Source organism: Dryobates pubescens, chromosome Z, assembly GCF_014839835.1.
Source record: "Dryobates pubescens isolate bDryPub1 chromosome Z, bDryPub1.pri, whole genome shotgun sequence".
NCBI lineage: Eukaryota > Metazoa > Chordata > Aves > Piciformes > Picidae > Dryobates > Dryobates pubescens.
This window is the reverse complement of record NC_071657.1, coordinates 84984891-85273248: the sequence shown is the minus strand read 5'-3', so window position 1 is coordinate 85273248 and position 288358 is coordinate 84984891. Positions and strand designations below refer to the sequence as shown.

The 288358-nt window shown below is 42.3% G+C and overlaps 4 protein-coding genes across 4 annotated transcripts; 3 read left to right on the top strand and 1 right to left on the bottom strand.

Moving 5' to 3' along the window:
• The first annotated feature begins 13565 nt into the window (after window positions 1-13565).
• On the top strand, window positions 13566-16508 carry LOC104306802 (phospholipase A2 inhibitor and Ly6/PLAUR domain-containing protein). Its single transcript, XM_009907805.2, has 4 exons — window positions 13566-13682; window positions 14610-14759; window positions 14902-15042; window positions 16148-16508. The coding sequence occupies exons 1-4, from the start codon at window positions 13619-13621 to the stop codon at window positions 16378-16380; spliced, it is 588 nt and encodes a 195-aa protein (XP_009906107.2). The 5' UTR covers window positions 13566-13618; the 3' UTR covers window positions 16381-16508.
• Window positions 16509-61662: 45154 nt separating this feature from the next.
• Window positions 61663-79840, top strand: LOC104306796 (aquaporin-7-like). Its single transcript, XM_054177805.1, has 7 exons — window positions 61663-61691; window positions 65645-65774; window positions 69160-69286; window positions 74071-74208; window positions 76564-76682; window positions 77955-78172; window positions 79469-79840. The coding sequence occupies exons 1-7, from the start codon at window positions 61663-61665 to the stop codon at window positions 79626-79628; spliced, it is 921 nt and encodes a 306-aa protein (XP_054033780.1). The 3' UTR covers window positions 79629-79840.
• A 4202-nt stretch (window positions 79841-84042) lies between these two features.
• On the bottom strand, window positions 84043-109641 carry TPGS2 (tubulin polyglutamylase complex subunit 2). The gene is made up of 7 exons (XM_009907798.2): window positions 109456-109641; window positions 103841-103920; window positions 90952-91039; window positions 89267-89398; window positions 87925-88038; window positions 86333-86493; window positions 84043-84457 (listed from the first exon to the last, which is right to left on the bottom strand). Exons 1-7 carry the CDS (start codon window positions 109526-109528, stop codon window positions 84230-84232), a joined length of 876 nt encoding a protein of 291 aa, XP_009906100.1. The 5' UTR covers window positions 109529-109641; the 3' UTR covers window positions 84043-84229.
• Window positions 109642-114645: 5004 nt separating this feature from the next.
• Window positions 114646-287888, top strand: KIAA1328 (KIAA1328 ortholog). Its single transcript, XM_009907804.2, has 9 exons — window positions 114646-114676; window positions 116341-116480; window positions 127666-127760; window positions 135350-135465; window positions 191220-191347; window positions 250834-251516; window positions 254519-254614; window positions 275401-275585; window positions 287776-287888. Exons 1-9 carry the CDS (start codon window positions 114661-114663, stop codon window positions 287886-287888), a joined length of 1572 nt encoding a protein of 523 aa, XP_009906106.2. The 5' UTR covers window positions 114646-114660.
• Window positions 287889-288358: the final 470 nt, after the last annotated feature.

Genomic DNA, 288358 nt, shown 5'->3' with positions numbered 1-288358 from the left:
ATAAACTTAAGCATCATATTTGTAGTTTTGAATAATGTAGAAAGCCAAACTCTGAACAGCCTGGGGCACAGGAGCATCTAGGAAATCAGAATCACCAGTTCTTGCCTGGAATGGCGATGTCATAAGTCTCCAATGATACATTTGAGTTTCTAAGTATTGAGTGACCTCAGTTCAGACCCATGTCTTGAGTAATTTCTTGTCTTCCCTTGCAGGACAGCCACTGAGTTCTTTTGCCCATGATGGAGGTATGGCCACATCCCAAAAGACAAACCTGACGCCATGCAAGAGGCACCAGGTGGAAAGCCAAGGACTGTATGAGTGCTGGAGGTGGTGACTGTGCTTCTGCAACTCTCAGGACCAGGTCTGTGTGCTGTTGTGTCACCTCAATGAATGAATTTAAAACAAAGCAAGTCTGAGTCCTGAATACATTTAAATTCTATTAGCCAGGATGCATAACACATGTTTTAAGCAGCAGATATTTTTTTACACTTGCCTGACCCAGCGCACACTGTGTCTTCAGGCTGGAGACAGTGTGTGGTTCCTTGCCAATGTGATTCAACCAAGCCAAGCCAAACATGAGCTGCTGCCACCCTACCAGCTTGGCCACATGGGCTGACCACATTGCCTTCTTCACTGCTGGTTGAGTGTTAGATAGACCAAATCCCTGAACTGACTTGCCAGGGGAGCCCTGTCAGTGTCAAAAAGGAGAAGGAGGGTGAAGTAAAAGGAGAAGTACACAGAGAAGACAACATGGGAGAAGGAAGCGGTGATTTTGGCTTAGCTTCCATGGTGTGGTACTGTATGGCTTAGTGCAGCCAGATGACATCTGATCTGAACTATAAACAGCCTAGTACAGAATGTGCTGGGTCTGATCCAGATCAAAGGCTGCCAGGTCAGAGGTAATCCTTGGAATACACTTCAGCCAGGAGTGTTTGCTTATGCTGTGCCAGAGCTTTGGTTCATGTGGCTAAAGGTGTTTTTTTTATGGTACTAGCATCTCTCCTGAATCCTCAGATGCATGTGGAGAGGCTTTCTGCTTACCCAGTTCCAACCTCAAGAACAACTGAGTTCTGACAGGCCAGTATGGCAGGAAATATCTATTCATTGGCACAGTTAAAAGGCAGGCCAAGACTGGTGTTACAACAGCTACTTTCCATATGGTTCATAAATAACATGTCTGGATGGGAGAAAAACCCATGTGAAACACAAAAGGTATTCTTTTAGTAACAGATGTTAAAACAAGAGATGTGTTTAAATAGGAGTAGCTGGAGCAACATTAGCATGATGTAGTGTGTCTTGGCTCACCTGTGCATTGCAAGAGAGATTTCTACCTCTAATCCTACCTCCATATGAGGCAGCGTCCAAAATGGGACGGTCATGGAGACTGAATGGTACAAGTACAGGCAGTAAGACCTTTGCAGGATCACTTTTGACAGGGCATTTATTTAAACTACAAGACAATGAGCAGGCCACTTAACTCTCTGTGTTCAGGTTATTACACTAAAGCATTTATGACCTGGTGTAGCCTCTTTCTGTGCTTGTATACTGTGCTGGCATAACTGGATCTTGCTGAAGTTATAATTCCCTAGATATTATATGAGGCAAAGTAGAACTTGTAGAATGTCTTAGTAACTTTGGGTCACATGATATGGGGAACATTGTAGGGACTGCAGTGATAATACAATGCACAGGATCCTCCTGTTGGATTCATCTTGCAGGCCAAGACTCACACATTTATATGCTATTTGAAATGCCCTGCAGTATCTGAAAAATGACATCACTGTCAGACCTGACACAGGAACTACAGAAAACCTACATCAGCAGCTTAGCACAGCATCTCAAAGGGAGCATGCAGCAGATTTGAGCCCTAAGTCAACATCTCCATCATTGTACTGTCCCAAACCTGAGCTCCTGTTTTGATCTTCATCCACATAGCTGACAGAGAAGTCCAGGTGCCACTCCTGGAGTGTGCAGAGTCTGTGCTTCATCTGTTTCTTCATTCAATTTTGATACAGTGTCAGTATGATAGGAAGAGCCAACTTCATCTTTGCTTTCATCTTTATTTGCATCCTCTTCCACCTTTGCACATGGAGCTGCATGTGCAAATTTTTCACTACTGCTGTCACTCTTTTCCAAGGATGCAACTGTGTTCAGATTTCTCCTTCAATGTGTAGATGATGGTGTTTTATGACAGCATTCTCTGAGCCCACTTTTGTTACACTGAACTCCTGTGTCTGAGTCAGGCAAGTATGAAAGGAGCAGCATTTCTCAGTGTTCAGTCTAAGTAGAGGCAATTTTTTGGCCTCATGACCTGTGCCTCACAACACAAGATCAGCTCTGGACTAGTGGATATTCTGTGTTGGATCACTCAATGACCTGTCTTTGGCTGGGTGGTTTGAATCGGTCCTCTTCCTCGTCAACTCATAAAAAGACTTGTGATAAATTCTGAAACTCTCTCCGCAGCCAAAGCTCCCAAAGTGCCATCAACCCTTGAGGCAGTGTGTGACTATGCTATTGAAGCACATCTTTTCTTCCAGTGAACATTTCCTTTCACAAGAGAAAAGAGAAAATGCACTAGTCCTCTTTGCCTAGCACACACGATTCCTTCCTCTTAGTTGTCTACATCCCCTGACAGAAGCTGAATCCCCTTCATAATGTTTTCCTTCATTTGCCTTTTTCTACATGCTTCTGGAGTTTGGTTGCATTTCAGTGGAAGACACAACTGGATGGGCTCAGCCTTTCCACCAAGGGAGCTACAGGGATTCTCCAGCTCTTTGGAGCAGTTGCTCAGAGCTCCCCACTGCTTGCTGCAGGCTACCCAGTACATGAATCATCACAAATATCAGGTGAAAGTCCCAGGGTAGAAAAAGGTTTTCCATTCACAAAAAAAATAAAACAATAAAATACAGAGCTGGTGTATGTTGGAGTGACATCTGACAGGACAGCTGAGGTAATGTTTTGGAGCTTGTTTCAAGAAAGAACTGTTTCCCTTCACAATTGATCCAAACTGAAGAAAAAGGAGAAAGTGCTAAGAGACTTTTTGAAGAGAAAGAGTTGAAAAAGTGAGCTTTCCGCTAGTGGCATTGTCCTCGTCCAGACACAGCCCAAGAGATCCATATTGTCAGCAGGCCTTCCTTCTGATTGTCATTTTGAGAAGGTGCCCCCAAGGAGGACCATTGCTCCTGTGGACTCACCGAGGTCCTTCCTCACAATATGTCCCCTCTTGTAGCTCCCAAACCTGCCCAAAAGCCTTTGCTAAGAGGCAGAAACAACATTGCCACTGTTCCTGTTTTGTATCACCCTCACTCTAAGGTTTTCCACACATGTGATTTTGGCTTTCCTTAAACTGAGATGTAGATATTTTACAGACCTCATTAAGATAATGCAGAGATCTCAGACTTGGTTGCATTTCTCATCTTACACTCTCTGTTCATGCAAAATTTCAAATAGAAAGATGACAAAACCTTTCCTGGAAAATGTTTTGGTAACCTTAAACCCCAGGCAATGCTACAGCCTTGGGGAAGAGTGGCTGGAAAGCTACCCAGTAGAGAAAGACCTGGGGGTGTTGATTGACAGCTGGCTGAACTTGAGACAGCATCACCAAGCTCAGCTCACCAAGAAGGCCAACAGCATCCTGGCCTGTATCAGCAATAGCATGGACAGCAGGAGTAGGGAAGGGACCTGTACCTGCACCTGTACTCAGAGCTGGTAAGGCTGCACCACGAGTACTGTGTTCATTTTTGGGACAATCACTTCAAGAAAGACATTGAGGCCCTGGAGTGAGACCACAGAAGGGCCATGAAGCTGGTAAAGGGTCTGAAGAGCAAGTCCAATGAGGAGTGGCTGATGGAACTGGGATTATTTTAGTCTGTAGAAGAGGGAGACCTCTTAGCTCTCTACAACTACCTGAAAAGAGGTTGCAGTGAGGTGGGAGCTGGTCTCCTCTCCCTAGTCACAAGTGATAGAATGAGAGGAAATTACCTGGGGAGGCTTAGGTTGGATATTAGGGAAAATTTCTTTACTGAAAGAGTGGTCAGGCATTGGAAAAGATTATCCAGAGAGGCAGTTGAATTCCCATCCCTGGAGGCATTTATAAGACATAGATGTGGTGCTAAGGGACATAATTTAGCACCAGACTTGGTAGAGTCAGATAATGGTTGGAGTTGGTAATATTGAAGGTCCTGTGATCTTACGATTCTATGATTACAATCCCTGTTTTACATATTTGCCTTTCTTCTTTTGCATTTGCTTTTATTTTCATCCTGTATCCACTGAATTATTTCCATACATTACACATCTCTAGCACTGGAATTTCCTGTGTTTTATCTGTATGGCATTTTTTTTTTTCTTAAATTATTCATTATACTGCATGATTAAATTGTTAAGTAAAAGTATTTTAATCTATTTCCATAAAACCTAATATCTCTGGGGCAGGCTCATTAAAATTTTGTGGTTTGCCAGATAATTCCTTGACATCTAAAAGATACACAAACTCCACTCCTATCAAGTTTATTTATAATACCCAAAGTTTGAAGATGAGGCTCAGACCAATTAAAATCTGTGTTTGGGGAGTATTTTGTTTGAATATATGTCACTGATACGTTATGAAACTTTTTATTGGCTGTGTTCTTGTCATAATCAATTTGCAAGGGCCTCAAATAAGTTTGCAACCTAAGGGTCCCCTAGCTTGCTGAAACCCGTTACTATTTTTTATTGGTGTGGCAAAGTGAGGGTAATGTGTGAAAAAGTATATATTATCATACAATACTCTGGAAAGAGCTCCTTTCTAGAATGGCTTTCATTCCAGAGTGTCTGTTAGGGAGTGAGAAACCCCAGTTCATATTGTTATGGGTTGACTTAAGTAGAAGTATGGCATCCATGGAACAGTTTGTCTCTCATAAGATCGCTCATCTTTCTCTGCTCATGTCTTCTGGATAATTCTTTCCAATCTGCCCATCTGAGGGCAAGCAATGTCCAAGACAGAGCTCTGGACATTGGCTACCAGCAGCTGTCACTGATTTCTGACCCCACAGTCACTGATGTAACCAAATGGGAGGAGGCTGTCTGATCATTTCTGTGATGTATAGGACAGCACGTTTTTCCCTGGATCCTGAAGGCCAGCATGGCACCACTACACTCAATCTGCTTGCAGGTCCTGAGCTGATGTCCCCACATGATGCTGTGCCATGAGCTCTGCTAGCTTGTGTTGAGCTACCACAGATGTCTCCGTGCTGAGTCCTGTGAAAGTTTGCACAGATCTTTCCTTCTGCCATTTGTTGCTTGCTGTTTTGGTGTTTTTTATCTGGTGTTTGCTGTAATATTGGATCCTCCCACAGTATTACAACTTGTCAAACACTTGTTTTGCATGAGACCTCATCTTGCTTTGGGCAATGGGTGCATTTCATCATGAATATGTTAGAAAATGCAAGAACAAAAGATATGTTTTCTTCAGCTCTTAAAAGCAACCAGAAAAACACAGCAAACAGTTGTTATGAAAACAACTGTTGACTAGAAAATTCACCCAAGCCAACACAGGCTTAGAGAAAATATGATCCTAGTGCTGTGTGACACACTTGTCTGGGAATACTTTTATTTTGTGATGCTTATCACACAATGAATAATGTTAGATTGAAAGTCATGGGAAAGATAAGTATCTTTTGGAAAGCTGGGAGCATGTCTCTTGGTGCTGCAGGGCACGGCTTTCCAGGCTGTTCCTTATGCAATGCATCATGCTTCACAATATGGGGTGGAGAGAGGAGGCAGAAGCTGGCACTGATGAGCACGAAACACCTTGGCTCGTTAGAAGTTATGTGTTTTGCACATATAGGAAAAAATCCTGCAGCAGAAAAAAACCAGCCTCAACAGAGCGAGGTCACACATTTAAGAGATGGGGTGCCAAAAAATTATAATGAGTGTTTAGTCATCCTAATTTAAGAAAAGGTGGTAAATAAGGCTGTCTGAATCTTCAGACTTCAAAGACCTCTGGTACAAACAGAGCTGCTGCATCTTTGTGATGGTTCAAAGAAATAACTTGGATGCAAATACTTCCCACATGGGGAGAATTTATAGCCACAGCCTAGTATTTTGTCTTGAGCCTATTGGTAACACATTTATTTGTCATTTTCCTAATTTGGCTACCCCTGTCCTTTTCCAAGGCAAGTCTTACTCAGCCATGACTAGTACTTCTCATAATAAGACGTTGTTTCCTGCTGGCAGGACTTGGTTAGTAATTCATGGAAGAGGAAAAGAGGGTGGGAAAGTGACAAGTTTTTTTTTTTTTTTTAAGAGTAAATAGAGTCAAGGGCAAAAATTAATCCCTTTACCCAATACACACCTCTTGTTTCAGGCTGGATGTTAGAAAAAAGTTCTATACAGAAAGAGTGATTGCACATTGGAATGGGCTGCCTGGGGAGGTGGTGGAGTCGCCATCACTGGAGGTTTTTAGGAGAAGACTTGATGGGGTGCTTGGTGCCGTGGGTTAGTTGCTTGGGCGGTGTTGGATTGGTTGATGGGTTGGACGCGATGATCTTGAAGGTCTCTTCCAACCTGGTTTATTCTATGTATTCTATGTATTCTATTCTATGTTTTAAGGAGACATCCCATGCCAGAGTTGTCCATATGGGAGCAGTGGATAGCGGAGGGAGGGAGTGGGTAAGTAAAGGAATGAATGAATCTTTGTCTTCTAAATCCCCCCCAGACTGGCCTAGCACCTACAATCCATGGATGCCTCATCTCCAGGTTGGCTTTGGTTGGCTCCCCTCTCTCTTTTTTTTTTTTTTTCTTCCTCAAAATTAAGCTTTTAGAAGAAGTTTATTAATTCATTGCTTTCTTCACAAATTCAAGAAATTTGTGAATTCAGTGCAAGAAGAAGCCACTTGTGCTTCCCAGGACTTGGGTCTTCCATCACCAACTTCAAACTTTAGCTGCAGGGGTGAGGCGGGTAGGGAGCACTTTTAGTAGAAAGCAGCAAACAAGAAAGCCATTTAGAAGAGACCAGAGACTTTAAAGCATGTTAACTCAAGTTGCCAGAGACTTGAAATCAGGCCAGTTTTCCAAGGGACAAAAGCAGGTGTGAATTACTTGAGTGTCCACTTAAAAATGATCCTTGAAATGCTGAATTGCTGCTCTGTTTTGAAGACCCTAACTGCTACCATTAACTATAAGTAAAATGTGTGGATATTGATATTATATTAAAAGACTTTCTCTCCTATTGTACAATCATGGTCTACTCACATCAGCATTAGCTTTATTTTAATGGATCAGTTAAAACTGGTACATTGGTCTGCCTCAGTAGCTAGCAAACAAACTCTGCTGCTGGTGAATGTTAACTGAGTCTCATGCTAGAGCAACTCACTGGAAAAGGAGTTGAAATATGAAGGTCTAGTAAGACCTGTGACTATTTGATAAGGACTTGCTTTTTACGTCATCCATGAGTGGGTTAGGTAGCTGCTGTTGTCTTTATTACTTGAAGATGACATTGTTGATCATTAATGCCAGAACAGAAAGCTCATTGAACATACTAACACACATGCAAATCTGTTTTCATTTCAGCTGTATTCCTTGGTAATTATTTCAATTGAAAAGGTAATTATCTGGCCAGAATACCAAAAATTCATCCATGTTAAGGCCATCATTGCCTTTCTACTTCTTTCAATATCTTGATCTCTTGAAAAATCAAGTTATGTGGTTAGATGATATACAGGCTGTCTGTATTTTCATTAGCATTGCTGCATATGTACAATAACATAAAAAAACATTACCCTTTTTAGCCACAGAAGGAAACATTTAAGCAGCAGTTTCATGTTACTGCATTCATAATATTTCCAACCTTCACATTCTTTTCCCTGGTTCTCATGCTCTTTTCCAACAGGAGTTCTTCCCTCAATGGACTGACCTGGATGGAAACCAATCTCTTTTATTGCTGTCTACAACTACCTGAAGGGAGGTTCTAGGCAGGTGGGGGTTGGTCTCTTCTCCCAGGCAACCAGCACTAGAACAAGAGGACACAGTCTCAAACTGCATGAGGGGAGGTTTAGGCTGAATGTTATGAAGAAGCTCTTCACAGAAAGAGTTATTTGCCATTGGAATGGGCTGCCCATGGAGGTGGTGGAGTCATGACACTGGAGGTGTTTAGGAAGAGACCGGATGCGCATTTGGTGCCATGATTTAGTTGATTAGCTGGTGTTGGGTGATAGGTTGGACTTGATGATCTCAAGTACCCTGTATTCAGCACTGGTTAGGCCACACCTTGAGTGCTGTGTCCAGTTCTGGGCCCCTCAATTTAAGAAGGACATTGAGACTCTTGAAAGTATCCAGACAAGGGCAATGAGGCTGATGAGAGACTTCCAGCACAAGCCCTATGAAGAGAGGCTGAGTGAGCCGGGATTGTTTAGCCTGGAGAAGTGGAGTCTCATGGGAGAATTTATTGCTGTCTACAACTACCTCAAGGGTGGTTGTAACCAAGAGAGGGTTGGTCTCTTCTCCCAGGCAATCAGCACCAGAACAAGAATACACAGTCTCAAGCTGTGCCAGGGGAAGTTTAGGCTGGAGGTGAGGAGAGAGTTCTTCACAGAGAGAGTTGTTAGCCCAGGGAGGTGGTGGAGTCACCATCCCTGGAGGTGTTCAAGAGAGGATGGGACGTGGCACTTGGTGCCATGGTTTAGTAGTCATGAGGTCTTGGGTGACAGGTTGGACTTGATGATCTCTGTGGTCTTTTCCAATCTTAATGATTCTATGATTCTATGAAGGTCTTTTCCAACCTGGTTTATTCCATTCCATTCCATTCTATTCTATTCTATTCTATTCTATTCTATTCTATTCTATTCTATTCTAAGATTCTTTTCAAACAAGACAACCTGAGCACTCACTGGTGGGAGCCCATGGCTGGGGACAGGTGCAAGGACAGGCCTCAGTGCAGCTGTTTGGAGCCAGCAGTGTTGGAGTTCCCCTTTACCATGGGGACCACATCACTATCACAGCCCTCCTGGAGTGTCTACCCTGGTGCCATCTTTGGGTGCTGTTCCCCCTTGCTATGTTGCTGGTGCTCTACTAGCAACAGCAGCATCACTTTCAAAGTGAATACAGACTGTGTACAGGGGAATGCTCATGGGAAATTAATGTGTGGCAATGAACAACCTGTTACAGGCATGCTGCTCTTGCTGGCATACACTAACTTCCTTGCTGACGAGCCCTCAGGACCATATGGGCAACAAGGATATCTTTGCTCCTTCAAACCATCTGGGTGCCATCGGCCATCCCTCACCAGTTTCCTGTTCCAAGCCCAAAACAGCAACAGGTGGGAGAGGCAGTAAATTCCCTCCTCTTTGGCCTGGAGTTCAGAGGTAAAGCACTGGAGATGGGGACACATAGCTGAAGGAGTCCCTTGTGGACTGCCTAGAAAAGCCTAGTCAGGACTGGCAGTTAGATTTACACTAGCCTCCTAACACCTGCTAGTTTAGTAATTTGCAGGAACAGCTGAAACAAATTACTGTCAAAAGCTTTTTCAGCCTGTAGCCAGCAAGGAAACAGTAAAAATCCTCTTGCTTTTCCTCTCTGGGACAGGAATACCACTCTCTGCATGGTGTGGTTAGGACTGTTATGTCTCCTTGTCTGGTTTAACAGGTTGGCAGCTTTTGCCAGTCTCTGCTATGGATAACAAGGAATCAACTCAGAGAATAGGTGGGTGTGATTCTTTTTGTACAGCTTTTTGTGGGCTATGGATGACTTCACTATGGAAATGTATTCCTGCCACTGCAAGTTAAGAGGGGCAGCACTGCCCAAATATTAGCCTAGTGAGGCTCAGAGTCAGGACTTTCTTCTGACATACAAAATATGAAGGCATATTTTGGTTAAAATTGCCTATTATGAGTGTGGTGCTCCCTTCATCCTGGTTCTGAAGCTGTGTCCTGACAAAGTGGGGACACAGAGGGACAGAGTACTGCTGTGGCTATGTGTGAGCCAGCACAGGCAGGATGCAGCACCTACCACAAAACCTCAGATGAAATGAAGATTACGTTTCTTCTCATTGCCTCGTAAGCCAGGGCATCGTCACAGCAGAATCAGGCAAGTGGAATACAGGCACTGCATGGCTTGGTTCTTGCTAGAGAGCAAAAAGAGCTTTCAAACCCATTTTCACCTGCATAGCAGAGATTTTTGCAGGTGTCGTTTACACTGTGCTTTGAGTGGATGGCAAGTTGGTCACCGCTTCTTGGCTGTAGCTCATCAGGAGGTCTCAGTGCATGGCAAACCCACTGCAACATTTTACCTAAACTATGGCTAACCTATTTTGCAGCCACACAAATGTTTCCTCCCTGCTGTCTGGTTTGATTTAAGGTCCAGGCATATAATAGCGGACTTTCTTACACAATTCCAAGTGTTTGATATAAACACTCGTACTCTGGAGGACCCTCTTTGCAGTTCTGACATGTTCAGCCCCAGGAAACATTGAGCCTGCTCCACAGTGTGCATTGGTGGTGTTCTTGCAAACAGAAGCCACATGCCAGCTTGGAGAGGAAGTTAACTGCTTTGCCATTATTGGCTTTGCTGCTATACTCAGGGCATGATAGCTCCTGATTGTCTGATGGGAAGGAAGATGGGAAATCAGCCAGCAAAAACTCAGCCATGAGGAAAATTCCCAGCTGGTGCTTTGCTTTTTTGGGCCAAACAGTAAGAGCACAACTGGTCTGTTAAGTGTCTTTTTCTCCATTATTCATATGTATGGCAGAGGCTGAACATGGTTCAAACAAAATATTCACCAGAGACATACCTGATAGGCCCCAGGTGGGCCAGTCTTTCCACACAGGCTTCATGCTCCAGACTGGGGAAAGAAAAAAAACATTACTCATGAAGAGGAAAAGGTAGAATTTGTGCTTTACATGAGAAAACAAACACTAGTGCTAGTGCTCTGCAGCAGCTGTATTCTTCACAGCACCTCCTATCATGACCATGACCTAAAGTTTGTGCCTTTAATATGCTGCTTTTGCTGGGCTGGTGAGCAGCAAGAAGGAACAAGTCCTGTGAAAGTGGGGTAGTACCCCTCTTGTGGTGGCTGTCCTGCTCTGGCTCAGGACAAAAGGTCATGCTGTGGTGATGGAAGCAGGGGCAGTAAGCCATCACCTGAGAGCTCCTACACCCCCCAGACCCACTTTGGAAACCTTTCAAGTGAGATAGTGCTCATGCTCAGCAAACTATGCCTGAGGCAAGAACCCCATGGGAGTGGACACTCTAAAAGGTGCAGAATTAACTGGGCCAAGCTGATGCTCCACCATCTCAGGATCCTACATTGGAGACCCTGGATGCTGGAGCCTGGGACAGGGATAACTCTCTCTTTTTTGTTATATCTATCCTCTCTTTTTCTTCTCTCCTCTCCTCTAATCTTCTCTAATTTCTTTTAGAATCATAGAATATTAAGGTTGGAAAAGACTTCTATAAGATTGTCAAGTCTGGTCATTTATTCAACACTACCATGACTACTAAACCATCTCCTGAAGTTACACGTCTACATGGTATTTTAGCACTTCCAGGGATGGTGGCTTTTCCACTTCCTGGGCACATGTTCCAATGCCTGACCATGTGTGATACTGACCAAGCTAAAGAACACCTCTTCTACTGTTGTGGTGGTTTAGGCTGGGTGCTGGCCCAGATGCCTCTGCACAAGCCACACCTGGGAGGTCCCAAGAGGGCCCAGCCCACTGGGTGGGTTCTTTCACCCACAAGCCTCTGCTCCTCTATAAAACATCAGCACAGGGTCTTCACTTACTCTTTTCACCCCCTGCTGCTGCCTAGGTAAAATGGCATGAGCTGCCTCCCTTGGGCCTGCCCAGGCCCAAGGCTGGGTTGGGGGAGGGAGAAAGAGCCCTGGGGGGGTTGGGTGTACCCCCAGGTGGGGAAGGGATGTTCTTGGGTATGTTTTGGGGTTTCTTTTGTCACTGTGTGTCTCTGGCTTTCTGTACACACTCACTGTTTTCTATTTAAACTTTCCATCACTTTTGCAATCTGTTTGTCTGAGTCGTTATTTCTGCCTGTGGTGGGGAGGGGGTCTGCCCTAACCCATTACAACTGTGTTGCCATTATTGTTTGTGTTTAATGAAGAGTTCACTTGGGTTCAACAGCTGTTTGATGCTGGATTCAGCTGTTTCTGTGGAGGATCTTGGGACATCGCACAGCTCTGTATCTAAGCCTTGGGTTTGAGGATAAGGTCATGTCATTTCCCTAGCTACGACTTCCCCAAAACACCCTGTTTATTTCCAGTGTATAAAGCCCTTGTGTCACACAGTGCTGTGTTCAGCAGGACTCAACAACTCCCTGTTATTTCATCCCATCAACATGAAAGTGTCCCTTGGCCTCAGCTTCTTTCTGGCTTTCCTGGACCCAGGTGAGTTTTCCAACTGCAACCTGTGGGGCTGTGAGACATGGAAGTGGTCTGGGAACGCATGCTTTATGTGTGGGGCCATTCCTGCTGTCTGAGCCACAGAAACCCCTCATCCAAGGGGATCTGCATCACAGAGGGGTAACTGGTCTCAGAGTACCCTTGATGCTACATCCCAATGTGCCCATAAGGGTACAGGCATTTGCAATGTGAACTGAATGTGTAAGATGCTGTGCTAGTCACCAGTGATCTAGCTGGCACAGTCATAGGAGTGGTTGTCTGAGGCAGACATACTTTTGATCAGCTGATCTGATTTCCAGCCACCATTTACCACAAACCTAGGCCCTAATTTATTTTGCTTGTGCCCAGAGTCTTGTGACACTTTTAGACATTACATGTCATCTCAGCTGTCCTTCTTCTGTGTTCCAGAAGAGCACTTGCTGTCTTGGAGGTCTTATGCCAGCTGTTCTATTCCATGTGGATAGTACAAGATACTGCAAGGTGTCTTAGATGGCACAAGGGAACTGACACATGCCCCAAACCTCTTAACCTTGGGTCCTGATGAGTGTGTGTCAGGGAAGACATGCTGTTTATCCTGTCTTGATAAACACTTTATTCTTTCTAAGTGTTTTGTGATGAGTGCCTGGTATTCCTGTCTGCTTAAGGTATTCTGTAAGGTGGTTGGTAAAGTGTTTTGCCCTTAGGCCTAAAAAAAGAGGCCATTCCTCTGTTTGCATGTGGCACAGTCAATACCTGCTGGCAGCCTTTTGATCCTCAGATATTTGGGTGCACCTGCTCACTGTACAGAAAGGATTCTGGGGCCTGGGAATGCAGAATAATTGAACATCTGCCAGGATGGAGGGGGTTATGGGGATGCTGTCCCTAGCAACCCCCAGAAAACCAAGCAAACACCACTTTATAACAGACAAGGGAAGCTGGCGGGGTTTTGGTGGTTAAAATGTAAAATATCATCCCAAAATGGCTTCTCCTCATTTGCCCAAATTCAGGCTCATACTAGAATAAACAATAATAGAAATAATAAAAAAGAATCCATGAATTGAGCAATTAAACAGGAAAAATAAGGGAGGAGGTCTGTGAAAAATGCTGATGAAATGCTGATGCAAAATGTTGGTGAAAGGGGAACTGAGTGCCCTCATGACTGCTACCCAGCAATCTGTCCTCCTTGTTTCCTCAGGGACCTGTCTTCAGTGTGAGGTTTGTCATGGTATAGGAAGAAGCTGCTCTGGCCCCATGAAGACTTGTAGTGAAGACACTGAAGATACCTGTGCCATCATTCTTCATGAGGTCACGATAGGTAGGTGACATATCCACTATGGTTCTCCGCCTGCTCAGCTTTCAAAGTGGGGCTGGGGACAAGTCTCTTCTCACCTCTGTCTTAGATAAGTCCTTGAATAAGCTGTTCATTGTCCATTTAACTCAGAGATCAAGATTGGAAAAATCTCCCTATTCCTTTATTTTGAGAGGAGTTTCATACTGGGAGGGCTTAGCTTTTAGTCATGGAAAGGAATACCTAGGCAGCATGCTAGGAAGAGACACTGGCTTGTAACTCTGGCTAATATGAGTAGGTGGTTTTAGAGGCTGTACTGTGAGGGGCACAAGGCTGCTGGCATGTAGCACTGAGGGTGCAATTGCTGTGGATGGAGGGAGAAACTGGCCTGCATCTGACTTCTTTCCTTGAGCAGGGAAGGCGACACCAGGCAGCCAGGTGGTGTCACCAGGGCTGAGCTATCACCATGTCCCCATGGCTGACAAGCCAAAGATGGGGTGCTGAGCCCTAACATAACTGCACACTTGGTTGTGTTAGTGGTATGTCCTTGACTATTTCCTGGCTTCAGTAATGTTGACACTGACTTTTAGACTGGAGGTTGGCTCACAGTTTTGGTGCTGGCAGCTCCAGTGCCTATCTTTCTTCTGCTTGTGCAATGCCACTGTTCATCCTTGAAGCACTGGAGGGGCCTTAGTAAATGCAATATAACTGTTCTGCTCCCCATTACAACTTCTAGCCTTAGAGTCAGGGGAAGACTATACTTGCCCATGTCAGGATGTTTGTGGCTGCAATGTACTGTGTGTGCTATGGACTGTGTGTTCTCTGGACTGGAAGTAGTCTGAGTGGTATGTCAGAGGCATTCAAGTCACCCTGTAAGCTCTGCCTATCATTTGCTGCTGTAGGAATTAATGGAAGAGGAAAGCACTTAAGAACTTGGTACTTGCTTCATTACAGGAGGGATGCTTATTCCTTCATCCATCAAGTCCTGCCTGTCATCCAGCATGTGCCAGCTTGGCCCTATCACCATGAACTATGGGAAGGTAAAAGCAAGGAGCCACTTGGCTTGCTGCACGGGTGATGACTGTCGAACAATTTCTGTCTCATGTAAGTTCTTTATTTCCTTATAATCCGTCACCTCTGTGTCTGCCCCATTTGAGGTGAAGGCTTCCAGATTAAGCCATCAGATGGCTTGCTCCTCTCATTCTATCATTAATGAGCCACTTATGGCCCATTTCTTCCCTTACAGTGCCACCAGAGGACAATGTGCCCAATGGATACCAGTGTCCTGCCTGCTACAGTGTGGACTCCTTCCAGTGTGGTAATGAAATTGTAAACTGCACTGGATTCGAAACCCAGTGTGTTGACCTTGCTGGGTTAATGAATTCTGGTAACTACCTTTTATTCGGGGCTATCTTTCATCTTTTTGGTTAAATGAGTAAAAACAATCTAAGGGGATGCATTACAGGGAAATAAACATGAGCAAAAAGTGTGTAGTTAGAAACAAGAGGAAGAGACACAGAACTGAAATAGAATATACATAAGGCTGGTAAAATAGTGTGCTTTTTTCTTCCTCCTTCCCCATAATGCATGGATAACTCAGGTCAAGAGCAGAACTGAATAGCTTAAGCATGTAATAAATCTGACCAGGACCCTGAACATGTTGCATGCTAGAATGCATGAGGATGGCTCTGGATATAAGCCACGTGCCTGCTTAATAGAGGTTCAGATGAAACTTTCCTCTTCTGACACAGACAAAAGAATATTGTGTTTCATGGCAGTCCCACTGGCTCTCCAGGCAGAAAAATAATGTGGAAATTACAGGCAGCAGCACCTGCTTTAGAAGCAGACTGGAAAAAAAAAATCATGTTGTGTATGGGTGATGTTTTTTCTGAGTGGATAATACTGAGGGGTGATGGTATGATGCCTGAAGGTCTTTCCTATGAACTTTATACATATGTTGTCCAAATCCTGAATTAGAAAATGTTTCACAGAGACAAGATGAAAGGAAACAAGTATTTTCTGAGTCACAGCAATAGAAATAAAGTGGTACAATTAAATCAGCGTACCACTGAAACAAAAACTGCTCGTAATTTGCTTTAATTAATTGTCCAGTGTAGAGGAAACCTGTATATTGTAACAAGCTATGCACTGGAAGCAGTGGTGTGGGGAAGCACATCAGAGTGAGGAACTAAAGAAGTGTTCTTATACATTATTTGTATTTGAGATAAAAACAACCAGCAGAATATTAGATATTTAAAAAAAATCATACTTATTCAGCATCCATAAGGAAAACACAAACCCTTTGCTCTTCAAGTCAACCATGATGACCTTGCTGTTTCCTCAAATTTGTTGAAAGTATGGGAACAGACAGAAATGGGTTGGTGGGTTTGGAGCAAACTGGAGGTAAGGAATGGTCTGGGAATGGGGACCTCGTGGACCAGGGAAGGAGAGTGTTCCCCTTGATGAACGGTATTACTTCTTCTCTTGTGTAGGAGGACTGTCTGTGAAAGCTGCTATGAGGGGCTGCACCACCATTTCTGAATGCAGTCTTGTAGGAGATGGAAAAAGCAATCTGGGGACAATGGACATAAAATTAAGGAGGTTCCAGTGTGAACCAGCTTCTATTTCAGTCACTGCAAGTTCTGCATTTGCCCCTCCACAAATCCTCTTCCTCCCTGTCCTGTTAGGCTTCCTCTTAGGAAGGTACTTTTCTGATTCTTACTAGTACTGGGTTAAACAAAGTCCATGACAAACTACAGCAGTGGCTTGCCCTGAGTACTGTTTGCTGTGGCCTCTCTTGTGTGGGGATTTTGTTTTCAGATTAGCTCCTCTTTCATAATTTCACAGAATAAAGACAGTTCTTACACTGCTTTTGTTTCTGCGTTTATTTAATCTTATTTAATGCTTCATAGGTTCAATTATAGTTGGTTTTGTGTTACATTCTGAGTGCTTTGTGCATACTGGAACCAAGGGAGACTGCAAGAGGTGTCCACATACCACATAGGCAACTTAGAGCTCTCCAGATAGCTTTACAGTCTGTATCCACTATCTCATGATAAGTGATAAGTTTCAAAGCCACTTTTCCAGGCTCTGAAAAGGACTGGAGGTGAGTTCCTGAGAGGTTCACTGTGATTAAAGAGATACCTTCATCTTTTTTCCCTCTTTTGTAGCCTGTATGTCCATGGTTGGAGATATCCCTCTGCTCAGAGGGCTGCTTTTGGCCTCTATGCAGCTCTGAAGTATTTTCCACTTCAAAGAAGAGCCAGCCACCCTTTGCTACAAGCAAACTGCTCTTGGCAAAAGACTCCCCTTGTGGCTGTTTTTCCTGCCCTACCAGATACTTTCCCATTGTATCTTTGATTCCATGATCATCTGGAATAAATGCTTACCTTAGAAAGATTAATTTCATAAATTAGGCAAGTTTCTATGGTGACAAACTCCTGGGAGTCCAAGTAATGGGAAGCTTTAGGCCAATGCCTGGTTGTCTTCTGTTCTGTTAGCCAAGCTATAATCACAGCTGGTGTATCCTCTCCTTTTCTACATTCACCACCACGTGGCTGTTCAGTTCCAGACACTGTCTGCCTGAATGGATCTCCTCAGGCTGGTCACACCTAAGGACACTGAAGGAAAATAGCACATCAGGCGGCATCCCTGTACCTGGGAGATAGTGTGGGCTGTAGGCAAAAGGTTAAAGCAGTGCGAGCTCTGGGACATGCTGGAGTAGAGAATGTAGGAGTAGGTTAGTAAACTTCAGTGTTTCATTATGCATCTGTTCCCAGATGACTGGCCCGTTTTCAGAGCAGATCACAGGATTATTGGCCACATCATTGTGTCTATCCGTAATAGCCCAGGCTCATAGTGCAAGCGTGCAATGTTTTGAACGTGGAATTACAGAAATCAAACAATGACATATTATATCCTGGTTTAATGCTGTGGCAGAAACCACTAGGGAAAGTCTTGGTTACTGAAACCAGACCATAATGTGTAGCAGTAGTGAGATGACTATGCCTACATATGTATGCATGAATATGTATGTGAACAGCTGAATGTATTTGATGAGGACTGAATGTTCTTGTAATTTTTGTCTCCCCCAGACTTTCTCTTCTTCTGAAACAGAATGCAACTCCTTTATTTCCTAGTATTTCCACTGAATCATCTGGCAGAGAATTTCCCCTTTGAATGTGTGTCTGAGAGTGAAAATTAATTGTTTGGGTGCAGAGTGGAAAGATAATACAGATTTAATGCAGGGAAAAGATCTAGTTAGGCTCAGTTAATGAGTTAGTTATTTGCAAGTGCTATGCAATTACAGTGTGGACGTTAAAGAGGGTATACAGCTCCCGTTCATGGTGTAGCAATAGACTGATACTGCAGCTACCCACTCATTCAGCATTTTTCCAGATCTGATAACACCCTGGAATTAAAAAAATTCTCTATCTGTGCAGGCACATTATCCCTGAACACATCTCCTGCACGTTCATGCAGAACATTACATTACTGTCCGTGGTACCCCCATGGCAGATCTTGATCTGCTTCAGTGGCTCAACCCTTCACTTTCTGTTTATTTCACTTTGACCTGTGATGTTATCAGGACGGAAAAGCTAAGCAGATTTGTTCAGCCTGGTCAAGACATGGATGAGGCATGTCCAGAGAGACATAGTGCCAGCGTGGTATTTAGGGGAGGACAAAAAAATAAAGAAGGCAGTAATGTTTCTGACAAGGGCTTGTGGTGCAGAGAGGAGACACATCTCAATTTTGAACTTTAACTCAATGTTGAGGCAAACAAAACTGCTGCAATCAGTGGCTGTATAAACGAGGGAGCGACAGGCGGAAATAACCCTGCATCTTTACGATTGCTCCTACCCTACTACTTGGTCTGTTGCAGCACCCACATTTTTAAAGGCTGCTAGAAATGGAAAGCATGAAATAATATGCATTACATTGAAAGTCTTCAGGAGCATAAATCTGTGATATGACTGAGAAGAAGATAGAGAAGCGGCTTATTAGCAGGTTGTAAACAGCCAACATATGGAAATGATGAGATCTTGAAGGGCTCTTCCATGCCTGAGAGTGCAGCAGAAACCTGACAAATCCACAGAGAAAGTTGTACTGTCACTGTGCGTATGCTGCAGCTCTCAGAGCAAAGGAGTCATCAGCTTTTGATGCCTGCAAATCCATCATGAAGGCCTTTCAGAAATGAATGCTTTAATTGCAAACTAAAGTATTTCAGACAGAGCTGGTAGAAACATGATAGACCAGAGCATGAAGAAAGGTGATGAGATGACGAGCCCTTCTGATCTCAAATCTGGCTCCTGGGGAGGGAGATGATGATGGAGTGTGTTCAGATAAAAGCAACACAAAAGATCTAAAAAACCAATGGTGTTGTCAATTTACACAACCCAATCAAACAATGGGATCTCAGTATCTTGAGCAAGGAGTGATGAATGACTAACACTTGACTCTAAGTGTCTGCAGGGTGTGAACACCGGAGAGGGGGTAGTCTTCACCAGTTCTCTGTGAAACAGTCATCATAGTGAATGGAAAGCCCTGTCCCTTGCAGAGTTTAGTTGAGGATATGCAGCAAGAGGCAGCCCCAAGGTCACAGGCATGTTGGAAAAGGGCAAGGAAAGATGTGGACAAGACCCATCACAGTAAATGAAATGACTCCTGCTGATTTTAATGGGCTTTGAAATAAGCCTCAGACACCAACTGCATTGCCTCCATCTGCAGTTTCTCCTTGTAATATATACAAACCCCACTCCCACACAGACACAGACAGACATGTAAATACCAGATCCTCCCTTAGATCTTGCAAACACTTCAGCTAATTAGGCATGTGAGATACAGATGCTTGCAGCCCTGGATGCTGTCTTCTTACCAAGCATGTCAGTGATTGCTTTTATATCCTCTTTTGTATGGGGAAGAGGACTCAGATCATTGTCTCCACAGGCAGTGGAAAGTTAGCTACCTCCTACCTTTCTCTCTTACTCCTCTGAAGTTTCAGTTCTTTTCCAAAATGCTGAGCTAGCCAGAAACCTTGTGTCAGCCTGAAACTTAATGGTCACCTGAGATAGGGAGGTGCAGGAATTTTGCCCAGCAGGCTGAGGGAAGGGGAGGATTTAAGCAATCATTTGGTGGACATCACCTTGAGCTCTGTGGGTAGACCATGGAGGACTGTGGACCATGGAGGAGCAGGGCAGTTCTTACCAGATTCTAAATTCCCCTGGCTCCTTCTTCCCAGCACATCTGGAGCTGGGAATGGTTTTCCATCCACTTTGCCTCTAGCAGTTTCACACCATGAGTCTGGGACACTGGGACATGGTTTATCTGGCCAGAGCATGGACAAGGGATTATACTCACAAAGGAATGCAAAGCTCTTGCTGTGTTTCTTTTGTATAATGACCAGGGATGCTATAAGGAAGTTTGTGCAGCAGTGAGCCATCAGGTCTGGTAGGTATTTAATGGATCATACTTCTTCAAAGGCACAATGAAGACAGTGAGTGAACAGGGATCTTGCAGGCAGGAAGACCATGTGCTCTCCTGCATGCCAGACTGAAAAGTTTTCCCCACCTCTTTCAGGAAAGGAGAGCTGTACTGGGGCTATCTGACCAAATGTGGACTTCTACATGAGATAGTTGATTCCCAGAGTGACAGAATCAGCGCAGCCCTCATAGATCAGGTCCTCCAGTTCTATTTACACTGTGGATTCCCCATTTGTAGAACCATGGAACTGTAGAATGCTTTCTGTCAGAAAAGTCCTCTAAGAGCATCGAGTCCAACCATCAGCCTAACACCACTATGGCCACTAAACCACATCTACATGGGTTTTTAACAGCTCCAGTGACGGTGGCTCCACCACCTCCCCAGTCAGCCTATTTTAATGCCTGACCACTCTTTCAGTAAAGAAATGTTTCCTAATGTCCAACTTAAATCTCCCCTGCTCCAACTTCAGTCCATTTGTTCTCCTTCTATCACTTGATACCAGGGAAAAGAGACCAACCTCCACCTCACTGCAAACTCCTTTTAGGTAGTTGCAGAGAGCAATGAGATCTCCTCTTCTCCAGACCAAACAACCCACGTTCCCTCAGCCACTCCTCATAAGGCTTGTTCTCCAGAACTTTTTCCAGCTTCACAGGCTTTCTCTGGATATGCAAGAGACTGGATGGGGTGCTTGGTGCCATGGTTTAGTCGATTAGATAGTGTTGAATGATAGGTTGGACTCAATGATCTCAAAGGTCTTTTCCAACCTGGTTAATTCAATTCAATTCAATTCAATTGTATTCCATTCCATTCCATTCCATTCCATTCCATCCCATCCCATCCCATCCCATCCCATGCTATTCTATTCTATTCTATTCTATTCTATTCTATTCCATTCTATTCTATTCTATTCTATTCTATTCTATTCTATTCTATTCTATTCTATTCCATTCCATTCCATTCCATTCCATTCCATTCCATTCCATTCCATTCCATTCCATTCCATTCCATTCCATTCCATTCCAAACTTAATGTCCTTCTTGTACTGAGTTGCCCAAAACTGAACACAGCACTCAAGGCACAGCCTCCTCAGTGCCAAGTACAGGGGCACGATCACTTCCCTACTCCTGTTTGCCACACTGTTCCTGATGCAGGTGAGGATGCTGTTTACCACTTTGGCCACCTGGGCATACTGCTGGCTCATGTTCAGATGGCTGTGAATCAACATCCCCATATCTTTCTCTACTGGGTAGCTATCCAGCCACTCTGACCAAAGCCTGCAGCATTGCCTTGGTCACAGCTGCAGGACCTGGCACTTGGCCTTGTTAAACTTCATACGATGGACCTCAGCCCATTCCTCCAACTTGTCCAGAACACTTTCCAGAGGCTTTCTACCCTCAAGCAGATCAACACTTTCACACAAGCGTGTCATCTGCAGATTTACTGTGGGTGTGCTCAATCCCCTCATCCAGATAAAGATACTAAGCAAGACTCACCCCAGTACTGAGCCCTGGGGAAACAGTGCTTGTGATTTGACACCAACTGGTTTTATCTCCATTCACAACTCTTTGGGTCTGGCCATACAGTCATTTTTTTAACAAGTAAAGCGTTCACCCATCCAAGCCATGAACAGTTTCTCCAGGAGGATGCAGTGCAAGACTGTGTTGAATATTTTTCTAAATTGTAGGTAAGCAACATCCACAGCCTTTCCCCCCTCCAGTAAGTGGGTCACCTTGTTGTAGAAGGAGATCAGGTTTGTCAAGAAGGACCTGCCCTTCGTGAGTGCTTGCTGACAAGCCTGGTTGCCCTGCATGAGGTGCAAAATGGCAGCTCCAAGACCTTCCCTGGTACTGAGGTCACACTGGTCAGTCTGTAGTTCCCTGGCTCTTGCTTTTGGCACTTCTTCAAGATGGGCATCACATATGTCATTCTGCAGTCAGCTGGGACCTTCCTGGTTAGCCAGGACTCCCCATTTAGCCAGGAGAGGCTCACTACTGACAGAAGCACCTTTATTATAGACCCAGAATGTTAGGTGTGGAAGGATAACAACCCCAGAAGAATATATTTTCCTTGGAGAATATCTTAGAGCTGTGAAGTGCAGTGAGTGAATGATCTGCAGCTCACTGCACTAAGGAATAAGCTTACTTTGTGTCAAAAACTGCATGCTCTTATCTCCTAACTCTTTGGATGCCTCTTCTGGATAAAAACTTGCTGTTCTCAAATGTTCAATACAAAACCATGTTTTATCTTCTCTGCACTGCATATTGTGAAGAACAGAATTTGATTCCCATCTCTACTGCTACCACAGTGAAGAAGCATCTCTTCAAACATGCACACACACACACATATATGAACTGTGGTATAGGTATCCAAACCATGGTAGAAACATGTATACAAATTCAAACTGTGATAGACCATCTCATCGAGATTCTTCAGAGCTCTCATACAGATCAGTGAATAAGAATAAATTCACCCCTGCACCTACCTGGGGATCACCTAACAAATCACTTCAAGCAACCATACCACTAAGACTTACAAGTTGATAGGACAAGAGGTAATGAACAAGGTCAGTGCTGAGACTGAATACTTGGCTGCTATCACTGGAGGCACAGTTGTTCTACTTTAAGCTGGTGCATATCATAGGAAGGGAAAGTTTCCTTACACAGTTCCACTGCCTTCCATGGCCTCGCCTCATGTCTGATTTTTCTCTCTAAGGAACAAGCTCTTGGGCCTCTTGCCTTGTGTTGTTGCAGTGATGAATTCAGATTTTCTGCTCTGGAAGAATGATGTAGAGAATATGAGATCATAGCATATGTTTTCCATGTAGATGTCTACTGGAGACCTCCTGGAATGGTATGACTTAACAGAGAAAACATGAAAACTGATGGCATTGGATTTCCAAAAGAGTAGGTTGTTGTAGGTGTCAGCCTCTGTGCAGGCTGAAGGGAGCTGTAGGGTTACAACAAAACCACAAAGCCTTTTGTGACACAGGTGAAGATGCAAAGGGGTTGATGCAATTTGGGAAGCAATTTGTCACAGCCTATACAAAGTCTTTGTCTGGAAGATTGGATGCAGTAGAGGAGAATTTTCAATGTACAGGAGCTGATCCCCCTTTAGATAGGTGAGAGTTTAGGAGGTAGTGTTGCAATATACTGGTCTGTAACACCTGTGCAAGGCTCAGGCTATGCTATAAAGTCAGGCTTTTAATATGTGATTAAGTTCCCTTACAATGAGGTGGATTTAAGATATTTTAATTGGTTTATTTCCCTCCTTCTTTGTAAATGTTGATAAGTACATGGCTGAGTACTCACACACAGTGACAGTGGTCTGACACAGAGCATTAATAACCAGAAATTTTTGAGAACTGTAACTCAGTCTCCTTGGTCTAAGACTGAAGCTGTGGCTTCATTTATCTGCCTTCTGGTCTCAGACCTTTATGGTTCACTCCAGGAACTTGCAGACATGAGTGTGGGAAACTCTATTTTAGAACTCTATTTTGGACCTGAGCAAAGCCTTCACAGTATCACAGTATAACTAAGGTTGGAAGAGACCCCAAGGATCATCGAGTCCAACCTGTCTCCACAGACCTCATGACTAGACCATGGCACCAAGTGCCACGTCCAATCTCCTCTTGAACACCTCCAGGGATGGCGACTCCACCGCCTCCCTGGGCAGCCCATTCCAATGACGAATGACTCGCTTGGTGAAGAACTTTCTGCTCACTTCGAGTCTAAACCTCCCCTGGCACAGCTTAAGACTGTGTCCCCTTGTTCTGGTGCTGGTTGCCTGGGAGAAGAGACCAACCCCTTCCTGGCTACAACCACCTTTCAGGTAGTTGTAGAGGGCAATGAGGTCACCCCTGAGCCTCCTCTTCTCCAGGCTAAACAATCCCAGCTCCCTCAGCCTCTCCTCATAGGGCTTGTGCTCAAGGCCTCTCCCCAGCCTTGTTGCCCTTCTCTGGACATGTTCAAGTGTCTCAATGTCCTTCTTAAACTGAGGGGCCCAGAACTGGACATAGTACTCAGGGTGTGGCCTAACCAATGCAGAGTACAGGGGCACAATGACCTCCCTGCTCCTGCTGGCCACACTATACCTAATACAGGCCAGGATGCCATTGGCCCTCTTGGCCACCTGGGCACACTGCTGGCTCATGTTTGGGCGGCTGTCAACCAGTACCCCCAGGTTGCTCTCTGTTTGGGAGCTTTCCAGCCACTCTGAGCCCAGCCTGTAGCTCAGGCTGGGGTTGCCGTGGCCAAAGTGCAGCACCCGGCACTTGGACTTGTTAAATACCATTCATTGGACTCTGCCTTTAACACTGTTCCGCACCACATCCTGGTCTCCAAACTGGTGACACATGTGTTGGATGGGTGGACCACTAGATGGATAAAGAACTGGCTTGATGGCTGCACCCAAAGGGTGGCTGTCAATGGGTCCATGTCCCAGTGGAGGCCAGTGACAAGCAGAGTCCCTCAGGGATCAGTCCTGGGACCAATCTTGTTCAACTTCTTTGTCGGTCACACGGGCAGGGGCATTGAGTGCACCCTCAGCAAGTTTGCTGATGACACCAAGCTGTGTGGTGCAGCAGACACGCTGGAGGGAAGGGATGCCATCCAGAGGGACCTGGACAGGCTGGAGAGGTGGGCACAAGCCAACCTCATGAGGTTCAACAAGACCAAGGGCAGGGTCCCGCATCTGGGTCGAGGCAATCCAAGGCACAAATCCAGGCTGGGCAGGGACTGGCTGGAAAGCAGCCCTGAGGAGAGAGACTTGGGGGTGCTGGTGGACGGGATGCTCAAAAGGAGCTCTCAGTGTGCACTTGCAGCCCGGAAAGCCAAGCAGATCCTGGGCTACATCAAGAGAAGTGTGGCCAGCAGGTCAAGGGAGGTGATTCTCCCCCTCTGCTCAGCTCTGGTGAGACCCCACCTGGAGTACTGTGTCCAGTTCTGGAGCCCCTATTATAAGAGGGATATGGATGTGCTGGAACATGTCCAGAGAAGGGCCATGAGGATGATCAGAGTGCTGGAGCACCTCTCCTATGAGGACAGACTGAAGGAGTTGGGGCTGTTCAGTCTAGAGAAGAGAAGGCTCTGAGGTGACCTAATTGTGGCCTTCCAGTATCTGAAGGGAGGCTACAAAGAAGGCTGGGGAGGGACTTCTCAGGATATCAGGCAGTGATAGGACTAGGGGGAATGGAATGAAGCTGGAGGTGGGGAGATTCAGGCTGGAGGTGAGGAGGAAGTTCTTCACCATCAGAGTGGTGAAGCCCTGGAATGGGTTGTCCAGGGAGGTGGTTGGGCCGCCGTCCCTGGAGGTGTTTAAGCCCAGGCTGAATGAGGCTCTGGCCAGCTGGATCTCTTGTGTGCGGTGTCCCTGCCCATGGCAGGGGGGTTGGAACTAGATGATCCTTGTGGTCCCTTCCAACCCTGACTGATTCTATGAGTTTTCCTAAAATGGGAACTGAGATCCTCAGTATGTGCATGATGAAAAGACTGGTGGTATAAAAAATTCATGGTAGTATCTTGGGATTAATCAGATTACAGGAACTGACCACAATGCAAATGATGCATCAGAGCTGCTGTGAACTTCTGAAACTACTAACAAGTACCATGTGCCATGAATAGCTCCATACTGACAGCACATGTCCTTGGGATTGAAAATGTTATCAAACACTGTCAGAAGCTGCCTAAGGATGTGGTTGAATCCCCATCCCTGGAGCTGTACAAAAGACGTGTAGTTGTGTTCTAAGGGTCATGTTTTAGTACAGACATGTTAAAGTTAAATAGTGGTTGGACGTGGTGATCTTAAAATTCTTTTCTAAACAAAATGATTCTATAATACTAATGACCTGCAGGAAATACAAAAGCTGAGTAGATTGGAAGCAAGCCTGGTCATTAATCAACATCATTCCTCAGCTGCAGCTTCTCTTGTCTGTAGGCTCTGCTCATATCACCTGATGGGAAAGGTTAAAGGGTAAGATAGTTATTGGAACTCCTGTCTTGTGTCTGGATGATGGACTGGGGATCAGAAGTTACTTGGCTTTGTGAAGCACATTTCTGATAGAACAGCCATCTTGTCTTCTGCTTCCACCTACCCTGGCACCCTAATTGTGGAGTTCCGCTCTCCCATCTGGGTCATATGAGGAACTGCTCAGCACTCCCATTGCTGTAATGTACAGGAAGATGATGTGTGCCTGGCAGTCAGTGTGGCCTGATGGAACACCACAGCTATTTCTGGTACAGGGTCTTCCTTCCCTTGCATCTAGGGATTCTACTGTCACAGTCTCAGCTCTGGAGTAAACCCTTGGTGGCTAACTGGATCTTCCACAAAATGACCAAACACACATCAGCTCAGCTTTTCAGCTCTGTGATGCCTCAGCATGACCCTAGGGGAAAAGAGTGAGTGAGGAGGGCTAGTTTAAAATGTAAGTAGTTATGCTGGTGGAAGCTTTCCAACTGAAATAAGAGATGACTTGCAGCTCAGCATAGGTGAATAATGGTCAGAATACCTCTAAGAAAAAACAGGAAAGAGAAAAGTAGAAAATTTTCCTTTTTTTTCTGCTGCCATCCCAGAAAAAAAAACAAACAAAACATTTTTCTTTTGTTATTGTTGGCAAGTTTGTTGGAAGGTTCATCCTCTTTTGTGTCAGCATCTCCCTACTCATGTAGTTTTCAGGTACAACAAGGAGGATTGTCTGGAAGGTGGTGTGGTGAAGAGGTTATTAAATTTATGAATATGAAATATGAATTATGGAAAATATTATTTTTATTAATTATCAAACTATTAATAACCAATGACTCACCAACTTATATACATGTTCTAGTGCACGTTCGTGAAATACATTCCACAAGTGGCTTAATGTTATGATTAGAATTTAATTGAACTATCTATTATATTTATATAAGAGGGTGCAGTTCCACCGATTGGCCACTAGATGGTGACTCGTCGGGACGCGGGCGGCTTCTGGCCACACACAGCAGTATTATAATCTTTATATATGTCAGCGATTACTCTGCTAGACGTGGATACTTTGAACTGAGTGCTAGTGGATGGAAAGCACATGGAAGATACTCTGTAGCTGTTGTTTGTAGAGAAGTGGGGGTCCTGCAGATGACTGTCACTGGACTGATTCCTAGCCGAGTTAGACGGCAATGCTGGGTTACTGTTTCCTCTCTCTGCAGTAGTGGAGAGGGAATGATGGAACCTGGGCTTAGCTCAGAAGCAGGCTCCCTTCAGGACTCGGTCGATTCCCTCCGGACGACAGGGATCGGTCCTGGTCGGGGTCGGCCCGTGGGGTTGGCCCTCGGGAGTCAGCTCTCACAACAGGGTAGGGCGATGGTTGCCAGTAGGCAGGCTCGGAGGACGCGGCAGCAGGCAAAGCTGCAGGGTCGGCCCTGATACGGCAGCTCTCGGGGCTGAGGTAAACAGCCTTGGAGAGAGAATGCGGCTGCGTTAAGTGGCGGCTTATAGGCATGAACAGTGCTTCAGTCTTCCCTGAGGTTCACAGGGCTCAGAGCGGCACACGTGGCGGCTCCTCTCCTGCTACAGCAGGGCTAGGCATCTGTGGACTCGGTCTCAATCAAGTCCCTTCTCCCCAGCAACTGGGCAGGGAGGGGTTGGTCCAGTCCTCCGGTGGCACGGTGGGCTCTCCCGGTTGGTACGACTGGCTGTGGCGACGCTGGGCCCCTCGGGGTCAGCGAAGGTCCTCCTCTGTGGAGATGATCCTCCGACTGCTTCTCATGATGCAGAGGCTTTCAGTATGTGTGCATGTATGACAGAAGCTAACAACAATAAGCTCAATGGCAGAGGCTGCGGCTTGAGAGTTGCTCTCTCAAGCAAGCACAGAGACAAAGTAAAAGAGTGGGCAACTTGTTTACCAACTGGGGTGATACTTACAGATTCCTTGAGGCTGGGTTTGACCAATGGGCACTCTCATAAACAACTGGCTTCAGCCTATAGAAAGCGTGAAGCTACAATTCTGCCCATATTTGGTGTTTGCACGAGCACTGCATGCGCTGGGTACGTGCTGGCCTGGCTAATGCCTTGGCTTTTGTCTTCCTCCTGAAGGAGGGGGAACTTGTCCACGTGTTGGGACAAAATTCAGTATCTGGGCATAATGTGCCTTCACCACAGGTGGGTACCAGACTGAAATTTTACCTCTGCCTTTTGGCTTTCAAGTTTCAAGAACAGCTGAAGTTCTTCAAGACAGGAGGCCTATGAGGAAATTCAAAGTCAGACATTGAGATTTCATGTTCTGTAGTGGACAATTTATCTTGTAGCTCTTATATAGGCAGGCCTCAGTGACAGAAATGAAAATGAGTAAAATAACTGTGATAAAATTCCCTGCCTGGGGCAAATGAACGACATAAATAAGGAAAAAAATAAAATTTCAAACAAAAACCTGGCACAGGGTGGGCTAAGCAGTTTCTGATGTGTACTAGACAGTGGGAGATCTTGATGCCATGTACTAAGGGTGCTAAAGGTTCCTTCTCTATTTGTGTTCTGCTTTTTCATATTGTGCACTGAGTAGTGCAGCAAAAGATTATAATGGTAACTGCAGCAGATGCAGAGGGTGCAGCTTTCCTACATAATTTTGGGTATGTCCTCTTCTAGTACTTCACAGAGTTTCTTTTCAAAAGACAAATGTTCAACACCTTCAGGAGAAACCATAGTATCCTAGAAAAATACAGATGGGAGAACCCCAGGAATTGTGTGAAATCACACCCTTTTGTCATGTTGCAAGTTTCAGTTCCTCTGCATTCACTAGTTTTCTCTGCAGCTTCCCAGGGGACCAGGTGGGCTCTCAAATGGGGTCACACTACACCCACAGTGAGGCAGCAATCTCTTGGCCCTTTATGGAGGCAAACTCCTCAGCCCAGTGGCCATTCAGTTATGAGCAAGAGGATTTTAATTTCTCTCAGTCATGTCCTTTTCCTGCTGAGGAGCAGACACAATTTAGCAGCCAGTTACAAGTTGTCTTTCAGCTTAGATTTTATTACTGCATTTCTGTTTTATTTTCTTCCTCTCCCACTTTGGCCTCATGCTTGCTTAAAATTAGCTTGAAAGGGACTTTAATGGACCCAGCTGTCCTGCAAGAGGCATTAACAAGACACTCATAGCTAGCACGCTAGTCACTCCTGCTAGTCACTCTCTTCTCTCTCTCCCCAGTTCGTTAATGGGATTCAAGGTGGGGACAAGCACCCTACTTGCTTTATCTTCAGGGCAATTAATTTGTTTTAGCAGCATCACACTTGAGTTGGGCCTCCACTACATCAGTGTGCTCTCTCATTTCCTCTAATTTTTGAGTACTGCCCTTTGGACTATAACTACGAACTCAAACACCTCCTTGTTCAGCAAAGGTTTTGGTAGTTAGCAGCTCGGCAGTTTGTGAGTAAATTGTACTGTTTTGCCTGGTTATTCCCACGGTTTATAGCTTGTTACCCATTGGTTAGCTCTGTTGTGAACTTGAGGTGGTCTGTCTACACCACCCGAGGCAGCATTGCTGTGTGGTTTTGCTTGTATAGGGAGATTCTGGTTCGTTCCTCTGTACTCCAAGTCCTGATTGCTCTAGACTGTTATTCTACTCTTTATCAGCCTTCCACAATGTATAATCAACCTGTCATTGACCAGGCAAATGAACCTGAATAAAATGGCTTGGGAAAACTATTTTTTATATTTGATAAAGAATATTATTATTTTATCATATTTCTGGCCAATGCATTTACAAACTAAAACACCAGCAGATCTGTTAAAGTTTGCACCAAGCATGACCTCACAATTTACTGTATCCCTAGCGGATCCCTATTTGTATCTGCAGGTTACCTTGTGAATAACCAGTGTGTAAAGTCCACAGTAGTTTCATTTGCCACTATTTTAAATCCTAATTACGTAGGGAAATTAAGCTTTGTGTTTTCTCTTTTCTCTCTATTTGTTTCCCTTTCCCCACTATGCCCCTGCAAAGCTTTTGAACCCATAGTATGGTTTCTACCATATTTTTCATCTAGCAAGAGGCCTTCAAGATTTGAATTTGCTCACGGTTTTGTGAAAACTGGCAGCTGGATAGAGAAGAAAGATTTACGTTGTTGCTACTCCTTGCTTCCACCCCATAAGCCAAAGGCAGATTTCAGCACAATGTACAATATACACTCTGCAGTGCTGCTGCCTGTTGGCTGATGAAGCAATGCAGATAAAGCTCCATGCCAGCCAGCCGTCGCACAGGACCCAAACTAGTAGCAGATTCTGGGAGGAGCTGGGAGTACTATGATGGAGGAAACTGGAGGGAAAAGTACAGGAAAGTGCACCGTATTAATTCACAGTATCAAAGTACATTAGAGGTTGGAAGGGACCTCAAGAGATCATTTGGTCCAACTCCCCTGCCAAAGCAGGACCACTTAGGATAGTCTGCACAGAAGTGCACCCAGGTGGGTATTGAAAGTCTCCAGAGGAGTCTCCACAACCTCCCTGGGAAGCTTGTTCCAGTGCTCCATCACCCTCACTGAAAAGAAGTTTCTCCTCATATTGAGGTGAAATCTTCTATGTTCAAGCTTGTTCCTTATCGTATTAGTGTGTACCACCCAAAAGAGCTTGGCCCCCACCACTTGACACTCACACCTCAGATATTTATACACATTGATCAGATCCCCTCTCAGTCTTCTCAAGACTAAATTCCTTAGGTGACAGGACAACTTCCTTTTATTAGTGTCTTTTCTCCATGAGGTTAGAAATATTTTCTTTTCCTTCTCCATTTCCAAACATAATTCCTATGTCTTTAGTCATTCAGTCAGCTCAGATGCTGCATTCTGTGCATGCAGCACAGTGCCAAAAGCAGTCATAGGCATAGCTGTAAAAGAGGAGAAGCTGCTGTTTGGCAGGAGCTGTAAGGAATTTGTAAGAGGAGTGGAAAGAGGGGGAGACCCTGGCTTCCACAGGGGTGCTGTAAATGTCCCCTCCACTCTTGGGTATAATCCCTCACCTCTTGCTATCGTCTCTGGCTCACACTGGAATCACTGCATGTCCACATGCACTGCAAACTGGGACATGGGCAGAAAAGAGGACAATGAATATATTTTGAAAGACTAACATTGTGACCCTTCTTGGCATCAGATGGTGAGATATTTTGAGTGTCTGACTGAAGAACAATTGATCAGTTTGAGATAATAATAATAATGAACCATGTTGGAAGAAACCTTCAAGATCATTGTGTCCAACCCATCAACCAATCCAACCCACCTAAACAGCTAAGCCATGGCACCAAGCACCCCATCAAGTCTCCTCCTGAACAACTCCAATGATGGTGACTCCACCACCTCCCCGGGCAGCCCATTCCAATGGGCAATCACTCTCTCTGTATAGAACTTCTTCCTAACATCCAACCTAAACCTCCCCTGGAGCAGCCTGAGACTGTGTCCTCTTGTTCTGGTACTGGCTGCCTGGGAGAAGAGACCAACATCCACCCATCTACAACTTCCCTTCAGGTAGTTGTAGAGAGCAATAAGGTCTCCCCTGAGTCTCCTCTTCTCCAGGCTAAGCAACCCCAGCTCCCTCAGTCTCTCCTCATAGGGCTTGTGTTCCAAACCACTCGCCAACTTCGGTCCATTTCAGGTCTGGATACTGGGCATCTGGGAATTTATTTTCCTTTGTTTGATTGGGGTCTACCCAGACACTGACGCACACCCTGGAGAGATTCTGCTTATTTCCTATTGAGATCATGGCACAGTGTGTCAGAAGAAGGGATGCAGCTACATTTCCTGCACAGCCAGTGAATTTGCTTTGCAGTCCTCAGGTCTGTGGGTCATTGTGGATCAGACTGGGGGAAGTCATGATGTGGTAGTTTTAGGCTATGCCTTTACATTTTTTTTTTTCACAGGTCTTGAACAGAAAAGTAGTAAAATGTAAATAAATCACTATTGGGTGTAAAAAGGTAATTAATTTTGTAATGTGGTGGGTTGAAATACTCCCCCCCTCCCCCCCCCCAACACTAACTTTGTCACACCAGCTCAGGTGGAAGCAAACGAAAGCTGCATTTACAGGCAAAACTACACTCTACAATGGAATGTAATGAATATGTACAAAATATACAGTATTTACAATATTTACAGATATTTATAATTAACAAACAGCACAAGAACCCCCCTGGTCAAAGACCAGGGGAAGGTACTAGCTTCTCCTTTCCTGCCTACCCAGACACCCTGTACAAAAGGGAGAAGAGAAAGGAGCAGAGGAAGTTGCTATTAGTCTTAATCAAAACAATCCAGCCAAGGTCAAGCAGAAGAAAGTTAGTATCTCTCCAGAGTGAAAAAGTGAGAAGAGAAGAAGAAATTGTTTCAGCACAACCAGTTTAAGTTCCTTATCTCTCCAATGCAATGGTTTAGAATTATCTTTGTTTCCCTTTTTACACCCAATAGTTATTTATTTGCAATTCACTACTTCTCTGTTCAAGATCTGTGAAAAAATGCCTGGAGAAGAGGAGACTCAGGGGTGACCTTATTACTCTCTGCAACTACCTGGAGGGAGGTTGTAGACAGACGGATGTTGGTGTCTTCTCCCAGGCGGCCAGTACCAGAATAAGAGGACACAGTCTCAGGCTGCACCAGGGGAGGTTCAGGCTAGATGTTAGGAAAAAGTTCTATACAGAGAGAGTGATTGCACATTGGAATGGGCTGCCTGGGGAGGTGGTGGAGTCGCCGTCGTTGGAGGTTTTCAGGAGAAGAGCTTGATGGGGTGCTTGGTGCCGTGGGTTAGTTGTTTAGGTGGTGTTGGATTGGTTGATGGGTTGGACGCGATGATCTTGAAGGTCTCTTCCAACCTGGTTTATTCTATGTATTCTATGTATGTATTCTATGTAAAGGCATAGCCTAAAACTACCACACACGGGTAGGATGTAATGGTAAGAGTTCAACACTAGGAGTTGCATGTGCATTCACTGGGGAGGGATCCCATTGTTACTTGTTGTAGCAAGTAAAGTAGATGAGTCAACTTACCATGCAGAAAGTCTTCCTCTATGGCTTTCTTTTTGTTTGACTTTCAACTTAAGCAAATAAAATAGGCTTTGAAGGAGCTGCTGAACAGCTTCTGGGGCTGCTCTCTAGATCTTGTGCTGGGTGTGAGGGGATATTTCAAGGGTTATCTCAAGCCACAAGGTACTATTGTGACTAGGAAGAACCATCAAAGTCCATCTGAGCTATTCAGGGCAGAGCATTTTTTTGACCAAAACTCACAATTTTACTGCAAGTTCATTTTTTGTAAAAAATCTGGGGGGTTGAATCTGATTTGTGGAAATACATAGAAACATATGGGCCTTTATGTCTTTCTTGACTTAAGGTATTGGTTCCTCCTACATCAAAGATGAATTTGAAAGCAGCAGAATTACTCCATTTCCTTGAAGTCAGTCTGTGGTGGGCCTCCAACAAAGACACCTCTCCTACTTTTACTTCCTCATATTTGTATTCCCCCTTGTCTATTTTGCAAATATAGGAATTGCTTTCTCGTTGTCCTTGGAAAATCTCAAGGAATTGTCTTGGGAGACCATTACATATGGTAAAGTTCTCTGGAAAGCACAGGAGGAGAACTCTCCAAAGTCTGAAATAATAAATTGCAATCCAAGTGACACCATTCTTGCATAATGTCTTAAAATGAGTAAACACTTGGTTGGCTGCTGTAAGCATGTCCCAGTGAAGAGCACTCTGCTCTACAAGCAGCTGCAAACCGTCTTGTGAAGAGTGAAGTCGAAGACTAACAATTATGTTTTTAAAGCCAGAGTGGCTGAAAAACTTTGAATTCCCACACTACACCTTCCTATCAGAAGGTGAAATGCTCTCAGAATGACCATTTTCTTGGGTAACAATTGATTTCAGCAGAAACTAACATAAGGATGTTTAAACTAAGTAACTTCGTTGGGTCAACTTGGCAGTAAAATTTGGGTCCATTCAAGCCTCCACATCTTCTAACAATGATTACAGGGTATTTCAGCTTGTCTCTGTTGAGACTTATCAGCAGAGCTTCCTGAACAGGTGTCAGGTCACTGTGGTTTCTATCACTGACTGCATAGTGGCACTGAGTTTTGGGAGATTTCTGTGACACTTTTGGGGGTTTTCAGGTGCTTTCAGAGAATTTTAGCCTGACCTTTGTACAGACAGGGAGGTCAGAGAATTAAAATAGAGACTGATCAGAAAGTGCCTGAGAATAATGACATGAGTGTGGCAGTGAGAAACATGTTTCTCTATTTCTTTCCAGGCTGTGTGTTCTGCTGGAAAAGTGTTTTGAGCCACAGCTGGAGTTCTTGGGTCAGAACTGCTTTCTAAAAGGACTCCAAACCTGAACTGACTGAAGGTGGGTCAAAGACAGTGAGCCTGTGCACTGCCTTGGGTGTATGCAATCCCTTCAGCATCAATTAATTCAGCTCACAGCCATCTGAGGGGAACAAAACTTGAGAGAAAGATCAGGCTGGACAAGTTAAGGGCTAAACTCGCTGTCTAAGATGTGATGGGACTAAGTGTATGTGTGTCAGCTCAGGCTGGGAGGAAGTGATACATTTAAGGTGATGCCTGGAAAAGGTCCAGCAGGAGTTCAGCAGCTCTTACTACCTAGGATGCTGATCAGAATTTTGGTTTCTGATGCCAACACTTATCTGGAGGCTGGCAGCTGTTGTGAGAATAGCAGCTGTCCCATACTTAAACAGGTAAACTAGGCAGAACAGACCTCAAGGGAAAGAATTTGTTTAGGATTCACTCATGTCTTTGTAGTCAATGTCTGGAGAGGTGGAAAGGCTTTCTCAGCTCTGTTAGTGTCTGGCAGCCTTGCTCATGCTACACTTAAAATATTTTAAATGCCCAGAAGGTGTATTTATGTAATTATTTATTTGCTGTTGGTGTTTAAAAGTTGTTCTTACAACAGCTCAGTTACTGGATTTTAATCTGGCAAAATATACCCCAAACTATCTACAAGTTTGGATCCTGCACTTTAACAAGATGAATATATTATTGTCATACAGAGCTAAAAGCTTAATTAAAATCTTAACCTAGTTAAAACATAAGGTCACTATTAATCCAGTTGCAATAACACTAATGCTTAAAATCCAGACTACTACACAAAAGTCTCCTTAATAATAATACTCTTTAAATTGTTATAAAAGAAAACTAACTGAGAACTAATCCTCTTTAATGCTATTTTCACCTTCTGATCTTCCTCTGAGTCTTGTGGTAGGTGGCACTAGTCTTCTCAAGCAGAGAGACGGTGGGCTGTCTCTGTGAGCCATGAAGTGTCCTGAGCTGTCAGTGTCATCATCTGCTGGTGACAGTCCCTTCCTCCTCAGGCCTGGACTCTGCTTGGGGATACCTTTTTTCCTTACCACACTCCCATTCCTTGTTGGTGATTTCCAGGAGAAGTTTGAAAGTTGCACAACAGCTTCCCCTAGCCTCAGTTAATACTAAGGGCTATCTCTTGTTACCCAGTAACTACCTACAGTTGTCATTTTATTGTATATTGTACCACAGAGATTAAACCTACAAGAAGTTACACGGAAGTTACGTAACCGCTAACAGTTATTAAAGTAAACGAACACCACCTCAGGTCAAGATAAGCCTGGGGCCATTCTGAGATACCAAAGACTGCATCTTTCACTAACAGTTTGAGAGTATATGTATATGAGCTGGCAGTGTGCTCATCTGGCCAAGAAGGCCAACAGCATGGTGGCCTGGATTAGAAACAGTGTGGCCAGCAGGACCAGGGAGGTGATTGTCCCTCTGTCCACAGCAGAGGGCGCACCTTGGGTACTTCGTTCCATTTTGGGCGCCGCAGTACAGGAAGGACATCGAGGCACTGGAGGAGGTATAGAAACGAGCTACTAGGTTGATGAGGGCCCTGGAGAACAAGTTCTGTAAGGAGCATCTGAGCGGGTCCAGAGGAGAGCAACAAGACTGGTGAAGAGACTGAAGGGAAAATCTTATGTGGTGAGGCTGAGGGAGCTGCAATTGTTCAGCGTGGAGGAGACTCAGGGGGGACCTTAGAATACATAGAATACATAGAATACATAGAATAAACCAGGTTGGAAGAGATCTTCAAGATCATCGCATCCAACCCACCAACCAATCCAACACCACCTAAACAACTAACCCACGGCACCAAGCACCCCATCAAGTCTTCTCCTGAAAACCTCCAATGACGGCGACTCCACCACCTCCCCAGGCAGCCCATTCCCATGGGCAATCACTCTCTCTGTATAGAACTTTTTCCTAACATCTAGCCTGAACCTCCCCTGGCACAGCCTGAGACTGTGTCCTCTTGTTCTGGTACTGGCTGCCTGGGAAACCTTATCACACTCTACAACTACCTGAAGAGAAGCTGTAGTAAAGTGGGGGTCAGGCTCTTCTCCCAGGCAGCTTGTGACAAGACAAGAGGGCATGGCCTGGAGCTGTGCCAGGGAAGGTTTAGGTGGATGTTACGAAGCATTTCCTCAGGGAAAGGCTAGTTAGACACTGGAATGGACTGCCCAGGAAGGTGGTGGAGTCATTGCCCCTGGAGGTGTTTAAGGCAAGATTGGATGTGGTGCTTGGTGACATGGTCTAGTCAGTGTGGTGGTGTTGGGTCATAGGCTGGACTTGATGATCTCAGAGATCTCTTCCAGCCCCAATAATTCTATGATTTTGTGAACTGGGACTGTTTAGTCCATAATAAAGGAGGCTGAGGTGAGACCTTACGGTTTTCTACAACTACCTGAAATGAGATTGTAGAGACATAGGCACTGGTCTCTTCTCAGAAGTAACTAGTGATAAAATGAGAGGGAATGCCTCAAGCCACACCAGGGGAGGTTTAGATTAGACATTAGGAAAATTTTTTCAGTAAAAGAGTTGTCAGGCACTGGAACAGGCTGCCCAGGGAGGTGGCTGAATCACCATCTCTGGATAAGTTTAAAAGCTATGTGGCATCTGGTACTTGGGGACATGGTGTAGTGACAGATTTGGTGGAGTGGGGAAAATGGCTGGACTTGATGATCTCAGAGGTCTTTTTCAGCCTGGATGATTCTATGATTTATTGTGCTACACCAGTACTTTGGCAGATAAAGAACTCCAGATACTGTTGTACCCTGTGGCTGCAAGAGAAAGTCCTCAAAGAGGACCCTGTTTGGTGAGTCTATGAGATCTTTGTTGACAAATGGTCACATTAGTGTTGCTCCTACTCACCTATCTCTGCAGTGCAATGGAGTGATCAATCACATCATGTGTAGCTTGCACTTTGCTAATGTTCTCAAGTGGAAGTCTCAGTACTACAGGATTATATTGAGAACTTGTAGGCTGAGTTTCTGTCCCAAGATGCAAGGAGCTTGTATTTATCCCCAGGTATCCTCCTCCTTTTCCGCCCCCACCCCCCACCCCTCACCCCGCCTTATCACAAGAAACAGCAGGTTCAGGCTTGAACATAGAAGATTTCACCTCAATGTGAGGAGAAACTTCTTTAAAGTGAGGGTGATGGAGCACTGGAACAGGCTACCCAGAGGGGATGTGGAGTTTCCTTCTCTGGAGACTTTCAAAACCCACCTGGATGCATTCCTGTGCAGACTACCCTAAGTGATCCTGCTTTGGCAGGGGGGTTGGACCCAATGAACTCTTGAGGTCCCTTCCAACCTCTAATGTACTGTGGTACCATGGTACACGTTTCATCTTTTAAGATTGTGTCATCTTTGAGACAGGGACTCTTTACTTTCTTCTTTCTCTGACATACAATTGTGACATTGTCTTCAACCTTCAGTCTCAGAGACCAAGATCGATTTTATTTTTGAGAGAATCAGTGCAACTAATATCTCTGCAAGGATTTTTGTGGTGAGTAATGCTGGCAAGCTTCTCCTTGGGAATGATTAGAGGCTCAGGATTCTTTTCAATCACAGAAAGAGTTTCCCCCCCTCCATTAACATGAAAGAAATTACTCAGATTCAAATAAATTATTATTTTTTAAATTACACCTTCTCTATACCTTACATTATGATTGTATACAGTGGTGGGCCCACGGCAACTGGTGGTTCAGTTTTGAGATGCTTGTGGGTATCTACGTGAATCTATGCGCACTTGTTTTTTTCCCAGGATGTCAATGCCTCTCCTGTTCCAAAGGCAGGAGATTATCTTAGATCAATGTCCCAGTGGAGGCCAGTGACAAGCAGAGTCCCTCAGGGATCAGTCCTGGGACCAATCTTGTTCAACTTCTTTGTTGGTCACATGGGCAGTGGCATTGAGTGCACCCTCAGCAAGTTTGCTGTTGACACCAACCTGTGTGGTGCAGCAGACACGCTGGAGGGAAGGGATGCCATCCAGAGGGACCTGGACAGGCTGGAGAGGTGGGCACAAGCCAACCTCATGAGGTTCAACAAGACCAAGGGCAGGGTCCCGCATCTGGGTCGAGGCAATCCCAGGCACAAATCCAGGCTGGGCAGGGACTGGCTGGAAAGCAGCCCTGAGGAGAGAGACTTGGGGGTGCTGGTGGACGAGATGCTCAACAGGAGCTCTCAGTGTGCACTTGCAGCCTGGAAAGCCAATCAGATCCTGGGCTACATCAAGAGAAGTGTGGCCAACAGGTCAAGGGAGGTGATTCTCCCCCTCTGCTCAGCTCTGGTGAGACCCCACCTGGAGTACTGTGTCCAGTTCTGGAGCCCCTATTATAAGAGGGATGTGGATGTGCTGGAACATGTCCAGAGAAGGGCCATGAGGATGATCAGAGTGCTGGAGCACCTCTCCTATGAGGACAGACTGAAGGAGTTGGGGCTGTTCAGTCTAGAGAAGAGAAGGCTCCGAGGTGACCTAATTGTGGCCTTCCAGTATCTGAAGGGAGCCTACAAGAAGGCTGGAGATATCAGGTAGTTATATCTCAGGATCTTCGGTCGTGAATAGGACTAGGGGGAATGGAATGAAGCTGGAGGTGGGTAGATTCAGGCTGGATGTGAGGAGGAAGTTCTTCCCCATGAGAATGGTGAAGCCCTGGAATGGGTTGTCCAGGGAGGTGGTTGGGGCGCCGTCCCTGGAGGTATTTAAGCCCAGGCTGGATGAGGCTCTGGCCAGCCGGATCTCTTGTGCGGGGTGTCCCTGCCCATGGCAGGGGGGTTGGAACTAGATGATCCTTGTGGTCCCTTCCAACCCTGACTGATGTTATGACTGATAAAATGATGTTGGAGCAGTTTCCCAAAGGCAGGAGTGCTACTGCCACCTCTTGGCGCTGGGAACACAGGACAAGGCCAGCGTGGGAAACGTTGTCACGGTGCACTGCAGGAGGTCAGGCTGTCGGAAGCTCTGTGTGGTAACCTCCTAAATTTCCTCATACCTTTTGTCCGGTAAGTTGTGCTGCGGTGAAAGCCAAAGGTCAAAGGTGTGATCTCATTCAGGCCTTCAACCAGTATAGGATTCATACCAATGTCTGTTTTGCAAAAGCTATCTTTTCAAGGCTCATTTTAAAGGGTGGTGCAGCTGTCTCCAGTTTCCAGGGGCTGCTGTGCAGCAGTGCAATGAAAGTCACCTTTCTGAAGCTTTTACTGCCTCTAACATGCTGTTAAAATTCTTCCCTGCTATATGCATTACTGTAAAAGCTGTGATAAATGGAAGGATGGAAACCAGGTTGTTTTAAAGTGACACTAAAAATCTGACCTGCTCTCTGCATCTATCTCAGTTCTTAAGTGGTTCTTATCAGTACAATATCTGTGTGCTATCTAGGAATGTGTTAAGCAATAGCTGTTTCATGTTTAGTTCTCATCCTGATCATGGGTTGAAAATATGTGTAATTAAATTGTTTTGTTTAAAATCATTATTGCACTGAGTCAGTATTTCCCTTGCTTTATTTATTTTGTTTCATTTATTTTTCCCACAGAAATGCACATGTGGACATACATGCAGAGATCACCTTCTAGAAGTGCTCATGGAGGTACCCCAGAAGGTAGAAAAGTATATGATAGTTTTTATCTCTGGGGAAATTTTCTTCTGCAGTGTGTGGCCCTACACAGACTCTTCCTCCTACACAGAGGGACAGTGTTCAGGACTGCTCAGAGGCACCAAAGGAAAAGCACTGTCAAGGACAGCCTTGATCCTGAAGCCACAGGCTCTTTTAGACAGTCTGGGGTCCTGCTACCAAGACCTCTGAAAACTGTGAGTGAAGGTGATTTGCAGCTCTCTGGAATGTGGTGGCAGCTGACGCTGTTGTTTGTACCAGCCCAGGCTTCAGAGAAAGCCTACCATAGTCAAGCATGTCCATGCTCATTTAAGCATGGAGTCATTTTGGTAGTACTGGCTCAGAGTGGGGAAGGGAAGACTTCTTCCCTCATTAGCACATTGCCTGCTCCAGGTGGGAGCAGTAGCAAAAGTTACAGTTTCTGTACTGGGAAAAGAAAATGTCAGGTTTGGAAGTTCTAGGCTCAGACTCAGTGAGGAGTGTAGGTGGATTTTTTGCTGCTTCAGTTAATCCTTGATTCTTTGGAATCTGTTCAGCAGTAGGAGGTAATGGCTCATTGCTGTATGTGGCAAGCTGCTGATACAGTCTGGCAACATCAGGACTGCCAAAACCAGTAAACAACCCTGGAGAGCTCCTGGAGACAGCTCATGGGTGTACAGGAGCATATCCAATTGGCTAAAGGAACTCTCCAGAATTATCTGCTTTCCTGGTTGTCAAAAGTGTTGTCTGATAGACCTCAAATGGGTTCAGAAGCTGGTGTCCAAACCTCTTTAAAGCATCCTCATTGCTGTAGGTCCCTCCTTGGTCAGTCAGGGGAGGCTGCTGATCTTTCCTGCTCAGGTCAACAGCATATGCAAAGGTTGTGGAGCGGTCCATAAGCATTTTAGTCCACCTTCTGATGAATTATTGCATGCCATCCCAACCAGATTAATCTCATGAACTCAAGAACCTCTCTTTTTACTTAAGAAAGGCTTGTAAATATACACAGCTATAATACTCATTTAGGGGAAATGATGGTTAATAGAGATTAGAGGATCTGACTTTCACTTGGACAAAATAGGAGTGAAGGTGGGCAACATGGGGTCTGGCTCAGTTTAAGAGTCATGTATATGGAGGACATGGGGGCTTGGTATCAAGGCAAAGAACACTATAGGGTGACAGTATGGATTAACTTTTTGGACAGTCCCACATGGCATATGGGGTTGATATATGTTTCCTAATCACAAAGAGAAACTAGTGCAGACATGAGCTTCTTCCAAATACTAACTGCTATTACAGCAATACCTCTAGGTTCCACCTGGCTGTGCCAGACCTACACAAATGCATTAGGAGAGCTGGTCCTGGTCCCAGACAGCTTATCACAACCAATCTGAAAATTGGTTATATTGATACTGAAGATCTTCTGTCCAGATCTGGATTCTCCATCAACTGTCTTTATAGTAGTAGAGAGAATGAATGACACACTTAATATTCAGGCAGGTGGAACCATCTCAGTCATAGAGTGCTCCTCTTTTGCACTCTTTGTGTCTGTAAACACGCCTGCTTTATGACAAGAAAGACAAAATACACGTGAAATCTTTACAAACAACAGCAAAGTTCTTTTGAGTCAAACTTGTCTGAATGTTTCCTACTGCCTGTAGACCAGTTCTGCCTCACTAACAGTGGCACAGCTGACTTGTGATTGTGAAATATTGCCCCCCACCTCTGCCTCAAGACATGATGTAGTTTCTCAATCAATGTCAGACATACATGACGCAGGTCCTAGGCTGGGAGGCTGCCATGGCACGAGGCTAATGTGTTGTGATCTGGCCTGATTAATAATAACAACACGTGGATAGTCAAGGTGACTGAGTAACTGGACAAATCCCCATGGTACAAGGGTTAGGGCTAGACAGGTTGGCATTTACAATCCCATGCCCACGTTTGCATGGGGAGCTGCCTATCACACAGTCATTTAAAGCCATCTAAACAGCTGCCTGGTAAATAGAGTGTGAGGGCATGTGACATGCAGAATTCCTCTGGGGTCATGAAGATCCTGGTTCTGGAGCCAAGAGGTTTGCCAGGAGCTGTTCTTCCCTGATACACACAGCAATTCTGGGCTCTGAGGAGCAGCATAAGATGTATCATATGACCTGCACCACCCAAAGTGCAACGGCGGATGCACCTTTCCCTGCTGTTCCTTCCCACCACTCTCCTTTGAGACTCAAAGCAAAAGCAGTCTTGTGTTACATAAAAGACATGCAAGCTCCCAGCACAGAGTAGAGAGTGTGGGAGTCACCACGTGTGGTCCTGTGCTTGTGTCTCCCACAGTGCTGCTGCACAAATGGTACTAAGGTGAGTCTCCTGCTTTGCACCCTTTGCTCAGACACTCCCCACTGATTCCCCACTTTTTTTTTTTTTTTTTTTTTTTGGCTGTTGAAATAAGAGCTGAGCCAAAAGCTGCCCTCTTGTAAAGGCCTTTGATTGTCTGAGCCCAGCCCCAGAGAGAGCTCAGAGCAAGGGCCCCTCATGCTGTCAAGACCCAAGTATTGAGCTATTGCACATGTGATGAGGTCTCTGCAGTCTGGCCGTTGGTTTCTAGCTTGGGCTGAAGACACCATCACTGTTATACAAGCCCTCTGTGCCCTGGGACCTGTTGCTTGCAACAGGACTCCAGTATTGATCTGCAGGTATTCAGCCTTTTAGTTGTGCAAGTCCTAAATGTTGGGGAGCTAAGGGACTGTGCTCTAACCCCGGCAGGAATGGGGCATATATACATTTGATGGATCAGTCACATTTGATGTCCCTCCTTGGCATCAGTCTACCACACAACCACACTGACAGGTTGGCTGGAGAGCAGATTTGGGAGGAACATGCAAAATATTTTCCAAGGGGCCTTCATTTGCTCTGTGATAATGACCTGAGAAAGATGTTTCATTAAAATACACTGTTAAAGGGGAGAAGAGTGTGAGTAGGGGTGGAATGGGTCGGTATAGGGGGCAGATAAGTATAATGCAAGAAAGTGGCCCATGGCACATTTCAGTCAATCATTTATGGAAACCATGAAATGATACTTTATGAATGCTAGAGAGGGACTACATCAGCCAACTTGTGGCATTTTCTGTATACAGCCTTTGACTGATGCTCCAGTGACTCATTCACATGGCATTTCTCCAGATCTGATAATATCCTGTACTTTGAGCAGCTCTCCTATCTATGCAAAATATTTTTTTCTTCTCAAACATATTTCATGCACCTTTGTGCATAACATTGCTCTGTGTGGAACTGCCTATTCTAGATCTCTATCAGCAGTTTCTATCCTCTGCTTACGTTTGCCTCAGATTATGATCTTATCAGGTGCTGAAAGGTAAGCACGACTGATCCAGCAGGACAGGTCAGTGCTTGAAAGGGAAACCTCTGATTAAAGCTGGCTGTTGCAGCAAGAGGTGACAGCATCTGAGGAGGGATGCACTCATTTCAGACAGACAGCTGGTCAGGAGGAACACTGGGCACGGGAGCACCATTTTGGTTGAATACATTTGTGGTCTTCCAAGGCAACCAGCAGCTGACACTGTAGCACTCTTCCATGGAATTTGCAGTCTTCTTCCAGGTTGTGGATTGTCAGCAGGCAGGGAGAAAATAATGAGCACTGGGGCTGCTTTCACCAAAGGACAGACCTTCATTCCAAGAAATAATGGGTAGTGACTTAGCTGATTTAGACATGTGGAAGTAGTACTTCGACCCTGGGTCTGTCTGCGGAGAACATAAAGGTGGTTGCAATTTATTAACCCTGATTTCTCTGTGTTGAATGATCTTCTTATCCTGTTAGCAAGTGTGGATGAACAAATGCAAATTACGAACACGTTTGTTTCCTCAGTGATGACAACCTAGAACAAAACAAGTTTTTGTCACTGATGGCTTGTATCTCACTCTGTGCAGATGCTGATCAGGGCAGGATGTCTTCCATCAGGCTGTTGCCTGTGGGTACAGGGCATTTTTGTGGTGGATATTTTTTTGGCAGTGCTTCCAAACAAGTCAGAATCCACAAAACACAGTTAATTGTATGACATAAATGACAACTAACCAGACCTTATCCAAAGCTTGTGAACAAATGAATGCTTTGAGAATCTAGCTGCGGTCCAAGAAGACTGTTAGGAGGCTAGGCACCTCTCTTTTCCCATACCTTTCTGTGGCTACATACAACAAACATGCAACAGACATACTGTATCCCACAAAACTATTGGTCATAAAATTTCCTCCTTGATTCTTCTGAGATGAAAAAAGCAGCAGCATACATGTTCAGCTCTGTGGCTGAGCAATAGCTGGAGGTAGACTGCAAGGTCCTGGAGTCAGGGACTCCTAAGGGAAAGCAGACACCCTGTAATAGCTGACTGGTGACCTACTGGGAGTGTGAGAGACAGGGTGGGTACACAGGCCAGTGTACAGCCATTGGCAGGAAGGAAGGACCCTGTCTCCTGCTTGTAGATGCACAGTCCAGGGAAGTACGCTAGGAATAAAATCAGTGTTCCTACAGTGAAAGCCCATGAGAATTCTGATCTGTCCACCCAGATGGACCTGGATAGGAATGATCCTTCAGTACAGGTGGTTGATTGCAAGGAGTGCCTAGACCCTTCTTCTGATGTAAAAATAACTACCTACAAAAGATGTTCACAGGCTGACAATCTGGTATGCCATGTGGCTGTGTTGCAAGAAATAGTCACAAGGCTAGTCAGCATTAGAAGAGCAGAGACAGAGTCTGATAGGTGGCTTCAAAACTGAGGCCCTGTAGCAGACACCTCTGGGACAGAGGCTCATTGAACCCTGGTGATGTGAAAAAGCAGGACCCTGCTTTATCCTCCATCCCCTACTATCACCATCAAAAACATCTCTGGACTCTCACAATCAAGCTCCACATGGAGAAACTTCACCAAAAATCAAGTAAGGAAAATGTAAAACCAAAAGATGTGGTCATAGTTAGCTGGCACTGAAACACCTATCAGCTGACCCAACAAGTAGTCACCAGAGGTCTGTTGCCTTCTGGGAGCTAAGATCAGAGACATTGCTGAGAGGGTGCCACAACTCATTATCACAAAATCATAGAATGATTGAATCAATAAGGTTGGAAAAGATTAAGAACACTGACTACTACCCACTGTTATGCCAATTTGGTATGAACAACACACTGAACTAGAACTTGGGCAGAATCAAGGAAGACTATAATGCCATAGGAGTGAAGTGTAAAACATTGATACCTAAGTTATCTTTTCCTTCACTTTACCAGTTAGAGGAAAGGGGGAAGCCAGTAACAGACTAATAGTGAATATCAACTCCCAGCTATGTAGCTGGCATCCTGGTGAGAGTTTAGGGGTTTATGACAATGGGACATTCTTTGATGACTGTAATCTGTTAGGGAAGGACAGCGTACACCTCACTCAAAGAGGTAAGGGAATCTGTGACATCAGACTGGCTTTACATTGAAGGACTTGGAGGGCAGTGTTCAAGCTGGCAATGCTCATGTGATTCCATCCAGCTTGAAAATAAGCCAGGCCAACCAGAGGAGTGACAAATGCTCCTTAGCTGCCTCCTGAGAGGACAGCCAGAGGGCAAACTATGGTGGATCCTCTTACAACCCTCCGGGGAAAACTACGCGACTACCCCTCTGAAAAGCCTGTACACTAGTGCACACAGCATGAGGGATAAGCAGTATGAGCTAGAGGTACGGGTGTGGTCACAGAGCCTTGATCACATTACAGTTATGGAGACATGCTGGGGTGGCATGCATGACTGGAATGCGCTTATAGATGGGTACACTCTTTTTATAAAAGACAGGCCAGCAAGAGGAGGTGGTGAAGTTGCTCTGTATGTGAGAGAGCAACTGGAATGTATTAGGAACTGCCGACGGGGAGAGAAGGACAAGTTGAAAGCTTGTTGAAAGCTTTCTTTGTTTCAGCTTTTACTGCATCAAGAAGTGTGGCCAGCAGGTCAAGGGAAATTCTGTTCCTTTACTCTACCTTACTCGTGTGAGGCCGCACCTGAAGTACTGTGTCTAGTTCTGGGTTCTCCAGTTCAAGAGAGACAGGGAGCTGCTGGAGAGAGCACAATGAAGATGATTAGACGGCTGGAGCATGAGGAGAAGCTGAGAGACCTGGAACTCTTTAGACTGGAAAAGAGAAATTGCATATAAATATCTAAAGGGTGGAGGTCATGAGGATGGGGCTGAGCTCTTTATAGTGATGACCAGTGATAGAACAAGGGGCAATGGGTACAAACTAAAACACAGGAAGTTTCACTTGGACTTAAGGAAAAACTTCTTTCCTTTGAGGGTGCCTGGAGAGTATCCCTAAAATGATTTCTGACAACTCCCTCTATACTTGCTGGTTCATCTTGTCAGAACTGATGGCCTCATGGATACCCATGTTATTTAACTGATCTCTAACTTGATTCTCCTCAGCCAAGGGAGCATCTCCTCCAGAATGAGCTGCTCCAACAACTTTCCAGGGATGCAGGTGAGGCTGACTGGCCTATAGGTCCTCCTTCCTGCCCTTTTTGAAGACTAGAATGACATTGGCTTTCCTCCAGTTCTCAAGCACCTTGCCAGTTCTCCAGAACCTTTCAAAGACCTGGACAGTGGCCCTGAAATTATTTCTGACAGCTCCCTCCATACTCACTGATTCATCTTGTCAGAACAGATGGACTTGTGGATAGCCATGTTATTTAACTGATCTCTAACTTGATCCTTCTCAGCCAAGGGAGCATCTCCTCTATGAAGAGTAACTCTCTTAAGGGCTGTTTAGTCTTGAGAAGAGAAGACTGAGGGGAGGTCTGATCAATGTGTATAAATACCTGAGGGGTGCGTGTCAAGTGGATGGGGTCAAGCTCTTCTTGTTAATGCACAGTAATAAGGCAAGGAACAATGGATACAAACTTGAACATAGAAAGTTTCACCTCAGCATGAGGAGAAACTTGTTTACAGTGAGAGTGAGTGGTTGGGTGTGTTAAAATATAGTTTCGTTATTTTGACCTATTGTACGCCTTAATTACATGCGTGTCTTAATTACATGCACCTGCTTACAACAACAAATGGAAGCAGTGCAATGCGAAGAATAAAACAACTATATTATAACAAGTGCCAGAGCACTGGAGCAGGCTGCCCAGAGAGTCTCCTTTTCTGGAGTCTTTCAAAACCCACCTGGCCACCTCGGTAGCCGAGAGCCTTTCGGCTGCTTGGGAGGAAAAAAAAAAAAAAAAAAAAAAAAAAAAAAAAAATTTGGGTTTTCACCCACACGTTGCACCATGGTCATTACTCGGACCAAGGGTAGAAAAACAGCATCTACCCAGACAGAGTTGTTTCTCCAGCATGCTGGAGTCCAGGCTGCCAGCTGCAGAGAGTGCTTCAGCCTGGCAGTTGGAATAGAGGGAGAGGGAGAGGGTGAGGACACCTGTGTCAGGTGTGAACAGGTGAACTTTCTCCTCAGCCTGGTGGCTGAGCTGAAGGATGAAGTGGCCGAGCTGAAGGAGGAGGTGTCTAGGCTAAGGTCAATAAGGGAAAGTGAAAGGGAGTTAGACTTGTGGGAGAAGGCTCTGCAGATCTCCCCTGCTGAGGGACGGGCCCCTGAAAACGGAGAGGGATGGACACAAGTCCCTGCCAAGGGTGGCAAGAGAAATCCACCCCGGCCATCTCCTCCTCCTCCGCTGCCCTTGCATAATAAGTATGAGGCCCTGCGGGCTGAGGGCGGTGGGGATGAGAGGGCTGAGGAGCAGCCATCCAGAGGGGAGACCAAGGCCAAGCGGTCCCCGCCAGCTGTAATGACCAGCTCCAGGGAGCAGCCTAAGGCCAAGCCTAAGGCCAAGCAGTCCCCACGAGCTATAACGACCAGCTCCACAAAGAAAAGGAGAAGGGTTATAGTTGTTGGGGACTCTCTCCTGGGGGGTACTGAGGGACCCATATGTCGTCCCGACCCATCCCACAGGGTGGTCTGCTCTCTACCTGGGGCGCAGGTAAGGGACATTGCAAGGGGAATCCCCAAGCTCATCAGTCCCTCTGACTATTACCCTCTGCTGGTAATACAGGCTGGGAGTGATGAGATCGACAGGAAGGGCACCAGGGCAATTAAGAAGGAGTTCAGGGCCCTTGGACAATTGATTGATGGGGCAGGCGCACAAGTGGTGTTCTGCTCAGTTCCCTCAGTGGCAGGGGAGTACACTGAGAGGAACGGGAGAACCCACACCATCAACAAGTGGCTCAGGGGATGGTGCCAGCGGAAGAACTTTGGTTTCTTTGATCATGGGGCTACTTTTACGGCACCCGACCTCCTGGGTCCTGATGGGGTGCATTTATCTAGAAGGGGCAAGAGAGTCCTAGCACTAGAGTTGGCAGGACTCATTAGGAGGGCTTTAAACTAGGTCTGAAGGGGGTGGGTGAAGACATCGGTCCCTCTGCAGAGGTAAGAGTAGAGCACAAGGTAGGGTCAGTTGAGAGCTCAGGAGCCCAGCTGCAGTGCATGTACACCAATGCACGCAGCCTAGGCAATAAGCAAGATGAGCTGGAGGTCCTAATCCACCAGGGCAACTATGATATAGTTGCCATCTCAGAAACATGGTGGGACAACAGGCACGATTGGAGTGCTACACTGGGGGGCTACAGGCTCTTTAGGAGGGATAGGCGGGGGAGGAGAGGAGGAGGGGTGGCTTTGTATATTAGGGAGACACTTTCTGCCTCAGAACTCGAGGTGGAAGATGAGGGAATTGAGAGCCTGTGGGTTAAAATCAGAGGGCAGCCCAACAAATCTGACATCCTGGTTGGAGTCTGTTATAGACCACCCAACCAGGATGAGGAGGCTGATGAATTATTCTATAAACAACTGGAGGCTGTTTCAAGATCATCAGATCTTGTCCTCGTGGGGGACTTCAACCTGCCGGATATCTGCTGGGAACTCAATTCAGCAGAGAGAAGGCAGTCCAGAAGATTCCTGGAGCGGATAGAGGATTGCTTTCTGACGCAGCTGTTAAGTGAGCCTACCAGGGGACAGGCTCTGCTTGACTTGCTGCTCTCCAATAGGGAAGGGCTAGTGGGAGATGTGACCGTGGGAGGCTGCCTAGGGTGCAGTGACCACGAGATAGTGAAGTTTTCAATATGCAGGGAGATAGGGAGGAGTACCAACAGAACCTTCACCTTGGACTTCCAGAGGGCAAACTTCAGCCTCTTTAAGAAACTTATTTGTAAAGTTCCCTGGGTACCAACCCTCATGAACCGAGGGGTCCAGGAGGGTTGGACCTACTTCAAACAGGAGCTCTTGAAGGCACAGGAACTGGCAGTTCCCATGTGCCGAAAGATGAGCCGGCGGGGAAGGCGACCGGCCTGGATGGACAAGCAGCTCCTGAAGGATTTAAGGGAAAAAAAGAGGCTGTATCACCTTTGGAAGGAGGGGAAGGCTTCTCGAGGTATGTTTAAGGAAGTGGTTAGACTATGTAGGAATAAAATTAGAGAGGCAAAGGCCCAGTTGGAACTGAAGCTGGCCACCTCTGTGAAAGAGAATAAAAAGCAATTTTACAAATATATCAATGCTAAAAAGAAGGGCAAGAAGAACCTGCACTCCTTACTGGACCTGGAGGGGAACATGGTGACCGAAGATGAGGAAAAGGCTGAGGTCCTGAACGCCTTCTTTGCCTCAATGTTTAACAGCAAGGTAGGAGTCCAGGATGAGTGGCCTCCTGAGCTGGGTAATAGGGTCGGGGAGCAGTGTAATGCCCCAGAAATCCATGAGGAATTAGTCCGGGACCTGCTGAGCCACTTGGACACCCATAAGTCCGTGGGACCGGATGGGATCCATCCTAGGGTGCTGAGAGAGCTGGCAGATGAGCTGGCCAAGCCGCTCTCCATCATTTTCCTCCAGTCCTGGCTCACTGGAGAGGTCCCAGATGACTGGAAACTGGCCAATGTGGTCCCCATCCACAAGAAGGGATGGATGGAGGAACCTGGAAACTACAGACCAGTCAGCCTGACCTCAGTGCCAGGGAAAGTGATGGAGCAGATTATCCTGGCGGCAATAACTGCGCACCTGAAGGATGGCCAAGGGCTCAGGTCCAGCCAACATGGATTTAGGAAGGGCAGGTCCTGCCTCTCCAACCTGATCTCCTTCTATGATCAGGTGACCCGTCTGGTGGATGTGGGGAGGTCTGTGGATGTGTTCTATCTGGACTTCAGCAAGGCCTTTGACACCGTCCCCCACAGTAAACTGCTGGCTAAGCTGTCAGCTCGTGGTTTGGACCACAACACTCTGTGCTGGGTTAGGAACTGGCTGGAGGGCCGAGCCCAGAGAGTGGTGGTGAATGGTGCCACATCCGGCTGGCGGCCAGTCACCAGTGGCATCCCCCAGGGATCAGTGCTGGGCCCCATCCTCTTTAACATCTTCATTGATGATCTGGATGAGGGGGTTGAGTCAGTCATCAGCAAGTTTGCAGATGACACCAAGTTGGGAACAGATGTTAGTCAGTTAGAGGGTAGAAAGGCTCTGCAGAGGGACCTTGACCGACTGGACAGATGGGCAGAGTCCAATGGGATGGCATTTAATAAGTCTAAGTGCCGGGTGCTGCACTTTGGCCACGGCAACCCCATGCAGAGCTACAGGCTGGGGTCAGAGTGGCTGGAGAGCTGCCAAACGGAGAGGGACCTGGGGGTGCTGATTGACACCCGCCTAAACATGAGCCAGCAGTGTGCCCAGGTGGCCAAGAAGGCCAATGGCATCCTGGCCTGTATTAGGAATAGTGTGGCCAGCAGGAGCAGGGAGGTCATTGTGCCCCTGGACTCTGCATTGGTTAGGCCACACCTTGAGTACTGTGTCCAGTTCTGGGCCCCTCAGTTTAGGAAGGACATTGAGACACTTGAACGTGTCCAGAGAAGGGCAACAAGGCTGGGGAGAGGCCTTGAGCACAAGCCCTATGAGGAGAGGCTGAGGGAGCTGGGATTGTTTAGCCTGGAGAAGAGAAGGATCAGAGGCGACCTCATTGCCCTCTACAACTACCTGAAGGGTGGTTGTAGACAGGAGGGGGTTGGTCTCTTCTCCCAGGCAACCAGCACCAGAACAAGGGGACACAGTCTCAAGTTGTGCCAGGGGAGGTTTAGACTCGAGGTGAGGAAAAAGTTCTTCACTGAGCGAGTCATTCGTCATTGGAATGTGCTGCCCAGGGAGGTGGTGGAGTCGCCGTCCCTGGAGGTGCTCAAGGGGAGATTGGATGTGGCGCTTGGTGCTATGATCTAGTTGTGAGGTCTGTTGGAACAGGTTGGACTTGATGATCCTTGGGGTCTCTTCCAACCTTAGTTACTGTGATACTGTGATACTGTGATGCATGCCTGTGCAGACTACCCTAAGTGACCCTGCTTGGCAGGGGGATTTGGACTTGATCTCTGGAGGTCCCTTCCAACCTCTAACATCCTGTGATTCTGTGATTCCCCCAGACATTCTTTCTTACTCCAGGGACTGGGATTCCTAAGAGCCAGCCTTGGAATTAAGGACTGACACAAAGAAGGCATTGAAAAACTCCTCCTACTCTGTATCCCTCTGTCACCAGGTCACCCACTTCATTCAGTAGCAGGCCCACATTTTCCTGTTCCTGTTCCTGCTCTTGCTAATGTATCTGAAGAAGTACTTCTTGTTATTTGTTACATCCTTTGGCAGATTGAACTCCAAGGGGGCCTTAGATTTCCTTGTAGCATCTCTACATACTCTGGCAATATTCCTATATTTCTCCCAAATGGCCAGTTCCTTTTTCCACATACTGTGAATTCCCTTCTTCCATCTGAGTTTTTCCAGAAATTCCCTGCTCATCCATGCAGCCCTGTGCCTCCCCTGCTTGATTTCTTACTCGTGGCCATGCACAGATTTTCAGCTTGGAGCAGGTGGTGCTTGAATATTAACCAGCTGTCTTTGGCCCCACCTTCTAGAGCCCTAACCCATGGCATTCCTCCAAGTAGGTCTCTGAAGAGGTGAAAGTCTGCTGTCCTGAAGTCCAGGGTTGCAATCCTACTTACTGCTCTACTTCCTTGCACTATCCTGAACTTGGTTGTCACTGCAGACAAGCTTCCTCCAACCTTCACATCCCCAACCACACCTTCTTCTTTGTCAGGACAAGGTCCAGACAGGCACCTCTCCCTATAGGATAATCAGCCATCTGTGTCAAAAGGTTATCATCAATACACTGCAGGAACCTCCTGGACTGTTTGTGCTTTGCTGTATTGTCTTTCCAGCAAATACCAGGCTAGCTGAAGGCCCCCGTGATAATCAGGACATGTGATCACGAGACTGCTTTAAGCTGTCTACAGAAGGCCTCATCGATTTCCTCTTCCTGATCAGGTGGGCTATAGTAAACACCCACTACAATATCACCCATATTATCCTGCCCTTAATTCTTACCACCACACTTTCAACTAGTTCTTCTTTCCCACCTAGGCAGATCTCAATGCATTCCTGTTCCACTCTCACACACAGAGCAGCTTCACCACATCTCCTAGCTGGCCTGTCTTTCTTAAAAATATGAAGCCATTCACTGCATCACTCCAGTAACAAGAGTCATCCCACTATATTTCTGTTAAGGCAACCAGGTCATAGCTATCCTGCTGCACAGTGGCTTTCACAGGCTCATCCATCCTAAGTCTGGTTATATCCCCATCCCCTACTGAACCTTGTTTAAAGCTCTCTCAATGAGCCCAGCCAACTCATGGGAAGGAACCTTTTTTTCTCTTTGAGATAGTTGGACTCCATTCATGGCAAGCAGGCTGTGCAGACTTCCCCATGATCAAAGAAACCAAGATTCAACCAGTGATGCCAGCCTCTGAACCACATGTTAATCAGGTGTGTTTTCCTGTTCCTTTCAGTCCTTTTCTCTGACACTAAAGAGACACTACCTGTGCTCCTGAACCTTCAGCCAACCACCCCAGTGCCCTGAAGACCCTTCTGATCATTTGTGGACTTCTCTCCACAGCTTATCACTACCAACCAGCATAACCAGTAGTGAGTAATAGTCATATGGCCATACCAGACCACAGAGTTTCCTAATGCAGGTGTCAGGGAGCCAGCAGACCTGTGTCTGGTGGGCAAATTTAGAATAGAATAGAATAGAATAGAATAGAATAGAATAGAATAGAATAGAATAGAATAGAATTGACCAGGTTGGAAAAGACCTTCGAGATATCACCTAACACCAGCTAATCAATTAAACCATGGCACCAAGTGCTTCATCCAGCCTCTTCTTAAACACTTCAAGTGATGGTGACTCCACCACCTCCCCGGGCAGCACATTCCAATGACCAGTCACCCTTTCTGTAAAGAATTTCTTCCTAACATCTAGCCTAAACCTCCCTTGGTGCAGCTTGAGACTGTGTCCTCTTGTTCTGGTGCTGGTTGCCTGGGAGAAGAAACCAAATCCCAGCTGGCTACAACCTCCCTTCAGGTAGCTGTAGCCAGCAGTAAGGTCTCCTCTGAGCCTCCTCTTCTCCAGGCTATTCTATTCTATTCTATTCTATTCTATTCTATTCTATTCTATTCTATTCTATTCTATTCTATTCTATTCTATTCTATTCTATTCTATTCTATTCTATTCTATTCTATTCTACTGAATAAGTGGCTGTTACATACCACCATTGAGATTTTGATGTCATAGGAACCTTCTTGAGGACAAAATATCAATTAATATTCTCATAAGAGTGGCAGAGGGTCTGTTCCTGCCTCCAGTGATGGAGCAGTTAGAGCTCTCTGGAGCCACCTCAGGGTGTGTTTGTGCAGGACCTGAAGCAATGAGCCTCTCATCACAACACAGCCTGCAGGTTCTGCCACAAAAGCAACACATGCACAAATCACAACATGTCTGTGAAGCTATAAACATTGATTTTTGCACCTGAAATATTCACCCATGTGGCAATCTGCAGCATTAGGCACAGCAACTACTTGGCTGGAGTGTTCACCTAGAGGAGTGGCCAGCCCAATTTGTAGACTTTTCTGGGAAATATCTTGCTCTGCTCACACAGCTTTGACTGCTCACCTTTGCAATAAGATTGAACTGCTTTTCATGCACCAGAGTGTGTAGTGCATCTGTGGAAGTTCTTGACACAGGATATTGCAGGTGCTAAAAAGTGATCTAGATATGATTATGAAAATTCATGAAGGTGAAAACCCACCAGTGGCTATTAAACATGGACACCTCTCTTTAGAAGTGGTCCCTGAATGGTGATTTGTTGGAAACTATAAAATATTTCCAGGGAAATATATTTCTCCTGTGCACACACTCTTCTCCTGACACTCCTTCACGGGTCCAATCCATCTCAGTGACCACTGCCTAGCTTAATGTGTCTACTGGAGTAGGATGTCCACCATGTCAGCCACAGGGACAGATTAGTAGACTTTACTAGAATGTTCTTGAATTGTTTGGTTGTCCTGAGATGCCATAAGAATACTCAAATTCCCAGATTCACTGCTCACCACCATAAGTCCTGAACATCCACTCCTCCTCCCTGTCCAATTCCCTATTCCCAAGGGATGACCATGAAGTTTGGAGTGAGAAGAGGAAACATTTTTAACTGCTCATGGATTGCTGGGTGATCTTTGTTAAAATACCTGCCCCAACTAGAAGTGTCATCATCTCCTGGGTGGTCCTAAGTCATCCCCTGCTCATCACTCTCTCCTTTGTGCAATGCAGGTTATGACCTCTTCCAGCCCTAGGACAGCCAAGGATACATGTCTCAGCTTACACTTCACCATTAGTGAGATCAGTGGTCAGGAGAGCAAGCAGGAGCATCCTTCAAATATACAACAAGCCAAGATGTTGCAATAGCTCCCTCAGCTCACCAAAGCACTAACTGTGATACTTACAGCAGGGCAGCAATTCAGTGATATATTAGATACAGTAAAAGCTTTGGAAGACAGAAATCTGTGGCACCATGACTGTTGCACTGTTGCACTGTTCTTTCCCTCCAGGAGCTGGAGAAAGCCACATTATAGACATCATTTAAAAGCAGACTGAAAACAAAAGTACTTGAAAACTCACCACAGAGAACAACCATGCCTTGCTTTAGGGCAGTAAATAACTGGGTTTGTCTTGTTTATCTCATACTTTATTGCCTTTGCCATTTGTACAGTGTTTCATGGGATGAAATGCACTTACAGAGCAGAGAGCCTACTCACTGTGCAGAAACCATCTCCCTTCTTCTTTCTCTTTTGCATAGCTTGGTAAGATGCAGCAGCACCATATTGTGGTCATACAACACAGCAAGAGGTTGGGGGAGGAAAAGTGCCAGAGCCATGGAGGCATTAGAGGACACCCACTGGGCTCTCTCTGTCTGTGCTCAAGGTGAAGGCTCACACCTTTCTCCTTCCTGGTCAGTCTGGTCCGTGGTTCATGTGGGAGCTGTAGTCTGGAGAAAATGACCCTTGCAGCAAGTTCTCACAACCTTGCAAAGTGGTTCACCACATCCCATCCAACCACCCATTCCCTTTTGTTGATGGTTCCTGGAAATTTAGAATATGGACAAAATTCTCTGACCTCCAAAGTCCTCCTTTAAGCCCACACCAACAACAAGAGAATCATAGAATGGCATGGGTTGGACGGGACTTCTGGAGATCATCTAGTCCAAATCCCCTTACAAAGCAAGGTCACCCAGAACAGGTTGCACAGGAATGCATCCAGGTGGGTTTTGAAAGCCTCCAGAGAAGGGGACTCCACAGTCTCTCTGGGCAGCTTGTTCCAGTGCTCCATCACTCCTCATGCTGAGATGAAACTTTCTATGTTCAAGTTTGTATCCATTATTACTGCACATTAACAAGAAGAGCTTGGCCCCATCCACTTGACACGCACCCCTCAGGTATTTATACACATTGATCAGACCTCCCCTCAGTCTTCTCTTCTCAAGACTAAACAGCCCTGAAGAGAGTCACTCTTCATAGAGATGGAGATGCTCCCTTGGCTGAGGAGGATCAAGTTAGAGATCAGTTAAATAACATGGCTATCCACTAGTCCATCAGTTCTGACAAGATGAATCAGTGAGTATGGAGGGAGCTGTCAGAAATAATTTCAGGGCCACTGTCCAGGGTCTTTGAAAGGTTCTGGAGAACTGGCAAGGTGCTTGAGAACTGGAGGAAAGCCAATGTCACTCTAGTCTTCAAAAAGGGCAGGAAGGAGGATCTGTAGGCCAGTCAGCCTCACCTGCATCCCTGGAAAGTTGATGGAGCAGCTCATTCTGGAGGTCATTGCTAAGCACGGGGAGGACAATAAGGTTATCAGGAACAGTCAACATGAATTCACAAAGGAGACATCATTCTTGACCAATGTGATAACCTTTTATGATGATGTGACCAAGTGGATAGATGAGGGGACAGCAATGGATGCTGTCTACCTTTACATTGGCAAAGCTTTTTGACTCCCATAACATTCTCATAAGTGAGCTAAGGAAGTGTGGGTTAGATGAGTGGACAATGAGGGGTATTGAGATCTGGCTGAATGACAGAGCTCAGAAGGTTGCGATCAATAGTGCAGGGTCTAATTAGAAGGCTGTGGCTCATGGTGTACCCCAGGGTTCAGTCCTGGGTCCTGTCTTGTTCAACATCTTCATCATCAACCTAGGTGAAGGAATAGAATATATTCTCATTGAGTTTGTTGACGACACAAAAGTGGGATGGGTGTCTGACACACCAGAAAGGTGTGCTGCTATGCAGTGAGACCTGGAAAAGCTGGAGAGTTGGGCAGAGGTGAAGTTTGTGAAATTCAACAAGTGTAGAGTCCTGCACTGAGGAAGGAATAGCCCCATGCAACAGTACAGGTGAGTGGTTGACCTAGTGGAAGCTGACGAGCCTGTGGAGAAAAGACCTGGGAGTGCTGGTGGACAATAAGTTCTCCAAGAGCCAGGAATGAGTCCTCATTTCCAAGAAGGTAAATGGTGTTCTGGGGTGCAATAGGAAGAGTGTTGCCACCAGAGCAAGGGAGAGTCTCCTATCCCTCTACCCTGGTGAGACCACACCTGGAGTACTGTTTCCAGTTCTGAGCTACCCAGTTCAGGTGAGACAGGAAACTGCTGGAGAGGGAGCTGATGGAGGGCCATGAAGACTGGAGCATTTCCCTTATGAGGAGGGGCTGAGAGACTGGGGCTTTTAGACTAGAAAAGAGAAGACTAAGAGGGGAGATCTTATCAATGCACATAAATATCTAAAGGGTGGAGGTCATGAGGATGGGGCTGAGCTCTTTTCACTGATGGCCAGTGATAGGACAAGGAGCAATGGGTACAAACTAGAACACAGGAAGTTTCACTTGAACTTAAGGAGAAACTTCTTTCCTTTGAGCGTGATGGAGCAGTGGAATAGGCTGCCCAGAGAGGTTGTAGAGTCTCCATCTCTGGAGACTTTCAAAACCCACCTGGATGCATTCCTGTGCAACCTGTTCTGGGTGACCCTGCTTTGTCAGGGGATTTAGACTAGTTGATCTCCAGAAGTCCCTTCCAAACCATGCCACTCTGAGATTCTGTAATTCTAATATGGGCCAAATTGTGAAGCTGCAACATCCCTTACCCAGGACTTCTGTTGAGAAACTACACAAGCAAGGAAAACTGACTCTTGTTCAGGTGACACAAAAGATGGATTTTCAGCTTCTGTGAGTTTCTCTGGCTCAGTATTTTTACACATGGAGCATATAAGAGAGGAATGACCATAAAGCCATCCAAACCCACTGCACCTGTCCCCTCCTTCCTGTCTTCCAAAACAGCAGAGGAGGCCCAAAGAGCCTGGGTAAGCATGAGGGTGATGGGATCTGGCCAGTGCTGGAGCAAACCTTCACTAACACTGTAATATCTGACTCCTTGGGGCCCAAGAAGAGGCTGGGCAGGGGTGTGTATGGAGTCCAAGAGGATTTGCACATGTCTGCAAGGAATCTGTCTTCTCCTCCTCACTGTGGTAGTGCAAGCTTATCAGGGATTTCCTTTGGATGCCTTTGAAACTACACTGGAAGCAGCATCCCAGAGGGCTAGGGTAGATTGGTTCTGAGAAAGCTAACCCAGCCACCTATGTCTTGGCCTTTCTTTCTCCTGTGGAGAGACCATGCATTGCTCTCCACTCATGTCACTCATACCAGTCACAGGATGGTCTTTGGACACTCCATGGCAGGTATGATATGGGAGAACAAAATCGTGTGGCTGATTGCTTGAATTTGAGTCACTCAGGGATTATACACAAGGATAGTGTTCAGTGCCATCAGTTGGTTCCTCACCCCACAAAATAGCTGTATGACAGCTAACAGTGAAGATGGTCCACCTATGGGTTTGGCATTATCTCCTGAAGGGTTTACAGGTGTAGCTCATGTGAGTGACATGTGGATGCAGTCCATCTCTAAACATCTGGGGGCCATGAAGGAGGACTGTCGTGACTTGGCTTAGCCTTGCTCCAGCAGCTCACAGGAAGCAGGCACAGCTGTGTTCATGTCATCAGCCTCTGCAGTGGAATTTGCTCTTTGGGAATGTTAAGGCAGGCTCATGCCTGGCACACTGGGCTGGTGGGTCCTGCAGACTGTCATGGACTGGGGAGCCTAGGGGTGGGATGAGGCAGAAAAGAGAGCACGAAATGAAGTACAATGCATTTTGTCAGTGGCATCATCTCCAAAACCAAACTTGTTACATCCTCAGGCGGTGGACACAGCCACACTGCGCTGTATCTGTGTCAAGTCCAAAACCCCTGCCAAAGCAGGGTCACTTAGGGTAGTCTGCACAGGAATGCATCCAGGTGGGTATTGAAAGTTTCCAGAGAAGCAGACTCCACAACCTCCCTGGGCAGCCTGTTCCAGTGCTCCTTCACCTTCACCTTAAAGAAGTTTCTCCTCATGTTGAGGTGAAATCTTCTATGTTCAAGCTTGAAGCTGTTGTTCCTCAAGTACTGTTGTACCTCGAGTACTGTGTCCAGTTCTGGGCCCCTCAGTTTAGGAAGGATGTTGACTTGCTGGAACGAGTCCAGAGAAGGGCAACAAAGTTGGTGAGGGGTTTGGAACACAAGCCCTACGAGGAGAGGCTGAGGGAGCTAGGGCTGCTTAGCCTGGAGAAGAGGAGACCTTATTGTTGTCAACAACTACCTGAAGGGAGGTTGTAGACAGGCAGAAGTTGGTCTCTTCTCCCAAGCAACCAGCACCAGAACAAGAGGATACAGTCTCAAGCTACACCAGGGGAAGTTTAGGCTGGAGGTTAGGAGGAAGTTCTACACAGAGTGATTGCCCATTGGAATGGGCTGCCCAGGGAGGTGGTGGAGTCACCATCACTGGAGGTGTTCAGGAGGAGACTTGATACAGTGCTTGGTTGCATGGTTTAGTTGATCAGGTGGTGTTGGATACATAGAATACATAGAATACATAGAATAAACCAGGTTGGAAGAGACCTTCAAGATCATCGCGTCCAACCCATCAACCAATCCAACTCCGCCCAAGCAACTAACCCACAGCACCAAGTACCCCGTCAAGTCTTCTCCTAAAAACCTCCAGTGATGGTGACTCCACCACCTCCCCAGGCAGCCCATTCCAATGTGCAATCACTCTTTCTGTATAGAACTTTTTTCTAACATCCAGCCTGTATCTCCCCTGGCGCAGCCTGAGACTGTGTCCTCTTGTTCTGGTACTGCTTGCCTGGGAGAAGAGACCAACATCCGTCTGTCTACAACCTCCCTTCAGGTAGTTGTAGAGAGTAATAAGGTCACCCCTCAGTCTCCTCTTCTCCAGGCTAAGCAACCCCAGCTCCCTCAGCCTCTCCTCATAGGGCTTATAATAGGATAATAGGATAATAGGTTGGACACTATGATCTTGAAGGTCTCTTCCAAGCTGGCTTATTCTATTCTATTTTTCTATTCTTTGTCTTATTACTGTGTACCACCAAAAAGAGCTTGGCCCCATCCACTTGACACCCACCCCTCAGATATTTATACACTCTCAGTCTTCTCAAGACTACATAGCCCCAGGTCTCTCAGTTTCTCTTCATAGGGGAGATCCTCAAGTCCCCTGATCATCCTCATTGCTCTCTGTTGGATTCTCTCTAGCAGTTCTCTGTCTTTCTTGAACTGGGGAGCCCAAAACTGGAAGCAATATTCCAGGTGTGGTCTCAGCAGGGCAGAGTAGAGAGGTAGAAGAACCTCCCTAGACCTTCTGGACACACCCTTCTTGATGCATCCCAGGATACCATTGGCTTTCTTGGCCACAAGGGCACATTGTTGTTCTATGGAGAACTTGCTGTCCACCAGCACTCCAAGGTCTTTCTCCATGGAGCTGCTTTCCAGCAGGGCAGCCCCTAACCTGTACTGGTGCCTGTTGTTATTCCTCCCCAGATGTAGGACCCTGCACTTGTCCTTACTGAACTTCATCAGGTTTGCCTGCACCCAGCTCTCCAGCCTGTCTGGGTCTCATTGGATAGCTGCACAGCCTGACAGCTGTCAGCCAACCCCCCCAGCTTTGTATCATCAGTGAACTTGCTGAGGGTACTCTCAATCCCCTCATCCAGGTCATTGATAAAGACATTGAACAAAACTGGACCCATGACCAATCCCTGAGGAACACCACTGGCCACAGGCCTCTGAGGTGACCCTGTGCCACTGATGATGACCCTCTGAACTCTGTTGTCAAGCCACTTTTCAATCCACCTCATGGACCAATGATCTATGCCACATTTCTTGAGCTTTTCTATGAGGATGTTATGGGAGGCAGTATCAAAAACCTTACTGAAGTCAAGGTATATGACATCCACTGCCCTTCTCTCATCTACCCATTTAGCCATGGTTTCATAGAAGGCTATCAGATTAGTCAGGCAGGATGTCCCCTGGTATGTGGGTGCCTCAAACCCCATTAATCTTTGCTACGTATAGAAATATTCTCATTCTCTCTGGTAAACCAGAGGAAGGCAGAAGAAGAGAGCAGACCAACATAGGTGGGTACGTCTCCTGCCAGAGCTGCCCAGGTGCCCTCCATGCTCTTACCCAACAATGGGGTCAGCAGTATCCTAGGTGACCCCTTCTTGGACAGCCCTGCTCTCCTGTTAGTGACAGCAAACCCATGCAGTTCCCCTCCTGCTGACACTACTACCTCCTGGATTACCTCTGGCTATGAGAGCTTTAGCAGTCTGGGGCAGGGAGGCACTATGGACCTGAGAAATAAAGCAGAGGACTATTGACCAGGGCAGGAGTTTAGTGCTGCACTACCACAACACTCCTTTGATGCCTTCAAATCCTACCCAGCACGGTAAGAGCTAGCATGGTTTTACAGAAAAGGAGCATGTACAGGTGATGCACCTTTAGCCATCTTCAGGGCAAAGGGTGATGACGTGCAGGGTAGGATGAAAGGCCATAGAGGCTGGTATCCTGGGGAGGAAGAGACAGGTAACAGTTTGTAGAACAAAACTGTTGGCTAAGGAGACAAATAACTGGGACCTCTGTGACCTGCTCAGTGTCTACCATCCATAAATGAGAGGAGGTCAGCCATGAGCATTAAATGAAAGGCCACAGGGTGTGGGTGCTCTAGGGTGTGTCAAGCAGGGTCTGTTCTGGACCGCTAAGGTCATACCAGTCCTGTACTAGTCACTCATACCTGGTCTTGTTTTCTAAAGGGGCCTGAACATGTCTATGCACTATATTCATTTGGTATGATGGAGGAGCAAGTTGTCCTCAACCCACAGTGAGGTGCTCCTCTGTTGTGCTGTCTGCTTTCACTCCTTGGCCTCAGGGGGGAAGTTAGAGCTTCAACAACAGGGCTGAGGCTAATTCAGTGGTGACATTTCCGCTGTTGGTTAGCACAATCAAGAGACAAATGATTTCCTGGGTGCAGGGAAACATGTGCATTGTTAAACTGAGACAGAGAAGTTATTCCTTGCAGAAGAATAACTGCCCTGGAGTTCCTGGGTGCTCATCCTTCTCAGGGCTACTTTAACAGACCCAGAGAGGTTGCTTCTTGGGCTCTTCAATACTGTGGGCATTAACACTTAGCAGAGTTAGTAGGCAGTGACTGTACCAACGTTTTCCTCTCCGCACCGAGGACTTAGGAAATAAAATGTGTCCCCCAGGGATCAGTGCTGGGCCCCATCCTCTTTAACGTCTTCATTGATGATCTGGATGAGGGGGTTGAGTCAGTCATCAGCAAGTTTGCAGATGACACCAAGTTAGGAGCAGATGTTGGTCAGTTAGAGGGTAGAAAGGCTCTGCAGAGGGACCTCGACTGACTGGACAGATGGGCAGAGTCCAATGGCATGGCATTTAACAAGTCCGAGTGCCAGGTGCTGCACTTTGGGCACGGCAACCCCATGCAGAGCTACAGGCTGGGGTCAGAGTGGCTGGAGAGCTCCCAAACAGAGAGGGACCTGGGGGTGCTGATTGACACCTGCCTGAACATGAGCCAGCAGTGTGCCCAGGTGGCCAAGAGGTCCAATGGCATCCTGGCCTGCATTAGGAATAGTGTGGCCAGCAGGAGCAGGGAGGTCATTGTGCCCCTGGACTCTGCATTGGTTAGGCCACACCTTGAGTACTGTGTCCAGTTCTGGGCCCCTCAGTTTAAGAAGGACATTGAAACACTTGAACGTGTCCAGAGAAGGGCAACAAGGCTGGGGAGAGGCCTTGAGTACAAGCCCTATGAGGAGAGGCTGACTGAGCTGGGATTGTTTAGCCTGGAGAAGAGGAGGCTCAGTGGTGACCTCATTGCCCTCTACAACTACCTGAAAGGTGGTTGTAGCCAGGAAGGGGTTGGTCGCTTCTCCCAGGCAACCAGCACCAGAACAAGGGGACACAGTCTCAAGCTGTGCCAGGGGAGGTTTAGACTCGAGGTGAGGAAAAAGTTCTTCACTGAGTGAGTTGTTCGTCATTGGAATGTGCTGCCCAGGGAGGTGGTGGAGTCACCGTCCCTGGAGGTGTTCAAGGGGGGATTGGACGTGGCACTTGGTGCCATGGTCTAGTTGTGAGGTCTGTGGAGACAGGTTGGACTTGATGATCCTTGGGGTCTCTTCCAACCTTAGTTATACTGTGATACTGTGTGATACTGGAGTGAAAAACATGACAAAATCATAGGGTCGGTGTTGAGTGAAATTTCAACCTGTGAGCAACTCAAAGTAACCATCAGGAGGTGGTGCAGACTGAAATGTGATCAGCTAATGCTTTTCTAAAAAAGCTTATAGAAAAACTTTATGGGATACCGCTTCTAAGAAATAAGTTGAATTATGAGTGCAATGGTTGAGTGCTGGCACATGAACAAATGGCTTTGAGAATTTGGCTGAAAAGTAGAAGAAAGTCTCTAATCACCACAGCAGCAAGTTCTGACAACAGGCTTCCAGCAGGAGGAGCATCTGTCTCTAAACTAGAGACTGGACAGGTTGTAACAGGGAACATGTGGTGTGGCTTCTTATGTTAGTAGGGGACTGTATTTGGTGACTCCAAATGCAGGCAAGAGAAACCATGTTAAGTACAAATGGGTCATGCTGGGCAGCTGGCACATCCTTGCACTCCAGCCCTTGGCTGACTCACAGCATCGTCTGTACTTACTCAAGATCCCTATATCTGGATTCATGGAGGAGGGGCAGTCCAGCTCACCTGGCTTAACAATAACTCCATGTGTGCAAGCTGGAGGGTGCAGACACAAGGGAAACTGCCAGCATCCAGCATGACTCATAGGTCTGATCTTGGATGCTTATTTTAGGTGGAGACGAACTCCCCTTCAGAGCTGCCTGTTTTTATCTGCTGATTATAAGGTGGAGGGTAACTGCCTGTTTTTATCTGCTGATTATAAGGTGGAGTGTAACAGCACTTTGTGTTTGTATACTGTCAGAACAGAGGTGCTCTGTCCCACAGGACCTAAGGAAAGGTATTTGTTTCTGTTCTTACACTCCGTGAACATTGACAGATCTCTTTAATGTCTAAAAATGCTTAGAGGAAATCTAAAACTGAAGGGTTCTCACATATTCAGCAGCCAATAGAGGAACCTGTCTGAACAGTTCTAAGGGAATAATTAATGTCTCAGTGCCATCTTGTGGAATGACCTGTGTAAAAGGACAAACAGTGGCAAAAGACACATCAAGTGATGTGTGATGCCGCCCCAGAAGCATGCTAGAGTTTCAGAGAATTTGGTGGTAATTTGGTGGTGCTGCAGATATTATTACCAAACCAAAGACTTCTAATACAAACTGAGATTGCCTCTTTTCCCTGAAAAGACTGAAAATCCATGATCTTCCCAGAAAGACCTATCCAATTTTTCATCCCAAATTAGAGATGCCTATAGCTAATGCTTGAATGCAGGAGACAAAACAGATCTGGAAGTAGAAAAATGATGTTGTAGGTCCAGTTGTGGGGGATACTGGCTCACTCATGCCTCATCTATCTCAGAACAGGTGTGAGAACTCCAACACATGCTGATGTCAGGACCTTAGCTTCACTTGTCATCTGGAAATTCCCATGTGCAGAAGAAACTTGAGGCTGCTGTCACCATCCTGACCTGGTGCTGAGGTGACCACAAAAAATTTGTTGGCCACTTTTACTGCACCACAGCACACAGACTTAGAGGACAAAACCCCCTTCCTACCTAGAAATATGCTGTATGGAATGCCATTTGTTATCAAGGTTCCAGTCAGTCATGATTAGATAGTTCTTAATATCTTACATTACTACATATTTATCCAGGCATTCACTGAGGTCAGTAGTTAACCTGTTGCTGGAAGGGGGTGGAGAGGAGGATCAGCTCATCCAGGTTCTTCTGTACAGCCACCTGTGACAGTTTAGGGTCCTGTGGGTGAAGGAAAAGCTCATGAGCTTTTGCAACACAGTAGTGCAGAGGGAGGCAACCTCAGGGGCAGTTATTAGCGGAACCCTGTATCCCCACATGGGGCGGCTGCTGGTACCTCTCCAGAGCTGCACACTCTATCCACTCCAGATCTGCAGTGAGAAGCTGCAGCAGGTTGAGAGGAAGGCAAGGGAAACCAGTGAAGAACCACACAAGGTGCACAGGAAAAGGCCTTGAGGGAGTTGATGTACTTTGGTGATTAATCAATGTATTAAAACCTTTTCACAGTGGAGAAGTAAGAGCACCTGGTGAAACAGGACATAAGCAGAGGGAATCAGGAGATGGAATGAAAAGCATAACAGGCTGAGGGCTCCACTCTGGCAGCCAGAGATTGAAGGTCTCTAGGGACCATTGCCAAGACTGATCTCTCCTTGCCCCACATGAGAGGACATACTAGAGTGGTGGCAGGGAGGATTGGTACTAGTGTGATGCGAGCTGCAGGACATGTCTGCATTTAGCACCAAACCATCAGCCATTGCATTACAATGGAGAGCAGAACCAAATATCCTGTTCAGTTCCTGTGGAGAAGGCTACAGAGAAGCACACACTGCTCAGAAAATGGACTGCTTCTTGGCAGAGGCACAACATTTGTGATGCCCTGGTTGCAGAAATAGTACATCCTTATCATACAGTTTTAGAAGGATGGCATGTGTGTGGGGTAAGACATTGAAGCTAGCTGGTAGTTTATTGGCTCGTTCATCGTTAACTGAATGAAGGTGTCTGGGGGTGAAGGGAGTGTGCCAAGTTTCAAAGGGCAGCTTAGCTCAGCACAATGAATTGTGCTCTTACAGCAGGAGTTCCTGTGACTGCAGGCTGGAGCCAGAGAGGAAAAGGCTGGAGCCAGAGAGCAAAATGCTGGAGAAGATTAAGAAGGCACTCACAATTCGTAATGGTACCTTCAGAGAGCTGCTGGCAGAAGCACTGGGGATGTTCATCCTCATGGTAAGGAGGAGATGGGCCCAGATGTGTGGGTCTCTGTGTGTGTATATTTGTGCAGTGTGGGTGAGAGGGTAAGCATTTGCAGCAGCATTCTGTAAGGTCAGTGACTTCCTACCACATCCTCAGGGCTACTCAGCAGCTGGTTGCTAATGCTCACATCTCTGCTATGGTGGGGCAGCAGCTTCCTGACATGTAGACTATTTGTTGAAAACTTTATGGATTTTCTCTGGGTGGGTTTAAGTTCTTCAACAATTATGCAAAGGTATCAAAACCTTTTCACATTGGAGAAGTAAAAGCACCTGATAACCAGGGAGATAAGGAGGGGGAATCAGGAGATGGAGGGGCAATCAGGACAGTGAAAGCTCTACTCTGGAGTGGGTGCCCACTGGGAGAAGGTGAAGCAGGTGCTGTTTCAGTTCTCTTCAAGGAGTAAAATGAGGAATAATCTGGACATGAAATAAAAAAGCAGTGCCAGGTCAGATGGGGCAATGCAGTGCTTGTGCCAACCCACTGAAACGTCCCATGCAGTGAATTAAGGCTTTTCTTCCTGCTGTGCCAGAGATGATGGTGTAGTTGAAGGTTCTCCACAAGTCCTGGAGCAGACCCTGACTCTTGTACCTCTGGCAGCCTCTGTGAAATGAGAACCATTCACAGAATGGAAAGCATTTGTCTTTCTCTTGGAGACTGCCATGATAATGAACACCTGTGAAACTCTCCAGAGCCACAGTACCCATTAGGAAATGTAATTATTGGGTGTAAGTCATGCCAGGATTTCACTTCTGGTTTTCTTATTCTGGCAAATGAACTGTGCTTATCCATATCATTCAGAAACTACCCCCTTACTTGAGGGATCTGTTTCAAGCAGAAACAGTGGAGTGGTTTTGAGCTCTCAGGCTGCTTTGAAGATGTGTAGGGGGAGAGTGGGGAAAACTTTGCAGTCGGAATTGGTCCCTGGTGAGGGTGAGTTGTGCACTCAGACACAAGCGTTTATGTGTTGGACCAACACAGAAAAACTACAAACCCCCCCTGAAAAGTACCAGTAGCTATCTGTGCCAGCTGAGCTGGCACCTCAGCTAGCACCTCAGCTGAGACACTTTGGACTGGACAGAAGCTGGCATGGAAGGGTTGAGGATAACCCAAATAACTTGTACTTTAAAATGTACACAGGAGAAAAACAAGATTTGTGTAAGCACAAGGACCTTTTAATTTAGTTTTCTGTACAGATAAAAGCACTTATTTTCAAGAGCATATATAGATACTTTATACTATAACATCTGTACTTTTACAGAGCAACAACTGCATATGCAATGGATGCTTGCTTTTTATCACATTATTGCACATCCAGTTCACTCTTACTGCACAAGTAATTTTACATGCATTGGAAATTAGGATACAGACATCTGTGATTCCTAAGCAGGAGCAGAGCAAGCCTTTTTGTTTTTTTTTGTTCGTGGTGGGTGTTTCCAGGTGACAAAGAACAAGTTCAGGGGTGTCCTGCCTCAGTTTACTTGAGATGCAGCATGATGCAGAATTTCCCTGCATTTTGAAAGTCCAAGGCAAAATTTGTAGTCTGTAGCTCACATTGGCTTACATGGAGAATAAAGCAGTAGGAGGAATACTGCACAAGGATCTCTGTCAAGGGCTGGCAATAAACAGCATCCAGTATCCAAATGCAGCATCCATCCTCCAAACTTAGCATTCACCATCCAAATGCAGCATTCAGCATACAACCCTTCAGCAGTCCCCTGGTCCTCAGTGTAGCCAGGAATGTACTGGATGCATCCCTAGGGTGCCTGGATGGCTGTTATTTGGATGATAGTGCTCAGCCCTAGGCATCTTTCTTTATTGGCCAGGCAATTCCCTAGGAGGGAACCAGGCAGCAGGACAAAACAGGGGAAGGAGTAGAGAGGTAGGAAAAAAAGAGTGTTTGGAGACTTTAAGAATAGTGAAGGAGACCATAGGTTCAGATCAGGGCTGAAAAACTGGTTCTGTGGTCTGTCCCACGTTCGTTTCAGTTTTCTGGTGTTCAGCCTCAGCAGTGTCTCCTGCCCTGCACTCCTCTCCCTGCGCTTATGTGCTGTCTTACAAAACCTGTGCCTTATGCATTTGGCTTCTCTTGGGTGTAGCATAGGAAAAGTCAACAAAGAGTAGGCAGAGTTTTTGTAAGGGCTTTGAGGATGGTGCAGGACAACCCAAAACCTATTGGTTTGTTGTTGTTTTTTTTTTTTACTTTTGCTGAGAAATGTGGCTGTACCTCCATGCAGAGCACAGAGTGTGGTCTGTGTAGATGAGAGAGGAAAGAGCAGGGCACTTTGGTGATATCTAAAAAGGGAGACAGAGAGCAGATGCATGAGATAAAATTTGGATCCAGTTGTAGCAGCTTGCAAAGATCACAGTTAAACTAGACTGCCAGAGCAGAAGTTTAGACACTAGAGAAGAAGCTGACTTTCTCAGAGGGTCATGACATCCTGGATAAACATTGGTGTAGCCCAAGGAAAAGGATTCACTCTCCAAGCCCTACATGGTTGGCAAGGCAGAGACCTCAGAAGAAGCTTTGCCATTTCAGTGTAAGAACTGTGCAAAAACTATTGTTTCCATTTTCTGAGAATATTAAAAAAGTGAAACAGAATTTGCTTCCAGGCCACAGCAATTTGTTGAATATGTCTTTTCCTTCTGGTGAGTATTTACTTTTCTCTTGAATTGTTTACCAGTTTCCCCTTTAACCACTAAAAAATACATTAAAAAGCTAAACCATTATTTTCTTAATTGTTTTTTTCACCAGAGTAAGTAACTACAATTAGAGTCAGATACAACAAATAGCTGTGCAGTGCACAAAGTAGGTTTCTAGATAAATTAGGTTTTTGCACACCAGGAAAAGAAAGACAATGAGAGTACATCCACCCTCCTTCCATCAATCTTCGGTGCTGTCTCTGGGAGGTTTGTGGTGACACTCCTCTGTGCTCTTGTGCCTGGTTTAAGGCACAGATGTCCTTAACATGACAGTGTAAATGATCCCTCTTGAGTCCTGGATCTCAGTGTGGGTGTTTGGGGTTTGTCTCCCTGTATCCAACCATGACTAGAGTGCCTGGTTTGGTGTGATGGGTACCATTGAGAAGTAACACAGTACCACTTCAGTTTTTGTAGAAGGTAGTCATTCTTTTGTCCTTTCTTCATCTCCTGACCATAAGCATCATAGAGACTTCCTGTCTTTGGGAGTTTATCAACACACCTGATCTAGTGGAAAGTGTACCTGCCCATGGCAGGGGGGTTGGAGGTGTCTTCCAACCCTGATAATTCTGTGATTAGTATTGTAAGAAAAGTAGCAAAGAAGCTCAGTCCACCACAGCAATAACACTACTTTTAACACTTCTCTTTTTCTGTGCACTAGGTCTTTGGCTTGTCTTCTGTGGCACAAGTGGTATTAGGAAGAGGAGAGTTTGGACAACATCTGAGCATCAATTTGGGATTTGGCATTGGTGTTACCTTGGGCATGCATGCAGCTGGAGGAATCTCTGGTGAGTGGGACACTTGAGCATGGGACAGTTCTATGTCCCATAAAGCCCACATGAACTGGGGAAAGCAGGAGTGAGCTGCTACTGGAGCTGAAGATGGTATGGCAAAGTGAGACAATGTCCTTACCAGAAAAAAGAGACAGTCTTAGGGTCCCCAAGAAACAATTGCAGAGCAGCTCTGGTGATCATAAGTAGGATCATCCTTGTGATCCAATTATCAGAAAGTAGGTCTGCATCAAGCCAAGGAGTCACAATGGTGCAGCAGTGTTAGGAGAAGCAGGGGACGAGGTGAGCATTGCATATCTACAGTAAGATAACCCTGAATACATGTTCTAAACTGAGACAGAGTCAAGTAGGACAGAGAGAGTAGCAGAGGCTCAGCCATCCTCTCCAACTGTCATCATCAGGGCCCAGTTTCAGCAGTGTCCTCATTAAGCACTTGGGATATGCCATCATGGCCCAAGAAGACAAGGAGCTCTGAAAACATGCTGCCAGTATGATCTATGGAGAAGTAAATAATTTATTGCAATGGGGAACTTACTGCTGATGTTGCAGCTAGGAATGGTATACAAATTCTTTCCTTGTCATCCACACCCCTGGGCATCCATCCCACATGAACTCAGGAGTTGGTATATCAGGGCTACAGGATTAATGCCAGGGAATTAATGTGCTTTGTGCAACTTCTGCATTCATTTACACCATAAGAAGAGATCAAGGACTCTAGTGAGCAGGAAATTAAAGCAAGTAATTGCTCTTACGATGTTGGAGAAGAGGTATGTCCAAGGCTGAGGCTGGCTTGTAATGGAGAATTTTCCCATGAGCAGTCAGCTGTTGGTCTCCTTGTCCTTTTAGACTGGGTGGAGACATTCTAGGGAAAGTGGGAGGAGGAAAGTAGGTCTTTGCAGTCCCAGGTGACATTTGAGATGGAGCTGACCTCCTGAGGGATGGAAAGGTGAAGAGAGTCTCAGCTCAGCCAGCAATGGTCTGATTCTGAAGCTGGCTGCATTGGCATTGTAATTTGGATCAATTTTTGTCACAAGATGCTTCCTGTGATCTCTGAAATAGCTGATCACACCTGCAAAAGATCAGAGGATCAAAGAAAAAGGAACCTTTCTCTATTTCAGTTGTGGTTATGGGACTGTAGTAGGCAGTACGTGCACTTTCACTTTCACTCTGTCCTGCACTTTGATGAGATGACATGTGTTGACATTTCACTCCATTCTGAGTCTGGAGTAGGAAATGTCCACTGAAACCGGAATATTTATTGACCCCCAAAGTTTACACCTCCTAGGCAGGAAAAGCAAATTATTTCCTTCAGACTCATGGGAAATGGAGAACAAATGTGATTTGCACTGCGGACACAAACCTGGATCTAATTATTTTTTGTAATGTGGTGGGTTGAAATCCACCCCCCCACCCCCCCAACATTAACTTTGCCAGACCAGCTCAGTTGGAAGCAAATGAAGCTGTATTTACAAGCAAAACTACACTCTACAATGGAATGTGATGAATATGTACAAAATATACAGTATTTACAATATTTACAGATATTTACAATTAGTAAACAACACGAGAATCCCCTGGTCAAAGACCAGGAGAGCTGTCTCTCTGCCCTTCACCCCCTGTCCAAAAGGGAGAAAAGAGCAGAGAAAAATAAGTAGCTGTCAGACTTAACCAAAACAATGCAGCTAAGGTCAAGCAGAAGCAGATTAGTCTCCCTTCAGAGCATGAAGTGAGCAGAGAGGAGATCAGAAGAAGGAAGATTGTTTTGGTACAGCCAATCTTATAGCAGATATTTCTCCAATGAAATAGTTTAGAATTATCTTTGGTTTTCCTTTTTACACCCAATGGTGATTTGTTTACATTGTTCTACTTTTCTGCTCAAAATCTGTAACAAAATTTTGAAGGCATAGCCCCAAACCACCACAACCCAGCCCTTCTAAACAATTCCATTGGCTGCTAATTTTATCCATCTAATCTAAAACAATATCTACACTAATGAGTAAATATGGTTCATAGTCCATCCTGTCTGTCTCAGATGTAGATGTTTCAAAAGTTCAAAAATAGGAAAAATAGGAAACAGTTTGTCTCTTTGCAGATGAAACAAAAGGAACAGGGACTCTCAGATGACTTGGGACTCTCAGGGTTCTGAGGGTTCTTGCACCATAGATTCCTCATGGATTCTTCTTTTGGGCATGATGTTGTATCTGTACAACGCTCTGCATTGAAACTCTCTCAGCCAACGTTAGATTTCTTTGTGGAATACACTGAATTTCACCATTCTCTTGCATTACCCAGTAAGTGTGACCAGGACCATCAGCAGAAACCACCCCTCAGATAGGTTTAGCTTCTCATGAAGGAGGAAATACCCAAACAGTTTTGCCTAACAGATTATTTTCTCTAACAATAGGAACTCTAACACCTTCTACCTTTCGTAGCAAATGTGCAGATCCAGCTCAATTCACTGAACCTCTACTATTCACCAGCCAGGCTGCTTGTGCTAGATGTTTCTCCCAGTTTTTCAAAGATCCACCCCCCATGGCTTTGAGAGTGGTCTTCAGCAAACCATTGTAGTGTTCAATCTTCCCTGCAGGTGGTGCATAGTAGGGGATGTGGAATATCCGCTCAGTGCTGGGCTCTTTGGCCCATTTTTCACAAGATTGTTTTTGAAATGAGTTCTGCTGTCTGACTCAATTCTCTCTGGAGTCGCATGTCTGCACAGGATTTGTCTTTCCAGCCCAAGAATGGTGTTACATGCAGTTCCATGAGGAACTGGATAAGTTTCTAGCATCCAATGCTCGCCTCTACCATAGTAAGAACATATTGCTTACCAGAATGAGAACAAAGTAGAGTGATGTAGTCAATCTGCCAAGCTTCACCATACTTGTACTTGGACCATTGGTCACCATACCACAAGGGCTTGATTCTCTTTGCCTGCTTAATAGCAGCACAAATGTCACAGTCATGGATGACTTGCATGATAGCATCCATGGAAATGTCAATGGCTCTGTCATGAGCCCACTGGTAGGTTGTATCTGCCTTTCTCCAAAAGCACCATGGTACTAACCAGCCTCCTCTGTAGAAAGTGCCCCTTCAAAACAGGGAAGCATAGTATGAAAGCCATATACTATGACTATATTATGTAATGAAATGCAGTCCAAGATTACAAAATCTACAAGGGAAGGGCAAGGTCTGGTCCATACTAGCATGAACAATCATGGTCTAGACAGGATTTACCATTCTGGTAACCCCTACTCCATGCAGGGATGTCTAAGAACTAGTCTGAGGCCCTGCTAACAAGCCCTGTGCAGGAGCTGCTTTCCAAACATGAAGATATGGGCACTGGTGGTTGATTTTGCCGTTTGTTTCCCTGGCATCTTACACTGTGCCTGATGGATGAATTAAGAACCCACAGCTCTTATCAGCTGGGATGCTCAGCTCTGCCAGGATGAGGTCCTTCTTGTCTTGTCTATCAGATGATTTCAGAAGGCTTTGTAGTTGTTTGTGACATGATTTGTCTCACTTACATGTAGCCATATAAATCTTGAGTGATGAGTCTAAAATCTAGCCTCCTTTTAAGGTGAATAGAGAGAAGTGCACAGAGAGGGAAACCCGTGCAGTACCATGACAGGTGTCTCTGGCAGGTGAGATAAAATTCTCTGAGAGCATTTTAAGAAGACTAAAACTCAATCAGCTGCCTAGGGAAAATGGATCAGTTTTGAGCCTGTGTGGGAGAGAGACCTTGCCTTTAGAGAGTCTTGATCTCAATCACAGAATCACAGAATCAGCCAGGTTGGAAAAGACCTCAGAGGTCGTTAAGTTCAGTCTATTACTGAATACCCAACACTTCATCACAATGAAACCATGGCTCCAAGTGTCACATCCAATCCTTCTATGAACACTTTCAGGGACAGTGACTCTACCACCTCCCTGGGCAGCATATTCCAATGGCAAATTACTCTTTCTGTGAAGAACTTTCTCCTCACCTCAAGCCTAAACCTCCCCTGGCACAGCTTGAGACTGTGTCCTCTTGTTCTGGTGCTGGTCGCTAGAGAGAAGAGCTCAACCCCTTCCTGGCCACAACCACCCTTCAGGTAGTTGTAGAGAGCAATGAGGTCTCCCCTGAGCCTCCTCTTCTCCAGGCTAAAAAACCCCCAGCTCTCTCAACCTCTCCTCATAGGGTTTGTGCTCCAGACCTCTCCTCAGCCTTGTTGCCCTTCTCTGGACATGTTCCAGCAACTCAACATCTTTCCTAAACTGAGGGGCCCAGAACTGGACACAGGACTCAAGGTGTGGCCTAACCAGTGATGAGTCCAGGGGCAGAATGACCTCCCTGCTCCTGCTGGCCACACTGTTCCTGATACAGGCCAGGATGCCACTGGCCTTCTTGGCCACCTGGGCACACTGCAGGATCATGTTCAGCCAGCTGTCAAACAGTACCCCCAGGTCCCTTTCTGCCTGGCTGTTCTCCAGCCCCTCTGTCCTCAGCCTGTAGCAATGCATGGGGCTGTTGTGGCCAAAGTGCAGAACCTAGCATTTGGACTTGTTAAATGCCATCATGTTGGACTCCACCCATCTGTCCAGCCTGTCAAGGTCCCTCTGCAGAGCTTCTCTACCCTCCCACAGATTGACACCTGCTCCCAGCTTGGTGTCATCTGCAAATTTACTAATGGTGGAATCTTATCTCATCATCCAGATCACACTGATCCCTGGAGCAAGATTTGGGTGGATACTGTGGGGTGTGTGCATCAGGGCTGAAGCCACTTTCTTTTGCTGTGCTTTTGCAGGAGCTCATCTGAATGCTGCCGTCACCCTTACACACTGCCTTTTAGGAAACCTACCCTGGAGAAAGCTCCCAGCTTATCTGACTGGCCAGTTCCTGGGCTCCTTTATGGCAGCAGCCACTGTCTTTGGACTTTACTATGGTATGGTTGTATCTTTTATCACAGAAATTGCTGTGGGCACCATTTGAGTCTTGGTTTGTCAAAAATGGTTTTTTTACTCTGCTATTATGGTTTACATCAGAACAAAACAGGTCAAAACAAAAGAATGGGCTACCTTGTCTATTTTCTCAACACAGAAGTGAGGGAAAAGTAACACACAAAAATTTGGGGTTGAGACACAAAAAAAGTGAGATAAGAATTGAGCTTACTGAGCAAAATCAGAAAAACAGTACAAAATGCATACTCTGGCCTATTTGCAGAAGAAAACATGGCATAAATCAACAGCCAGCAGAAGCAAGCAAACCAAAAGCCCAAGCCAGGAAATGACTCCCCAAGCCCTCTTTGTCCCACCACCATTCCAGCAGAAATTACCAACACCTGGAACACAGAAGCAGCAACTGGAACAGGAAGCCTCCCACACTGCAATCTGAACTTCAAGCCACATAATACTTTGCTCCAGATAGTACTTCCATTTTTGAAGCTGGCATGACTGCAACATGGTATGAATAACAGCAGCAGGTTCAATTCAATCCATGACAAGTACATACTGTGATGTCTGGTGAGGAGGGTAATTTCCTGGCTTGTGGGACAGACCTGCATAGCACAAGGCCAGAACAGGGCCTAGATATCTGTGCTGGAGAGCACAGCTTCTTCTGCTCATGGCATTCCCACTGCAAAACCCTTTTCTTTACTCAGGGTCAGTAGCTGCATTTGTCAGCATTTCTTTTCCAGGAGCTATAAGAGCTTAACTACCATATGCTGGCTACAGCTGGAGCTCTCTGGGACTCTGCTGCTCTGTGGAAAACAGGATTGCAGATGCTCCCCCTGAAGAGTGAGTGAGGAACTAGTAACAATGGACAAGGACAAGGCTAAAATTCTCAAAAGCAATTTTGCCTCAGTCTTCGCTGGCAACCCCTCTCCTCATGGCTCTCATGTTGATGGACCACAAGATGGAGAACAGGGGAGACAAAGTCCCTGCCACTGTAAGTGAAGACAAAGTGAGTGATTGACTGAGGAATCTGAAGATATACAAGTCCATGGGACCTGATGAAATGCATCCCAGAGTCCTGAAGGAATTGGCTGAGGTAGTTGCCAAGCCACCCTCCATGGTATTTGAAAAGTGCTGGCAGTCAGGTGAGGTCCCTGGGGACTGGAAGAATGGAAACATCAAACCCATTTTTAAAAAGGGTAGAAAGGAGGACCCTAGGAACTACTGACCTGTCAGCCTCACCTCTGCCTGGGAAGATCATGGAACAGATCCTCCTAGATGCCATGTTAATGCACATGGAGGACAGGGAGATGATTCAAGACAGCCAGCATGGCTTTGGTAGGGGCAAATCCTACCTGACTATAACCTTGCAGCTTTCTATGCTAAAGTGACTGTGTCAGTGGATAAGGGACAACCTATGGATGTGATCTACCTGGACTTCTGCAAGGCCTTTGGCACAGTCCCCCACAACATCCTACTCACCAAGCAGGAGAGATAGGGATTTGATGGGTGGACTGTTCAGTGGATAAGGAATTGGCTGGATAGTTGCATCCAGAGGGTGGTGCTCAATGGCTTGAAGAGATGGAGTGCAGTGACAGGAGGTGTCCCTCAGGGGTCCATACTGGGACCTGTGCTGTTTAATGTTTTTATGAACGATATACACAGTGGGATCAACTGCACCATTATAGTATCATAATATCAGTCAGGGTTGGAAGGGACCACGAGGATCATCTAGTTCCAACCCCCCTGCAATGGGCAGGGACACCCCACAGTAGATCAGGCTGGCCAGAGCCTCATCCAGCCTGGGCTTAAACACCTCCAGGGATGGGGCCTCAACCACCTCTCTGGACAACCCATTCCAGGGATTCACCACTCTCATGGTGAAGAACTTCCTCCTCACATCCAGCCTGAATCTCCCCACCTCCAGCTTCATTCCATTCCCCCTAGTCCTATTACTACCTGATATCCTGACTGTACCATTAGCAAGTTTGCAGATGACAACAATCTGAGTGGTGCTGTCAATATACCAAAAAGGATGAGATGTCATCCAAAGGGACCTAGACAAGCTGGAGAGATGGGCCCAGGTGAACCTCATGAAGTTCCACAAAAGCAAGTGCAGAGTTCTGCACCTGGGCCAGAACCATCCTCTCAATCAATGCAAGCTGGGGGATGAGGTGATAGAAAGTAGCCCTGTGGAAAAGGACTTGGGGTTGCTGATGGGTGAGAAGCTGGACATGAGTAGACAGTGTGCTCTTCTTGGTGTCTATGCTGAATGTAATGGGTGGACTTGCTTTCATGTCATGTGGGATGAATTCTGTGCTAACTCTTATAATTCCCATTCCTCCTAGATGCTCTGTATGATTACACCAAGGGTAACTTTACAGTGACTGGACCAAATGCCACAGCATCGATCTTCTCCACTTACCCCGCTCCCTATGTATCCATGCTGGGGGGCTTCTTCACAGAGGTCAGTGAGGACTGTTGTGGTATGTTAGAGAAAGTGGGTAGCAGGAAACAGGTATTACTGTAGGTCTGGTACAGGAGACTCATGCTACTATGTGTGCAGACACAATCACAACCTCTACTCCAAGGAGCCCCCCAGCCAGGTGCCTGAAAGGTAGGCATCTTGTTGGATGACCAAGCCTAAAAGGTAACAGTGCAGGCTGCTTTGCAGCTTGGTCCAAGTGTCCTCCAAATCCTTCCCTGTACACAGGCCAAGCAATGGGATGTGAGAAGCACATCAAGGACCATCTCCTTTGGGCATTTCTCTGAACTGTTCTGGCTGCTGGCTGTTTCTTACCAGTAGAGAGGTTCTAGGACTGTCTTCACATCACACAGCCTGCCTGGATTCAACCCCCTAAGGTCTGAACAGTCCAATTTAGACTGCATACAACATAATGTCCAGGTGTCCAGAAACAGGAAGGAGATGCTTCAGGGGTCATGGAGCACTGGGACACTGGTGAAGGAAGATTCACTTCCAATCAAAATCTGAGGAAAGCTACGCTTTTATCTCTGAGCTGACAAAATTCTTGTCTGGGCATGATGCAGCATATGATGACAGCTGGAGAGCCTATGGGTGGGGACCTGGGCAGTCAGCCTCCTATGGAACATGCAGCGTCCATGCTGCACAATAAAGCACACAGCAGTGGCAATGCATTGACAAGAGCTGAAGAGTTTCTGTTGTTTTGCAGTGCAGGGCTCTCTAGCTGCATTTCCTGAAGCAGAAAGAGACATCACCTGTATTCAAACCAGCATTCCTGATGTCCTGGGCACTGCAAATTTATGAATGCCAGCTATGTACTGTCACAGTTTCCCAGATAAGAATTTGGTATCTGCTTTTAGTCCTGAAAGGATTAATGCCACAGGTTATATAAACATTAGTGCCTCTAGAGAGAACCAGATTTGTTGTTTTAGCAGTTTACTATGTCTCTGCCTCTGAGATGAAATGTACTTCAAAAAACCAATGCACCTAACTTGGAAAATGGAGGGAGCAGACAATGCTAAGAAGTTTGTATTAGTCATAGAACATTTTTGGTGATGAGGTAGAGATGTTTTTGCTGGAAAATGAGTCAAGAATTTTCTTCAGCTTAACTGTGATGAGGGAATAACATCATGGTCCTCTCAGAGCTGATCAGACCTGCTCTTGCATTCTGGAAAGTCTCTTCCTCTCTGTTGAGCAGGATCTTTCTGCATTCCTCATTCTCTCTCCTGACCTGTTCTCTGTTTTCTGCTCCTGCAGTTTACAGCAACAGTGATGCTGCTTCTGGGAATTCTGGTAATCCATGATGAGAGAAACAATGAAGCACTGAAAGGCACTCAGGCCCTGCTCACGGGTATCCTGGTCCTGGGTGTTGGACTGGGGATGGGGATGAACACGGGCTATGCCATAAACCCCTCCCGGGACCTGCCCCCCAGAATCTTCACAGCAATGGCTGGCTGGGGCATGGATGTTTTCACGTGAGTGGCACTTTGCTTTCACACTGCTCAGCTTACAAGGAGAGGAGGTAAACCCAAGACAAAATAGTCATAAAGCCTTTATGTTTGGACCAAATAATGGTATCGCTGCCAAGTGCATTCTCCATTCTCAGAGCACAAAGGTTGTGCATAGAGGAGTCTCACACATTATGTACACAAAATTTAGGGTACACTAATTCTCCAGCATGGGATTCATCCTGACATTCAGATATCTGAGTTGGCTACCTGTTAGCTGGAGATTTAGCTGGTTATTAGAGTGACTGGAGAGCCACAGAGTGAATCAGCTCACATGAAAGCAGATATTTGCAGCTGGATTGCTGAACAACTCTCCTGAATTTAGAAGTCTGCATCTATAGATGAAAACTTACCTTCTGGGCATTAGCAGCGTTTCCTGCCCTGCCTCCTACTCTGGTCTGCTCTCATGAGACCCCACCTGGAGTATTGTGTCCAGTTATGGAGTTCCCAACAAGAAAGAAATGTAACTGTTAAGAGTGGGTCCAGATAAGAGCAATGAAGACAAGACTGTAAGACTTGGGATTGTTCAGCTTGGAGAAGTTTCCAGAAGGACCTTATAGTGGCCTTCCAGTATTTGAATAGTTGGAGAGGGACATTTTACCAAGGCATGTAGCAATAAGATGAGGGCTTTAAATTGGAAGAAGATAGATTTACATTAAACACCATGAAGAAATTCCTCACCCTGAGGGTGGTAACAGATTGGAACAGGTTGCCCAGAGAAGTTGTGGAGCTTCCAACTCTGTAAGTGTTCAAAACCAGGCTGGATGGGGCCTTGATTAACCTGCTCTTGTAGGTGACCCATAGCAGGCAGTTGGAACTAGATGATCTTTAAGATCTCTTCCAACCCAAACCATTCTATAATTCTATGATTTTAATTAAATTTCCAGAAAATATATTTGAGACCTTGGTAGAGGAAATACAGATGATATTCTAAAAAGGGAGGGAAAAGGTGTGTATCTGTCTTACTGTGACACTGACCAAGATCACATAAACTATTTTACAGGAGAACAAAACACCTGCCTACAGAGCCACTTTACCAGGCCAGTGGGGAAAATGACCCTCCCTCCAGCAATTACACTGCTGGATGGAAAATTTGTCTAAGTGACTTGTATAGAGTGCAGTACATGAAGTGTGACTAGACTCCTCTGTTCACACAGATCACCTGTGTCCCAGCTGTCTCAGCTCACTTCACCCTGAGCCATGTGCCAGCATGGCAGCAGTTCAGTCTGGCTCACACGCTGCCTCTTCTGTGTTTCATTTCAGGGCTGGACATCACTGGTGGTGGATTCCAGTCACTGCTCCAGTTCTGGGAAGTCTTGCTGGTGTTTTAATCCACAAACTCTTCATTGATTTTCACAACCAGCCTGTCCTGGAAAGTGGAAATGAGAAAGGACAACCAGAGGTGCAGACTTCTACCCTGTAACAGCTGCATTCTCCAAGGTCCCATGTGGGCCAGCCAAAGGGTAAACAAGTGGATAAGGGGACATGCAATGGTGCTGCTGGCACACACTGTTACTTCACCCTACAGGTGGAGAAATGAGGAGCTAGTTCTCAATAAAGCTACTTTGTTTCACCAGACAAACTAGGTCTCTGAGAAGTTGGGTAGGCCTGGGCAGGGCTAGACCTTTTTGTGATCTGAAGTAATTATTCAACCTCCTTGTGTAAAAATCTACCAAAAACCAGAGATGACATTCTGGATAGAAGCAAAGCAGAACTGCAAGACATAGAAACTAAAATACAGGACGCAATGGTAGCAGCAACAACTTAATTAAAGACATTTTGATCTGGAATATTCTTCATTAAGAGGTCGATACTAGACTAGGCTTGCTTCCATTTGCTAATCTGCCATCCTAACAGACCTAGTTTGGCAGAGCACAGAAAAGAGCAAAGACGGTCTGACAGTCTGAATCTGGTGGGGCTTCTGGGTTATGCAGGTTTTTTTGAACCCCATGTGTTACTCACAGGTTAGACTTTAACTACTACCATTTGGAAAGATTCTGACAACTTCTGTGGCAGCATCCCCAAACACCCCCCAAGAAAACCCCTTTTCTCCACTCTGAATGCATGCAAACTGTGGGAAAAGGCTGCCCTGCTCCAGCAGGAATTCTGTCACCTCCATTTGAATGAGGGAGTGGGCCTGCAACAGCCTTACAAGTTGGAGGTATCATTGGATTCAAACAGTATCAGAAGGTGCTTGCTCCCAGGGAGGCATCAACATTCTTAACTTTTCTAGGAAGTGCTTAAGTAAGTTGTCAAGCACATGACTGCAGTCCCAGGGCCGGGTACCATGAACACACAACAGAGGGAACTCCAAGAATAGGAAGTGACACAACAACTTTACTGCATGGAATTCCACAAAAAAGGCAGGTACTGGCATTAATGACCATCCACATCTCACTATTTAAAGGATGTATTACTGAAGCATGAGGTGGTGGTAGGTACTGGTATCTCTGCTTCGTCCTTAGAGCTGACTTCTTGTTAGGGCTGCTGCAGCTGATTATCACCTGTCAGAGATGCAGCATCTTAAGAGGGATGAAGAACATTAGAGAATCTTCTCTCATTTGGGGTTGGTAGAGGGCAGCTGCCAGTCAAAGCAGCAGTTGCACTTGAGGTGGGCTCAGGGCAGTGCTGGGAGCCAGCAAAGCATGGCAGAGCTGGAGCTGATGGCTGCATGGATTTCGAATGGTGAGCACTGGACAGAAGTGGAACAGCTGCCACATAGTTGAGCCTTTTGGACTATCTGAAATAATCTGTAAACTTCAGTGTAGCTCAAGATGGGATTAGCTAAAAGGCACCATAACCCCTCTGTCCTCAGTGAGAGTTTTTGTACTGCATTAAAGAAAAGAAAAACCACAAAGAATGCAGCCTGCAGCCTTCTCTTACCAGACATTCTTGTGCACATGCTCCCAAAAGTACCTTCAAATATGCAATCATTCTGGAGGAAAATATTGAAATCTTTATTAAAATACTATTGAACACTTACAGGGTGGCTTTGTCTTTTTGAAGGCCACAGAAATACTTGTGAAAGCCTCACAACATCCCTGTGAGGTAGGTTCGTCTTATGTAATTATGTGATTTTTTAATAAATTAAATTTGATGCTGTTTAAATAACCAGTGCCTATTTGAAGTTAGTGACTCTGATTTTCCAGATTAGGCACCAAATGTGTAGGTTGCTTCCATGTGTTTTCAGTACATGTAGAAAGACACTGGGAATGGTTGGATGGAACTGAAAACCAACAGGTTAAAGTGCAATTCTAACCTGAAAACTTATAGTACAGAAAACAGCATCAGGGGCTTCCAAGGCTGTAGGATCTTGGTGATCCTCAGCCAGATCCCTCCCAATTGAAACCTGACAAAAGCCATTTGAACAGCCAACTTCTCAAATGAATGTGTGACGAACCAAGGGGTCCTCCTGGCTTACAGGACACTTAACGCCACTGACTGACCTGCCCTGGCTCAGCAGTTCCCACAGGAGGAGAAAGTAGAGGCAACAGGAATCTCACAGCTTCTGGCTGCCTTCAAGGTTATTGGAAAGGATATCACATAAAGGTCACTACCTAAAAAGTTACATCACAAAGGCCAAGAACTGGTCTGGGCTGAGCAAGTGACCAGGCCGCTGCGAGACATAGAGGGCCCAGACCCCTCCATAGCATGAATCATAGAGCCAAAATTGGAAGGAGTACAAGGAAGTGCAAAGGTTGATTACTTGTGAAGCAAAAGGTATTTCTTTGTGCAGTGAGTTTCATCTGCTCCCATAGCATGCAGTGCAGGTTTCTTTCAAAGGAGATGACAGAAATAAATATATTAATAGCAAGAGGAAGGGCAGGGACAACCTCCACTCCTTGGTGGACATGGAGGGAAATGTTGTATCACAGGATGAGGAAAAGGCAGAGGTACTTAACACCTTCTTTACCTCAATTTCTACTAGCGGGAAAGAACGTCTACCAGACAGCTGGCCTGCAGAGCTGGCAGAAGGAGCCAGGGAGCTGCATAGTTTCCCTGTGTTCCATGAGCAAGTGATAGGAGCTCTCCTCAGCAGCTTAGACCCCCACAAGTCCATGGGACCAGATGGGATCCATCCTAGGGTGCTGAGAGAGCTGGCAGATGAGCTGGCCAAGCCACTCTCCATGATTTTTCATCAGTCCTGGCTCACTGGAGAGATCCCAGATGACTGGAAGCTGGCCAACGTGGTACCCATCCACAAGAAGGGCCGGTTGGATGAGCCAGGGAATTACAGGCCTGTCAGCCTGACCTCCGTACCAGGAAAGATTATGGAACAGGTCATCCTGAGGGCAATCACACAGCACTTAGAGGATGGCCAAGGGATCAGGCCCAGCCAGCATGGGTTTAGGAAGGGCAGGTCCTGCCTGACCAACCTGATCTCCTTCTGTGATCAGGTGACCCGCCTGGTGGATGTGGGGAGGCCTGTGGATGTAGTCTACCTGGACCTCAGCAAGGCCTTTGACACCGTTCCCCATAGCAAACTCCTGGCCAAGCTGTCAGCCCATGGCTTGGATGGGAGCACACTGCGATGGGTTAGGAACTGGCTGGAGGGCCGAGCCCAGAGAGTGGTGGTGAATGGTGCCACATCCAGCTGGCAGCCAGTCACTAGTGGTGTGCCCCAGGGATCAGTACTGGGCCCCATGCTAACATCTTTATTGATGATCTGGATGAGGACACTGAGTCCATCATCAGTAAATTTGCTGACGACACCAAGCTGGGGGCAGGAGTTGATCTGCTGGAGGGACCTCGACAGGCTGGGCAGATGGGCAGAGTCCAACACCATGAGATTGAACACATCCAAGTGCCGGGTTCTGCACATTGGCCACAACAACCCCATGCAGAGCTACAGGCTGGGGTCAGAGTGGCTGGAGAGCAGTCAGGCTGAGAGGGACCTGGGGGTGCTGGTTGACAGTAGACTGAACATGAGCCTGCAGTGTGCCCAGGCAGCTAAGAGGGCCAATGGCATCCTGGCCTGCATCAGGAACAGTGTGGCCAGCAGGAGCAGGGAGGTCATTCTGCCCCTGTACACTGCACTGGTTAGGCCACACCTTGAGTACTGTGTCCAGTTCTGGACCCCTCAGTTTAGGAAGGATGTTGACTTGCTGGAACGGGTCCAGAGAAGAGCAACAAAGTTGGTGAGGGGTTTGGAACATAAGCCCTACAAGGAGAGGCTGAGGGAGCTGGGGTTGCTTAGCTTGGAGAAGAGGAGACTCAGGGGTGACCTTATTACTCTCTACAACTACCTGAAGGGAGGTTGTAGACAGACGGATGTTTGTCTCTTCTCCCAGGCAGCCAGTACCAGAACAAGAGGACACAGTCTCAGGCTGCGCCAGGGGAGATTCAGGCTAGATGTTAGGAAAAAGTTCTATACAGAGAAAGTGATTGCACATTGGAATGGGCTGCCTGGGGAGGTGGTGGAGTCGCCATCACTGGAGGTTTTCAGGAGGAGACTTGACGGGGTGCTTGGTGCCGTGGGTTAGTTGTTTGGGTGGTGTTGGATTGGTTGATGGGCTGGACACGATGATCTTGAAGGTCTCTTCCAACCTGGTTTATTCTATGTATTCTATGAAATACCACAGAATCACAGAATCATGGAATGTTAGAGGCTGGAAGAGATCTGGAAAGAGCATGTAGTCCAACCTCCTGCCAGAGTGGGACGTATCTTCTTCTGTCATATTTCAACATGGCTCTGTTAAATTGGCTTACATTTGCTTACTTCTCAATGCATAGGAACAAAAGCTTCCCTATAGAGCAGTGACAGCAAGAGCTTCTTCAGATCCTATGGAAAGTATATCTGCAAGGACTTTAAAATTGACGTGTCAGATTTTTCTCTCAGTCTCCAGTCTCTACATTGCTCCTGTGTTGAAGCAGATTGAGGCTGTATTTCATGAAAATGCTGAAATGTGTTTTCCATGAGCAAACCTATTCACGCTCAAGGAACCTGCTCTGAATCACTGGGATGCTGTATCAGAGAACAAAAAAGCTTATTGCAAATCCTCTCCAGAGCCAGTTCTGGGGGTCTCACTTCCTTGAAGAATTCCCAGCTAGTAAGGATGTCTTGGAGGAGGTCATGCTTGTGTGACTCTTCTGGGAGCCTGCCGGCTGTGAAGGTGATTTCTTTTTGATCACTGGAGTTTTGTTCTTGCTTTTGAATACCTTATTGGGGTCCAGTTTGTTCACAAAGCAATCAGCTTCTTCAGAGAGGAGAGCCGTGTTGATGGTTATGGGTTTAAACATGTTAAACCATTGCTGAAAGGCAGGATGGTGGGGAAGGAAGATGTTAAAAGCAAACCATAGTCATTTGCCCCTCCTCCCCCTTGTCCCCGAGACCTGATTTTAATCATACACTGCACATCAGTTTGCAGTTTACTGGACTGCACAGAGGGCCTTGTGCAGCTACAGCCCTGGAACTGCCCCACATTCCAGACATGGCAGGCACATTGCAGGCACAAACCTAATACTACCTTTACTGCAGTGTAACTCCTATCTGGAACAGGTCTTGGTTTACATCACAGAAGGAAAGGTAACGGGAGGGGCTAAAACTAAACTACACTTATTTAGATTCAGAGAAGCAGGAAAGATTAAAAACCTTGAAATTTAGAAATGGTTACAAACGAAAACCGAACTAGTTGAGCTTCTCAAAATACAGCCTCCTTCCCACTCTTCATACATATAATATGCAGTTTTTTAACTCCTTACACAAAGGACTTTGTGTTCATTTCTTTTTGGCCTTATTTTACTAGAAGTGACCACAATGTTATTTTTTGTGTGTTGTTGTTTCCCATTTGCAGCCACAGTGTTATGTCCTGCAGTTATCATCTCTTAATGTTTTCCTCTTATCAGTTTGACACTGCCAGTAAGGAAATAAAACTGTAGCAGTTAGGGTATTATGAATCCCAGTAAAACCATTAGCAAATTGTTGAAAAGGTACAAGATAAAAAGATCAATACAGATGCAGATGGTAATCTATTCATATGCTGCTTAATAGAAAACAGCTTAAAGATATCACCCTTGAAAACCTTTAAGAATGATACTGCTTAACATACTAGGAAGATTTTAACTAACATGGGCTACAAATGATTATGGAATACAAAAATTATTTCATTAAGGTTTGTGAATATACTGAACATAACAAAAAAATTACAGCAGGAAACTTAAAGAAAGGCAGAGCACAGGCAGATGCCAGACTACCATGCACATAGCCTCACCTGACAAAGAGCAGCATAGCATAACAGGGAAGACACAAGAAATACAAAGAACCAAATTCTGCAGCCATTGATAGATGGGAAATGTGGTTTCATTGCATATACAGGGCTGAAGCAGGACCAAGGGATATCATACTGGTAAGACAGCTGTCATGTTTGGATGAAGTGAAAGACACTCACTGAGACCCACCAAGTCTTGTCAATGTGCACTGACATTGCACAGACTTATGATCTGTGGTCAGTACTACTGTCAGATCCATTCCCAGACTTCTTACAAGCTAAAGGCCAAACACAGAGGAATGTCACGATCCTCTAATAGCAGGGTTTTGGTAGAGCAGTAACAGCAATTTTAGTAATAACAAAGAGCTGGCAGAGTCATGTGGCTGTACCTGGAGCTCTCCTATAATTACTGCTAGGACTGATGGCATTGATATTTCCCCTTTCTGAGCATAATTTTTATGACTAAGAAGGATGCAAAGGAATTAATATTCTTAACAAGGCTTCAGCTCACAGTTTTCTCAGGGCTTCTGTCTAATGTGTACCTGGACTCTTGTTCAGTCCTAAGCCTAGAAAACTGTTGTAGACAAAACTTTCACAGTTGTGGGCTTGAATGGCTTTACATGTCCTCACTTGCCAGCAGTCGTGGAAGTGATGGTTTGCTTCAGGATCAGGAAAGCAAAGAAATAATTGGTATTTCACCACCTGCTACTACAGGCCAAAGGGAGAGCCCGACTCAGGTGAGATAAGAAGGGTTAACACAATGTTAGTGAATTCACTAACATAAACAAATGACTGTCAACACCCATGACTCAACAGGGAGGTTCACCTGAACCTACACAATGTTTGTCAAAAGGTGAGAAGATATTTTTCTAGTCGATACTTATGCAAAATATTGGTGAGCTGGGTCCTGCTGTCCTACCTTGGCCTGTGGGCTGACCCCATAGCTGGTGAAGGCATACTGCCACTGTGGGAGACCCAGGTGGGTAATGAGCAAACGGTAGTAGGCTGTGAAGGTTTTGGTGAGGAAATGCCAATACAGAGCTCTGTCCAGGAACCATATCTCTGTGTCTGGGGAGACAACTAGAACAAAACAAACACAAATTAGACTGCTGCTTTGCAGTAATAAGACCAACCCCGTGCCATTGCACGTGGGAGGCACAACATACTTACCAGAAAGGCTGCAGCATCCTTGACTAACACAGACGATTATTCAGAGGCAATATAGTTTAATGGTTAGAGCACAGCGACTGAAAAGGACTCCCAGTCTTACTAAAATACTTGTGCAGTTATCACTATACTCACTTTCTCCACCATAAAATGGATGAAAAACATTATTCCTTCCCAGCCTGAGACTGCTGCACTACATGGTACATGCTCGAGTGCTAGCAGCTTTGTAGTCTAAATTCAATTATGACAAACGTTTATCTCCCTACAAAGTAAAAACCAACTAATCCAACTGTCAGTCATCTGTATTACTGAATAGAGGCCAGATTCTGGAAGCCATGGGAGTGAATGCTGCCAACAAAAACACATTTTGCAAAAATTTTCCACAGTGATCAAGTATTTCTCTGGTGGCAACATCCTTTGTAGCATAAAAATAAGTGATTTTACTTGGGAAATTGAGATGCTGGACATTGTAAATTAAACACACTGCTTCCTGTGCTGACATCAACACCTCTAAACAGCACTCCCTCCCCTTCCTCAGGTTATCCACTGTGTATGCTGAAATTACTAACACTGGAAGGCAAGAGGTTAAGTAAGAAGTTTCTACCTTGGGAGCTGCAGTCACACCCAATGAGACATAAGATAACAACCAAAGAGTTTTCTTAAGAACAGGTATATTGCAATTGCACACCCCTGATTAACATACATGTATACACATACACCTAGTGACCTGTGCACCATGTCAGATTACAACTACTTTACAAGTGACTCAGGTCAGTTATTTCACTGTTTGCTGACTGATAACAGTTTTCTGAGCATCTGCCAGAAAAAACCTCAGCTCACTTCTTTCACTCTCCTAATCGATTCTTCCTACCAAATTTTGACCTGGTTAGCATCTGGAGGCTCCTCATCACACACAAAGTGGAAGAACCAATCAGCTGAGGACCTCCTTCACCATCTACCTGTTGTTTCTAAGAAGATTTACAGTCTTTCTCATCAAGATGTAAGGGAATTGTTCTGAGACATGCAAGTAACCAGAGATATGCCAGAGGCCAAGCTCTAGCTCTCAGTATTATTTCAGCATGTTTGTCCATACATCAGAAGTGAATACTTTCCTGTTTTTATGCCTGTTTCTATGACTTGGACTCCAACATTAAAAGGAGGGAAAATGTTAGCTCTAATTAAGAGTCCACAAGGTTGAGCCCCTGGTTTCAGTGGAGACAGGACATCCCAGTAAATGTTCATCTACAAATTGCAAAGATCAGAAACGTAAGATGATTCTATGTAAGTGGCCTCCAGATACAATCCACAACAAGAGACGACTAACTTTGCTCCTTTCAGGCCTACCTGGTTTAGTGTGCTTATAAACAAGACAAACTTTCCCATTCCCATTGCATGGGTCTAATTCAAAGATAAGACTACGAGAATCAAAGTGTGGCTTCTCTGGTTTGTCTTCATTACCTGAAAACAAAATAAAAAGAAATATTGTCATGAAATATCTTTGAAAAAACTAACTGTGAGTCAACTGCAAAGAGTAAATCTGTCTGATACTTATTAATGAATCACCTGAGAAAGAATTAGACCAAACTATCATATTAATACTTCTTGGAATGGATTGAGTTCTATGTGTTTGAAAAAAAAAAAAGAAAGGAACAAAAGTGAGTAAATGTTAAATCTGTAGTAGGGAAAGAAACCAGAGGGTCAAAATCAGACACCTGAAAAAAGACATCAAAGTGCCCTCTTGTCCTTCCGTGGCTTAAAGCAAGATCAGCTTTATAGATATCACTCCTGGGAGGTGTTTGTCTAATTTTTTCTTAAAGTTCTCCAGTGCTGCAGATGCCACAATCTCCAGGCAGTACATGTAAATCCACTATTATCACCCAGCAGCTTTCCTCATGTGGATCCTGAATCCTCCTTACTGCAGCCAAAACTCAATTACTCATAATCTTTTCTCTACCTCCTTTTTTTCTAAGGAGCATATGGAGAACAGTTTACTCATTTTCTCTTGAGAGAGGACTTTGATCAACTTGGAGGCATATTTTCCTGTGTACATTCCAGTGTGTTATCAGCATCTTTCTGAACAGCTCATATTCAGCTTGTGACCCACAATTACCACATAACATTTCTACAGGACCATTTTGGGATTGTGCAGCTTCAAGGTCTTGCAGAATATAACTGAATTCTGAAGTTGCTGGAGAAGAGGGACATAAGAACTGTACTCTTCAGAAGAGTTTTCCATGAAAGATAGGATGAAAACTCTTCTGGGGATGTAAGTTTTTCTCATCACGTTTGTAAAGTCTTCAATGGACATTTGAGTGGCTAAATGGAATAATGATTTGGCCCATTCCTTTACAATGGCAAGAAGATCAGGACTGCAGACAAGCAGGAATGTGCAAAAAGAAACTTCCAGCCACACTTAGAAACTGTAAGAGCTATAGCGATTCAGAGATAAGACTGAAATCAAATAGCAATTTTTTAAGGAGTTACCACGACACTTTGTTCTTATCTTCTCTGAGAAAAGGAATGGGCTTTTAAAATTCTTTTTCATTCCAAACTGTAGGATGCCCAGCATTTTTAGTCAGTCTGGAAATGCGCACTTTGCACATTCACAGGATACAGATCTACCTGTTAAGGCTATAGAAGATCCAGACCAGGAGACACATTTTCTAGCCTGCTAACAGAGCCTTACCTTCCTCATCTGTGTCATCTTCCAAGTCAGCGAGAGCTGGTGCATTAGGCAGAGTGTACATAGAGGAACTCCCAAGTCGACACAGCTTTGTGATACTATTAATCACCATGGAGCCCAGGGGCATGGGGGTATCTGCAGTAAGACTGATCATTAATCACATACAGGGTCAAGAAAACAGAAGGTTTTTCTTTTTCTCCATACATCAGTTCAACCTCTGCTCCGTGGAGCTGCTTTACATCAGGGCAGCCCCTAACCTGTACTGGTGCCTGTTGTTTTTTCTCCCCAGATGCAGCACCTTGCTCTTGTCCTTATTGAACTTCACGACGTTTGCCTGCACCCAGCTTTCCAGCCTGTCCAGATCTTGTTGGGTAGCTGCACAGCCTGACAGGTGTCAGCCAATGCCCCCCAGTTTTTTATCATCAATGAACTTGCTGAGGGTCCTCTTAACCTCCTCATCCAGATTGTTGATGAAGGTATTGAACAAAACTGGGTGCAGTACCCATGTATGAATGCTTGACAATTTGTCACACACCTTTTCATTTGAGGACTAGTACTTTTACCAGACATCAAGTCAACAATCACCCTTTTCAGCCATGTGCCAGGGTGAAGGATTTCAGAAGGCACTACTGGATGCTTGCTCAAACAAGACAGATATGTGAGCTGTCTTGGTCTCTGTGCACTTGTGTGCTCTGAAAACAAGTATCTTCAGCAACCACAACACAATTAAATCTCACATGAAACATGATGAGACTCAGTGTGGATGCTAGAGTGTTGCCAGCAACTGTTTCTGAAATGAAATTCCATTTTCTGAGAAATCACCTGTATTTGAGACTTATCTCCTGAAGTGAGCAGTGTCCACAGGCCGATTTGACAACCTCCCATCAAGGCAGCAAGAGACAGGATAGTAGTGCAGGGCTCTAGTGCACAGTGAATGGTACGTGACAAAGAAGGACAGACAGTAAAGCTCAGTCTTGCTCTTCCAACGCTGACTAAAGAAATAACTCCAGTGATTGGATTTTAGCTGGTGGAAAGCAGAATCAGGCTCTGACACTTCAATATACTTTTTAATGAGGAATAGGGATTATCAGAGGGTGACTTTTCCTACTGCTTTATGACTGAATAATGTGCTAGAGCTGCCTCTCCCTCCATGAACGATAAAGGGAATCTAGGTATGAAATTTGAACCATGTACCTACATCTGAGTGTCAACAAATGGCCTATGTATTGCAGAATGGCATTTATGTCATGAAGACTTGTTCGGTTTGTAGCCGGTGTTCAGTGTGTGCGTCTCTTCTGTGACACACACAAACAATAGGTTTTGCCCTGTTCACAAAGGGATGTCTGATGTGCAGTCATATTTTTTAGCTCACCATGACATCTCTAAAATTCTATGATCCTAGGCAGAACTGCATTCATTTATTAATTTAGAGGTCAGTTTTCTGCGGTCACCTGATCAAGCTGCCTAGCAGAAACTAACAACTACTTATTTTGTTTGTGAGTTAAGGAATTGTGCAGACTTTTCACTCAAAATGATGTGATGCATATGCTTTTGCTCAGATTAATGCAGAACACTGACAGATGTGTACTGACTGTGCAGAAAGTAAATTTGAGATTTAAAACTTCTGTAAAGGAAAGACTAGCTCTAGTGAAATGAGTGTATTGGTGGAGAACAATACATGGACTCACCATCAGTCTTCACACTCCAGCTCATCTGGAAGCCATCAGTCATTAGATAGAAGTTCTTTAAATCCTCTGGCAATATACAGGAGTTTTTCTGCAAATACAAAAAAAATGCAGAACATGCCTAAAGCCCAAAGAATGATTCAGTGCTGGTATAGAAATGTTTTCCACCAAAGGTTTTGCTCAACTCAAAGATGAGTCAAATATCTCTAGGACAAAATGGAGTATTTCTTGGATCTGTGCTACTGTACTAACAAGGATGACTTGAGAAAGCTTCATGAGAAGTCATCAAAAGATTATTAAAGGACTGTTCTGCAACTGAGATGATGCATTGTCTTCTGACACTTCACAGCCTCTACAAGATGACATGTGTAAAAGCAAATTGTCATTTTCACATACACTACTTTCAACAGTAGAGTTTTGCTTTAAGTGAAATCAGGCTATGCCTACCTGTTCCACTAAAGCACCCATAACATTACAGAATGCACTGGGTTGGAAAGGACCTCTAAAGGTAATCTAGTGCAACCCTCATGCAGTGAGCAGGGACAGCTTGCTCAGAGCCCCAGCAAGCCTGATTTTGAAAGTCTCCAGGATGGGGCAACCTGTTACAGCGTTCTCTCTCTCTCATAGTAAAGAACTTCTTCCTAATATCTAATCTGAATCTACTGTTCTCTGGTTTAAAATTATTGCCCCTTGTCTTTGTGCTACAAGCCCTTGCTGAACAAGTCCCCTCCAGATACTGGAAGGCCTCTATAAGATCTCCCCGTAACCTTCTCTTCTCCAGGCTGAAAAATACCAGCTCTCAGCCTGTCTTTGAGGGAGAGGTGTTCCAGCCCTCTTATCACCTTTGTGGCTCTCCTCTGGACCCTCACCATCAGGGTCCGTATCCTGTCATGATCTGGTTATCCTGTATGGACCCTGGTCAGCAGGGGGTAGGGAGAGGTCATGCTTACGTTCAAATAATGCCCACCATGCTGAAACTCCGCCTGGAGCACCGTGTCCAGCTGTGGGACCTTCAGTACAAGAATGTGTGAGACCCCAAGTGTTTTGGTTGTCTCAAACAGTGCCACTGAAGGGCAAGCGTGCACACAGCACTCTGCACAGTTCTGAGGGCACTGCCCTCCCCTGCACCTGCCACAGGAGTGGTAGGAGGAAACCTGGACTGCCGGGGAAGCTCGAGGGAGTAGGGGATGGAGAGAGCCACACCGCTCTGCTCTCGCCACTCCGCTCCACTCTGCGTGATCCAGCCCCGTGCTGCTCCATTCCCACTGCAGCCTGCATGCCAAGAGGGCTTTGTGGCAGGCAGCCTGTACTGCTGGCCCCACACTGCTCCATTCCCACCACTGCCTGCAGCCTGGGGAAAAGCCATGTAACACGGCCCCATTTTACACTACCTGCAGCCTGGAGAAGACCACATGGCACAGGCCATCCACCCCCACTGCTGCTCCTTGCAGTGTGTGCACCTGCCACCAAGAAATATGGAACTATGCCTGCCACAATTTTAAGCCAGGGAAATGCGGAAATCCTTCTCTTTGATACATATTTTTCCCCCTGCTTTTCCTTCCCATTTTTGCTCTGTTCTGGTCCAATATCCAATCTAAACCTCCCCTTCCTAATGTCCAATCTAAACCTCCCCTGCCACAACTTCACACCATGCCCTCTTGCCCTATTATCACAAGTTGGAAGCATATAATCAACCAGGTGGGAAGAGACCTCCAAGATCATCCAGTCCAACCTATCACTCAGCCCTATCCAATCAACTAGACCATAGCACAAAGCACCTCATCCAGTCTTTTCTTGAAGATCTCCAGGGACAGCAACTTCACTACCTCCCTGGGCAGCCCATTCCAATGGGCAATCACTCTCTCTGTGTAGAACTTCTTCCTAACATCCAGCCTGAACCTCCCCTGGCACAACTTGAGACCGTATCACCGTATCATGCCTGGGAGAACAGACCAACACCCACCTGGCTACAACCTCCCTTCAGGTAGCTGTAGACAGCAATGAGGTCTCCCCTGAGCCTCCTCTTCTCCAGGCTAAACAACTCCAGCTCCCTCAGCCTCTCCTCATAGGGCTTGTGCTCCAAACCCCTCACCAGTTTCATTGCCCTTCTCTTGACATGTTCCAGTACCTCAACATCTCTCTTGAATAGAGGGGCCCTGAACTGGACACAGTACTCAAGGTGTGGCCTGACCAGTGCTGAGTACAGGGGAAGAATAACCACCCTTGTCCTGCTGGCCACGCTATTCAACAGTATGTGTGCAAATATACCTAGAGTCAGCTTCACAAACTTGCTAATCTGGCATCATCCCACCAAACTTTAGTGCCTGGTTGGGGCTCCTAAGCCTGCCTAAGCCTTCTTCCTTCTGAGCCAACAGCTCCAATGAGCTGTTGAGAATGCTTCTAAGAACTAGGACTGGTCTCCTACACCTGGTTGTGGAAGAAGCCTTTCTTAACTTAGGCTCTTCAGCAAAGCAACAAATATGTGGCTTGAAGGATAAAAACAAGAACAAGAAGACTAAAGGAAATTACAGGCACTGTTTCTGCTGACAGGACTGGTTGCAGACCAGTGACTCTCTGTTCCTGTTAATGTGTCACAAGCACAAAATGAAACAGAACAGAAGCTTGTCAGTTTTAAGAAGGCAAGCAATACACAGGACTAAAGGAGTGATCTGCAGTTTTGCTGGCAATTGTTTCAGAGAAAAACAGATCAAGAATGGCTGAAGTGAGCTTGCATTTAAAGTACTGTCAATTTAAGACTGCAAAAGAATCAGTCTCCAAAACTCAGGATAGTCTCTGATGATGCAGGTTTCACAGGCTCTCTGCTGACTTGTCCACAGGCTGCACTCTACTTGTGAAAAATGTCTCCTACTTGCAGTCTGAATCCTCACACTGCAACTTATGGTCATTCTCCCTTTTAAGTCCCATGTGGTTTTAAAACTGCTCAGGAAGAAAGACATAAAGAAGCTTTGTCATTAAACCAGGAGGACAGGCATCTTCCTTTAAATCTTTATCTGTCACCTGTTTACAATCACAGGACTCCAGTGGAATAGAATAGAATAGAATAGAATAGAATAGAATAGAATAGAATAGAATAGACCAGGTTGGAAGAGACCTTCAAGATCATTGCATCCAACCTATCATGCAACACCACCTAATCAACTAAACCATGCAACCAAGCACCCTATCAAGTCTCCTCCTGAACACCTCCAATGATGGTGACTCCACCACCTCCCTGGATAGTAGTTACATTTTGCAGGAAAAATGGACAAATAATGTGAGATTTGCAACACTGCATGTCTGATAGATCAAGTACTTTTGTGACAGCATTTCCAGCCTTTTCTAAAAAAGCTGAATTTTTTTCATTCAGCCATGTTTAAAGACATGCTGTTGGGCATGGCCTGCTCTTTGTGAAGTGAGTTTGACACTCAAAGACACTGAAAGCAGGAAAAGATAGAATTACAAACTTTAAGAACTTTTATAGGTCAGTAGTGTTGTCTCTCATATATAGGATTACCCTACCAAAGATCAAGATGTTATTCAGATAGGTAGTCACAGCCTGGCCTCAGAGGCCTGAGCAGGTTTTGAAGCAGTTCTAGAATTGCTTTGGAGAAAGCAGAGGAGTCAGATGTTAATAATTCCTGAGCTATTACCTAGTGCCTCCGCTAGGACTACTTCCCCACAGCTACTAGAAAATGTAACATTCAAAGCCTTCTAAAACAGAGAAAGAATATTCTGGGAACCAGTAGCTATGGAAAAGAAACATGCATGTGCAGTTCATGTAGCTCTGCTTCACTTGGGGCATGAAGTTGGAATATCTCAAGGGATGCTGATTGGATTCTTCCCCATGCCTGCAACTTGTGCATATCCAGTTATCTTCCCTGATGTTGCTTCAATGCATCTACCTAGCAGACTATATTTTCCAGCTATGCACCCGTCCTGCCCATATCTCCCCCTCCCTGGACCAGGACAGCCCTTCTGCCTGTTGCAATTGTATTTACAGTCCCATAAATTGTGGCATATACACTGTGCAGGACCCTCTAACCCATCCACAACCTTCCCTCCTGCCTGTTAACTTACTTTCTAATTGTACCCATTTATGCCAACGGACTGCTACCAACAAGTCCCAGATATTAATGACCCAGAGCAGGTCACTTCAGTTACCCTGTCAGTAGCCTAATTGCTAGCATACTGTTTTCCTAACTCAGGCAGGGAAAATCTTTAGATGCAGGAGGTATTAAAAGCAGAGAGTGTGATACTGTAGAAGCTTTATTTTGAGAAGAGTTTATTGTCCTTTGATAAGAGTCTGCTGATAGCTGAGGCCCCGGTGGTATGTTTCAGATTACTAAACCACACGGACATATCTGAAGTTCTTCAAATACCTTTAACAGATACACCTTCTTCTGTGGGTTCTTCTCAGTCCTAAATATTTGTAATTTTGCTTTCATCACTTCCAGTTTTAAGATGTAGCTGTAAGCACAATGATGAGGTTAAAAACTATAAAGAAAGCATACAGACCTGCTACAAAGCTTCAAGAGTACAAATGTTTATAGAGCACTTTCAGTCTATTTCAAACCCCTCCATTTTAACCTACCTACCCCAGCAGTAAAAATACATATGGCAAACATCTCACTTGTCTTCAGTAGGTGTTCTCCTCTAAGTAGCAAAAGTATATCCATTAGGATAACAAAATCCAAGGTTTAAAATATTTCAATGCAGAATGCAGTTAAATACTACTACAAACTGAGCACAGCCCAATTCAACAAACACAGCTGGTTAAGACACAGGGGAAAAAAAAATCATATCTGAATGGACCTTCTGCTCTGAATTGTCCTTTTCTTGGTAGAAAGATTATTTGTGCATGTTTCTCCAAGTTGCCGCCCTCCCCATTTTGTTTTAGGATTCTCCTACCTAGGCCCCTTTGCATAACTTCCCAAATGATAGTACAAAATGCATGGGTGGAAAATGACATACCACAGCAGATCCAGGGTCTATAGGAAAAGGTTGCTCTACAGAACGCTTCTCGAGTAACCATTTTTGCTTTGTGAAGGAAAGGATTGATCGATTCATCATATTATGTTCAGCCATATAATGCTATGATGTTGATACAGCAGTCTTCTGGTGGCCAAGTCAGAGAAACATGCCACTGCTTCATGTTTAAAGTGGCTTAAGCTCTGTACTCCTCCTGCTTAGTTGGTGGTTTCCAATGTGATCTCTGGACCCATAAAATACAGTATTTCTAACAACATGCCAGATGTGGCCTAACCACAGTCCTGGCAAACATCTGTTTTCACTCTAGTTGTCTGGTTACACTCAGCAGGTCATAAAAAAAAATAATCCCAAGTGCCCAGTATGGTATGTGAGGTCTGCTTCTTCTGTTTATTATCATAATACCCCCAAGTAGTCTCCTAAGAAAGCAGAGTCCATTGAGGATAGAGAAGAACATTAGAACCAGGACAGTTTTGCTGCCAAGACCCGAGCAGTGCTGGATCAAGAGCTAAAACCCTGACATGGGGCAATTCACTTGAAGCACCATTGAAACACTGCCTCCCAAATATCCTAAGAAATGGACAGCAATCAAAATTTATTGCTCTAGAGAGACTTCTCTTAAAAAAATGAATTCTTTTTATCCAGCTTCTGGGGAGAGAAGTCAGGGGTTTATGCCACTTTTCAGGGCTTCCAAGTAGCAAAGCTACTTTCTCTCTCCGTAATATGATAGAATTTCATGACTGGTCTGCTCTGCCCTAGCTGCCAGTGAATGCAGATGTCAACTTATGTAACATAGTAAGATATTCTTGTTGCAGTTTACATAAATCTGACCTGGGCAGGGTTCCCAGGAGATCCCTTGCTTGGACTTGCTGCCCTGAACAGCACAGGGCTGGAGTAGACCTGATCCTCCACTGTGGAAAATAGGATTTGAAGGTTCTCTTGAGGATGGTGTTATGCTGCCAGTTTTTAAACCAGGATATTTTAAGGCCCCACAGGAGGGAACACTATGTCAGAAACACTATCAACTTCCCAAAAGTCCTCCAACCTCTCCCCTCACAGAATCACAGAATTATTGAGGCTGGAATAGACCTCTGATATCAAGTCCAGCCTGTGACCCAACACCACCACACTGATTAGACCACATCACCAAGCGCCACATCCAATCTTGCCTTAAACACCTCCAGGGGCAATGACTCTACCACCTCCCTGGGCAGTCCATTCCAGTGTCTAATTACCCTTTCCCTGAGAAAGTGCTTCCTAACATCCAACTTAAACCTCCCCTGGCACAGTTTCAGGCCTTGCCCTCTTGTCTCATCACAAGTTGCCTGGGAGAAGAGCCTGACCCTCACCTTACTACAACTTCGCTTCAGGTTCTCTTCAGCTCCCTCAGCCTCTCCACATAAGACTTTTCCTCCAGTCCCTTCACCGGGCTTGCTGCTCTCCTCTGGACCCACTCCAGCACCTCAATATCTCTCTTGAAGTGAATGGCCCAGAACTTCACACACTAATTGAGGTGAGGCTTCGCCAGTGCCGAGTACAGCTGCCCTGTTACACAGCTTGAATATATCTTTCCTGATGTATCCACTTCCCTGCCTCTGCCACGGTCAGTGCCATGGCAGTTTCAAGATGGGCAGATCCCGTGCTCCTGGGGGAATCACAGATGGCAAGGGTTGCATAATGTTGAGGGAGGGCCCAAGGAAGATGTCAAAAAGGACCCTTGTGGATGTGCATGCCTGCACTCATACTTCTGAGTCAAAAAGGGATATGGTAGAAACAACGAGGAAAATTTCCAGAATAGTCAGGAACCACCACAGTTCCTCCTGAGATTAACACGCAAAGAGAGTTTCTGAATTGTCTGGCAGCCTAAGACAGTCCACAACAGGAAACCACCAGACTGCTTTAGGGCTTTTTAACCGTGTGAGACTTAACAGCTCTTTCTGCCTCTACAGAAAGGCTTGGAAAGAACTTCTTCTGCTCTCCTACTATCTTACTGCACTGTCTCATGTCACCTTCCCCTGCAAAGCCTTATGGAGGCTAATGGATGTTCAACAAACTGATCTGAGATTTTCAAACTTCCCTTGTAGTATCCAGTCAAGTCCCATCATAAACCAGGTACAACTCAATTTAAGAACCACAGCTGAGAGAGACAGAAAAAAAAAAAAGGCAAAAGAAAAACAAGCATCTTGTTGGCATTATTAGAATGCAATTTTAATAATTTATAACTTTAAAAATGTTGACTGTCTTTTAAGAGCTTCTGATTACCACAGATAAATTTCCATTAAAAAAATGAAATAGGACTGGAAGAACTGAATCTAGGGAAAAAAGCTTAAAAAAACATAATCTGAAGAATAAAGCTTTTATTTGGCGAGTATTAATGAAAAGACACTTTTCTTTTTTTAATGAAGAACGTAATTTTAGGAATAGTTTGACCAGCTTTCTCAACATCATGCAAAAAGCCCTGCAAATACTTTCACGAAGACATTGAAAGGAGTGAAACATACAGGTTGTGACACGAATACGTAGGTAAGTATTGCCACCTAGTGGCTAAGCAGAAAAATAATAGCCCCTGACAAAATTGATCTTTGAGTGCACATGAACGTATATTTGCATTCAAGTAGGATGAGGGTGAGGAAAAGTGAGGTATAAGTTCCCCCTGGAAAAGCCTCCTGAGGTGCTTAATGCTTTGCACTCAATCAGCACTGCAGAAGTAAGATACGGAAATTGTGTGGTATTTTATGGACTCCATAGCCAAAGCTCAAGGAAAAAAAGCAGTATTTTAATTTGAGAGGGGGTATTTCAGGTTTTGCCAATGCAAGTGGAACCAAAAGCAAATAAACAGATAGTGTAGTCCTTCACCATTGGCAGTCCAGCTCAATTGTATCTACTTATTTTTCACCATTTACTTCCACGATTAACTTAGTCGGTCACTGGGGTCTGGGGGAGCTTAACTTTGTTTCGACATCTTGGAATGAAGTGCTTTGGCTACAGCTAAGTTTGGCTTTGGAAGAATAGCTCAGTTTTGAAATTAACCTAATATGGTTTGGAGAGGAACTAGCACCTCAAAAAAGAGAGCAATATGATACTGAGGAGAAGCAGTATTCTCCAGTCCATAGAAGCTCTTTGCTCCCAGACTTGAGCTGGCTTACAGTCAGGGTACCTCTGCTCCTTCATCCAAGACATTAATGAAAATGTTGAACAAGAATGGACCCAGAATTCACCTCTGGGGTACACCATGAGCCGCAGGCCTCCAGCCAGACCCGGCACCATTGACCATAAGCCCCTGGCCTTTGTCATTCAGCCAGTTCTCAGCTCCCCTCACTGAGTGCTCATCTAACACACACTTCCTGAGCTTCCCTAAGAGGGAAGCTTCTGTTACAGGAGACAGAATCAAAAGGTTTGCCAAACTCAAGGCAGACAACATCCACTGCTCTCCTGTCATCTACCTATCTATCTAATCACACCATCATGGAAGGCTATCAGATTGCTCAAGCATGATTTCCTCTTTGTGAATCCATGCTGACTACTTATGATAATTTTCCTTCATGTGCTTAGAGATGACCTCCAGAATGGGCTGTTCCATCAGCTTTCCAAGGGTGTAGCTGAGTCTGACTAGCCTATAGTTTCCTGGGTCCTTCTTCTTCTTACCCTTTTTAAAGATTGGAGTGACAACAGCTTTCCTCCAATTCTCAGGCACTTCTCCTGTTCTCCATGACCTTTCAAAAATGATGGAGAATGCCTTATCAATAACCTTAGCCAACTCCCGGCTGCCTCCCATCGGGGCCCATGGATTTGTGGGTGTCCAGCTTCTCTATGTGAATTCTCACCCAGTCCTCCTTGCCTAAGGGAGAGCCTTCCTCCAGACATCTCTCCTAACAGCATGGACTAGGCTTCCTGAGAGCTGGACTTAGCAGCATAGATGGAGGCAATGAAGAACTCTTCCTTCTTTGTACCCCTATGCCACCAGGTCACCCACCTCATTCAGCAGCAGCCTCACATTTTGCCTGGTGTTTCCTTTCCTGCTGATGTGTCTGAAGATGCTCTTTAAATAACCAGAATGAACTGGGTAAAATCATAGAATCAATAAGGTTGGAAAAGACCTCAAAGATCATCAAGTCCAACCTGTCACCCAAGACCTCATGACTTCTAAACCATGGCTTCAAGTACTATGTCTAATCCCTTTTTGAACACCTTCAGGGACAGTGACTCTACCACCTCCCTGGGCAGCACATTGCACATTGCTAACAACTCTCTGTGAAGAACTTTCTTGTCACCTCAAGCCTAAACTTCCCCTGGTGCAGTTTGACACTGTGTCCTCTGTCGTTCAGTGGCATTTTCCATATTGAGACCTTTATCTTTAATGGCCATGAATAAAAAGCTTCTTCATTTTGCTTGAAAGGGAGTTGAAAAATGTTTTCAGACATGAGGTAGAATAATGTTTGTTGTCCACTGAGTCATGACTATTGCTGCCTACTACAGTTATGTGATTTCTTCTTAGAGTTGCTACACGGACTATATGCACACTGATGAAGTGTTGCAAAGAAAGCAGGTACATGTGATAGCCTAAAAGACAGAGCAATAATCAAAAAACCATCCACACATCTTAATAGAATCATGAATTGTTTTGGATGCAAAAGACCTCTAAGGTCATTGAGTCCAACTGTCAACACAATCATGGACATTAAACCATGTCCTGAAATGCATGTCTACACATTTGCTTGAACACCTTCAGAGACAGTGACTCCACCACTTCCCTGGGAAGACTATTCCAATACCTGACCAGTCTTTCATTAAAGAAATGTTTCTTCTGATATCCAAACTAAATCTCTCCTGGTGCAAATTCAGGCCATTTCCTCTCACCCTACCCCTTGTTACTAGGGAGATGAGACTGACACCCATCTCACTACAACCTCCTTGCAAGTGTTTATAAAGAGCAGTGAAGTCTCCCCTCAGCCTCATTTCCTCCAGACTAAACAATCCCATTTCACTCAGCCACTTCTCATAAGACTTGTTCTCCAAGTTCTTCACCAGCTTTGTTGCATGTTGAGGCATGCTATAGCAATTTAATGTCCCTCTTGTAGTGAATGGCTCAAAACTGAACACAGTATTTGAGGTGTGGCCTCATCAGTCCTTGGTACATCAGGAAAACTATGATGTAGTTGCCATTACAGAAACATGGTGGGATGACTCACATGACTGGAGCACTGCACTGGATGGCTATAACCATCTTTAGGCAAGACAGGCGAGGGAGAAGAGAAGGGGCAGTTCTGTATGTAAGGGAATCTCTTGATGCCACAGAACTTGAGGTAGAGGATGAAAGAATGGAGTGTCTGTGGGTTAAAATCAGAAGGAAGGCTAACAAAACTGACATCCTGCTTGGAATCTGTTACATACCACCCCAACAGGATGAAGAAGTAGATGAAGTACTCTACAAGCAGCTGGAGGCTGTCTCAAGATTGCCAGCCCTTGTTCTTGTGGGTGACTTTAACCTGTCAGATATCTGCTGGGAACTTAACTCAGCAGAGAGGAGGCAGTCCAGAAGGTTCCTACAGTGTATGGAGGACAGCTTCTTGACACAGCAGCTATGTGAGCCTACCAGGGGTGAGGCCCTGCTTGACCTGCTGTTCTCCAATAAAGAAGGGCTGGTGGGAGATGTGATGGTAGGAGGCTGCCTAGGGTGAAGCGACCATGAGATAGTGGAGTTTTCAATACACAGGGAAATAAGGAGGAGCAATGACAGAATCCTTACTTTGGACTTCCAGAGGGCAGACTTCAGCTTATTTAAGCAACTAACCCAGAGAGCGCCCTGGGAAGCAGCCCTTAAGAACAAAGGGGTCCAGGATGGTTGGACCTGCTTCAAACAGGAGCTCTTGAAGGCACAGGAAGAGGCTGTGCCCACGTGCTGAAAGATGAGGCGAGGGGAAGGCGATCAGCCTGGATGGGCAAGCAGCTCTTGAAGGAATTCAGGGGAAAAAAGAGGGAGTGTTGCCTTTGGAAAGGGGGGAGGCAACTCGAGATATGTTTAAAGATGTTGTTAGATCATGTCAGAGAAAAATTAGAGAGGCAAAAGCCCAGTTAGAGCTCAAGCTGGCCACTGCTGTGAAAGATGATAAAAAGCACTTTTATAAATATATTAATGCTAAAAAGAGAGGCAAGAAGAACCTCCACTCCTTATTGAACCTGGAGGGGAACATTGTAACTAAAGATGAGGAAAAGGCTGAGGTACTAAATACCTTTTTTGCCTCAATTTTCAACAGTAAGACAGGAGGGCTTCAGGACAACTGGCCTCTGGAACCAGAAGATGGTGTAAGGGATCAGTATAGTGCCCCTGAAACCCAGTATTTAGAGACTTGCTGAGCCAGTTGGATCCTCTCAAGTTCATGGGACTGGATGGGATACACCCTAGGGTACTGAAAGAACTGGCAAATGAACTGGCCAAGCCTCTCTCCATCACTGTCCAGGCTCACTGGACAGGTCCCAGATGACTGGAAACTGGCCAGTGTGATGCCCATCTACAAGAAATGCCAGATTGAGGAACTTGGAAACTACAGACCTGTCAGCCTGACCTCAGTGCCAGGCAAGATTATGGAACAGGTCATCTTGAGGGCAATCACAGCACACCTGCAGGATGGCCAAGGGATCAGGCCTAGGCAACATGGATTTAGGAAGGGCAGGTCCTGCCTCACCAACCTGATCTCCTTCTATGATCAGGTGATCGCCTGGTGGATGTGGGTGAGGCTGTGGATGTAGTCTACCTGGACTTCAGCAAGGCCTTTGACACCATCCCCCACAGCAAACTCCTGGCCAAGATGTCAGCTCGTGGCTTGGACAGCAGCACTCTGTGGTGGGTTAGAAACTGGCTAGAGGGCCGAGCCCAGAGAGTGGTGGTGAATGGTGCCACATCCAGCTGGCAGCCAGTCACTAGTGGTGTCCCCCAGGGATCAGTGCTGGGCCTCATCCTGTTCAATATCTTTATTGATGATCTGGATGAGGAGATAATAAACCATTGATAGGTTTGCAGATGACAGCAATCTGGGGGCAGGTGTTGATCTGTTAGATGGTAGGAGAGCTCTGCAGAGGGACCTCGACAGGCTGGACAGATGGGCAGAGTCCAAGGGCATGAGATTGAACACATCCAAGTGCCAGGTTCTGCACACTGGCCACAACAACCCCATGCACTGCTACAGGCTGGGGTCAGAGTGGCTGGAGAGCAGTCAGGCTGAGAGGGACCTGGGGGTGCTGGTTGACAGTAGACTGAACATGAGCCTGCAGTGTGCCCAGGCAGCTAAGAGGGCCAATGGCATCCTGGCCTGCATCAGGAACAGTGTGGCCAGCAGGAGCAGGGAGGTCATTCTGACCCTGTACACTGCACTGGTTAGGCCACACCTTGAGTACTGTGTCCAGTTCTGGGCTCCTCAAGTGGGCTTGGCCATCCAGACAGTTTTTTACCCACCACATCATCCATTCATCCAACCCAGGAGGACACTGTGGGAGAAGTGTAAAATGCTTTACTACTAAAGTCCAAGTAAAAAACCATCAACAGCCTTTCCCCCCATCCACTAAATGGGTCACCTTGTTGCAAAAGGGACCAGGTTTATCAGTCATGACCTGCCTTTCATAAACTCATGCTGACTAGGCCTGACCACCTGGTTGCCCTACATGTGCTGGATAATGGCACTCAAGATGACCTGCTCCATGACCTTCCCTGGCACCAAGGTTAGAATGACAGGTCTGTAGATGGGCATCACATTTGCTAATCTTGAGTCAGCCTTTTTAGGCTCTACTCAGCATCAGACTTGGTAACAGGCTGTTTCACACAAACACAAGGTATTTACTGCAACTGACACTCTCCATGGGCTGCTGTACATTCTGATTGACCTCATCACAGTGTTATCTTGAAAATACTCACTTGCTCCCATGAAATGATTGTATGGCGCTCGGCTGGCCCTTTTTCCACAAATGTAACCTCAGCAACTCCTGGAGAAGTCTCTAAAAGGAAAAGAGAAGTATGTTTGCAGCAGGTATGGGTGATGCAACACAGAGAACTTTGCAACTTAACCTGACTAACAGCTGCAGAAAAGTTGTTAATAAGTGCAAGTATTGTCCTGGTTACTGACTGTGGTGGTTTAGGCTGGGTGCTGGCCCAGATGCCACTGTGCAGGCCACACCTGGGAGGTCCCAAGGGGTGGGCCCAGCCCAGGGGGTGGTCACAGGGACCAGGTATTCCATTCCCATAATGCCCTGCTCCCCTATAAAAAGGCCATGCGGGGTCTTCACTTCCTCTTTCGTCCCCGGCTGCTGCCTAGGTAAAATGGCGTGAGCCGCCCCCCCTTGGGCCTGCCCAGGCCCAAGGCTGGGTTGGGGGGGGAGGAAAGAGCCCTGGGGGGGTGTGGGTGTACCCCCAGGTGGGGATGGGATGTTCTTGGGTATGTTCTGGGATCTCTCTCTTTGTCATGGTGCTTGTGGGTCTCTGCAAAACTTTCATTGTTGTTTGTTATTGTTTTCCTATTTAAACTTTCATCACTTTTGCAATCCGTTTGCCTGAGTCGTTATTTCTGCCTGTGGTGGGGAGGGGATCTGCCCCAACCCATTACACTGACCCATCATCTTTTTCTGTCTTTAAGTGTACTCAGCATCTTTTGGCAGGAGGATCTATAGTTTATATATACATACAATACAGGAGGTGTGATTTTTGCAGAGATTCACAGAATAGATAGAAGCAATGTAATAGGGCAAAAGCAAAGGCTGGGCATAGAAGCCAGAGCACTTGGAACCACAGAACATGCTTAGGAAGAAAGCTTCATTCTTCTGGAGCTTACCTGGGAACCCATGTGTATTGGGTTTGTCTGGGATGGAGTTCATTCTCCCCATAGCATCTTTCCTTGTGTTGTGTTTTGTAGAGGAAGGGTGTTGATAACACACCAGTCTTTCAGCTGCTGCTGAGCAGTGCTCACACAGCACCAAGGCTGTGCTTGTCCCCCATTCCCCTCCCCCACAACAACAGGATTAGAGGTGGGCAAGATTTTAGGAAGGGGACACAGCTGGGCCAGCTGACCCAAACTGACCAAAGGGGCATGCCATGCCATATGACGTCAGCTCCAATATAAAGCGTGAAAGGAGGAAGTGGGAGGGGACCTTCATTAGTGGCGTTTGTCCTCCAAAGCAACCACTGCAGGTATTGAAGCCCTGCTTCCCAGGAAACAGCTGGAAATTGTCTGCTGATGGGAAGTAGAGAACGTATCTATGCTCTGGCTTCTGTGCCCAGCCTTTGCTTTTGTCAGATAATGTACGTTATAATAAGATAATTTAAGTTATAATAAGACTAATCATGGCATCAGGAAAACAAACTCCAAGTTACATTCAGAAAAAAAGGGACACCCTCACCCCCACCAACCATAGTACGTCATATAGGAAATTGTCTGCCCTAAGGGGTGCCCCAGACTACAGAAGACTGATGCTTTGCCAAGTTTTACTGATGATAGGCAGCTGCAAGGTGGAGGGACCAATCTCTTGATCAAATATAAAGCATCTGTATGTATTCTGCTTCTTAAGAAGGCTGTGGAACCAATGAGCTAACTGGTCTTTTCCATCTAAGCTATGCAAAGTTTATGACAATTTAAGAGATTACAATAACAGTGTAATTGTTATTTCTGTGATCAAAGAAAACACCACGGATATTTAATTCATCATGCACAATGCCTCGGCTGGGATGACAGAAGATTAAACATCCTATCAGTCAAAGATAGTGTCCAAGAAAGAGAGAATCGCAGCTTCTAAAGATGTCTGAACCAAATCCAAGATCAAAAGAAAGAGAAATTCTGTCTTAAAAGCCTGAATGTTATATTACAAATATCCTGTAGGCAAACGGAAGACCATGTTTAACAGATGTGTATAAGTATGGAGAGGAGCTCCATTAAACATTAATGAGGAAAAGATGCCTGATATGGGTTGCTTTTTTCTCCAGAGGGAAGAAATAAAGAAGCCACGCAGGTTAGGTAAAAGAGACAGGATAAAGCTTACATAGTTCTGGTAACTCCTCCCTGTTAACTATTCTGAAACAAGATCACAGTAAACGCTGTCCTATTTTTATGACATTTCATCTAGAAGGTTCCAGAAATGCTTTTCAGTATTAGAAAGAGTGAATGTAACAGTGTGACACAAAGCTGAAACAGGAAATTGCAGCATTATCAGTTCTTACAGTACTGCAAATACTGCCTGTAAGTTGGAGAAACTCTGAGCATCAGCTGCAATCTCCTCTAATAAAAACTGTAGATAGTTAAGTATCTTCTAATCTGGGCAGTCCAGAAGAGCTAACACCTCCCACTCAGATCTAGTTGCAAGCAATCAGCTTTTCTGGAATTTGCTATTACTCACAGAACTTCTGCAAAACTAATCATATGAGCAATGAGAAAGATGCTTCTCTTTTTCCCCTCACATTGTACACTCATTAATGCTTATGTGAAATGTCACATCTCCTGTAGAGACTTCCACAAAGAGCACAAGTTCCAAAAAATTAATACAAGCACAAACCCACCTCACCTCCTAAATGGAATTTGTTTAAAAGAGTGTTTTTGAAATAGTACCATGAACATTTCTTCATATAGGTAGCCTCAAGCCTCCATATACTGTACTTGCAAAGTTTTCTTGCTCAAAAGGAGTATTTGGAGTTTCATTACATGACCATTTCTATTTTCTAAAAAAGAAATGTTTCACAAACTCTAAAGTTAAAAGCATGCTACTGTTTTCCTGTTGTGGAGGGCAGAAAAGTATCTACTAGCTTCATGAGACTTCCCCATAGATATAAAGACAGTTGCTAGTGCTGCCAAGTACTGAGTAAGGCTTCTTTGTGAATGAGATTGCTGAAACAGTGTTACTTGCAAGAAACTGAACAGATTGGTAATGATTTTCAATTAGTCCACTAATTGTAATTGATATGGTGGTACAATTTACAAGCTTTGGAATACTTCACTGGGAAAAAAAATGTGAAAAATTCCCAGAAGGAGAGACGGAGAAAGGAACCACAGTAAAATGTCACTGCTACAGACTGCAGTGTGCATTGCTATATTGTGCAATACAAGTTGCTAGAGATGCAGACAGAACACACCACCACACACCAGGAAACGCTTTCCATGTGAAAGCAATGCTACAGGTTCAGATTGGCAAATGTGAAGCCCATCTACAAGAAGGGCTGTTGGGAGGACCTGGGAAACTACAAAACGGTCAGTCTGACATTGGTGCTGGGAAAGGTCATAGAGCAGATCAACTTCAGTGCTATAAATGCAGCATGTGCAGGGCAGCCAGGAGGAAGTTTTACACAGAGAGAGTGATTGCCCATTGGAATGGGCTGCCCGAGGAGGTGGTGGAGTCACCATCACTGGAGGTGTTCAGGAGGAGACTTGATAGGGTGCTTGGTCACATGGTTTAGTTGATTAGGTTGGATGATAGGTTGGACACGATGATCTTGAAGGTCTCTTCCAACCTGATCTATTCTATTCTATTCTATTCTGCCCAGTCAGCATGGTTTTGTAAAGGGCAGGTCCTGCTTGAAGAACATGATCTCCTTCTACAACAAGGTGACCTGCTTAGAGGACAAGAGAAAGGATTAGGATGTCTTTTTCACCTGGAATTTAGTAACGCCTTTGACACAGTTTCTCACAGTGTTCTCCTCAAGAAAATGGCTATTCAAGGCTTGGATGGGTATATGATTTGCTGGGTAAAAAAGGGGCTGGATGGCCAGGCCCAAAGAGTGGTGGTGAATTAAGGTAAATCTAGTTGGCAGCCAGTCACAAGTGGTGTTCCCCAGGGCTCCATATCAAGGTAAGTATTGTTTAACATCTTTATCAATGATCAGGATGAGGGCATTGAGTGCGCCCTCAGTGTGTTTGCAGATGACACCAGTTTGGGTGGGAGTGTTGACAGGGTTGAAGGTTGGAAGGCTCTGCAGATGGATCTAAACAGGCTGGATCAATGGCCTGATATACACTGTATAAGGTTTAAGACAGACAAGTGCCATGCACTGCACTTGGGTCGCAACAACCCCAGGCAATACTAGAGGCTTCAGGAAGAATGCCTGGAAATCTGCTGAGTAGAAAAGGATGTGGAGATGCTAGTTGCTGAACATGAACCAGCAGTGTGCCCAGATAGCCAAGAAGGCCAACAGCATCCTGGCCTGTATCAGGAACAGTGTGGCAAACAGGAATAGGGAAGTGATTGTGCCCCTGTACTTGTCAGTGGTGAGGCCGCACCTCAAATACTGTGTTCAGTTTTGGGGCCCTCATTTACACTTAGGACATGGAGGTGCTGGAGCATGTTCAGAGAAGGACAATGAAGCTGGTGAAGGGCTTGGAGAACAAGTCTTATGAGGAGTGGCTAAGGGAACTGGGATTGTTTGGACTGGAGGAGATGAGGCTGAAGTGAGGCTTTATGACTCTACACAACTGCCTGCAAGGAGGTTGAAGTGCGATGGGTGTCAGTCTCTTCTCCCTAGTAACAAGGGATAGGGTGGGAGGAAATGGCCTGAGTTTGCACCAGGGGAGGCTTAGTTTGGATATGAAGGTCTTTTCCAACCAAAGCAATTCTGTGATTCTATGTGCAATTATACCAAGGTTACTAGCTGAAACTCACTTTCCTTCAACACTGTGGATGGGTGAGGTAATTACACTTTTAGATTTAGAACTCAGGGGAAGAAGTTCTGGAATTTCAGTCTTCATATTTATTTTTTTTTTAACACAAGGCTTGGGACAGATGCATTGCTTTCCAGCCATATACATCTGTCAGTTTTGTGTGCCAAGGTGCTACCGCATCAAAGGTCTGCTGCTAAAATCCTTTACACATGGGAATACTCTCACTCATTCTTGTGATTCTACAGCCTTACTTTCAGATGCTGAACTTCAGGAAACTGCAGGGATGCGAGAAGGCTCAGGATAAGAGCAAAAACTGGAGATGGCAAGCAAGGGCACTGTAGGAAAAGTCCCATGACATGGGAGTAACCTGCAAGAGACTGTTTATGGGGAGCTGATCCTGAGCAGATACACAGATTTGTCTGTCTTTTATTACTTTTTTTTTTTTTCCTTTTGAATCTGAAAGCCTCTCATAAATGGAGAGATTGAGGATTTCTGCCGTTCAATAAATACTAGAAACAAGGCGTTTTGTGTGCGCGCGTGTGTATTAAAAACACAGCCGTACGATTTCAGAGGAGGAACCTCAATAACCGCGACTGGGGTTCACCCAGAAGCACCGTCGTTCCCATCGGTGCAGGACCCCACACCTCACACCCTGGCGCTACCCTGCGGGTCTGGGCTGCAGGGCTAGCAGGCCTTGTCCTACGGCTGCCGGGAACGCCTCGGGACGAGGACCGCGGGACCGCGGCTGAAGCCAGGCCCTACAAGGCCGCCCAGCAAGCCCCACCCTGAGCGCTGAGGGAGGAGCCCCTCGCCAGCCCTGGGCACTTTCCACGACAACCAAGGGTTATTTGCCACTCTCCCTCCCCACCCCTCCATCCCGTTTTCCCACGCCGCCACTCACCCAGGATCCGTGTGACCCCCAGGGTCAGCTTGTCCAGGTAGGGCTTGATACTGGTGGAGGGTTTCTCCTCCATTCTCCTCAGGCCCCTGCCCCTCAACGCCCCAGCAAGAAAGCGAGATCAATGAAGGCGTGTATGTGCACGGAACTGGTTGAGGGACATAACCTCTTTTGTCCTTCCTCCCGCCCCGTAGCAGCGGCTGAGCCGCGAGGTGCACTGGGAATGGTAGTTCTAACGGCCGATACCCCAGATGGTCTATGGCGGCTGCGAGGCGGCATGGCGGGAGTAGTAGTTCTGCGGGAGCACAGTCGCCTCGTCATCCTGCGCCCGGAGGACTACTCCTCCCAGCATGTCCCTCGCTTCCTCCTGTCCGCAGCGCCCATCGGGCCCCAGCAGAGGGAAGTCGAAGCCGGCGCTGGCAGCCAATGGGCGGCGAGCGCCGGGGGGGAGGCGGGGGGTACGCTGGGAGTGGCGGTTGTTTCAAGATGGCGGAGGTGGCCGCCGGGCCAGGTGGAGGCCCTTACTGGAATCTGGACAGTATCCTTCCGCAGGACAGGATCCTTCCGCAGGACAGGAGCAGCTCGGAGTCGGGGCTGTAGCGAGGGTCTCCACCCCGAGTCTGTACCGTGTTGGGGGTCTGGGCGGGGCTTAGAGTCCAGGGGTCGGTGTGGAGGGGATCGGGGCGGGTGTATGCCGGCAGGGTAGCTTGTGAGTTGTGGGGAAGGTGAGGTGGGAGATCGGCTTGTCAGGGCAGACGAGACGGGTGTCTGGTTGGGGTCTGGGTGAGGAGAAGGTTGACGCCGATGCGGGGCTGTCGGACGGGTGGAGTTTTGTGGCCGTGCCACAGGAGGTCTGGGTGCTCCCCTCCCGAGTGTCGGGGAGCTCGGCCTGAGGAGAGAGGCTGGATATATGCCTGTATGCCGGGAGCGGGTATTTATCGTGTTTAAAAGCAAGGGTGGCCTGCGAGAGGAGGGAGGGTTTGGTATCCACTTTCTGTGTGATCTAGCTATGAAGTCACAGTATCACAGTATCACAGTATAACCAAGGTTGGAAGAGACCCCAAGGATCATCAAGTCCAACCTGTCCCAACAGACCTCACAACTAGACCATGGCACCAAGTGCCACGTCCAATCTCCCGTTGAACACCTCCAGGGACGGTGACCACCACCTCCCTGGGCAGCACATTCCAATGACGAATGACTCGCTCAGTGAAGAACTTTTTCCCCACCTCGAGTCTAAACCTCCCCTGGCACAGCTTGAGACTGTGTCCCCTAAGTCCTGGGCAAAATAAAAACCTAGGAAATGAAGGAAGTCAGTTCAGCTTATGGAGTCTTGCAAGAGAATCAAAAGAGAGAAACTGAGCCTAGCAGCTGAACAGGCAGCAAGAAAAAGATGTGTATTTTGTGAGTGATACCTAAACGTGACCACAAACATGACATTTAGGGTAAGCCTGTGTGAGAGCTGGAGGCTCTGTCTGTGAAGGACAGGAAAGAGACTGTGGTGCCTTTGTCTCAGTAGACCTGCAATCTCCAGTTATGGGAGACTTGCGTGGGCCTGGGTGTGTAGACGCAGTTGGTGGTGGTTGTGGTATTGGGGATTGTGCCTGTAAAAGTGAGAGTGAAGAGAGATATGTTTGCATGATTGAGAGAACCAGAAGAAGTTGTCGTTGATGTTTGGGCTTGTGGCTGAATTAGAGGCTCAATTACTTGAATGCGTTAGGGTAGAACATTAAGCCAGACTGGCCTGGAGGAAATTTAGGAGCTAGAAATTTAGCTATAGGCATGAGGGACTTTGAGAGACTGCTGTTCCTCACACTGAGGGTGAGATTCCAGCATCAGCTAGAAGTGATTAAAGAGCATGCTTGTGTGCTCTTGTAGTTTGGAGGCATACCTGGTGGAAAACAATGCACAAATGTAATGGGGCAATCATTCAGTGGAATGTTTAGACAGCACATTGTTATGTTTTCCCATTTGTGTAAAAAAAAAAACTACCCCCAAACCACAAAAAACTTAAATGAGAAAATAAACAACCCACCCCTCCCCACTCCTCCCAAAATCCCCCAACCCACCCAAAACCACAGACCCCCAAAGAACCACACAAAAAACTCTAAAGAAAACCAAACCATCCTTTCCCACCCCCCAGAAAACCCAAACCAACCCAATTTCTCTGATGGGATACCCTGAAGGTTGGTAGTCTGTATCAGATTCGTATCCAGATTGTCAGTAGTCTTCTCAGTTGTTCAGTTGTGGAGCTGTTGATGCAATTGCAATGGCAATGTATTTTTATCAAGTAACTATTGGGGTGTCAGATTGTTTTCCATGACTAAATGTAGTTCCATGAGCCCAGCAGTGGCCTCATTCACTGTAATATTCCAAGGAATGAGGCTCTTCCTGACACCCATTTCCATTTGACATGTTTTTGCAAGTAGTATCTTGGAAAACTTCAAATGCCTCGAAATGCATGTGGCACAAGAGCAAATAATAACAGATTCAACAGAGGGGGAGTGGTGGTGGCAAATTTGGTAATGTTAATTTGATAGTTTTGGAAAACTGAATTTATCTTCATACTTAGATAGATCTGGGAGATATGCTGTTGCTTGCCCTAGGGCAGCTGTACAGCATCATCCAGTGTTTGGTTTCTCTAATGCCTGTGATGGTTTTCTCTGCTATTGCCTTGAATGTTTGCTGTTGTGGCACAAGGTTTATAATGTGTATAGTAATTTTATTAGCAGTCTTGAGAATAGAATAGAATTAACCAGGTTGGAAAAGATCTCTGAGATCATCAAGTCCAACCTGTAAGAAGCATGTGGCAATGGATTAATGTTAAATGGTTGATGCTGGTGGTGTCCCCAGGTTTTAACTCAAAGACAAGGACATTGGACCTCTATGAATTAGCTCCTGTTCCACTGAAATTTTCAGTCCAGCTGATTAAGGTAACCTGATCTGGCTTTGGTTTATTATAATACACTGGACTGCAAAACTTCATGGGAGTGTGGTCCTGGTAGCTGGGGTGAGTAACAGCAACAGCTTTGACTAATTTTTTCATCCTCTTGCTAGATATCTGTCTGCAACTGTGCCAATATAGCAGACAAACTTCAAAACCTGAATGTTGTTTAAGCAAATCAATTTTATCTCTTATAGCCATGTGTTGACACACAGATTAACCATATGCCAGTTGAGAAGGCAAAACCGGTCCATCTTTGGGGCCCCCTCAACATGAGACACATGGATCTGCTAGAGTGGGTCCAGAGGAGAGCCACAAAGATGATCAAAGGGCTGAAAGAATTTGGGCAATTCATCCTGGAGAGGAGAAGGCTCTCTGGAGACCTTATAGCTCCATTTCAATATCTGAAGTAAGGCTATTTAGAAAGGCTTGTAGGAATAGGATGAGGGACAATGGTTTTAAGCTGGAGCAGGATAGATTTAGTTAGGCATAAGGTGGAAGTTCTTTGCAATGAGGGTGGTGAAATACTGGAACAGGTTGCTCAGGGATGTGGTTGAGGCCCTGTCCCTAGAGACAATCAAGATGAGATTTGATGTGGCCATCAGCAGCCTGGTCAAGTTGGATATGTCCCTGCTCATTTGCATGGGGGTTGGAGAAGATGATCTTTGAGGGTCCCTTCCAACCTGATGCAATCTGTGAATCTGAGTTGAAGGTACTTGTCTCTGTGTCCTGCAGGCTGATGTCATAGTTGTGCTGACACAGCTGTTTGGGCTTGTCTGGGATCAGCACTTGGAATTCTGATCTGCCATAGTTCTTTTTGGTGAGAGGGGAGATGGTGCTTGACTTTTGGAGGTTATTCATCTTCCTCACCTGGTTCATGGCATGACTCCACAATGTGTTGTGACAGCTAGAGATGAGGTAGCAGGCTGTAGCTTACAGATGAGAGCAAGCTAAGTGCTTTCAGCATTTGTAAAAAGAGATGGCTTTGACAGTAGTACTGGGTGTACATGTTTTCTCAACCTGATGTGAGACTGATGAGTGAAAATTGTTTATAAGTGATCAACAAGATCACAAGTGATCAAGGCCTTCCAGTGTGCCAGGTACCAGTTCTGTGATAGGCAGTTGGTATTGATGAATTTGCAGTTGCTGTCCATGGGGAAAGCGTCTAGGCTGTTGCTAATTTTCCTCGCTCTGTGGTTGTTTATTCAGTTAACTTTTTGAGATCATAATATCAAAACAAAATTTTAGTTAAGGCAAGAGCTTGTATAGGTTAACTGAAGTATTTTCACAGCTTTATTGGATGAAGACACCTTAAGTGCATTTATCTATAAACAATACTGAAATTAGGTAATTGAGTCAATTGGCCAACTGTAGAAGGCTGATGAATGTAAAGGTACAAATAAAAGATTGTAGAGCAGAATTTTGTGCTCTGTGCTTTTTTGTCTTTAGTATAATGTTATGTGTGTGAGAATAGAAGGCTTCGTGTTCAGCTAAGTGAAGATGCTGCTTGAAGGAAGACACTTTAATTTACTCCTTTCTCTTAACTGTGTTGAGTCCTAGTAACTTTCAGGAGAAAAGGATTCCAGTTCAGTGAGTGCTGACATAGCATAAATAATATGGTGCCCAGTCCTTTGTGATTTTTGAGTGTTTTCTGCAGTCAAGTAATTAAATAGTTAACATTCTAGGTTATTTGCAAGTTCTTGAAACTTCTTAATCTGTCCTCAGACTTTCTTCTGTGACTCATCATGTGATGATCAGATGAGAATGACCAACTTCCTTTGAAACTTTCTGCATTTATCTTTGTTACGTATCTTGGAGTATGTTGTATAAAATATTTTTCATCACAGTATGAATATGCACAATTTCAGAATTTGTCTTCCCTACATATCAAGAGCTTTCTTACATAATGATACCCTGCACTAATTTAAATGTCGTTACTTCATTATCTTAGTAATTGCACTTGTAACTGAGGCAGCTCCCTGGGATATTTGTGAAGGTGACCTCTAAGATAATCTTTCCAGGCTGAAAGGTGCAGTGAAGAGGGAAGCATTGCACTTTTTTTTTTTTCCCTCCTAGCAATCTGCATAGTGTTAGATTTTCTAGTCAAATTTTATATGCTGTTGGCAATTTGATTTTTTGCAATAGACTTTTAAGAATTAAGAGCCCAAATACTTACATTTATATTTCTGTTTAAAGGGTCAAGCTTGCTCTGTTTTTGTTTATTACCTTTAACAAAGTCACATGCAGTTTCTGATGAACAGCCAATGGTATCTGTTTCAGGTATGACCTTCTTTCTAATAGCTGTAAACAAAATCTTCTCCTGGTAATGATAAGCTTTGCAATGCCTTTTCAGATATGTGGTTTGTGTACTTAAATGTGTAAGGTACAGAGACATCACAAGTTCTAATGGGACATCTAGCATTACAGCACAGGGTTTATATTCAGGCTGCTTAGATAAGCCTATGATGTCACCTGAAGTTTCAGGAGAGTAATTTTTATTGCAGTATAGCATAGTCTTATCCAGTCTATAGTGTAAACTGAATTTTTAATGTGATCTCCAAAAAATGTTGAAGCATTAGAAATGTTAAAATATTTTGTAAATTTTGAAGAGAACAATTAAAATGAAAATTGATTGTGTGAAGAAAAATTAACTTCTTTTTTCGTAGTTCTCTTGATCTTAATTTACTAAGTGTGTGTGCTTGTGTACATCTCTGGGGAAAAGATGAATGTTGTTAGTCCCCCTTCAGAATTCTCTAATGGTTTTAAAACACAATTTTTACAGTGACAGCAGGTTCCAAAAGTGAATCTTGGAGTGATTAACTCTGGTAAGACTGTGTATATCCAGAATCTGTCCAGCAGCTGTTATACATATTGAGGAATCCTAATCTCTGGTTTTGGAGTAGCTTGATTACCCTTCAAACTACTGGCCAAACAGATCTATTTAAAACGTCTGCGTGTCTTTTGTAGCCAGCATAGCTCAAGCCAGGTAAAAAAAGGTGGAAAAAAAAAGCAGTGATCCTGTATGATAGGATTCACTCTGAGAAATATTCTTCCAGTGCTGTGGAAGAGAGTTTCAAACTCGCTTTTCTCTCTTGAGTACAAGCATGGGGATGTTAGAACTTAATTATAAGTTCTTTCCCTTGAATTGCCGGTGCGGTTCTAAAATGGATTACCCAAATAAATGTAATGTATCTGCTAGTATAAAATCAGTATTTTTTGTTGAAAGCTTTTTGCTCTTCTGAACAGTCAAAACTCAAACCTTGATGCAGTACCAAGAAGATACTGGCTTTCGTCTGACCCTGGGAAGTTTTAGTGTTGATGTCAATCTTTGCATTTTGTAATTGCAGCACCAGGATTTTCAGTGCTTTCATGTCATTACCTTCGATATTGGTGAACTAATTCTAATCATGGCAGGAAGCTTTTTACAGATGATCTGTGGAGTATGCGCTACAGTGTTAATGTTGCTCATATGCCTGGTCCTGAAAGGAACAGACCATTAGCTTGAGCAATCAGGGGGTTGTCTGTGTAACAGAAAATGATTATATTTTGTCATAGCAGTGACACTTTTAACAGCATTACTGCTCCTTGTTCTCTCATTATCTTTGAGTGTCAAAACAGAAACCCAATTTATGCTTTTGTGTCTCAAACACAAATTTTTGCATCTTCTAATTTCAGTCTGAGGACATGAAAATCAAAATAAACTCTGAAACACACATTGTGCACTTCAATGCTGTGCACTCTTTTACTGCTGATATGCGGGTTTTGATAGAAGGTTATATGGCATGAGAGACTGGGTGAATTGCAAACCTATATCTGAAATACTTACTCTTTTCTCAAAGATCTGTTAAAGCAAGGATGCCTTTTTAGAAGTCCTGTTATAACAGTCAAAAGAAGGCTCCTTTTTGACTTTATAATTGTGTTTTCTGCTTGTGTTTCATTTACAGGAGTGTCTACAAAAGGAAATTTAAGAACAAATTATTTGCCAAAATATCAGACAAGTAAAACGGAGCTAAAGGTGTCTGCAGCTGTTGCTTCTGCTTCCATGGATTCTGTTAGAAGCACAGGGAATCTGACAGGGGAACAGGTCAGTAAAGGCAAATTTTTCTTGCTCTTAGGAATCACAGAATCATAGAACGGTCCAGGCTGGAAGGGACCTCCAAAGGCCATCTAGTCCAACCCCCACCTACAGTCATGAGAGACATCCTCAACTAGACCAGGTTGCCCAGAGCCCTGTTAAACGTCACCTTGAGTGCCTGAGCCACCTCCCTGGGCAGCCTGTTCCAGTGTTTCACTACCCTTGTAGCAAAGAACTTGTTCTTAACATCCAATCTATATCTGCTCTTCTCTAGTTTGAAGCCATTGCCCCTCTTCCTGTCACTGCAGGCCTTTGTAAACATTCTCTCTCCATCCTTCATGTAGGCCTGCAGAGTGAAAAATGATAGAAAATCATTAAATTGAAAATGTATAAACAGTTTTAGGGACCTTTTTTTTTTAACAGTGTTTTGGACATTTGCCCATTTGGATGGTTATTGCTGGCAAAATTACTGAGATTGCTTGCCTACCTAAAGAATGAAGGGTCAATGTGCTAATGTATGTAACTGGCCTATGTAAAAGAGATTGTATATATTTTTATATGTATATGTGCACAGAGATAGTATAGTTTTGAGTAGCCCCACTTCTATGTTACTAGCCAAACAGGTAAGTTGTGTTCCAGTCTATTTATTGTGTTTGCTCTAGTCATAGAATCATAGAATCAATAAGGTTGGAAAAGACCTCAGAGATCATCAAGTCCAACCAACACCTCATGACTAACTAAACCATGGCTTCAAGTGCCATGTCCAGTCCTTTTTTGAACGCCTCTAGGGATGGTGACTTGACCACCACAGCCTGTTCCTGTGCCTTCAAGAGCTCCTGTTTAAAGTAGGTCCAACCATCCTGGACCCCGTTGTTCTTAAGGGCTGCTTCCCAGGGTACTCTCTGAATTAGTTGCTTAAATAAGCTGAAGTCTGCCCTCTGGAAGTCAAAAGTAAGAGTTCTGTTATTGCTCCTCCTTATTTCCCTGCATATTGAAAACTCCACTATCTCATGGTCACTGCACCCTAGGCAGCCTCCTACCATCACATCTCCCACCAGCCCTTCTCTATTTGAGAACAGCAGGTCAAGCAGGGCCTCACCCCCGGTAGGCTCACTTAACAGCTCCATCAAAAAGCTGCCCTCCATACACTGTAGGAACCTTCTGGACTGCCTTCTCTCTGCTGAGTTAAGTTCCCAGCAGATATCTGGCAGGTTAAAGTCTCCTATAAGGACAAGCTCTGATGATCTTGAGACAGCCTCCAGTTGCATTCTAGTTGGGTGGTATGTAACAGACTCCAACCAGGATGTCAGTTTTGTTAGCCTTCCCTCTGGTTTTAACCTACAGGCACTCAATCCTTTCATCCACAACCTCAAGTTCTGTGGCATCAAGAGAGTCCCTAATATACAGGACCGCCCCTCCTCCTCTTCTCCCTTTCCTGTCTCGCGTGAAGAGCTTAGAATTAACCAGGTTGGGAAAGACCTTCGAGATCATTTGTCATTGGAATGGGCTGCCCAGGGAGGTGGTGGAGTCACCGTCCCTGGAGATGTTTAAGAAGAGATTGGACGTGGCACTTGGTGCCATGGTCTAGTCATGAGGTCTGTGGAGACAGGTTGGACTCGATGATCCTTTGGGTCTCTTCCAACCTTAGTTATACTGTGATACTGTGATTGAGTCCAACCTATCATCCAACACTATCTAATCAACTAAACCATGGCACCAAGTGCCTCATCCAGTCTCTTCTTAATCACCTCCAGTGATGGTGACTCCACCACCTCCCTGGGCAGCACATTCCAATGGCAAATCACTCTTTCTGTGAAGAATTTCTTCCTAGTATTGCGCCTACACCTGCCCTGGTGCAGCCTGAGACTGTGCCCTCTTGTTCTGGTGCTGGTTGTCTGGGAGAAGAGACCAACCTCTACATGGCTACAACCTCCGTTCAGGCAGTTGTAGATGGCAATAAAGTCTCTCTGAGCCTCCTCTTCTCCAGGCTAAGCAACCCCAGCTCCCTCAGTCTATCCTCATAGGGCTTGTGCTTCAAACCCCTCACCAGCTTTGTCGCCCTTCTCTGGACACATTCCAGCACCTCAACATCTTTCCTAAACTGAGGGGGCCAGAAGTGGACACAGGACTCAAGGTGTGGCCTAACCAGTGCTGAGTCCAGGGGCAGAATGTCCTCCCTGCTCCTGCTGGCCACACTGTTCCTGATCCAGGCCAGGATGTCATTGGCCTTCTTGGCCACCTGGGCACACTGCAGACTCATGTTCAGCCAGCTGTCAAACAGTACCCCCAGGTCCCTTTCTGCCTGTAGCACTGCATGAGGTTGTTGTAGCCAATGTGTAGAACCTGGCACTTGGATGTGTTAAATCTCATGCCCTTGGACTCTGCCCATCTGTTCAGCCTGTCAAGATCCATCTGGAGAGCTCTCCTACCCTCTAACAGATCAACTCCTGCGCCCAGCTTGCTGTCATCTGCAAATTTACTGAGGATGGACTCAATCCCCTCTTCCAGATCATCAATAAAGATATTGAACAGGATGGGGCCCAGTACTAATCCCTGGGGGACACCACTTGTGACTGGCTGCCAGCTGGATGTGGCACCATTCACCACCACTCTCTGGGCTCATCTCTCCAGCCAGTTCCTAGCCCAGCACAGAGTGCTGCTGTCCAAGCCACAGGCTGACAGCTTGGCCAGGAGTTTGCTGTGGGGAATGGTGTCAAAGGCCTTGTTGAAGTCCAGGTAGACTACATCCACAGCCTTCCCCACATCCACCAGGCAGTTACCTGATCATAGAAGGAGATCAGGTTGGTGAGGCAGGACCTGCCCTTCCTAAACCCATGCTGGCTGGGCCTGATCCCTTGGCCATCCTGTAAGTGCTGTGTGATTGCCCTCAAGATGACCTGTTCCATAATCTTGCCTGGCACTGAGGTCAGGCTGACAGGTCTGGAATTTCCTGGTTCCTCCTTCTGGCCCTTCTTGTGGATGGGCGTCATGTTGGCCAGTTTCCAGTCATCTGGGACCTCTCTGGTGAGCCAGGACTGGTGAAAATTGATGGAGAGCGGCTTGGCCAGCTCATCTGCCAGCTCTCTCAGCACCCTGGGATGGATCCTGTCTGGTCCCATGGAATTGTGGGGATCCAAGTGACTGGGTAGGTCTGTAACTACTTCCTGCTGCACTGCAGGGGAAGCTTGTAACCACCCAATGCAGTATTCCAATTGTGTGAATCGTCCCACCATGTAATGGCAACTGCATCATAGTTTTCCTGGTGGAAAAAGACTTCCAGTTCCTCTTGTTTGTTACCCATACTGCGTGCATTGGTGTATGTGCACTTCAGCTGGGCTGCTGATTTCTCATCTAACTCTAGTTTATTTTCCTGTCTCTCCTCTCCAGAGAGGCTTTTCATCACCCACACCCTTCAGACCTATTCTAAAGCCCTCCTAATGAGCCCTGCCAACTTCAGTGCCAGAGCCCTCTTGCCCTTTCTAGATAGATTTGCTCCATCTAGGTCCAGCTGATCAGGTACAGTAAAAGTGGCCCCTTGATGAAGGAACCCAAAATTCTGCTGCTGGCACCATCCCTTGAGCCATTTGTTGATGGCATGGGTTCTCTTGTTCCTTTCATTGTATGCCCCTGCCACTGAGGGAACTGAACAGAACACCACTTGAGCTCCTGCCCCATCAATCAATTGTCTGAGGGCCTTGAATTCCTTTTTGATTGTCTTGGTGCCCTTCTTACAATCTCATTGCTTCCAGCTTGGATTACCAGCAGTGGGTAATAGTCAAGAGTGCTGGATGGCTTGGCTAGTCTCCTGGTGATGTCCCTTACTCAGGCCCCTCGTAGGCAGCAGACTTCCCTGTGAGATGGGTCAGGATGACCCTCTGTTCCCCTCAGGAGAGTCGCCAACAACAATTACCCGCCTCTTTATGGCTCTAGTCCTGATGGTTGGTGGGGACTGATTTCCTTTAGGCATTCCCTTAGAAGGTTCCTCTTCTGTCTTCTCATTGACATTGCACTCAACCTGCAGGGCATCATACTTATTGTGCAAGGACAGTGGGGAAGTCGAAGAGGGCCGGGATGGATTCCCCATGCTTCTCCTAACAGGGACCAGTACCCATTCCCCTCCTGTCTGGGGGTCGCCTCCCTCAACAGGGGAGGTCTGCAAAGCCTGCTCCCACGTATCTAACTCCCTTTTGCATTCCCTTGTTGTCCCGAGTCCTGATACTTCATCCTTTAGCTCGGCCACCAGATGAGAAGATAATTCACTTGGTCACACTTCGCACAGGTGTTGTCTCCTTCACCATTCCGCGTGCCAGGCTCCAGCACTCTCTGCAGCTAGCAGCCTGGACACCTGTGTGCTTGTGAACCAGCTCTGTCTTGGTACCTACCGTTTTTCTTGCAGCCTTTGGCTGAGTCATTACCATGGCTGGATCTCTTCAGGCAGGTGAAATTAAATTTGGGGGTTTTCATTGCTTGTTGTTAAGTATATATGTTTCACCTGACTACTGTATTTTGTCCAAGCTACCACAGAGGCTTCTGCACTTTTGTCGGCTGACTTGGCATGCACCAAGAAGGCTTTCTTGCCAAACAGCAGTTGTGCAGATTTGCTCTGCCTCATTTAAATTTCCTGTGGCTGATGTCACCCTCTTGTGCAGGCATGTGAGAAGATGACCCTGCTGGTCCTCGCTGTCTGCCAAGGTTCTCCTGCCCCCAAAAGCCCCCAGATGAACCAAAATAGAGCACCTCACAGCTCAAGCATGCTGGTCCTGGTCCCAAGCAGCTCCCTTGCCAAATGGCCACATCACTTAGAAACAAGACTTGTAAAATTCATTTTAGATGCCTTTTTGCTTTGGCTGCTTGTATTAGTAGGATGAAATCACTTTCTATTTTTGATAGTAAAAGTAAAAAATGAATCTGAGTAGTAGGAGCAGCTTTGTCAGTTAACATTATCTTTGGCTGTGCTTTGAGTTTTCTGGCCTACTCCTGAGACAGTAGATGACACTCCCCACAGTTTATTATATTAGAAGTTTCAAAGCAGTGGGATTTCCTTTGGAAGATTATTCTGTATTGTGAATAGATGCCAGTTTTCTAACATGATTTGTATAGTACAGTGACTGTGTGTGTCATTTGAGTACTGTTAAGACTCCTAGTAGGCATCTTGGGCATGTTTTTAAGTCACTAGGGTTTGGTATCCTCCCACTTGGAGGCAGAACCTATTAGCTGCTTCTCAATCGTGATATTATGTATGAAGTTAATGTTTTGTTTGTTTGTTTTCTGGGCTATGATGTTCTTCCCTGTGTGATGTGTAAATGTTGTATATCTCACAAGTACAATCAAAACTGCTGTGAAGACAGATAACTTAATTCTCATTGCCTTGACAGCATCATTGGCCTTGGAATCCATCAACATGGCACTCACAATAACTAGTATTAATTTTTAGGGCCCCATCTGGACTTGTCTCTATCAATTTTTCTGCTTATAAATACTTGCTTTTAGGAGGCAGATGTGTACCTCCAATTGGCAAATGGTGCTGTTAAGTGATGTACAGAGAAATTTCATAAATGGTCCCTATTATGCAGAACCTTTATGTAGAAACATCTCTTGATGAGTATACAAGCCCACTGCCTCAGATGCCTTTGTATGTCGCAGTAAAATCTGATTCTGTATAGTGTGCTGTTTGCACTACTTGTTGTGTGGAGTATTTTTGTTCTTTTTCCCCTGTGAGAGCAGCTAGGCTAGAATTTATTGTTGGTTTTTTTAATATAATAGCTAATATGTGAAATCTTGGCTGGAGACTCAGATGTACTATCACAATAATATGTTCAAAGCTTTTTCTCTCTTCTGCCTTTTTTAAACTGCTTTTCTCTTACCTTGCTAAATCCTAATGGAAACTTTGAAGATAAGCTCTGAATTACTTGGAACAAACAGAACAGACACATTTTATTTGCTTTGGAAGGAGGTTTCATGAAGTGTTTTTTTGGTGAGTTTTCATCACTGGCACAATTTGTTTTCTTCAAGATGCTGGAAGCCTTGTTGCAGCAGGAAAGTTATGATGTAGTTGCCATCACAGAGATGTGGTGGGACGACTCACATGACTGGAGCACTGCAATTGGCGCCTATAGGCTCTTCAGGAGAGACAGGCGAGGGAGAAGGGGTAGAGGGGTGGCCCTGTACATCAGGGAGGCTCTAGATGCCATTGAGCTAGAGCTCAGGGATGATTGGGTTGAGTGCTTGTGGGTGAAAATTTAGAGGGAGGACCAGCAGGGCAGACATCCTGGTTGGAGTCTGTTATAGACCACCCAACCAGGATGAAGATGTTGCTGAATCATTCTATAGGCAGCTAAATGCTGTCTCAAGATCACCAAACCTTGTTCTCATGGGTGACTTCAACCTGCCTGATATCTGCTGGGATCTCAACACAGCAGAGAGGAGGCAGTCTAGGAGGTTCTTAGAGTGTATGGAGAATAGCTTCTTATCCCAGGTGCTGTGCAAGCCTACCAGGGGTAGGGCTATGCTTGACCTCCTCATCACCAATAGGGAAGGGCTGGTGGGTGATGTGGTGGTCAGAGGGTGTTTAGGGTCCAGCGACCATGAAGTAGTTGAATTTTCAGTACTCAGTCAAGCTAATAGGGGCAGCAGCAAAACTTCCACTCTGGACTTCTGGAGAGCGGACTTCAGGTTACTCAAGGAACTAACTCAGAAGGTTCCTTGGGAAACAGCCCTTAAAAACAAAGGGGTCCAGGAGGGCTGGACCTACTTCAAGAAAGAGCTCTTGCAGGCTCAGGAACAGGCTGTGCCAATGTGCCGGAAGATGAGCCTCCGGGGCAGATGGCCAGCCTGCATGGGCAATGAGCTTCTGAGTGAATTAAGAGAAAAAAAGAGGTTATATCATCTTTGGAAGAAAGGTGAGGTAACCCATAGAATGTTTAAGGATGTTACTAGGTCATGTAGGAAGGAAATTAGGGAGGCAAAAGCGCATTTAGAGCTTAGACTGGCCTCTGCTGTGAAGGAGAAAAAAAAATCCTTCTATAAATATATTAATAGCAAGAGGAGGGGCAAGGACAACCTCCACTCCTTGGTGGACACGGAGGGTCCTCCTAGGGTGCTGAGAGAACTGGCAGATGTGCTGGCCAAGCCGCTCTCCATCAATTTTCAGCAGTCCTGGCTCACCAGAGAGGTCCCAGATGACTGGAAGCTGGCCAGTGTGATGCCCATTCACAAGAAAGGCCAGTTGGATGAGCCAGGGAATTATAGGCCTGTCAGCCTGACCTTAGTGCCAGGCAAGATTATGGAAAAGGTCATCTTGAGTGCAATCACACAGCACTTAGAGGATGGCCAAGAGATCAGGCCCAGCCAGCATGGATTTAGGAAGGGCAGGTCCTGCCTGACCAACCTGATCTCTTTCTATGATCAAGTGACTGCCTGCTGGATGTGGGGAAGGCTGTGGATGCAGTCTACCTGGACTTCAACAAGGCCTTTGACACCATTCCCCACAGCAAACTCCTGGCCAAGCTGTCAGCTTGTGGCTTGGACAGCAGCACTCTGTGCTGGGTTAGGAACTGGCTGGAGGGCTGAGCCCAGAGAGTGGTGGTGAATGGTGCCACATCCAGCTGGCAGCCAGTCACCAGTCATGTCGCCCAGGGATCAGTGCTGGGCCCCATGCTCTTTAACATCTTTATTGATGATCTGGATGAGGGCATTGAGTCCATCCTCAGTAAATCTGTGGACGACACCAAGCTTGGGAGCAGGTGTTGATCTGCTGGAGGGTAGAGAGGCTGTGCAGAGGGACCTCGACAGGCTGGACAGATGAGCAGAATCCAAGGGCATGAGATTTAACACATCCAAGTGCCAGGTTCTGCACATTGGCCACAACAACCCCATGCAGAGCTACAGGCTGGGGTCAGAGTGGCTGGAGTGCAGCCAGGCCGAGAGGGACCTCGGGGTACTGGTTGATGGTAGGCTGAACACGAGCCTGCAGGGTGGCCAGGCAGCCAAGAGGGCCAATGGCATCCTGGCCTGCATCAGGAACAGTGTGGCCAGCAGGAGTAGGGAGGACATTCTGACCCTGTACACTGCACTGGTTCGGCCACACCTTGAGTCCTGTGTCCAGTTCTGGGCCCCTCAGTTTAGGAAGGATGTTGACTTTCAGGAATGTTTCCAGAAAAGGGCAGCAAAGTTGGTGAGGGGTTTGGAGCACAAGCCCTGTGAGGATAGACTGAGGGAGCTGGGGTTGCTTAGCCTGGAGAAGAGGAGGCTCAGGGGAGACCTTATTGCTCTCTACAGCTACCTGAAGGGATGTTGTAGACAGGTAGAGGTTGGTCTCTTCTCCCAGGCAACCAGCATCAGAACAAGAGGACACAGTCTCAGGCTGTGCCAGGGGAGGTTTAGGCTGGATGTTAGAAAGAAATTCTTCACAGAAAGAGTGATTGCCCATTGGAATGGGCTGCCTGGGGAAGTGGTGGAGTCACCATCACTGGTGTTCAGGAGGAGACTTGATAGGGTGCTTGGTTGCATGGTTTAGTTGATTAAGTGGTGTTGGATGGTGGGTTGGATGCGGTGATCTTGAAGGTCTCTTCCAACCTATTCTATTCTATCGGTCGGTCATCAGTACAATTTTCTGGTATCCTCTTTTGAAGAGAATTGATTGAGTTTTGCTTAAATATGAAACTTAGTAGAACTGTATTACCTTTTTTTCATTCAAATAGATGAGTACCACAAAGGAGAATTGAAGTTTTGGAGGAGACTTCAAAAACATCTTAATAGCTCTGGTAGTTTTAATAAATTGGTGGTTTGCTATGCTGGTCTAAAAATTTCCATCTTTCTACATCCCATGTGACTGAAGTTGTCTGATTCTGTCATGCAAATTGTCATGTTCCAGGGCCTGCTTTACAAAGTGAGAGAACGTTCGATTGATGTAGTTCATTTTACCTAGAGTTAAGAAACTGTGTTCTGCTCTGAGCCGTGTAAAAAGGATAGAAACGTGGAAAGAAGAGACTACATTCTTGGCCTCTCACTTGTCAATTTTGTTTTGGTGGTGGAGCTGTTGCTGTGCATTTGATAAGTGTGATGGTACAAGCTTACTTTTCAGAATTTTTTAATGTCCCAACTCTCTACATTTGTGGGTGACATAAAAAAAACACAGACTAAATTTTCAGTTTTTTTCCTCTTAATCCCACACATGCTTGTGGGACACTGGGTAGGTATGTTTGGGCAATAGATTGAGGTACCTTCTGTTAAAATCTTCTTCAGTAATGTGGTTTAACTTCTGCTTTCTTGGGTGAAAGGTGTCCTGCAACTCTTTTTCTTAGAGAAGTTCCTTTATCTAGCACTAACAATAAATAAATAATAATTTCAGACTGTTTTTTAGCATGCGAAGTGGGAATCCTTCCACAATGTATTTCGTTGATCTTAAACTCAGTTGACTTAAAGACATTCTCTCTTGATTTGTGTGACTGTAAATAGCATATGTTAAGGAAGGAAACTGTGAAATCAAATGCCCCTTTGAAAAGCCCTCAACTCTCATTTGCCTTGTGAAACTCCTTCCTCTGCCTGCTGAGGAAAATGCACCTGAGTTAAGTAGGAGTGTATTGAAGGGTCAGGTGGGGATAACAGTATCACAGTACCACTAAGGTTGGAAGAGACCTCAAAGATCATCAAGTCCAACCTGTCACCACAGACCTCATGACTAGACCATGGCACCAAGTGCCACGTCCAATCCCCTCTTGAACTTCTCCAGGGATGGAGACTCTACCACCTCCCTGGGCAGCACATTCCAAGGGCGAACGACTCGCTCAGTGAAGAACTTTCTCCTCACCTCGAGCCTAAACTTCCCCTGGCGCAGCTTGAGACTGTGTCCCCTTGTTCTGGTGCTGGTTGCCTGGGAGGAGAGACCAACCCCTTCCTGGCTACAACCACCTTTCAGGTAGTTGTAGAGGGCAATGAGGTCACCCCTGAGCCTCCTCTTCTCCAGGCTAAGCAATCCCAGCTCCCTCAGCCTCTCCTCACAGGGCTTGTGCTAACATGCCTCTGTATAAAATCATAACTTCTGAAAGAAATGACATAGTGTTTTAATTATTTCAAACCACTATTCAAGAAGCAGTTAGTGGGGAATGGAAGGGGGAAGCTGCTTCTTTGATGTGTTATTGCTAATGAAGGGAGAGAAGACTTGCGTGCTCAGAGGTTGTTCTGTGATGTGTTGTGTTAACTTGGTCAAAATGCAAAGCATTTGGTAGCATTCTTATATCCCATGTTAAGTGCTGTATATACTTAGGGAGGTTTGTAATATTTGTGGGGTTGCAAAAGTGTAGTCTGAAAATAAATGCCAGATAAAGAGGAAATATTTAAACTTGAAATCTTGGGACAGAACAACATAGCTCTTATTGTTGCTTTTGTCTTGGGATTTTTTATGCTTAGTGCTTGAGAATTGAGTCAGAGTTGACAGAAATTTCGCATAAATTAAAGGAACATAGAACTTAGAACTGCCTTCTGCTTGGAAATACTCAAAATTGGTAATGCTCAAAATTGGTTAACTAAATGCAAGGGACTGTTGCAAACATGAGCAGCAATATGCCCTCTGGTGGATATTGGTAACAAATGCTGCAGTTCTTAGTATGATTAAGGGATGCATTAAAAAACCTCAAGTTTTGTTTTGAGAAGGTAGCAGGAAGTGATAAAGTTAGTGATTAAAAGCAAACTACATTGATGTGTGACAGGGTACTTTTGTGTATCGAAAAATATCCTTTAAAGAAAGGACCTACCATATACTAACAATATATTGCATGTCTTTTTTTGGTGGTTTGCATGCTTTGGTTGTAAGTGCTAAGGCAGAGGGTGTTTTTTTTTTCCCCCTTACTCATTAATTTAGAATCCTATCATAACAAAGTTTGAACTTGGATTTGGATATTGCTGCACTAAATTTTCAAGTCATGAGAACCCGCTGCCCTTTATCTAGTATGAATCAATAAATAGTGTGTGTGTTTTAAAGTTTTACCCAGCAGCTTGCATTTGAATTCAGCACAGTCTTGCCATTTGTTTCACTGGACATTACCTGCATTTTTTAAAAAAAGATTTGTTTTATTTCCAGTTGGAATTTGTCTACTCTCAACTTCTAATTATTAGGTCTTTAAATGCGTTTATTATCTTATGAAATATTTATTCTCATTTAAAGAGTACTTTCTGAAATGCAGCTTTAAATTTTCAGGTTGCTAATGAAGGAGGAATGAAGAGTGCTTCTTTAAAAGATTTGTGTCCTGAGGACAAGAGACGCATTGCAAACTTAATTAAAGAACTTGCCAGGTAAGAATAAGCATCATCTGAAAATGTATTATGTTTAAGGAGAGTCATTCCTCTAATTAGGATCAAGCAATGTGGAATTGCATTACAGAACTGAATATTTGCATAAAGTAAATTTTCTTTCTGGAAGAGGTATGAACAGTGAAGCAGCCTGATCATTTTTGCCTTGCTTTCTGACCTGAAATTCCTAAAATAAGAGCCAAAATTTTGTGGCCTTTGCTAACTCATCTATATAAAGCTAGTTACAGGGCTAGAATTTTGTCTGCTGTTTGTGTCACATGCTTTAAACAAACATATGTTATCTTTTGGAAATAACAAACTTCGTTGATATGAAAGTTTGTAGTGCTTATTTGTCAGGGGTGAGCTTTTATATGGAATGCCATGTTGAAGGTGGAGTGGTGTTCTTGTGGCTGAAGCGTATGGTTTTCCTGTGTTTGCATATGTAAGGCAGTTAAGAGTCTAGTGTAGTTTTTGCTTATCTAGTAAAACTTTCTTTTGCTTTGATTAATTTTTTCAAGTTCTCCCTAGTCTCTGAAAGGCAGAAATAGTGTTTTTCAGCTTTTACTAGTTCTCTAATTTTCATTCCAGGGCTTAGAGGTCCATGAAGATAAACAGTATGAAAAGTAGGCTGAATTTGAGTGGGGAGATTTTTCTCCTGCCTGTATTTGTAATACTTCAGAATCTCTGGAAATCTGTTTCTTACCTAGTGACTGCAAAATTGAGCACATGGGACTTTGGCAGGCTTTTGCACAGCATCTGAGAGGAAGGTCTTGTGAGATGATCTTGGGTCCTTTGGAGTGAAAGTTGGTGTCTGTACTAAGTATTTATAAATGGAAGGTTTTTCTAGAACAAAATACAGGTTCTCAAGTATTAATGAAATGCTTTTTTTTCTGTAGACTATGTATGTCTGTGCAAAAATTGGCAAATGTTACTGTTCTTTATTGGAAAATTCAGGCAGAGAAATTAAGTTACTTGCTCAAGGTCATGCAATAAGTCTCTGGTGGAGCTAGGAATATTTTCTTTCTGATTATCCTTATCCAGTGGACCATTTTGCCTGGTAATAATTTGGACCAATATAGAGTTTCTTGCTCTAAAGTGTTTTAGTAATTTCTGAAGTTCTTCATGCTTGCAACTCCATTTTATTCTACCTTATGTGTTAGAAAATGTCTAGTTAAGGCTATCATAAAGAGTAGACTGCTGGGAGGCCTGGTTACAAATTGTCAGATGTTGGACCTATTCGGACACTGTTTCCACTGTTGATATATAGAGATATATTCTAATATTTAAAAAAGCCTTTTATTACATTGTTCCTCATAATACACTGCTCCCTAGTGAATAGTAGTACACTAACTCATTTGAGCATGGGATTCCTCTTAAATCTCAGATGCTGTGATTTTTCCCTGAGGACAGTTTGATATTTCTGCCTGACATTTCTTCGAAGAAAAATAGAAGGTGCAGCAACATTAATTTTGAAAAGTAAAATTAGTGGAACACTATTATTTTATACTTAGTTCTCTTTTATTTTTAAACCTAATCATATTTTTATTGGATGTAATTAAAAGTCCTTTGCAGAGTAATAGGGAAGTCGAACTTTAATTCTGCTCACCTTGTCACTTTTTTAAAACTCTCCATAATTTTCATCCCTAGTTCTGCAGTGATGGAGTGTTTTTACATGCAGTAGAAAATTCTTTGGTCTTCCAGAGAAGAAAAAGAGCCTGCAGAATTCTAAAGGTTTTCCAGGAAGACTGTCCTGTAGCAAATACTTGGAATAATAAAGATCTCCTTGTACGAGAGCTGTACTTTGTCGTTCCTTTTTTTGCCACTATTTATGAAAGAAACTTACAGTAGTTGGGACTAATTGCTGCCTGTTTATAGCAGGGTGGTGGGCAGAAATAGATTAATCAATAACCACTTGCATGAGGGCAGTTCTAAAGTGGTGAAGGTCTGACTACGTGGAAACCAGTAGCAAAATATGATTAGCTCTTGGGGCTTGATTTTCAACCAACACTTGCTTGAGCAGTTCAGGATATTGATCTTTCCCCTGACTTCAGTGACTGCTGAAGGAGAGCTAACATACTTTTGTTAAACTTCCTGTATTTTCTTTCCTTCCTCCAGCTTTTATTTCCAGTGTGCTTTTGAACATTGGGAAGGTGTGTGCCTACACATTAGCTAATATGCTGCAGTGTCAGACTTTGTATTGGTGTGAATAAATTCTAATGCTGGCTGTATTATTATCCTTTCCTTTGAAAAAATATTGGATACTGGGCTCTAACACTTTGCTGCTGGGAATTCCTGTGTCTGACATGTGAGTTGTTATGGATTTTATGAAACTGAGTTCCGAGATGGGGTTGAAAGAAAGAACTCTGCTATATCCTTTCTAAGATGAATAATCTTAGTTTTTGGTCTGTGGTGACATGTGTAAATCTAACCATTATTTTGCCTTTCTTTGAATGTATCCAGTCTGTCTTCCCTATTAAGGAGAAAAGACAGGTAAACCGGGTCCAAAGTTTAAAAGATTCAAATATTGTAAGTAGGAAATTCTCAAGTGTAATCAGTCATTATTTTTAAAGCAAGATGACACTGTTGTGTTTTCCACGAGGTGCTGCTGGTGTGGTGGTGAAAGTGGCAGGCATGGCAAGAGCAAATTGCTTACAAGCAGATCTCTTTTAAGAGGAACAAAACCCTTTTTTTAGCTTTTGTTAAGTGCAGGCTACTCCTGAAGCAGCCATCAGCTTATGTAATGAAATGAGTAGTGACGTGGTGAAGACACTGAAAGATTCTACGTCAGTGTCAGAACACATTAACCTCTCCTAAGAGGTTCTCTGGGAGCTAGCCAGTTGACTGTTGAGCATTAAAGATTCACTAGACATTGTATTGGGATGGTTACAGAGTGTTCTGTAGTGAAATGTTTTAAGTGATACGCAGATTTTGAGAGCTTGCTCTGTCTTGGCATTTGGCTGAGTGGAGAGGGTCATAACTTTATTTGCAGAGAGAATGAGTGTTTGTGTATGCTTGCAAGCATTCACTTCATTCCTAACTGATATATAGCCATAGGACTGTGACTTTCTGTCTCCTCCTATGAACTTTACATAATAAATACTTCTCTGCCTGCACAGTTCATGCATGCCTATACAGTTCACATACGCAATTTGCTTTTGGATGAGCAGAGGCATTGACTAAGTGAGGTAGATTGGTTCATGTAAGTTTAATCTTTGGTTGTAGTGGTGAGAATTGGTATCTAACTACTTTGTATTCTTTCTTTATTCAGATAAGATAAACATAGAGAAAGCTGCCTCCCTGTTGTCTTTGCAAACAAATCCTCAAAAGCAATTTAAGTAGAAAGGTATCGTAGTGCCCTTATCTACCCAAGAGAGGGAGTGATTGCCCTTTTCAAATGTGATGCAAGATGGGTTTGCTCTCAGATTAGTGTCTTTCTGGCAAACACCACTGGCATGCCCAGAATGCTTGTACCCCTCAGCTAGTAAAACAGCCTTCAGAAGCCCTTTGTCCCTTACTGGGAAAATGCTTCCTTCTTCTCAGGACCATGGATTCCTATACCCTTTGTAGGGTGCTGGCTGCCTGGAACGCTAGTCTTTTCTACTAGGCATTACTTTATGTGGACTTTTATCCTGATAGGAAGATTGAATTGACCAACAAAAGCTGAAATTTTGCAGCTAAGGGTGAAAATGGGAATCAAAACAGAAGGTTGATTTGGAACTGGCAACCATTACAAAGGATGGCAGTAAAACTGTTGTAGTGTATATCTGCTATTTAAGTGTTTTCCTTCCAGCACTGAGGATCTTTGAAGGACAACTTGCCTGTGGAAGTCCATGTTAGAAGTCTGCAGTGTTTGGCCTCTTGGATTGCCTTTTCTCCTAGGTTACACTACCTCATATTTAAACAAATTGTTTTTACAATTTGGCTTTAACTTCAATGTCAAGATCTTTATTTCATGTGCTGCTTTAGGAGTAATATTGTGCTGTATTTCTCTTAATTGGTCAGGCAGTGAGACTGCAAATGAGATATCCCTAAGCTTGTTTGGAAATTACTTCTTGTTGATAGGTAAAGCATACCTAGGATTATTGTGTCACCAATCACACTTACCTTTTGTGCTTAAAAAGCCATTTGTAGCTATAAAGCCATGCTGTGAGATCTAGTTTTGTATTTTGCAAGTTGCATATCATAAAATGTAGCCACTGTGCAGCAATTTTAATTATGTTTTGGGATTGATGTGGGGTTTTAGTTATATTTTAAAATTTATACAAATTGATGATGATACCTGAGCAAAAGGTATGAGATTTGTGAACAGTGTCCTCAGACAGAAAAAGCTCCTATTCTCTCTTCCTGCAGTTCTGGTATTAAAAGTCACTTTGATCCTTAGTTCTGCCAGTGGCATGTAGTGATCAGCTCTGGCATGAGAACTTTTTGTTTCATTTTTCTGGAGCGCATCTTTCGCTGGGAATACTCAATTTCATTCCACGATTTCTATGTGTGCTGGGCTCTGTGTGATACCTTTATCTTTGTCCTTGCTCCATTTTCCTGCTCCTGTGGTCTTGCCTTTTACAGATGCCATTCTTTGCTTGGAAACTCATTGAAACTAGTCACCAAAACATTTCCATCTTTGCTAGTAGACAGACTAACATCAGATGAGTGTTTCATAAAAGACAAATGTTCTCAATGACTATAGAACTGATGGGTGAACTTGCCAGTGTTGGTGTCTGCTTCTTGTTTTATCTTCCATCTGGAAAGCATCAGTCCTGCTTCCTCAGTGGGATGAGTCAGTGTCATCAGTAAACCTGTGGATCAATTCCTTCTTCAGGTCATTCAGAGCTACTAGTATCAACAGTGGACTTGGGAGCACACTGTAATAATTTGAACCCTAGGAGGTGGGTTCTTTTTTGGTTTTGTGTTTTTTTTTTGTTTGTTTGTTTTAAATATAGCTGCATTATGAATTTTTCTTTCCTTTTGGAGGCTCCTGTAAAATAAAACTAAAATCTTTATATAATGAAGTGTTGAATTTAAAACAAATCTTGAATGAAGATGGTGTATATTCTATGACACAAGATAGGTGACTGTATATTATATGCAGGAAAATATTGCAGACACTGAACAGCAGGAATAGTTCTACAGATATGCCATCTTTGCTCTCAGCTGTCAGTCCTCAATTTGTTCCTGGAAAAAGTGATAATGGAGCTGGACACCAGCTACAGGGCAGTTATACCTTATGTACTTTCATTATTTCACTGTGCTTTTCTGGCCATAAGTGAATAAAAAAGAGGTGACAAACCTTTTGAGGAGCATTATGAGCCTTGTAATATTTCTGTTTGGCATCAATGAGGTCCTTTCTAGTTCTGCTAAAAATTATCTGTCCTTTACTGCTGGAAGACAAATAAATATACAAAGAAATCTCACTAAGCTATATATAGGATGTGACATAAATCCAGCCTAATCTGGTGACATTCTGGTATTCCTTTTCTCTGACTTCCTTTTGCTACCTCCTGTGAGTAATGTGTCTTCTGTATCTCGCCTGCCCTTTATAGACTGTCTCCTGCTTTGTTATACATAAACACATACTGCCACATTTCTTCTAAGATCACTTACTGTTCCCAGTCATTTACTGCATGAGATATGTAGCACAATATATTCATATGTCTGGAAGTATGACAGCTTGCTGTGATCTGTGTTAAATGAAAACACAGCACATGAATGTGATGTAGACTGGTACAAGCAGCAAACCACAGAATCTGGAGATGGGTAAAAATCTGCTAGGTTTAGTTTAGTTTCTCTGGTGCTCTGTTCTCTCTTGCTATATCAATTTCTTCTACTGTTATTTAATTTAGATATCCTTGGGTGTTAGCATGGCCCAGTGTTTTACATGTCACAACCCTTTTTCTGATGTAGCATCACTCTTGCAATTAGTGAGCTTCCTTCCATATATAGTGCCCTGGAGAGGATAACTGTGCTCTTTGAGCAAGGAATGCACAGGTGTTGGATGAATCCCAAACTCATACAGCTGGTTCTCTTTACATTGTTGATTTTATGATTTCTACACACCTCTTTTGACAGCCTTTGAGTGGAGAGCAAGAGACCTAGGAACACTGCTGGGGACTGGATTGTAAATGAAACTGTGTGGATGTGAATAGATTTTTTGACTGAGTTAATTATTTTTTCTTTTTATGTCTTTTTTTTTTTTTTTAAATTTAGAAGCCTTTGAATTAACAGTTTGTTCCAAACCACTCTAATTTATTGAATTTCATTATATGCTTCATGTTGTTGTTGTTTTTTTTTTTCCTTCCAGGTTTGTAGAGAAGAGGTGTGATTTTTCGGTATTTATTGTTTCCAACTTCATGTGCTCTACTTGAGCTGTTGTGGGAAGGGCTGTGAGTTTACCTTAAAGTTGGGGAATACTGCCTGTATTCCTCACCCCAGAGAAATGAACCAATTGTAGTATTTATGGCTTTTTCTACTGGAATATCAAAACAAGTCATGCCCTCTTGTGGGAAATGTCATGACGTCAAATGGGTAGCTCAGTCCCTGGATGGAGTTCTCTGTTAAGAATGTCAGTGTGTTGGATGAGATGAGTGGAAGGCTTAGTACAATGTCTCTCTTTCTTTTATTTTCTGTTAATTTTTAATTTTTTTAATTTTCCTCCCCTTTTCCTCTTCCTATAGGATTGTTCCACTTACTAAAATTGAAGTTTTCTGAAAGTTGTACTGCTTTGGTCTTCTGTCACCTGTGTTGTGGCAGCTGTTTCATCATCATAAAAGACAACTTCAAGAGCCTGCAGCAACAGAAATTGCACAAGTGCTTAGTCTAAGCTCATTACTTAATGAGCTTTTATAGAACCATGATTTCTAAGCTGTGTTTTTTAGCATAGTTACAGGATCATCTGTGTATAATGGTCTTCTTGACTATGTGACACCAGAATAATTGTTTTTACAGCCTGCTCTTAAGGTGCAGAATAAATGATCATAGTAAACCTTTCACATTGCCAGCTTCTAATCTTGATTCAATTATTTACACTGAGCAGCAGGATACAGGGTGCCGTGGCTTGGACAGAAAGGAAAATTTACTCCTGTGGCTTGGTATTTTAAAGTCCCCAGAAGAGGACAAACTGTTTTGTTTGGATAAAACTAACAAGAAAAATGATTCCCTGCCTGGACTTATATTTGACCAGTAAACATGAGAGAAGAATTAGTTTATAGATTAAGAATCAGAAAAGTTTTTCAATTTCCTTCCTGTCTCGGCAGCTAAGGTTTCCCATTTGAGTCATCTGTCTACGTGCCCTAGGCTTGTAAGGATCCCAGTGTGTCTTCATTATGACTGCAGGGAATTTGACTGCACAAATCTAATTGTGGGTTTAGGTCCTTTGTTGTTCTGTGCTGCATGTTAACGTGCATGTACTCTAGTGAGATCAGTGCCTTTGAAAAAATAGTACATTGCATATCTCCCAATGTAATACAATAAACGTTATGAGGAAATAGCCTGTTTAAGGATAGAGAGGATGACATCCATTTACCTGGAAAGCAGAAGAGTTGGAAGGCAAGCACAGTGGTTATGGGTATATATTTTATTTCTCTCATTCTTTTCAGGGTAAGTGAAGAAAAGGAGGTGACAGAAGAACGTCTGAAAGCTGAACAGGAGTCATTTGAGAAGAAGATCAGACAGCTAGAGGAACAGAATGAATTTATCATCAAGGAAAGGGAAGATATCCTTTAAAAATAAGTTCAGGGGCTTACTGTGTGAAATAAAGTGAACTACAGAGAAATAAGTGTTCTAATTTATAGCAGAGAATAAATCTCCATGTGCTGCCATTCAAAAGCAATCAGAGAGATGACTTGTCAGCATGTGATGCTGGTTCATTTGAGCTTTAAACTGCCATCCAGCTGTTCCTATGATGTTGTTTTGCTTTGAAGTAGATATTTGTCAACTAAAAATGACAATAAGGAATTTGTGCATTAAAATTATAGATTTAAAAAAAGTAATATTTTCATTTAATCCTGTTAGTTTGTTGTAATTGAGGTCTAAAACTTGCATGGTATTCCAGTGTTTTCCACCTCCAAACTTATACTGAGGCCGTTCAAGCTGTATATATGTACTAGGAGGTTTAGCCAGATCAGACATTGTTTATTTTGGGTGTAGCTTTTGTTTGTTTGATTTGCCTTTTTTTTCAGTTAGCTGATTCTCTTTCAGGCTGTGATTTCCATTTTTTTTAGGTGCATATACTGAGTCACAGTCCTGGACTATCGCATGCGAATTCGATACTGCAGGAATTAGGAGCTTTTGTTCGGGGTAGTGTAGTGTGATAGACCTTTACAAAACTCTCTTGTTCATTTCTTTTCCAAATCTTTGATGCTTGTTTAAATCCTCAGAAGGTTGACAGTTGACTGCAGTGGGATATGAAAGAGAGAGTGGTGCAACTACAGCAAAAGCAAATAGTGTGTGATTCATCAGATTTATTTCGGCTAGGGAGGATACTAACGCTATTTCAAAAAACACTGGTGAAACCTAGTGTGCAATACTGTTTTTGGTCCTGAGTCATTCCTTATTCAAGCACAAAATGAACTTAGAGCTAAAAGTTGTACAGAAGGGCTACTTGAGATGTTGTGGGACCTGGATAACCTATTTTCTGAGAAGAGACAAAACTATGTGTGCATACGCTTATGAATAGTGACTGGCCATATAGAAGTGGGTCAAGATGGTGGTAAGTTGCATAGGGGGCAATGCAATGCTGAGACAAAAAGGGACTCTTCAAACCATAGGCCATTTTTGGAACAGAAATAAGTAGAGGCCCACAAAGTAAACAAACTTAAACTTGAAGTTAGATGAGGGTTCTTGAATATTTGAGCAATGATATTTCACAGTTTAGGACCGTAATGCTTAACAAAAAGGGAAAAAAGATACTTTTTTTTTTTATGATGGAGCTTGATTGGCTTGTGAAAGGAGTTTGGTGACATGTTACTTCTGTCAGCAGGGGATTGCTCTCTATGACTCAGAAGATAACTTGCAGCAACAGCAGCACTTATGTTTATAGAAAGAATTTGGTCTGTTTGTACTAAATAATATACACATCACCAAGCTTAGCGGGGCATGGAACAGTTCCTGGGAAATATTAAATGTGATGTGTTTAAGAGCCATTAGATGTGACTGCAACTCTTTTACGTTAATTTCACTGAAGTCAGTATTTTTTGTGTATGCATTCAGCTTGTGTGTGGGTGGGATGTATGTTCCTGATTAATATTTTTTAATGTATGCACATAAAGCTTGCACTAATTCATTAGAGGTTTATTTGTCTACTGGAAAGTAGAAAGGCTTGCTTGGACACCTTTTTTATGGTGGTTTTTTTTTTCTTTTAGGGCTTTTTTGGTCTTGTTTTTTTTTCTTTTTTTTTTGTTTTTTCTTTACTAGAAATAGACTATGTAAGCTTAAACAGTTTTCCAGAAGTCTGGTAGACATGGCAGAAGGTTAATACATGCAATTTTACACTTCATAAAACTCTGTAAAAGCTGGAAACACAAAACAAGGTTATAATTTAAAACAATATTATTTTAACTACTGCAGTATTTGCGCCTCATACACGAATGATTCAAGATCCTCAGTGTACCTCTGATCAGTTAATGTTTTATCTTAAAGCTTGTTGCAGAGACAAGAAATGGTAGAAAAGACTTGCCAAAGTTGAATAGATTCTGGCTATTTCCAAGTACAGCAACTTGAAATTCTTCAAGTTCTTTTGAAACGTACAGAGTTAACTTGCAAATAAGATATCAAGGATATAATACCATAAGAAAAAGCCTTAGAGTCTGGTAAAATCAATTTTACTTACTTTTCCCCCCTCCTCCCTCTCCCAGAGCTAATTTATTCTCTATAAAATTACTTTATCTAGCCCAGCATTTAGAATTACTCTACAATAATAAATCGATGCTTCTGTTATAACTGCAGCTATCCAGTGAAGTGTAATTTCAACTTGCTAAAGGTTTAATTTGAATAGCAGGCAGTGTAGGTTTTTTTTCATTAACATGTGTTTTGAGGTGGATTTTTTTTTTTCCCCTTCTTAAGACTTTCATCTAGGTATGCTTTGTGTCCAGAGAAGGGCAGCAAGGCTCATGAAGGGCCTAAAGCGCATGTCCTGTGAGGAGCAGCTGAGAGAACTGGGGTTGTTCAGTCTGGAGAAGAAGAGGCTGAGGGGACACCTCATTGCTCTCTATAACTGCCTGAAGGGAGGTTGGAGCAAAGAGGCAACCAGCCTCTTCTCCCTGGTGGCACGCAACAGGACTAGAGGAAATGGATCCAAGCTGTGCCAGGGGAGTTTTAGGCTGGGTACTAGGAAATATTTCTTCACTGAAAGGGTTACCAAACATTGGAATGGTCTGCCCAGGGTAGTGGTGGAGTCACCATCCCTGGAGGTGCTTAAATGGTATGTGGAACTGGTGCTTAGGAACATGGTTTATTGGTGACCTTGCGGCACTGGGTTTTGACCCAGGTTGGACCTACGTTGACCTCCCGAGGACTGGAAGAAAGCCAGTGTAATTCCAATCTTCAAAAAGGGCAAGAAGAAAGAGCATTGTGTCCCAGTTACAGGATACCCACTTCAGGAGGGACAGGGATATACTACAAAGGGTCCAACAGAGGGCTATGAGGATGATTAAGGGACTGGAACATCTGTCTGATGAGGAAAGGCTGAGTGACTTGGGGCTGTTTAGTCTGGAAAAGAGAAGACTAAGAGAAGATGTAAAGGGTGGAGATCCAGAGGATGAGGCTGGGCTCTTTTCAGAGGTGGCCAGCAATATGACAAGGAGCAATGGTTACAAACAAGAACAGGGGAGGTTCAGGCTAGATGTTAGGAAAAGTTCTATACAGAGAGAGTGATTGCCCATGGGAATGGGCTGCCTGGGGAGGTGGTGGAGTCGCCATCATTGGAGGTTTTCAGGAGGAGACTTGATGGGGTGCTTGGTGCCGTGGGTTAGTTGTTTGGGTGGTGTTGGATTGGTTGATGGGTTGGATGCGGTGATCTTGAAGGTCTCTTCCAACCTGGTTTATTCTATGTATTCTATGAACTAGATGATCTTGATGGTCTTTTCTAACCAGGGATATTAATGTGATTCTGTGTGCTTGAAATCCCTGCTTTAAAGGCAGATTTTTTGTTTTCCTCATTTTTTTGTGGTTGTTTGTTTTTTTTTTTTTGTGGACCCATTCTTTTGAATTAATTGCTAATGAAATATGACAAAAGCTTGTGGGGAGTAGGTGGCATGCAGTCAACTCACTGCAAAACTGAGTAACTTAGCAGTATTGAAAAAACAATACCTGTCTGCCATCTAAGCTTACATTCATTCTGAAATTTGTCAGTGCCATCTGGGTAAGGAACAACAACTGAAATTTCGTGTAAACTTAAAAAGTCAATTCCATCCTTCCACTGCAGCTGAAACTCTGAAATTCAAGTAGTTCTTACAAGGGCATGCAGTTCATGGAGGACAGCCCTGTGATGAGCATTTTGTGAATGATAAATAGAACAGCCTGTTGCCAAGGTTGCCAAATATTATTATCACAGAATTAAGGGAATTTGGGGATTTTAAGTAGTAGTCTGGTCTACTCATTTTCCTTAAAGCAGTGTCACTAGACCTCTCTTATTGTTTAATTATTTGTTCAGTAGTAGATATTTTGGCTTATTTTTTCACAGAACATTCCTGCTTGAAATCAACTTTTTTCACAGAAATTTGCTATGAATTGTTTTAGCCAGTTCCAAAATAAAAAAGGAGATCAGACCTTTATTTCATCTATAACAAACTAGTGTAGTGTTTCTCTGAGAAAGTTCTACTGCTGTTCTTTGGGGTTGTGATGCTTTGTAGTGTATGTTATGTATACTGTGATGACATCTTGTACTGTTCTTACTAAAATCTGCCCATTTGTGTCAAACTGAAATATCCAATCCTTTGATGCCCTCCACAGTGAAGTGGAGATGAGGATGAGAAAGTGGTGCAAAAGTAAATCTTCTGAAAGGGAAGATTAAGCAGGAACTAGAAGAGAAAACCTAAGTGGAGGCTGATTTGGAGAAGTGAGAACCAGGACTTGGCAGAGAGAAAAGACTTGGAAAATGAGATTGGGCTGGGCATGGCTGAAGTAAAGCCTGTGACTACAAGTTCAAAGGTGGTGTTGCATTAAGCAGTCAAGGTTAAGGCGGAGCCAAAATGGAGGCAGGTGGCCTAGCATCAGCCAGAGGTGAGACAGCAGATCATAGAATCATAGAATGGTAAAGGTTGGAAGAGACCTCTGGAGATCTAGTCCAACCCCACTGCTAATGCAGGTGTGCCTAGTTCAGGTTGCTCAGAAGCATGTCCAGGCTGGTTTTGAAAATCTCCAAACAAGGAGACTCTGCAGCCTCTCTACACAGCCTGTTCCAGTGCTCCTTCAGCATCAAAGGAAAAAAGTTTCTCCTTAAGTTCAAGTGAAACCTTCTATGTTCTTGTTTGTAACCATTGCTCCTTGTCATATTGCTGGCCACCTCTGAAAAGAGCCCAGCCTCATCCTCTGGATCTCCACCCTTTACATCTTCTCTTAGTCTTCTCTTTTCCAGACTAAACAACCCCAAGTCACTCAGCCTTTCCTCATCAGACAGATGTTCCAGTCCCTTAATCATCCTCATAGCCCTCTGTTGGACCCTTTGTAGTATATCCCTGTCCCTCCTGAAGTGGGTATCCTATAACTGGGACACAATGCTCTTTCTTCTTGCCCTTTTTGAAGATTGGAATTACACTGGCTTTCTTCCAGTCCTCAGGCACCTGTCTGGTTCTCCATGACCTTTCAAAAATGATGGAGATTGCCTTAGCAATAATCTTAGCCAGCTCTCAGCACTTGTCAGCGCCTCCCATTGGGGCCCATGGATTTGTGGCTATCCTGCTTGTTTATGTGATCTCTAACCCAATCTTCCTTGAGTAAGGGATAATCTTTCTTCCCCCAGACGTTTTTCTTACCTCCAGGGACTAGGCTTCCTGTGAGCTGGACTTAGCAGTAAAGACTAAAGTGAAGAATGTATTCAGTAACTCCTCTGTATCCCAACGTCACCAGTTGACCCACCTCATTCAGCACTGGGCCTACATTTTGCCTCATGTTACTTTTCCTGCTAATATACTCAGATATACTCTCCCTGTTATTTTTTGCACCCTTTGCCAAATTTAATTCCAAGAGTGCCTTAGAATTCTTCATAGTATTCCTATATACTTTGGCATCTGTGGTGGTGTGAGCCTTAACTGGGGCTTAAAATCTCAGATAGGGGCAAGGCTGAGAATCCCCTTCCCCAACAGAGAGAGAGAAGGAAGGGAGGGGAGCAAATCCACCAAGAAACAATTTTGGGTTCGGCTTGGAAGTAGAGAGGCAAAGAATTTTTCTTTAAACAGTATCTATCTGTATATATATATGTATTTATGTAACAATGACAGGCAGGGTTCACAAGGGTAAGGATCAAGGATGGATGGGAGCAGGAAAGGAAAAGGAAAAAAATTACAAGATACAGAACCAGTCCTTTGCAAAGTGTGGAAGCAGCAGGAAAGAGGACAATGGCCACAATTCTCCTCCCTCTTATACCCCTGCTGGACGAGGAGGGGGGGAAGTGGAACAGACCAAGTCAGTTTCCCAGGGGAGGAAACACCCCACCCAGGGAGGGTAAAAAAAACCTCTCAGGAGCCCTCCCCCACCCTGTTTTTTTTCCAGGATGGGCATAGCCCACCACAGCAACATTTCTATGTTTCAACCGAAAGGCCGGTTCCTTTTTCCATATACTTTGAGCTTCCTTTTTCCATTTAAATCTTTCCACAAGTTCCCTGCTCATCCATGCAGGTCTCTTGCCTCCGGTGCTTTATTTCTTACTCATGGGGATGCACAGATCTTGAGCTTGGAGGAGGTGGTGCTTGAATATTTACCAGCAGGACTCCCCTACCTTCTAGAGCCCTAACCCATGAGTTCTTTCAAGTGGGTCCTTGAAGAGGTCATAGTTGGCTCTCCTGAAGCCCAGGGTTGCAATCCTACTTGCTGCCCTGCTACTTCCTTGCATGATCCAGAACTGCTGTCTCATGGCACTGTAGCCAAGGCTGACTGCAACCTTTACATCCCCAAGAAGACCTACTTTGTTTGTCAGCACACATCTCCTTTTAGGGTCTGAGGAAAGTAGGAATGTGTCTGTTCCATGTATTCTGAGCACACTTCAAACATTGAAAAAGAATTTGGGACTAAGATCATATGAGAAAGCTCACCATGTGTAACCTACCTCTGCATCTTCCTTAGCATCTGCTTTTAGTATTTGTTTTGTGCTTGACTCTTTATTTTCACATTATGGTGGATACATTCCAGGTCACCAATCTGGGCTTCTAGTGACAGTCTAAACCTTGGTATGGCCTTTAGAATGTTGGACTTGCAACTTCGATGTTCTTATTTTGCTTGTTGCATTTGCATTTTCAGAACAGGAGATGAGTAGTGTGCACCATGATATGTTCGTGGCCTACTGATGGTGCCCCTTCTTCCACTTATGACAGCTGTTAAGAGAAAAGCTTCTGGCTATTATTTTTTAAAAAATATTTCCAAGTACCTATTGTTAATTAAGGTCCCAAATATGTTTTAAGAAATAGGAAAATATCTTATTTAAGATGCCATGGTACTGTCATGATAGATGAGATTATTAGAAAAGAAACACGGCTGTTACTTCAAAGCCCAAATAAATTGTTACGGTCTTCATCTCCTCTTGTTATCAACATGAAGTATTTTTTTTTGTCTAAATTTGATGTTATTGCATAAATGAAGCAGCGAAATAAGCCTTAACAGTTCTGGGAAGGTGCTTTAACAGGGGAAGAAGAAACTATTGTAAAAAAAATACATATTTGGTTATTGAGTCCTGAGCTATGCTGAAATTATTTTGGAGACAAAGAGCAGAGAGGTAGAAGGAAGAAGAGATTCTGTTAATTTCAAATGTGCTACTTTCTTTTTGCAAATTTAAACTCATTAGTCCTACCTAACCATTTTGGGTTTTATAGATTGTACCCAACTAACTTTAAGATGTTTTTGTTGGATTTATTTTCTGACTGTATGATCTGATTTGAAGACCCATCCAAGTTCACACAACAAATCCCCTATGATGTATTTGGCTAGTCTTAAAATGATCACCAGCTCTGTTTGCATACGTCCTTAATATTGTAACTTAAGACTACTTAATTAGTTGATTTTGCATGCAGTTAACATGAATATTAATATAACTAAAACTGCTAATTTGCTGATATTGTTAGTGAGACATAGAATATTAATTTGCTGGAAGAGTAATGGGCTCCTTACAAGCATTATCTAGAGTCTTTAATAAAAAGCTTTTAGTTTTGGCATAGTATTGTTTGTTTCATTACTCTTGCACATATTCATAAATCAGTGCTGTTTACGTATTTTCTCCTTTTCCTATCTTTCTGTGTTAATATAAAATCAGTGTTCTTTTTCATAAGAAAAATAGTTGCTAACTTGCTTAATGCTTAAGAGCAAAAAGATAGAAAAACAATTATCAGAGTACAGAATGTACTTGTTTATTCTGCCGTACTTTGTCTGTAATGTTGAATTTACTTCTCTGAAAATTGAGAGGGATATAGCACATCTTCTATTTCCTTTCCTTGTTCATAGTCTGACCCAGCAGGGTGTCATCACAGGTGAAGAAACATAACTAAAGGTCTTGCATGGAAGGCCCTTGACAATGTACTTTGGATTTGTGGCGTCCTATGTGTGCCTTCTCAGGGCTGATGTTGGCAGGACAGTTTGTCTGAGTCCACAATGACAACACAGAGAAATGGAATATGGCAATTAACAGTATAGTTAAATATACTCACATGATCATTCTCTTTTTTGCCTTCTGCCCCCTCCCAATCAATAACAAAAGGCAAGAAAAAGAAGTTTCATTATAGAGAGGAATTTGCTTTTGAAAGTCAGAATATTTATTTAAAATGCAAAACCAATTAATGTTTAAATCTGGAAAAGGGTGACTTTTTATTTTGTTATAATTTCTGTAGTACAGTACCTGAGAGTATAGTGTCTGTCAAGTACAAACTGAAGGATTGGAATGTCCGTTATTGTTTTTCTTGTACTTCTCAGCTTAGCTTTCTCAAACTTATGATTTTAAATTTATCCTTTTATAATTATTATTATTTTTTTAATATGTGAATGCATCCTGTGTATCTTTTTGTGCATCACAGTGTGTTTGAAGGCATGTGAGGAGAATTAAAAATTAGTATTTTGCTCCTTTCTTCCGTTTTATATAACTGCTTCACTCTTTGAAGGTGTTTCCATGACTGTTATTATCGGTCTCCTACCAGCAAATGTTCCTAAGCAACCATTATGGTATATTGAATAAAAGCTCAACTTATTAAAAAGTCCCTGAATATTTATATGCTGTTTTATAACAGCAGTATTGGTTAAATAATGTATGTATTTAAGAACTTCTTAAATGTAGAAGAATCAGTCAAGGACTATTGGGTAAATAAGATATTTTGAATTTTTCATGAAGTTTTAAACTAAAACATGGTGAAACATATTGTAATGTTGAGTGTTCAAATGGATCAGTGACTGGAGATTCATTTAAAGCTCAGCTTTTTATGTTTAATCCTAGCTAGTGCCTTAGAGCTCAAGCTAATCGCATCGTCATTCTCTAACATTGATCTGGAAGCAACAGGCATCATCTAAACAGTCCTCAGCCTCTGTAGAATATGAGCTAGACAGGCATTTTGCACTACACCTTCACACTGAGTGGTGCAGGATTGTCTGTAAGATGGTGCTGTCAATACAGAAGCAGAGCAGTGGGAGAAGAGAAGCAGAGCTCTTTTGCAATTCTTACTCTGAAGCATGGAATGACATTGTTTTATGTGTGACTGACTGAAGAGTAGACTTTCCCACCAAGCAGCTCTGGTATTGAATTTTGGAGTCCCGCTGAGGTGAGTATGGAGGCCTTGTAGCATTCCTCGAATCTCCTCGGTTTCATGGTATTTTCACTGTGATGATCTTTTCCTGGTACTAGAAACTTGGTGTTTCTGAACTGCAGTCTTAACTGGCTAGAGTTCTGCTCTGCCAGTTTGTTGGTAGCCGCTGGTAGGTAGGTATATGCTTAGCAGACAACCCGGCTTCAAGGTGTGGAGGTGAAGGGTATTTTACACACAGGCATGACAATCTGTACTATCTATCTATTGTGGATCTCAGAACTGGATGTGATGATGAATTGCCCTTATCGGAACTTAACAGGAGAGATCTGTCATTAGAAGTGCAGCTTGATCCATGTCAGTCTCATATATCAGCATCAGTTACTATGATGAAAAAACCTAAAGTAGGTCAGGTAGAAGGCATTTCTCTGAAGAGGTGAGAAGGACCACGTCTCAGGTGAAAGGCAGATCTTTCTTTTTTCAGCCACTTAAACTGACTAGACTATTTACCTGATTGCGTTTGACCCCTGCTTTTGTAGCTATTGCCAGAACATTTAGCTTTAGGCATGTGTGCTTTCAAAGCGATGTTTTTGAGTTAAATTTTCCTTTATGACATTTGGTTCATTTGGAAACAAAGACTGAGATCTCTTAAGAGAAGGCACAAATGGGAAAATGAGATCATTAATTGTTGAAGCTGGTACTGTAACAAATTGACTAGAAATGTGGATTCAGAGAAATTGATGTACTTTATCCTTCTAAACTAAATGAATTCTCCATCTGTTTCAGCTTCTCAACTATAATGAGAATGTTGGGCTTAATCTGCTATTGGTTTCTTTGTCTTTCTGAACTATTTTGGAAAGTTAAAACATTTCTTGCATGATTAAATATGCTTTCAATAAATCAATCTCATAATAATTGTTGTTCAGGAGAGTTCATTATTCAGTTTAGTCTTTTAAATTACTGTTCTTCTTTAAAGGCTTCTTCTGACGTAATGGCTTCTGCTAAATCCATTTGCCATGCTCTGGCTTGTAATTACTTTAGATTTGAAGAATAAAATGAATAGCTTTATTATTAATTAGTAGCAAATTTGTCTTACCATTTTTAGCTGTAGAGTGGCCTTTGCTCATGAAATAGTTTTAATGATCTAGATAGCAAAACACTTCATACCTCTCTTTCAACAGAGATTCAGTGAAAGCAATCAGTTTTGTGGGGTTTCTGCCACTGGCTCCTCTTAAACATTTGTCACAGTGACTGTCATCATGTGTATGCTGTTGTGTACTGTCAGCTGCTGGCTCTGTGAAAGGCTGGTTTTGCTACCTGGTTTTAGACTGTAAATTTTTGAGGCTGAGATAGCCTTTATTTTTCCCTTATGCTGTAGAGAGTCCCTCTTGTTTAAACACAGCATTAATTCAGCATTGACTGCTATACTGGATGTTGGCCTATGTGAACTTTGGCACTGTTCATGCATGATAAAAATTTAAGCTGAAGTTTTACAGCGACTAAGGCTGGGCAGATAACTGTCTTATGTGAACCTTTGCCATTTGGCATCATTTTTTTTGTCCATAGTCTCTTGTAAGGTTGTCCAAACTCATCCTTAAACTGCTAGTCAATAAAAACTAACACAAAGCATTCTCAGCCTTTCTAAACTTACTATGATTGAATAGAATGGAATAGAACAGAATAGAATGGAATAGAACAGAATAGAATAAACCAGGTTGGAAGAGACCTTCAAGATCATTGTGTCCAACCTGTCATCCAACACCACCTAAACAACTAAACCATGCAACCAAGCACCCTATCAAGTCTCCTCCTGAACACAATGACATTCGTCATTGGAATGTGCTGCCCAGGGAGGTGGTGGAGTCACCGTCCCTGAAGGTGTTCAAGGGGAGATTGGACATGGCACTTGGTGCCATGGTCTAGTTGTGGGGTCTGTTGGGACAGGTTGGACTTGATGATCCTTGGGGTCTCTTCCAACCTTGGTTATCCTGTGATACTGTGATACTGTGATACCTCCAATGACGCTGACTCCACCACCTCCCTGGCCAGCCTATTCCTTGCTACTTTCATAGCAAGGATATTAAAGTGGGTTAGTTGTAGTCATGGACATTCGATAAATCTCAGGGTTGTTTTTTTAATTATTGTTTTCTTTGACAATGGTGATGTTATACATGGCTCAGAATTTTTAGAGCAATGTCAGAGGAATTGCAGAAAACATCCAAAAAGGAAAGAAGAGTTTCCTTGAATTCTTAATTCCATGGTTTTCTAGGAAGTCATTAAAAATGTAACTGTAAAACTGGGTGGAATTTATCTGCATATAGGAGCTTCATAGAAGACTTCCATTTGTACCTTTTAATCCTTAATTCTGTTCACATTACACCTCCACGCTCTAGTTCCAGGAACTTAGTTTTTCATTTCACATCGACATGGCACATATGTCTATTTAAATGCTTTTTAAATTGTGAAAATGGTAAGTTTGTACTAATGGCAGTATGGTCATTGAGATGTGTGTATGTCAAGAGTTTTACGGAAAGGTTAGCCCCTTTTTTTTTTGGGACAGAAAATACCCTAGGGTTCTAAGACAGAGTACAGTTGTAATAATAAAGATTATATTGCTGATAAGTTCCCCTCAAGGCCCCATGATGGTAATACCCCTATATTTTGTCTTTAAAGAAAACTGCTGAGAGGCAATAATTTTTTTTTTTTTGTATGTGTCCCATTTTCATTAATGCATGGTAATTGATGGAGTTGCAGTGACTTGTAACAGTAATGAGTTCTAAACATAAGAATGCACTCCTTTCTAATAAGTGAGCACTGCTGGGGTTTAAAAGCGTACTAAATCAGTTGCTTTAGTATGAATTTATTAGTTTTTTTCAGCATTAGCTTTAATAGTAGTTATTTACATAAGCGTACATCCCATTAACCGCCATCAGGGCTGGAAAACATGCTGAACTGTTCATATTTTCATATAATTATTGAACATAATGGTTTCATTTGCATTTCTAAACAGTGATGTTTCTGTCAGGCTTGGAAATAGTGTCTTTACGCAGTCCCTATTTCACATCCACTTATTTGACATCGTTAAATTTTATGCTAATGTGTTTCCCTAGAATATCATCAGTAGGACAGATGCTTGTGCTTTAATATACAAATCAGAGTTGCTTTTCCCTTCCCCCTCCCCTGAACTGCAAAAGAAATAAAAAAGCATATCTGCACTTTTTAGATATAGTTTGTTTCATTCTAAAGAATCTGTAATAAATGAAACTTAGCTTTCACCTCTGCTAGTCACTTCCAAATGTAACAAATACTTTCTCTGTGAAGGGTGGGAGACTATCCTCTGCATGAAGGAGGAAAGGCATTATAAATTCAAGGCAACAGTATATTTAAGATCATAACCTTGAGATTGCATGATGCGTGAGGCTTGGACCCTTGTAGAGCAAGTTGCCTATCTAGGCCGTGGTCCATGGTCTGACTTTACTGGCAGCAGACCAAAGTTTCAGGAAGGCAGCAGTTTCAGTGGCTAGACTTGGTGCTTGTCAGCAGAAGTGCACTCAGAATTGTGCATTGTCAGGTATTTAGTTTTACATTTAAAATAGATTTTGTTGTTTTGTAATTTTGCAGGCAGGCAGAGGTATATGAGCTCTTGCTAGCGAAGTGGGGATAGTGATTGTTGTATCATTGATGTTGCTTTGATTCATTATATGTATGTTAAGCACTTTGATACTTGTGCTGAAGTAAACAGTGGAAGCAGAGCATCAAAACCTAAGAGATAGTGGCAGTAATTGCAGTTCTGAATGTGGGAATGATAGAATAAAAACAAATAAATAAATAGAATTAGCACCATCAGCAAAAACATACTGCTTTTCTTCCATTTACAAATGAAATGATGATGGTAGACACTGTTCTGTATGAACTTTATCACAGGATGACTTGCTTGCAATTGTAGGTAGAGTGTCAAAGGTAGAGTAGATGAGTGCAACCTGCTGTATGCGGTTGTGGTCGCATGGAAAAAGTAGGTACCAAAATGTGTAGCATATAAGCCACACATGACCCATGTGAATGATCATGGAAACACAGTGAATTTACAACTCAGTTCTGTGCTTTTACTGACTTTTCCTATGTGGCATTGGGCACCTCTGCTGTCTTCTCTCTTGCTTACCTGTTTAAAAATTTGGGGTGCTGCTTCTTGGCCTTTGTGTGACATGAAGAGTTAATCATTGCTTGGTTATGGCAGTTCATAGACACTCTCAGCTTTGAGCAATACACAACCATTGTGTATCTCTTAAAATCTTAAATAAAAAGAAAAATATTAGGGCCAAGCAAAACTGTGCGTTACACAGATTTGTCATTTCAATTGTGTTTTATGCCTAAAACTAAATGTCTTTGGTGTGTCACAGAAGGTTTCAAGGAGGTACCAAAATGGAATAGAATACTTGGGCTGAAATGTAAGGGCACATTTTATGCATAGAGGGCCACGTTAGCAAACTGGAGATATACTCTGATGGGTTCTGGGCTTATGGTGTCTTTAATTATACATGATTAACAATTTGCTACTTGCTTTGCAGACTATACAGAGAAAAATCCCTTCTGGGAAATACTTGCAGTCTGAGGCCTCATTTTGGTGGTGTATGTAGAGCTGTATTTTCAGTCATGAGAAGTAGCTGTATTAAAACAACAACAAAAAATTTGTTTTCATTATCTCAGAGAAAACCATTGTTTGTTTGAATTTTATTCTGTTAAGAGTTTTGAGAAGTAGTGTATGCAACCACTTCATAGGGAACAGTTTGCAGCAAGGTGCTTTTTGGTAAATGGTGAAAATAGGATGCAGCAAAGCTGAGTAGCAGTTTGTGAGATGTGCTAATTTCAACTGTGAAGTAGTGGGAAATTGAAAGAGAGCACCTCTGGCATTGCAGAACAGACTGTTATACTGCAGGTATTCTGAGCTGACCTCTTGTCAGCTTCTCATTTGAATGCTGCAAAGAGGCTTTAGGTAGTTGGCAGTATCCTTATTTTAATATGCACCCATAAAAAAGTAAAGTATGATGATTTTTAACATCAGAAGATTAACATTTTACTTTTAAATAAAATATGATTAACTGGTACAGAATTAAAACTAATAGAACTGAAATATTCCAACTATGACTCTGTGGTGTCAGATTATGCATCAAGTGTGACAATTTAAGTACTGAAGTGATTTAAACATGATCCAGCTGAAGGATGTATATTCCAAGAATTGAGAATAAAATAGAATAAAACAATTGTGGCTATCAAAACTTTCTCAAACTCTCCTGGCTGAAGGATCCAGGAAATCAGAAAGTAGCATTGTTTATGGTGACTGTGTCCTGTCTGGTGCCAGAGCAGGTGCTGTAAGAGAATGGTCATCGTGCTGTGCTGGTATCCTAAGCTATGATTTTAAGCTTGACAGATGCTGATTGTGTTTAAATTTGTCTCCGAGGCCAAGACTATTGCTTTTGCGTTCATCTGCCTCCAGCAATGATCCAATGTTCTTGATCTAGCAAAGTTGTTTTTCTTCCAGCAGTTTTCAGTCAGCCATGCTTCTTATTATCCATGTGCAGTTGCATTTCTGGTAGACTGGCACATGCTTTCATAAATGAAACCACACATTAACTATCTGAGCCTATTTAGTGTTCCTGTCTGGAAATAATATGCCACTGTAAAGTTTTGATATTTGACTTTTGCATATTTTAAGCCCTTGTTAGTAAAAGTTAATTATTTTTTTTTTTTACCCACCTATTATTTCTATAAATAGAATTTGACAGCGATGTGGCACCTTACTGTCTTCTGAAGTCCTGTAAATGAAGTGTTTGAGTGCAATTTGGGCATTTAGTAACTGTCTTGTAGACATTGTTTCAGCAGGTTTGTGCACTTTAAGCTATGACACCTTGGTATTATTTATGCAGCATGAAGAGGAGGAGTGGAATCTGGCTTATGTTCCAAAATACAAAAATAAAAGAGGTGGTAAATAAGTGGTTCTGTTTTCACAATAATTGGCAGGTCTAATTTTGTTTACGTTCAGGGAACAGTATACTGAAGTAAGAGGGTGTTGCTTTCATGTAGTTTCTGCAGAGAGCAAAACTTTAGTAATTATGTAAAAATGTGAGCATAGCACTTAATAGCCTTCATAGTGTGTGAATTCATCTAGTTACACGACTCAGGTGTTTGTGTGAATTTCTTCATATTTTGTTATCTTCAGGGATAATGTTTTGGTTGCTATAAATATGGTTAGTCACATTGATGAAAGATTGTTAGATGCTTTTAAAGATGTGTTATTCCATCATATGAAATAAGACTGAAGTGAGTACAGCTCTCACTTTAGGTAACTGGACAGTTCCTGTGAGTCCTTACTGCTCTGTTCCAGTGCAGATACCCATATTTAACTTGCCTGTGCTCTTTGCTTTAACATGACAGTAAATCTACTGAATACATTTGTCCTATGAAGAGAAGGGAATTAAAAAATTGAAATATGTTTCTAATTATCAGTGGAGAGAAATTGTGGGAACAAGTAATATAAACTTACCTTTAGGACCGAGTTTGATTGTGGAAAGAATTGCGTGGTAATGTCTCCGGTAGTGTGAGACTAGATTTTGTTACTCTGGAAAGCCTCATGGTTTCCCTAGAAAGACACTTTGGTACATTGGCTTAGGTACCAATACTATGATGTCTGGGGATCTGTGCACAGCACAACATCCTGGTTGAGTTTAATGAACTGCTTATATTGATCTTATCTCATGTTGGTAAGTTTCATGTTATGTATTACATTCCTTTTTCTGAAACAGGACAGTCCAAAGAATTTAACTGCAATATAATTGTATGGTTCTGGCTGAACCATGAATGTCCTGGTGATTCTTCTGGCTCACCTGCAGGAACACATGACCATCAAGAACCTTCTGGCTTTTTCAAACAATGCTTGGAACGCATTTCTGTTCATAAAGATATAAATAATCTGCCTCTGAGTTGTTACTTTTCTCCACTGCCATTTTTTGATAGATCTGGAGGACTGTCACAGTGAGCATAAACATGATTGTTCTTTTGCCTACATTTTGCTTAAACAGATGTTCCTTCTATTTAATGTATATGGAGAAGGCCTTAGAGCTATAGACCTTCCCTGTCTCAAATGGAGAAGAGAGAGCAGTGTGAGAGGAGTTTCTTTTTCGTGTGGATGCATGTCATATGAATGATGGCAACTGCTTGATTTCTGCATTAGAGCATGATAGAAATATTGGTGAAATGGTACAAAATTGGGAAGAATTGGATGACTGAAAGGTCAGGCAACTTAGCAAAGTCAGAACAGTAATAGGTACTAATTGGTATTTGCTTGTTTGGTGGGGTTTTTTTCTCTCTTTCGCCCCCCCCCCCCCACCTCCTCCCCCCCTTTTTTTTTCTTTCTGTGTTTTGTTTTGTTTTGTTTGTCTGGCATATGGAAGTTGTCTTGATAAAATTTTGTCTTTGTGAAACTTCATAATGAAAATTCTGGTTGGTGTTACAAGGAGTACCCAAAGGCCAAACTGAAATACATGTACATACTGCAATTAAAGGTTGGTGCTTTTAAGCAGCTAACATGGTTGAGCAGACGAATTATTGTTTGACTTTAAGTGGGCCTCTGGATTTCCACCATGGCAAAGGTGTGTTGTCAGTTCTTGAAGTTAGAAATCCTGCTTGGTCCTGTTTTATCATCAGCCAGGGACGATGTGGGGCAGTACTGTAGGTGTTCTTTTTGAGGACATCAAGCCGTTGTGAATAGTTTAAATTTGGAGAAGAAAGCATCACATAGCTAGATCTGCATTAGCTGTGTAACTGTCAGTGTCTCAACATCAAAGTCAGGACTCCCTCCCCTGCATCGTTGATTGTTTTTTGTTGTTGTTGTTGGTGGTTTGGTTTGGTTTTAAATACCAATGACAAAGTAGTCAGAAGTTTGGAGTCTTGATCTGCAACAGATTTCTATTTCATGTAATACATCTAGCAAGTCACATACTTGCTTTTTGTGTGGTGAGGTTTTTCGCTGTGCATAAGAAAATAAATGTGGCTGAAACCATACTAGAAGTAAATAGTCGTAGTTTGGGCTGGGTGCCCTCTGCTACAGGGGTGTTTCCTGTGTCCAGAAGTCCATCCCAGTGGGTGGATGCAGGAAATTAGGTATTTGTACCATAATCCCTTGCACCACTATAAATTTTGCGGTGGGGTCTGGCACTTCCTCTTTCCTTCCCTCTCCGAGACTTGGTAACTGGGGGAGAGATCTCCCGGCCATGGGCCTGATTGAGCCCAAGGCCACTGGGGGATGGGCAGTCTCAGATCTGGCCAGCTGAGACCAGCCTTATAGTACGGGGCGGGGGGGGGGAAGGAGGAGCCCTGGGGGTTTTGGATGTACCCTCAGGTGGGGTTTGGGGTCTTTCTGGGTTTACTTTGCTTTCTTCCTTGTCACTATGTTTCCTTTTGTGCACACTCACTGTTCTCTATTTAAACTCTCCACTACTTTTGCAATCCGTTTGTCTGAGTCGTTATTTCTGTGCGTGGTGGGGAGGGGGTCTGCCCCGACCCATTACAACTGGCTAAATGCTGAATTGCTAAATACTGCCCTTGGGGTTTTATGTGGGCTTAGTCTTTGTCTACAACTGTTGCTCTTGGGAATGATTTGCAGACCATTGCCATTGTCATGTCAGTTTCTCCTTGTAGACACTAAATAGATTCTTATCTAATATTCTAGGAAAAACATATGAAAATGAAGTTCTGCAATTTATACCTTATTGCAGGTGTTGTTATTTTCTGGGGCTGCTTGAAAATAGATGAAGTATAGGCAACGGCGGCATTGCAGGAGCTTTGCTTTGTAGCTCACAGTTCTGACATGAGCAACCAAAAATAAGTAAATGAGTTTGTGAGCTGTAATCAAAGGTGGTTCATTGTCTTTTTCCCTTTTTTAAAATAATATTGTGTTGCTTAAGGTATTCTTTTGCTTTCTTGTTCTTTTGCTGTCAGGAGTTTTATTTTAATAGGGCTGGTGAAAACTGGAGACTGAAACGAGGCAGATGAGTAAATCTGCCAGAAGTTTATAAGATTTATGAAGAATATATGAGATTATACATAAAGTATAACTCATCTTCACTCTTTGAATCTGCTTGCTAGATAATGTGAAACTTCATTAGAAAAGAGGTTTTCTATTCAGGAAGACAGTATGGTAAGCATATTCTCCGAATCTTTCTAGAAGATTAATTAGTCTAGCAGTTTTTGAAGTGCTTTGCCTAATGTGAATCTATATTTCTGTGCTGGGTATTTGTTTGAAAGGGTTGTATTGTGTTTTTGCTGTGGGTCAATTCAGTAGGGCAAATGTGTGAATCACTCTTAGTGTCACTTATCTGTATTTTGTATTTTAACATCTAGTTTATTCAAGTTGGCTGCTTGTCATTGGAATAAAGATTTTTAATCAGGGGAAGTATGGGACAGGATGTTTTTCAGAGGCTTGTTTGAAAACCCATACTGGTTTGTTGGGTTTTTTTTTGTCACCTCTTTCGTTGAAGCCTACAGAAGGAGTTCTGCAGAAGTCTTCCTAGTGAATTTTTGGGCAACTTCCATAGATGAGGATAAGAAGTTCTGTCACTTGCAGACTTCAGGTATTCTGTTGTATTACATGAAGTGTGAACTAGAGGTGACCTCTTGAAATTTCTACTCCATTCCGTCAACGTCATGTCTCTGGATGCGTATCTTTGCAACTTTCTGATAACCTTGCTAAATAATAAAGATAAGCCATGGGCCATTTACTGTTTTTGCAGTTTAAGCTGTGCTAAACTAATTGGAGAGAAGGTTGGAACTTGATTTGCTCATTCTTCCCCTTTGCCCTTGGTACTTTTTTCCTTGCCCACCTTGATCCCAGCAATGTCTGTGATCCAGTAGTATGGATAGATCTGCAAAGAATGCCTTTTTTGTCTTTAATGCAGAGATGTCTAGAAGCCATGTAGTAACCAGTCACAGCACAAATTAGGAGTGCAGCACATGGAATTGTTCTTCTCTGCTGAGCAGACTCCGCTATGAATCAATGTGCATACATGCAATATGTCATCTTTCCTGCTTGTTGGCTATTTTTTTTGTTGACAGGTGGTGTTGAATATGAAGATAGTTGAGAAAACATGAGTTAGTACTAGTCTGTTAGTATTAGATACGTTTCCCCTGGAATTTGTTAAAGTTTGGGATACGGGTTCTTGGATCTTGATTTTTATCTTGGGCAGAGTGAGGCTTCTGGAGTTTGGATTTGTGGGTAATGGGCAGTAGTCTTCTTAGGCTTGCAAACTTTCCAATCAGAGTTATCATCATCAAAACACTGTTTTGGGTGTGGGGTTGTTTTTTTTTTTGGTTTTAATAAAGGGCTATGAACATGAGAGTTTTGTGTTTACAAAACCACTTTGAGAACCAATTGTCATATCAAGCCTACTGCTGAGATAAATCTATGATAACAACTGGAGAGTAACTCTAAAATTTTCATACATTAAGTTGTGCAGGATGCACATTAATGAACAGATACCTATAAGAAGATGGTATCACACTGCAAGATGTTAGGTGGAGTCACTGTCCCTGGAGGTGTTCAAGAGGGGACTGGATGTGGCACTTGGTTCCATGGTCTAGTCATGAGGTCTGTGGTGACAGGTTGGACTTGATGATCTTTGAGGTCTCTTCCAACCTTGGTGATACTGTGATACTGTGATTTACATGAGCCTGCCAAAACTCCAGAATGAAAGATACATAGTGTGGACAGACTTTAATGAATTTGCAGACCTGATCATCTGTCAGAACCCAGGTCAGCTGGGAACAGAGTTGCTGACAAACATGAGACTTCTAGTATAACCACATGGTGCTCTATCTTTTATTTAAAACTCAAGTTATCTCCTTGTTCTGTAAGCTTAATGGAGGTGTAGTCTCCATTGCCACAATGTCAGTTGTTCCATAGTTTTGTCACATGGCATGTTGAATGCTATATGCCTTCTTCTTTGAAAAGTATGCATTAGGACTCTTGGAAAACTCAGCAGTACTAGAAGAAAATACACATTTACTTAAGATTAATTTCCAGAAGGTGTATCTCACAGATTTTTACGGTCTTGAATCAACAATGTTTCGGTGAAATAAAATGTTGCATGCAAAAATTGCAATAGAATTTATAGTGGTGAGGGAGTCTTGTGGTTAATTGATCTTAACGTTGTATTATGTTGCATCTCAAGCAGAAAATAAAGGGAAGCAACTATAGTTTTAGTTTTAGAGCTTATCACAATTTTAGATTTCTGTTTTGAAGAGATTGTTAGTACTTCAGCATTGAATTCTATTTCACTAAAATATATTTCAAACAAATTTGAAGGCTTTTTGTCATGCTATGTTTTGGTTTTATATTCTTTCATGACATAGTGAGATATCCACACTGTGATCTTGCTCTCTTGATGGTCGTTCTCTGCCATAGTGGAAGTGATGTATTTCTACTCGTTTTTTTCAAATGTCAGTCTTTCATTGCAGCATACACTATGTCAATACTGCATGTCAGTTATCCTTTTAGACTTTCAGCTACTACCATATGATTATGACATTTTATATAATGAGCAAAACATGACAGTTTCTATACATGATTATACAAAATCTCAGCAAGCAATGGAACACCTGATGCAAAATGGTAATATCCTCTTCCTCAGAATAGGCAGAATTTTCTTACGTTTTAACAGGTGGTTGTTGTTTTTGGTGGTGTTTTTGTTGTGATTTTCTTTTTTTTTTTTTTGGTGGAAAAGTGGCTTTGATGAGAGGTTAATGTTATGTTGGAAGTATATGTTAGAAAAACAGACCTGAACAAAATCTTGTTCTTTCCCATTGAAGGATGGCTCACAGCTCACACCTGCCATTCTCTCTTGTTACTAGTTCGTTGCCTGGATAACCTGAATTTGAAGTTCAGATTTTCATCCCAGTTTGGAGGCTTTGCCATAGCTGTAAGCCTTTCCTAGGCTAGGAATTTGAATTGTTTCTTGCTCAACAAATTATTCTCTGCAATGTCCACTGCTGATGCGCCTACAAAACTCACAGGTTTGTTTTGTCATTTGTGCTTTGTGAAAGAAATTGCATTTTGACTACCTGTCTCACAGATCTCTGGGAAGAGTTCTCAGAAATGGTGAAGCTGGGAGGATTTCAAAGGGGTATATTATGGGGAAAGTGGTGGCTAGGCTGTTTGCTTAGTATGAACTACAATGCCAGCGAACCTTTAACTTAGCTGGCATTAATGCAGCCTGACTGAAATAGCATTTAGAGTTAATGAAACTAGTTTTAACAGTGTCTGCAGTACTTTCTCTGTGTGAACGTGTGACATTTTACAAGTGCATTGCAAAGGCTAAATTGATTCTTAGAAGAATACATTTCTCTAGTCCAGACAAGACCTAATAGATCTTAACTTTTTCTTAATTTTCTCTGTTGATTAAAATCCTGAATGTGGTGAGGTTTCTACTAAATGTCTACTCAAAGCAAGCTTAAAGAAAATGGAATGTCAGCCTTAAAAATGTCACTTTAATATGCTTTGACATGGTAAGGTTCTAAAAGTCTCCTAACGACACGTGCAAGTACAGAGTATGTATGCCTGCTGTATTTGGAGTCAGTGAAGGAATGTATAGTCACAAAATATTGATGATACTGTTCTGGGGAGAGTGCTTGGAATAAGAAGCACTGATGAAGAAAAGAACTGATTGGCAAACCCAAGATACAGATCTGGAGGACAGGCAACTGAATTCTCAGTATGGAAGGTTAAAAAACAAGACTGCTGGAATAGTGAAGTATATCCCCATTACACAGTTTGCTTATTAATATTTAGATTTTTATAGTGGAGATAGTGCAATTCCAAAAGATATTTATGCTTTTAGGTGTGAAATAGAAACAAATTCCTATGTGTATTGGTGCACAAGCACTTAAATCATTCCAGCCGTTTTTCATAGTGCTGACTATGTCCTTAGTACTGAAGGTATTCTGCCTTTGGTTAAGTTGATTTTTGTTTATCCACATAATTCTGCTGAGTTCTCTTTTGTCTCTAAATACCTGACTGATTATTGAATTCCATGCATTTATGAGTACATCAGAAGTCTTATTTAACAATTGGCATCTGGAAAATCAAGGGAAGGCACGTGTCATGCATGTGCCATATATTTAAATCAAACTTTAAAAAAAAGATCTGTTCAACAGTTCATTTTTTGGGCATTCTTTATTCTCTATAGAAGTGTACTTGTTATTATGGGGAGTTCAAAACCAGCTTCTGTACCTATTAGGCATGGTGCTGATTTTGTGTATATATATGTGTGTGTATGTGCGTGTGTGTGCATTTGTGTGTGTGTGTATACATATATGTATATAGGTAGATAGATAGATACACACACACACACTACCAGCTGCTTAGAAACAATTGACATAAGCTCCTGAGGATGACATTTTGCAGCTTGTAAGCAAGCTAGAGGATGGGCAAAGACAACAGAGCTTCACATTGATCAGTGGACAGTAGCCACACATAAACCTTAAATTTTTTATTTGTATCGTTTTCATGCTTTTATTTAATTTGAAACTGGATAAACAGTTACTTGGAATAGCCTACAACCTCCTATGTATTTTAATGTTAGAACTTTTTGCAATATTGTTTTACAGTTTTTTAATTTATTTTTAAAAAATATTATTTATTTGGTTCAGAGCCAGCACATTACAGTTGTGCTTTGATTATCTAAAACAAGGTTTTGGTAACCACTTACTGTGCGCTTAATGTTGTTGGGCAAATTCCCCAAACCATCTAAACTTGTTTGATATCCCCTTGTAGTGTTCGGACAGCCAACTGATGTTATTAGAAGCTATGAATCAAAGCTACATTGGTGATACAAATCATGGCTAGACCACAGAACAAAATCATGTTGATGTGAAAGTTATAGTAAATAAAAGAAACTAAAAATAATTGCAGACTCTTTGTTAAAGTATGTCCAGACTACTTAAGTCATTCACGATGAATGTGAAGTCTGTGCATGTGATGCCTACCACATGTGTCCTCCGAGTTACAGGTGCCTCTTTCATATTTGCTCTGTACTGATCTGGTGAAGCTCAAGTTTGCTGACTCTGTGTTCTGAATGCATCTGATCAAAGCTTGGCAGTGGTTAGTGCTCTTACTTCAGACCTGAAAGAGGTGTAGATACTGGGAAGGGTCAAAGCATTCCTACCAGCAGGTGAATTCTCTACATGCAGTCTAGAGCTGTGGTCCATTACCTTTCCTACCAGAAGATGCTTGAGAGCAGTATAGAAATAGATTGTAGGAGTTTGCAGAAGCAGTCACCTCTGCTTGTTAGATCAAGAAGCATAAACAGCTTAATGAAATGGGTACTACTAAGACTTCTGTGAATGTGATCAGTGGAGCTTAGGTTAGAAGAACAGAAGTAATTCTTCCTCAGAGCTTAAAAATCTCCTTGTTTGCTTTCCATTGAAGGTAGAGTAGATGGATGCAAAAGTATTTCTGAATGATCTCGCAGTTTGCTTTCATTAAAACATGCATTTTGTGTTTGCTGCAGCTATGGGATGTTTTTGTTTTCTGTTAGCTGCTGGTAAGGGATGTCTGAGTTCCTGCTCTTACTAGTCATTACTTGTAGTGCCCCACTGTCTTGTTTGAGAAAATGTTTTGGTAAGAGTTGGTTTCAGTCTAGCTAGTCTTGAAAATGTGCATGTACTTGGTTATGCACATGCATGTTTTCAAATACTGTCCCAGAGCAGCAGGGTACATGTAACTCTTGGATATATCTATTTCTGCATGCAGTTATGGATACCCAAAGTAGATGCTTGTAAATGTATTATTTTTCTGGACAGCACAGGCCAGGTCCAAACTTATCGGTTTGTTGTTTCTGCCACTAAACAGTGCAGGTAATGCTTAATGTGTAGTGGTAAAATATTAAATCCAAAAAGTGCAAGGAAAAGCAATGAGAAATTTAATGATGCTAAGTATAATTCAAAGCCAGGCATCTCTTAAAACAATAAAACTTCCTTCACATGATCTATGTGTTATCAAATTTTGTTATTTCTAGTGCTGATATCTATGCAGAGTCTTTTCAGTAATCCATATGGTTATCACTGTCTTGATTTAAAAATCTTAACTGCACACTGTGAGCAACTGGATGGTAAACAAGCCTTGTTACTTATCTTAACCTTAGACTTTGTGTGCAGACTTTAATACCTTATTCATAAAAGGTCTGACCTTTTCTACAGTTGCAAACAAGCCTCCAAATAAAACGTGAATTATTAAACCACCCTTCATGTGAATGCAGTTCTCATACTGTTTTATATTTCTCTAGCTTGCATTCCTGTCTTACAGAAATGCATCTAAATGGCAAATCTGTCCTTCATAAGCAAAGTTGCTTTACCTTTTCCTGGTTAAGCAAGATCATTCAGAGTCTGAAGCTGTTGTTGGAACAGAACTGAGATCCTGTAGTGAACATGGACATAGAAGCAGCTTCTGTAGGCTTGTTAGTAGGCATATAAGGATCTGTTTCAGGTCCTATTACAGGACTACTGCTATAACAAAAATTGAGAATTGTTTTCTAAAATATCAATTTTGTGACAGAAGCTCATGTTCTAGAAAGTGTGCTGTTTGTGTGCATGTGTGAACCAAACATTGTCAAGTTGTAGTCGTGTATATTTTTATTTGCATAGTATTAACAATTCATGGTAAGTAAGGTGAAACCAACATTCATGGGCTGAGGATCTGTTATGCTGAGCATAACATTATCTTTCTTTAAACACATCAGTTCTCTGGGCTGGTAGGCAGCCTGCTGAATTCCCAAGCTTAAGTTGCTGTGGATCACAAGTGACTGTTTGGGTTGTCAGGGGAAGGAAGGAACTGTAGAGATGAGTAAGTGGGAGTGAGTATGTGAACACAGGCACACATACGATGTTTTAAAAACTAGGCTTGCTGGCGTTTTCTCAAAATACTATGGTTGGGGAAAAAGAAAAGCCATATTTCAACCTGTCATTTTAAATCTGCCCTTAATTGTCAATGTGAACCATATTTGCAACTCTTTTGAGTAGTGCAAGTTTCACCAGTCTTATTCCCAATGGCTTTAGAAGGATTACTTTTAAAAAAAAAACTATTATTTTGACTTATGATTTGGTGTATTTCAGTGAAGGTGATGGCACTTACATTATTGCTGTGAGAGCCACAAAAAAAATACTCATCTTGAAAGAGACCACTTTTGTATCTCTCATTGAAGTGCTTTGAAGGCTGGCCAGCCTGATCTAGTGTGGAGTGTCCCTGCCCATGGCAGGGGGATTGGAACTAGATGATCCTTGTGGTCCCTTCCAACCCTGACTGATACTATGATAGAATATATAAGAATTTATATTCTAAACTATAATTCTAAGCTTGTCGTTATTGCTTGTCTGGGCAATAATTCTAGGCTTGTCATCATAGAAAGACACCTTCACACATCTTTAATTTCTGTAACTAGTTTTAATAATTTCCTGGGGACCATCCTGAAAATAGAGCTTTGCTGTTATATCCTGGTAATGCAGGTCAAAATATCACGTTTTTTGTCATTTTTTTTTTCTGTTTGGTGGTTTGGTTTTTAATTATTTTTTGTTTTGTTTTGTTTTAATAGCTTTTTTTGTCATCTGGATAAACAGTAGTCATTTGTCATTGGAATGGGCTGCCCAGGGAGGTGGTGGAGTCACCATCCCTGGAGGTGTTCAAGAGGGGATTGGATGTGGCACTTGGTGCCATGGTCTAGTCATGAGGTCTGTGGTGGCAGGTTGGACTCGATGATCTTTGAGGTCTCTTCCAACCTTAGCGATACTGTGATACATGAAATTGTAGATATTAAATATTTTCTGTTCTTTTCCATGCAACTTCTTTTTTCAGATGACGAAGCATGAAAGCTACTTTCTGGACATAGCACTATGCAAATCAGTTTGTGGCTATAGAAGCTTTGGTAATTCTAACAATTACTCAGCTTGTAATAATGTTATATGGAACTCTACATGACATGGGAAGTTACTGTATGTGGTGTTAAATGCAGAATTAGTTTTTTGAGAAAAAGAGGTAGTATTGTCAAGGAGATAGAGAATTTCAGGATTTTTATGTAGTTTACAATCAAGGGAAAAAAAAACAAACACCAAAATTGATTTGTATACATCATGTTTTTTCCCTTTGGTGATTCAAAGTTAGAATAGCAATATGTATGTGTATTTGTGTAAATGTTTCTTGCTTTCTGAGTACATATAGGGTTACTGAAGTGCAATAATGTAGTTGAAACTTCACTGAATGGTCATCTTCTTTTAAAATATAATTAGGATCTGAGATTGCTTCCATTTAATATGTATGAACAGGAAATGTATATGGAACCATTGGGTATGTATCTGTACTAAACTCTGTATAGAGCCTTTAGTCAACCTTTTGACAGTATTTGAATCATTTCTTTCTAATTTCTACTTTCTTGTAACTAATTTACATAATGCTGCTGCTCACTTAAAATCAGCTCATTCTAAAGGACTGATATAATGTGTCTTGCTAATCTAGGTCCTTTCATTCAAAGAAATCAGAGTGGTTTGCAAATGCTCATAATTCTGTCCTCATCCTGTGAGTTGGACTGTATAGCTGCCATCTCATCTTCATAAAAATGAAGAAAATGAAGTAGGAATTTTAGAATTTGTTCAACATATTAAAGGAAGACTGTTGCAACACTTTTAAAAATTCAAATATTGTTATTCTGGCAATTGTGTTTTCCTTTGTTTATTGTCTACTTTCTGAGCTTGCACAATAAGGACTCTGGGTGAAAACTGCCTTTACTGAAAGCAAAAGGTCTAGGACATTGTTTAAAAACATTTGAAGATGGACTGTATTGCCAACTAGGGATACTTTCAATGGACTGTAAGGAAAAACAACAACAACAATAACAAAACTCCCATACCCACAGCAAAACAAAAGCCCCAAACCAAAGAAAACCCTCTTTCACTTACAGAGTAAACTTTAGATTTCCCCTTCACCATTTTTTCAAGTCCCTAAGTTCTATGGTTTATATAGTTTATAGTTCTATAGTGTAGTCAAAGTTTTGCTTTGGTTGTGTTAAATCTGCTTCTGTCAAACCATATCTTTATGCATGTTGCACTAACCTATCCGACAATGGTACTTGCAAGTTGCTGCTACTTCTGTCTTCCTATATTTTTATTTCAGAATTGACCTTAATCTCTTAGTTGAACATTTAAATTTTTTCTGTTTGTTTGCATGATTAATTCCTTAGGCAGCTTTAGGGTTTCTGCAGAATGAAATGATGAAAGTTGAAGCAGTGTCTTTTGCCATTTAAGGTAATAACAGCTGAACAAAGTGAAGCTCATCCAATAACATATCAAGAAATTAGATAAAATTTCTACGTATTTAAAGAAAGCACAAATGAACACAAAGGCCTTACCTACAGAGCCACATGAAATTTATCAAAATGAATCAAACACTTGAATCACAACAGTGATTTGTATCTTAAATTCTTCAGAGTAAGAGAAGGGAGGTAGATGCTTCTTTGGGGACAGGACAGATACAAACTCAAGAGAAATTGTGCATCAAGAACAGAGAGCTACGTATGTCAGAATATCTCTTCAAAACCAGATCAAAGTCAACAGCCAGGTTCCAGCCTTTAATATATGAAAGATGTTTCATATCTAAATATATGAAAAAAAGTCTCTAACTACCTGTAAGGCAAGTTATATACTGCCCTTCCATCTACTGGTAATCCACATATCCCAACTCCTCTTTGGAAGAACCTTAGCTTAAGGGAAGGTTCAGAGATACTATTTAGCCACACCACATTTAACCAAAGGTTACACTACTCTACTTCACCAGTCTCCCAAACAAATTTAACATGCCAATGTCCTTTCCTTAGGAACACGTGATCTTGGTTTCCTATTATGAATAACACCCTTGCTCTGCACACATCCCCAGGCACCAGTAAGTTCCCCTTCCCCAGGCAGAAGCATTTCTGAAAAGCTGGAGCACTCCTCTTGATTCAGCTCAGTCATGCAAGTTTCCCAACATCCCTATCCTTCATGCTATCAGAAGTGAAAAACAAAGGCCTGCAAAACCCATAGCTTGTGAAAGTGTTAGGAAAATGTACTTCTACAGGCTCAATATGAAATAAGGGCTTTTATTAAAAGACATCTAAGCAGCATCCAGGGCCTATTCACTGGATGATGCTTAGATCCAGCTTCCCACTTTCCGCACAGCACCTTTTCATGTCAAATACAGCATAGTTGTAAGACAGTTGCTTAAAAATCTTTTTGGCCAACGGAAGGTAACACTTTAGAATAAAAGTCAGAAGAAAAAAGTAAAGTGAACTGTGCCATTGCTGAAGTATCAATTTTTTAAAAAAGCTATTGATGCGGTCCATTTTACAGTGGTGGTGCCAAAAGAATTTCCAGGAATCACAAAGCTTTGAAGCCACAAAATCCACTTTGAAGCATGGCTCCAAGAAACTCTCACTTTTAAGTTTCAACTATTCTGTACTGCAATTTTAAGGGAGAGGGCCTGGCAAGCCTGAAGAACTTTTAATTAAAAGTAAAATAAAGAAGTAAAATAAAATACTCTGTGATTTAGCTCCAGCTTCAGAAATATAAATAAAATTACTTATGCTAGGCTTATTTCTTGAACTGTATGGAGGGAGGGGTTGTGTAAAGTACCATGCAGGTTTTTATGAGTAATTTAAGTACTGAAGATATCAAAGGCCATGCTGGTATATACAGGCCTTTATAATTTGGAGGTTTGTTGCTTATGACTAGCAAGTATCATTGAGCAGATTTAGCTACTACTTCTTGCAATTCTCAAAACCCAGGCTGACCTGGGTCACTAAAATCCTGAAAGAGAACACTTTTTCCTTATGAACTTGCTGCATCCTTCATTACAGCACACAAGTCTCTGAATTCTCATTCTGGCACCTCTTAATTTCCACAAATGTCACAAGTCAGGAAGACAATCAAAATCAAACTCACTCTTCCCTCAGCAGGCCTCCATAGCATTCAGCTTGCTGTGTTTTCCATTGTTTTAAATCTGTAGCATCCTCTTCAATTTGTAAGTTTTTAACTGGAACTGCAAGACATGAAATTGTTCCCCCATTTCTGTAACTCTTGGGGACCCCATACCACTGAGGTCTTGCTATTGAGAGCTTTATACCATACACCAGTTTGCCAGTTTGATGCCACTGCTTTCATCACCCCTTTTTTTGGTGTTTTCATTTTCTTCTCCTTCCTTCCTTCCTTCCTTCCTTCCTTCCTTCCTTCCTTCCTTCCTTCCTTCCTTCCTTCCTTCCTTCCTTCCTTCCTTCCTTCCTTCCTTCCGTCCGTCCGTCCGTCCGTCCCTGAACACAAAAGTTCTACCATCCTATCCACTCTTTTACTAGACAGTCAAATTCAGGTAAACCTTTATCACTGTTCACTGCCTGTATAACTCTACTACCTTAGTAATTAATACACAAAATGGAAAGATTGTACTTGCTGCAAATAATTTACACTTGAACATAAGCTTTTCAGTAAACTCTCCACATCATGTTCATAAAGACAGCTGCTGAAGCATTTACCTTCTCTGAACAAGACTCCTCCATCCCACCCTGAATTAAGTCATCTAAAGGAATCAAATAACATAGTTCAATCTAATGCTCAATCTTGATTGTTTCTGTGTCTCAGCTGTCACTTTTTAGCATCTCCACCTCTTCCAATCACTTCAGTGCTTTACTTCTCTACCTTTGCTACACACCCTGTTTTCAGTCTTTACTCCCATTGCTTTTTGACTTCAAACAGAACCTACATCTGCTTTCAAAGACGTTCTGCATAGAAATTAACATCAGCTTGCCCTCCTCATTAATGGTTACTCTTCACTCTTATCTATTAAGTTGCCATTTTTAATTATCTTGATGTGCAAGATCTTTGGATGGCAGATGTACTTGTAAAACACTATAAATACACACAATTAACACAAAAGCAGAAACACAGTTCCAACAAGTCACACTTGAACCAGAAAATATAAGTCTGCAGAAGTAAAACGCAAGTACTTTGAATTACATTTCAGATGAAACAAAGGAGTATATCAGAGACGTCCAGTGTACCACACTCAATATAGCTCATACTGCCACAATAAGCAGCAAGCAGTGCTCTAGCTGAATATTTCAATTGGTTTTCAAAATAAATCTCAAGTAGAGGGTGTAATAATCAAGTTGGTAAACTCAATTTGAACATGAAACATATTGATTTCTTTTGTGGCTAATCACCATCACGATTCGAAATTACAAAGATCAGAAATTCTCCTCTGCCTCAACACATACACTGAGTGCAGTAATTGCTATCTTGACAGGATAAAAACGCCTGCTTGTCCTGTTGTTTTTGTCAGTCTGTCTCCTCTCTACCTTTTTCCTCTGGTTGTTTATTTGATCTGTTTGTTCACCACAAAAGTCAACTTCAGGGCTATAAAAGTGAAGAGCTTTTTCCAGATGTTAACACAGAACAATAGAGAAGGATCACCCTTTCACTCCACAACGTACTTCTTTGGATGCCCCCCAAAAATGCTGTTTCCTGTAGCAACAGATTGCACATTGTCACCTCAGCCAATAATTATGATTAATGACTAATGTGTCCCACATATTCCAGGAGCACTTCTTTGTAAGTTATAATCCATTTAAAATATTTATTTTTCTTAAAAAAAAGACCCCAGACTTTTATAGTTACCTGTAAAATGCAGATTTCCCTACAGAAGGTCTGCAACACTTAACCGAGACAGGAAAATAAGCCTCGCCAAAGGTATTCATACAAATTCAGAACTAACAAGATCTTACATGAACTTCATTACCAAGTTTGGAATAATTTTTCACATTTCTGCCCCAATATTTAACCTGCACTATCTATTAAAATTCTAAGCCCTTCACGATTATTACCAGTTTGAAGTGTTTCAACAATTCTGATACCGTTAACACATACCTACCATAAAAATTGAATAATTTTCCCCAACTATAACAGTCTGTGTTTTTTCCAAATTTAATACTACTGTATTATCTACATCTACATTCTCAGTTCTTAAGAGAGGAACTTGGTTTCATAAAGGTACTGTTTCATGGAGGTAATATTTGTATTATTTGATGTAGAAAGACATGGATTATTTAAGCAAGTGTGGCTGACAAAACATCCATGAAAAAAGTCCTTATTGGAACTACTACAATTGAAAGCTAAACCGTCTGAAGACAGTATCTTTGAGTGAAGCATGCACACTTTCTTTGGGGCATAAAGAATGGCAGAACTTTCTTATTTGCTTTTCTAAGAGATACCATCCAAAGCAACAGTCTTTCAACTGTTAATCCTGCAAACAATCTGCCACATTCAGATATCAGGATACACAATATGGGAAAATGGGCTTCAGGTAAATAACAAATTTGGCTCAAGAGTAAGGATGAAAGGGAAAATACAACAGGCTGGAGTCCCACCGTTATCTTTAATGATTAGACAAAGATCGATAAAGATCACTCTCTGGTAAAGAACTGACTTGAAAATTATTGGGGAAACAGGTATTAAATGTTGTATCTTCACTTAATTTCTTAAATTGCCGTCTGCAAAGGACTGGCAAGGTTGGAAAGTAGGGAATGTCTTTTTCAGGAGGTGTAAGAGGGGTGCTTATTATCAGTATCTAACACAAGACAGTTTACATATTCCTGTATTAACTGCAAAACTAATATTTCAGCATAACTGACTACTTTAAACAAAGAAAGAATGGCTTCTTTGAACAGGACATCCTGCCTCTTGCATACAACCAGTGTAGATCATACCTTCTGGGCAAGATCTGTACTTTTAACCAGAGCAACTGAAGCATTCTTCTTGCCCAGTATCTTACTTCTGGTGCTTTACATTGTCTCTAAGAATAATCAACTGAGAAAGCCTGTGGGCACAGGGATTATATAATCTCCTGCACCACTCACTGTTCAGAGTACACTCTTTCATTCTCACTATTTTCACTCTGTGCACACTCAGGTGTCCTAAGTATGATTGATTGTGACTTTAGAATTCTGAAGTCATCAGCAGCTAGATACAGCCTTGGTACTGAAAAACAGAGGAATGCTATTACTCAAAAGGAGTCTGTTGGATGTCATTCTCCTCAGATTTGCACAGAGGAACTTCAAAGAAAATAATTCAGTCTTATTTTCAATTGAACTCCAAAATATCACCAAAAGTTCCAATTTCATTCTCACGGGCTTAAGAAAGACAAAGAGAAATTAATTTGCATTCTCCATGCAAACAAACTTTAACAACTGGAAGACCCTTCTCCAACATGAAGGAAAGAGGACTATTGTTCAAATTACTTTCTATCCACTACTGGTTGCCTACTCACATGAATGTCAGGCCAGCTTAATTATTCTAAAGTTTTGATACAGTAAAGAAATTGTCCTGAGAACTTGTTTCCAATCTTAACAAAGAATTTATATTTTTCATACCTTTCACTGTCTGCATACCCCCAAACCACTACATCTCTCCATTTGCCAAACTACAACTTTTGGATTGTAGGAGTGTTCTGTTACTACCCTACAATTTAGATCTTCTGTTAGGCCTGGATCTCACCCAAATCTGTCTGTCAATGGTAGCTCCCCTCTGAGAGGTAAGTAAGGAAAAGTGTCTTAGCATTACCCACTTGGTCAGTTCTCCCACTACGTAATTACAGTTTGAACAAAAACTGCGTACCTCCCACTAATCAGGCTGTGTCATAAACCCTTCTGCTGGTGGCATAAATCTTTTCTTTGATTCTTAATCATTGCAAGAATACAAAATTGTATTAACAAGCAAAAATTATAAAAGCATACTCCAAGTGTTTGGAAAATAGAAGGTGGCGGAGCAACTCCACCAGCAGACATAACTGTTATCAATAAGCCAGTTATACTGTGCCACTGAAGTCTGTGGACATAGCGTCATAATACAGACTGCAACCAATCAACAAAAAAACCCTTGTAACAGAGGAAACAAAAATGCAATGATTAAAGCAAATAGAAGGTTGACTCTTGCAGATATGTTCTGAAGAACAGATACGTTCTGAAAAAACTCTAGTTAAGGAAAGTTAGCAAAGATTGCTAGACAAAAAAAAAATGTTCCTCAGCTTCCTCTGCATTTAAAAATTTCTCTCTTCCTGGGAAATTTTGAACAAACAGGTATTAAAGATGTTTTCTCCAATGCAGATTCTTACACCTATTCAGAAAGGCCATGTTGCCAAAGGTGACTGTATTGCACTTACAGTACCTCAGCTAGATAACAAATGAGGTTTGCAATATAAGTTGCTCAAGAATAAAAGATCAGCATCTACATATCCCAACAGATACTTATATTTAGATATGCAACATCTTTCATATATTAAAGGCTGGAACCTGGCTGTCAACTTCGATCTGGTTTTGAAGTGATATTCTGACATACATAGCTCTCTGTTCTTGATGTACAATTTCTCTTGTTTGTATCTGTCCTGTCCCCAAAGAAGCATCTACTTCCCTTCCTTTGCTCTGAAGAATTTAAGATACGAATCTCTTTGTTTTGATTCAAGTGTTTGATTCATCTTGGTAAATATCATGTGGCTCTGTGGGTAAGGCTTTTTGTGTTCATTTGTGTTTTGTTTAAATACATAGAAATTGCATCTAATTTCTTGATATGTTATTGGATGAGCTTCACTTTGTTCAGCTGTTTTACCTGTGACTTTGAGGCATTCTTGGTAGTTGATCTTGAAGCAGGCTTAGTGGCTTTAGGTTTGAATGACTTTTAAAATAGCTTTTTACCTACTCACTAGAACGCATGTGCTTGGCAGTTTATTCCATTGAATACAGCTTGATTTTGGGGTTGTTTTTTGCTTTGTAAAAACAGTTTATTTAAAACACTGTGGTACATGAAGTTGTAAGGATTGTGGAAAGCTATAAATACAAATTGAAAAGGAACCAAAGGGGTTGGGTTTTGTTCGTTTTTCCTTTTTTTTCTTTTCTTTTTTTCCCCCCAAGTTGATGATCCAGAAGATACTAGTTGTGGAAGAGATCAGTCTGAATAATACTCCTGTATATTGTTTTTTGCAGCCAGACTTGCATTTCTATTGCCTACAGACAGCAGATGGCAGCATTAGACAGCGTGTGCTTTGTTCAGGTAACCAGAAATCAAATCGTTGATTTTTTTGGGTTTCTTTTGTTCTCCCCATTACCCTTTTTATCTTATTTCTTCATTATACAAAGTAAGTGGGAGCTCCAAATTTGAGCAAACTACAGGTTTCATCTTTCTCTGAAAAATCTAATACGTGAAAGGATCTGTGTTTGTGCATGGTGCAGTGTGCTAAGAAATCATTCTCCAGAGTGAAAAGGAAATTTCTTTGTAGGAGGGTGCAGAGTGATGGGAGACACTGCTGTTTCGATTGACACAGGAGGCTCTGTCTTATCCCAAATCACATATATCTGTCCTTCCTCTACCCACTTACAGTATAAAATGTCATCTGGAAAAAAAAAAAAAAAAATTAGTCATAATGTAGCGGCAAAACTGTTGCCTGGAGAGTGTGCCTGCTGAGAGCCAGACGCAATTTGGAAACAGTAATAAGTTTCCCTTGATAGGATTATTTTCACTCTGCTTTAAGGGGGAGAGAGGATGGAGAAGTGTTTGTTCCTAATGGGAATGCCCTTGAAAGAACAAGTAGGCGCAATCAAGGGAAGAATATACATATTCTGCAGTTAAGATTGCAGTTCTACAGACTAGAACACATCTAGTTAAATTAGAAAAAGGTGGATTATGTGCCTAAGTTCAGTGCAGCAGTACTAGCCCTGCAGCAAATGTCATCTCAGCTCTGATGAGTGGTTTGTGGTGTTTGTGGCTTAAGATCATTTTAGGGTGGTTAGTCAATGTCTTCATTGTTGAGAAATGCAAGACACTTGTATCAAATGGCTACTATCATTAATGCATTAAACACCTTTTTTGTAATACTGCTTCTTATGAGTAAAACCTCACCGTTTATATGGGCTCAAAATGAAAAGTGCACCTATGTTGCATTGCCTACACTGGATACTGAAAGTTATCTTACTGTCTTCCCAGCAGTAACCCTTTCCTCCTGCTGTAAGGAAACTGAATAACATACTCTTGTCCATTTGTGGCAGTCTACAAATGAAGGTTGCTGCAAAGCTTTTGGGATTTTTTAGCATGTAAAGGATGGTTGTGGTAGTTTCTTTTGACTTTGGAAATGTATCAGGACTGAAGTAGCAGGTTTTGAAAATGGTTTAGAAGCTGTGAAATATCAACTTTTCCCTTCAAAAATAGATTTGAAGTGGGTTAATGATCCTTCCCCAAGCCAGTGAATGAAAACAAAAAAGTGGAGATAAATGGAGTGCTTTTAAAATGTTTATTACTTGTTCATAGTGTAAATTCCCAATGATGTACCTAGATTGACACTGCCAGTGTTACTGGGCCTGGTGGTAATGAATGTTGTAACATTTAGCTTTGCTTTTGTTGCTTATTTTGCACCTTTTCTTACTTTAATTCCTGATGAAACAATCCTTGGTAAATCAGGGTTGCATATTCCTGGTTGCCCATTACATTAGTGAGTCTGATATATTATTCAAGCAAATCAGTAATTAATGATTTAAGCCTCTGTCGGTTAGCTGTAATGACTACTAGCCAAATATCTAACAGAAGTTCACCCAATGATGTACTGATCTGTCTTGTCCCTTCATCTAATAAATAGAAGGATTTTCTCATGAAAAAGAAAATAAGAGGACTGTCTTGCCCAAGATGTTAGGAAAGTTTCAGCAGCACAAGTGGAATCTGAAGAGGTTTGTAATGGTAGTTAGAATCCAAAAGAAAAGCAAGTTGTGGTTTTCAGACTTCTTTGAAATTGTGGCATCAGGCACAAGGTGGTCACATGATCCATTTGAGTCTTAATTAGCTGATGTAAGTCAATCTGCTTCTATTTTGGACACCTGCTGTACAAATGGAAGCCTCCTTAGGTTTTTTTTTCTGGCATGGTAGTGTGGAGTCTCCTGAACTAACTTGCCAAATGCCAGATCAGGATGAGTGATGATTTTTGGTGATTTTTGGATCACTCTCTGTTTGGGATTGAGGTTCAGAAGTCTGCAATGTTAATTATGGTTAACACTACTCTTACTTGTTATATGTGACCATGTTCTGTGATTGCCTGCATGTATTCCTGCAGCATTTTTAGCATTTGTACATTAAAATCAGCGTGGCAGCATATTACACAATTTCAGTGTGAGGTTGACTGGATTAGCACAGGTTTAATTGCATATTGTTTGTATATCCTGGTGACATTTTCCTTCAATTTCAGTGAAGGCTACAAGAAACAAAGAATAATTTTTAAAAAACTTCAACTAAAGTCAGTCTTTGGTCAGTCAAGATATCCTTTTATGGGTTTTGTTCTGTGTTTATAGTACTACTGTTTGGGAATATGTTTTCTTGACTCCTTCTAGAGAAGAAAATAATACTGCTAGTTCTTGGCTCTTGCTGGGAAAGAAAAGATTATTGCTAGTTTTGTGTTTGGGCTCAGACTCCTGAAAAAATGTGGATATATGAAGAACTCTGAGGAGAATTGCCTACTTCAGATAGCCAAAAAACCCTATCATTAAAATGAGAACATTTAAATCTGTTGGACTGAAGCACGATTTGATGCATTCGTGTTCTGAGTTACATGGTGCAGGAGAAAAACTGCAAGGACTGACATAACACTGACATCAGAAAAGCTGGGCAAACATACTGGAAAGGAAAAAAATCCTAAGCCCCCAAATACGAATACTTTCTCAGTGCAGCACTATACAGACTTACCAGTGTCAATGAATATTGTTCTGCTAGTATATTTCTTATTTCATGCTTCATTTTCTCTTCTCCCAGAGCTAAAAGTGTCATAAAGTGTTTTGCATTATAAGTACTAGGGATATTGTGTAGAGACAGTATTCGCCGTGTTCTAAGAAATAGAAAATGCACAGTGAAATCTAAGAAATTGAGTAGACATTTCTACCTCTACCATTTTCCAAAAAAAATGGGCAAGGAGTAAACATGTGGGCTTGGGGAAAACACTGTCTGTTTGTCAATACCCTTTTAAAAAAAAGTTTGTATTTAATTTTCTTTTTTCCCCCATGCAGCACAACTCAGACATGCACTTGCTATAGATAGGTCTGTACACAGACTTTGCATATTTGTGTTGACAGCAGTTAATGGTATTTAGGTTCAGCCTAGCTATCAAAAGGCAAAGAGAAAGTATAGTAAAGCAGTGGCTCAGCCTCTGTGAAATGAGTTTTAATTGAGCTTTTTGTGATGAAAAGCTAGTGCTGTTTCCCAGACATGAGTAGTTCTGTGTTCCAGTTGTAAACTGAGGAGATAGGACTGTAGTCAGGGAAGGCTTGTAACAAAATATGATAGCAGACATGTGGTTGTTAACTAAATACATTGAATTATGCTGGAGAGAGGAAAAAAGCTACCTATTTTTGTTACAAGTTGTACTCTTTAAGGGTGACAGATAGGAACACTATGGCTGAAGCTAGACATGTATTTTTAAGAGGCCTGTTTCCCGCTGTGGTTCTTGAAACAGGAAGTCAACATCTGTATCAGAGAGGATTCAATATTACCACTGATAATTGCTATGATTCTCTTCTATGAAAGCTACTTAACTCTAACAACATACTGAACTACAAATTTTAAGATGTATGAATGGTCTGCATACAAATAAGTTCTATTTTCAGTAGTATTCTATGCCTCTTTTCTGCATTGATCAGCTGTAATACATTCAGAATATGTTATGGAAGTGAAGGATTTTACTGCATATAAGAATGAACATTCATGCTTCAACTTCTTACATTTTTTTTTTATAAGTTCTCTTTGATTTAGATATAGTGAGGAAAAGAAAAATGATAGTCCTAGAGACCTATGTGTTCAAAATTTCAGTGTCTGAAAATATTACCTCAAATTGGTTAGCTTATTCAAGCAGAACAAATGATAACCAAAAATGCAGATTCCATCAATAGGTCTGTGCTTTGTGTCTTGCTGAAGCAGGAACATTACTAGCTCTCCTCTTGATACTCTGTCTGCTTAGTTATATCTGGAAGAAATGAGCCTATCCTGTTCATTTAACTCACAAAGACAATGTGAAGAGCTTGGCCAGTGTTTTCTAACCATTCCTATTGTTTATATTAATTTTTGAGTGCATTAAAAAAAGGTTCTAATGTTTATTTGTGAATACCTTGAGCTTAGAGCTGGGGAAATTATCTTCTCACAAGAGTTTCAGTATAGGAAGTGGTAATATTGGCAATAATGCTGAATTTGTTCTTATGCCCCAAACTGGAAAATATTTACTTCATAGAATGCTGCTGAAGTGTGTCTGTCTTGCCCTTCACTGCCTCCATTTTACAACCTTGGAAACACAAGACTGCATCTTACTCAGAGCAGTGTAAATGGAAGCAACTGTTAGTGCAAAAGCAAAACACAAGAAAATTTTTATATCAGTTCCTACATGGTTGACTCTGTAGTGAGCTTCAAAGGTCTTGCATCTGAAGAAAGTGATGACATGAAGAAAATATTCAGTGTAGAAGATCATGTAGAGATCAAGAGAATTGGAAAAGAAGTCAGCTTTCTAAGGAAAGCCTTGTGTAAGTGAGAAAATGGAAGATAAGTTGGAAACTATGTCCAATATTAAAGATTTTAGGAATAGAAGTCATGAAGGTGAGAGCTCAAGAAGAAACCAAAAGGAACAGTTAAGACCATAAATATGTGATGATGAGTGTAGCAGGATATAAAGAAAAAGAGAAGCTTGATTTTGTAGCACTGAGTTGAGGAGTGGATCATGAGTTTGTGTGTGAGGTGCTGGGTAGAGAAGCATTACATTGCAGATGAGATGAAGCTACTTCTGGCACTTCAGTTGTGAAATCTGAGGGCATGTAATTATACTGAGGGCAGTTCTGCTCTTCCATTAAATATTTCTCTTGGGGGTATGTGCGCAGCCTTTTTGATTTGGTGCTGATTTCAGTAGAGTCTGATTTGCTGAGTGAAACGCAATATCATCATTCTACCTGTAAGAACCAAGCTTCACAAATAGATCTATTTCTAGCTCTCCTAATTGTGAAGAAGGTGGCCCTTCCTTTCTCAATAAGTATGCTGCTGAGTAACATGGCCTATGGCTATGCAGACTAAAAAAATATTGAAGGAGTCTGAACTTCAGCATTCATCTCTGAGAGGTGACTGGGCTTCCTTGCCTCTGTCCATCCATTTCAACACCAGAACTTCCACTGAAAATAAAACTTGTTATAAACGTAATTCAGAGCCTCATAATAAAACATGTCGTGTGGTTAACCTTTAATACAATGTAACATTTAAAAACCAGTTTGCATCTTTTTCTGGTAAATTACTACATAAATATTTAGATTAGGTATGAATAGGAATGTGGCATTATTTATGGATCCATATTTCTCTGGCATTTCAGATGCATGGTTGTTTCGCTCCTTAATAAATGCAGACATTAAAAAAACAAGCATACACAAAGTGCTAATTTTAAAACTTTGCCGCTTAGGGGAGGAAAAATCTCCACAGGTTTTGTTAGAACTGCTTGTTGTCTCTTGTTGCATGATAGAGAGAAATGCAGTTGCATTAAGCTCCTATATTTCTGATACTTGTCATGGAGTGACACGTCTCACCTGCTAGTGCAGATTGGTAGCAGAGCAACCTGTCAGATCTGAAGATGTTTTGGTGCTGTCTGTTCCTTCTCACTTGAGAGGCAGATGTGTTATGGTACAGTTAGTTCTTTAATTTTTGTCCATATCTTGCTTCAGTTCTTTCTCACCTTAATCCTTAGAAGAGGAAGGCAAGAATATATGAAATGTCTTACTGGTAAAAACTGTCAAACAAGGAGGAAAGCACAGGTTTCTTTTTTCTCTGATTTAGCTAGAGATCAGACAGTTAGGGAGGCTGACCTCAAAGCTACACTGCCAGACCTGGGCACAACAATTCAGAAAACAGTCCTGAAATAATAGTATTACAAGCTGTTTTGGAAACACTCTGAGATTAAATACACACGAATTATCTTACTTGTGCTGCACAAACTTCTGTGAAGTACCTGCTTTGTAGCTCACTTTCCCCTTTATGAAATGTGACCTTCTTTGTAGAGTGAACATGCAGGGATGATGATAGGAAGTCCATTGATACCTGTAAGCTAATCGGATACTGTAATGATGCAGCTTCCTAGTAAGTTTCTATTTGAATTGGAAAATGTATGGGTGTTTCCTTGATCTGTTGAAATTAAAGTGAGTTATTGAGTTGCTCTGCTGCAGTCTTTGTGTCTAAATGAATCCTGCACTTCAAAAGTTAAATCTTTGGGGGCTGTCATTCCTCCATGGTCTCCACAATGTTTATCAATTCACCTCACTGAATGTTCATGCTTTTGTGCCTTGGGCTTGGCAGAAGTATCACTTGAGACCAGTAGGATTTTGTATTCTGGTTCACTGAACAGTTCACTGAACAGTTTTCTGTCTTGTGTTTCGAACTTCTGTGAGGAAAGTAGCTCTCTAGAATTATTAATTCTTATTTATGATCCTCTTTTTAAAAGCCAGTCCTTCTAGGCTAGGGCCCCTGCAATGTGTTCACATACATTAATATTCCTTCCCTACTTGTTGACAAGAAACAGGCATTCCTTGCGTTCCTTGGTCTACAGTTAATTTGACCTGTTGGTCTGTAAAATACCCCTAATTTCTCTGATTTCTATAGGCATCTATTATATAAAATCTTCTAGTGTTCAGTGTTTTTCTAATTTCCTTGTAGTTTCCTTGGTTTGATGGCTCAGAAAGTTGTTTTAATCACTGGAATGTATTTTACAAGAAGGCTTTTCACTAAGCTCATCTAAGCAGAGGACTTGGAATTGAGATGAGAAATTCAACATGCCTTGGGAATGTGTGCTTGCAGCCCAGACGGCCAACTGTATGCTGGGCTGCCTCAAGAGAAGCTTTAGCAGCACACTGAGGGAGGTGCTCTGCCCCTCTACTCTGGTGAGAAGTCACCCAGAGATGTAAGAAGGACATGGAACAGCTGGATTGAGTCCAGATAGAGGCGAGGAAGATGATCAGGGGGTTGGAGCACCTCTCCTGTGAGAACAGTCTGAGAAAGTTGGGATTGTTCAGCCTGGATAATAGAAGGCTTCAGGGAGACCTTATTATAGCCTTCTGGTACTTAAAGGAAAGCCTGGAAAAGGACTTTCTACAATGGCATGTAGTAATAGGACAAGGGGTAACCATTTCAAATTGAAAGAGGGTAGGTTTGCATTAAAGGGAGAAAATTTTTACCTTGAGGTTGGCCAGAGAGGTTGTGGATGCCCTCTCCCTGGAAGAGTTCAAGGCTGGGTTGGATGAAGCTTTGAGCAGCCTGATCTAGTAGAATATGTCTCTGCTTATGGAATAAAAATCAGAACTAGATGATCTTTGTGATCCCTTCCAATAGAAGCCATTCTGTGATGCATCTGTGATAAGCCCTGCATTACTTGCAGGTCCACATAGATTTTTCTGCTTCTCTTTTTATGGAGATGGCTGTATGCATGGAGGTATCTGACTGTATTGCAATAAGTAAAGAATTTGCCAAAAAACTGTTTGCTTATTCAAATATTAATCCTGTGAGAGGAGGATATCTGTAAGTATAATTTTCTTGCCAGTAACTTTTTTTGTGAACTCTTTTCATCTATTTTTGCTTCTTCTGATGAGTACTTCTGAGTTTAGATTTTGGAATTCCTGTCTTCTGGAGTAATGGCCCTCCAGCACTGATATCATCAAGGGTAACACCACTATTTCTCTAAAAAGGAATGGAGAACTATAATGGGGAAAAGAAAAAGATATAGCTATGTAGCAGATGGTCTCTCTTCCTCACCAATACAGTAGACTTCCTTCAGTTTTACATACCACAGCATCACAGTATATTAGAGGTTGGAGGGAACCTCAAGAGATCGTTGGGTCCAACCCCCCTGCCAAAGCAGAATCACTTAGGGTAGTCTGCACAGGAATGCATCCAGGTGGGTTTTGAAAGTCTTCAGAGACGGAGACTCCACAACCTCCCTGTTCCAGTGCTCCATCACCCACACTATAAAGAAGTTTCTCCTCGTGTTGAGGTGAAATCTTCTACATTCAAACTTGACCCTGCTGTTCCTTGTCTTATTGCTGTGCACCACCAAAAAGAGCTTGGCCCCCTCCACTTGACACCCACCCCTCAGATATTTATACACATTGATCAGATCCCTTTCAGTCTTCACTTCTCAAGACTGAATGGCTCCAGGGATCTCAGTCTCACTTCATAGGGCAGATGCTCAAGTCCCCTCTTCATCCTTGTGGCTCTGTGTTGGATTCTCTCTATCAATTTTCTCTCTCTTGAGCTGAGGAGCCCAAAACTGGAAGCAATATTCTAGATGTGGTCTCACCAGGGCAGAGTAGAGAGGTAGAAGAACTTCCCTAGATCTGCTGGACACACCCTTCTCGGTACATCGCAGGATACCATTGGCTCTCTTGGCCACAAGGGCACATTGTTGTTCTATGGAGAACTTGCTGTCCACCAGCACTCCAAGGTCTTTCTCTATGGAGCTGCTTTTCCAGCAGGGCAGCCCCCAATCTGTACTGGTGCCTGTTGTTATTCCTCCCCAGGTGCAGGACCCTGCACTTGTCCTTATTAAACTTCATGAGGTTTGCCTGCACCCAGCTCTCCAGCCTGTCCAGATCTCATTGGATAGCTGCACAGTCTGATGGGGTGGGGGTGTCAGCCAACCACCCAGTTTTGTATCATCAGCAAACTTACTGAGGGTACACAGTACTGCAGATGGTGCCTTACATAATTAACCATGTTGGAAAAGACCTTTGAGCTCATTAAGTCCAACTTATCACCCAACACCAGATAATCAACTAAACCATGCCACCAAATGCCTCATCCAGTCTCTTTTTAAACACTTCCAGTGATGGTAACTCCACCACCTCCCTGGGCAGCCCATTCCAATGGCCAGTCACTCTTTCTGTGAAGAATTTCTTAACATCCAGCCTAAATCTCCCCTGTTGCAGCTTGAGACTGTGTCCTCTTCTTCTGTTGGTGGTTGCCTGGGAGAAGAGACAAACCTCCACCTGTCTACAACCTCCTTTCAGGTAGTTGTAGATGGCAATATGGGTACTCTCAGTCCAGCTCAGTATCTGGGTATGCTCCATGTAAGATGCCTAGAAGACCTCCAGAATGCCAGCTATTCTTTGATAGAATCATTCTGGGTCATTTGTGGGTTTTTCCTGTTCAATAAATATTAAACATTTGATTTGGAAACCTTTGTGTTGGCATAAGGTAGCTTCAGAAATTCAAGTGTGCAGGAAAAAGAATTTCGTTAATGTGCTTTATAACAAATATGAGTGGTAACAATTATCTCTTTAGAGAGGATACCCTCACTATACCTAGCAAGTTTTAATATATCAAACTTGTTAATTGCAGTGCAATGGGAACATAAAATGTCTGTGCCACGTTTGGTGTTTATACACTGACAATGGCCACAAGTATGTGGCAAAATACAAGGACAAGCTAAGCAAGTAGTAATACTTGCTTCCAAAAGTCTTCTAATGTCTAGGAAGCTGTAATTAAAAAATAACTCCAAATGTTTCTCTGTGGTTAGATGGATTTTTTTGTTGTTATTAATTTGCTTTGCTGAGTCCATATAAACTTTAAATGGTTATGGCCTTTTGTAAAAAGCAGTTCTTAGGGGAACTCTGAAAAATCTCCTCTGCTTCTTTGTCTGAAACCTGGTATGTAGAAATACAGGGGAGCCTGTAAATACCAGAATCCGTTCAGTTGTCAGACAGATATGTATTCTCTGTCCTGAAAAGCTTTCAATATAAATTTTACCTATTTTTGAGTCTTGTATGTATCTGTCTCTCCTGTTTGTGCAAGAATAAGGACCAACCTGGTCCCCTTCATCTACTGAAAATAAAAAAATGTGTATTTCCCCTTATCTGATTTCTCCCCTTTTGTAGAATAGGTCCATTGTTCTGGTTAGCCTTGGTGTGTTTGTGGACACAAATGCACATCATCTGGGAAAGTGCTGTACTTTATATACCATACAGCTTTCTTTTCCTTTCTAATGATCCAGATCTGAAGAATTTTAAAATGCCTGTTGATTTGAGGAGCTGTGGTTTACTTTACTTCCTTCTAAATTTAAAATTGTTGGGAGGAAAGAATATCATTGTTCATTAGGCAAAAGATAGAAGTTTCTTGTCTTGCAATATGTGGATGTGCCACTGTTTTGTCTGGGTGTGAGAGACCAAAGTCAGGAAACAAAATCCAGGGTGTTTAATTTTTCTCAGTTTTAAGCAGCACTCTTAGCCGTGTTTTCCATTTTGGACCTTGAGACTTATTTTTCGGTACTGTTACTGCATAAAGAGCCTACCACCAGGAAGAGCAGTAGAGCACACCCTGTCCCACTCTATTTCAGACCTTAGCACTGTAAATGATGTAGAAATGGGTGTGTATTAATGAGGGATATAATGGATTTCAGTGAAAGTGGGAGATAAGAGATGTTAATCTTGTATATAAAATAGTCCTACAACAATGAACCTCATAATGAGGTTGTTATTAAATCTTTTCTTCAGTGGCTTCAGTTCAGTGAAACCAGTGCATTTCAGTTTGTCATGTTTAAGACTAGTTTTTGTACGAAAGGACCAGCTTCCTGAGTCCTTTGAACTTGTTCTGAAATACTTAGCTAATTAGAGATGTGTACAGCACATGATGAAAAAGAACTTTGCAGCAGTCTGACATGGAATACTTTCCTTTTTTGGGTTTGGGGACACCTCCTTTAAAATTAGCAACAGTGTGCTTGTGTGGGGTTTGATTTGACCTCAGCTGCCTTTTAGGAAAAGGAGCACTGCATTTCCGTCATCAAAAACATGCAAACAGATTGTGTGTTATCAGGGTTAGAAAGACTGTCAAAACAGCAATAGCTTTAAAAGAAAAAAAATATCTAGAATGATCTGTGGTTTTTACATTCTGTGCTGTTTTAGCTATAACAACACTGAAGTCAGTTCCATAAGCAGGGCAATATTTCTTGGCTTACCGGTATTTATATTTTTTCTTCGGTTTTGGTTGAGCAACATTTACAGATTTTCATCTTGCCACTTTCATCATTTGCCAATAGATTTAAATCTATGTGCTCCTGTCTGAGTATGTTCTAGTTTAAAATGGAGGGGGAAGAGAGCTGAAATGCTCAAACTTGGTGCTGTCTGTTCAAGACACAGAGAGGCAACCACATGAGGAAGCAGCAAACAAAAGAACTCCCTGTAGCAGCCAGGTTTCCTTTCTGGTATGGACCTGAGCATGGAATCTCTCATGGTGGGAGCTTGCTGAAGGAGAGTCTGTTTTCCCTGTCAGAGTTGTTCCTTTTTGAGGGCTGTAAGGAAAAGAATGAGTGAGAGACACGAGGTATACAAAATTAAGAGTGATGATTGATTATTTCCTGTGAGAAAGCAACAAGACAGAAATCATCATGTATTCTCAGGTGATCCTCATTCTGATAGTAACTGAGGCTAAACCTGATTAGCTTTGTTATAAAACGAGTTGATGTTTTGTGATCTTACATTCTCATTCCTTGCAAAGCAGACACCTTTTTGATTTACTATGCATGTTCTTTAATTGAGATGGAGGTGCTGTAGCTCTGCTCTCACTAAGTTCAGCTTTTACATTCCCTTTCTTTTTTGCCTCTTCATCCTCTTTCCTCCATACCTCTGATTCTGAGCTCACATTTATCCTGTTAAATAACTCTTACTGTGTCTAAACATAACAGACTGAGCATCCTTTCTCAGATACCTCAATTCCCATATAGGCTAAAAGCACCTTATCTCTCCTTCAGCTTCTGCCAGGATCTTGTCAAACTAGAGTAAAGAACATGTCTGTTTTAATATCGAGTAGTACTGATATGACAAATGGCTTTGTGTAAACAGTAACAGTGGCAACTGTGAAGGATTTTTTGAATTCTAACAGAGGCCTGCAAGTAAAACAAAGTATTTCCAGTGATGGGTGTTTTATGTAAAGCTGTGACTGCCAGTGTGGATGGAGGGGAGTGTAATTTGAGGAAGAACGGTAGCAGGAAGATTGCATGGCGGATTTTCACGTTTCAAAGTGATGCGTTGGATCCCTCTGTAACAAAATTAACCTCAAAATTTGACAAGTGCTCTGTGCAAGTTAGGAGGAGAGCGGTAATATCGAGTAAGGTCACTAGGTGGAGCGGCAGGTCCATTTTTGTTGTTGCAGGCGCTGACCAGTCCTTTTGTAGGATTTGCAGATGCACATATGGTAGAATATTATCATTTTATGGTTACAATTATGAGCAATTTGATAGAAAATGAAAGCTAAATTATGCAGTGTTCCTTTTATTTGTTTAATCTTGCACTTTAAATATGTAAAAGAAAAAAATGGCACTCTTTTTGTGTGGATGGTGATAGATGCAATACCTTATTTTGGCTTCATGTTCTCACACAGCATAAGTTGAGATTATTTTCTGTAGTACTTGATAAAATGTGTGGTGTTCTCAGATGCTGGGTCTGTTTTGCACAGAAATGTTATATGGGTGAATCTGCAGGCTCCTTTTTTTTTTTTTTCCTCCATAAAAAAGGTTCATACATTTTCTGGCTAATAGACAAGTACATAAGTAACAAGTTCCTTAGCAGTTCCCAGTGGAAGAGGCTGGGTAGCTGTGCTGTCTAAGCAAATGACAAAGGAAATCTTTAAGTCCTGAAAATCACTATAGATGTTGGCAGAGCTGATGTGAAAGAAGGGGATACATTCTGAACAAACTCTTTTTTGCAAGTGAGGAAAATGTGCTGCCATCACAGCTCTTAAGCAAAAAGTAAAAATTGTTATGGCCTATGCTTGTTACAATGATCTGTTGGGTTTGTATTTTATGTATTCAGGTTCTTTGTGTTTCTGTCATCGGATTCCTTATGTTCATTATTGTAAAAACTCATGGTTTTGGCAGTGTGTGTAGTGGCATAACGTGGCTTTTATTTATTGAATTTTCTTCCTTTTTACCAGAAGGAAGTTATTAGCATAGCTAGACTGCAGAATAAAATCCTGTATTTCCCATTTCCTTTGCTTGTAAGTATCCTTTTGTTTGCATTAATGAAGATAAGGCCAGAGATGTGTTTTCCACTTCAAACAGAAAGTGCAAGCTGTGAGATTGTATTTGCATTTATTTATCCAGGTACATTTGCTGGCATATGTCGTGTGATATTTTAGTCCTTATCCACCTTTGAACTGGAGAACTTGGCAGATAAGCTGTCTAGTTTGACTGGCATACCCTGTGGAGAGTATTTTCAATACATGGGATCAAATCCTGTACCCTAAAATGCTGCAGCATTTTGGAAGTATGATAGAGACTTCTGTCATGTGCTCTGTTAGGAATTAGATTTAGGTTTAAATGCTTTGCTTGCTCTCTTCAAATCACGCTGGCTATCATTTTGTCTGGCCAGTTTTAGTGGCACTGTATTTACATTGTGCATCTCAATGTTTTTAATATGTTTAAAGTGAACTTGGGAATTTCATCATTTGGGTGGAACAAAGCATGTAGATGCAAAACTCAGGCTGTCTGTAAAATAAATTCTAAAAAGAATGAAAGTGCTAAGAATAGATCATACTGTGAATTTAACCAAGGGAAGAAATCTTGTATCTTTTATTGCCTTTTTTTTTTTTTTGGATCAATTTTAAGAGTTGCCCTACAGGTGGTATGGGTGGAGATGGAGATTATTTTTTGAAAACAACTCATCCGGCTTTTAGGAAGCTGCTTTTGTTTCTTCTGTTCCCACTTAACATCAGGAAGTTCAGAGACTAGATTTTAATTTGATGTTTTACATATTCTTCCTAAAAGCTCCAAAGGACTGCCCTGACTTTGTCTTCTTAACACTGTAGGTTTTCTTTAGGTGGCTAACCATAACTTAACTGATTTGTATGCGTCATATGCAGTCTTGGCTCACTTCAAAGTGTAATCAAGTCATGAACTAATTACAATACCATATTCCCAAAGAATGTAAATTTAATTTCCCTTCAAACAGAATGGGAATGTATTAAGCAATTCCTTTATATGAGAGCTGTGGCATTCAAAAACATAATGCTGATGCTTCAAACAGAAGTGAAGTTCTTAACTTTCGTGGACCTTGTGACCTTTTTCCCAATGTGTCTTTCCTTTTTATTCTTGTATCTTGAGTTAATTTACTGACTGGATAACAACATTAAAATATTCTAGTGTAAATTAAAATGTAACTGTTGGGCTTCAGACTGGAGATCACTCTATCTTATTGTATGTGACTTGTTTTCAGAAATGTGCTTCCTGAGGATTTTGAATCAGAAGGAGATTGTGTTTTGAATTGCAGGCTCATAAAGTTCAGACTGATACCAGACGATTGCTTTAATACATTGAAAAGGGGATATGCAGAAAGTTCCCTACAGGTGCCAAGGAGTCCACATAAATTTGGTTATATAAGAACGAGCAAAGTGAAGTTGTTTGTAAAACATTTTATTACCTTCAGTCTTTTCAGCATCTTCAGAGTTTAGATAATAAACCTTCACAGAAGTTACAAGTCTTTACCCTTTCACAAAACAATGATTCACATACGTTCAAGCTGCTTATTTATATTAATTTTTATTTCTCTTTAGTTTTTCTTGCTAGGCTTGACTTTGATCTGTGCCTGAATGATTTGGTTTCTGCAATGCAGTCCTATTGTTGCTTTTCTGAGATGGCATTGTCAAAGTGCAGAACTGTACACAGAAAGTATTTTAAAATTAAATGTGGGTTAGCTGCCAATGAAGTACGTAATTGTTTAATGCTAAAGGAAAGAGCTTAGAATATCTCAGTTTATATTTTTAAGTGTTCCTTTTAGATGTTAATTCATTAATACCAGCAGTTTATTTTTATTCATATGACTTTTCATATGTAACTAGTTGAAGCTGCATTATTTTAATCCTTTCTTTGGTTATGAAGGAGAGAGCCTGCAGGTGGAAATCAGAGTGACATACATATTGCTTCTTTCCCAAAAGGCATGGTATCTTTCTCCTATTGATATGCAAAATATTAAGGTAGAAAATAAACCTCATTGCTATGTGTGTCAAAATACTGAAAAATAGATGCTTGAGTGATGCACTGAAAGATGTGGGCCCACTTCAGACTGAGCACACTTACACTGGAATTCACCACAAAACTGTTCTGGGCCTTTGGGGCTAAGTAGATTCTGCAAATTCTGGTCCCTTGTATTAGGGACTTGAGCCTTTCTTGTAGATACGGGGATAGTATTACATATTACTCTAGCTATTTTAGGTCTTAGCCTTTGCTTGAGTTTGTGAATTGCTGTCTTCTTGCAGCAGCATTCTAAAGCATTTTTGGACTACTGAGTATCAGTTCATTGGAATGCCGTATAGGTGCCAACATTATAGAGATGGAGATGTGTTTATTAAAACATATGTGGGCTTGCTTTGATATTGTTGAAGTTGTTAAGGACCCAGCCATTTTCTGGAACTGGTGTAGTTCAGTTCAGCAGCAGCCAAACTGATGAAAAAAGAAATACATGAAAATATAAAGGTAAGGTAAATTAGAACTGTATAATGCTGTGCTGTTGTGGCTGTGCATTGCTCTTTGAATCTGTCTGGCTAGCACACCTGGTTAGGGGGAAGGCTGACCAGCTCAAGTCTGCCTGCAATTTACCTGAGTAGATTTTGTTTTTCTTTGGAGACTAAAGACCTCTCTTTCAATGCTCAGCCTAGCTTCATCAACCTTATGTCAGTGGTACTGCCTCAATGTCTCCATCTCAGTCTAGTATTCTCACGGTCATTGTCTTGACACTACTACCTGAGGCATCAGTGGGAGTTCTTTGCTGAAACTGTTAATAAGGCAATAACAAGTCACCTTTCTAGATGAATATCCTTAAGCGAGAGATTAAAAAACTTGTGGGTTTTGGTTTTTTTCTTTTTTTTCCCTTTATTTTTTTCTTTGTGGCTAGTGGATTATGATTGCAGGTATGGAAAAGCGTTTTTCATCACATTCCTGAAAGGTTCTTGTATCTCTACCACAAACTGTAAGTTATTGCTGTCACAGTTAAATTTAACTCTAATGTGTGTTTATATAACTTTTTTCCTCCTTTATTTGCTTTATTATCTTTGGATACATTTGTAATAGCACTGAGTCTATAGATAGTCTTCCATTGGATACAAGTCTTGATGGGATTAGACCATCTTGTTGCTGGAGAGGGTGATTAGCTCGTGTTCTCTTCTGGATCAGAGTATACAGTCTTGAATGAAAGGACATCCCAAGTAAGAGTCTGTGGTGGTTTAGGCTGGGTGCTGGCCCAGATGCCACTGCGCAGGCCACACCTGGGAGGTCCCAAGGGGTGGGCCCAGCCCAGGGGGTGGTCACAGGGACCAGGTATTCCATTCCCATAATGTCCTGCTCCCCTATAAAAAGGCCATGCGGGGTCTTCACTTCCTCTTTCGTCCCCTGCTGCTGCCTAGGTAACATGGCGTGAGCTGCCTCCCTTGGGCCTGCTCAGGCCCAAGGCTGGGTTGGGGGGGGGGGGGGGGGGGCGAGAAAGAGCCCTGGGGGGTTTGGGTGTACCCCCAGGTGGGGATGGGATGTTCTTGGGTATGTTCTGGGATCTCTCTCTTTGTCATGGTGCTTGTGGGTCTCTGTAAAACTTTCATTGTTGTTTGTTATTGTTTTTCCTATTTAAACTTTCCATCACTTTTTTGCAATCCGTTTGCCTGAGTCGTTATTTCTGCCTGTGGTGGGGAGGGGATCTGCCCCAACCCATTACATTTTGGCGAAACCACATTACATTTTGGCCTAAACCACCACAGAGTCACAGTTGGGTTCTGCAGGAATCTGTTGTCTCTGGCCATCTTGTTTGATATTTGGGAAGTCTTATTAAGGCTTGTGTGAATGGTTATATAGAAGCAAGTACACACTCTAAGCTAATTAGGTGCAAGATGAATCTGATCTGTTAGTGTTGTGCTTGATCCGGGTTAGTTTACCCAACTGAAAATGGCCTACAGAGTGTGGGACTCCTGGGCTGTGCCTGTGTGCGCAGATGTGCCCAAAGACTCCCCATGACACTGTTTTCAGTGTGTAAAAATGGAACACTGGAGCTTATGCCTGTCCCAAAAATGCTTGTGACAAGCCACCGAGGAAGAAATCACTAGGTGAGTTGTTCTCACAAACACTTCAAAAATACATGAGGGCCTGTGTTATTAGTTTGAATGCCAATGTAATTAATAGTGTTCTCTCCCCCGGCTAATAGCCTCCAGAAACATTTTATCCAGCACCAGATTCTTGTGAGTGGAGGCTGCTTTATGATATTGTTGTGTTTTGTTTTGTTGGTTTTTTTGGGTGGTTTTGGTTGTTTTTATTCCCCACCCCCCACCCCCCTTTCTTTAAAACAAAGTGAGGTAAAACTAAGTATTTCTTAATAATAATAATAATAAACCAGGTTGGAAGAGACCTTCAAGATCATCGCATCCAACCCCTCAACCAATCCAATCCAATCCAATCCAATCCAATCCAATCCAATCCAATCCAATCCAATCCAATCCAATCTTGAATGACACAGGCTAAAATTTCCTGCTTTCTATAGAGAAGATAATGTTTTTTTCCCTCTTCAAGAAATGATTTAGGAAAGGCAAAATGTCAGCACATAGGCCTCGTGGAATAGCTTGGTGTAGCTTAATTTGAAAATCTTGACTGTAGATAGATAGACCAGTGGGTGTTTGAACTGCTGTAGTGTGAGCATTACTCACAGAAATATGTGGAGGCTGATGTGTAGAATTCAAAAGCTCTTTAGTGAGTTGCTGAATGCTCTGAACCACAATAGTTCAGATATCAAGCTGGGTTTCACTTGAAGAAGCAGTGGAAACTGTACTGGCAACAGTCTCTACCATTGGTACTTTTTCTGCCACTCTTATTTCCTCGCCCCCTCTCCCACCCCAAGTTTCTGGAGAAGCAAGGAACTGTAGCTCTTTTTCCTACTTCAGCTTGTGAAAGGGCTGTAAGTATTTCACCAGGTAGTCAGCTAGGAGTAGTTGATATAGTCACAGAGCAGACTTAAAAGCCTGAGCCTTAAGAATGGATGTGAAGAAAGAGTAGGGTTGAAACTTAGCGAGGGGGTTGGACCCTACCAGACATGTTGCTGCTGTTGAAAGAGATGTCCCTGTCTCCCATCTGCCTGTTCCCTTTGCTCACTTGGTACCAGGTTTCATGCTTGACAGACCCTTTGTCTTGCTCAGTCAGTTTGCTGAGTTCTTGAAATGAGTGAGGGTTTTAGGAGAGATGCAGAGATGGCACATGGAGGGAGACAGACTGAAGGGGTGAGTGGTAGGTGTCCTTGCTAGCATTTGAACATTAGGTTGGCTGTGCCTCCTCATGAAGCTTTGCCCCTAAGAAAAAGGTCTTTGTTTCCTGCCTGACATTCCTTTCCCTGGACATCTGTTCCTGGCCTTTGTAAACATGCTGCCACTGTATCCTAACCATCCCTCTTCCCACACCCAACTCCATTTCCACTGAGGTTATGATCTTTTAAGAGCCATAAAGTAACTCTTAATTCTGTGACTTACATTCAGTGTCAAAATTCTATAATATATAGTACTAGCAGTATGATGTGTAAAGTTTGCTGTTGAAATATTAACCTTTGCATTTCAAATTTTGATTTTTTTGCTGCTCCCCCCCCGCCATATACAACCTTAATACTTTGCTAATATAGTGCATGAAATGTATTACTGGGATACATTCAAATGTGTGTTTCTTAGACATAAAACTACCATTCAGTGAAATGCCAAGCACTGCTTCTCTCAGGTAACTAACCAATATTTGTACTCCTGAACACATGAAGAAATCTCCAATGTGAGCATTTCTGTGGAATGCAAATCTGTAGGGTTTCTTGTTTGGCAGGTTTTTTTCTCCTGTATAACATTTTTTAAAAAAGCAGATTATGAAAATACTTATAATTACCTATTTATCTAGAGATTGTATTGCCATAGCACATGCTTGCTTGATATATGTGAATGACTTAAATTGTGTCAGTGTTCTATATTGCCTGGCTAATTTGTGGTGAGTGGGATGGTGGGGAAAGATCATCTCGCTGCTTTTAGCAAAAAATTCAATAGAGTGGAAGAGCAAGATCTGATATTAAGGTAGCTTTTTTCTTAACATATTCTGCAGTAAGTGTACAAGTACATTATGGAGAATTATCATACTTAGAGCTATTCTGAATGTGTCTTAAACAAATGAGCTTTTTTTTTTCCCTCCTCCCTATCTAAAGCTTTGTGTTTACTTACTTACTAAGCAAGTCAGGGCTTTGGACTCTTTGACTGTGGTGGCTGTAACAATGTGTGGCTTAATGTAGAGTGATTGTATGAGTCAACAAGGTTTTAATCTTGCAGTACAGGAGGTTTTTAACAGTTAAAATGCTGACCTAATCTTAGAAGAATTTCAGGGCTATCTTGGCTGCTGTTCAAGCTCATGTTAACTATTGCCCTTTCCACTCATGATCACATAGCTGACCCTTGGACAATCAGAATGTGGTTGCATACTTTCCTAATGTTAATTTTGCGTGTCATGTTTTAAGCTGTGTTTTAAATAAGTTTGGCAGCTGCAAGCAAGAGGTGGTGGCATTATGTGCATCACAAGGGCTCCGCAGTCTGTGAAACACAATTTGGGGATCTCTCTTATGGTACACTTGTGTCATGAGTGTGCTGAGCTTGGAAATGAGAGCAATCTTGCCTAGCATTCCAACAAAACTGATATTAACACTGTGGTAACAGTGAGGGTAGGTCCATGGCCATCAGTTGTGTGCCCCAAGGCCACTTAAGGTACTCATTCTTTGTGCCAGCAGTGTGCTTGCTGGAGGGAGAAGAGGGTGAAATCTGTTTTTTGTGGGGAAGGGGTTGCTGGAAGCAAAGTAAATTAAAAGGGCTGTAAAATACTGATAAAGACAGGACTGTCTGTTTTTATATTCTGCCACATAACATGGGTTTAAATGAATTTCCCTATAATTTGTCTTCAAATACCGACATTTAACTCTTAGGCTGTATAAATGAACTGGCTTTTTCTAGAGTAAAATTCATGCCCTGCGTCCAGGCTAATATGTTCACCTACTATAAACATTACTGCCTATGGTTACAACCGGAATAAAAAATTCCTTTTATATACATCATAGCTGGCAGAGACTCCTGAGACCACCACAAATCACTTCAGCCTTTTGGTGCTCTCTGACGAAATGAACTGAAATGTAAAACAGCTCAGGCTTCAGGCAGGCTGGCTCTGCAAAGCAATTAGCTTGTTTAGACCATTATTTTTACCCTTCTGTATTTTCAGGTGCTGAGCAAAGGTGTTCTAGGAGCTCTCCTGATTGATTTAAACATTGGGGTTTAATAGCCTCCCATTCTTTACTAAAATGTTTTGCTTACTCTTTGTGTAGCCTTTTATTTAAAGGAAAGAAAAACAAACAAACAAAACCCTCTCAACCCCCCCCACCCTCCTCTTCCCCCAAAAGAAGGAAAAAAAGCCAAAACCAACCTTCAGGGTCATAACAGGGAATAACAAAGCAGTGAGTTATTTATGCAGCCATGATTGGCAAAAATGATTGCAACATGAATTTGCCCAGAAGCAATGATTAGATCATAAAAATGTTAAGGAAATCTGCAACTCAACACCATTTTATAGACTGAAGAAGTTTTTGTTCCCTACCTTAATTGCGATGACTTGTTATTAAAGTATTTATTCAGAGTAATCTCTTTGGACAGCGAGCCCTTATCCCATCTGCATGCATAATTAAAAGTGTGGGGGGAGAAGGGGGAGCGTAAATGGTTTACCATGCTACATGAGCAAGGGAGAGAATTACACAATGACAGGTGAAGAGCAGATTTATCTCCTGTTGGAATTTCAATGCTGCAAGCAAGGCAGGACACTGTTGCTTGCTAATATCCTTGCAAACACCACAGTTGTGGCTTCCCTGGATTGCTATCCAAAAATCACTGCTTGTCTCTAAAAGGCCTGTAGCGCTGCATCTGTGGTTGTGGTTTTTGGAGCCGCTGGTACTCAAGCAAAGAGATTGGATTTGGGTATGTGGGCTTATGAATCCATGTCTGTGCTTAAAAATGGACTATTTGCTTTCTTGGCTGGCTATTTATTTATTTATAAATAAACATTGGTAGTGTTTGGCTTTGCTGAATACAAATCAAAGGGTTACAATTGTTCCAATTGAAACAATGTCATCACCTGCCTCCTGCTGCTGTCCCTTTTCCAATAATAAAAGAATTTGGTGCAGTTCTTTTTCCACTCTCAGTAGAAAGAAGCTTGTACTTGGAACATTCATCTTTAGGCAGATTTATCATCATTAGGCGGTACTGAGACACACAGTATCTGTTTTTAAATTGAACTGTTATGGATCTAAATCAGATTTACACAGAATAAGTTGATATATACTTGACTTTAACTATTTGCTAAAGATTACTTTTTCCTTAACTTCTGATGTCTCACCTCTGCAGCAGCAGTACAGAGAATGCCAGGAACTTTTGAGCCTTTATCAGAAGTACCTAGCTGAGCAGCAGGAAAAACTATCGCTCTCCCTTTCTCAACTCAGTGCTGCTAAGGAAAAGGAGCAGAAGGTAAGCTCTTTGTTCCCCATCTCATTTTTCGATGACATCTTCAAAACATCTTTCTACTACTAGAACTGGAACTTTCAAGTCTTGCATTACACAGTCCTGAACACTATTTTGTGATTGTCTTCCCACCACCAGCCAACCAGCCAAACAAAACAACCAAACAAACCAAAACAAATTTTGGCCCAGTGAATGGGGTGAAGTTAACTGACTGTATTGTCAGTTGGATCCCCACAAGTCCATGGGACCAGATGGGATCCATCCTAGGGTGCTGAGAGAGCTGGCAGATGAGCTGGCCAAACCACTCTCCATTATTTTTCATCAGTCCTGGCTCACTGGAGAGATCCCAGCTGACTGGAAGCTGGCCAACGTGGTACCCATCCACAAGAAGGGCCGGTTGGATGAGCCAGGGAATTACAGGCCTGTCAGCCTGACCTCAGTACCAGGAAAGATTATGGAGCAGGTCATCCTGAGTGCAATCACACAACACTTAGAGGATGGCCAAGGGATCAGGCCCAGCCAGCATGGGTTTAGGAAGGGCAGGTCCTGCCTGACCAACCTGATCTCCTTCTATGATCAGGTGACCCGCCTGGTGGATGTGGGGAGGCCTGTGGATGTAGTCTACCTGGACCTCAGCAAGGCCTTTGACACCGTTCCCCATAGCAAGCTCCTGGCCAAGCTGTCAGCCCATGGCTTGGATGGGACCACACTGCGATGGGTTAGGAACTGGCTGGAGGGCCGAGCCCAGAGAGTGGTGGTGAATGGTGCCACATCCAGCTGGCAGCCAGTCACCAGTGGTGTGCCCCAGGGATCAGTGCTGGGCCCCATGCTCTTTAACATCTTTATTGATGATCTGGACGAGGGCATCGAGTCCATCATCAGTAAATTTGCTGACGACACCAAGCTGGGCGCAGGAGTTGATCTGCTGGAGGGTAGAGAGGCTCTGCAGAGGGACCTCGACAGGCTGGGCAGTTGGGCAGAGTCCAACGGCATGAGATTTAACACATCCAAGTGCCGGGTTCTGCACATTGGCCACAGCAACACCATGCAGAGCTACAGGCTGGGGTCAGAGTGGCTGGAGAGCAGTCAGGCTGAGAGGGACCTGGGGGTGCTGGTCGACGGTAGACTGAACATGAGCCTGCAGTGTGCCCAGGCAGCTAAGAGGGCCAATGGCATCCTGGCCTGCATCAGGAACAGTGTGGCCAGCAGGAGCAGGGAGGTCATTCTGCCCCTGTACACTGCACTGGTTAGGCCGCACCTCGAGTACTGTGTCCAGTTCTGGGCCCCTCAGTTTAGGAAGGATGTTGACTTGCTGGAACGAGTCCAGAGAAGAGCAACAAAGTTGGTGAGGGGTTTGGAACATAAGCCCTACGAGGAGAGGCTGAGGGAGCTGGGGTTGCTTAGCCTGGAGAAGAGGAGACTCAGGGGTGACCTTATTACTCTCTACAACTACCTGAAGGGAGGTTGTAGACAGACAGATGTTGGTCTCTTCTCCCAGGCAAGCAGTACCAGAACAAGAGGACACAGTCTCAGGCTGCGCCAGGGGAGGTTCAGGCTGGATGTTAGAAAAAAGTTCTATACAGAAAGAGTGATTGCACATTGGAATGGGCTGCCTGGGGAGGTGGTGGAGTCACCATCACTGGAGGTTTTTAGGAGAAGACTTGACAGGGTGCTTGGTGCTGTGGGTTAGTTGCTTGGGCGGTGTTGGATTGGTGATGGGTTGGACGCGATGATCTTGAAGGTCTCTTCCAACCTGGTTTATTCTATGTATGTATTCTATGTATGTAATGGAATAGGAACCCATGCCTTTGCTAAGGAAAGAGGTTAAGAAGCTCTTCTGTTTCCTATCTTGTTATTTAAACAGTGAAATTATTACAGTCACTATAGTTAGAGACTTTCACATTTTCACTGTAGCTTTTGATAATTGAAAAGGAGGTTACAGATGATATTTTTGGTCAGTGAGAGCTTTCTCAGCTCTGTGAGGTGGTCCATCTCATTTGAGCTGTTTATGCAAGACCTATATGTGCAGTTTAAACCCAGAAAATGTTGACTAGAGATGCAGTGTGTTAAATTAAGTGATACAATGTTTCTCAGATGTTTTCACACAAAGCCTTGAAAACGTGGTTGCTTGAGATTTTTTTTTCTGATAGCTAGGCACTTGATTTGCATCCCTGCTGATAGCAGATTATACCCTACAAATGAAGGCTACTTATACAAGTGCACTACCTGATGTTTTTACCTGCTATTCTTTTTTCATGAGCTTCCATCCTAAGATCTCTAGAGTCTATCCTACCTAAGGCTATACCTTTTTTATAGGTTGTGCCCTTGATCCTTTCTTATGCTGGATGAGTCTTAAAGGTTTATAACAGGGCTAAAAGTAAAGTCATCAGCACACAGTATCCAGAAGGTGCCCTGATTCTGCCCTCTCTGTGGTTTCCTGTTAACAGTATTACACAGGCAGATCCTGCTTCTCAGGAGCCTGTGAAGGAGGAGGATGTAATTTTTAATTCTGTTCAGGAAGCAGGTGGAAATACTTCTCTGACTTCATCAGAATCAGGAATATATTTTTTTAATACTTTTATTATTTTACATATGTTGTTGGACACAGAGCTGTGTTTTGGGGTTTTAGCTCTTATACTCATTGAGTTTCCATTCTGTTGTACTTTTGTCTGCCGTCTTCGAAACCAAAACCTTTTTCTCTGAGAACTGATGGTGCTTGTGGTTTTACCTGTGATACACAACTTGCTGGTGATCTCTGTGGAAACTGTTCAGAGGAGTCCATGTGGTCCAACGACACCATGGCAGCAGTGTTTGGGATGATGTCAATATTTCTCTTAGGTTTTGCTGGTTTTAACCTTTCACCTTTTGCCTTTCAACTTAAAATACATATATCTTGTACTAGGCAAGCACCTCGTATCTACCACAATTCCATATAAAGTGCAAAAATATTTCCTGTTATCACAGAATCACGGAATGCTAGAGGTTGTAACTGACCTACAGAGATCATCAAGTCCAATTCCCCCACCAAAGCAGGCTGCACAGGAATTCGTGCAAGCGGGTTTTGAAAGTCTCCAGTAAAGGAGGAAACCTTCATAGGAAACCTTCTGCCCCTTGACTGTCAAGTCAACCTCTGATGATAGAGCAGTCTGCTTCTTTCATCTCTCTTATTCTTTTCTCTTCCTAATCACTCTATCTGTGTATACACAGAACTTGTGTATACAACTTCTCTGAACTTGTCTTTTGAGCCCGGCAAGTCTGAAATCACCTTAGCCCTCTTGCTGTGTACAAAACTTCATAGGCATAAATAAAAACATGTCAAAGCATATTTCAACTGTTTTTGCCTTTGTTTGTTTGTTTGTTTTTCTTTATAGCTTGTGAATTATTTCTCCCGTTTCTGACATTCCTCTTTAATTTTCTCTTTCTATGCAGTCCTGGTAGACATACAGCTGTTTAGAGCGTGAGTGTATTTAGCTTTATAAATTGTTACCTATTGTTCCAAACAACCACTTCATGCTACATTTCTTCTCACAGCTCAGAAACTGTGGAGAGATTAGTAAGACTGCCTCATTGCGTTGATTCTTTCTCTAACACTCCCTCGTGTGATAGTTATCAAAACTGAAGTCACTGGGCTGGTCTTTGTTGTACTTGTGTGTTATTTTCACACACCTCTCTTGTTGCTTTTTGTCTCTTGTAGCGGTACCTGAACTGTGAGCTCTTAGGGTCGTGATAGGTCTCTTTTTCTTCTGAGTGTCGTCCTAACACGGTAGTTCAGGCAGGGACAGAGCTTGCATTCTGCTTTGATGGGGAGTGCCACAGGGAATGCAGAAAGGAGGGGCTTTTGGGGGAGGGACAGACCCAGAAAACTTTCCCTTTGCTTGGAGTGCTGCCCGTGTGACCTCTCTCTGCCATGCAGAAGCTCTTATGCCTCTTTCCCTTTTGTTTGTTTGTTTGTTTGTTTTCTTTTAAGACAGAGTTTGAAAAAAAGCCATCTTGTATAAATATTAGGTTAAAGGAAGTCTTCCTGAGTTTCATTTGAAGCTTGATCCATTTGGAATTTTTTTCCCATTGTTTGTTTTTGGCTGGGCTAAGGAAATCCTTGATATGTCTGACTTTATATCAATAGATACTCTCTTGCTATCTAGTTTTCCCCTCTTTGAACTGTCTGGGAGAGGTAATCAGCATTTCCTTTTTCAGATGACTGCTGATGTTACCAGGGCATCTGGCTTCAATGTAAGATGTCGTTCTGATTTGCCTGTGTCTTGCAGAAACGTGAGGCTGCACAATTATACTCTGTACTGGAGCACTTCTTTGTTCTGCTTGTTATGAGCTGTTGTCTCTTGTTTCCCCCTCTTTTTCCTGTCTGTTTGGATTCGTTTCTAATGCTACACCTATAGCTTAACATCTCCTGGTTTTGCTTGTCTTGCTCCTTCATTCTTACTGTACAATAATGCTGACCATGAGCTGTCACTTTCCCCTGTGCTTAGATAGGTATTTGAAAGCATCTCTTTTCAGAGGGCCTGATGTTAGAATGAGACAATTAACAGGTCAGGAGAACTGCAGCATTACCAAGCATCTGTGGCTTTGTTGCAAAAAGAGGTGGAGTTTTATGGAGGCGAACGACTGCAGTAGCTTTGTGCACGTGGCTGAAATGCAGCGCTGCTTTGTAGCTATAATGAACTAATGCAGATACTTTGGTGACAACTTTCCCCCCCAACCCCTCCCCCCCACCAATTTTAACATCACCTAACTGTAGCTGTAGTTTTGAAAACACTTTTTCCTCTTACCTAACGTTGCTTCTTTATAACAAAAGTCAGCCTTCAAAATTTAAAGCATTCTGGTAGTTGAGAAATAAAATTGCTGGGGAGATGGTGGTGAGATGATTTAAGACAGAACTCTCGTGGAGTCAATAATCAGTAACTGGAACATGGAGCTTCGTTTTTTTGTGAGATAAAGTTAATTCCATTTGAAAAGATACTTAAGGTGACATAAATTGAATTATTCAAACTGGCCTTCTCAGCATTAACTCTAGGTTAATATCTCATGATGCCTCTGGTTTCATTATAGGAGTTTTAAGTACATAACTTTTTATAATAAATTCAATACCTAGAAGCTGAACTGAAATTGGTTTACCTTCTACCAACCCATAAAAAGAAGCATTAATTGTAAAGTGAATATTAAAGTGGTCACTAAAGTTGACTCAGACAGATTCAAAGAGATAGCTCTTGTATAAAGGAAGTGAAGAGCTCTACTGAACAATAGGCTTCTGCCCCAATGTTAATAGAAAATACCATCAATATTAAAATGTAGTTAAACCTTTTCTATAAAAAATATATTTTTGGATGTTCTTTCTGCAGCTCTTTGCTATTTTCAGAAGCTTTAAACAGAGATTTAAAGAAAATTGTTCTAGGTAATCAGGTCTGATCTAGTTATATAGTTGCTACTTCAGTGCTATCTCAAACAGTGGCAAGATTCCAGTATACTTTGGCAAGTCTCTGCCTGATGACTCTGTAGATGTTTTGTAGCGTGGAGTATAGGACTTTAATCAAAAAGTTGGATAAATGGCTGAGTTTCTGCAGGACGGGGATTCTTGAACTACTTTGCCTAACTGTAGGATAATACCTGTAGTTTCAGCATTGCTTATTAATGTTCATTTTAGAGTTTACAAGCATGGCTGGTACCTCTTGTTTCTAATTTGTGGAAGATTTCCAGCACATCTGTTAATTCCTTTGATTTACTCAGATTCATGTGGTATATGTGTTTTGAGTGTTGGTTCTTCCCTTGTGTGTAGAAATCATTAAGGTTGGAAAAGACCTCTAAGATCATAGAGTCCAACAATAACTCAAGTAGCATAACCACTAAATTATATCCTGAAGTGCCACACTCTTCTTGAACACCTCCAGGGATGGCAACTCTACCACCTCCATGGGCAGCCTGTTCCAATGTCTCATCATTCTCTCAGTGAAGAAGTTTTTCCTAATGTCCAATCTAAACCTCCTCTGACACATCTAAGCTAATTTCTTCTCATCCTATTGCTAGTTACTTGGGAGAAAAAAACAACACCAGCCTCACTACCACCTCCTTTCATGTAGTTGTAGAGAGCAATATGATCTCTCCTTAGCCTTCTCTTCTCTGGGCTAAACAGCCCAAGCTCCCTCAGCTGCAACTTGTATGATGCACTCCAAACCATTCACTAGCCTTGCTGCTCCTCTCTGGTGTAGTGGTTTGAGCCTTAACTGGGAGTTAAGAGCTCAGATGGGGGCAAGGCTGAGAATCTCTCTTCTGCTCCCCCTTCCTCCCTCCCAACAGAGAGGAGAAAAAAAAAAGGGAAGAAGCAAATCCACCAAGCAATAATTTGGAGTCAGCTTGGAAGTAGAGAGGTAAAGAGTTTTCTTTAAACAATATATAAATATATAACAGGTCAGGTTCACAAGGGCAAGGAACAAGATGGATGGGAGGGAAAAAAAAAAAAAGAAAATACAAAACAGTCTCTCTCTGAAGAGGCGTGGAGGCAGCAGGGAGAAGGATTAGGCCTGACCATATGGCAGAGGAGCAGGAAGGCTGCTGCAGTAGCTCTCGTCCAGGAAGGCAGGAGCCAAAAAAGAGACCTAATGACTGCAATGCCCTCCCTTTTATACCCTACCTGGGCAGGGAGGGGGAAGTGGAACAGACTCAGTTTCCCAGGGGGAAAAAGCCCTGCAGGGAGGGCAAAGTACTCGCAAGCCATTGCCCCCTTTGTTTTCAGGATGGGCATTAACCCACCACATGTGGACACATTCCAGGACCTCAACGTCTTTCCTGTACTGTGACATCCAGAATTCAACACTACTGAAGCTATGGTCTCACCAGGTGTAATGAAAGGGGTTGATGAAAGGGGCACAATCACTTCCATTCTCCAGCTGCACACACTATTCTTGATACAGACCAGGGTGCTATTGGCCTTCTTGGCCATGTGGGCACACTGCTGGCTTATGTTCAGCTGGCCATCCACCAGCACCCCCAGATCATTTTCCACCAGGCAGCTTTCTAGACACTCTTCCACAAGCCTTTAGGGTTGCTTGGGGTTTTTGTGGCCAAAGTGCAGGACCCAGCACTTGGTCTTGTTAAACATCATTCTGTTGACCTCATCCCATTGATTTAACCTGTCCAGATCTCTTGGCAGTGCCTTCCTACCCTCAAGCAGATCAACACTCTTGCTCAATTTAGTATTGTCTGCAAACTTGCTTATGGTGCCCTTGATTCACTCATCCAAATCATTAATAAAGATGTTAAACAGAACTGGCCTCAATACCAAGCCCTGCAGAAATGCTGCTTGTGACTGGCTGCCAGCTGGATTTATATCCAAGGCACAGATATGGGGTGAGATTGTAGATGTAAAGGAATATCAAGACTTTATTTTAAATGGGATATCTGCTTTCCTCTTTCTTGTATATTATGTTGTCTGCCTCCTGTGTTTAGAATAAAATAGAATAGAATTAACCAGGTTGGAGAAAAACTTTGAGATCATTGAGTCCAGCCTATCACCCAACACTAATGAACTAAACCATGGCACCAAGTGCCTCATCCAGTCTCTTCTTAAACACTTCCAGTGATGGTGACTCCACCACCTCCCTGGGCAGCCCATAATAGTCAACCACTCTTTCTGTGAAGAACTTCTTCCTAACATCCAGCCTAAACCTTCCCTGGCACAGCTTGAGACTGTGTCCTCTTGTTCTGGTGCTGGTTGCCTGGGAGAAGAGACCAACCCCCACCTGTCTACAACCTCCCTTCAGGTGGTTGTAGATAGCAATAAGGTCTTCTGTGAGCCTTCTCTTCTGGAGTTGTTTAGCCTTAGTGGACATGGAGGGGAATATTGTAACTAAAGATGAGGAAAAGGCAGAGGTGCTTTACACCTTCTTTGCCTCCATTTTTAACAGCAAGGTAGGTTGTCTTCCACAAAACTGGCTTCCTGAGCTGACAGTTGGAATCAGGGAGCAGTATAGATACCCTGTAATCCAGAAGGAAGGAGTTAGAGACCTGCTGAGCCACTTGGGTCTCCACAAGTCCATGGGACCAGATGGGATCCATCCTAGGGTGCTGATAGAGCTGGCAGATGAGCTGGCTAAACTGCTCTCAATCGTTTTTTAGCAGTCCTGGCTCACTGGAGAGGTCCCAGAAGCTGGCCAACGTGATGCCCATCCACAAGAAGGGCCGGAAGGAGGAGCCAGGGAATTATAGGCCTGTCAGCCTGACCTCAGTGCCAGGCAAGATTATGGAAGAGGTCATCTTGAGTGCAATCACACAGCACTTACAGGATGGCCAAGGGATCAGGCCCAGCCAGCATGGATTTAGGAAGGGCAGGTCCTGCCTCACCAACCTGATCTCCTTCTATGATCAGGTGACTGCCTGGTGGATGTGGGGCAGGCTGTGGATGTAGTCTGCCTGGACTTCAGCAATGCCTTTGACACTGTCCACCACAGCAAACTCCTGGCCAAGCTGTCAGCTCGTGGCTTGGACAGCAGCACTCTGTGCTGGGTTAGGAACTGGCTGGAGGGCCGAGCCCAGAGAGTGGTGGTGAATGGTGCCACATCCAGCTGGCAGCCAGTCACTAGTGGTGTCCCCTAGGGATCAGTGCTGGGCCCCATCCTGTTTAATATCTTTATTGATGATCTGGATGAGGGCACGGAGTCCATCCTCAGTAAATTTGCAGATGACACCAAGCTGGGGGCAGGAGTTGATCTGTTAGAGGGTAGGAGAGCTCTGCAGAGGGACCTTGACAGGCTGGACAGATGGGCAGAGTCCAACGGCATGAGATTTAACACATCCAAGTGCCGGGTTCTGCACATTGACCACAACAACCCCATGCAGTCCTACAGGTTTGGGGTCAGAGTGGCTGGAAAGCAGCCAGGTGGAGAGGGACCTGGGGGTGCTGGTTGATGGTAGGCTGAACAAGAGCCTGCAGTGTGCCCAGGCAGCCAAGAGCGCCAATGGCATCCTGGCCTGCATCAGGAACAGTGTGGCCAGCAGGAGCAGGGAGGTCATTCTGCCCCTGTACTCAGCACTGGTTAGGCCGCACCTCGAGTACTGTGTCCAGTTCTGGGCCCCTCAGTTTAGGAAGGATGTTGACTTGCTGGAAGGTGTCCAGAGAAGGGCAACAAAACTGGTGTGGGTTTTGGAACACAAGCCCTATGAGGAGAGACTGAGGGAGCTGGGGTTGCTTAGCCTGGAGAAGAGGAGGCTCAGGGGAGACCTTATTGCTCTCTACAGATACCTGAAGGGAGGTTGTAGATAGGTGGATGTGGGTCTGTTCTCCCAGGCAACCAGTACCAGAACAAGAGGGCACTGTCTCAAGCTGTGCCAGGGGAGGTTTAGGCAGAAAGAGTGATTGCCCATTGGAATGTGCTGCCCAGGGAGGTGGTGGAATCACCATCACTGGAGGTGTTTAGGAGGAGATTGGATGAGGTACTTGGTGCCATGGTTTACTTGATAAGATGGTGCTGGTTGATAGGTTGGACTTGATGATCTTGGAGGTCTTTTCCAACCTAGTTAGTTCTGTTCTATTCTATTCTATTCTATTCTATTCTATTCTATTCTATTCTATTCTATTCTATTCTATTCTATTCTATTCTATTCCTATTGGCCAGCTTCCAGTCATCTGGGTCCTCTCCAGTGTGCCAGGAATGTTGAAAAATTACGGAGATTGTCTTGGGCAGCTCATCTTCCAGGTCTCTTAGCACCCTGGGATGGATCCTGTCTAATTCTATGGGCTTGAGAAGATCCAAGGTGCTAAGCTGGTCTCTAACTACTTCCTCCTGGATTACAGGAGGAAGTATTTATTTCACTATTCATTATATTTCAGTAATGTAACAGGCTCTTCTCAGGAACATTGTATTGTGTACTAAGCGCTGTGCAAGCATACTGTAAGATATAGTCCTGCTTTGGATATATTGTAAGATTTTAAGATTAACTTCTGGGGGGAGGCTAATTTCTTTTAATTTTTTTTTGTTTTTTTAAATGTTGCCATTTCTCATGAATCCCTTGTTACTGCACAGTAAAGTCCAAAGGAAGCCTTTTCATGTCAGTGACTAAAATTCTTGTCCATATAATAATTGTTGTTTTGCCCTAATAAGGATGATTACATACTAAAGCTTCTAAATTGCTTATTTGTTATATTTTTTTCCCTTTGAAAAACTACTTAAACAAGGCAATCTTCAGAAGCTTTTCCTTTCTGATTGTCACCAAACTTTTTTATTTATTTTTTTTTTCTTTTTTTCATCACAGGTCACCTTTAAACACATTTCTTAGCTTGCTTGAAGTTAAAAAAAAAAAAATCCTATATATACAAAGGGTTTTGAGTGCTATAAGGTAAACTTTGTCTGTTTACCCAGCTGTACGGGAACAATGGATGAGCCCATCTGAAGGATACTTGAGAACTGGGATAATAAATAAAGAACTAATTTGAGTGGGTGCCCAAGGGTATTGGAATAATTTTATGAGGCCAGACAAAGAAAGAGTTTTAGCATGAGTAAATACAGGGGATAGCCTTGCCTGACCTTTGTTATTTTGGTAAATCCTCTTATCTCTGTCTGTGCCTCTCTTATCTGTAAAGAAGAGAGGATGTTTTTTTCCCCCTTATTCTTTCTGTTTTGTGGTAAGAATAGCAGGTGTTGGGTGCTTCTTGATGTGTGTTCAAAGTTGTTAGTGATGGTATTTCAAACTTAGGGTGGTTTGGAGTAGACTGCGGGGTATTGGGATGAAGAAAACTGTGGGTTTTTTTTTCCTTCTTTCACCTCCAGGTTTCTAAGTCACAGTTAATTTACCTGTCTTTTCTCAAAAATGCAACACCAAACAGCGATGCAGATGGATATAAATATTTAAATGAAGAGGAAACATCAGTATTGAAATACCTGTGTATAGCTAGCATTCACAGCAGAGCTCCACCTGCACTCAATCCTCTGGAAATGAGTGCCATAGTAGAACACATAAAAGCCCTTCTACTTGCATGCTGTGAATGATGCTGTATTTGTGGTGATAAGGACTTCACTCTCAGCTCACTGCTTAAGCGAGGTCTGAACAGTTCACTGCTTAACTGAGATCTGTGCCAGTTCACCATCTCTTTGTTCTTACGTCTTTAATCAGGCTTTTCTCTAGTCTCTTTAAGGCCTTCTGATTTTCTTTTTCTTTTCTTTGAAGATACCTGTTTTGGTTTCATCCACCTGGCTTTAAAAACTGTCCCTCCTGTAGAAATTCTTTTCCTCAGATGGACACTCCTCTACGGTGTGTATTTTTCTGTTGGAGTCTCAGTCTGGAAAGAAGACAGTGGCTTCCTTTCCAGCAAAGTATTCAATTAGCCTTGTAGTCTTCTGATGGTATTTTTACTCTTGTAAAAGTCTCTGGACTTTTAGGGGAATTTAAGAAATTCTTAGCAGGACTGCCTGTCCTTGAGAAACACTTTACAAACTCTTGGATCAGATATTTCGATTTCTTCAGTATAACCTTTGTAGTGGCTCTTGGGAGAGAACTTTGTGACAATACTCTGCAGTATGCTCTCAGTTTCCCATTGAAGTGAGGGTAAGGTTTCATCAGTGAATGCAAGGCTTCATAAGACTGCACTTGCAATAAAAGATTTTGTATTATGCTACAGGCATTGAGGAAGAAAACTTCTGGTCTACCCGTTGCTTTGTGGAGTTACCTGTTTACTGCAGACATCCTGGCTTCCTACCCATGAACTAGGACTTCCTGTTGTATAGTCTATTTTGTGACCTATATGTTTCTGCCCTTTGGTTCTGCTGTCTTTGGTCTTATTTAAAAAAAGTTGAGAGTGTTGAAAGATCAGTTTTTCATGTGCTTCCAGCTTCCTTGATTCACTGGTTCCTGGCAACAGACTTCTCAGATTCCTTTTGAGTTTGGCAGATCCCTCAGCAAATTTGCAGATGTTACAAAGCTGAGTGGTACGGTTGGAAAGACTGAAAGATGGGATGCTATTCAGAGGGACCTAGACAAGCAGGAGAGGTGGGCTGAGGAGAATCTTGTGAGGTTCAATAAGGCAAAGTGCAAGGTCCTGCACCTAGCTCAAAGTAATCAATATCGGTACAGGCTGGGGGGACTTTGGGGTGCTGGTGGTTGAGAAGCTGGACATAATCCAACAATGTGCATTTGCAGCCCAGAAGGGAAGTTGCATCCTGGGCTGCATTAAAAGAAGTGTGGCCAGCAGGTCAAGAGAGGTGATTCTGTTCCTTTACTCCGCTCTGATGAGACCTAACCTGGAGTTCTGTGTCAGCTCAGAGACATAGACCTGTTAGAGCAGGTCCAGAGGAGGGCCACAAAGATGATCAGAGGACTGGAGACCTCTCTTATGAGAACATGCTGAAAGAATTAGGGCAGTTCAGCCTGGAGAAGGGAAGGCACTGGGGAGATCTTACAGCTACATTTACTTATCCAAAGGGGACCTAGAGGAAGAGTGGGGAAGATCTGTTTGGAAGGGCTTGTAGCGATAGGATGAGGGGCAGTGGTTTTAAACTGGGGCAGGGTAGATTTAGGTTGGACATAAGGAGAAACTTCTTTACCATGAGGGTGGTGAAATACTGACACAGGCTACCCAGGAAGGTGGCTGACATCCTGTCCCTGGAGATACTCAAGATCAGACTTGATGTGGCCCTGAACAAGCTGATCTAGCTGGAGGTGTTGCTGCTCCCTGTAGGGTGGTTGGACAAGTTAACTTTTGATGGTCCCTTCCAACCCAGTGCAATCTCTGAATCTGTGAATTCTGTGTGTTGTGATCAAGATTAAGTTTCTCATACTTCTGACTTTCTGAAATCCAATGCTGGAGACCTTCAAAACCTAACTGAAAAAAAGCAACTTAATGCAACTTTGAAGCTAGCTTTGTTTTGGTGAAGTGTAGACTGGATAACTAGCAGGGTTCCCTTCTAACTTGAATTTCTTCATGACTCCATTCTGTATTCTTTTTTTTTAACCAAAATTTCAAGAGAGAGATCATCCTGTGAGGGCTTGTTTCAGTAAAAAGAGAAAGTGCTTCTGGGCCAGTAGCAATAGTTCAGCAACTGAAATGGACCCTTATTTCTGAAAGTGGAAATGATGAGAGTTGCTATTTCTTGCTGCTGAAATGAATAGAGGCTGTACATTAAACTAGGGCATTATAACCTGAGTTCCTTTATTCCTAATTTAATTCCAGGTAGTGTGATATTAGTGATTATTATTTTGAAAGATAAATTGCTTACCATCTCTTGCCTGCAAAGAGCACATTTTTATGTGTTGATCAGATGGTTTAATTAGAAGTGTCTATAATGAAAGCCAGGTGATTATCAGTTCAGGGCACTGTAAGTTCGTCTTTGTATGGCAGATTTTTCATGAGAACTAGGACTGTAATTTTCTTCAGCTGAGAAGGTGGGAATTCGTTATCTGTCTGTACCAGGATGATTGCCTGCAGAAATATCTCTTTGAGTTAGTTCTGAATACCCTAAGATTTAGCTTGAGTTTTTCGTTTTGAGCTGCATAAAGTTCAAACTGAAAGTTTTTCTGATTCACAGTTTGCCATTTGAAGTTTATAAGGACTCTCCTCCTGGGATTTTATCCATCACAAGACAAATATGTAAAGTTCTTGAGACAGCTGGACTCACTTCCTTATATAAGCAGAATATATCTGGTGAGGTAGCATCAGCATCTACAGTATTTTTTGCAAGACTGCATACACAATACAAGTGATTGTGGTTTACAACCACCTGGTTATCTGTTTCTGATCCAGTGAATGTGTTTAATATCATTGCATAACAATTTTTGGGTTGTCATCTATTCGTGGCAGATGCCAGAAAATGTCTGAAATGTCCCACTTTTGGATGTATAGTAATACACATTTCATTTTGGAAATCTGCTTTTATGATTTCAGAACTTGGGACATGGGTAGAAACAGACCATGTAGACACTGGGAACCATCATGTACCAACAGCACATAGATATGCATTTGTCTTGTCTGTACAAAAAAAAAAGGCACAAGTAAATCTGAAAGTGTCAATCTGAAACCAAAGTAGTCAGTTAACCACACATATACATGGTCTTGCAGGCTGGCAGACCTACATCCTAAGACTTAGAGCAGGGGAAAGGAAATTGAGCATTGGAAATTGGGCATTGAGTCCATCATCAGTAAATTTGCAGATGACAGCAAGCTGGGGGCAGGAGTTGATCTGCTGGAGGGTAGAGAGGCTCTGCAGAGGGACCTCGACAGGCTGGGCAGATGGGCAGAGTGCCAACGGCATGAGATTTAACACATCCAAGTGCCAGGTTCTGCACATTGGCCACAACAACCCCATGCAGTCCTACAGGTTTGGGGTCAGAGTGGCTGGAAAGCAGCCAGGTGGAGAGGGACCTGGGGGTGCTGGTTGATGGTAGGCTGAACAAGAGCCTGCAGTGTGCCCAGGCAGCCAAGAGGGCCAATGGCATCCTGGCCTGTATCAGGAACAGTGTGGCCAGCAGGAACAGGGAGGTCATTCTGCCCCTGTACACTGCACTGGTTAGGCCACACCTCGAGTACTGTGTCCAGTTCTGGGCCCCTCAGTTTAGGAAGGATGTTGACTTGCTGGAGCATGTCCAGAGAAGGGCAACAAAGTTGGTGAGGGGCTTGGAACACAAGCCCTATGAGGAGAGACTGAGGGAGCTGGGGTTGCTTAGCCTGGAGAAGAGGAGGCTCAGGGGAGACCTTATTGCTCTCTACAGATACCTGAAGGGAGGTTGTAGATAGGCAGAGGTTGGTCTCTTCTCCCAGGCAACCAGTACCAGAACAAGAGGACACAGTCTCAAGCTGCTCCAGGGCAGGTTTAGGCTGGAGATTAGGAGGAAGTTCTACACAGAGAGAGTGATTGCCCATTGGAATGGGCTGCTCGAGGAGGTGGTGGGGTCGCTGTCGCTGGGTGTGTTCAGGGTGAGGCTTGACAGGATGCTTGGTTGTATGGTTTAGTTGGTTGGGTAGTGTTGGATGATAGGTTGGACACGATGATCTTGAAGGTCTCTTCCAACCTGGTTTATTCTATTCTAGTTTATTCTAAATGGTGTCCTCTGACGTGTCTCAGAAGTTTGGATTACCTTGATCCTTGTTTCTGTCTTGAAATAAAGTAATTTCTAGTCAATCTATGTGATTCTGTGTCATCTTTCCCCACCCGTTGTCTTCTCCATAAGCAGTGGCAATCCTGCTGAATTCCTGCAGTAGGCCAACTGAATTTTCAGAATGTCTTCTGTTTTCAAAACCTCCTCTTACTCTCTCCGGAGCTGAGTCATGAACATCAGTACATCAGCTGAAGACTGTCAGTTTGCAGTGCATCTGATGAATGTCTCTGCTCTAAAACTTCAGACAGGAGTTTTCATGAAGAAGGATTAATGCTGGTGCCTTCTATATGGCTAGGTCAAGGACCCAGTCTAGCAGGTTAATGTCACTTTTAAACTTCAGCAGAAAGGCTTTTAGGATGTCATTTGAGTCAGGAACCATTTATGTTCATGGTTATAGAAAATGAGACCGAGTATTTTAATAGAGAACTTGTTTCATTAAATGAGCTTGTGAGACTGCAAAGGTAGAACAGCCTGTGAGCAGCTGAGGTCACTTCAGGATTTCCAGTGAAACCACTTCTTTACCTGGTATCCATCCAGTCATCACATAGAGCACAACACTCCATTGTTGATGCAGCTTCTTGGCACAACTCTTCCTTTAGGATACTTACCGGCCGGTGCTCCTTCAGTCAAACACTCTGGAACTATTGGTGATTTGTGGGTTTGGAGGTAGTGTCCCTCATAATGAGGGTGTATTTAGGCATGGGGTTGAAGAAGATAGAGCAGCGATTTTGATCTGTAACTTTTTCATTAAGGAGCCTTGGAGTCCCTAGAGATTTTTGAGTCTACTTGGATCAGAGGACGTGGGGTGCACAGCATTTTTCAGATAGCAGCATGGATGTCCTTGTGTGTGGGAAGGACCTGATAATGCAAAATTAGTCCTGTTCTTTGTGCCTGGTGCATGTGCAGCCATCATGTTGCATTACCAACTTGTAAATAATATCTCATTTTTCAAACCAGTATGTAGCATGTGGTGAAAACACACACCTATGGCTGAAATAGCAGTGTAAGTTCAGCATTCACACTTGCACTGATAAACATAAACAAGCTTTAGATATGATAGTTTCTGGTTGCGAAACTGTATTATTTCTACTATTTCTAAATCTTAAGAAAAATAAGTGCCAGTTCAAGACACTTTAAAAAAATATATTTTTAACTAACATTCTATTTAATCAACAGATGTCAGACTTTTGAAACATTGTCTCAGATCCTTTGTGTAGATTCTGAAGCTTCATGTAGAATTAGAGCTGCTGGTATGTTTGGAGGAAGTCATTTTTACCTGAGGAAATGAGACATAGATGCACATTTAGGCCTTTGGTTTTCTTTTTATGGGAAAGTCATTGAAAGGACATGAGAAAATCTGATTAATATTATTTCATTGCTTTTTCTGATCATGAGAATTCTGTGTATAAGTGTTCTACTTGGACTGCTGCTGTGGTCTGCCAGGTAGTTCAGGGCTGGCAGGCAGATGAATTGGGATCTAATTCTGCTCTGTTACTGTTTTGTCATCAAGGTATTTAATTGCTTTCTGGCTTAGTTTCTTGCTCTTTAAATAGAAAATGATGCCTAGTGTTTGTTAGAACAGTGAATTTAAATTTAGACTCAGTGAATTTAAAATGCAAAGATGAATTGTTGGTTTAGTTACAAGCTTAAGATGCTATAAGGGGAACTCTCTTGTTCTGGGACTTCTCTGTACATAAGTTAACTTCTGTGAAAAGGTGGTCATTTTGTCTGTGCTGAGTTAGTAAGAACAAGTAGGCAACAAGGGGAAAACCAATCTGATATTGTCTAATGCAAGACAGATACACATATGATTAATTTCATGGGAGTGTTTGTTCATCAGAGGCCAAAAGGTTCATGTCATCTGGAATGAGAGTCTGCACTTCTGCAAGTAAAACGCAGGAAGAAAATACTGTAATCCTCAATTAGCTAGGCACACATCTATGTATTCTTATTATCTGTTTCTTTAAACATTAACTATATTAGAATGGTTTATCCAAAGCACTGCAATTGCAACAACATGCTTATTTGAAAAGAAAAAAAGGTGGAGGACTACAGATTTGCTTTAAAAAGCAAATCCAGGCCACTAAAACAGGCTCCCCAGAGAAACTGTGGAAGCTCCAACTTGGAAATGTTCAAACCCAGGCTGAATGGGCTGTTGGTCAGCCTGGTCGAGTAAGAGATGTCCCTGCCCATGGCAGGGGGACTAGATGATCTTTAAAGTCTCTTCCAATTCAAACCATTCTATGATTCTGTGGTTTTTCAGACATATCTTTGATGCTGTTTACATGCTGAGCTAATATCTTGTGTTAAAATTAGAAAATATTCTCTTAAGTATTCCTTTAATTTGTCTTCAACCTTGTGGACCCATGAGTCTAAACTATTAAGCATAGAGCGTGGTGGCAATCTGACAAACAGATCTGACGAAAGATTGCTTGTTATGCCCCTTTGACTTCTTTCCCTAATAGGGGAAAGTTTAATAAATTGATGTAAGAGATAACTACTATTAGTAGTTAGAAAGAGTTTAAGGAAATTATGGAAATGTTTTGAAATGTTAGAAACACTGTATAATAGATGACTGGTCATTTTTCAAACAAACAAAAGCCTGGGGAAAATCTCACCCTAACCAGTGATGGTGCTGGTGACATTTTTTCCCCCTCTGCCTTATTGTATCATAATTTGATGAACAGGATGACATAAGATGCTTGAGTGAGAGGTAAACTGGGACTTGCTAGACATTGTGGTAGATGAGCTGTTTCTCAGTAGTAGTAGGAGAAACACTAGCAAATGAGGCTCAGGTTGTTTGGGTTGCAGATGCTGCCTGAAGTAGGAAACATCTCACTATCTATGCTACCAAGTGAGAGCCAGTCTAACACTGGAGAGTTGTGACAGCCTCTGTGGGGCTAGGGGCCACTGTCCTCTTGGTGCCTGCACAAAGCCTGGCACAGAGCTGGGAGGTGCTGCTATCAATGCAACCATCACCACTGTGGGATGAGAAAATATCCTTTCTATGATGGCCACATTCAAGTAATGAATATTTACACACCACTAACAGGAAGCTGTTCCTCCCAGAAACTGGTCCTTGCAGTTACAGTTTTTACATGAATTTATCCCTTTTCACAAAGGGGCAATTAAACTCCCATAAATCTGCCAAATTTATTACATTCTGTCTACCTAAATATTTCCTGTCATTTCAGTTGAATGTGGCATTTTCTGGTTCTTTTTATCTTGCAACTGCTTAACTGTCACAGATTCTTTCTGAGCTGGTTAAATGTCGAGGGTGGAATAAATTATTACTCACGTAGTGCTATTTGTACAACTGTAGTATTTGTTTGGGGACCAGTATCCTCTTGTACTGGTTAGGTATCTGAATCTGAATGATGGTCACTGTTCCAAAGAAGTCATCATGTCAATGTATTGAATCATTTATTTATTTATTTTAAAAAATTGTTTGGAGGTGAATGCTGCTTTAAAGATAAATGTAGAATGGTTATATTGAATATTACTGATATGTATGTTTCTTGCATAAATTTGATTTTCTATTTACATTGCTTCCTGAATATGCCATTGTTAATAAGAGTTCTGACATCTTATTTCCCTTATTGCTGTCTCAGTAGCATTTTATTTCTGATGCTTTAATAGCTCAATGTAGACTAAAAGGATAAAACTGAGGGAATTGACTGAACTAATTAGACCCTGATTTGTCTGGCTGTCCAGCGCCTGACAAACATGTCTTTGACATAAAGAGAATAAAACATTTTTGCCATTAGCCAGTTACAAATAGCTATTTTGGCAGAGCTTTGAAACTATTCAATTCTCAGGGCATATTGTGCTGGGTAAGGCACCAATTCAGGATTTTTCTTTTTCAATTGTGACTCCTCCTTCCTGTCCCTGTTGAAGTAGGGTCATATTTAGTAGCTTCACAAAATCTCAAAAGCAGTTAGTGCAGTTATCACCCTAACAAACTGAGTGTTTCAGAGAAAGTGGAAACGTTCCCATTTCAATTTCTGGTTAATGACACACTTGAGTATAGGATCTGAAATGTCAGTCTTTTATTTTCAAACCTGTAGAAACATGAATAAAGCTTATACATAAGAGCAATCAACTCTGATAGCAGTAGGCTAAATATCAGTTTCTGAAAATAAATTTTATATGAGTCTATTCTCCAGACAATTTGACTTTAAATGTTTAAAAATGTGACATCTTTATATAAGTGAATACTGATTGAGGCAGGAACTATAAAAACTTGAAGTTTTCATGCATCACCTGCTTTTCACTATCACCTGTTAAACAGCACAACTAAATACAATGCAGGCTTTACTACTTTTCATTGCAATAATTTACTGCCCTTCTGACCTATAAACAGACAACCGTTAGCATGACTTGATACTGTTAGATGTTTGGATACACTCTTGAAGGTAATTCACAGTTTTAAATATTGTATGTGTGAAAGGTTTTATAACCTAGCATTTGGAAAATGGCAGCATTACATTTCCTTGAGCAGTGTTCTGGGAGTAATGATTTGTCACTGCAGCCCTGTTACAGGGCTTCCTGAGCAAGTGTCCTCTCCTTTCACCTCCTCTTCGAATGCTGTATCCTTGCATAAGGACCACTGAAAAATTAATGAAGCACCTTCCTTTTTGTCAGTGCTTCACTGCAATCTGCATGCAGAAAGTTTTCAGTGACCTCAATTATTGATTTACACTTAAAACTTCAGTGCAGTAAGGAGGATGCTCCATTAGAGAATTTGGGAGTGAATGTAAGTGGATTCTTGTCCTGCATCTACTACTGACTCACTGTGTGACCTTTGGATAATTATTTCAGCTTTCTGTGCCTAAGTTTACTATTTGTACAGTGAGGTTAAGAGTACTTCCCACAAACCCTTGTAAAGCTTTTCAAGTTCTGTGCATGAAAACCTCAAGTATAAAGCATTGTCATGGTTTGTAATGGCATTACATCTTTGTACCAAAGCTTTCTGTTGAAATAAGTACAGCTATGATGCAGTAAGAATGATTAAAATCTGGAGTTTTGGTTTCCACACACACACACATTTTTGGGATAGAAAATAGCCATAAGAAGCACTCATGCAAAGTGGCAAACCATTGAAATGTCAATGAGGTCATTAGCCCCCTCAGATTGCTGCTTTAGAATCCTGCTTTTCATTTTGATCAGAAATTAGCCCAAGACCCTAAGGTGTGTACCTGACTTTGCCCATCTCAGTAAACGGACTGTGTAGTAATGTGCTTAAATTGTACCTGCTCATGGAAATCAAAGTATTAGCACCAGGTAGTGGGTGCTGATGGATGAGAAGCCAGACATGAGCAGGCAGTTTGTGCTTGCAGCCCGGAATCACATCCTGGGCTTCATGAAAAGATTCATTGCCAGCAGATCCAGAGAGGTGATTCTGCCACTGTATTCTGTTCTGATGAGACCTCACCTGGAATACTGTGTCCGGGTCTGGAGCCATCAACACAGGAAGGACATGGACCTGATAGAGAGGGTCCAGAGGAGGCCACAAAAATGATCAGGGGGTTGGAGCGCCTCTGCTACAAGGCCAGGCTAAGGGAGATGTGGCTGTTCATCCTGGAGAAGAGGAGGCTCTGGGGAGACCTAATAGCAGCCTTCCAGTATCAGAAGGGGGCCTACAAGAAGGATGGGAAGAGACTGTATACAAAGGCCTGCAGTGATAAGACAAGGGGCAATGCCTTCAAATTAGAAAAGAGCAGATTTAGATTGGATGTTAGTAACAGGTTCTTTACCATGAGAGTGGTGGAACGGTGGAACAGGTTACCTGGGGAGGTGGTTGGGGCCCCATCCCTGCAGATATTCAAAGTGAGGATCAACAGGGCTCTGGGCAGCCTGGTCTCGTTGAGGATGTCCCTGCTTACTGCAGAGAGGGTTGGACTAGATGACCTTCTAAGGTCCCTTCCAACCCAGACCTATTCTATTCTATTATTCTATTCTATTCTATTCTATTCTATTCTATTCTATTCTATTCTATTCTATTCTATTCTATTCTATTCTATTCTATTCTATTCTATTCTATTCCATTCCATTCCATTCCATTCCATTCCACTCCATTCCACTCCATTCCATCTAAAGATAAGCAGGAGACCTCTGACATTTGGGTAATGTTTACCTAGAGCACTTAAGTCATGATATGGTGATTAGGAGGAAATTGGACTTTAAGAATAGAATGAGAAAAAGAAAAAAGATAGATACATGTAGATGTGTTCAAGCAGGGGAGCAGGGAGACTACACAGCCATGCTCTGTTGATGATATTTATGGACTATGATAATGCTATCTCAATAGATACTCCCAGAAGAAGAATTCATCCAGATTATTGTTTCTTGAGAGGGTAATCTTCTATGTTAAGCATTATGAAGATTATCTGTAAGTGCATGTAATGTTGCTAAGAGGGCTTTGTGAAGATCCAGAGCTGATATTTCTCTCAAACTTGGAAGAAACTTTGACATTTGCTTTTAAGTGAGGGTATATGCCTTTTGTACACAGTAGGTGTCATGAGTTTGCCAAGTTCGGCTGCTCATGGAAGATGAGAGCATTGGAACAAAACCACCAAAAAGCCTTTTATGCTTCTGCAGGCTGTGGAGGGGACTTGGGTAAGGTAGGCAATAAAAATGGTTGGAAGAACAGTGGAAAGTTTGCAGCACAGGTCAAAGAGAGATTGTCTGTGATGACATTAATTGTTAGGAACATTTTAAAATACACTTAATCAGCAGTGGGATTATAAAGATTTAATATCTGACAGGCAGAGACTTCCAGATAGCCTGGCTTCCATTAGGGAGCTTGTTTAAGCAATGAAAGGTCTCTGCTGAAGTAGCAAAGCTTGGATTAGAGTTTGACCATGGCCCAGTTTTATGTCTACAAGATTTTGGAGGCATACTTGAATCTGAGAATGTAATTATGCTGGATTACTGAATTGAAACCAGTTTTTCCTACATCCAGGGGAAGTACTACACACTCAAAGTTTTACGGAAATATTCATAAAAAGAAGCCCTTTAAGTCCTCAGACATTCCTAAAATGCTCTTTCTAAGCAGATAATAACTGTAACCTAACAATGCTGTGTGCATAACCTTTTGTAGGCCATACAGTGTATGCAAGCAGAAATGGCAGGCTGTAAAAAAAAATATTGTGGTTGGTTGTATTGTGATAGTATATAGAAGCCCAACATTTATTCTGCCAGGTACAGCATGAATATTAAAGGAAGATGGAGGATTCTGGCCCACACTGATTCTGCAAAAGCCCAGCCTGATGTTTGCAGAAGCATACAGGCCTCTCTAAGAGGCAATCAGGTGGTGACATCAGCAGAGAACATCATGGTGTTCTGCTGCTCAGCATGGTGCTGTTCTGGGCAACAGGGTCCTGAGCCTGGAAATATATACAAGTTACTGAAAGAGCTGCTACGACTTTTGAATTGCTGTAATGAACTAGAAACAAAATTCAGAGATTTTCTAGTTTATTTATGTCACCACAGAGATGCTGAGAAATGGAGGGAACAGAGCTGTCAGTCTTTGAGTCATTTAGGCAGATGCTGCACATGTAAATAAAAGGCAGTTCCTGTCTTGTAAAGCTTACAGTTTGAGTACAGATGGCAGAGAAAGAAAGAAAGAAAGAAAAAAAAAAGTCATGATAGCAGAAATGGAAAGAAAGGGTGACCACAGAAGCATATTGCCATGTGAGCTTGCTGAGTGCACAGCAGTGCTCTGTGCCTGCCTTGCTGTTATCTTCTAGCAGTAGTAAGCAGCAGTTGTTGTTAGCCCTAGCAGGGCTTGCAATTCTGATTACAATCTTGCTTTTTTTCCCCTCAGCTTGGATTCCCATATAATTTTAGCAGTATTTTTATGGAGAACTGTTAGAGCAAGATAGGAAGCAAATGTTTTATGGCAGTTGAAATCTGTGCTAGAAAATGGCTTAAAGCATTCTCTTTTAACCTGAGTGTTTAGTATGATATCTGTAGCAATCAAAAATTCAGGAAATGAGGATGCTTTGTTGCAGAGTTAATGAGGAAGATTTCAATGTGTGCAAACCCTCAGTCGCAGTTATGCTAGTGTTCCGAAGGTGCTTATTTTCTTGTCTTGCAGTAAGTTGTTCCCTTCTTATGCACTCTTGTGAGAGTGTTTTCTCTGTGTAGCAAATGAGACACAGAGGAGGGGGCCTGTGAAAGATCACATGCTGGGTCATTGCTTATGAAACAGAATCTGTATTTGTTGTTTGATATCAGAAATGAATTACTTAAGGGCATGCTTGTGCCCTGCTTTGGTCAGGTACCTCAGCCCGCTCCAAATGGGCTGATATACTGTACCGCATAGTGGTATTAGATCAGCTCCCAGAAGCAGTAGAGCTGCATCAGTAATTAGTTCTTCTCAGAGAGCTTAATTAGCAGGCTGAAGCAGATACTGCACTGACACGGATACTTAGCTTCTGGTTTCTGAGCCAGCTTAAGTATGCATGCAAGAAGTAAACCCTGTGCAGTGTGGACTTAAAATTTTGCCATCTCTGCTTTATTTCATTTACAAAATGAAATGAGCTTGAATCTCTTTGTAAACTTCTTTCCTCAAACTGTTGCTACAACCAGTGCCTTTAGAGGACCTTTGTACTTATGGGAATAAGTACTGCTTTAAACAAGGCCCCAACATGTCTTATTAGGGAATAGTCTTTGATTAAAATCCACTGGTTAATTTTTCAAATGAGTTTTCATTGTTTTTATTACTTTTTAAGAAAAATCAAATCCCATTTCAGTCATTGTTTTAGGCAGGAGGTGATTTATAGAACATGATCTTAGTGTTTATTTGAACATCCAAATGCAATAAATCTGCTCAGTATTTCAATAGCATGCTTATTAATAGAACACATTATTGTGTTCAATATTGCATTGTCTTTAAAATTTAGCGGAGCATTAGTAGTAATGAAACTAGTTTAAATCAATATATTCCTGTTATGAAACTATGTACATAAGGAAGAAAATTCAAAAATTTGCCTGTAGCACAATAGCTGCATAATAATTGCACAAAAAGTTCTAGAGTGAAGACTTTCACGGAAGTTTTAATTTCTAATTTAGGATGTGTGCAGATCACAATGTATTAACATTAATTTTAATAGCAATATTTTGAGGACCAAAAAAATTTGCCAGACAGTACTTTGTTGAGAATGAAATTTCGGTCTCATTGGTAATAATGAAAAAAGCTGCAATTCATTGGAGTAGGCTTTATAACTACACAAAATGCAAGAACTAAATGAGTATTGTGAATGCAGTCCAGAAAATACCGCAGATATTTTCCTTTTCAGTTGCAGAAATTGTGTGAAAAACAAGTATGCAAAGAAAAACTAAAATTAGATTTAATATTCTCAGCTTGGCAATTGCACACTTCCATTAAATGTATGGGCCAGAATTTTTATACTTGGATGTCTAAAATTAAACACTTGAATAAAGGACCTGATTGTAGAAAGTGCTTAAGCACAATGTTTGCAGAGAGATGCATGTCCTAGTTCTGATCGTTTAATTTTAGTTTTCTTGGTGGCTGACAGTTCATTTAACTCAGTGTTGCCACAAAATGCTTACTTCTCTTAAGTGCATTGAGTACTATGGAAGTGAGGGCAGGGCAGGATTGTGCCCTGAGTGACGTGCCCTTGCAGCAGAGCCAGTGAAGTAGGTAAGTAGATGGAACTCTGCAGAACATGAGTGGCCCTTGGTCTCACCACCAAGTATTTAGGGGTAAAGAAGCAGAGAGAAGGCCTTTTAATGTTAGATCAGTAGTACCACCTAGAAAATTCTTAAAATGCAGAATAACTTGGTGTTGTTATGAAAGGCTGCAGGGAGAGCTGTGTGGTTTCCACTTTTGAGAACTAGGCTATGCTTCTACACAACTTGGCTCTTCAGTTTCAAAAAGGAAATTCCAAGTTTGCATGTCAGTAGAGTGGTTGCTAAGAATGCTCTCATACTGAAAACTCAGTAGCTTTCTAATATGGTGTAGCTTTTTTAAATGGTGTATTGACTACAGTTTCCTGCGTTGTTGTTTGCTTAAATTCTGCACAAATACTCGGTACCCCCCACCCAGTAAATTAAAAAAAAAGACCCAAAACAACAGCAACAACAACAAAAAAAAAACCCTAACCTCAATCAAAACCTTCAAACCTCCTCTCCCCAAACTTCAGGTGCACTTTTAAGTGGAGGGAGTTATTTGCTTCTCAGTACTCTATCATTCTCCACCCATGGACCTGAAGGTCCAGAAAGCACAGTGCTTTCATGAGATGGGTAAATAGCAAACTGTTGCAAATGGGTGACTTTAGTCATAGATAGGTTGAGAGATAGAGTGTTAAGTTATCTGTGGAAGAGACAGATGACTGGCAGCATTCCTGCTGATGAATTTACTAGCTCTTTCTCCTTAAGATGTTGAAATGTAATGACACTTAAACATTTTTAAACAACTTCCAGATTAAATTTTAATAGGAATGAAAAATGAACAATATTCTTACAAGTGAGAAATGGTCTTCATTATTTTTTAAAGTCTATATCATAAGGAACAGCACCATTAATAAGGGCCCTGAGTTTTGGGGTTTTTTTTGTATTATGTACACTGTTCAGATAGAAATTTAACAGGGAATTTTAATGAAATGATGTCAGAAATCACATTTTTATTACATCCCTTTGCAGAATATTTCCTGTGAGACCAAGATAGAGAGAGGCCAAAATTAATGGCTTTTCATAGGAACTGAGTGATAAGTTATGGAAAGCTTGTAGAGATAATAATTTCAGGCTGCTGTTTGGATACCTAAACAGCCTTATGGAGAATTGCTGCTTAATAGACATATCATGGGAATTAAAGACATTTGGATGTTAATTTATATACATATTTTTGGTATAGAACCATAAAGAGAAATTAATTTTACAAATACTTTGTTTGCTATTCTGTAGAGAGAGGGAAAGAATTCACTTACTGGATAGTTCTTGTCATTCAACTGCTTAAGAGAACAAGGAGAGTTGTCAAGGGGCTGCCTCTCTCTCCCTTTTTCTCCTCTCTTGTGGTTTTTAATCTAAATGTAAGAGATCATGAGATGATCTTACCATGGTTTTGTTCTCATTAAAAATTAACAAAATTGTTATTTTGGGAAATGAGAGTTATGCTTAGGGAAAATAATCACCAAAAATATTTATGAAAATCTAAGCAATCTAGCATATTATGTTGACTTAGAGTGGAGCTTGCATTGCCCACTTGGCAAATATATTTTACCATATTGCCATACAACTATAATAATAAATGAACATATACTAAAGCCCTCTATCTACTATGGCAACTGGTGTTTTAAAAGCTTTTCACGTGCTCAGTTTCCTGTATTTTAAATGCAGATGTTCATCCAACTTTTAATACCAATGGGAGGCCCTGTTCAAAATCTGCATTAGAGTGAAGCACAAGGTGGCAATAAACTTAATTCGGGCTTTTATCTTTCTTGGTTCCACCTCAAAGCTTTTAAATATTGCAGTTCTGAAGTGCGATTTTCTTTTGCGTTAGTCATTTCTATGAACACCTGTGAGCGGCTGGGTTTAATTGGCCTACAGCTGGTGCTGATTGTGTGTGCAGGGGCTGGGGGAGGCACTGCCTGATCGGCTGCCTTCGCAGCGGGCATCATTATCTCCTCTCCTTCCTTTTCAGCTCCCTTTTTCTTTTTTTTTTTTTTTTTTTTTTTTTGTTATGTGCAGGTTAGAAAGGTTTAGGGATTAGGGACTGAAAATAGAAGGTGCTCCGGTGAGATTTGATGCCTCTTGGATGAAGTCATTTTGGCAAATATATCTGCATGCATCAACACTTTATTGAACAAGTCAAGCGCAGATTTGCTAATCTTGTTAGTCAATTTGCAAAACTTTTGAAGCTTTCATAGAGGTGACTGTGCCAAGAGTCAGGGAGGCTGAAGTGCACAGCAGCAACAGCAGCATAGAAGGGAGTAGCAATTTTAAAAGTCTTCCCTCCATGTCGGCTGCTACCAATGTAATGGAAGCCATCATCCTATGGATGGTCGAAATTAAACGAGTTTCATGTGTAGGCATTTTTTATGAGATGACTTTGCTTTAGTTATTGATGGTCTCATTTGCATCAAGGCTTGCTCATTCTCAGTAATCATTCAAAATTAGCACTCTTAGTGTTTCCTTGAGCGTGCTGTCCATGTACTTCCGCTTTGGAATAACCGATGCTCTGATTTTTTAAATTATTTGTTTAAAGTTGATTTCAAGATTAGATAATGAGATTGCAGACCCTCTTGTTTCCTAGAGGAAACTACTGCAGGCCAATTCTTTAGAAATATTTAAAAGAAAATGAATAGTCCTCTACCTGTTATTGCTCGGTACTCAGTTTTCTGCCTGTAGGCTTCTCTAGACTTTACAGATGAAGGCGAATTATGTAGCCTCCAAGACAGCTAAATCCCTTGAACTAAGATAGAATGTCCTAAAGGTCATACTTTGTGGTGCTAAGGAGAAATGAAATATTTTACTTGGAACGGGAGCAAAACTGCAACTTTCTAAATCAAAATTGAAGGTTGTGAACTGCCTCAATCCTATAAATACACATTTTGGATTATTATAGGCCTCCTAATTTTTATGCATCCCTTACAAATGGAGAATTGTGTAATTTTTGAATCCAATATGTTTGCTGCATCCTTGGTTGCTGGCTGTGTTTCCATTAGGTGTTCATGGTATGTGGCCTTTAGGGGCTATTCATGCCACTACGTTGTGCTTTGGGGCTTAATGGTCTTCTGCCGGGCAAAGATTAATATAAAACAAAAAAACTGCTTAAGAGGCCATAAAAAGTAAGGAAATGCTTCCTCACTTTCATGTCAAAGCAGTACAGGTCTGACTCTAGCTGAATTTCTCCTTTCACATGGTCAACAATCCTGCTGATGATTGAGTTTGTTCCAGCAAGGTCCATGCAAGTCTGTATTTTTGAACAATGGAATTTCAAGAAACAAGTACACTTTGGGCGCAAAGTAAACAATGGAGAAGGAAGGTAGTTTAATCATTTCTCCCAACTTTGTATTTTTTTTAGCTTGATGCTGTAACAGTTCTATGATTCGATGATCTGCTGGTATTTATACTGTTTGTCAACATTGTTGCTTTCGCTTGAAATGCTTTCCTGTGCAGCATTAGTAAAGTACCATGCCGTAGAAAGAAGCATTACTCATACACCCTGGAATAAAGTCTCAGCTACTTTGAGGCTGAGACTGTATTGATTATTTTGTTCGAATACAAGGGTAATAGAGGTGAGATAGGTTTGGAAGAGCTTAGAACGAGGACTTTTTTGTCAGTCCAATGTTTGTGTAATGTCTTGCATTCTTCAACTTTTCTGTTAAGTACAGTAGGTGTGACTGACTGCAGTTGCAAGAAAGCATAACAGTAGCCTCTTAATTTCAGTGCCGCTTGTTTTAAGTTTCCTCTTTGTGTTACCCAATTTTGTTTAATTGGAATACATTAATGTAGCAGACACCTTGCCTTCCTCTAACCAGATTTAAGGCTGAGAGTGAGTGGAAAGGTCTTATCTTAATGAAAATGAATTTTCTCCTGTCTGAACAACAATGCTATAAAATGATCAACCTTTTTTTAAAAAGTTGTTAATTGTCTGCATGTGTAATGCTACCTAGCAACATTTCTAGCAGTGCTGTGCAAGGGCCCTGCAGTTGGTCAGAGATTTTTGGAGAACGCTGAAAGATAATGTTATTAGTAATAATTAAGACAAATGTTTCTTTTGTGGCTTGAGGAAGGCTCATTTAGCAAAACCTCTCAAAGACTAGGGACCAAACATTTCCATTGTTTTACTTAATTTCTGGGAAAGTAAATTGTTTGCAGTAGGGGATTGCATGTGTATCAGCAGTCAAACGTCTTCCGGTAATGGTGCCAGTGTGGGCATGAGTGCAATGGTGAATTTCATATAGTGTAAAGGGTGAGAAACAGCTACCTCAAATATTCTTACAGTAACCAAAAGCTTTAGTTCCTGAATTAATTAATCAAAAGCTCATGACTGCAATGTCATTATGAATAGTCAGAACATTTTCAGCTTGGTGCTTGGCTCATCAGTCTGGCAGGCATTGAATTCTGTCAATCCCTACTGAAGTTGTGCCAATCTTCTTAGATGAAGCTGATTGATGTGAGCCCTTTCCTCACCATTCATTTGGACAGCCAGACTGTGTGTGACTACATTTTTGGCCATCAAAGACATTCAGATGAATTCATTTTGATTAGTTCTAGTTGAGACTTTGGGGAAACATGAAAACTGAATTGCCATTCTTTCTCTCCCTTCCCCCATGCCATTCGGAAGCTCTTCCCTTGTTCATCCACAACGACTGTGCTCATGCATGCGTGCATGTGAATACCCATGCAGACATTTCTGTTGCTAGGCATTAATCCATGGGTCTAGGCAGAGTTTGAGAGCTTCTTTTTATACTAATTGTCTTTTGCCAAACTATTTCTTCTCTCTGTGCAGCACAGTATTGGAAAACCACACTGTTTTCTCTGTTGCTGTGTTTTAGTGCTTGCTCTGTCTTCAGTGAGTTGCTTTGCTTTTTTCTGCTATATGGTACAAATTTAGTGTAAATTAAATGACCAGTTCATTTTTTGCGCTCCATAGGCTACAGCAAGTAATAAACAGCTTATGTAATCTTCTAATCATGAACTCTGCCAAAAAATGTCATAAAACTCTGCAGTATACAGAATCTCACAATGATTTCTGTAGCCTGCAGAAACCATATATTACAAATATTGTTTGCTATAGTTTTTTTTTTATTATTTGAGTCGTCATCTTCCTCCATTTGCAGGAAGAGAAGGACTTTATTTTCTCATTGAATGTTCCACTTTCAATCTATATTTATTGCCTCTGTCTGTGGTTGTTAATTCTGCTCGAAGCATGTTGCTTTCTTTCATCTAGTTGGAGAAATTACATGAAAATCAGAAATGGTTGAGGCAAAGAATTTCCCTACCCTTTTCTTCTCTGCCCCTACTCCTAGTTTTAAGGGCTGCTCCCAAATCTCCGGTTTTACTTTTGGTAATTCTTCCAGTCTTTACATTCTCAATCCATGTGGATGACCAAACTTTTCATCTTCCTCTCCTTTCTTCTTCCAGATCTTTTTAAAAAATATTTTGATCTAGCCTAAATAGCAAGAAAGTTGGCTTCCACTGCTTCCCATGGAAGACTTCTTTTGTGGTTTGCTGTCAGGAAATGTGTTTGTAGCCCTTGTTTCATCATATTTCAATGCTGCCTATTATTTGGTATTATCTTGTTAGTGCATACTATCATGTTTTTCTTAAGTGTTTGTCTTTTAGCTGGCTCACTGGTGTTGTAAATTACCATCTCTCATTAATACATCTTTTTTTTTTAATAGTAGTACTTTGAAAGAGCATTATGGAATGGCAGGCTCTGTTTCAGGCTCAGTGATATGGAGGGGAAGGCTTCTCGAGGTATGTTCAAGGAAGTGGTTAGATTATGTAGGAATAAAATTAGAGAGGCAGAGGCCCAGTTGGAACTGAAGCTGGCCACCTCTGTTAAAGACAATAAAAAGCATTTTTACAAATATATCAACACTAAAAAGAAGGGCAAGAAGAACCTGCACTCCTTACTGGACCTGGAGGGGAACACGGTGACTGAAGACAAGGAAATGGCTGAGGTCCTGAACACCTTCTTTGCCTCAATGTTTAACAGCAAGGTAGGAGTCCAGGATGAGTGGCCTCCTGAGCTGGGCAATAGGGTTGGGGAGCAGTGTAATGCCCTGGAAATCTGTGAGGAATTAGTTCGGGACCTGCTGAGCCACTTGGACACTCACAAGTCCATGGGACCGGATGGGATCCATCCTAGGGTGCTGAGAGAGCTGGCAGATGAGCTGGCCAAGCCGCTCTCCATCATTTTCCTCCAGTCCTGGCTCACTGGAGAGGTCCCAGATGACTGGAAACTGGCCAATGTGGTCCCCATCCACAAGAAGGGATGGATGGAGGAACCTGGAAACTACAGACCAGTCAGCCTGACCTCAGTGCCAGGGAGAGTGATGGAACAGATTATCCTGGAGGCAATAACTGCACACCTGAAGGATGGCCAAGGGCTCAGGTCCAGCCAACATGGATTTAGGAAGGGCAGGTCCTGCCTCACCAACCTGATCTCCTTCTGTGATCAGGTGACCTGTCTGGTGGATGTGGGGAGGCCTGTGGATGTGTTCTATCTGGACTTCAGCAAGGCCTTTGACACCGTCCCCCACAGTAAACTGCTGTCTAAGCTGTCAGCTTGTGGTTTGGACAGCAACACTCTGTGCTGGGTTAGGAACTGGCTGGAGGGCCAAGCCCAGAGAGTGGTGGTGAATGGTGCCACAGCCAGCTGGCGGCCAGTCACCAGTGGCATCCCCCAGGGATCAGAACTGGGCCCCGTCCTCTTTAACATCTTCATTGATGATCTGGATGAGGGGGTTGAGTCAGTCATCAGCAAGTTTGCAGATGACACCAAGTTAGGAGCAGATGTTGGTCAGTTAGAGGGTTGAAAGGCTCTGCAGAGGGACCTCGACTGACTGGACAGATGGGCAGAGTCCAATGGCATGGCATTTAACAAGTCCAAGTGCCAGGTGCTGCACTTTGGCCACGGCAACCCCATGCAGAGCTACAGGCTGGGGTCGGAGTGGCTGGAGAGCTGCCAAACAGAGAGGGACTTGGGGGTGCTGATTGACAGCCACCTAAACATGAGCCAGCAGTGTGCCCAGGTGGCCAAGAGGTCCAATGGCATCCTGGCCTGCATTAGGAATAGTGTGGCCAGCAGGAGTAGGGAGGTCATTGTGCCCCTGGACTCTGCATTGGTTAGGCCACACCTTGAGTACTGTGTCCAGTTCTGGGCCCCTCAGTTTAGGAAGGACATCGAGACACTTGAACGTGTCCAGAGAAGGGCAACAAGGCTGGGGAGAGGCCTTGAGCACAAGCCCTATGAGGAGAGGCTGAGGGAGCTGGGATTGTTTAGCATGGAGAAGAGGAGGCTCAGGGGTGACCTCATTGCTCTCTACAACTACCTGAAAGGTGATTGTAGCCAGGAAGGGGTTGGTCTCTTCTCCCAGGCAACCAGCACCAGAACAAGAGGACACAGTCTCAAGCTGCGCCAGGGGAGGTTTAGACTCGAGGAGAAAGTTCTTCACTGAGCAAGTTGTTCATCATTGGAATGGGCTGCCCAGGGAGGTGGTGGAGTCACCGTCCCTGGAGGTGTTCAAGAGGAGATTGGATGTGGCACTTGGTGCCATGGTCTAGTCGTGAGGTCTTCCGAGACAGGTTGGACTGGATGATCCTTGGGGTCTCTTCCAACCTTAGTTATACTGTGATACTGTGATACTGTGAAAACAGTGTTGATAATTTTCTTGTTAAAGTCTTTTAGAGGTAATTTGTCAGTTTTCATGGTGCTGTCATTGATGCCTGCCATATCTCATTGAGTGTTCCTCATTACAATGCATTGAAGAGGACTGATTTGGAAAGAATGATAGCTGTAACTAGAAGTTACTTTGGGGAAACTTCTTAGGGTGATCTTACAGCATCTGGAGAGTTAGATGCAGAGGTTGTGCATCTTCATTGTAAGGGAATATTGGCTTGGGATTCTTCTTACAGAGTATTTGGTTGGCCTTTGGAAAAGTGATTTACTATTCCTGTGCAGTGTGCCTTATGAAACTGATCATCTTAATTCTGTTCTGTGCACAATTTTCAATAATATTTGTAGCTTATTTTACATGTTTAAATATATTTTCAGATAAAAGTATTTCATGTAGTTTTGAGCTAATGTTGCTGATGATACGTCCTTGACTCTTTGAAACTGGTGAAAGCTGAGAGCACTCAGCTGTACAAAGGTACTAAGTTGCTTTGTGTCAGACATGTATTTTATACAGCCAGTAGAAACTGTATGTTGGTAAACCTTCTTCTTTCTTTATAATTTGAGCTAGGCAGTTGCTCAGTGCCATTTGATCAAATTATATTGATTTATGATATTTTTAAGTGTCAAATGTATTTCAGGCACAAGCACTTCATGAAGGAAAACAGGCTTTTAAAATGAGCTGGTAAGTGTCTGAGTTGCAGTACAGCATAGCTGGGATTCATCCAAGAGAAGTAATGCAACATGTTTTGAGGAGGAAATATAATGGGCATAGTTTTTGGAAAGGAATTGCAAATTCCTGCCTAACACAGGGAATGAGGAGAGAGTCCTGGGATCTCTTCTTATGGTCACTGCTGTATATACTAGCAGGGAAATGCATGTACCAGTTTCTAGGTCATCATTTCCAATAGTTTTCTTACTAAATTCCTTAGTAGAACAGTGCTTGTAAAAGGATACCATTTTAAGTGCTTTGGTAATCTAGAGAGAAAGATTGAGAAGGCAGAGAATGTAATTGTTCTCCCTATCTACTGTTTTGGCACCCTGTCTACTTGTTTAATTGCTATAGTACATTTGATACAGCTGAAAACTTCTGGAGTTAAAAATCTTTGTGTGGAAGGACAAAGAAAAGTCTTTAGGTAAGGACTGTCTAGAATGGCATATAGTGATAGGATGAGGGCAATGGTTTTAAACTGGAGCAGGGTAGATTCAGGTTGGACATGAGGAGGAACTTCTTTACTATGAGAGGGATGAAATATCGGAACAGGTTGCCCAGGGATGTGGTCGAGGCCCTGTCCCTGGAGACACTCAAAATCAGACTTGATGTGGTCCTGGGCAAGTTATTTTACTTGAAGGTGTCTCTGCTCACTGTAGGAGGATAGGACAAGATAACTTTTGAAGGGTCCCTTCCAACCCCAATGCAATCTGTGAATCTGTCTGTATTTTATATGGAGTAATGTCTTTTGTATTTTCTTATTTAGATTGATCTGTCATTTTTATTCAGGCTTCATTGCTGTAATATAGCTGTCGGTTACTCTCCTTTTTAATGCTTAGCCTTTGCCCAAGGTGCTTTAAGGAGCGGAAGAATACATCAAAATAATAATTTTTCTTTTCCTAACATTAAGATAGTAGCTCTTAAATGACTGAAGACAAATTATTGCAGGGTATCATTGTGGATACGCTCAAAATCTATTGGATTGATTGATGATGCTGTTTTATTGACATGCCTGTTTGAAAAGAGAGTGTAGGATAATTGGCTGAAGATTTGATGAATGCCATTTATTAAGAGAAAATGATATTTTGGTGTGTTTAGTGTATCTGTAATATAGGAAAGACTTTGAAAGTTACCTTCATAAAATGACTGTAGGAAGGTTTCCATTGCTGAGATTAAGCTGTATGGAAATGGAGGGCTTTGGCTCTTCTGCAGTTCCATGGAAATTCCACTGCTGGAAAAAGACAAAAATACATCTCCATGGATTTTGTAGTCTGAAGGCTTTAAAAACAAACAACCAACCAGCAAAAACCAAACTCACACCAGAAACCAACTAACCAGCAAAAAACTAAACCAAACCCAAGTCAAAAACTTTACTTTGAACTTGACTTGCATACAACTTGGAATGTGCACCTTTCAAACATTAGTGGATTAAAGTTTTCTTTCTAAAAATATTTATAACTTTGTCTGCTATGAACAGGCAGCCTGGCTCACTCATTGCCCTTACAAAGTAGAGGGTGACACTTAAATTCCTCCTGTTTTAGAGCTTTTATGAAATAATACAATTTACAATTATTGGAATTCCCTGAAATCTCTTAGTAATTAGGAATGAAATTCTTAATAATGCATGTGAACTCCTAAAATTCACAGGAAAATAAGCTAATAGGTCCCCCCTGCCACTGGCTTATTGAATCACTTCTTCTGTCTCTACTTGAAAGTAAAAAAAACTGTTGGATAGCATGTTGAAAGTTCTTCTGAATCTTTTCCATATTGGTTTTACTTTCTGAAGGAAGTATGAATGTGAATTTGAAGCAGAAGCATACTCTAACTGAAGGAAGTTACTTGCAGAAGAAGGAAAAGCTTCATTTCCAATTCTATTTTCTTCATAGTTATTGTATGGCATAAAGGAAAGACATGTCCCATATCGTGTCTATTTGAGATGTTTGTTTCACATGGTGTTTGAAACATCTTGCTTATTTCAGGGTGAAGCTTTTCTGTCCCTGAATCTTCTGTGGCCTGTTCTGATATCCCAGGTAGCTAGGTTAAATGGGCTCTAGGCTGTCCCTTCTGTATCATAGGTGACAATATGTGATTCTTGAGGGGATGGGAGAGGAGGAACAACCAATAGTTGTTTCAAAGCACTTTCCATGGCTGTTAGACCCCTTCACTATAGCCTTATTTTTAAGTGGTCCCTAAGCCTTGGCTTACTGCATCATTCAAACCTTGGTAACTGATCACCCTAGATGGAAAGAAAGCTACAGAAGCTATGAGGTTACGTTAGCAAGCAGAGAACAAAGCTCTTGACCTATTTCTTACACACCTTCAATACACCTTTAATAATAGCCGTATTATGTCTGAAAAAGAATAAATTCATAGAATTACAGACTGTATTGGATTGGAAGGTACCTACAAAGGTCATCTTGTCCAACACCCTTGCAGTGAGCAGGGACACCTCCAACTAGAACGGATTGTTCACAGCCCCATTGAGTCTGATCTTGAATGCCTCCAGGGATGGGGCCTCCACCACATCTGGGGGCATCCTGTTCCAGTATTTCACTGCTCTCATTGTAAAGAACTTACATTTAACCAGATGAGTTTAAAAAACTTGCTTAGGTTCCTATGTGTAGTCCGTCATCTGGAAAGGAAATGCAGTTAGTTCTTTAGACTCCCAAGCCCCACTGAGTCTGAAATTGTATATGTTTTGTTTTGTCTTCAGTTGTATAAAACAGATACTTGCAAGGCCCCATGGTTCATTGTAGCTGCACTCCTCTAGGTGTGTCTGGCAGGCCATGTGAAAATTGAGCAGTCCCCTGGATGGTGGCATCTCTACATCAGTTTCTCTGTGTTGTCATCATTTGAGCTACTAAAAGACAGTAAGCCAGAGATGAGCTAGTCACCTGAACTGTTGCTTGCTCTGATCCAGTGTGGCAGCTTTATATTCCTTACCAAAACATTGAGCCAGATTGCCTGGGAAGGTGGCAGAGTCACCGTCATTGGAAGTATTTAGGAGGAGACTTGATGGGGTGCTTGGTTGCATAGTTTAGTTGATTAGATGGCATTGGATGAAAGGTTGGATACGATGATCTTGAAGGTCTCTTCCAACCTGGTCTGGTCTATTCTAGTCTATTCTATTCTACTCTACTCTATTCTACTCTACTCTATTCTATTCTGTTCTGTCCAAATGTTCAGGTTACAAATTGCTACAGATCTGCTGCTGTTTGAAGAAATTGGTGGTAGGTATGGATGTAGGTGATATTAGATACAGTAACTCTAGAAAAACTAAGGTACTTGGAGGCTTTTAAACAGGGACAATAATGTTGAGTAGTACTGGGGGATGCTGAAAGGCTACTGGAAAAGGCCTTTTGTTCAGCAAAGTCAGGCAGGATTAATTGTGAAATATACACAAGGTGCCTAGAACAAATGTCACTTGCAAGGTGGAATAGCTCCAGATTGTGACAGGATTGTGAAAGATTAGGGAATCAATAAAGGTGCATGTGCATTGCTGTAGGTAGCCAAACAGTAAATATGTAGCATAGTCTGTCAGAACATACACTAGATAAAAGCCAAGGTGAGGAAATGCTAAAATCTAGCTGCTAAACAGGCCCTATGGTTCACGATTAGACAAAACATACCCATTTTATGTTGTTTTGATGCTTATCTCAGATAAGGAACATTGTCTTTACCATGAGGGTAGTGGAACACTGAAACAGGTTGCCCAGGGAGGTAGTTTCCCTGGAAGTATTCAAGGTGAGGATTGACATGGCTCTGGGCAACCTGATCTGGTTGAGGATTCCCCTGTTTACTGCAGAGAGCCTTGGATTAGGTGACCTTTGGAGGTGCCTTCCAACTCAGACCATTTTATGATTCTATGATATGGTAGAAGTAACTGAAGGGATGGTTCTGAGGATAGGTCAAGGCAATCAAGGGACATTAAAAGTAAACTTTGAAGGAAAAGTTCAATTGCAGTTATCTGCTCTGAGTTCCCTCTGCATGTGGAATAAGGAAACCCTGCATACCTCCTTAGCTTCATGCTTCCTTAAGCAAGCAGCACCAGGAGAAAAGTATTTCCATTCCATGCACATGGGAGAATGGAGAATGGAGATTTGGGGATGAAATAGAGCTCTGCAAGAGAGAACAGCTTCAAAACTTTATTTAGCCCTTGTGCTCCCCTTCCGGCAATTATAACCTCATTTATTTTCCACCCAGCTCTGATATGGGGACTGTAGTTTTCTGTGCTAGAAGAAATTATGGCTATTACTTTAATTATTCTACTTGGGTACTGCCATGAATACGGTACATGCAGGTGGCATTTTTTTTCCAGTGGGAAAATTGTATTCAGAGGTTGATATTGATGCAGTTCAACACATACAAATTTCAGTACAGAATACAAGACTCCTGGAGTTCTAGTTAGTGGCTTTTGATGAAGTGAAATAAATTAATATTCTCTTATTAAAAGCCCAGGAAAAAACAAAACAAACCAAAAAACTCCACAACAAAACAGAGATGCAACTCTGTATGCATGATTCTTTTTTAAAATGAAGGCTGAGAAAATCCCAGCTGATACATATAAGATATGCCTTTTTAATTTATTGCTCAAGCATATGCAAAAAAGGCATTAATTTTCAGTAATATAAAATTCCCACTATGTAGTGCCTGGAGCTATGGTTCTGAACTTAAATTGCATGTATTTACTAAGCTGTACAGCTCTGCAACATGGAAAATGGAAGTGCATTTCAGATGTGTGCAGGAATTTCTATTGCTAAAACCAGTTGTATTTTGTAAGTGAGCAAAATGAAGCTTCAGATGGCAAATGAAGAGACACCTTTATTGATTCCATATGCTTGACTGCATGAGGTACGTTCCTGAATATGGCAAGCAAGTGCCATATTTTAAGGAATTTCAGAAGTCAAGCATCAAGGGGTAATAGAGTTGACCTCTACTTTCAGAAATCACAAGCTAACATTTGAGAGCATTTCACTTCCAAAATTTATTTAAAGCTTTGCTTAGCAATCAGTTTTATAATAGTAAGGATTTTTGGCTGGGATTCACATCAGTTACAGTGTTACGTAGCAGACTGTTTTTTCCATTTAACAAGAGACACTAATGGCCTCTAGAAGTGAAATGCTGATATTTCAGACTTTGTGTACATGTGGTTTGTCTGGCCTTCTGTTTTTGGTTTCACAAGTACGGTTTTGTATCCCCTGAACAAAGCACAGTGTGGTTAGTCACTTATACATGACAGGAGATTTTTGTTTTCATTCTGAAAGGTTTGCTCTCTCCTTGGTGTTGAAATGTCTTTTTCTAGAATATCCATTACCCATTGTTGCAGTATGTTATCTTGAGGCTGTGTCTTGGAATTCTCAGTGGGTAATTCTCAGCATCTTAAAAAGGGCTTAAGGAAATACAGATTCTGGGTGTTTATTTAGTGTAAAATTGAATCCACCTTGTGTTACCTCCACCTTAAATGAAAGATTCAATATGAATACAGTGTCACTCTTTCGAAAATGATAGAACTTCCGCTTTCAGTACAGGTTTGTGAATTGTTAGAAAAGTGAAAGTTAGACATACCAGGTTTTTCCCAGTAGATGAGAAACTTTAGCACAGGTAAGATAAAACTGTGACTTCCACATTGCTTGCTACCTGCTCATAACTTGACCATGTTCTTATATGTCCATCACTTCTGGTATGAATAGAAACAGTTTTGCAAACATGGTCACTGTCACCAGTAAGACATATGAACATAGTTGAACATCCCTTCAACCCCATGCAGAGCTACAGGCTGGGGTCAGAGTGGCTGGAGAGCTGCCAAACAGAAAGGGACCTGGGGTTGCTGATTGACAACTGCCTAAACATGAGCCAACAGTGTGCCTAAGTGGCCAAGAAGGCCAATGGCATCCTGGCCTGCATCAAGAACAGTGTGGCATCAGGAGCAGGGAAGTCATTGTGCCCCTGGACTCTGCATTGGTTAGGCCACACCTTGAGTACTGTGTCCAGTTCTGGGCCCCTCAGTTTAAGAAGGACATCGAGACACTTGAATGTGTCCAGAGAAGGGCAGCAAGGCTGGTGAGAGGCCTTGAGTGCAAGCCCTACAAGGAGATCCTGAGGGATCTGGGTTTGTTTATCCTGGAGAAGAGGAGGCTCAGGGGTGACCTCATTGCTCTCTACAACTACCTGAAGGGTGGTTGTAGCCAGGAGGGAGTTGGTCTCTTCTCTCAAGCAACCAGCACCAGAACAAGAGGACACAGGCTCAAGCTGCACCAGGGGAAGTTTAGGCTCGAGATGAGGAGAAAGTTCTTCACTGAGAGAGTTTTTAGCCATTGGAATGGGCTGGCCAGGGAGGTAGTGGAGTCATCCTCCCTGCAGGTGTTCAAGAGGGAACTGGATGTGGTACTTGGTGCCCTGGTCTAGTCATGAGGTCTGTGATGACAGGTTGGACCTGATGATCTTTGAGGTCTCTTCCAACCTTAGTAATACTGTGATACCGTGATACTGTGATCTTCAGAGTGGTTACTAGTTAACAAACTACCTGTCAACCTTTATAAAAAAATTGAAAGAGGAATTAAAATGTATTTTCTATAAAGCAATTTCCTTTAGGTTATTCATAAATACCCATACCTGCTTTCTGAATATAGAATTTCAGCCTTATTACTACTTAATATGTAAATTTGCACAAAAGCAAAACATCTTTTTACCATCTGGACTCTGAAACTGACAGGTTTAAAGAAGATCCTCAGGAGCACATCATGGATGAATAAAGCTTGAAAATGCAGCATAGGTGTAAAAGCAAATGTGGGACAAGATTCCTAGGTAGACATACTATCATTTACTAAACTTGACTGGTGTATGCCTGGGAAAAATTTAGCCTGGAGAAGACGAGGCTCAGTGGAGACCTTATTGCTGTCTACAACTACCTGAAGGGAGGCTGTAGCCAGATGGGGGTTGGTCTCTTCTCCCAGGCAACCAGCACCAGAACAAGAGGACACAGTCTCAAGCTGCAAGAGGGGAGGTTTAGGCTGGAGGTTAGGAAGAAATTCTTCATAGAAAGAGTGATTGGCCATTGGAATGCGCTGCCCAGGGAGGTGGTGGAGTCACCATCACTGGAGGTGTTTAGGAAGGGACTTTATGGGGTGCTTGGTGCCATAGTTCAGTTGATTAGATGGTGTTGGATAATAGGTTGGACTTGATGATCTCAAAGGTCTCTTTCAACCTCGTTAATTCTATTCTGTTCTATTCTGTTCTATTCTATTCTATTCTATTCTATTCTATTCTATTCTATTCTATTCTATTCTAAAATGAGTAAGGTTCTGGGCAGCCAAACTCTGTCTGAGGTCTTTAATGGACACAGCATATTTCAAAGATAAATGCAATTTGAAAGCAATTACAATTTGGTTAATATCCAATTAGGATATTTAGATGTTTGTCCATCAAGTGTAACATCCTAGATTAACCTCGAGTTGTTCTGCAACTCATTTACTTGAAGTCATGAAGAAAAGTCATACATAGTACTTCGATTTTTTAAACGTGTGACTGCGTTGTGCTGCTAGCCAGAGTATTTTGTGTTGCTAGCAGTCTGCTGTCATGCCTGTTAGTGCTTAGAAGCTGTTTATAATTGTGACTGTATTTACTTCCAGTTTGAAGGAAAGTGTGTGTTGCTTCCACCATATGAGATGATTATTGGCAAAGCCAGGAATTTTGTTGTACTGAATTAACTCCTGCACATTCATTTACAGAGACACTATTTGGACAATTCAAGTGAACTTAAATTGGAATAGGGGCAATAAGAGGACAGAAGGCACGATTTTCATGCTAAGGTTCCTCCTCTGCTGCTGAGGAAATGAGATGCCACATCAGCTGTGCTGTGGCAAGATCTGGACAGAGTACGTCCAGGTGACTGTATGGGAACTAGAGCACAGGAAGATGATGGAATTCTTTGAATTGCATGCTATCTATCCTGTCACATTTAATGGTGTATGCTTAGTGACATCACAGGCAATAGTGACATAGAACACAGGTATGTGAAGCACTACATTCTTTTTCCATAAGTGAATTTATTAATATTATTATATTTATTAATTAGGCTGATGCAGAAACACCCATTTTGCTGATATGGGTGTAGCAGCAGTGCCAAGAACATGACTAATTTAACCAACTTTCAATTTAGCACTCCTTACCCAAACTTGAATAAAAGGAAAGACTAGAATGGAACCAGAAGCCTGCAATATAGTTTGATCAAAATCAGTATAGCATATTGACTTTCTCTTTATATGTAAAGATTCTATTGTTTTGGATCTGGATTGCATTTTTGGGGGTGTTTTTGTTTTGTGGAATTCCCCCGGAGCCTGGCTGCATATTGGCATTCAGATTGATAACTAGATTAGGTTCCAGACAGATTATGCATTTTTTGAAGCGTAAAAATTGTTCATGAATCTCTTAACTCTTTATACTGCTAACTCACAGTAGCCCTTCTGTATCAGTCTCCTTTAGGACTATAGCCCAAACTATGGGTTTTCTGTTCTTCCAAAATATGGGCCATTTCAGCTTTGAATTTATTAATCTCTCTATTGTCTTGAGCAATCTGATCGTGACCATGATTGAGACAGGTCCTATGTATTCTTTGACCTCACTGTATTTGTCTGCAAAACAAGGATAACAGTGCTTAGTTCCTCCCAGGAATATTCCAGCATAACAAACATCAATACCTTTGAAAAATAGGCAAAGAGAAGGTAATATAAAATGTTCTGCTTATTTCATGTTAAGTAGAAAACTGTGTGTATGTGTGGTGGCAGTGGGGTTCAATCATCAGATGCCAAGTTTTGTTTTCTTTCTTTTAATGATTTATGCAGTTGTTAATCGGCAGCTAACTCCTCAGAGGAAACTTCAGGGAGATCATGTATTTAGAAACAATCTGGCTTCTAGTATTTTCTCTCTGTATTTTTTCTTCCTTTGTTCTTTTGTTCTCTATTATGAAGGACATTTGCATGAAAAGAAAATTTTTGTTTCTTAAGAGTTCATCTGCTCCTACTGTTTATTCCCCACCTGGCCATAATCCTCCATTTGTGACATCTCAACTGGTGGCTGTGCAAATGATTATGATGTCAAAGACAAGATTATGACTTCAGGTGAGAAACAAACAGCAGGAACTAGTGAACTTAGGAGAAATACACATCTAGATTTTTCTATAACCTTCTTTATGCTAAAAGCACAAAAAGAAGTGCAGACAATAGATTACATATGCATATATAAAATAACTGAATGTATAAGGAAGCTATCATACTACTGAGTAACTTGATAAATCTATTCTTTAGATTTTCTTCAGCTGTTCTTATTTTGTATTTTCATCTGCAGAAAATCATGAGTAGGATAATAACCAATGACAGTGTGATTAGAACATAGTTATTTGGCTTTACCATGTTACAACTCTTGTAAGAGAAATATTTTGTATTCCTGTATTGTACTGTGATGTCCTTTGTTTAATTATAAGGTTTAATTAAAAATAGAGTCAGACCCAAACTGTGGACTATGAATTAGTTGACTGGGTTCCCTGATGAGAGGGTGGCTTTGGACCAGATAACACTGATTTGTGATAAAACAGGGGGTCCTTGCAATTGTCTGAATTCTCCTGCTTGTTTCTTTTTCTTTCTTTTTTTGCCCCCTCCTATTTAGTGTTGCACATTTTTTTTTGCTCATGAGGAAACCCCAATTCCTACTACTTCTGAAAACTCTTTCCCTAAAGGGTTGTTTGCACAACATCTCCTCTATTGATATTTGTCTGCTGTTGGAATCCTATGACAATAAATAACTTGAATGGCTCTGTAGTCATTTGCTACTATTGCATTAATAGTGGAGAAAGATATTTCACAGAATCACAGAAGGTATCAGGTTGGAAGGGACCCTCAAAGGTCATCTTGTCTAACAGCCTTGCAGTGAGCAGAGACATCTCCAAGTAGATTAGGGCCCTGTCAATTTTGACCTTGAATGTCTCCAGGGATGAGGTGCCTACCACATCTCTGGGCAACCTCTTTGAGTATTTCACTACATCTTCCTTATGTCTAACCTAAGTCTACCCTGCTCCAGTTTAAAACCATTGCCCCTCGCTGTATTGCTGCAAACCCTTCTAAACAGTCTTTCCCCAGCCTTCCTGTAGGTCCTCTTCAGATGTTGAGATGTAGCTAAAATGTCTGCCTGGTGCTTTCTCCTGGCTGAACAGCACCAACTCTCAGCCTCTCTTCACGGAGGCACTTTAGCCCACTGATCATCTTTGTGGCCCTCTTCTGGACCCACGCAACTAAGTCCTATGCCTCTCTTGTGTTGGGGGCCCCAGAACTGGACACAGAACTGAAGGTGAGTTCTCACCAGAGCAGAATGGTGGAATCATTCTCTCAGTCTACTGGCCACACTTCTTTTAATGCAGCCCAGGATGCCTTCTGGGCTGCAAATGCATATTGATGGCTCATGCCCAGCTTTTTGTTCCCCAGCATTCCTAAGCTACTCTCTTGCAGGGCTGCTCTCGATCTCATCATTCCCCAGCCTGTATTGATATCTAGGATTGCCCCAACCCAGGTGCAGGAGCTTTTGCTTTTCCTTATTGAACCTCATGAGGTTCTTCTTAACCCACTGTCCAAGTCTCTCTGGATGGTATCCTGTCCTTCAGTCTTATGAATCACAATACTCGGCTTGGTATCATCTGCAGACTTGCTGAGGGTGCACTCAATCTGCCTATATATCTTCAATGATGATATTGGAACAGAAGTGGTCCCAGTACTGATGCCTGAGGGACATAACCACTGTATTGGGTTGAACTGAGCTGGAGTTAATTCTCCTCACAGCATCGTTCTAGTGCTGTGGTTTTTGCAGCAGTAGTTGATAACACAGCAGTGTTTTGGCTACAGCTGAATCTAGTATTCAAGCTGTGTCCTTTCAACATTTCCCTGCCCCATGAGTACATTGAGGGGTGGGCAAAATCTTGGGAAGGGACACAACTGAGCCAGCTGACTCAGACTGGCCAAAGAGGTATTCCATACCATATGACATCAGCTCAGATGTAAGAAGGAAGTGAAAGAAGGAAGTGTGGGGATTCATCCATGGTGTTTATCCTCCCAAGGAACCACCAAGCTTAGAGAGCCCTGCTTCCCGAGACCGACCAGCGTCCTGCTGATGGGAAGTAGAGACTAACATCTCTCTCTCTCTGCTTTCTTTTGCTTCCATGCAGTCTATTGCTGTTTGCTTATTAGTGTTATTAAATTGCCCCTATCTTATCCCCGGCTTCTGTTATATTTTCTTTCCCTTCTTCCCCTGTCCACTTAAGAGGGGGAGTGATAGAGCGGCTTGGTGGGTATCTGGCCTCCAGGCCAGAGCCAAACCGCCACAACCACTTGTCACCCATTTTCATCTGGACATTGAGCCATTGACCACTACCCTTTGGATGCCATCATCCAACCAATTCCTCATCCACTGGACAGTCCACCCATCAAATTCATATCTCTCCAGCTTAGAAAGAAGGATGTTGTGGGGGACTGTGTCAAAGGCTTTACAGAAGTCCCAATAGACAACATGTGTTGGTCTTCCCTTTCCACTTAGGTAGTGTGGTATTTTCAGGCTATGCCTGGAAAATTTTCCACAGATCTTGAACAGAAAGTAGTAGAATGTAAATAAATTACTATTGGATGGAAAAAGGAACATAATGATAAGTTCTAAATAATCCCATTGGACAGATATCTGCCATAAAACTTAGATAGGTAAACTAACGTTCTCTCTCTTTTTGCTTCCTCTGCTCTGGCTACTGCTTCTGTTTGCTTTGCTGACCTTGGCTGCATTGCTTTGTTGTGGCTGAGTATCTAACAAGCAACTCTCTGCTCTTGTCTGTCCTCTATCATGTACAGGGGGTAGGGAGCAGGGAAGGGGAAGGTATTAGTAGCCCCCACTGGTTTGTCCAGGGGACGTTCTTGTGCTGTTTGGAAATTGTACATACCTGTAAATATTGCATATTTTGTACATATTCATGGCATTTCATTTAGATTGTAGTTTTGCTTGTAAATACAGCTTCATTTACTTCCAGCTGAGCTGATCTGGCAATTTTTTATTGGGGGGAATTTTCAACCCACCATATGTAGTCACTTCATTGTAAAAAGCCACTAGGTTGGTCAGGCAGGACTTGCCCTTGTTGAAGGCATGCTGGCTGTCTCAAATCAGCTCCTGTCCTCCATGTGCTTTAGCATACCTTCTAAGATGATCTGTTCCATGATATTCCCAGGCACAGAGGTGAGGCTGACAGTTTGGTAGTTTCCACAGTCTTCTTTTTTACCCTTTTTAAAAATGGGTACATTTTTAAAACATTCCTTCTTCCAGTCTCTAGGGCTTTCATTTGATTGCCAGGACTTTTCAGATATTATGGAGAGTAGCTTGGCAGCTACATCAGCCAATTCCCTCAGGACTCTGGGAATGCATCTTATCAGGTCCCATAGATTTATGTATGTTTGATGCTTTACAACATAAATGGTGTGTGTGGGGGGGGTGTCATAGCATGAGCTGGTGTAACAATTGAGATTATCTCTTTGGTAAATTAGTGATGGTTTCTGAGGAGATTGCTCAACAGAAACTTCATCCACAGCATCAGCTTGTAGACTTCTGCTGTTGGAATTGTTACAGTGATTGTTTCCACTTTTGCTGGTTAATCATGAAGTCATTATATTGACAATTTTGGGTTAGGAATTAAATTGGCCTGTTCGGTATTATTTTAAAAATGCCTATTTATAGATGCATTGTGAATTTCTTTTGAGGTATTTGGCTTTTTGTGTGTACGTAATTGTGAAATGAAATGGAAGACATTGTATTATACTGCATGGGTTTAATACTGCCTTGTGTCAGGATGACTGCATGAAAACAGGAGGGAAGAGAGGAGTTAATAATCACAGAATTAAAGACATTGAAAGTCATCTAATCCATAAGTTTAATATTTGAAGTACGTCTAGCTTCAGAGAAACCATGGGGAGTTGTTTTTTTTTTAAACAGAATTGAAGTAGTTATCTTCAGGAACCCAGTAATTAAAATTAGAAAGTTGGTAACATTTTTATTACAGGCAATTCTAGTGGTGAGATTAATATTAGATAATCTTATCATGAAATAACCAGGCACCCTGTGATGATCTGACACATGAGAGGCTGCACAGAGCGTCTGGCCCCCCAAGGGCTGTGATTGTTTTATGTTTTTATCTTATGATAACTGTGCTTTGGTTTTGCCCTTTTCTAAGAGTTTCATGCAGTACACATCTCCCCCACCCCACCGTAAATTTGTAATTTAACACCACTCTAGGAAATGGCAAATCAGCATGAAACTATTAATCTTATCTCAGATCATGAAACGGACACTGATCCAAAAGATGTGATTACTTTGCTTCTGGTCATTATCTACACCGAAAGCTGGTCTTGGGCGTTTGTATCATCAACAGTTCTGTCATCAGAAAACAGAAGATTTCAAAAACAAAGTGAAACTCAACAGTCAATCCCATTTAACATTTCATGCCAAAATTACCATGTGGCAGCAGAATCCTTTCACTGGTCGCTTAGCAGTGAGCTGTGGTTCTGCCCTATGTCTACAGCTTCTTTTCCTAGGCATTTAAAGTATAATAAAAGACCTGAATGTCAGGCATGGGGGCTTTAAATAATCTGTAGTGATTTTAATGAGTTCAGTCACAATTGCTACAGGTTTGTTGTGCTTCATAAGTATTTCTGAAATGGAGCTTGCAGTCAGACTCTCTGCTGTCAGGTTGCTTTTGGGTCTTTTGAGAAGGATGGAAACTGGCTCTTGTTCAGTCCTGCAGAACTAAGTCTGTTTTAGCTTGAACTGCGCTGGAAATAGCCAGCTGCATCCCCTCCCCTCCAATGAATATATTGTGAACAAGAAATTCAATTTTAATTTGTATTGCAGTTCAGCTAATTAAAGAAAAACCATTCTAAATACCTGACTGAACTGATGTGATTTGGCTTTCTTCTTCTTCTTCTTTTTTTTTTTTTTTAAACTCTTGGCCCTTCTTCCTTTTTTTCACTCAGTGACTCTGAATATTTGCCACTTCATATTTCCTCTTCCTTTAAGTCTGTGGCTCTTGAAAAGATGCTCTTATTTAACGCGTAACTGTGAGGTAGGCTCAATCTCATTTTTGCTTTTCCAGTAGGATAGAGCTTTCTTCTCTAAAACAATATTTGGAAATACTTTTTATTATTATTATTATTGTTATTTTACTATTTACAAATCCCAAGGAACTGTAAAGATACAGAAACATGTAGTAAGAATTTCTTCAGTGCTCAATTGAATGGTTCAACTCTGTTCCTGAAGGGAATGAATTTTACTGTTGACCTAATTCTGTTCCCATTAAAGTTGGCCCTGAGTGGTTTTAGTGATTTTTCATTCTCAAAGCATTACTACTCTTTGTTGAATTCAGAGTTTAAGAAGGAGAGCTGAAGTACAGCTTTTTCAGTTGGAGTAAGGAAGTCTTGAGCCTGTTACTCAGAAAGCATTTATTAAGTATGCAAAGAAGTGGCCTGGGAGCCCAGATAGAGGAACCTTCCACTCTGTGTTGGAATTTTGTAAGAAGTGCAAAAATTCATACCTTTTGGCACCATGGCATGTCTCTGCTTTCTGCATCGTGTGTGGTTTCTGCTTTCTTTATTTGTGCACACATCATACAGATGGAGTTTACAAACTGTAAAATGACAAGCCAGAGCAAAAGTGAAATGTGAAAGTACAAACATATGCAATTTTCTCTGGGAAAAAAAAAAAATCCCTTCAAAATTGGTTCCCTGCTTGAGAATAATTAATGTCAAATTTTTGATGTCACATGCGTGCTACATTAATTGCTATTAAGTGAGGAACAGATTATTTATTTGTTTTTCAAATGCACAGCTCTTAGGGTACTGATTAGAAAGTGCACAAAAGAGGTCTGTAATGCTTGCTCATAGCTATAGAGCCAGTGCTCTTAAACTGGCACAACACAATAAATTAATGACTCTCTATTGAAAGGAAGGTTTGCATCTCTGTTCTAACTTGGGGAGACTGTTATTTCAGAGTTCCTAGAAACTGTGCCTCTGTGTCCTTTATCCTTCAACTGGTAGGCAGAGCACAGTGTTTGTGTAATTATTCATGTCAGGCTATAAGCACATATTCTTTTGTGTAATTTGTTTCTGCTAATGTCAAAGGCCTAGCTTTCTGCAAAGATTTTAATTCAGACTGTTGCAAACACTTACACTTGTGAATTTTTCTAAACTAAACTTGCTTTAATAATCCTGTGGGTGAGTTTTACTTGGTCTGTCTGTCCAGTCTGCAATACCTCAGGGTGAAGGCGATTGCCTCACAAGGTCACTGCTGCCCTGGAGTAGTGGAAGGCCTTTCAATTTATGTTTGGTCATGCCCTTTTAACTTAATGTTCTCCTTCACATAAGCTGGTAGTGATGGATGTCCATTCAGACAACCTAATGGCCTATGGTTACTGTAGAAGAGCCTTTATATCAATGTCCTGCAGCTGAGACCTACCAAGAAGGACTGTGAAACTGCTCTGCACCACATCTAGAACCATTTTATGCAAATAATAGCTGTGATAACGTTGCTATACTTTAAAGTGTCAAGCAGGACTGTAAAAGATCATTTCCATGGGTCAAGAGGAAGTTGATCTTTTCAGCTTGATTTATCAGAGGTCATTTGCCTCTGTCAGCTGTTGCTACCTTCAGCAGTACTAAACCCACTGCAGAATGACCTCAGCTCTTGAGGAATCTCAGCCATAGACTAAGAAGGTCTGTTGGGACATTCTCAGTGGCATTTCAAGTGTGGCAAGAATATTGTGAAGTCAGCATCTTCATAGTGAGCTTCAAAAGTAACAGCTGCTTACCCCCAGGGAATGAGAGGCAGCTATTTGCTCCATGCCTCTTCCTATTCCTTGACTCAACTTTTCCTGCCATCTTTCATAAGTTATGTACCTGTTTGAGATATTGCAAGTCTGCCAAACAGAAAACATTTAATTTCTCACTGAAATCACAGCCTGTATGCCAAGAGGACCTTGAATTTTTATGTTCAGGGACCAGAGCCTTCCAGACTTGAGTGAGGTAGTATGACTGTTGCTCAGAGGTTTCAGGCGACACCTGTCAAATGCAGAGACTGTTGGATTAGGTAACAGATTATAAAATAGCATGTTGTGAATCTGCTTAGGTAGAATTTCTCCAGGGGTTGTTGTTTTTTTGCACAAAACTTTCAGTTGCATGTGTTCTTAGTCAAAAATGTTCACATCATTTCCATTTGTAGAGTGCCATTTGCCCTTTCCTAGACTTCCTATGTAACTTTAAGATACTGACTTGTGATTAGAAATGAGTATTTGCCAATGCAAGAGAATCTGCCAAAAGTCTCATGAAACAGGTATATAAACTAACTCCAGAAAGACTGAAGCAGGAACTGGAAATATGATATATATGTAATATCTTCCCATGATGGAGTTCTGCCACCATTCAGAGAAGACGCTGTTTTAAGGTGCCTTGGTAGCAACTCCAGTGTTACTTATCCTCTAGTTAATTAGTCTGTGTGTTGCATTGTACCCTTTATTGTCCTCACTCCCTTTAGATATGTTTTAGACTCTCTTTATACACGTTTTCTCAGTATTACTGTAAAACAGAAAGTCTGTGCTGCCATTTCTATGTACTCTACCAGGTTAAAGGTGGTGTTCCTGGTAATTTAGTCACCTTGGCATGAAAGAACGTTTTGGCATGTCCACTGCTCTGGTCTGGCCATTTTATCTCAGCTTTACTCCCACTGACAGAGACATAAGTTGCCCCATATATACACTATCTTGTGTTTACTGTGAGTTACATGTGGTAAAAGCATGCAAGCTGTGATCTCAAAGCTGGTGAGTGCAAAAGCAGTTGATATCCAAGCCTTTAGAAAACTGCTTTCTAATAGGTGGCATAAATGTTGGGGTTTTTTTGAAGTGTGAGGAGGTCACGTACCATGGTTCTGACTTAATTGTTCTAGAGGATTTTCTGCTACCAAGATTATTTAAAACATAGTATCTGGGCTGCCTGTTATGTCTTGCAGTAGCATTTGGCCACTTATTGTAAAGCTATGTACCAGTCAGATGCTGGTGCATTAGTCTCCTTCCAGTCTTTGTTCTGAAGAATAGCATCACTACAAAATAAAAGTATCCTTCTTAAAAGCTTTTATTTCTTATGTGAAACTTCTTCTTTGACAAGACAAAATGAGTCAGCCAGTCTTTAATGGGATCACATTGAAGTGTCTGCAAGTCTTGTTGTCATTCGTCGGCATGATCGTTACTTGAGGGGCAGATTAGAGGTCAATCAGCCAGAGCCATGGGGGCGCCCACAGCTAGCCTCAGGATACTCCCTACAAATGTAAGATCAAAAGGGCATGCACATGAAAATTACTGTTTACTTTTTATGAATTATTTCCAGAGATGGGATCATTAGCAGAATCTTAAGTGCCGGCTGGCTCTTAGTGCAAGGACACTCCTGACAGAACACATTTGCTTGGACACACCTTTCCATTCTTAAAGGGAAACGATTTCCTGTTTTTGCTTTTGTGGGATTTCTGTATTATTTAAATAACTTTCTGGTTGTTTTTCTGCAACAGCCCCTATTTCTGAATACGCCTTTAACTCTTAGACATTGTCCATTTCTTATGTTTTATTTTTTTTTTGTGCAGAAAAGGTAGTTCAGAGCCTATGTCTGTACTCCAGGGACTCTGCAGGAGAGCACTTATCTTTTGCAAGAAGTAAGACTTACTGGTAATCTTTCTGAGTGAGCTGCGGTTGTTACTTAAAATTCATTGGTGGCCAATGGGTACCACAGTTGTCCCTACTGTAAATACAGGGGAAAGGTGATATTGGCTGTCATGGTCAGGTACATGCTGGCAAATGCTGATTCAATGTCGGCTCCTGTGGTAATCTTCACACATCATACTCTGCACGTTTTTATCCACGTAAGTATCTGGCTTCTGTTTGATCACAGTAATCAGGGCTGTTTAGAAGGGTCACGTTATATTTGCCCTTTTGTCTTGTGTCTGGAACCATGGAAGCATGACTTTGGAGCAAATGTTGATTGAATTCTAAAGAGACTGGCAGTAGCTAGGAACATGTGTAGCCACTGATATGCTAAACTTGTGATTCCAAGTAGGAAACTGCTTTTTAAAATAACTTTGAAAAAGTTACTTTGAAGGACCAAATATGTGGTAGACACTACTCTTCAGTGAAAACCAGTATGAACTTTCCACTTACCATCTTTCATGTTACTACCCTTAACTTGGAATAATCAAATGATGTCTGGCATAGGAATGAAACTAAATCTGGCTAGTAATCAAAATAAAATCCCTATAGCTATTTTTGTTACTCTTAAAATGTGTGCTCTGAGATTAGGCACTTGTCTTTTTTTCTCTTTTCTGCTATTTTTCTTAAAAATTCTAAAAAATCCACCAAACCACACCTCCTTTGCAGCCCCCTCCTACGATATGTTCTCTTATCTAAATCCTTAGTCTTCCTAATCTGACTAGACATTTTGCATAGGTGCATTGTTACTTATTTGGCGTGATGTTTCCTCAGCATCATTGTTTTTTAAGCATTCCTTTTGACAGCAGCAGCCAGAGAACTTCTTGCTAGCGTTAAAAGTGATCAACTGAATATCTCCACTTCTATCTTTTCCTCTTGTTGTTGGATAGAGCTAATGAAACCTTTTGATCCTTTTAAACCAGTGGAAGTGCAAAGGAAATGTGTGTGCATAAGTAGAGTTGCTTGTTCCACTGAATTAGGGGTCTGCAAGTAACCATCTTGGGAGTGGGTCTCAGGTTTGTTACAGCATCATTCAGAAAGTTGAGACACAGATACTATAAGAATAAATCCCTTAGTGCTCAGTCCAGTTTACGCTTCTACTGAGCAGCACCCAGTCCCCAAAACTTTTAGGTGTTATGTGTTGGACTTCTTACGCTAGTGTCCCAGTTTGAGGCCAGGCAGTTCCTCTCTTTCCTGCAAAGGGGGCAAAAGAATGACACACAAACAGATTGCAGAAGTGATGGAAAGTTTAAATGGAAAAGCAGTAAGTGTTTTATAGAAACTACAAACATAGTGACAGAAGAGGTCCCAAAGCATACAGAGGTCCCTCACAGCGTACCCAGAAGCCTCCCAACACTTCCCTTCTCCCCACCTGAGGGTATACCCAAAACCCCCAGGGCTCTTTCTTCCCCCCTACTGCTAGGCTAATCTCAACTGGCCAGGTCTGAGACTGCCTGAACCCCTTCTCCTCCTGGCATTAGGCCTAGCCAGCCCTAAGAGACATTGAGATACTCCCCCAGTGTTACCTGATAGGGAGCATCTCTCATGGGAGCAGAGAGGGAAGAAAGAGGAAGAGAATGACTTTGCAGATGGATTTATAGGGCACAGGACATTATGGGTATGAAACACACTGTTTCCTGTGTCCACCTACTGGGCTGGACACTTGGGACACCAGAGGTGTATCTTGTGTGGCAGCAGCAGGAGGCACCCAGCCTAAACTGCCACAGCTAGATTGGCAGTAGATAGGGCATCTGTATCCCTCCCAACTTCAATTGTGAGGCCATGCTCACAGGTTCATGAGATACTGGAAGGCAACTGATTCAGATCCAGGATGTGGTATGCTTGTTCTGTGTTTATTGCAGATTTTCTACTGAGGCAGAGTCAGATATACAGCTGTGTGGTTCATATCTGGTACCTTTGCTGTTGAGGTCTTTTGTTCCTGTAATCATCTTAGAAAACAATGGTTTAAAGATGTCTTCTATTGTATCTGTGCTTCTTCTATTTTCCATAATGTGCCACAAAGGTCCTTAAACCTCTCCTCTGAAGTGGTACATCTTGAAGATGATATCCAAATCTAGATGGGTTTCTAGAGCACTGGTACTTCAGTACTGTTAGGATAGAAGAATGATAGAGGTTCCTTCTCCTACCAATTGTAAAAGAGTGTGAGATACACCTGTCAACCGGTAGCTGTTAAATTAACATTTCCATTTCCCTGTGCATAGCCTTATCTCTACAGACAGGAGTATATATGCAGGGAAGGGGCTATTTTTGGCTATACTGTAGGAGTTGTGCATAGTAAATCTTGCTTACTCCATAATTTCCACTACATTTCAAATTAAGGGCCTAAATTAGGGTTAGTGTCAAACTTACTATTTTGCTATGTCCTAATTTTGTTTTAAAAGCACATAGCTAAGGACTTTAATATGTTTTAGATTCAGTGCTTGTAAGTTATACTACAATCCCTGAGGGAGCCAAAATAACTTATTAAAACCTTGCAAATGTTTTTGACTGCTGCATTCTATTATTTTCTATTCCAGTGGTGGCATACAGCCTCTGCTGCTGGTGGGTGGAGGAATGCAAACCTCCAGGGCCCATTAGACTTAACTTGTTTACTGCATTGATATCTATATGTTAAATGACAAGAGAGTTCAGGTTATTGAATAATTTAAAATTCAGCTCTAATTGGTGTCATATGACCTGGAAAAGGCCATGGATGACGCCAGGAGCATGCTGTGAAATTCTTATAAATAATTCATAAATTAGATCATTCATTTGCCTGGATGTCTTGTTAAATGCAGAAGTTTGTAAGTAATAACTGATGATATAACACCTGTAAGTATTTAGTTCATATGCTGGAAGGTAATCTACCTTGATGATCTTCTAGCAAAACCTGGCAGAGTATGAGAGTTAATTGCACTAGGGAGAATGCACTACATTTATTTGGGATGGGCTTTGGCAAGGCTCACTGTGCAGATGTTGCATTACGCATTCTCTATCAGCTAGACAACTATTCTGTGTATGCCCATGTTAAAAATGCAGCTCATCACTCTTCTGCCCTTATTTCACATGAACTCCAAATGCACTGGGAAATGGTAGTGACCTGTTCTGCTCACAAATAGTATAGTTTTTGAAATATTTATCTAGGTCTTGAACTACTGATTCTTCAGTAAAAGAAAGGGCAGAAGTAAAAAATTGAAGTCAGAAGATTGTGATTTTTTTTTTCTTGGTGTTTGTTTTTATAACGTTGGCAGCCCATTGAATGTTAATAGCTAGACCTGGTGCTGCCAAGATCAGTATAGTGGCATTTTTCTATAGAGCAAACAGGAGCGATATGGTTTTGTTTCAGAAAGTAAACGTTTGCTTAATTTTAGTGGTCAGATATTGCATTGCCATTGTGTAGGTACTGTTTGGGCTTAATGGACATTCTGCTCACAGTGACATCCAGGACTCAATGCACAGGCACCTTGCTTTAGTTGTCTTGGAGCACAGTATTATTAATAACTGCCTTATCAGCAAGCATAAAGCCAGTTTGCTGATCTGAAAAGGAAGCATTTGTTAAAGTTTATCTACAATATTTGTGTAGCTGGAAAAAAAGGGTGACACATTTATGAATGCAAAATACATGCTTAAAGCTGAGTTCCAGCAAATGCTCACGTGCCACTTTGAATGCAGGTTTTTTTGTGCACCTGGCATCCCAGCTCAAAACGTCTTAACAAAGAAGAAGAAAAAAATTGAAGGTAACAGAAACATAAGAGGTGTTCCTCTATTGTCAGCTAGCAGCTATAGAGTCACTTTTGCTGTGATGTGATCCTATTTTTAATTTTTTTTTTTTATTTTGCTACACCAGTGTATTGAGTTCAGTTGATTTTCATAGGAAAAACATAGGCTTGTGACTGTCATTCACATATTGTTTCTTTTTTTGAGACCACTTTTTTATTCAGTGGAATGTGACAATCATAGCTCTCCATAATTTCTACATAAAATGGTGCTTATTTCTTGCTTGAAAAATGGTCAGCTTATCTTTCAAATTATCTGCTGTATTTATTTTAGAGACAGTTGCTGAACTGTTATTATGGGGGCACTTTTTAATAACTGATGCTAGATTGCCTATGGTAGAGATTTTAATAAAGAGTGATATGATTTAAAGAAAATAAAATAGACTTCATTAGATCCTACTAATTTACTTTAAAATCTTCACCTTTTTACATTCTCCCTGATAAATTCTTACAGACTCTTGAAAAGAATAGCTTCTTAATCACTAGTAATGTACTTCAAATGGTCCTGCCATTTGAAATAATTGTTTTAAAATGGCATTTCTGTTGCCCTGATATCCTATCTGAACTTATTTATAATATATTCTCCTCATTCTGCTGACAAGACCATGTGCTCATGTGCTCAATAGACCAGCCAACCCAAAGGCAGGCTCTGTTCATATCAGACCTATACAGCAACAATGCATAATGGTGACTGAGTTCTAGTTTTAGGATTTATACTATAGTGACTGTGTCAGGTAGGTCACTAATATATGCCCTCAGTGCTCTTTAAGGTGTCCCTGTGTATGGTAGGCTCTTATTTGTCCATTTAGAATTTTTTTATTCTTCTTTAAATCTCTCTATTTATCCTCTGGTTACTGCTGCCTGCCATTATTCTTGGCTTTCTCTAGGGTCCCTGATCAGATCAGCAAAATGGGACTAGTCTTGAACCTTCATGTTCCTTCCTCTTGTTTCTACCCCATCATAAGAACCTCCAGAGCTGAAAATCTGGGTCAGAGAAATGTTCTTAAGGTACAAGTGAGAACAATTCTAGCTCATTGTTTCTTTTTCTGTATTGATATATTTCAGCTACAAACTCTTAAACCAGGCACTAGGGGTTAAAGTCTAATGCTGTTAACGTCTACTGAAATTTGGCTGTTCAACTTAAAAGCACTATGTTTTGTTAGGACCCTACCTTTGTCTTCAGAATTCCAAATTTAGAACCGTAGGATTGGAAGGGATCTCAAGGATCACCTAATTCCAACCTTCCTACCATGGGCAGGGACACCTCACACTAGATCAGGTTGCTCAGAGCCCCATCCAGCCTGGCCTTAAATACTTCCTTTCTTTTCCTTTCTTTCTCTCCTTTATTAAAGTCATGATTTGGGGCTGTTTCTTAAACATGTTTTATACATGCAGAGCTACCAGCAAAATCTGTCAGGACCTTACCTGTGTTGAGATTGTAAGATCTGATCAGATACTGGTTCATCCCTTGCAGTACAGAGCCCTGTGTGCTGGAGTCAAGCCTGTAAATCTGTGTGCTCTGATAGCGCTGTGAATTAACACTGCAGAGCACACAAGTTGCATTTGAGAAGAATTTGCAGAGATCATAATGCTGTGTGTGTAGAAGTGGTGTCCTATTTTTGTTTGTAGGAATTTTTAAGGACTGGGTGTTTGTTTAAGCTCTAATCTGTATCCCTGAGCAAAAATTACTGGAACTGCAGTAGAGATTTTGTAGAGCTCCCTACATGTCTTCTTCTTTAAATCCTTCTAAAGATTATTCAAACAAATTTTTAACATCTTCCTGTTTCTGTGTGAGAGTTTTAACACATGATCAAGTCTTACTACCTCCATACATTGCAAGGAGCAGCCTGAGTTTGTTTGTTTATTTAAGCCCCTGTTAAAGGAAATCGTATCTTTAAATACCATACAGCAAGCCTGAAAGAGCTTCGTAGAGGGGAAAGCACAGCTGTTCCATCATGGTTCATCATGGTTTGCATGTGTCCTATAAGCAATATCTTTCTTAAACTCCTCTTGTGTAATTACCCAATTCCTTATGGTTGTGCATCTTTAGACTCATGATGTAGGTGGGTCTTTGAAATTTTTATGTTTTTTATTCCCTTTTTCCCCTTTACCTGGCCTGCATCAAGCAGATCTGTCATGCTCCAGTCTCATCTGATCCCTCATAAATGCAGACGTCAGTTCATTTTCCCTGCAGCCTCTACCACCCAGCTGTAGGTTTCAAAGCATTAACAGAAATACACAAATTGTGAAAAAAGTTCTTGTGCCTATCTTCCGACATCAAACAGTTAATTTTTCTAAGGGGTTAGACCCTGCAAGGTACTGAGTAGTCATCGAGTGTTGGAAGTCAGTCTTCTGCCTAACATGACCTCCTTCTTCTAAAGGAATAAAAAAAACCCCACTCGCATTCAGTGACATTAATGAGAATTTCCCCCCCGCAAACATATTGTAACTGTGAAATAACATTAAAGTTTCTCTGCCTTGTTATGAAGTCTTTAAATGTCAATGCCATTCTGAGACCATCAGGGCAGATTTAATGGTGGCCAAGGTCAACAAATGCTAACTGGTACCTCTTTTTAGGGCCTTCAGGGACTCTTAATAGAGTCTCAGCCATGAAGTTAATTTCTGATGTGGACCTTTATTCTTAAACCTGCTCCTGATGATTATTTTGTGCCATCGTCATTCATGTGCTTAGATTTCTTAACATTCTCTTGTCTCTTGAAAAGACAAGAAAGCAAACTGCTAAAATAAGGAAAATTCTCATTTTTTTAATCTTTGCCTTTTTCCCCCCATCCTGTTTAATTCTGTTTATAAGCTGCAGAAGGGTAGCAGCCTTTGCTTTCTGTAGACTACCCTAAGCTGCCAGCTTTGTTAGGACCTTCTAAGAATACCTTCAGGTCTAAGAATACCTTCAGATCTAAGAATACCTTCTGATGTCTTAATCAGGCTGGCAAACTGGCCACCTTGAAAACCTCTTTCTGTTGGTGCCGTAAGTGCTTTATTAGGAGAAACAGGTGAAGTAGGAAATGAGAGGCAGCATATAACCGTAGGATTCTCTTACTTTTCTTTTTCTGTAATATTTCTTCCTGTTGCTAGTCATGCCTTTATATATGGTCTAATTTAGATTAAAAGGGCTTTGTAGCCTTTATTTGTCTAGAAAATATTGCAGACAAGGATGGCACACTACATACAATAAATAACACAACTCTGTCTTTTTGGCAGCATGTTGCATTTCTGCTCAGTTGCCCTGCCAGCCCCTTTGACTTTAAAATATTTTAATGTCCTGCACTTTTCACCCAGTCCAAGCACCAGACTTTCCTCAGACATTTAGCTGTGACATTAATGCAAATGCCTCCAACTCACTGGGCACTTTGGGGCAAAACGTGACATCCTTGGTTTTCAATCACATGGCAGAGGGTATATAGTTGCATCCACAAAACTGGAAATAATAAAATATCAGTATTCAGGTGCTAATTCACTTTAATTTACGTTCTGTGAAATCCATAAGAAACTTGTGACTGGTTGACTTGAAGGACAGCAGAGTATATTTGGTGTTTTGATTATTTATAAAAAAGAATTTTAATTATACATAGACACACTGCATAGACTTGAATTATCTCTGTCTTCTAATCAGTGTTGGACACTTGCTTGCATTCCTAACTTTTAGTGTTTTGGGGCTTGCTCCATGTCTGCCACTCTGTGAACAATGTCTATCGTAAGAATTGCCAGAATGCAAATAACACTCTTCTTTCCGGATAGCAAATTTCTCTGTTAAGCCACTTGCACTGCAGTGGTTTTGTTATTGTTAATAAACCTGGCTTCTGTAATTAAGAAGATTAGATCTTTGTGAAAGGTCCCAGAGGCTGGAGGGGTTTAAATTCAGGATGTTATTGAAATTAATGCACAGGTCTAGCAAAAGAAATGCAAGTGCCCAATTCACTGCTGTTCTGATGTGCATAAAATCCCAAATGCTTAACTGCCTAGCTGGTCCATAAGGCAAGGATACTCCAGGATGTAAGTAGAATTTTGATGTCTGTTACATAATACACACCGCTGTAACAAAACCCCTAGAATTGGCTTGCACTGGGTTGACAAATTAGAATGGCAGTTGCTTTCTTTCTTCAGAGTTTTATCAGAGTATAATCACTTGCCCAGCTTAATTAAAAAATCACTTTACATTTATAGCTGAATTTAAACATGTTTTGTATTTAAATGACAGCTTTTGATGTACAACCATTTTTTTACAGAAAGTAGTTAGTTTTTATCTGTGTTTCTGTAAAGATATTTCAAAAACTCTCATCAAATTTCCAGAGGTAAGTAATATCCCATTCAGTACAAGGTGAAATGTTTTACATCAAATCTCCTGCTGTGTAATAGCCAATCAAAGAGTATTTATAGTGGCTGAATGGATTTTTTTGGCTCAGTATTCAAAATTAAACATTTTCAAACCTTAACATTTAACGTTTTTTGCCACTCTTAATACTCTGAAGGAATTCATTTTATGCTGAGGATCCTGCAGGCAGTAGTTTTACATTTATTACACTTGTGTAGATTGAATGAATGTAGAATTGATAGCAGATTCATGTCTGTTTTCTGGTAAACATTTTCTTGGGTTTGGCTTTATGTGCTTTGGCGTTATGCATTAAGTCTGCTTTTGAGAGAGCACATTTACCAAGTGAAATTAATGAGCATAGATAAGCTTTGGTAATTCACAGTAAAGTGTTTCTTTTATTGCAGGTGTCCAGTAAGAAGAGCTTGTGCCAACAACCATCTTTGGAGCTAGATGGTTCGTACTTGGGTATTGGAGGACTTCAGAATTCTTACAAGAAAAGCAGAGCACCAAAGGCTGGAAGCCCAGGCCATGTTGCATTGTCTCAGCCTTGCAGCAATAATCACGGTTACGGGACTGAAATCCATTACAACCATCAGGAGAGTCTGAAGGGCTGTCCTGCGCAAAATGGCCTGCACAGAAAGTGTAACAACGTGATGTACCCAGTCAAGCAGAGGAGTGCTCACTATGTAAAACCAACTCAAGAGATGGAACAGAAAGCTAATGAGGTTCAGAGCTCATGCACTCAGCAAGTGAGTCATGATTGTGCCTGCAGGCATCTTGGGAGCTCAGGTACTGCACAAGAGAACCACCATGTCAGCCAGGTGCTTAGAAGACACTCTGGGCCAGTTCACAAAACCTGTGCTTATTCTAGGTGCTCTCAAGCTTCTGTTCTGAATGACAGCATGGACTCAGGGTCTAATGAAACAGAAAAGGCTCAAAGGTTGTATGAAGAAAGAAGGCAGAAGCTGCTTCTGCAGAAGATGGAGCTGGAAATTGAAAAGGAAAGACTCCAGCATTTATTGGCTAAGCAAGAAGCAAGTGTGCTAAAACAACATCAACTGTGCCAATCCCGTGTGGATTATAACAGGTGATTTTGAGATTTATAATTAAAAACATATTCTAGAATTTCCAATGCACATGTGGGCAATAGTTAATTACAATGGGAGAATGAAACTGATAAGATAAGCAAGACCTGTTCTGTCTAACAGTGATTTAGAGAGGAGATTTTTTTAGTATATTAGCATATACTGTTGGGAAACATCATGACAGCTGTCAAAAGCAGCAGAGGAAAATAGTATGTGGTAGAAAGAAAGGCACAGGAGAAGCAGTGCTGAAATAGTAGGTAGGAAAAGAGGAGCAATAGTAGAAAACAAGACATTGATCATGGTGCAGGCACTTGAAGGAATACAGACATTTGGCAAGAAAGCATTGTGAGCATGGATGACAGATGAGGCATTCCCCCTTCCTTGGAGAGGTCACTTTGAAGTATTGCACCTTCCTAGGTAGGAACTGGCATAAATGTGTTTTTCAAAAGAAGATGGAGATCGTTTCATATATACATATATATAGAATACTCTTTTTACATATATATACATACATACATATATATACACACACACACACACACACACACAGAAAAAAAAATGGAGCTCTGTATAGTAAGGACATTTTTGTTTGAGTGATGTGAGTGATGTTCCTGAGAGTGAGGATGCCAAATCTGAAGCACAATGCATCCTTAAAACTGGAAGAAAGGAATAGCAATAACTGTAGAAATATGGGATATAGTCTGAAAGGCCCCTGAGCTTGTTGCAGAAGGTGAGGTAACGCCTTTCTGATGACATAAATGAAGTCTCTGGAAGAGAGGGAGAAACTGGCTTATTGGTATCATGTTACTAGAGTGGAGGGGAATAGTGAAAGGGAGCAGGATAAAGCAAGTTGAATTAGTCATTATGACTCAGTTGAATACTAGCATTTCAGCATTAGGAAGGGAAAGCAATGGGGAAATAAACTAAGTCTTTAGGAAGATTCAGTAGGAAGGTTTCAGAAAGATGCTGACTTTGATACTGTTTTAATATGGTAACTGCTGATAGCATCTCATGAGTCTGCATTACATGACCCACATTTACATTCATGTATTATAACCAACATGGAGGAATATATCACTTTCTCTTCTTAATCCCAGCCTCCTGGTTACTCTTCAAACTCTGAAAAAAAACCTGTGATTTAGGGTTGCTTTTTTCCCCTTTTTCTTAGATTTTGGCTTCCATTGAAAATGTGTTTGCATGCCTTAAAAATACCTGTCTTAAAGGCAATCACAGTTGTGCATGTTGAAAATGGATGAGGTCACAAAGTATTACAATTTCAGGTGAGAACTGGATAGGAACAGATGGATTCTTAATCATCAAATACCTTAATTCTATGCTTGCATCCCTCTAATGAAAACCAAGTGGAATATGAAGGAAACACAGACTTAGGTGTTTTGTGGTTTTGTTTCCAATGGCTGTTTTCCAGTATTCGAGGCATCATAAGCCTAGAAAAAAAAGAACCTTAAATATATCTATAATGATGTGATAGCTAATGCCATTATACCTATTTTATCCACTCTTTTTTCTTCTTTCCTTTTTCTTTTTCTTTTGCAAAAAAACCCAAACTTCAATGTGCTAGGTTAGTTACAAAAAATAGTTCTGTGAAATAAAATCATATATAATTAATCTGAGGACTCAGTATTTATGATCTCTTTTCAGAGGTGCTTGTGAAAGCATATTTGACATATTCCCTCTAAGAAAAGCAACTAGAACATAGTGTGTTTGCTCTTAAAACATATTTAGTCCTTTTAGAATTAAATGTGTGATGTTTGCAGGTAATTCTCTTAGGCATGCACTGTTCTGTTTGAGTTCTAGGTATATAATTAAATTTTGCACTTGGTAATAGGATAATTTTATATACTACAAACAATGAATTTTTTTTTAGCTAAGCTTAAATACCCTTTGCTTCATTGTCAGGAGGCTGTAACCTAGTTCATCCCTTAACAGCATGACAGTTCAAAAAATAATACAACAAAAATTCATTTCTAGATAGTGTTTATTGTCTGTCTTTCTGCATGGGTGGAGTGCTGGTTAAAGTTCATTCTGAGCTGCTGAAAGTATTGTCATTGAATGACAAGTGAAAAAGGTCTGACTGTTTGTAAGTATTGGGTTTTAATTCTTCTTTTTTAGTGAAAGTAGGTATTGATTTATTTTTTCCCCACAATGTATCATAACTGCATTTTAATTTTCACATTTCTCTCTGTAGTGTCAAGTCTGTGTAGTATTTTCAGTCTAAAATTCCTCTATATGTAAAATAGTAACTCAGCTGTCAAAAATGGGGTGTGTGTGGGAAAGGGGCAGTTCAGAGATTCCTCCTGATGCCAGCCATGTCAGAGTAGACAAATATGAGTAAAATTTGGAACAAGAAATTTTATTCAAATAGGGAGAAGTGTCTGTCTTGCTGAGTTTTCTGTCTTCATTGAAGAGAAAGGAAAAGGTGGGGTAGTCTTTAAAAAATGGAGCATCAGCTATGGGCCCATCATTTCAGGTGAGACAACCATCTCAGACAAATTCCTCATTTGTGCAAGTTTGTACATAGAATAGAATAGAATAGAATAGAATAGAATAGAATAGACCAGGTTGGAAGACACCTTCAAGATCATCGCGTCCAATCAACCAATCCAACCCACCTAATCAACTAAACCATGATGTGAAACCTGATGGCTTTGACCTCCAGTGCTGCTAAAGCAGTAATCTGAGCCCAACAGAGATCTTTGTTATTGCATATTTTGACTATTTTCTTAAGGGAGCTGGTCCTTGGAAATCAGTAAATTAAATGTTTCTAATTTTTTTCCCAATGCTAATCCTTAGAAACAAAGGCACTGGACATAAGTCAGCCTTTCAATATAAAAGTGTATTTGAAAGTGCAAAAACAGCCCTGAAAGCTTCTGCATTTAATGTGATTAAATGTCCTATTTGTTGACACAGAACTCACCTTTTTCTGGCAAGTTCCTGGTGTGATGATTTGACCAGCTGCAAAAAGGCGAACTCTGCTTTTTTTCAGGTTTAGAGGCCACATACCTGGTTCAGAAGATGTGCCCATTGATGAAGCACCTGGAGAACTTTCTCTAATGATGAATGGCAACAGCATGGGGCTAAGGTAATTTCTCTCTTTACTTCTAAGTACTTCACAGTGTCAATATATCTTCTTGACAGTGTGCTGATGGCTGCCAAGTGTACTTGTTCATGTGTTTGTTTCAGATTAAGAGCTTTTTTCTGAAGGAAAGGTAAAATTCATTGGCTGTTGAGTTTTATGACTCAACTCAATAGTTATGCTGACCTGTTATTACTCAAGGTTTAGGAATTGACTTTCTTTAGAGGTCCCAGGTTTTGTGTGTCATCTCTTAAAGACACCTACCTAGTCTAGTGCAAAGTGGAGTTTTCATGAGATCTTAGTTCTTGTTCTTTGCTCTAGGTACTGCTTGGTTTTGGTTTTGGTTTTTTTCAATTAAGATCAGAACATTCCTTCAGTCTTGATTTGGACCCAGTGTGAAAATTCTCAGATATGAATGACCTTTTCCAATTGGTGACAGTTACTTGTTTTTTGTAAACAGTATTATGTTGCACTTCTGCTTCAGTGCCTCCAGTTAACTACCACTGAAATAAATGGAAGTAGAGTTAAGCCAATACTTAACTCTTTATCTCAGTTTTGCATGCTGTGTAAAACTTTAATCAATACATTACTGTGTTTTCTTTCTTCTTACTCTGTTGCATTTCCTGTTAATACTGGAAGATGATTCAGGCTCATTAGAATAGCAACAATTAAAAACTCTTGGTTTCACAGGGTTTTTCTTGCTTTCTCAAAAATTATTATCTTCTTGTTCTCTGCTTGAAGTATAGATATTCTTTCGACCAAGTAGTGGACCAGATGAGTAGCTGTCCTTTGAATGGCACCTTCTTTAGTGACAAGAGAATAGGTAAAAATAACAAGCTTTTCTCTCCACTCTGACAATACTGGAGAAGCAATTTATTTATGAACTAAAGGTCCAAACTCTTTTTTTGTTTTAGTATTAAGTGATACTGATGTTATTTTACCTTTTCTTTTTTTTTTTTTTTTGAGACCCCTTGCCATGGCAAAGTGATAAGACCTCTCCAGAACAATGGTTGTTAATTTCCTTGGAATACTTCAGTGCTTAACCAGGTGTTTGACTGCTCTGAGTTACTGACATATCTTCATTATGTTCTGATGCTTTTGTTTCATTTCACACAGACTGATGTGATCAAAGTGCAATCACTGTAACAAAAAAAGAGCGATGATGTGTAAGATGCCATAGCGTTAAGCTCCTTGGAGAAAAAATGTAACCTAGAACATCTATGGGGCTTCTTGGCACCAGTTTCTCCAAAACCTGCAAAAGTCTACGTAGCCTACCAGGGAAACTGGGGAAAATCTGTGCTGTTACCTAACTGAGAGTCTCAGATTTCAAAAGGTTCCCCACCCTCTCATCATTCTCCTGGTTTAATTTACTGTATTTTTTCAAAGTTAATATGTGTTCATGCAGTCTCAAGTTGCCGTGCCAGCTGGTTACAAAGTTTGGCAGCAAAACACTTGAAAGTTTTCCTTCCTATATGCCATTTTCAGTTTCAGAAAGGTTACCAGATGAATGGTCTCTAAATAATTTATTCTAATGTAAGGCTGAAAGAGGCTACGGAAGACAAGTCCATTTGTCTCTTTTACGCATTTGAATGCATAAGTGATGTTTTCTTCAGTATAGAGAGAGTGTGCAAATGTGAAAATGGCTTGATCTGACAAAAGAGGATGAGGGGGTAGGCATACACATATTTTTTTAAGTGTCTCCTTTTTGTTTGTTTTTTTCAGGATTTGGCCTTTTTGTTGTTGTTGTTGTTGTTGTTGTTGTTATTTGTTTTTTTAATTGACCTGCCAAACAGTTCTTGTTATAGCAAATACTATCAAATCCCTAATGGAAAACCAACTCTCTCTGACTTCAGTTATTATGAGAGCTCCCCTAGTAAATCTCTCAGCATGGAACTTGATTTAAGTCTTCCACTGTGCAAAACTGTGCCATCTTAAGAATATGCTGGCATTCTAGAGGAAATTATGAAAGTCCTTTAAAACACTAAACTTGCTGAAGTGAGATATTGAAGTTTAGAAGTAAAATAAATAATATCATCAAGAACTGAAAAACATAGAGGTTTTTATAATTAACAGCTCATTTTGAGTTAATTATCTACAATTATGAAAATCTAATTGCAATTTATTCTCTACAATCTGTAGAAGAATCATACACAAGGGAATGTGCATCACTGCCAGGCTTAAATGCTATAGGATGGATACAAATAATAGAGGAGTCATTAATGAAAAACAAAAAGCAAATAGGAGCATGCAGCTGTGCCAGGCTATTGAAAGGTAATTGTAGTCAGAAATGAGATATGTACTTTAAAAGGCATTTTGTCATCTCCTGTAGGGATTAATTTTTTTCTTCCTTGAAAAAAAAGAAACAAAGATTCCATGAGCAAATACAGTACGGAGTTTGATTCCTGGAATGGAATTTTGGTCCTATTCTGTCTGTGTAAAGGAAAACTCTTATCTCAGTGAATATTACAAACTCTAGCCAAATTTTCTGAGTTTCATTTGCATTCTTCTAATTTCTAACTGTTTCATTTTCGCTCCAAAATGTGATGTTATGGTTTTTCCATTATCAAAGTCAGCAAGCTTTTTCCATTTCAACCTCTTTGGATTGTCCTGATACGAATTTGCGACATTGAAATTGAATTTGCATCACTTCCTTGCTTGGTGTGCTGAGGAACTGTTAAGAAGAAGTGTGTTCATCCCTCCGTGGGCTGGCAACTGGGCTGGCATGTGACATCTGAAGAGTCTTCAGATTCAGGATCTCCAGTCCTCTAAAGTTCATCAGTCAGAGCAGATTTTACTGGGGGCAGAGTGGGGATGCAGTAGCTTGGAGTACTCCTAAGTGAGCCCACAGCCAACTTTCAGCTGTGGAGATTGTGACTTGTACAATTATTGACAAGTTGCCTGTGTAACTTCTTTTTAAGGCTGCCCTAGTGTGCAAGATGCTTTAAAATATTCAAAATAAAAACATAACTTGGTACATTTATTTAGCATAAACTAGCCTTTACAAAGTGCTTTCTATCTCCCAGACACAGATGCTTGGTACATGCTCAAGTACCTACTCCATGTGTATTCATTAGGATGAATACACTCGGCACCTGCTTTTGTGTGTGCTCCTGAAGTCTGCATCTCGGAGAGGAATTTTAAAACAGTCTACTCTTCTCCCCTTTATTTAATCTTAACATTGGATTTGAATGCCATGAAAATAACACCTATTTACTAGCACCAATGAGAGAAGATACTACTTTGCAAGCATCGCTCTCTAGAGTTCTGCTGTGTGCCTAAATCTTAATGTACAAGGTACTCTGCTTCCAGCAGGTTTCCTAGGTGGCTTTGCCAGTGCAGCTTTCTACTTCCTTTTCTCTAATATGCATCTTTTCCTCAGTTTTCACACAATAGTGCCGTTGCTACCCTGCATGGACCTGTGCAAAAGGCTGTAAGTAGGAATAGTTGGATGTAGAAACTATGAGATGGATTTACAGTTATCTGCAGGCACTCTTTCAGTATCTGCTACCTGGTGAAAGGATTTCTTTCCTGAAGTATTAAAGATTTGCAGGTGGAATTTGCCACCTTTAATTTTGTTGAAGGCTTTTTATGCTTCTGCTCTTAACTCTCTGTCATGTACATGTATTTTTTTCCAGTTTATATTTTCAGTTACTTGAAAATATCAAATACAGAATTCAGCAGTACTTTCCCCCTGTTTGGATGCTCATTGCTATGGTAATAGTTCCAGGAGGGAGTGCTGTCAGGGGTCTTTTAAAAGATTGCTGTTTTTATGATCTAACTATTCTTATTATCTGGTGAAAGAATGTGACAGTTATCACTTGCTCCTTGTTTAATGCTTTGCTATGAACTTGATTTTCTTTGCAGCTTGTTTGACGTGCAGGCATCTTTGTGCAGTGGTTTGCAAGCATCCTTCCATGTCTTTGACCAAATACTCAATGCAGTTAAATGGACACGCAGAGCAGCACAGACTCGCAGCTCCCCCTGCTGTCCCAGGCATATCCAGTTTTGTTCATGCAATCGACCTTCTCCAACTAATTTAAAAATGAAATAAAACCCACACATGATCACATGCCTCTACTACCTCTGACCTTCTTACTCCTGTTTTTGAAGGGAACTCATACTTAAACTGGTGACAATGGTTCCACTCATTTTGGTTCTTATTTTGAGTTTCTTGTAAGTTCTTCATGCCAGCGTGTGTCCGTCACCTCCTGTTACTGTTTTCTTGAGCCTGTGGAGGAGGAACTGTCACCAGTGCCACAACTGGCTTGTCCAAGGCCTCAATTCATCGATGAGTTGTTCTCTTGAGATGTGTCTATGTAGTGCTTGGCCAACTTTTAGGAATGCATTGAATGTTTTGGAATTCTCGTTTTTTCATCTGCCGTTTTGGCAGACTTGCATATTATATTGGGCTGAAATCAACTGTGCTTGCAAATGGCCCATAAAACTGTGTATCTGGAAGCTGCTTACCCACTCGTTAGTGCTTCTTTTTAACACCAAAGTTACTTTTTTGTTCAAGATAATTTTGCATTGAAGTTTGTATCATTTTTAGACAGGATATTTGTGGAGTGAACACTTTTTTGGCCAGTAAAAGACGTGCCAATAGTGCAAATGCTGAATTAGTAGCAGTTATGAGGTTTTTCTTTCTCACATGGCGTTGACTGGCTATATATAGGCACACCATCCCTCCAACAGATGGCTGCTGGAGTCTGTTGTGACGTAATGGGAGAGTATAATCAGTTAGATACACAATTTTGCTTTATTAGTGCCACATGCAGACTCTGAAGATAGTAGGTTTAATCGTATACAGTAAAGGCTTTTGTCCTGATGTGGTTAGTAAAAGGCAAAAGTAATTGTTGAATGGAGGGAGGGGTTTGGCCATTTCATACATCTATGCATGCATTTTAATTTTTTTTAAATTACTTTTTAAGGTAACATCCTTATTGGACTAGGGAGGAAGGAGTTCATTTCTGCTGACCTGGTTGATTCAATAATCTCATTTTCAGGTTTACTTTCAACTGTGACAGGGTTTTGGAGCTGCCTGCCATGCATTTACCTGATTAGGCTTATTCTGTTCTCATGATCATGTATGCATCACAGTAGCATTACATCATTTCTATTACGGTCCAAAGTTACCCTGAGCAGGAAGCCTACTGATAGACTGATAAGATAAAAATAGAAGATACCATAAGTAGTTTCCATTGGCAGATGGAACCAACCTGTAGGTGAGGTCTTCAAAAAAGCACAGGAACTCTGGTGTTAGAGACACTGCTAAGCGTAGGATGGTAATCGGTGAAAACAGGCTTGCTAAAACTTGAATGCTTTGATATTTTCACAAAACTTGCATTTCCTGCTGGTCTTCTGCATGAATATAGTTCTGTAATATCACATATTGGAACTGAAAATGCTTGATGATTTTTTTTTTTTTACTTAGGGTTGAAATGTTTAAAATTCATGCAACTCCTGTAGGAGTTTGTTCCTTGCCAACACTTGCAGACAGTGAGAGACATTTTTGCAAGTCATTTGCAGATGCCTCCTTTACAGGAAAATGTAGATGCTGTTAGTTTACTGTCTGAATTGAATTTTTAAAACCTGAGTTCTATTTTTATAAATTGGAGTGGATTACTTTTTCAGACATACCATTTTGTTACTTTTTATTTTTATATGTAATCTTGGCAAAGACAAAATTATGTTTAATCTAGATATTCGTATGTCCCAGAAATTTGTGAGTTGGAAAAGTTAAGAAAAATCTTATAAAACAAAGTATGTTCTGGAAGGTAGTTTTAAATTAGGGGATTTTAAGACCACTCACAGAACTTTCACACCATTTAAAAGCCTTTATCAGAACTGATGGGGCAGGACTAAGAACAAAAGCTATTGGTATTAAAAGTTAAGTAACAAATCCTCTGTACCCTGCTGTTCTGGTCATGATCACAGCTGCACTAAGATAAAACCCACTCACCCTCACCTCTTGTGACCTTGGCTGCACTTCAGCACACAGAGAATTGAAGCAAAAGGCAAACACCAGTAAATATTAGATTCTGCCACTTGCAGATATACAGGCTACATATAAAGATAACATACTCTTGCTCGCTCATCAGCTTTTACTTTGTCTGAAGTGGCCTTTGTGTATTTGCCGCTGAATTATTCTGACATAAAACTTTCCAGACCATACTGGTGTGTTGAGGAGAACTCTGTGGCTTTGCATGGGTGCTGAGGCTTTTCAAACTACCTATTACATTTATAACAGTGCTAATTTTTGAGAGCCATGCAGAGAAAATTTTAGATTCAGCCCAGCTGATTTGTTCTTCACACTGCTCCTGCGGTGAAGAGGATTGATTTTTGTGTTTCTTTTGATATTTGTCTTCCTTTTTTCTGGTATTCAATGTTTCAGGCCTTAATCCTTTAACCTTGAATCTGAGCATCAAGGCTTCAGGAGGGATCAGGCCTTTTGATGGAGAGAGGATGTCTTTTGTTGTACCAAATGGTTGGGAGTGGTATAAGGCAAGATAGCTCTCCAGACAGTATTTCTCTGTTGTGTTAAAAGGCTATAAACAGAGGGTAGGTTTAGTGAGGATTATAAATAATCTAGAGGAAGGTGGGGTATTAGAAGCTATAGAAAATAGTTAATGACTTTTTCTTTAACGTTTCACCAATAATCAGTCTATCATGACAGATGTGTACTGGGTTGCCAAATGCTATAGTCTGATTTGGGTAACGGTTCAAAGCTCAGCATGTCATGGAAATGGCAGTGTGGTCCCTGATGGAGCAGGGGAAAAAAGCTTTTCAGCTTCTCAAAGGGCAGTATTTGTGGAAGCAGATGCTTGCTTGCCCTACCCAGCATAAAGAACAGTTCTGCATGCAGCCAGGAGAGTTTGTACTGCTGGATTTTTATAGGATCATTAATTATATGTTATAAGGCAGCTAAGCACGGCATTCTTAACTCGATGAATTCCATTATGAATGGCCTTTTCATATTCTTCATCTCATTATATTAAATGCATGTGACCTGAAGTTTAGCTAAAGTTATTGTTCAGGTTAGCTTTCATTTAGTGGTTGCCCTAGTTTTAGAATAGTATGATCTTTAGATTTTATGGAGAGACAGAGTTTTATGCATGTTTTTGCAGCACTATTTTAGATAATTTCTTTTGGATAGATAATTTCTTTTGGAACTAGGTAAGAACCTCTGTGAGGTGGCAGAGAAGGGATTTAGTCAGTCCTTGATTTGCCTGGAGATTTCTGTACCCATGTCCCTGGATGACAACATCCAGTTACACGGATTTGGCTATTATCTCTCTGCCAATAACTCTTAAACCTTCTGCTCTGTTCTGTCTAGTCTTGCATATCTGACTGCCTCCCTGACACATAATCCTGGTTGTTTTGCCTTCAGATCATTCCTAATCTGGCCAAAACAGAACTCCCTACTTTCTCTTCTAAATCTCTCTTCACTTCTGATTTTGATAATGCCATATCCTTCCTGTCACTCAGATTCATAACCTCAGGGTCACTCTCCTTCTCCATATGCCTCCCGGCTGCTGACAGCTGTTGCAGCTTCCTTCTTCTTTACAGCAAAAACATGCCTTCAGTATGTCAACTATTAAAAAACTACCCCTTGCTCTAGTCCTTCATCGTGCACCTTGACTATGCTAAAGTCTTTGACTTCTCAGTGTGCATTCTCCTCCTTCAAAAATAAGTTTTCCAAATGAGTGTCTGGGATGCCTATTTGGATCTCATCACAGTCGCTTCTTCATAGCCCTCATTCAAAGCCCGGTTGCCAATACTTTCTAGTCAGGAAAGCTCTGCAGAAAGTCACAAAGCTGTTTCTTACTTTTTCTCTATCATCTTCTTTTCACTCCTTCAGTTACATTGGACTCAATGTTTTCTTGAATGTTGCATAAAGTTTTTTCTACCACGTTTCCTAATTCTTTATGGCTTTTGTAACTCTTGAGTCGTGTCATGGTGAATTCTGGCTCTGTCTGTTCTCACTGTGTATTTCTTGTTTCACATCTTTTCTCTTCAAGCCCCTTTTTTCCCCTGAGTTTTGTCAGAGTTTTTCTTTTTTTCCTCCCCAACTTCAGTGCTAATTTGATGAATTTTAAACTAATGCATCTCTTTCCACTGACCCACAAGGAGGGTGACTGCCTGGTAAGTCCGCCTAAAATCTAAATCATGTTCGAAAGGTATCACTGGTGACCTGGGCAGAGAAATATTATAACTCAACTCCAGTGAAAAATCATCAGCTATTCTGTGTAGAAAACTTTACATGTGGCTTCTAGCACACACAACACACGGAAATAAAACAATATGTAAGTCTCTTTAGTCTTCTACCAGTAGTGCCAAGCTTCACCTCTGTGTAGCTACATGCTCTTCTGTTTGATCAATGTGTAGTTAATATTTTTTTATTTTTAACTTTGTGCTCTCTTAATCTCCATCTTGGAACCTTTTTGAAGAAATCATGTCTCTGAGAGGTGGGCTAAATTTATATGCTGGCTGTGGACTCGGTAGGGCTGAGGTGGTTTTGCAACACAAACAATGCAAACCTCTAAACCCACGTCAGATTGTCAGGGTGTCACTGGAGGCACCAGCTGTGGACAGACATTTCCAAACATAATATAATAAACTTGTGTGAAGGTGGGCTTCAAGATCTAAGATCAAGAGTGGTAGCTGCAAGTTGACAGGAACCACTTGTATCTGGACTAACAGAAATATGTGCTGTATTTGTCACATTCAGTTTCTAGAAGCAGGAACCCATCAGCTAAGAGCAGTGCCCATGGCTTCACTGCACACTGCTTCATACCAGGATCTCTTCCCTTCATTCCTTCCCTTAATACTGGACCTGTGAGAATGTAAATGTGTATCTGTCTAACATGTACCTCTTGTCAAGGCAATAATCTCTGTGTGTTTTCAATTCCATTATGTCTTTTTATTTCTGAATATGAGTGCAAAAATGTGTTAAATTCATTCCATAAGCATTCTAGTTGAGTCAGTTTTTGGTGATGTATTCATGTTCACATATAATCCTGGCAATGAAGATAAATCTTTAGTGTGTTATTTTTCTGTAGAGACCAGGCAATAGTTTTTAGAGTTGTATGCCACCAGTTAGGCATCTAAGTGTGCACTTGCAGTAAATACCTGATTTTTCAGTCATTAGCCATCAAACACACTCTATGAAATATGCAAATTTGATGGATTCAAGGCAGTTTAAGTGTCCAGAAGTCATAGTTTAAATCTTTACCAAGAGCTACCTTATCAAATCTACACCTGTTGGGCATGATAATCCACTAATCTGAGTGAAGTCCAAAGTCTGACTTCTCTATTTATTCTTTTTGGGTTATAAGATTTTTTTTCTTTAAAAAGCAAATCAATAAACAATCTCAGTGTTTTCATTTTACTAAGCAATATAATATAGATGAGTACTAGTGCAGTAGTAAATCATTAACATACTCCTTAATCATAGAGTGACAATATCCCACAGATGTGATTTAATCATGTAAAAAAGGCCGATGAGGTGTAAAGATGCATCTGGAAAGATGATTCCAACAGAAATAGGATAATGTATGTCACCATTTTAAAAGACCTTAGTATGAGAGCATTTAGGATGCAGTGTTCATAGTTGCAGACCTGGCTTTATTCTAACATGTCATTCTTTCTGATCTCTGTAAAACAAGTATCAAAAGGCACATCACGTTTGTATTTGGTTGGGGAGCCAGTGTGCTGTTAGGAGACATGTTGGCAAAATGTTAGAGCTTTGCATTATACTTGGACTGAGCATGTGCCAACATACTAAGTCTTTGACAGCATTTTGGAATAAGAAATGCGTTACAGTCTCCAGACTTGCTAGACCTAAGTTTTCTAAGACTTTAGCGCTAACTATACAACCCTAAAACCCAATAGTAATCTATGCTTAAAGTGCTTAATTCAGTAATCATATAATACAGATTATACAAATACAAATACTCATTATACAAATGAGAGAACAGAATTTTCATGGGAAAAGATGAGTTCTGTAAGGATGCTTCCATGTTAGTTTTAGTAGTAATGGTTCCCGATCATTAGAGAAATCAAATTCAAGGGCACAACAGTCAAGATAAAACCTCTAATTGTGTTTGCTATGGAATTTGATACATTTGTGAAAGACTATCCTTGTAACATGTTCCCTGATTATCAGGGGAGTTGTTAAATAACCTGGAAAGCCACCTCAGGATCTTTAGGGGTATGTGTATTTGCCCAGGTTAGTGGTTACTAGTTTTCACTGCTACCAGTAGGAGAAGTTTCTAACTTTGTGTTTCTTCATTTCCTCACCAAGAAACTAGGGATGGTAATTTATCATTCTAGTATGATGAGTATTGCAAATTAGCATCTATCAAGTGCAACTTTGTCGATGAACAGAAACAGCTGTCCTTCATAATTCTTCTGTCCACTTGTAGACACTACAGAATCTTCCGAAACTCTTGTTTTTCTGTGCATATCTAACTCTTTATACTTGCATCCAAAAGACAATCTTAAAATATCTGTTGCTTTAATTAGGCATCTCTTCAAAATGCCTTGATAGTAGGGCATACTGGAAACCTTGAGTACCTACTTTCCTACTCTTATATTGTGTCTCTTCTCTTCTGTATTGTCACTTATTTAGCAAATGATTGGTCTGTAAAGACCATGATAAGAAACAGACTTTTTTCAGTTGTTCCTCATTTACTGAAATCTTTTGTTTTCAACACCTGCCACCCTCTCTGGGAATGCCTATGTTCTGGTAGTCTTAATGAAAGAAAAACATAAAGAGTCTAGCACCAAGCAGGTGGTACCTGCACACTCAAATAGATCTCTACAGAAACAGCTCAGCCACAGCCTGTTTTGCAATACAGCCCATCATCTACTGTGGAATATTTTGTTCTGGGTAAATCCAGGTTGAGAAGGCATGATGTATTTGCCTTCTATGTCTTTATTGCAACCCAACTGAAAGCTAATTTGGGGGATGTTAGTTCAGGAGATAGTTTGCATATGGCATTTTGATGGGTACCCTGTGACTGGGGCTGCCTTTCAGCCAAGCAATAGTAATGTTTGGTAAGGCACTAAGGCAGTTGTTCACTTTGCTGAAGAACATGTTATTCTCCTTCTGAAGGAGAGAGTGATGTAACTTGATCTATGGGACAAGTTTGGATTTAGTGCAGAAACTTTGTTTGTCCTAAACAGGCTTTTGCATCATTCCTTATGGTACTTTTCACTGCTGACAGCTAGGCAGGGTTTTCAGATATACAGGCACTGTTTTGAAGGATTGTTTTTATACCTATGACTTGACATTTACATGACTTTCTTTTGTGAAGGCTGACAACATTGCTTGCTGGAACGACAGCTGCTCTGCTCTGTTCTGTAAGAAAGGCCAAACACAGAATCACAGCATTTTGTCCTGCTGAAGCTTTGCCAGTCTGTTTTCTGTGGCCATTTCTCTGTGACTGTCTTCAAATGTTTATTTTGGAATTTTCTTTGGATTCAGAGGAGAGAAAATTAGTCAGAGCTGGTAAGGAACTGAAATTTAGCTAACTTAAAGCAGAATAGGAACAGAGCTTCAAAAGGAAGGTAGGAATATAATTTTTAGGTGGAATTTAGTTTAGTACTTGATACAAATGGACCTCTAACTGTCTGTATTAAGTGCAGTCCTGACTTCATTGAGGATAAAGGCAATATTCTGATTGATTCAATGAGGCCAGGTTTTTACCTATGGCTGGAATGATCTAATAGGTCATTGCTAATTAAGATATGTAGCCTCAGTTCTTGCTGGTGGAATTAAATATCTGAGCATCAGTCACTGAAGGAATGGGGAAGGAACTGGACTCTGAAAGTGTGGTCTGGAGAAGCCAAGCTATGGATTACTGTACCGTGATACAGCTTGATATATGAGAAAGCTTTTAGCATAGTGACCGGTATACCTCCTCTGAGATGAGAGAAAAGTAAAACAAAGGTAGTAGATACATGAGAGGCAGTTCAACAAGTGAAAAACAAAACAAAGCAAAACAAAAACCCACAACAGAGAAATCTGATATAGCCACAGGCATTACTGAATTTGGGGGCGCTGAGCCTGAAGAGGATTGTAAGAGATGAAAGCTCTGCATCACTCCCCAGCAATACATTGTGTGCATAATAACATTTAGCTTGTAGGCAATCACTACCTGTTTTCTACAACAAAAAATGGTTTTGTAACAAGCAGATTTTATAATATTTATATTTCAGTTCCATAACTCTTGCAAGCTGCTGAGGTACTCCCCTGCCCTCCAGCCCTTTGCTAGAAAAATATATGGGAAAGGAGGTAGACTCTATCTCAAAGATCATGGATCTGTTGGAGTGGGTCCAGAGGAGGATCACAGAAATTATCAGAAGAGAAGGCTGCAGGGCTACCTTATTGTGACCTTTCAGTACTTAAAGGGGGCTTACAAGAAAGACGAGGACAGATTTTATTAGGACCTGTAGGGATAGGACAAAGGGTGATTGTTTTAAACTAAAACCCAATGATTTTAAACTAGATATAAGGAAGACATTTTCACCATGAAGGTGGTGAAACGCTGGAACATGTTGCCCAGAGAGGTGGCAGGTGCCTAATCTGGGGAAACCACCAAGGTCATATTGGATGGGGCTCTTAGTAGTTAAAGATGGCCCTGCTCACTGCAGGGTGCGTGGACCAGATGACCTTTACAGGTCCCTTCCAACCAAAACCATGATTTTATAATCTCAAAACTATAAAGGAAGATGCTTTCTAGAAAGGAAAGCAGCTGTTTCTTATTAACATGCACTTGATCCCAGCAGTGTCATTAACATGCTGATGCATCTAACACCAGCCTCAAAATGCCAAGTTTCATAATTGGGCCATGAAATCTCACTCTAGGCTTGAATATATACTTCAAGGTCTGTGTTGGGGTAGGATATGTTTCCTCATTTTTAAAGAAGGGGGAATATGTTAAGCTCAGATTTTTTTTTTCAGGCACTGTTTCTAGTTGATAGATTTTTAACACTGGGTTTTTAACTTTGTTGATCTGCCGAAATGAGCAGTTTGATTTTGTGGTGAGGAACAGAAAGGGATAAGAGATTGCCCTGAAATTCATTCTGTGCTTCTCTTCCTCACCTGCAACACTCTTCCCTCCCTTCCAGGTCTGCTATGCCATCTTGTAGGTTTACATACCCTACACAAGCAGCAGAGCGTGGACCCATCTCCATTCTCTTTCCCATGTGCTGCTTTGCATCTTGTACATCTTGACATGTTTCTCCCCAGCTCCACTGGAAAGAAAGGGCACCTTGGAAGAGGACTCTGGGTTGCAGAGGGAGATGTGCTAAGGAGGGCCATAACTACTTTGTTGTCAGGGTTTTCCTTATGATTAGCTCTAAGCAGACACACATGATGTATGCATAATTTCATGTGTCTCCTTTTGTCAATGAGTCCAAATTTCTAGAATAAAGCATTTGAAAAATCTGAGGCACTTGGTAGTTCTGGACCTAGATGCTTACAAAGAGTAACACAATATGCTTGAGAGGACTGGAAAAGTTGGGGTTGTTCAGGATACCACTGTTCCTGTTTCTTAGTTCCACTCATCCAAATTCTACACTCCTCCTTTTCTCCCTGTATTCTTTTCTAGTTGCCATGCAGACAACCAACTTCCCAAACAGTCCCACTGTTTTTCAGAAGTGTGGTTAAATAAAATCTAAATCTAAATAAAATGTAAATTCAGACCCCTGCTGAAAGGAAGATCCCATCAAATATTGACACCTTACCCTTTGCTCCAGCACTTCTGATGCTGCTGCTTTATACCAAGCTGATTATAGAAGCTGATCTCTTTGAAAATGATCCCAGCCAAAGTGGGAGAGTTTGTCAGACTGCATCTGAAATGGCCATACAGCTTCCAGCTACAAAAACGTATTGCTTGCGTTGTCTATTTATCACCAGTTTTGCATCATTAAGTGTTATGCATTCTTGGCCTGATACAATAGCAGCAGATTGCACACATGAACTGTTAATGACTTTATTTTTAAAACAGAAATTGAGGAACAGGAATATTATGCTCCAACATGTTTGCTTTTGGAACTAACCTACCACGACAGTCTGTTTGATAATAGTTAAACTCTCCAGCCTTTGCCTCAACAAGGGTGCAGTAGGATGCCATTAAGGCAGCCATCTGTTGAACATACATACTGGAGGCAGGAATTGCCTTGCCTTTTGGGTTTCTGACTAGTTATAATGTAGTTGTGTTCTCTGGATGCCTTCAGTCTGCACTAAAAACATGTAAAGATTCAGAGTTAGCAATTCAATAGATCTGTAAGGGAATGTGAAAGGGAGTTGGATTTGAGGAACCAGGCTCTGCAGGCTCCTCTAGCAGAGGGAGATGACCCAAGAAGCAGAAGGGAATGAATACAGGTCTCTGTTAAGAGAGGCAAGGTAAAACCCTCACAGCTCCCCTCATCTTCCCAGCTGCCCTTGCAAAACAAGTGTGGGGCACTGGAAATTGAGAATGAGGTGAATGAGAACACAGAAGACACACCATCTGAGGTGTTGCCTAAAGCCAAACAGCCTGCCCCCTGCATCAGGACTTGTTAGGCCACACCTCGAGTACTATGTCCAGTTCTGGGCCCCTCAGTTTAGGAAAGATGTTGACATGCTGGAAGGTGTCCAGAGAAGGGCAGCATAGCTGATGAGGAGTTTGGAGCACAAGCCCTATGAGGAGAGGCTGAGGGAGCTGGGGTTGCTTAGCCTGAAGAAGAGGAGGCTCAGGGGAAACGTTGCTGTCTACAACTACCTGAAGGGAGGTTGTAGCCAGATGAGGGTTGGTCTCTTCTCCCAGACATCCTGTGACAGAACAACAAGACTATGATGAAGAGGTTATGAATTTATGAATATGAAATATGAATTATATATACATTAATTTTATTATTAAAATTATTAATCATAAATCACTATTTTCTCTACATATTCTAGTGCACGATTGTGAAATACTCCCCATAAGTTGTTTAGGATTTGCCATTTCGACCCTATTAGAATATTTATAGAATTACTTTCTATTAATTTCTCGAGGGCCGCAATTCCTCTGCTTGTCCACCAGAAGGCGACTCGACAGGAGCCTGGTGGCTGCTTATTACAGTGTGTCAGAGGCTTGAACTTGAAATGTTATGGTTCTAGGCATGGGTGCTTTGAACTGAATGTTAGTGAGTGCAGAGCATGTGAAAGATACGCTGTGTCCTTTGTAGCAAGGTTAGTTGTTAGGCTGCAGCAGGCTGCTGTTGCCAGGGATAGCTCCTGAGCTGGTCCGGACGGTGACTGTGGGCGCGACCTTCTCCCTTCCGTGGCAGTGGAGAGGGGCAGAACGTAGGGTAGCCGGTAGGCAGGCTCCCTTCGCAGGATTCAGGTGGCTCCCTCCGGATTGCAGGGAGCGGTCCTGCGGGCTCGGCCCGGCAGGGCCAGTAGTGCTGGTCCCTGGATAGGGTAGGCCCTCGCAGCAACAGCCTTCAGGTCCAGTGAGGACGGCTCCGGGGAAGAGGCGCGGCTGCACGGAGTGGCAGCTTCCCCTTTGCTTGGCTCAAAGGAGCGGGCGGGACCCTTTCGGTGTGGTCCTGGCTGTAGAGCACAGGGCGCGAACGGTGCTATGGATTTCCCTGGGGTTCACAGGGCATGGAGCGGTGGGAGTGGCGGCTCCTCTTACATTCCGCAACAGCAGGGTCACACAGGCATGCGGCTGAGCGCGGCTCCTGCTTTATGCGAGCTGGTACACACGGCTGTGGCTCATCAGTGTGCTGCTTGAGGCTGAGGCAGACGTTTGAACTGCCAGACTCGACTAAGTCCCTTCCCCAGCAACTGGGCGAACTTACCCTTGGGGGTCCAGTCCTCTTGACACAGCGGGCTCTTCTGACGTGTGAGGCTGGCAATACAATGCGGTAGCTTCTCAGGCTCTCAGCAAAGGTCCTTCCTCTGGACATGCTCTCAGGACTGAGGCTCGATGGGCCTGCTTGGATGCTGGCTTCTCCTCATCTTACAGAGGCCGCTAATTTTCTTGTTTATAGGAGAGAGAAGACTTATTAGCAATGGCTTAATAATTAAGCAAAGGCTATAGCACATAGACAGAGAACTTGGTAGCTCAAGCAAAGAGAAAGAGGATGAAGAGAAAGAAGACAACTTGTTTACAAGTTGGGGTAATGCTTATAAGTTTCTCGAGGCTGGATTTGGCCAACGGGCAGTCTCATAAACTACCAGCTTTAGCCTATAGAAAGCGTGAAGCTGGAATTATGCCCATACTTGGTAGTGGCACAACCATCTCATGTGATGGGTGCATGCAATTGTTTATGCTGCCTGGTTGACACCTTGCCTTTTTTTCCCCTCAGGAAAGGAGGGGGATGTATCCACATATGCTGGGACAAGTTTCAATTACTGGGGCATAATTCTGGGCTAATGTGCCTTCACCACAAGGACACAGTCTGAAGCTGTGCCAGGGGAGGTTCAGGCTAGATGTTAGGAAGAAATTCTTCACAGCACATTGGAATGTGCTGCCCAGGGAGGTGGTGCAGTCACCATCACTGGAAGTGTTTAAGAAGAGGCTGGATGAGGCACTTGGTGCCATGGTTTAGTTGATGAGCTGGTGTTGGGTGATAGGTTGGACTCGATGGTCTCGGAGGTGTTTTCCAGCCTGTTTAATTCTGTATGCTGTATTCTGAAAGGTGAACATCCAAATTTGGGATTGATGGCTGTGAATCGGTCAGATGAGCACTGGGTACAGAGCAGGGAAGAGATGAAACCTCACGGGTGTACACATGCCGATAGTAAACGCTACTCTGTGGCAAGAGTCTGAGCTGCTTTAGTTGCTTAGCAATTCAATAAATCTGTAAAACCATTTGCATATCAAGGCTACCATTATGTTGGATTGATTCATCAGGATGAGTAGCTAAAACAAGTTAAATTCTATCAGAGTTTTCCTGCATTAATTTAAAAACAAATTTAGTTGACTCTAAATGGACATTTGTTTTAGTACCTTGAAGAACTGACTTTCATCTCTTAAAGCAGAATAATGTATCTATATGGTGCCCCAACTTGAACAGTACCTAAAGATTACTAAATAAGACTCCATTAAAAATACTTATAATGTAAGTATCATGGGTCCCAATAGCCTTTCTAATGTCCATTAATGCTTATTCTGAGGATCAGAGCTCATTTTACTGAGCCATTTACTCAAACCGTGTGATTATTTAGAAAGTTAATTCATGCATACTAAAATCTAGCTTAAGTAATGCAGAGGGTAGGAGGTAAAACTCTATGGAGACGATAGTCCTTTTTGTTATTTAATGATCAGCCATAATTAACTTGCAAATTTGAAATAATTAGAACAAATTAAAGGTATTTAACTTTGCCTCCCTAAAGAAAAATTCAAATTGCACCAAATGCAGCTTTAAATTATTCAAGTCTCAGAGGTCTGTGCTGGGTTTTTTTACAATGCCTTTTCTATGATGAGAATACCAATCTGCTTTTTGTCAGAAAGCATCCTATCAAGTAATTGTTCTTTGTGTCTAATAAATGACAGCTATTTTTCTTTGTAAAAGTATTTGAGTCTCTGAAGACTACATCAGCATTTCCATGGCATTTTAATTCAATAAAACAAAAGGTTAATTTTTTTCTACTTTTTAAGGAATGCAAATACTGGCAGTATTCAGTGGGTCCTGAATGACATTTAAAATTTGCCATTCACACTCAGCAGGGGTATCGCGATACGAGGCAGAGACGAAATGGGAAAAGTGTTCAAGGTGTGTTTTCCTTTGTTAGTGATGTACTTTGACATTCATAAGGAAGCAGGAGTGCTGAGACTCATTTCTTTTGTGATGATGCTACTCTACAACTCCTGTCTTAGTATGTATGTTAAATGGGTTAATAAGGCCATTATTTAGACAGTCTTCTCTGTTGTGCAGATTCAGGGAATAGCGTGAAAATTCATCAGCTATCGTGACACCCTGCAGGAGGCCATACTGACCAAGCTGCATTTGAATGATACTACAGCTTGCTGATTTGAAAATAGTGAGGGTCCACTTTTGTTGATTAATCTCTCTACCTGTAGATAACTGAACTCTTTGGACCATGTATTTGTTTTAAATTTTCCAGGTTGTACTAGTCACATTATTCTTTTTACTAAGTAACAATGAATAGGTAACTATGTTCTCAGGCAGGTTTTTCTTTCCTTACATTTTCTTTGTTTAATTTTGGTACCTTGTTAATTACTGAAATTTTCTATATGCATTATTCCTTTCCCTACTTGGTTTGCACACCTCTCAGATGAAGTGTTTGTCATTTTAAGATTTGACTCTATCCTTACTTGAGCAATACTTTAACATAAGCTTTCTTCTACTAAAGAACCAGGTTCTAATTAATTGTTTAGTGAGCTATAAATGCAAATAGACTTGCTTTTTTTATTTTCTCATAAATCAGGGTTTGTAACATCTTTTTGGTGTCTGTTTCTGTTTGAGTTGCCTCTGCCATAGCATTGTTTCAACCATAACTCAGTGTTCTAGAGGTAACCACATCATGTAAAAGGTATTACAGTGAACCAGTCAAGTAATTGCCTCCTCATCTACAAGCCAGGGGTCATCATCTTCACAGACAATCACAGGCTGTAATTAAATACACTTTAAAATCTCAGAAAGCATCCAAATAATGATGAACTCAGTGTTTTTAAATGCTGTTAATCATCCAAGTACAGGCAAATGGAACGTCAAGTCCTGAATTACCAGGGAAATCTGGTCAAGTATTACACCTTTAAGCCTCTTTAAACAGTTATTAGTGTCCAAACCCACCTCTTATAGTACTCTGGGTTGCAGAAATTAGTAGGTTAATAATTTCATGTATTTTAAATGACATACAAATTTAGTCCACCATAAATTTTAATAACATGTTCCAAAACTATCAGTGGCCACACAGTTTAAAGCCCTAAAGTAAATCAAGGTTACTCAGAGAAGTTTCATCCAACACTTTCGCCAGTTATTACAGCTCACAAACCATTATATACTGTTCTGCATTAATAATACAGGAGTAACATTTAACTGTCCAATAGGCACAGTGGGCCCTATTAAAAAATGGCTAATATAATACATAATTTTGAAACTTTATATGTGGCTTTCATTTTCTGTTGGGAGCATCAGATACCTGCTTTTTCCCTCAGATGCACAGTAACTTCAGTAGTGCATGCTCTCTGTGTTTCATTCACGTGAATCCAACCCCACAAATAATACAAACTCAGTGACAGTCTTCGGGTTGCTCATATACAAATGATGCTTAAGTAGGAAAAAGATTCGTGTAACCTTCTTTTAACCTAGGAAAACTGTGCATCACTCCCATGATTGCAAGTAGAACAGTGTAATCTTGGGATGACTTGTATGAATTCAGGTAGATAATCCAAAGGGGGTTTTATGTTTTTAATTGCTTTTTGTGACAGTGACAGAACTAATGACATATTCATGTGGGGAATCCTCATTTAAAGCAGTAGTTCTTTCCCAAAGAGCAGAATTTGAAAGCAGTAGATCACCTATATAGAGAGACAGAACGGTCTCCTTAGATTCCTGCCTTCCACTAATGTTTTGTGGTTGCCTGTGCCTGCAAAGGCTGAAGTCATACATGCTCCACAACACCAAGTTTGCCTCCTGACTCTGTGTGTGCAGTGTTTGTGGTCTTGTGCTGAAGTTCATCTTGAAGCACAATGGTTCTTGTTAGCTTTCTCTTTTCTTACTCACACTGCAGTGCTTGCTGCGTCAGATACTTTCCCACCAGTTTGCTACATACATTCTCTATCCTCTCTATCCACCTCTTTTTGTCTCATCTCCTCTCATCCATGTTCTTGATTCAGTGTAACAGCATCACTGAAGTATTTAAAAGACATGCAGGTGTGGTACTGAGGGACATGGTTTTGTGGTGCAATCATCGGTGTTACGTTAACAATTTGACTTGATGATCATAGAATCATAGAATGGTTTGGGTTGGAAGGGACCGTAAAGCTTAAAGATCACAGGATGTTAGGGGTTGGAAGTAACTTCTGAAGATCAAATCCAACCCCCTTGCCAGAGCAGGACCATAGAATCTAGTGCAGGTCACACAGGAATGCATCCAGATGGGCCTTGGAAGTCTCCAGAGAAGGAAACTTCACAACCTCTCTGGGAAGCCTGTTCCAGTGCTCTGCAACCCTTACAGTAAAGTTCTTCCTCATCTTGAAGTGGAACTTCTTGTACTGTAGTTTACATCCATTGCCTCCTGTCCTATCACAGGGAACAAATGAGAAGTGGGAGCACAAGTGAGAAGAGGGGGCACAAGTGAGAATAGAATCATCTAGTTAGGGCTTTTTCCCGCCTAAATGATTCTATGATCCAGTCATCTGCTTCCCTTTCACAAACCACAACTCCATTTTTCTCATCACATAATCTTCTCTTTTTCCCTTTCATCCAAGTAAAGCGAGCACTTTTAAATTTCTTTCAACCTTTGTCCACTGTGCTGGACAAAGTACCTTCTATGTCTTTTCCTCACTTGTCCTGTTCTAACTACTCAAGAATTCCCTAACGCTGTTAGGGAATGCACCAAATGCCATAAAACTCTGGATAAAACTAACAAAGTGCTGATAGGTGCTGATAACCAAAGACTCCAGCTGAAGTAGGCTGGTACCTTAACAATTCTTAGGCATCCTGCTTTCAAACAGCAGCATGACTGTTATGCTTCTGGAAAGTGAAAGTGTGGGAGGGGACTGGCTGCAGTGTTAAAAGGGTTGAATGCATCATGGAGTAGTGTGATCTTTCTTTCCTTCCAGTGTGCCAGTGCTGAAATGTGAAGATTATTTTTCAAGGATGCCTCCAGTGAGAAAAACCTCCAGAACACCCAGGAGCAATGGTGAGAGCAATTTTGAGAAGAAAATAGTTGGTTTTGATGCAAATGTGGAAGACAGTCAAACTCTTCTGATGCAAACTGAGAAGGAAGACACTAAGTCAAGGAAAGGTAAGGGGAAGTTTACTGTATTGAAGGGCCATGAGTGTGCTGATGGCATTTAGAAATTATGTGTGTATGTGTGTGTTTTCAAGAGTATATCAGTGAAATGCACAATTAAAGAGAGAGGATTGCAAGTTGCTTAAACCAACCCAAGAGAGGGTAACTACACTTAAAATAATAAAAAACATTAAAAACCTTATAAATAACAAGTGACAAGTGATCTGCTTAGATGATGTACCTGATGGAAGGAAAAAATAGCCCTTTAATCTCCAAAAGCTACTTCAACAACTCTTTTGCCTTTCCCAGCAAGAAGAGAGAATAAGTGCAAGTGGGGCTTGCTCTTGAAATGCAATATTTTTCACATTCTTTTCGTCCCCAGTAATGGCTATACCATCACAACCTGATATTTTGCCACACAGGGATATCTGTGCAGCTAGAATATATTCTGCTTTTAGCTTAGTACCTTCACTTAGCATGCAAAGAAGCAGCGTTTCTTAGTAAGAGAAAAGGTTGGGAACAAAAGCAGCTTGGATGTTGCACTGCTGATCCTTGAGCATAATCCTTGGTTCAATTATGAGCTAGGTTTTTTTTCTTTTTTTTTTTAACTTGTCAGCCAGTTTGCCGTATATGTCAGCATAAAAATAAAGAAAATGGCAAAATGTGAAGAAATGTGGTTCAGTTCTCACAGGAACAAATAACTTCTGTTATTGGTTAAGACCATAGCAACATTAAAAAGCAGTCCCTGTGAAGAAACTTTCAAAAGGGTATCATCAGCCTGGACCCAAACAGTGGCTGAGGTTAATCTCTTCCAAGGCACAGCTACAAAAGTTGGAAGCCTGTAAAGGGCTTGTGTCCAAAAAAATCAATTTCTAATTTGAAACAAAATCATTTTTGACTAACAGGGGTTCAGGACCCATTACTTTTGCTGTATAGTCTGCTGACATTTCACACTTTCTGTTGTGCACAATGAATCCTAATAGTCATTTTATAACATTGCTACACCAATCAATTTAAGCAAGAGAAAGCCATTACAATTCTGCAAAGTTTCAGAGGCAATTTTCACTGATGGTTTTCTTTTATGTTTTTTCAGATACCATTATTTTTTTTCTTTTCTTTTCCTCTTCCTTCTTCCCCTTTCTTCTCAATACTGTAGTGGTGAAATTGAGATTTTTTACAGTTGGATGATAGGTTTTGTTTCTTGAATAGGGATAGTTCCCAAAAAATGATTTATTTTCCATAGTTTTTTTGGGGAGAAAGAATTCTAACCTAGGATGAAACTGAATTCAAATTTCCAGTGACTGAGTGCTGGAATAATTCTCCCAGCCTTCAGCAATGGAAGCATTTCTGTATTTGGGCTAACAAGAGAAAGAACAGTAGCCCTGTTTCAATGCAGCTGCATAAATGGTTCTGACCACTGCACTGGACTGAATCAAGAGAAGTGTGGCCAGCAGGTCAAGGGAGGTGATTCTCCCCCTCTGCTCAGCTCTGGTGAGACCCCATCTGGAGTACTGCCTCCAGTTCTGGAGCCCCTATTACAAGAGGGATATGGACGTGCTGGAAGGTGTCCAGAGAAGGGCCATGAGGATGAGCAGAGGGCTGGAGCACCTCTCCTATGAGGACAGACTGAAAGAGTTGGGGCTGTTCAGTCTGGAGAAGAGAAGGCTCCGAGGTGACCTAATTGTGGCCTTCCAGTATCTGAAGGGGGCCTACAAGAAGGCTGGGGAGGGACTTCTCAGGATCTCAGGTAGTGATAGGACTAGGGGGAATGGAATGAAGCTGGAAGTGGGGAGATTCAGGCTGGATGTGAGGAGAAAGTTCTTCACCATGAGAGTGGTGAAGCCCTGGAATGGGTTGTCCAGGGAGGTGGTTGGGGCGCCATCCCTGGAGGTCTTTAAGAGCAGGGTGGACGAGGCTCTGGCCAGCCGGATCTAGTGTGGGGTGTCCCTGCTCATGGCAGGGGGGTTGGAACTGGATGATCCTTGTGGTTCGGTTCTGTTCTGTTCTATTCTATTCTATTCTATTCCATTCCATTCCATTCCATTCCATTCCATTCCATTCCATTCCATTCCATTCTATTCTATAACAGACTCCAACCAGGATGTCAGCCTTGTTGGCCTTCCCTCTAATTCTCACCCTCAGGCACTCAACTTGGTCATCCTTAATCGCTAGTTCCTTGGCATCTAGAGCCTCCCTGATGTACAGGGCCACCCCTCCACCCTTTCTCCCTTGCCAATCTGAAGAGCCTGTAGCCCTCTATTATGGTGCTCCTGTCCTGTGAGTCATCCCACCAGATGTCTGTGATGGCAACTACATCATAATTTTCCTGATGTAACAAGGCTTCCAGCTCCTCTTGTTTGTTATCCATATTGTGTGCATTAGTGTACAAGCACTTCAGCTGGGCTGCTGGTTTCACCCCTGACTCCAGCTTACCACCCTCAGACTCCTGTCTGGGGGGACTGGTTTCAGCCCCTTCCCCCTTCTAATCTAGTTTAAAGTTCTCTCAAGCAGACCTACTACCTCCCTTCCTGTAACCCTTTTCCCTCTGGGGGATGGCCTATTCTCATGTGCTGGGATCTTTCTCCCCCTCTGGGAAAGATGTACTCTCTCTGTTGCCAGTGGACCTGGTGCCATAGAAAGTTCCCAAAATTCTGTTGGTGGCACCAGCCTCTGAGCCACTTGTTAATGGCACTTGCTGTCCTGTTCCTTTCAGTATCCCTTCCTGCAACTAAGGGTATTGATGAAAACATGACCTGTGCCCCTGACCCCTCAACCAGTTCTCCTAGAGCCTTGAAGTCCTTTTTGATTGCCTTTGGACCTCTGGTTTCAACCTCATCACTCCCCACCTGCATAACTATGAAGGGATAGTAATCAGAAGACTGTACCAGACTAGGCAGCCTTCTGGTAACATCCCTGACCTGGGGCCCAGGGAGGTAGCAGACTTCCCTGTGGGAAGGATCTGGCTGACATAAGGGGCCCTCTGTTCCCCTCAGGTGGGAATCACCAATAATAATTACCCTCCTCTTTTTTTTAAGGGAACAAGTCCTGATGCAGGGGTCAGGCTGTTTGGCTTTAGGCAACACCTCAGATGGTGTGTCTTCTGTCTTCTCACCTCACTCTCAACTTCCAGTGCCCCATGTTTGTTTTGCAAGGGCAGCTGGGAAGGTGAGGGGACCCGTGAGGGTTTTGCCTTGCATCTCCTAACAGGGCCCTGTATCCATTTCCTGCTGCATCTTGGGTCACCTCCCTCTGCTAGGGGCACCTGCAGAGTCTGGCTCCTCAAATCCAACTCCCTTTCACATTCCCTTCCAGTCCTATGTCAAGCAACTTCTTCCTTCAGTTCAGCCACTAGATTAAGCAGACAATCGAGCTGCTCACACCTAATGCAGCTGTTATCTCCATTGCCCTCCATTTAAAGTGCCAGGCTCCAGCACTGTCTGCATCCAGTTGCCTGGACACCTGCCTGCTTGAGTTGGACCTCAGCCTGGGTCACACAGATCTTTTGAAAACCAGTTTGTGGCGAGTTACCACCATCCCTATCCCTCGCCACGTGGCCTGACTGGAGAACATTTCAGGAATGAGATCACATGACTCAGCACCTCCCTCTCTTTGGTGAAAGCACCACCACTGCAGCAGTCTCTGCCCATGCCATGCCAGCCTCTCGGGAGAGGAAAGACTATCTTGGCGGGTGGTGGGGATGTGCCACTCTGCACAGTATGGTGCCTGGTTCCTGCCTCAGTGCACTGCCTCTTCTTCATTCATTCATTTTGATATTCTTAGAAGTTACAAGCTACACCTGGCTATTGCACTTAGCAGCTGAGCTGCACCTATGCTGATTTAGTGATCATAGTGGTCAGCATCCTCTCTGTACATGGTGGGTATCTTTCACAAACGTTTACTGAGATTGCTGGCTTTGAAGATGTAGAGCTGTGTGGCAAAATTTAACTTACAAATGCTGACACTTGCTGTGATACCAAATAAAGTTCAGAGAAATACTTTCAAGCTGTGGAACAACCTCAGGTCTATTACAAATTTGAATGGCTTGTTTATCACAAGGCAAATTACCTTGCACTAATCACTGAAGTTGAAGTCTTCTGTATTTAGTATCTTTTTAATTGGCTTCCTTCTGTTATATGTTTGGACTCTTAACAAGCATACACACATACTTAAAAAGTGCTTTTTCCATCTTTGGGGATCACTAAGGCACAAAGTCAAATTTCTTAATTTTAATTAGCTCTGGACTTAGCTATCTGTCTCCTTGCTTCTGATGGGTCTTCCCATCTGTTGTTGACCTGGGATTTCTGCTTTGAAATTTATACTTTATTAGGAAGCAATTATGTAGCATCTCACAAAAAGAAAACAACAGGTGCTAACATTTTTTTAGATGGTGATATTAATAAAAAAACAGTATTTGCCTTACTGCATTAGAGTGCTGAGTCAGCAAGCCTGAGTTTGTCTCAAACCTGTCATGTCAGTTCACACTGATCCCTCTCTACTACAGTGCGTTTGAGCTCTAGCTAAGTCATGCTGTGTGGGAAAGGGGACTGACATCAACAAGATAACATCTTGAGCCATGAAACTTCATGTTATTTACCCTCACAGCTTAATGAGGTGGCCTTTTGGACAGGAAAACAGCAATGCTGAATACTGCGTACAGAAACATGTCCACTGAAAAATTCTTGACAGTCAGATGTTAACCTATTGCCTCAGAGGTTTATTTTCCTCTTACTTTGATCTGCCTTTGCTGTTTAAATAGTACATTTTTCAAGATGGGAACTGTCTCCCAGCACACCTTAGTGCAGTGCCAGTGCTGATGTGGACTCACAATATAATCTCTCTGTATCACTGGGAATGCTGGGTGCATGTGGATGATGGTCCCTCCACAGCAACATAGGCTTTGGTACCAGATTTTGGTGTTGTTTTATCCACCTGCCATTGTCTTTCTTGGGTGTTTTGTTGTTCTTCTTGTTGTTGTTGGATTTTTTTTGACAAGATAATAAGATTAATCAAGAGGCTACTCCTGTGCTGGAATGATGCGAGGTTTACTGCTCACAGGACTACTTACTTACTGTGAGCGCAGTGAGTTTGGAAGGGCAAGTTCTTAATAAACTCACTTCTTCTTCCTCCCTTCAGATATTTAATAATGGGGAGAAGAGCACTGTTGACCAGGTCCTATCACCTTGTCGAGTGAAAGGGGCACTTCTACTCTCTTTTCAGAGTAGAATTTACTGGACCTGCTTAAGCAATCAGCTTTTATTCTCTCATTGTTGCTTTTTTGTCTCCTATTTCTGTTTGCTCCTTGATTTTTATTCCATGCTTTAGCAGGTTTTTGTGTATTGCAGCCAAACTGTTTTAGTTTTACCAGTAAAACTTTAAGCAGAGGAACTAATCCTCAAGCCTTAGATCTTTTCAGCAGTAAATTGTTTTTATTGATGTCACCAGCAGCTATGTCAATTTGTACTAAAATCTACCAACTTGTCTAGTTAAAAAGCACTGGAGTACAGAAATGTATGTTTCTTTTCTGCCTTGGGAAATTTTACTTTTTGGCTTGGAAAGTAAACTAGATTGTGTCAGTTGCATTCAGCATTATTGGTCACTTCTTTACATTTCTGTTTAAAGTCTTCTTCTTTGCATATTGAGCAGGTCTCTTAACTACTTCCTCCTGGATCACAGGGGAACTATACTGCTCCCTGACTCCATCTGCCAGCTCAGAGGCCAGTTGTCTGGAAGACAACCTACCTTGCTATTAAAATTTGAGGCAAAGAAGGTGTTAAGTACCTCTGCCTTTTCCTCATCTTTAGTTAAAATATTCTCCTCCATGTCCCAGAGTGGAGAACAACCTCCACAGTGGAGGTTGTCCTTGCCCCTCCTTTTGCCATTTACAAAAGCATTTTTTGTTGTCCTTCACAGCAGAGGCCAGTCTAAGCTCTAAATGGCATTTTGCCTCTCTAATTTTTTTCCTACATGACCTAGCAACATCCTTAAACATTTCATGGGTTACCTCTCCTTCCTTTCAAAGATGATACACCCCCTTTTTTTCCCCTTAATTTGTTCATGAGCTCGTTGCCCATGCAGGCCAGCTGTCTCCCCCGGCAGCGCATCTTCCGCCATGCATAGCTTTTATTTCCATCTATAAAACAAAAAACCAGAGATGGAAAAATATTTCACCTCATACAATCTGTTCTTTTCAAGGAGCTGATTTTTCTGTTACAGTGTTTGTTTTTCTGTAGATTCTAATTTAGCTTCTTAGGGATTCAAGATCTGGAACTTCTTCCCTTGAGGGAAGATTCTTCCCTACAATCGAGCAGAGCAATTAGTTAATATTAGTGAAGCTCTTTGAAGATCTGAAGTACTATATAAATGTTAAGTATTATGAATATTAGTATTATTCAGTTCATAAAGATTTCTTTCATGATTATCAACCTAGATTTCTCTTTGCTTACTTTGATCCCATTACTGCTTGCACCAGCCCCTGCTGTATTACTTAATTCTTAGTGTTTGTACTTTCATATTGTAGACTGTGGTATTTCCCCACTTTCTTGATGTTTTGGTTGTCTGTTTCTCAATGAGAAATATACACCTATTTAAATTTTCTCAGATGAGTGTTTAATCTATTTTAAGTCATTCTTATACCAAGTTAACCAAATTGAAAATAATATTCATGACATTACTTTTTAGAAGACATCTATAATTGCTTTGGGGGTAGCTTGCCTTGTAAGCTTACATCTAGTTTGTTTTTTGCTATTATTTGCTACTCCAGTTTCTCCCTGTTGGTGTCAGAATTTAGATTATCATACTATGAACCTTTTTCTTTTTTTGTCTAAGGATGAGTGTGTCTATTCTTTTCCCATATTTCTTGTTTCTCTAGATCATCTGCAAGGTCTCCAGTCTCATACTGTCTTCCAGCACCTGCAAATCTAATTAATTTGCTGTCATTTGTATCACCCCAGTTCTCTATGACTTTTCATAAATAATTACCAGTCACTTCATAAATTCATTAACTAATTCCCTTTAGCCCTGAAGTATATATCCTTCACAATAAAGAATTTGTATCTCATTCTTCCCCCGATAATTTCTTTTCATCAGCTTTATATAGGCAAGTATTATATGTCAACATAGTCTTCATTATCTGCTACTTGCCAATTTATTTTTTCTCATACTATATTTAAAAATTGTTAGTAGCTTGGCCACTTTATGATCATTATTGATTTAGTCCTCTTCATATATTCATAGACCTGCTTGGTCTTTGGTATTTCTTTTCCCTCAATTAACTTGCATGCATTTTTCAAGATGCATTTTTAAACTTTTTTTAAAAAAAATTTTAAAATTTTTTTTTTTTTAAGATATGTACTTATTCAAGATTTCTTACTACCTCTTTTTTATGTCTTTGCAGTCTGAGAGTCTCACTATATTCCCACTTACATTCTTTGCTTGTTTTCCATTTCTAGCCCTGGTAATATTTTCAAACTTTGGTCTGTGAACAGTGCCCTTGAGGCTGTATTGGCCTCTTCCAAGTCCATAGATTTTCTTTTTTTTGAGAAATAGTTGGCTATGAACTGTCAGTATGCTGACAGTATGCCAACCTTTTCTCATATTAAGAATTGAATATATTCTCTCATACTCACCAGGTTTTTATTACTTTAGTATTAGTTCCTTAAAATCCAGCTGCCTCATTCCACTGCCACACAGTAAGATTTCTAAATATCTTTTATTCAATCATAAAGCCAACAGTCTAAGCAAGAGGCTTCCAGATTTTATATGAATACCCACTATTCTCATCATGGATTGGCACAATATCAAGCTACCAGGGACACACAATCAGCATGATATTTCTGAGAAATCCATCACAATTAACACTTTGTTAGGCATGTTTTCCTCACTGTATGGTTCAGAAGCACAGTAAGAATTAATTTCTCATGGAGGCAACCTCAAAAACAGACAGCAGTAGCTACCCTAAAAAGTATGGATCTATTGTAACCAAAATTACTCATCGCTCCTTCTGACACAATTAAATGACAAGTTTGGATGTCAGTCAGGAGTATACTACTACACAACCAGCTTTAAGCCTAAGTTTTACGGAATGTTCTTTCTAGGAAGATGGACCAAAAGACTGGGTTAGGGATCAGTTACTTAAATTGAATATTCCTAAGTCCATGGGGCCTGTTGAGATGCACCCAAGAGTGTTGAGAGAGCTGACTGATGTTGTTGCTGTACCACTCTGCAGCATTTTTGCAAAATTGTGGCAGACTGGTGAGGTGCCTGAGGGCTGGAGGAAAGCCAGTATCAGTCCAGTCTTCAAAAAGGGCAAGAAAGAGGTTCCAGGAAACTACAGGCCAGAGAGCCTCACCTCCATCCCTGGAAAATTGATGGAGCAGCTCATTTTGGAGGTCATCTCTAGGCACTTGGAAGAGAAGATGATCAGGAGGAGTCAGCATGGATTTACCAAGGGGAAATCTTGCTTGACTAATTGGTAGCATTCTATGATGTTGTAACTGAATAGGTAGATGTAGGGAGATCAGTGGATGTAGTCTACCCTGACCTTAGTAAGGCTTTTGACACTGTCTTCCATACCATCCTTGTGAGTAAGCCTAGGAGGTGTGGGGCAGAAGAGTAGAGTAGAGTAGAGTAGAGTAGAGTAGAGTAGAGTAGAATAGAATAGAATAGAATAGAATAGACCAGGTTGGAAGAGACCTTCAAGATCATCGTGTTCAACCCATAATCCAACACCATCAACTAAACCATGGCACAAAGCACTCCATCAAGTCTCCTCCTGAACACGTCCAGTGATGGCACCTCCACCACCTCCCCAGGCAGACCATTCCAATGGGCAATCACTCTCTATGAAGAATTTCTTCCTAACATCCAGTCTAAACCTCCCCTGGCACAGCTTGAGACTGGTCTCTTCCAACCTGGTCTATTCTATTCTATTCTATTCTATTCTTTTCTATTCTATTCCATTCTATTCTCTTGTTCTGGTGCTGGTTGCCTTCAGGTAGCTGTAGACAGCAATAAGGTCTACCCTGAGCCTCCTCTTCTCCCAGCTAAGCAATCCCAGCTCCCTCAGCCTCTCCCCATAGGGCTTTTGCTCCAAACCCCTCACCAACTCTGTTGAAGAAGAACAGACAGTGAAATGGATTAGGAACTAGTTAGACAATAGAGTCCAAAGAGTGGTGCTCAATGATGCCAAGTCCAGCTGGGGAGCTGTAACTAGTGAATTCCCCCGGGGATCAGTGCTGGGTCTGGTCCTGTTCAACATCTTCATCAATGACATTGATGAGGGGACAGAGTGTGTCTGCTCAGCAAGTTTGCTGCTGATAGCAAACTGGGAGTCTTGGCTGATACACCTGATGGCTGTGTGGCCATTCAGTGAGACTTGGACAGACTGGAGAGCTGGGCAGAGAGGAGCCTAATGAGATACAACAAGGATAAAGACTCAAACTGTCTTGGGGGGTGAGGGGTGTGGTAATACAATTGCTTTCCTCTTTGCCTATTCTCTCTCTCACTTTCTATTCTCTCTCTCTCTCTCTCCTTCTGATTCACTTTATTTGTGTAATACATAGCCTTACTGTTGCTCGTTTGTGCCGGTAATTTCCTAACACAGAAATATTCAAAAGAACTGAGTCTCTTTCACTCTCTGGACCGTGACAACTGCCCGGAGAGGTTGTGGAGTCTCTTTCTCTTTAGACTTTCAAAACCCTTCTGGTTGCATTCCTGTGCGACCTGTGCTAGATTCTATGACCCTAGGGGTGTTGGACTAGATAATCTTTGGAGGTCTCCTCCAGCCACTAATGTCCTGTGATCCTGCGTGTGTGCACTCACCCACAAAGGGGAAACTCCCACTGAAGGTTACCCAAAATATACACTCACCGAAGGAGGGGGTGAGGACTTCATCAGTCTGTGGAAATATCCTTAGATGGTATCCCATTCTAAGAAGAGAGGATCCAAGTGCAAGGCCACTTGGTTTGAGAAGACCAACCCAAAATGTCTCGGTAGCAGGACTCTCTTTGTAGGCTGGGCAAGGTGCTGGTTAATGTCTGAGAGGCTCAAGCTGGTCTTTATTAACCTCTAGCAAGCCTCAGTGCTTTGTCAGGTGTAGTCAGGCTTCTGTGTTTCTTTCAGGGCAGTGTGCCTGCTACACCATTTTGTTTGTCAGCCTTCCTAGAATACACCTTAAAACAAGTAGTTTTATTACACTGTGTATATTTGTATACATCTCAGATAAATGCAGTATTTTAAATAATTCATTGGATGTCTGTAAATTTTGCACTAAAATGGAATTACAACTTTGTTGTATGTTTCATGTTTTAGCATGGATGGTAGATAATGTTACTGTTCACAGAGCTGAGAAATACTAAGACATGACAGAATTACTTAAAGATCAAAATACTGATTTTACTTTAAATTTTGCTGAGACTTGTGGTTTTCCCTGTACTTACTGCTTAGTTAAGCAATGTTGGTTGAACAAATTAGGCTAGATTAAAAAGGCACAAACCCCACAGACTTTTGTGTCGTGGATGAGATTACTCCTAATTTGCCTATTCTGTTTACCCCTGACTACTGGTATGCAAGTTGTCTAACTAAATCCTGTCTACAAAACCAGTTTTCAGGTGGGTGGGTGAAAGGTGGAAGATGGAAGAAGAGTTGATTGGACCACAAGCCTCAAAAGGTTGTCATAAGTCCATCAGGTTGCTACTGGTTATCTGCTTAACATTAACAACTTGGACAGCAGGAGAGAGTATACCTTCAGCAAGTTTGAACCCAGCACCAGCTGGGGAAGTAGACAATAAGCTGAAGGGAAGCACTCAGTATTCATGGTATAGGAAAGTATTAAGTATTCAGTATTCAGGCTGGGAAAATGGTCTGATAGTGACCAGTTTAGGTTCAACAAAAGGAAATGCCAGTTCCTTCAATTGGGTTGGACTAGCCTCATGTTACAGGACCACCTGGGGGATGAAAACCTAGAAAGTGGTTTTGCCAGAAAATAGAAAAATGTCCTGCCGAAGAGCAGGCTGAATACGAATTAGAAGTGTGTCTGTTTGATGGAGTAACCAAATCCCATACTGGGCCATAATGACAATTTTGTGTGACATTCTCTGATGAGAATGGATCTATAGAGTGCCATAGCCAGTTTGGAGCTCCACAGGGCAAGAACAGTGACAAACTGTAGGAAGTCTAGTAGAGGCAACCAAAACAGTCAAGGGGCTGGAGCTTACCAACGTACTGGGAGAGGCTGAGAAACCTGAGAGTGTTCAACCATACAAAGAGGTGATTCAGCACAGATCAAAACACTAGAACAGGCTGTCCAGAGAGGTTGTGGAGTCTCCTCTGGAGACATTCAAAAGCAGCCTGGACATGTTCCTGTGTGACCTCTTCTAGGTGATCCTGCCCTGGCAGAGGGATTGGACTAGATGTTCTTTTGAGATCCCTTCCAACCCCTAACATTCTGTGATTCTGTCTGATTCTGTGATCTTCCTTCTTTCTTCCATTACCTAAGGGGAAGGTGTAGAAAAGGGAGAATAAAACTGTTCTTGGAAGTTATCAGAAACAGAGCAAGAGGCATTGGGAAAAGGCTGCAAGTCAGGAAGTCCTGATTAGCTACACAGAAAACTGTGAGGGTAATGAAACGCTGGAACCAGAGAGGTTGGCTCACTATCAATGGCTGCATTCAAAAACTAAATGGACAAGAGCCTTAAACCTGATCTTGTTGGTTCTGCATTGAATTGAGGACTGTACTCTGGGCTTCACCCTTCAACCTAGGTTACTTTGTGAGTTAGGAGTTACTGGAAGCAGAGAAGGAATAGACTAATAGTTCTGTTTTACCGAAAGTAAAATACAGTTACAGTGATATTAACAATTGGAAAACTAACATCTTCTATCATGTCATGAGAACTCTGAAATAAGCTGAATCCCATGGACCCCTATAAGAAGTCATAATACTGCAAATCTGACAGACTTTGAGCAGTAAGATGGTTGTGGAGTGTGACTTATTCTGAAGAACTGATTCTGTGTGATCCTGAAACGCATGCTATTCACAGTCATCGTGAACTGATGAGTTCTTTGATTGGCATTTCACTGTGTATATGGCACTCCAAAAAAGTTGTAACTTTTAGTCCTAGTATTCTGTAATAATGCAGAATCACGAAGCATCTGTCCAAAACTTACTAGCTTCTGTTGTCTGGCTTGTCTTCACTTCATTCCACAGGGATAACTTCAGGACCTAGGAAGGATGCAGCCATGTCTTCTGTGCTGATAGGCAGCAGGAAAAGGCTTGTAACCACAGCCACATCACCAATCCAGCATGACACTTCACGGTAAGCCATGAGATAATCTCTGGTTTAAGATTCTGCAAACACAACTATCAAATTATCATAGATGCAGGGAAGTGGCTGAATTTCTATGATATTTTGTGTTAGCACGAGCTGGATAATATAAAATGAAAACTGCCATATCCTTTTGACATTTATAGTAAGCCTTAAATTGCTTGTTAGAATACCAAAAGCAGGAATATGCCAAGTTCTAACATTTTAATTTTACTTAGATTCTGAACAGAAAGTATTTTATGTTTCTAGTCCTGACACAGTAAGTACATTTGTAAATATTTCGTATGGATGGTGTTAACCCTTGTGGGGTTTTAAATCCACTTGAAGATGTTAATACCCCTTATTCACCCCCATGCCCCATATTTTAACAACTGCCTTTTAAAAAAAAATATGTTTTGTTCCAGAGTTATTTTATGTGTAATGACAAAACCAAAATCACATTAAGTCAGCAGTTCCTGATTATAC

Excerpts from the sequence above, each read along its gene's own strand:
- KIAA1328 (XM_009907804.2), top strand. Across the intron at positions 251,517-254,518 it reads TCCCGTGTGGATTATAACAG|GTTTAGAGGCCACATACCTG; the intron begins GTGATTTTGAGA and ends GCTTTTTTTCAG. Across the intron at positions 275,586-287,775 it reads AGACACTAAGTCAAGGAAAG|GGATAACTTCAGGACCTAGG; the intron begins GTAAGGGGAAGT and ends TTCATTCCACAG.
- LOC104306802 (XM_009907805.2), top strand. The coding sequence starts at position 13,619 with ATGAAGACTTGTAGTGAAGACACTGAAGATACCTGTGCCATCATTCTT. Across the intron at positions 13,683-14,609 it reads TCTTCATGAGGTCACGATAG|GAGGGATGCTTATTCCTTCA; the intron begins GTAGGTGACATA and ends GCTTCATTACAG. Across the intron at positions 14,760-14,901 it reads TCGAACAATTTCTGTCTCAT|TGCCACCAGAGGACAATGTG; the intron begins GTAAGTTCTTTA and ends CTTCCCTTACAG.
- LOC104306796 (XM_054177805.1), top strand. The coding sequence starts at position 61,663 with ATGGAGGAGCAAGTTGTCCTCAACCCACA. Across the intron at positions 65,775-69,159 it reads TGGGGATGTTCATCCTCATG|GTCTTTGGCTTGTCTTCTGT; the intron begins GTAAGGAGGAGA and ends TCTGTGCACTAG. Across the intron at positions 74,209-76,563 it reads TGTCTTTGGACTTTACTATG|ATGCTCTGTATGATTACACC; the intron begins GTATGGTTGTAT and ends CATTCCTCCTAG.
- TPGS2 (XM_009907798.2), bottom strand. The coding sequence starts at position 109,528 with ATGGAGGAGAAACCCTCCACCAGTATCAAGCCCTACCTGGACAAGCTG. Across the intron at positions 103,921-109,455 it reads GGGGGTCACACGGATCCTGG|AGACTTCTCCAGGAGTTGCT; the intron begins GTGAGTGGCGGC and ends TTTTCCTTTTAG. Across the intron at positions 86,494-87,924 it reads TTATAAGCACACTAAACCAG|TTGTCTCCCCAGACACAGAG; the intron begins GTAGGCCTGAAA and ends GTTTTGTTCTAG.